Raw genomic sequence first — 237,399 nt, forward strand, 5'->3', positions numbered from 1 at the left:
TGGGCCTATGAAGTCCAGGCTGCACCACTCAGCAGCATCTTCTTGGTCTCAGTCATAGACTCTTCATCACTGATTAAGGATGAACAGGAAGTGAGATGTGAAGAGTTAGTGCTGCAGGCCATCAAATCAGATGAAGGGCGGTATCATTGACATCACCTATTGTTGTTCTGCATATTGTATTTCATCCTGGAGTCATCATGGACAGCAAGTAGTGAGCTGTAGTCGAGCGATAACTCGCTGATGACTCAATATGTATCTGTAAGTTAGATCTGACCTCTGACTCATAAACCAATAAAATATGGACTTGGAACTCAGTTCAAACAGAGGGCAGTGTTTGGGAGCCTGCTTCTTTTTCTGGGGGAGCTTAAAGCTACCTGGGAAAGTACCAGAGAGGAGAGGGGTCTCAAACACTGAAAAGGGGTGGAAAGCAAAGGTGGAAGCCACTTACTGACAGTCTACTGTATGCTCACACTCCATGGGATCCTTCCAGCTACCTGTGCTGCAGTTTTATATCAACTTTACACAAACTAAAGTTGTCAGAGAGGAGGAAACTTCAATTAAGAAAATGCTTCCATAAGATTGGACTGAATACAAACCTGTAGGGGGTTTTCTTAGTGATTGATGGGGGTGGGGCATCCTTGGGCTGGTGGCCCTGGGTTCTATAAGATGGCAGGCCGAGCAAGCCTTTCCATGACGTCTGCATCAGCTCCTGTCTCTAGGTTCCTGCCCTGTCGTCCTGACGTCCATCAATGATGAACTGTCATGTGGGTGGATAAGCCTAATAAACCCTTTCCTCCCTAAGTTTCTTTGGTCAGAGTGTTTCATCACAGTCATGGTAACTTTAAGATGCTACCCCACCTGCAGAAAAGGGCAGAGAGTAGTGAGCAGGGAGAGTAAAGCAGGCTGGAGAGATTGGGTGTGGTGGTGCAGAGCTGTGATTGCAGCTCTCAAAGGCAGAGGCAGGAGAATGTCAAGCTCTACATAGTTTCACTGTAGCTAAGGCTACAGTGATACAAATAAGACCCAGTCTTTAAAAAAAAAAAAAAAAGTGAGAAAGACATGATACAGAACAGATTGTAACAGAAGGCTGGCTGGCTCCAAAGCCTGTTTTCTGATGCATATACATCAGAGAAGGAAAATGGGTGTCTCATTAAAACTGGATTTTAGTTTTGCAAATGGCCAGCTCCATCCTTGTCCATGGCCAAGCCCTAGTTGGTATATAAGGTGTGTTTCACACCACTGTGTGTGCATATTGGTCCATGGGAAGGAATGATGCTTCCAGAGCCTACTGGGAGTCCCTTTTTTTTTTTTTTTCTGCTTTAAAAATAAATGATTTCCTTTTATTGTGTATGTATGTGTGTGATCAGTTGAGGTATGCACAATATCATGGTGTACATGAGATCAGAGGACTACTTCATGTTTTTTTTTTTTCTTCCAACCTTTCTGTAGGTTACAGGGATCAGCCTCAGGCTCTCTGGCTTGCATGTCAAGCTCTCTTACCCACAGGACCACCTCACTGGCCTGGTTTCTCTCATTGGCAAATTAAAATACAGACGTGTGAAGTCACCCATTCTCAGGCTGGGTCATGGTATCCAGTTTTCCCTTGAGTCCAGCATGCCACTGGCCAGCACCACACATTCCAGTCAACACCATAGTAATCTGTTTTTTTTTTTTAATTACTTATGTGTATCATTTAAAAATATATCACAGTGCCAGGGAAATGGCTCAGCAGGTAAAGCCATTGCCAACCAAACCTGACAGCCTGAGTCTGATTCCTGGAGCACACATAAAATCCTGGATGCAGTGCTATGCACCCGTACTTCTGCATACCTATAGCAAACAGGAGGTGGAGACAGAGGACTCCATCAGAAGTCGTCCCAGGACGGATGGTGGCAGAAACAAGAGAGAACATGCCTCAAAAGCACAAAAGGTGGAAAAAGAGACCCAAAGCCCTTTTAAAAAGCTGTTCTCTGACCTCCACATGGGAGCCATGTGCACATGCACACCCTGCCCACAAATTTTGGGGGAAAAGAAAAGCCTATTGGCTGGAGAGATGGCCTCATCAGTTAAGCGCCCTTGCTGTTCTTACAGAGGACCTGGGTTCAGTTATCAGCACTCACTTGTGGCTCACGACTGTCTGTAACTCCAGCTCCAGGGGTCTGATGCCCTTTTATGGCCTCTGAGGGCATGTGGCACACTTACACACATGCAGGCAAAATACTCATACACATCATCAAAACCCCTAAAAAGTTTAACAAATATAATACGTGTGTGTATGTGTGTGTGTGTGTGTGTGTGTGTGTGTGTGTGTTAAGAGTTCAGTGGTTAAGAGCACTTACTGCTCTTCCAGAGGTCCTGAGTTCAATTCCCAACAACCACACGGTAGCTCACAACCATCTATAATGACATCTCATCTGATGCCCTCTTCTGGTGTGTCTGAAGATAGCTATAGTATGCTCATATACATAAGATAAATAATTCTTTTAAAAAAGATTTCTTTTTGCTTCAGTTGTGTATGTCTGTATCTTGTGCATGTACAAGCGCTTGCCAAGGCCATGGGTATCAGTTCTTCCAGGACTTTCTTACATGTAATTGTAACTTGCTTGACAATGAATGCTGGGAATTGAACTCAGGACCTCTGGAAGAGCAGTCCATACTCTTAACTGCTGAGCTATCCATCTTCCCCCACCAACTTCCCCAAGTTTTTTGGTTGTTCTTTTGTTTGTTTGTTTGTTTTGCTGCTTTTTTTTTTTTTTTTTTTTTTTTTTTTTTTTTTTTTTTTTTTTTTTTGCTTTTTTGTTTTTGGTCAGGGTATTTTATCACAGTAACAAAAATAAAACTAGAACTTCCTGCTTATATGGCAAGCATTTTACTGACCGAACCATTTCTCCAGCTCCTAAATACAATCTCTAAAAATTAAAGCAATAAGTCACTGGCAGTGCCAGTGTGAACTTGTCAACATCTTATCTTTTCAAGCAGCCTGTATGCTTACTGAAGCCAGACAGGAGCATATTCTCTGACATAAGCAGAAGCTCCAGTGTCTGCCTTAGCACGGGGCTCCAGGCCAGGTTAGCTCTCTCTAGCCTGTCCTTGAAAACTCATGAAGCCTCCTGATTCCCAGCCTCTCAGTGCAGACTGGATCATCCCTTCCCCAAGCTGCTCCAGCTTGAGGCTGTCAGCATCACTGGAGGAAAGCATTGGCGGCTGGCTACACTTTGTATTCATGCTCCCAGCTCTGCAAGGATTTCGGTGTTGCTTGGAAATCCCATTCTTCTCAGCTCCTTTTTGACTGTGACTCTTTTAAAATCTCTCTGCTTTTAAATTTTTTCCATTTGTAAAAGCCCCATCATGCTTTCCTGTCAGTTGAATCAAGCTCCCTTCATCCCTTCCAGCCTAGCTTTCCTCCTGTCCTCTCTGTGTCTGTTCTACTCCTGCTCCTACCCACCCTTTAACTACCTAAGGCCTCTGCTGCTCTCTGGTCCTGATTAGCTGGACCACTCCTCCAGACAAGTGCACAAGAGGCTTCTCACCATCTGCAGACCAGACAACCTGAAACACCTTCTTTGTGCAAGACCAGACAGGAGTCATCCTTTCCAGGAAAACAATCTAGTGGCCCCTCCTTCTCATCTGTTAAATGCTCTGTCTTGCCCCACTGTGCTCTCTGTCCCTTCCCTTCTCCCTTCCACCTGCCCTGCACTTAGCCACAGGCTCCTTGTCATGCCTTCTTGTTTGTATTTTTGTCCTTGGTGACTTACACATGGGGATGTCTCAGGAGGGTGGTTGCTTCAGGTGGAGAACTTATCTTCCCTTCAGATGAGGTCGAGGCCAGACATCTCCTCTTGGGGGCCTCCCTCTGGTTCCCACCAACAGTATCACCTGGGTCAGGTCTGTCTTAGCTGCTCAAGTTCCTTGTGTGTATTGGTGTCCTGCCAGGGTCATCCCAGGTGAAAGGCAGGCAGGACATCTCATGATGTTTCTGAGTGGTCTGTTTCTCTTTCTGGCTCCCTGTTTTTGATCTAGTTCCCCATGGCCTAGATTCTCCTCCCTAGTATGGGCCATCCTGCTCTTCCTATCATGGTCTTGCTTGGGTCTGCGCTCCTGTGAGCTTGTGCATCAGCACAGGAGAGCAAGTGGGTTGGACTTTTTGTTTTGACCCTTTAGGAAGCCCAGGCATGTCCCTAGAACAAAGGACAGAGACGTCATAAAACTGTGACAAAGCCAGTCTAGCAGGAAAAAGAATCAGGAGGAACCTTCCCCATGGTCTCTTCTTTTTCATGCTCTGCCCTCCACCCACAACCCTGCTCTGTGGTGCTAGAGGCAAGCCAGGGCTTTCTTTGCACATGGCAGACAAATAAGTTCTTAGTATCCCAGAACTGCGTTCACACTTTCAGCCTCTGTCCACTCCGAAGCTATTTATACACAGTTTGTGTTTCCATTAATTATGAAAATACCAAACACAAGTCAGTAAGTTTCACAATAACTTTGGTAATGATTATTTAATACTGCAATATGATATATATCTTAGTTAGAGTTTTATTACTGTGAAGAGACACCATGACCAACAACTCTTATAAAGGAAAACATTTAATTGAGGCTGGCTTACAGTTTCAGAGGTTTAGTCCATTATCATCATGGCAGGAAGCATGGCAGCATCCAGGCAGGCATAGTGCTGGAGATGGAGCTGAGGGTTCTATGTGTTGATCTGCAGGCAGCAGAATGGGACTTTGTGCCGGGTGGTGGTGGCGCAGGCCTTTAATCCCAGCACTTGGGAGGCAGAGGCAGGCAGATTTCTGAGTTCGAGGCCAGCCTGGTCTACAGATCGAGTTCCAGGACAGCCAGGGATACACAGAGAAACCCTGTCTCGAAAAACCAAAAAAAAAAAAAAAAAAAAAAAAAAAAAAAAAAAAAAAGAATGGGACTTTGTGCCATGCTAGTCATAGCCTGAGCATAGGAGACCTCAAAGCCTACCCCCTACAGTGACATACCTATTCAACAAGGCCACACCTCCTAGTAGTCCCACTCCTTATGGGCCAAGCATTGAAGCACATGAGTCTATAGGGGCCGTACCTATTCAAACCACAACAATTTATACAACAATTTATGTTTTGAGTTAGGTATATAGTTTCTAATTTCTTTTGGACAAGATCTCATATAACCCAGTATGGCCTTAAACTCAAGTAGCTGAGGATAGCCTTGAACTATCCTCAAGTGCAGGGATTTTACCCAGTGTGCACTACCATGCCCAGTTTATGTAGTGCTGAGAATGAACCAAGGGCTTCCTGCATGCTGGGAAATGTTCTACCAACTGAGTTATCTCCCAGCTGAGCTGTTTTGTGTGTCTGGTGTGGGGTGGGAGGAGCTTCAAGACAGAGTTTCTTTGTGTCACCCTAGCTGTCCTGGAACTCTATTTGTAGGGCACATTGGCCTTAAACTCAGAAATTCCCCTGTCTCCCTCTGCCTCCAGAGTCTTGGGATTAAAGGCATGTGCCACCATGCCTAGCTTGCCTGGCTTCTTCTTCTTTCTTTTTTTCTTTTTCTGTTTGTTTTTTGAGACAGTTCTCATTAAGTAGCCCTAGCTGGTCTTAAATTCCTCATCCTTCTCACTCAGCCTCCTGACACTGGGATTACGGGTGTGTGCCATGTTGCCAGGATGTTGACTCTAATTTTAATTTTCATTAGAGCTGGTGAATATGGATTTGATCCTGTTTAGTTATTTCCTTGGCACAACTCCAAGAATTGGATTGTAAAGGTAGTAACAAACATTTTTAAGGCATTTGAATCATACCCCCCACCCAGCCTTCTGAAAAATACTCCATCAATTTATATAGTTGATTTCAGTGCTAACATAGCCCCATTTACTGCTAATGCTAACACAGTCTTGAGACATACTGATTATTACGTCAGAAGGTTCCTAGAACCTTAGAGTTTTCAGAATTGGAGAACACCTGCTTGTTTTACAAATCAAATAAGACTCAGAGAAGTCATGTATATCCCCACTCTGGCACAGTTTGAAAGCCACAGTATATATAGTAAACATGTTCTGCGGACCTCCAGTCCTCTGCACTCTCTACTGTGCCCAGCTGGTGCAGTTTGGTACAGTTTGCTTCCTGTTAAATGCACAGCAGAGAAATCACAGCTCACATTCAATCCTCTGGCCAAACAGCACTGAGTCTCTTTCATGACGTATGTTTGGGCAGCAGTAAGTGGGAAAGGCTGAACCCTTTATGACCACTACTCTTTCTTGGAGTCATTCTTATACACTGTGGCCTCAGACTCCTCCCTGACTCCCAGTGTGTTGCCCTTACCCCAAGGCCTTGCTGGGAAATGCTCTCTCTTGGCTGCCATGTGTGCTAACAACCCTTGCTGTTCTTCTAGCAGCAGCTCTTGCAAGACTTTGTCAATCTTCTGGGTGTCTGTCACTTATCTCAGCCTAACAAAAATCCCATGGTTCTGCAGGTTGTCTGTGTAGCTGCAGTTTTAGCAGGAAAACACTCGTTTGGTGTAGGATGAGCTGAACCTGTAACAATTTGGCAGTCTGGTGGCTAACATCTAAACCACCAATATTTTTCTAACTCCTTATTCTCTTTCTCCTCTTCTTTCTCTTCCAGTTTCCTCCCTTCCCCTACCCTCCTCTTTCTTCTTTTGATGCACAGTCTTTTGTTTGTTTGTTTGTTTTTATTTTTTAAGACAGGGTCTTACATAGCCTAGGCCAGCTCCAAACTTGTTCTGTACCTGAGGATGACCTTGCCTGGCCGATTCTCCAAGTACTAGGCCTGCTACTTGCTATATAGTCTAAACCAATCTCAAATTCTCAGTGATCCTCATACTTTAGCCTTCTGTGATGGTTTGTATATGCTCAGCCCAGGGACTGGCACCATTAGAAGGAGTGGCCCTGTTGGAGTAGGTGTGTCACTGTGGGTGTGGGCTTTAAGACCCTCATCCTAGCTGCCTGCAAGTCAGTATTCTGCTAGCAGCCTTCAGATGAAGATGTAGAGCTCTACTTGCACCATGCCTGCCTGGATGCTGCTGTGCTCCCATCTTGATGATAATGGACTGAACCTCTGAAACTGAGCCAGCCCCAAATATATGTTGTCCTTTATAAGACTTGCCTTGATCATGGTGTCTGTTCATAGCAGTAACACCTAAGCAGTAACACTATAGCAGTAACCCTAAGACACTTCCCAAGTGCTGGGATTACAGGTATATGTCACCATATCTGGCTCCTCTGTTCTTTGTTGTTGTTTTTTGTTTTGTTTTCTTTCTCTCCCCCCCTCCCTTCTTCCTTCCTACACAGTTTCTCTGTAGCCCTGGCTGTTGTGGAACTCGCTCTGTAGACCAGGCTAGCCTCAAACTCACAGAGATCTTCCTGCCTCTGCCTCCTGAGTACTGAGGTTAAGGTGTGCTCTACATTGCCTGGCTGGCTCCTTTGTTCTTAACTGCCTCCTCACATGACAATTTATGGCAAGTTCCCAAGATGGCAAGACCCAGTGTCCAAATGTCCATCAAGTCTCTGATTGTATTTGTCAAAGCAACCCATGTGCTCAGTGTCAGTATCCAGGAGGAGGGGAGTCACATGATCCACTGGACCATCAGGTTTGGTCTACTGTAGTTTGTTCGGATCGCTCCCACATGCCCTCACACACTCCTCTGAATCACCTGCATGGTGACCCCAAGGGCTCATGATCTGGACCAGGTTCAGATGCAGTTTCCTCCATGGCTCCTCCTGATTCAAGGACCAGTGACTTTGAAAGGAGAAATGGGAGATCCTTGGGCATCTTGCCAGTCTGAAAGAAGTGGAACTTCTCCCTTCAGTCCTGACTTTTGCTGTGGAGGCAGGTCTTCCTAATAAAAGCCCTGGCAGCTCTCTGGAATGCCCCAGGGGCTTTGCAGCTTTTGCTTCCATTGTTAAGATGTATTTTCTTGCTTTTAAAAAATTATTTATTTAGCCGGGCAGTGGTGGCGCATGCCTTTAATCCCAGCACTTGGGAGGCAGAGGCAGGTGGATTTCTGAGTTTGAGGCCAGCCTGGTCTACAGAGTGAGGTCCAGAACAGCCAGGGCTACACAGAGAAAGCCTGTCTTGAAAAAAACAAAAACAAAAACAAATATTTAAAAATTCTTTTAAGTTTATTTTTATGTGTATGAATGTTTTGCTTTCATGTATTTATATGTATCAGGTGCATGTCCTGTGTCCTTAGAGGTCAGAAGAGGGAGTCAGATCCCCTGGAACTGGTGTCCCAGATGATTGAGATCCACCACGTGGCTACTGGGAACTGAACCTGGGTGCTTTGCAAAAGTGACAAGTGCTCTTAACCTCTGAGACATCTCTTCAGCCCTGTATATTTCCTTTCTAATAGGAACTGGCCTTTGCCTGTAGCCAGGTAGTGTTCTCAACATACTCTGACTTTAGAAAGTGGGGAACCCAGGGACCTGCTTATTTTAAATTCTGGTTCTAAAATTCACAGAAAGCATTGTCAACTATTCACACAAAAAATAGTCTACTTTTCAGCCGGAAATCAAACCCATAAATGGTTCAGTGATGCTCCATTCTTAATTCAGGGAGCCCGTTGGCACGTGACCATGACTGAGTATCTCAATGTTGTCCACCCCCAGCCTCTAAGAGGTCTGAACAAAGGAGTCTTCCAGTCCAGCCTCAAATTTAATTTAATCTCCTCTCTGAAGCCACGTCTCTTTGTAGTCCTCTTTGGTGTTAGGAAGCCTGGAAATCTGAAAACATTGGTTTTTGCAGTCAGTCCCTCTCAAACGCTGAACGCTTCTTCTAAATCCAGTTTGCAAGCTAAACAGCTCCTCCTTGCCTTACAGTTAAAGCTGCTAAAAAGACAATTTACGCCTTGAACACGCTGCCTGGAAATTTCCTTAGCTGCAGTCACTGGTTCATTAGGTATGTTTGCATCCTCCACAGTGCCACACGTGACAGTTTCACAGCACAGCTTGGGCTGTGATTCTCATTACCCATCCTCACCTCACCGTGTAACACAGACCTAGTCACAGCCTTGGGAGCTGTTTCCTGTTACCTCTCCTGTCTGCAGTCACAATCTCCTTCCTACCCTGCAGCCTCCCTCGGCCAGGCAGCTCAGAGTGCTCCATCCTTTCAGGCACGATTATTACCCAAGGGGTTTAGCTGTAGGGCAAAATTAACAACAATAACTAATAATAAATCAGAGCAATTATAATAATTCACAATTATGAAAGTTATGTGAACATGCTCGCTCTCTTTCTCCCCCGCCCCTCCTGGCCTTAAGCTAATGTGCACACTGCGGGTATGCTGGACAAATGGATGATTTAAGTCCCTGCTGGGATGTAGTAAGATGACAGTCTATTCCATTATGCTATTCAGAATAACAGTTTAAAATGTAAGAATTGGGGGCTGCAGAGATGGCTCTGTGGTTAAGAGCACGCACTGCTTTTGCAGACCGTTTTGAGTTTGGTTCCCAACACTCTCACTAGGTGGCTCACAACCACCTGTAACTTCAGTTCCAGTGGATTTGATTGTTAAGGTGATTTTTTTGATTGCACCGCTTTGAGCTCCTGGGGAGTCACAGGTGTGCACCCACCCAAGAGCCCATCTGAGGATGGAAAACACCCCCCCACACATACACATACACACATGCACACATGCCAGTTAATATTAAAATGCCTTGGCTAACTCAGTGACTGGGCACTCCTTTTTTTTTTTTTTTTTTTTTTTTCGAGACAGGTTTTCTCTGTATAGCCCTGGCTATCCTGGAACTCACTCTGTAGACCAGGCTGGCCTCGAACTCAGAAATTTGCCTGCCTCTGCCTCCCAAGTGCTGGGATTAAAGGCGTGCGCCACCACTGCCCAGAGACTGGGCACTCCTAAACAAGGACCTTCAGCATCAGCACATGCAGGTTCCTGATTAAATCAAAACATCAGAGTCTCTCCTCTACATCTGATGCCCTCTTATGGCCTATGTGGGTACCTATATGCATGCACACATACCCATACACAGACATATACGTTATTAAATAATACAAACAATCTTTAAAGTCTAAGAACTTTTTTCTCCCGTATAATTCCATTCACTTTAGGACCTCGGGTGATGGTGGGCAGCAGAAAGCCTGGGTTGCAAAATTGTGGGTAAGGGACAATGTCAACCAGGCCAGAATGTGTAAGACTGTCTCATTCGAGGATCCGGCAATGGAAGCTGACCTCAGTTTCCTTCCACAGGCCTCTCATCCTCCCTTCAGCTAGACTAGCCTGCCTGCCTGCCTGCCTGCCTTCCTTCCTTCCTTCCTTCCTTCCTTCCTTCCTTCCTCCCTCCCTCCCTCCCTCCCCCCCTCTCTCTCTCTCTCTCTCTCTCTCTCTCTCTCTCTCTCTTTCTTTCTTTTTTTTTCAAGACAGGGATTCTCTGTGTAGCCCTGGCTGTCTTCCAACTCCATCTGTAGATCAGGCTGGCCTTGAACTCTGATATCTGCCTGCCTCTGCCTCACAAGTGCTAGGATTACAGCCATGCACCACGACCACCAGACTAGGCTGGCTTTTCTACACAGTTGCCATAGGATACTGTGCCAAGAGAACAAGCCTCCATGTTCAATTTGCTCCTGTCACATGTGTTGTGGCTGTAAGTGGCATGTAAGTGGGAGGGGCCACACACATGTGCATGTGCACCAAGAGGTGTGATCCACAGGGACCGTTAGTGTGATGGTCTACTGCCACCTCTGGATCCAATGAGTCTCACTTTCCTTTGGGTTTCCTCTTTCCATTTTAACTTGATCAAAATGCCGTCCATGTAATCTTTATGTATGTTTTCTGTGTGTGTATGTGTGTGTGTATGTGCATTTGCATGTAGAGCACAGAGGTTGATATCTGGTGTCTTTTCTCTCTGATTCTGTCTCTGTCTCTCTCTCTCTCTCCCTCCACCTTCTTTTTTAGACAGGGTGTCTCTCACTGAACCTGGAGCTTACTGATTGGCTACACTGGCTAGCCAGTAAATCGCCAGTATCTCTCCTGTATTTATCTGCCTCTTAATACTGTCATCACAGGTCCACAGTGCCCAGACAGCTTTTAACATGGGTTCTGGGGAATCTGAACTCAGGTCCTCACACTTGCGTGGCAGAGTGGCAGACCCTTTCTGCATGTATTCATCCCCCCAGCCCCTTCATAGAATCCTTTGAAAAGTATCAATTCTATCTGTCCAGCTTGCCATCTTCAAGTTTCTGTAAGCAGACATTCCCTAGTCTGTTTTCGATCCAACTTTACATTCATAGCTTCTTGGTGCAAACAAGGCACCCATTAAACATTAGCTGCAGTGAACAGGTGCTAGCCTCACAGAGTGAAGCACTTGTAGTTCTGGTCAGATATGCAAGAGGCTCATCTTGTTATTTCTCTCCAAGGGTCCAAAGAACTGCATAGGTCCTAAGGCCTGTGACTCTCCCGGGTTTCTGAGATGCCATGAAAGAGTGTGTTAGATGGTGGGCACAGGTATGTTAGCCGAGTCAAGGCAAGCAGTCTTGGGGAGCGATGGATTAGTGGTTAAGAGCACTTGTTCCTCTTGCAGAATAGCTGAGTTTGGTTCCTAGCACCCACATTGTGTGGCTCACAGCAGCCTGCAACTCCAGCCACAGAGAATCAGTGTCCTCTTATGGCCTCTACATGCACATGGAGCAGATACATAAATTCAGGAACACACATATACTCACAAAATAAAGTTTTTTCATCACAATCACATTAATACCTGTGCCACAGTCAGGTGCAGATTCTCTGCAGCCCACAGGACCCCATGCCTGCCTCTCCTCATGTATCAAGAACTCTTTATTTACTTGCTGATTTTGACCATGAGCCCTAAATTTGAGGAACATACAACCTAGCCAAGGGAACAAGGAGCATGTGTGAAACAACTGCAAACACTTACCCGGTGTCAGCTTGACAGGATTTGGAGTTACCCGGGAGACACAGTCCTGTGTCTTCAGTATTTCACGAGTAGGTATTTTTCCTAAAGCATTTCAGATGATTGGTGTGCAGTCAAGATGTTTTAACTTGGAGATTTAACCAGAGAGTGAGGACATAGCCTGATGTCGGTGACATTCTCTCATGTTCTGGAGTCTCAGACTGAATAGGAAGGGAGATGTGAGGAGTCTAGCTGAACACCAGCTTTTATATTTCTCTGCTTCTTGGGTATTGAGATTGGATACCTCATGCTCCTGCTGCCTTCCCACTGTGATGAACTGTACCCTTCTTAAACCCAGAGCCAAAAGAACCCCCTTTTGTCATGGCATGAGGAAGTACTGAACACACCAAGCAATCTGCTGACAGAGGCTAAAGTCAATGTCTCCGACCTGGCCTGGGCAAACTGTATTTGACTTTGCTTTTGTTTGCTGCATAATCTTGCTATGTAGCCCCTGGCTGTCTGGGTGGGAGCTCATGTCCACACTAGGCTGTCCCCCATTTCCTGCTGATCTTTCTGCCTCTATTTCCTGAGTAGTGAGATTGCAGGCCTGAGGCACCATCCACTCCTTGTATCAGACTGGAGTTGGGTTCTGAGTTGTGTAAATGGAGACAGAGGATGGACTCTGATCTGTGGTCATGGGAGGCCTAAGGGATGTGGTAGGAATCAACACTGAGTGTGTGGGAGAGCTAGTGAATCGCGGAGGTAGATGATGGGACGGATGAACTGGGCTGAGGAAATGAGGATGACAACAGATTTCATTCTGTCAGAGACCACATGCACATGTGGCCAAAGGATAATCTGGACCTCCCTGGGTGAAGTCTGTTTCCAGAGACTTCTAGATCCGACAGGGAAGTGGTTTCATTCTAGACTCGTGAAGGAGTAGTTGGTGTGATGGGGTGGGTTCTAGCGCCCTAGGCATCTCTGAGTGTTTGGGTAGCAGAGGCAGAAAGGGTGACAGGATGCTGGGCTGTGGGTTTCCACATGACACATGGTTTTGTTCAGTCCCAGCTGGAAATAAAAATAGTAACTAGGTAGTTGTTTTATTTTGTTTTTGTTTTTTCCCTCCTTTGGGCTTGGTGCTCCTGTATCTTTGTGCAAGGTGGAACATCTCAATGTAAGAAAAACCACATTTCTCTAGACAAAACAGTGACACAGCAGCCTTAACCCATCTCAGAAGCACCTATGATGTAATGGGAGCCATCGAGACCCCTGAGCAGGTAATTAAATGGCAAGCCATTTTCCCAAGAACTGGTCCCATGTAGAAGTGGACTGAAGGCTGGCAACCCAGGCCTTGACTCCTCCGGTTACGAGATCAGGAGTAGCTTTAAGCTTCTGGTCTGATCTCAGAGCTGCTGAGACAGGCACCAGCATGCTGCACCACAGGGCAGAGCCTGACCCCAGCAGACCTAAGGACATTCCTGACATGGAGAAGTTAAACAGTCAAGCAAGAAAGAGAAGAGTCAACGTGGCTGTTAGAAAGCCCTTCCCTGAGGGAAGTATGCTCGTCTTTCCTCCTCAGTGCCAACTGGCATTTCAAAGCTAATATTTCAAAGCTGCCCAAAGCTTCCTGGAAGCATTCTGGAGTTTGGAACAGGCAGCCTCCCCTTCCCCTCAGCACCTGCACAGGGAAGCAGATGGCATTGCTGTTTAAGCTCCTGTGCCCTTAGCTGAGGGAGCTGAATTGTCTTTATTCTGTCTTGGCCTTTCTCGTCCTCGGCACTCTTTTTACAGCTGAAACCTCCCCAGGTAATTAAATGTAACAAGTAGAGAACCCAGGCCCCTTCCCTGTCCCCTCTTTGCTCTGCATGTTATGTTACCGCTTAAACTGCAATTTAACGGCTTAAAGAAATTTGGTTCATTTAGGTGGTGCTCCGGAGTAGGTATTTTTCCCAAAGCATAGTGGGTGATTGATGTTCTTCCAGGATAACAATAGCTAAAGTCGTTCCTCTTGTGCAGGTTAAAAAGCTGAGCTGGAAATGTGGTTCAGCTGCTGGTGTGCTAGTGTTTGCCTAGCTTGACGAGGCTGTGGGCTTGAACCCCAGGACTAAATAAAGTGGGCGTGGTGGCCCACATCTGTAATTTCCTACCTTGGAAGGTGGAGGCAGGAACAGCAGGATTTCAATATTAGCCTCTAATATCTAGAGATTTTTGAGGTTAGCCTGGGATACATGAGACCCTGTGTCAACAAGAACAATAACACTCCCCACCCCACAACAAAACACACACACACACACACACACACACACACACACACACAGAGAGAGAGAGAGAGAGAGAGAGAGAGAGAGAGAGAGAGAGAGAGAGAGAGAGATAGAGTTGCTTTCATCAGCTAGTCCAGGCCAAGCAAGACCTTGTCTAAGAAACCAGCTGTGCAGAGAGAGGCTGGAACTGGCTCAGTAAGCACTCACTGTGTAGGCATCAGGCCCTGAGTTTGGCTTTCCACAACCTACATAAATAGCCAGGTGTGGTGGTGTGAGCCTGTAACCTCAGATTTGGCAGGGCAAAGATTAGCAGGTAGATCTTGAGGAATTGCTGGCCAGCTAGCCCAGCCAAAACAGCAAGCTTCAGGTTCAGGGAGAGACCCTGTCTCAGGAAGTAAGGTACAGAGTGATTGAGAAGGCTTCCTGTGTCATCAAACCCTAGCTAGCCTCCACATGTGTACATGCACACACGTGTGCGTACATACGTGGACACACATCTGGGTGTGGTAGTTCACACCTGTAATCCCACAATTCAGGAGGATGAGGCAGAAGGATCAGAAGGATCAGAAGGATCAGAAGGTCAAGACCAGCCTGTGCTACATGGGAGTCTGTGTCAAAAGCAAAGCCAACCAACCAACCAACCAACCAACCAAACAAACAAACAAAAAACTCAAAATACAAAATAAAACAAAACAATCACCACCACCAAAAATATTGCATCAAGGAGATGAAGAAATGGTTTAGCAGTTAAGACCACTGGTTGCCTTTCCAGAAGATCCAGGTTCAAATCCCAGCATCACATAGTGATTGACTCATAGCTGTAAGTCCAGGTCCAGGGATACGATGCCCTCTTCTGGCCTCCTTGGGCACTCCATTTACATGGTGCTTAGACATACATAAAGCCAAAATACCCATATGCATAAAATAATTTTAAAAGTTAAAAAAGATTGCATCAACATTAATAATGTGTTAATCTTTTCAGAAATCCTGTGCTTTCTGATAACCATTGGTAAACTAGCAAGACCTGTTAGTAAACTAGCAAGGTATCCATAGACTCCTTGGTTTCCATGGTTTGGCTTCTCAGAGTCATCTTTGGGGGTGTCACTGAGCCTCTGTCCTCACCAGATCTGCCCAGTACATATAAGGGCAATCGCAGTAGCCCCATGTGACCATGGCTGCCAGCAATCACAATGGGGTAAGTCTCACTACTCCATTGTCTCCAACCTCAGCTCCATCCCCAAGGTTGGTTTTGTTGAGAGTATGGCTGCCATTCACAAGGTGACTCTTAGGAAGTTTTGTCACTGTGGTTTTGCCTCCAGTTTTTACAGAAAATCATATAGACTCAGAATGCTCCTATCATAGAGAGAGCGGGGCAATGCCATTGGCCTTGTGCTGTGCCTCTCTCTGGTCACCCTAGACCCATCTAGAAGTCCCCAATTTGTTTCTATCCCCTCTTCATTCCACATTTGTCTAAGACTGAAAACCTGGAGACTCAGCCTCTTGTGTTAATGTTTTCAAATCATCCCTGGCATGCAACAGAAACTCACATTTATTTTTTCCAAGTTACCCTTTTCTTCCCTGGAGGGCCACCCCTTTCTGCTGAGTTGTGAGAGGTAGCAACTCCCTCTGCATTCTGACTATGAACTCCTCTGCCCTATCTTGTCTGAGCAAGCATCCTCCCTGAGGTTGCCATCCTGCCAGGATCCTCATGCTTTATCCTTTTGATTACTGGCTGCTGGACCCTTTCCAGTTCTGTTGTGTCATCAGCAAGCGGCAGAGAACAGAATGGCGCACATTACGGGGTCACTTGCCTGTCACTAGACAGAGGTGAGCTGGCTCTGTCATTTCTGTGTTATTCTGTCTGCACGTCTGAGGTGGCTGATTGCTAGGAAACACGATCCTGGAAGTCAGGCAGAGGATTTCTGACTTCAAGGACTGTTTTCCTTGAGCTCACTTTATCTTCCTCTTGCCCAAGCCAAAGCTGGCTGGCAGGTGTCTGCCTCCCACGCGGCTCTCTCACATCCTTTGCAGCTTGGTTCTGTCACTCTCAGCTCACTCCTACCCAAGCTGGAGTCACATGACCTCAGAGACTTCGCTGTGCACTTCTCCCCCAGATCACTTACAACCTTGACAATCAAGACTTGGGTGCACAGGGTGTAAATCAAGCTGGTTCTAGCATCATTTTTTCCCCTTTTCTTCTAGAGATAAGGTTTTACTGTATAACCTAACCTGACCTGGAACTTATTATATAGCCTAGGTTGGGTTTGAGCTCATGGTGCCTCTCCTACTTAAGCCACTGAAGGGCTGAGATGTCAGATGTGAGCCACCATGCCAGGCTTCTGGCATAGGTATTTAAAAGTAATTTTACTACTTTCAAAAAAGTATACCTTCAGTTAAGACAATTTTGAAAATATAAACAAATACAAAGAAAATTTAATACATATAATCTTACTACCCAGAAATAACCTCTGCTGATATTCTGGTTTATGTTTGTTCAGTCTTTTACTTAGAGTCACAAAACACACATCTTCCATTGTGAACAATAACCCCAGTGATCCTCACATTAGCTGGCCAGGTGGCTTGCATTTGCAACCCCCAACTGAGGAGGTAGAAGCTCAAGGCTCAGGAGTTCAAGGCTTAATAGAGATACCATATCACAACAAAACAAACAAACAAACAAACAAACAACTAACCAACAAAGTAATCCTCACAAAATTTGCAATATACCAGCATTTGGGAGGCAGAGACAGGTGTATCTCTACAAGTTCAAGCCAGCCTGGTCTACTGAGTGAGTTCCAGGACAGCCAAAGCTACACAGAGAAGCTCTGCCTCAAAAAAATTTTGCCATTTTACTAGACATGAAACAGTCTTTCAAGATGATTATAACCAGGGCCTGTAGATACAGCTGTCAGTGAGGCATGGGGGCTGAGTCCGAACTCCAGTGCATAAGTATAGAGCTGAGTGTGGGGAGCACGTGTGATTCATGTGAGGAGCACTTGTGGTTTATGTGGGGAGCACTTGTGGTTCATGTGGGGAGCACGTGTGATTCATGTGAGGAGCACTTGTGTTCATGTTGGGAGCATTTTTGATTTATATGGGAAGCACTTGTCATCCTAGTGCTGCAGAGCCAGACTGAGATGGGTGGATCCTGGAGGTTGCTGTTGGGCCAGCCTAGCCTACTCAAGAAACCCCAGGCCAGTGAGGGAGCTTGTCTTAAAAAAGAAAAACCAAGATGGATAGCTTCTGGGGTTGTCCTGTGGCCTCCACACACATGCCCACATATGTACACAGGACACAGCACACACATGTGTAGCTGTACACAAGTCTGCACATATATCACAAAAATTATTTCAATTGTATGTTTATGGGGTGCCATAGGATAATCTGATATATGCATATATAGTAGGTGGTGAACAAATCAGAATAGCTAATATTTATATCTCCTTAAAACATTTTTCAAAATCTTCAATTAATGGAATAACTGTACATACTTATAAGTGACCATGTATATTTCAATACATGTATGCAATATGTGAAGACAAGGTATGGTATAGCCCATTTTGCTGATTATTTACTTTTTTGTCAACTAGACACAAGTTAGACTCATCTGGGAAGAGGAACCTCGACTGAGTAATGTTTCCTTCAGATTGACCTGCAGGGAAGTCTGTAGGGAAAACAAAATTTTTTTTTTGATTAATGATTGAGGTTGGAGGGTTGTGCCTACTGTGGGTAGTGACATCCTTGGGAAGATGGTCCTGAGCTGTACAAGAAATCTGGCTGAGCAGCTATGGAGCAAGCAGAGTTCCTCCATGGTCTCTGCTTCAAGCTCCTGCCTTGAACTCCCTCAGTCCTGAGCTGCTACCTGGAAGTGCCAGATGAAATCAACTCTTTCCTTTACAAGTTGTTTTAGGTCAGATGAAATCAGCAATGGAGAACAAGACAAGCACATCATTGGGTATTATATCCAAGAAGGCTTTGCCAGACCCAGGATAATGAGATACAACCACATTTTCTTCCAAGAAGTGTTTAGTCTTAGCTCTTACATTAGAGCTGTTTTAATCATAACTCCTAGTACCCCAGTATCTGTCTTTGGAGACAGGGCATTTAAAGGGATGATCAACCTAAAATGTGGTTATTAGTGGTGGGCTCTGTGCAGTATGACTAGTGTTACTCTAAGAGGAGAACAGGACACAGATATACATCATGTGGTGATGGCTACCCACAAGCCAGAGAAGGCTAACTGCACCCAACTCTGCCTATACCCTCATCTTGCAAACTGTATTTATCCTTTGCTGGCATTTTCTTCCCATGCACGTCTACAAAATGCTGCAGTGGATTTGTATGTTCCTCTTAGAAGTTTGATACCAACTGTCTTTGTTAACAGGTCTCACGATAAAGTATCCTGTAAAGAAAAGCTTCAAGAAAGAAACATTTCTTTAAATTTTCTTTTTTAAACGATTTATTTATTTTATGTATATAAGTTCACCAGTGCTCTCTTCAGACACTCCGGAAGAGGGCATCAGACCCCATTACAGATGGTTGTGAGCCGCCAGGTGGTTGCTGGGAATTGAAGTCAGGACTTCTGGAAGAGCAATCAGTGCTCTTAACCACTGAGCCGTCTCTCTAGCCCCTAAGAAACATTTTTTGCTTACACTTTTATAAGCTAGAATTCATTTAGAAGGCAGAGATATGGAAAAAGATGGGGACAAAGAGGGGATACAATGGCTTAGGGAGAATTTGTGTGCATGTGAGAGTGTGTGCAGCAGGGGATGAACTGAGTCAGATTCGTGAGTAACGGGCTTTAGAGCGGAGGCATGTCACAAAGCTGAGGGAGTTTAAAAGCATATAATACTTGTGCTATCAAATGCCACGGAAGGGTCTAGTAATATGAGGACTTCAAAATGGATAATGGCAGTTAGTGTGAAATCAGTCATCAATGTGGTAAAGAGTCATAGCCATGAGTGGACAGGCTGCTGAAGAGATATGTGTGGGACTGTCAAGGACATTTATGATGGAGAACACAGAGGAAACAGCAGCTGGAGCAGAATCTTCCTTCTTAGAACAAGAAAGATGAACACTATAGATGATGTAGGAAAAAGTACAAGCAGGAAAGACATTGATAATCTTGAAATATGAGCTGGAAAATGGGTGACTATGTCTGAAAGGTGTGAGGATGAACTTTGAGACAAAAAGATGTTAACACAAGTGTAAATTAGTGAGTTTTACAAAAGTTTGTAGTAGTCTACTTTAAACTTGAAATAAGTTGAGAGTCAATAATAAGACACAAGAAATAAGATGTTTATTGATTTATTTTGACAGTGGCTCATCCTGCACCCCAGGCTTGCCTGGTATTCATTTTGTAGCTCAGCATGGCCTCATGCTCAGGGTGATCTTTCTGCCTCAGCCTTTTGAGTGCTAGGAATTACAGGTGTTTGAGGCACCTTGCTGGGTTTCTATAGCTTCAGTTTCATACTCTACCTCTTTCCAGCAGAGTCAACGTTTTTACCCATCAGTGCCTTCCCCATAGCAGGAGCTCAATACACGGGAAGAAAACAAAATGTCTCTTGACATAGTCTGAGTATCTTTACATGGTTAGAGCAGTCACCACCCAGCAACCAGTGAGTCTCCTCCAACATGCAAAACAGTCACATGAGTGGTGTGTGAAAAGTAATGTATTCCCCACCACCACTCACACAAAAAACCTTGCTTAAAGTTATCAGCACGGCACTGCCTTCACCATAGGAATTTAAAAATAGATTGTGAGAAGAGGAAGAAAAGGGTGTTCTGGAGGCAGGCTGCCAGTCTGATCAAAGCAGGTGGCATGATCTGCCTTTCCATAAGGTGCCAGAAAGCTTCAAAAAGCATCCCTAAAGCATACAGGCCCGGAGCTGCTTCCCTTCACACATGCACATCCACATTCACCAGAAGTCAAATGGACCATACTGTTGTCTTAATGTTGAGGGGGGAAAATGATTTTTTTTTTTTTTTTTTGAGCCGTTAAAAGAAGACTTCGATGTCCCTAAAGAGTTTGGGAAGGATTCTATAAAAAATGGCAATATGGGGGGCTGGAGAGCTGGCTCAGCAGTTAAGAGCATTTGCTATGTTCTCAGGGGACCTGGGTTTGAGTCCCTAGCATCCACATGTCACTTCACAGTTCCAGGGGAATCCAAAACACTCTTCTGGCCCCCCCGGGGGCACTTATACACATAAAATAAAAATACGTTCTTTAAAGGACATTTAAAAAATGATATATGAGTTGGTAATAAATAAATAGATACAAAGATAAATAAATGAAACTTTGTTGCCTCTGCTCCTTTGCCCAAGCTGTTTAACGTCCAAATACTCCCACTTTCAGGAACTACTGAATAACTAAGCGGAAAGTAATCTGTCTCTCCTTATCCTCTCACCGCATCCGGCTGTGGCTTGGCTTGGCCCAGGGGACCGACTCGGTCCATCGCAAGGCTGCGCTTCTCCCTAAGTTATGCACTCTTGGGGACCAGGGGCCGTGACCCAGATCGTGTCCACCGGGCACCAGGCGTGGAGTCGGTGCTCAGTGAGCCTGCTGAGGCAATGTGGAAAGTCTCTCGGGGGAGGACCCCGCGCTCCAGGCGCGGGTGAATGATTCACTGGGTGTTTCTTCACATTCCTTACGGTTCAGTCACGTCGGCGCAGCACCCAGCGGCCCGGCAGCTACCTGTGGAGTGGAAGCGCACCTCCGCCTCCGCCGCCCGCGCACGGCAGAGGCCCGGAGGGGGCGCGCGAACCCGCGGGAGGGCACTCGGCCGCCTCCCCGCCCCCTCTCGCGGCGGAAGCCCCGCCCCTCCGCGCGCCCGCCCTCCGCGCGCACCCGCCCTCGCCCTCGCCCTCGCGCCCTCGCGCCGGGGGCGGGCTCGCTGCGCGTGCCGGGCGGGGAAGCGGCGCGAGCCGGCGCCGGGAACGTTCGCCGCGGGGGCGGCTCCGGGGCCTGAGTGGGCGCCGCCGCCTCGGTCGCTGCCGCTGCTTCAGCCGCCTCTGCCGAAGGGGCCGGGTCGGAGGAGGCTGCGGCCGCCGGAGAGCCACGCGACGGCCCCTCAGCTCCGGCCGGGAAGCGAGCCAGGTGGGGAGTCCGCCGGGGCTGGAGGAGCGAGAAGGAGGGCTGCGGGGTGGCGGAGCGCGCGGCCCTGGAGCGGCGACCCTTGGGAGACAGCACGCCGGGCCGGGGAGGGCTCTCCGGTCACCCGCGCGCACGCGGGGGGCCGCGGAGCGCAGAGCCCGGCTGCGCGCGCTGCTGATGCAGCCTGAGCCCGATTCGCGGGGAGGAGGCTCCGCGTTAGGTGCTGAAGGGGGCGAAGGCGGCAGGTCCTGGCAGAGGGCAGGTGAGGTAGGCAGGCCCTGGCAGAGGGAAGGGAACTCATTCCAGATCACCACTCAGTGTCCCCGAGGCTCCCGGTAGGCGAACCTGTCCACCCAGGTCACCTCTGATGGGCACAGTGTCCCGAGAAGAGGGAGGATGCAGCTGACGAATGCTTACTGTTAAATTCCTGTGCCAGGCCTTGGGGAATCAGGGAGACCTTCCAGCCTTCTCTGCAAGCGTTTATTGATTAGCTACGGAGCAGGAGAGAACCGCGGTCAGCGCCCGGGTCACAGACTTTATCACTCTCAACCATCATTTGCTGTTGAAGTGCTGACAGTTCGGCTGTGAAAGTATGCACACAAAATGTAAAGTGCTCTATTTCATGTTTCTTGTTCTGTTCACTTCAGGTCTCTTTAAGATTTTCCCAGCCCTGGGAAACTGGAGCCGTAAGTTACTTGGTTTATGGAGAAAGTAAGATACTTAAGGAAAGCTGGTGGGGGGCTATCCAGAAGGGATTTGAAGGGTCTTACTGACATTTAAGGGGGGGGGAGGGAGAAAGTGGTTTAAGAAATTTGGAAGGAGAATCTTGCCTTCCCAACTAGAATTGAGCTCCGTGCCTGTTTTCTGGTCAGTGTTCAGGATGTGGCCTGGATCCTGACAGCCCTACAATGGATGCCCACTGCAGGAATGGATGGAGGAAGCATTTTATATAGAGTAGTGTCAGTCTCCGTAGAGTTAGGGATGGTCGCTGGACTTCCTTTGGTCCTCAGATTATCTTTTTGCCTTCTCGGGGTAACCCAGGGTCTTAGGCGCTGGTAGGTTCAAACAGTGGCTTAGGTGGCAGACTCTGGTGGCTTGTGACCACTCTTCTTCATCCACGTGGTTCTTGCATGCTGTGCACCCGGAGCTTGTTCTTTGGGTGGTTGCTTGAAATCAGGTTCCGCTCCTTCTCTCATTAGCCTTTTTTTCCCTGGTCGTTTGAGGAGGACGGGAGTGCTTTTGCCTAGAGGACACTTTATAATTTCTATCTTGCCTCTCAGATCTTGGTTCTGAGGTGGAGAATGCTTATGTTTCTTCGGTTCTGTAAAGGCTGGAGTTCTGTCCTCCGCCTTGCTTGGACTCTCCAGCCCCAGGCTGCTGCTTCCTTTCCCTGGCTTGCAGTGCCTGTTGGATTACTTTGCCTGCCAAATTAAAACTTGACCTTTTATGTGTTTTCTGAGGATTTTTATCAGACTTAAGTGGAACTGCCTCTGAAGGGGTTGTGCAGTCAAGGTGGTGCTAACAGGGTCTTTACGTTCACTGAATTTTGCTCAGGAGACAGAATTTCTACATATAGTTAAAAATATTAGAGTGCACTGAATTTCCATTTACCATTTATCTCATGTCTTGGATGTTAACATAGCTGACCTTTAGTCTCCTCCACCCCCGGTTTTTGAAACAGTGTCTTGCTGAGTAGCCCCAGCGGGATTGGTACTCGATATACTGTGGCCCAGGCTGTAAGCTGGCTTTGAACTTGTGGCTATCCTTCTGTTAGTCCTTCCTGTGGAACTTGTGGCTATTCTGTTAGTCCTTCCTGTGAACCATCATGCCTGGTTAAAACAAACTTTTTGTTTGTTTTTTAAAATAGAGTCTCACTGTGTCATCCTGACTGACTTTGAACTTATGTCTATCTTCCTATCTATATGTCCTGGCATTACAGGTGTGCACTACTGTGCCTTCTTGATGTGTAGTTTACATAGGATAAAATGGGTAGATTTTACATATTGAGTTGGATGTTTTGAAAAAATGGTACATAACGCTTGGGTGTGGTGGCACATGTCTTTAGATCACAGCCTTAGGAGGCGAGGCAAGCTGATCACTTCAAGGGGGGCTAGGGTTACATAGGAAGACACTGTTTCAACTGAAAGATAAAAGCAAAACAAAGTAACAAAAGCCCCCACCCCCAAAACAAAAAAACAAACAAAACCTGGAAAACCACGTGTACTTTGTAACCTATCCCAATCAAAATATATACATTTGTATCACCAGAAGGTTACTGCCTGCTGTCTTGGGGACAGCCCCTCCCCCTATTTTATTAACTTAAAATTACATAAGCATTAGAGCTGTGGTTTCTAGACATGCTGGAGGTAGGCTGCCTGTTCTAGGGTGTCATTTGCACTGGAGTCTTTGTGGCTGGCAGCTCCTGGAGTTGCAGTAGTTTGTGCAGAATGCATATTTGTTTGTAAAATGCTCCCAATAAAACCCCTTAGCATACCTAGTCCTTTTTCTTCTGCAGTTACCAGTTTGTTGTTTTCCCAGGCCTTTTTCTATGCATTTTACTTTTTTTTTTTTTTTTTTTTTTTTTGCGTGTGTGTGTGGTATGTGGGAGTGTGCATATGTTATCCATGTACCATACATATGTGTACATGCCTGTGAAAGCCCAAAGTTGACACCAGAAGTTCTCAGTTGCTCCCTTAGTTCAGCCTCTTCCTGAACCTGGAGCTGGCCAATTTGGCTAGTCTAGCCAGTCAGCTTGCTCTATGACTTGCCTGTCTCTAGAGTGCTGGCGTTGGAGGTGGCTGCTAAAGCTGTATGGCTTGTATGTGGGTTCTAGAGATTTGAACTCCAGTCCTTATGTTTGTGTGGCAAGTGCTTTGTCCACTGAGTCACACCCAGCTCTCTCTCCATTTTACTGTAGCACACTGGCCGGGCTGTTCATGTCGGATCACAGGGATCTGCCTGAGTTGTCTTTACTGTATGATTTCTTAGTGGTGTGTAGCCTTCTGTACTTAGTATATTTAAGCCTCTCTTGTTATTGGCAGTTGTCCAGTAAATGGAAAGCAAATACACCTTCCAGTCTGAGGCTTTTCTTAAAAACAAAAATGTTATATTTAGTTGTATATAAGCGTCAATGTCATAAATATATGAAAACTTTCTAAGTGTCTGTGTGTGTGTTCAGAAAAATATTCTCAAGCTGGTGATGTGGTACGGCAGGTAAAGGCACCTGTTGCTAATTCTCCCCCCCTCCTTTTTAAAGATTTTATTTATTTTTTGTATGTGAGTACACTGTTGCTCTCTTCAGACACACCAGAAGAGGGTATCAGATCCCATTACAGATGGCTGTGAGCCATCATGTGATTGCTGGAAACTGAACTCAGGACCTCTGGAAGAGCAGTTGGTGGTCAACGGCTGAACCATCTCTCCACCGTCCCTCACACCCTCCACCTGTTGCTAATTCTGATGACCTTAGTTCAATTCCCAAAACCAATGTGCTAGAGGAAAGAACTGATTTCCTTCGGGTTGGCCTCTGACCTCTATCTGCTATAGCATGAGGGTGCCACACACATACATTCACACAAACTAGTGTAATAAAAGAAAAAATTGAAAAAAAGTTATTTCTTTATCTCAGGCTATGAATTATACTTTCTGGTTTCTTTTGCTTGGTAATATGCATTTTTGGTTCTTCCATACCTGCTTATGGACTGATGACTTATTTCCTTTTAGCAACAAATAATACTTCAGTCAGTGGAAATACTAATTTGTTTATTCACTCATCTAGTGAAAATTTTTTGATAATTCTGAATAAAACTGTTGCAATCTTCTATGTGTATTTTTTTTTTTTTTTGTAGAAACAAGTTTTTTTTTTTTTCCCCACTTGGATAAGTTAGGAGTACAACAGTAGATCATAATATGCCAGATCAAATACACGTTTGGCTGAGGAAACTGCTGAGCAGGCTTCCAGAGTGACTACCATTTTGCATTGGCAATAATTTTTAACATTTATGTCCAAGTGCCCCTGAATTTGTTCATGTGAAACCAGTTTTGTTTTGCTGTCTGTGAACTTATTCACTATCTGGGATGAATTAGTATACAGTTGCTGCTGTCCCGGCTTGCTCTTAGCATGGTTTCTCTCCAGCATTTTGAAGTTTTGCCATATGGATTCATTCTACTCTGAATGTCTTTTACTTTCTCCTTTCTATACTCACCCTTTGTGCCTGTTAGATGTGGGATTTCAGATGTTTAGCTGTCTTGCCGGGGCCTGAGTCAGAATTGAGAGCCAAGGGTCCTGTCCTTGTAAATGTATGTCCTGGTTCAATTCCTGTCGTAGTCTCTTTGTACCTTCCCACCTTTCTAAGCCCACACCATTATATAAACTGAACTCTTGGTAGAGACTGAGTGCATTTTAAGCTTCTTTTCAGCTCCAGTCTTATCCCTGCTCCTCAACACTGAGTCTGGCTTAGATGCCTTGTATTCTCCACCCTTCTTTGTTTGGAATTGTATTCCCCTGCACAAGGTGCCAGTTCTGGACTCAGAATCCAGCCAGCCTGTAGCTTCATCCTGCTCATAATTATGTCTCTCTGGAAGGTTTTTTTGTTTTTAAGCCTTGTCTTTTGATTTCTATTAAAATTTTTTCATTGATTTGATGTAAAGGGATTGCAGCTAGGCATCTCCAATGCTGAACAGAGAGGTCTGAATTGATCTTATGGTCTTGCCACTGTCTTCTTCTTATTGTTCCTTCATGTACCAGAGTTGACAAAGGGCACTAAAAAAAAAATTTTTTTTTTTCCTGAATAGAAATGCTTACAAAGCCGGGTGGTGGTGGCGCACGCCTTTAATCCCAGCACTTGGGAGGCAGAGGCAGGCGGATTTCTGAGTTCGAGGCCAGCCTGGTCTACAAAGTTCCAGAACGGCCAGGACTACTACACAGAGAAACCCTGTCTTGATAAACAGACAAACAAACAAAAAAGAAATGCTCACAATATTTTACTAGTAGCTGTAATTTTTAAAATATTTATTTATTTATTTTTACTTATTCACTTTACATCCTGCTCACTGTAATGTTTGCTGAAGCTTTTGGGTTGATGTTTCTTGTCAATTTAAAGATGTTTCTTGTGGTTTTGCTTTGTATTTTTACTGAGTGTTGAATTTTATCAATGGCTTATTTTTGGCATTTGTTGGAATGATTTGTTTTTAATATGACCTTTTTTTAGTGTGGTAGAAATAAGGTAGACTGCTGGGGCTGGAGAGATGGCTCGGTGGGTAGAGAACTAACTGCTCATCTCAGAGACCTGTATTTGATTCCCAATACTGTCATGGTAGCTCATAACAATCTGTAACCCCAGTATCAGGGCATCCAGCACCCTCTTCTGGCCTCTCTGAGTCCTGGGCAAATGAATGGCACATAGACATATATGTAGGCAGAATAACCATATAAATAAAAATAAAAACAAAAACAAAAATAAAAATATTAAAAGGAATAAGATGGACCACTTTGAGTTGTAGTTAACTGAAAGACATGTCTACAGTTTAATTCTTTTCTTTGAACAGAGTCTCAGTTTGTGAGTACTGGTCGGCCTAGAACTCAGTATGTAAGCCAAGCTGGCCTCAACTCATGACAGTTCTCCTGCCTCAACCATCCAAATGCTGGCATTACAGACGTTTGTTACCCAGCTCAGTTATGTCAGATTATTTTTATATTTTCTGAGACAGAGTTCCATGTTTGGCCTCATACTCACTGTGTAGCTGGGGATAACTTTGAACTTCTGATCCTTCTGCCTCTACCTCCTGATTGCTGGGACCACAGATTTGAACCACTAAGCCTGGTTTATGCAGTGTTGTTGGAACTCAGGGCTAGTAAACATTGTTAGCATTTCCTGCATATTGGTTCAAGCACTGCAATAGAGCGGAATTCCCAGTGCCTTGCTCTTGAGTTTATGTGTATTACTAACACTGCTTATAAATTAAAACAGGATTGAAATGCTGTGATAAGCAGGTTTGGAACTGAGTGGCACAGTAGTCAGAGTGCCTGATAACCGACATTTGTTTGGCTCTCATGTCATGCCAAGCATCATGCTAGACATTTTGCATGATTTGTTTGCTAGTTAGCATAGCCCTGTTAAGGTTAAGTTCAGCTGTTCAGAGCTCTGTGTGGTTGTAGAGTATGCTACTGAATTTTTTTTTTTTTTTTATTGGAACTAAGAGAATGCTTTTTGATTTGTTACAAGAAGATATCTAGGGTTTTACATTTATTTCCCTGGCACCCCTTTTAATCTCAAAGAGAAAAGAATAAGAATTAGAGGAAGGGTATTTGAGAATTTTCCTGAAATGAGCAAGGGAGTTATTTATTTTATTTTATTTTTAATTAAAAGTGGATTTGACTATATTAGTCACAGTCTGAGCTTACCTCAGGGAAGTCTGACTGATTTTGCAGGAGACTGCATTTGCACATGGCTTTTTCAGAGTGCTTTGTGTGTGCTAGTGCATGTGGAGGCGAGAGGACAACCTGAGATGTTCCTGGGGCACCATTCACCTTGGTCTTTGAGCTAGCTTCCCTTACTGGCTTCAGCTGGCAGATTTGGCTGATTTGCCTGTTGAGAGCACTGCAGAACTACCTGTCTCTGCCTCCTCAGGGCTGAGATTATAACAATTGTCACCAAGCCTGCTTTATTAATTTACTTATCTCTTTGCTTGCTTATGTATTATGTGGTGTGTGCGTGCGTGTGCGTGTGTGCGCGTGTGTTTATATTTGGAAGCCAGAGACTAATGTGTGGTGTCTTCCTTGAGTTCTTCTCTGCCTTACATTCTGCAGCCATGTCTCCCACCTGAATCCAGTGTTTTCTAATTTAGTTGTCCTAGCAAGTTAACTTGCTCTGGGGAGCCTCACTCACAAGTATAGGCTGCAAGGGCCATTTCAAAATAATGTGGGTGCTGGAAATCCAAATCCCAGTCCTCACGCTGTATGACAAGTGCTTTACCCCACTGAACTTTACCCAACCAGCCCCCAGGATTTTTTTAAAACATGGCTCATGAGGTCAGATCTTGGTGTCTACAAGGGAAGCGCTGGGCCAGCTCCCTAGCCCATACCTGAATGCTCTGATGTGACAGGGCCAAAGGTTAAGAAACTGACAAACCAATTTAAAGGAAAGGAAGGCTCTTATCACGCGTACTGCAGTACACAGATGTGCTGGAGACATTTCCAAAGCGGTCTCTCCCTATGCTTTAGTCCGTGTGCCGTGGTAGTTCCTCTGCCTCTGTCTGCAGGCCATGTCCAGCTCTGTAGCAGTGTCTTCCTAGGAGAGAACAGACAGGAGGATTCTTGCCACCCTCTCCCCCACATCTCATCAAAGGCATCACTGTTTTGGGAATTTCTTTACATTTTCATTTACTCCTGTTTGGTTTGCAGAGGGTGATATTATGGTGATGTAATAATATCATAGACTAGCAGTATTGTTTATACATTGCACATGGGATGGAGAGGGAGGGCTCACAGCCATATCATTGGCTACCTAAAGTAATTGCTTCATAATCTTAGGTCTTAGTCTCCCCAGCTAGTTATAACGTCTACAGTCCTGACTTGCTCCTAAGGCCTATCTAGCACAGGCCTGACTTCTCACTCTAGATTTCTTTTTTTTTTTTTGGAGATAGAATCGGTCTTGCTGTATTGTCAGGCTGATCTTGAACTCAGCATCCTTTTGTTTCAGCTCCCTGAGAGCCAGGGTTCCAGGCAAAAAGCCACACACCAGATTGTTTTGTTTTAAGAGCTGTCACTTCTTCCAAAATTGGGAAGTGACAGGCATGGGGAAAAGTGCTGTAGACAGGGTAACAAGCAAATTAGGCAGTTATGTTTTATTAATAAGTAACCCATCCATTGACACTTCATCTGTATATCCGGTGACAGGACTTGGTGGCATGTGCTAGGGGATGGGAGCTGATGGTGGGAACATCTCAGCCTACGTAGGTGAGTCTCCTTTTTTGTCTGCTTATACGGTGTAGATATACTGCAGCTCACCTCTGTCAGGCTCAGTGGGCTGTCAGATTTGAAGGAAATGAACCTTGCTAAACAGATGACTGGCTTAACAGAATTCCTGCAGAGAAAGTGCAGAGTGGATTTTTTTGGTGAAGTCACAATGCAAGCATACTTGCAGAACAAGGAAAAACAGAGTGGACACTGCTTCTGTTCCCGGGATGAGCTGTCAATCAGCTGCAAAATACAAAATCAGTAGGATCAGATTGATATAGAATCAGCCAAAAGCAACTAAACATGCCTGTATAATGATTATGCTTAGTATATTATGCCTTAAGTGATATTACAGGGATATAATAATATCATAAACTAACAGTATTGTTTATGCATTTTATTTTTTTTGAGACGGGGTTTCTCTGTGTATCTCTGGATGTTCTAGAACTAGCTTTGTAGACTTGAACTCATAGAACTTCACCTGCCTCTGCCTTCCTGGAATTAAAGGCATGAGTCACCACCTCCTGACTTCTATATGAACTTTCAGTGTGTTCTCTTGCTACTTCTGTTTTCCTAAGATACATGTATATGTTGCTTTAAATACTAGTGCTTGGGAGACTAAACTAGGAAGATTGCCTTGACTTTGAGGCCAGCCTGGGCTACATGTTGTTCCATACCTATAATACTAGTGCTTGAGAGAAGATTGCCTTGTGTTTGAGGCCAGCCTGGGCTATATCTATAGTTCCACACTACTTCAGACCTGTGCTACAGAATGAAAATTGTATCTCAAAAACAAAAACAAAAATACTACTAATCATACAAAAAAGTATTAGTATGTTTTCTTTAATACAATAGCTTTTGACTTTGCATTAATGCCTAATTTTTAGAAATATTTTCTACCATATTTTTATTTTCTATATTTTATTGCTTTTTTAATTTGAAGCTTTAGTTTAATAGCCATTTCTTAGTCTTTTTCTGTTGTATACAATCTACAGGCTTAATCACTTGAGAACATAAATTTTATTCATTTTGGTAATTAGTCTATAATTTAGTTGTAAAAGATTTAGAAAATTTTGTGTGTCTGAATTTGCTTGCTTTTTGTTTTTGAGGTAGAGTTTCACAGTATAGCCCTGGTTCTACTGGTAATTGTTATTCAGACCAGGTTGGCCTCAAACTCATAGAGATCCACTTGCCTTTGCCTTGGGAGTGCTGAGATTAAAGACAAGTGCTATGCTATGCCTGGCATGTGTCAATATTTGGCTTTTGTGTGTGTGTGTGCGCAGCACATGTGTGCCTAGTATCTGCAGAGGTTAGAAGGGACATTGAATCCCCATGAACTGGAGTTTAAGATAGTTCTGAGCCTCCTTGTGGGTGCTGGAAATTGAATTTGCAAAATTGGTAATTCTCTGCAAAAGTAACAGGTGTTCTAAACCACTGAGCTATCCTTCTAGCCTTTACAATTTAATCTATTTGTCTGTCTGTCTGTCCGTCCGTCTGTCCATCCATCCATCTATCCATCCATCCATTTATCTATCTGTCTGTCTGTCTATCTTTTCTTTTTCTTTTTTTAGATTTATTTATTTTATGTATATGAGCACACTGTAGTTGTCTTCAGACACACCAGAAGAGGGCATCAGATCCCATTACAGATTATTATGAGTCACCATGTGATTGCTGGGAATTGAACTCAGGACCTCTGGAAGAGCAGTGAGTGCTCTTAACCACTGAGCCATCTCTCCAGCCCTCTATCTATCTTTTCAAGACACAGTTTCTCTGTGTAGCCCCGACTCTTCTGTTGACAAGGCTTGCCTTGAATTCAACACCTTCCTCCTGAGTGCTGGGACAAAGCATGTACCATTGTGCCTGGATGTTTGTGATATTTTAAAACTAAGCATGCAGAATTGAAGACAAACTAAATATTTTTGGTGGAAGCAGGAGGCATCAGATGTGGCCTCAAACTCTGTGTAGATGAACTTGGCCTTGAACTCCAGATCCTCCTGCCTCTACCTCCCAGTGCTGGGATTATAAGTGTGTGCCACTATACCTGTTTTTTTTTTTTTGTTTGTTTGTTTGTTTGTTTTTTTGTTTTTTGTTTTTTGTTTTTTCGAGACAGGGTTTCTCTGTGTAGCCCTGGCTGTCCTGGAACTTACGCGGTAGACCAGGCTGGCCTCGAACTCAGAAATCCACCTGCCTCTGCCTCCCAAGTGCTGGGATTAAAGGCGTGCGCCACCACTGCCCGGCTATACCTGTTATTTATTTATTTTTTTAAAGATTTATTCATTATATGTGATTACACTATTGCTATCTTCAGACACACCAGAAGAGGGCATCAGATCCCATTACAGATGGTTATGAGCCACCATGTGGATGCTGGGAATTGAACTCAGGACCTCTGGAAGAGCAGTCAGTGCTCTTAACCACTGAGTCATCTCTCCAGCCCCCGTTTTAGCCCTTTTAATAGACACAACATGGTATCTCTTTTTTGTTTTAACTTCTTATTTTGAAGTTACTAAACATATTTTCACATTGCTTATTCTGCCTTCTTTGGCCATTTAAAAACATTTATTTATTATGTGTATGTATGTGAGTAGAGGTCAAAGGACAGCGTTCAGGAGTTGCCTCTCCCAACATGTGGGTCTCAGGGATCCAACTCAGGTTGTCAGGTTGGTGGTGCACACCTTTACCCACTCAACTGTCCTGCTGGCCCATTGATGATTTTTTAATTAGACTGTTTTTTGTTTGTTTTGCTTTGTTGTTATTGTTTTGCTTTAAGCTTGATTTCTGAAATTTGTTTGTGCTTTGAGAAAATATTTATTCACTAGTGTGTGTGTGTGTGTGTGTGTGTGTGTGTGTGTGTGTGAGTGATGTGAGTGTGGCTACCTGTGCCATGGCATGCACGGTGCCAAATGACAACTCCTGGGGGTCAGTTTGCTTTTACAGTTCTCTCTATTCTGGGAATCAGACTCAGCTCACCAGAGCTTTTGCTCACTGAGCCATCTTGCTGGCCTAATTTTATTTATTTATTTATTCTGCTTGTTTTCACCTTTTTATAACTTTGCAGAGTAGTTAGTTTTGATAAAATTCAACTAAGAAAATTTTTTATCTTATGAGTTGTTATTTTGGTGTTCTGTGTAAAAACTTGTTCCCTCAGTTTGGCTTCAGGCCAGGAATATTAAACAGCCTCATCCAGGAACTCAGAGTTTCAGCTTTAAGGTTTAGGATACTTTGCTTGTGTCTCACACTTAAGACTCTCGTCTTTTACACATTGTAGGCTGTGCCTGTGTTATGTCTTCAAGAAGCATCCAGAAGGATGACTGGATGCTCTGAGGAGCAGACAGGTTTATGTGGATGTAGCCAGTGGGCATGCTTCTTTGTGTGTCTGCAGGATGAACTACAGGAAAGAGAGGGTGGGGAGTCCCGAGATCAGGAGGCCATAGAAATTTTTTGTTCATTCATCTGGATGAAGGTTTTGGCATTAGAAATGGGAAAAGGGTGTGTGGGGGGGGTGGATATGAGAGTGATTGGGAGGAAGGAAGTGGCAGGGTTTGAAGTTAGAGTCAGCTTGTGATGAGAAGGATAGAGGGGTATTGGTTATCTTTAGACGATGTGGCTAAGAAAAGGCAGAATTCCAGGAGTCCAGTGGAAGGGAGTAAAGAGGTGAGCTCATGTTCATGCATATTGATGTTCAAGGTCCTGTCTCAATGGCAGGGCCCGTGAGGTCAGCTGTGGTGGGGTGGTAGTAGGTCCTTGATGGGTGGTAGTAGGTTCTTGATGGGTGGTAGTAGGTTCTTGTTGGGTCTAGAGCTGCTGAAAGCCTGAATACAGAGATGCAGATAATAGCACCCATAAAGCACTGGCCCCAGGGATGTAATTGACATACTCAGTTTATGTGCCTCATAAGTTTGGACTTGAGGCCATCTGAGTCATAAGCTTGGTTGAATGAACAGGTATCTGAGTTTCTGTAGGAGCTAATTCTAGGCAAGGATGTAAATGCCAGCATTTTGTTTAGGAGGTGATCCCAGGAAGAACTTGGACAGAGAGAAGTGAGATAGGAAATAAGGGGTTGACTATCTGTGTTAGTGGGCGAGTAGCTGCAGCTTGTTCTTACTGATGGTCCCAAGGAGACAGTGTGAGACACGTATCCCAGGGTGGGTGAGGCAGCAGTGGCCCTTCTGTACCGTCCCCATCAGTAAGGGTATTTCTAGGTGGTAGATTTATAGTGTTTCAGGCCTGCCCTGAAGGAAGTAAGACTCCTGAGCTTGAGTTGGGGAGGGGAGGGGAGAAGCAGCTGCTGCCAGCCTAGGATGCAAGGACTTGGTAGAGTGTAGGCGGTGTAGAGGATGAGAGAACACTTTTGACACCTTCCTTCATACCTTCTAGCGGTTCCAGTGTCTCCCACTCATTTCTGTGGAACATCACTCAAGCATCGTGTTTCAGGCTTACAGAAGTCACTCCACAGCACAGCAGGATTGGCTCCCAGTGTTCATGAGCCAGCGCCCCATATCAGCACTCTTTCTTATCAGCGATGTCGGGCCTCCAAGTTCAACATTTTTAAGATCCTTTCTCAGATATATCTTTCAGTTACTCCAGGCACAGCAGGTGTTTGTTGGTTGAATTAGCCACCTTTCCCAAACATAGGCACAGAACCCCCCTGTACCTATGTGTCAGTATAGGCTTATTGATTCTGATGGACATACCACACAGGTGGGGAATGCTGGTGATTAGGAGCCTGTGTGTGTGTCAAGGCAGAAAGCACATGGGAAATCTACAGACTTGAGAAACTGTAAACAGACCTCTGACCCTTTGTGACAAGACGGGCCTCTTATTTTTTAAATGATTTATTTACTTTTATTGTGTTTTGTGTTTAATGATTTATTTATTGCATTGTATTTTGCCTGCATGTATGTGTGTGTGTGAGGGTGTTGGATCCCTTGGAACTGGAGTTATAGACAGTTGTGAGCTACCATGTGGGTGCTGGGAATTGAATCCTGGTCCCCTGGAAGAGCAGCCAGTTCTCTTAACTGCTGAGCCATCTCTCTGGCCTTGGCCTCTTGTCCTTACTCTTGCAGAGGCAGGGTTAGGTCTTGGAAGATAAACATTTTTCAGGACATACCCCAACATAGACCTTTGCCTGTTTCAGCAGGAAAGGCTGCCATCTTGTTGCAAGAGGGTCAGAGCTCTGTTTACAGTTTCTCAAGTCTGTAGATTCCAAACTGCCTTCTGATGACCGGCATTCCTCTGCGTGTGGAATGTTCATTAGAATCAGTAAGTCTATACTGACACAGTGTTCACTCCCAAATCTGTAGTTTTATGTTCTGGTTGACTCAGTGTCGTTGGTTTAAACAATGGCCCAATGGCATGTACCAGCCATTGTCAGACTGGATATTTTTCATGGCACAAATAGTCCTCCGTGTATGTGGGATTCATTGCCCACCTTAGCGCTACAGTCATCAGTCTTTGCTGTCTCTGAAGTTTGCACTTTCATGGGTGTTGCATAGTTAAAATGGTGCTTTTTGTCCTTTTTAAATTGTTTTTTTGTGACAGGGTTTCATGTAGCGCGGGCTGGCCTTCAGTCTGCTCTGTGCTGGGAGTGCAGGTGCTCAGCACCGCTGCTGGCTCCAGACGGGCTCCTTTCCCTTCGTGATTTCCACTTAAGTTTCTTCAATGTTTTAATGGCTTCATGGTTCATTCCTTTCTAGAACTGAATAGTTTATCTCTTCACCTACTGAAGGACAATGTAGTTGTTTTCAGGATTTGGCAATCATGCCTAAAGCTGCTGTGAACATCTGGGAGCAGTTTTTTTGGGTAGATGTACGTTTTTACCATCTCTGCCTAAATACCAAGGATTGTTTGATAACAATGGTAACAGCACATCTTGTTGTGTAAGAACCTGGCCAGCTGCCTGAAGTGGCCAGACCTGTTGCTTCACATCCTTCCTAGTGCATGGTATGGTCTTTTCTTCACTTTGGCTGTTTTCATAGGCGCACAGTGGTATCTTGTTTTAATTCTCTCTATGTGCTTGTGTGAGTGTGCTGGTGAACATGTCTGTGGAGGCCAGAGGCCCTTTTGTTGTTGTTGCTATTTTTGTTTTGTTTCTTGAGACAGGTTCTCATGTGTAGCCTCAACTGGCCTGGGACTCACTGTGTAGACCAGGTTGCCCTAAACTCACAGAGGTCTACCTTTCTCTGCCTCCTCCATGCTGGGATTAAAGGTGTGCACCACGACCTCTAGCTCTAACTTTTGACTTTTAGTGAAGTTCAGATTAATAGTTCTTTCTTGGGCTCAGCCAGTGCTGTTGTATCTACAAAGCCCTCACTGGCTCATCTCTCCAGGAAGAGCGCTTTCTGTGCAAACATGAGGACTCCAGTTGTGAGTTGTGATCTTAGAAAAAGCCAAGTTCGGTCATGTGCGTACTGACAACACTAGCATCGGAGGGTGGGAGGGAGCAGAGATGATGGTCTCTGGGGCTTGCTACCTGCCAGCTTAGATCCAGGTTCAGTAAGAGACATTGAGAGTGATAGAGCAAGACACCCGATGTCTGCTAGTCTCTGCACAAGTGTGTGTGCAGAGAGTTATGCCATAGGTATATATACTGTGCACATACACACCACTCACACACACACACATACACACACACACACAGAGGGGGGAGGGAGGGAGAGATAGAGGAAGAAAAAGAAGAAGAAGAAGAAGAAGAAGAAGAAGAAGAAGAAGAAGAAGAAGAAGAAGAAAGAGAGAGAGAGAGAGAGAGAGAGAGAATGAATAAATATAAATTGTCAACTGGGTGTGTTGGCTCACACCTGTAGTTTCAGCACTACGGAGGCTCAGGCAGGAGGATTACTAAAATTAGAGGCCAGGACTGGACTACCTAGTTGAGTTCCAAACCAGTCTGCAGTGTGAGACCCTGTCTGGGCAAACAAAAGAGAATCTTCATCATAACCTTGGGTTCTTTGTTTTCTCCTGTGATTTCTAGGAGATGTATAGCTTTATGTTTTTAAATTAGGGCACTTTGAGTTAATTTTTGTGACAAGTACAAAGTCTGCTGTGTTTAGAATAATGTTTTTGTATTTGGACACTCAATTCTTACAGTAACCCACATTGAGAAGGCCACTTTTCTCCATTAGATTGCCTTTTGACATGTGAGTCTTGAAGCTGGCAGTGTCTGGCCTCAGTTTTTATTTTTTTAAAATATAGTCTTGGCTATTCTTAGTTTTTTGTCTTTTGTGTAGACATTGGATGAGTTTGTTGGTGTTTACAAAGTAACTTGGTCAGAGTTTGGTTGGCATTTTACTGAATCTATAGATTGAGTTTAAAGGAACTGGTATTTTGACAATGTTTAGACTTCTTATTTATAAACATGGAATCTCAGTAATTTATTTAGTTTTATGTTGTTTTTTTCTACCAGTTTTATAAATTTTTTCACACTGATCTTATACATGCTTTGCTATATTTGTACAAAATATTCATATTTTGGGGGGATGATAACATAAGTAATATATTTTTAATAATTTTATTAGATTTATTCACTTTTTATTTTTTATGTGAGTGTTTTGCTTGTATGTGTATGTCCCACGTATGCAGTTGCTGCCCGTGAGGGTAAGAAGGAAGCATCAGATCTTTTGGAATTGGAATGTTGGTTGGTTGTGAGCCACTGTGTGGGTACTGTGTGGGTCCTGGGCATCAAACCCAGGTCTTCTGCAAGAGCCATACATGCGCTTGACCCTGACCCACCTCTCCAGTACCTATATTTTTATTTTTTAATGTGGCATTATGTTATTATTTTACATTTCAAATGGATTGGCTTTTGTATATTGATTTTTGTTTATTGATCAGCTAACCTTGCTGTAATAGCTTATTAGTTGGCAGATTTGGGAAATTCTCTTAGGTCCTCTGCATAGACGAGCATGTCAAGGTGAACAAGGACAGTTGTGTTTCTCGAGCTGGTTACTTCTCATTTCCTTTTCCCGTCAGTTTTACCTCCTGTAGTTTTCCACACAGCTGCTTTTCCTGCTTCTGTTGCTTCAGTATGAGACTGCCTGTGAGCCAGGGTAGGAGGGAATGGAGGAGGAGGAGAGGAAAAGTAGCTGGGGATTCTTCCACTCTGATTTCTCGGCAAGCAAGCTAACTAGAGGGCTTTCCTGGGTTTTTTTTTTTTTTTTTTTTTTTTTTTTTTTTAAACATGTGCTACAAGACTTAGTTGGGGAGCCTGAGGTTTGGAGTTTAGGCCTGAGGCTGTGAGAGAACAGTGGTAAGCCCTTGTTGGGTGGTCTCTCCAGTCCACCTGCTCATGCTTACTTCACATGTGTCTCTCACAGTTCCACATGCATTAGTTTGGGTTTAGTAGTTTTGCTCAGTGACTGAGGTGGTTATATACTCACCCCAGATTCCAGGATCCAGACCTTCCTTGGGCCGGGTATTTAGGACTTATCAGTCATCTACTGCAGCTGTCTGCCTTATGGGAGTAACTTTTCAGGCTTCTTGCCTAGAGAGTGTTCAGCCAGCTGAAGGGAATTCTCCAGGGAAAAGTGCAGCTGTGACAATATGGCACGCTTCCAGCAGTAGGAAAGTAACCAAGCCACCTGGGGAAGGAATGGCCGACCAGGACAGAGTCTACTGCATCGTTATGTTTCCAGGGCTGGGGTGTGTGTGTGTATGTGTGTGTATGTTACATTGCATGTGCATGTGTGCATGCGTCGTCCCTTTAATGCCACAAGAAATTGATGTTGGGTGTCTTACTTTATTGCTGTCTGCATTACTTACTGCATTAGTTTTTGAGGCAAGTTTCTCACTGAGCCTGGAGCTCACTGAGTGGCTAGGCTGGCAGGCTACTCATTTAGCCATATAGTCAGCTCCTGCTCGTTCCTTTTAAAACCTCTGAAGTTTATACTGTTTACTTCTATACGAGGCTGTAAAGTATCGAAGCATTTTCTTAGTAGGTTTTCCTCTTTTCCTCTCCATTCACATCTCTTCATTTCCCCTTGGGTTTTCTTTTCTTTCTTTCATTTGAAAACAAACAAACAAATAAAAGCTGGATGTATTACTTGTCTGATTGGTGAGACAAACATACAAAGCAATGTAAGAAAGGGTTTCTTTTGGTTCACAATTTGAGGATCCAGTCCATAGCAGCTACTGGAGCTTGAGGCACTTGGTTGCAATTTATTTGTAACTGGGAAGCAGAGAGTGGAGCCAGAACCCGAGGCAGTAATACCTCAAGGCTGGCTCCCAACAACCACGTTGACTGACTAACTAGGCTACAGTATCAAAGGTTCCACAGACAGTGCCACCAGCTGGGGACCAAGTGTTGAGATGCATGAACCTGTGCAGGACATTTCACATTTAGGCCATAACAGTTGGCGCAGTGTGTGTGTGTGTGTGTGTGTGTGTGTTAAATACCATTTTAGCAACAAGGAATGAATCTTAAGAGTGATTGAAGCATTTCTGAAACTGAAACAAAGACACGCCGGGCAGTGGTGGCGCACGCCTATAATCCCAGCACTTGGGAGGCAGAGGCAGGCGGATTTCTGAGTTCAAGGCCAGCCTGGTCTACAGAGTGAGTTCCAGGACAGCCAGGCTACACAGAGAAACCCTGTCTCAAAAAAACAAACAAACAAACAAAACAAAACAAAACAAAAAAACCCGAAACAAAGACACTTGGTGTGATTGTTTTCATTTTGACAGTGGGGATGTACTAGCCTAATTGCAGTCAGACATGTAGTAATCCAGTGTTAATGATTACTATAAATAAGATGGGCAAACTTTTTCTTAAAGGGCCGGATAGTAAATTTTACTTCAGACTTTTTAGGCCAGAAGTTCTCTGTGGCATGCGCTGCAGTGTGCCATTGTTTTGTGAGTATAGAGATTCTGCCATAGATGATAACACAGGAATGAAGGCAGGCATGAAAATACATGCCTATAATCCCACCACTTAGGATGCAGAAGGATTAGGAGTTCAAGGTCTTCCTCAGTAGTTTAGCAAGTTTGAGGCTAACCTGTACTACATGAGGCCGTGTCTAGCCCTCATACCCTCTCCTAAGAAGAAAAGGAAACAGAACTGGGTAGCCATGGCTGTATTTCAAAACTCTGTTTGCAAAAGCAGATGGCAGGTCAGATGTGTTCAAGAAAGTGTAGTTCCTGTCGTCCGCCAGCCACTAGTCATGTTACCTGTGGTTGTGGGTGCTGAAATTGCCTCACAGTACTTGTAAGATGGTGGCTAGCTAGATGCCCCAAGATGAATCTAAAAATGAAAATACAATTTTAGAAAATTACCACTAAGAATTCAGCACTCTCTAGGAATTTGCTTTCTCTGCTTTGAGAAACGTGATGTGGAGGAATACTGAGGTAGAGGTTGCAGCCTGTGAGATATAGTACAAAGGTCATCGTGGTTATCCCGTGTGATCAGTATCAGCAGTTGACTTCGTGAGAGATCGAGAGATACAGAAAAGGTAAGCTTTCCAGTGGCCTCTTCCCTTTGTAATCACAGACTACTGGAACCAACTCCTGTTTTTTCTTTAAATCCTAGATTTTATTAGATTGTTTTTCTGGTGGCTTTTTTTTTTTTTTTTTGGCTTACTTTTTGTTCAAAATTCCTTTGACTTGGGGTAAATTGTAACCACTGTGTGTGTTGAAGTTTCTCCGATAACATTTTCGTGACTTGGAATGGGGTTGTTTTTGATCAAAATCTTAATTATGGAATGTTAATGACTATATTGACATTTTAAAGTTTCTTTGGGTTATAACTGAACTTGTTATAACCAGGCAGGCATCTTGCTGTAGCAAATATGCAGTTTATACAGTTGTCATTTAGTTTGTGATCATAAGATATTTGAGAATGGTTTTTACTTGTTTAATGTATAACAATTTAATGATACTTGAGAGTGCTTTACAACAGTTTAATCTACTCAGGGTAATTATCTGGCTTACATTCAGCAGAATTTGGCACAAATCGGTCTGTATAATGGGTTGTGTTCTAGCTTTTTAGACATTAAGGATTCAGATATCTGTAAATAACAGTTACGTGAAAAGCGTGTTCAAGAGGTTGCGATGACACTAATGTTGAGTTATGCGCCCTTTAGCAAGCTAGCTTTCTCAGCCTCTGTTGCCTGATGTGTGGAGCGGGAGCAGCAGCAGTCATAAAGCAGGCACATAGGCTTTCGGTGTGGGGACTGAATAGATAAGAGAGGAATGCAGATGACAAAGTCTTGCTGTGTTCTCCAGGTTGGCTTTGAGCTAGTAGGTTCAAAAATTCTCCTGTCTCAGCCTCCCAGGTAGTAGGACTTGACACTTGGTTCCACAAACATAAGGCATAGCCTATGTATCAGCATTCACTGCTATTAGTATGTACGAAAAATTCCTTTGCGGAGCTCTTTAGCTTGGGGATGAGTATCTTTTTGTTTAATATAGTTTAACCTAAAACAGAAGATTTTATGTCTCTTTTTTTGGTGTGTGTATAAATAGAAAATTCCCATGTTCTTTATTATGGGCTTTCTCTGTTGTATCTGAAATCATATTTTAGTAATATATTATATTCGCAAAACAGTGGTGGTAGAGAAAACTGTGTCAACATTCTGTTAAAAAAAAAAGAAAGAAAGAAAGAAATAAAGAAAATAATCAAGTTAGAAAAAAGCCATCCTCAGCCAGGCAGGATGGTGTAGGCCTGTGATTCCAGCACCCATAAGGCTGCAGAGCAGCTGCACATTCAAGGCTGGTATAGGCTATGTTGTGAGGTCTAGAGTAGCCTCAGAGCAAGTATGAGCCCCGCTCTTAGAAAAAAGTCCTGTATTTTCAACTCAGGAAGTAAACATACCAGCTCCTTTAATATACTGACTGTCCTATATCCTTTGGAAGCTACCAGACACTGGGACAATGGCTCACATTTCTTGGTGGGAGGGTCCCACTTTATTTCTGCCAATGTTTCTGTAGTATGTGCATGGCACTGTGGTCTCCTGTACCTCTGGCAGCTGAGCGATCGGTTCACTCATCACCCCATGTCTTGGCTCATTGTGTCTGTCTTCATCTCTAGGATGATTGAGGAAGGTGGGAACAAGCGGAAGACCATGGCGGAGAAGAGGCAGCTCTTCATAGAAATGCGTGAGTGTCCTGGGCTCACACACGTGGGACACTGTGGGGTTTGTTGTTATTTTTATTGAGTAATTTTACAAGTTTTTGTTTTTCGAGACATCGTTACTCTGTGTGTCCTGGCTATCCCAGAATTCATTCTGTAGACCAGGTTGGCCTAGAACTTAGAGATCTGCCTGCCTTTGCCTTCCAAGTGCTGGGATTAAAGGTGTGTATCACCACTGCCTGACTAAGTAATAGTTCTGTCAGTTAGAATTGTATGTTGGAAACCTTAGACAGGGAGGAATGAGAGTTGCAGAAGCATGGAATTGGAGGACTCACAGCTCAACATGGGTTTTACTTGAATTGATTTGAGACTTGAGTTGAGGTCTCTCTCTCTCTCTCTCTCTCTCTCTCTGCCCTCCCTCCCTCCCTCCCTACCTCCCTTCTTCCCTCCCTCCCTCCCTCCCTCCTGAGTCTCACTATATAGCTTTGGGTAGCTAGGAGCTTGCTTGATACCCCAGACTAGCTTGGAACTCACAGAGCTCTTGCCTGCTTCTGCCTCCCAAGTGCCTTGAATTGCTTTCTTAGTTAAGATCATAAAAAAATAAGGCAGACATATTATATGGAATACCTGTGACTTTAAGTCATGCCTACTGATTAGAACTCTTTCTGCAACTGTTGTTGTCATAAGCTTACAGGTGATGATAGTGGTTAATAATTAATACATTATATAAATTACCTTTTACTAGAGGCTAGACATGCAGTGGAGAGAACTAAGCATTAGAATAGCAGCACTATTGGAAAACCAAAAAGAAAGAACTTTATTATGTACTTAAAAATCTTCTGATAAAATTATATTATGATATTAGAAACAAAACCAAACAGTTATGATATTAGAAACAAAACAAAACAAACAAACAAAAAACCCAAGCATGGCTGGGAGGAATGGGATGGTTCCCAATATTTTGTTTTCTTGGACGTAATACAGACCACCTAACACATGTTGGCTCTCAGGTTCCTGTATAGGATTGGTCTGAATTAGTCTTTGTAAGCCTTTTAAAGGCATTTTATGAGTACTACTGTACAGCTGGGTGTGGGTGTGGCCAGGTGCCTGCCATGCTAGCGCTTAGAGGTGGGACAGAAGGGCTTCATCTTAAGTGGAATGCCTATAATTCCAGCATTTGGGAGGAAGAGTTAGGAGAATAGTCATTTTGAGCCAGACTGGGCTACGTGACTAGACCTTGTCTCACAGCAAGTCAGAAACAGGAAAGCTGAAACAACACAAGAAAAGATCTAGACTAGCACTTGCACATTGTTTCCAGCAGGCTTGCTGATGCTGTGCCTGGTGTCACCTTGCCAGGGGTTTTCTTTTCTATTCAGTGCCCCTCCCCTCACCTGTGACAGGATTTATCTCTGTAGCCCTGTCTGTCCTAGAACTCTCTGTGTAGACCAGGTTGGCCTTGAACTCAGAGATCTGCCTGTCTCTGCCTCCTGAATGCTGGGATTAAAGGCCTGTGCCACCACCATCCTGTCTTTTTTCCTTTTCTTTCTTTTTTTCTTTTCTTTTTTAAGGGCTGGGAATTGAACCCAGGATCTTGTACATGGTAGGAAAGAACTCTACCACTAAGTTATAACCTCATATATGATGCTCTCTTGATCAGATGAGTCAGACAAAAAGGGAAACAAACAAACACAGCGATTCCTGCTGGGCAGAATAGATATCTGCACATAAAAAACTGTGGGGTTGGGGTGGAGTTGACCCTGGGAATGACTGAAGTCCTGTAAAGAACACACTCACTCTGATAGATAAGCCTCGGATAAATTATCATTCTCTCTCTGTGTGGCTTTTTGAACATCCTCACTTTTGTTATAAGGGAAGTTGCATTGGTTTCTACTCTGGGATACTCCAGCCTCATTCCCAGCACCACCTACGATACAGAATAATTACCTTTGCTGATGTCCATATAGATAGCTCCCTGGTGTTTAGCCTTAGTACATAGGAGTATCTCTGAGGAGTTAGGTTAATTTCAATAATCTTCCTCAGTTTGTTTTATTAGCCTTAATGCTTAACTTTCTATTAAGATAGCAGTCCTGTTTTTCTAGACAAGGCCTATGTAGGCCGAGCTTGCTGCTCTTGTGTCTGCCTCCCAAGTGCTGAGATTACAGGCATGTGCCACCATGCCCAGTGTGACCATTCTAAAAGAGAACTTCAGCTCTTGTTTTGTAATTCTCCTTTGCTTTCCCTTTCCTTGTCGGTGCTTTGTTTGTGGTGCTGGGGCTCAAACCTAGGTCCTCTTGAGTGGTGGGCAAGCACTGTAGCACTGACCCACACTTGGAGACCCCTCCTTTTTTTTTTTTTTTTTTTTGTTTGTTTTGTTTGTTTTTTTCGAGACAGAGTTTCTCTGTTGTAGCCCTGGCTGTCCTGGAACTCACTTTGTAGACCAGGCTGACCTTGAACTCAGAAATCTGCCTGCCTCTGCCTCCCAAGTGCTGGGATTAAAGGCGTGCGCCACCACCGCCCAGCTTGGAGACCCCTCCTTTTCATGACCTAGTGTTCTGGTGAGCTGAGTGGGATGTAAAGTGAATAAGTTGGGAAAAAAAATGCTTAAAAGACATTAAAAAAAAAAAAAAAAACAAAACCCTGGGGCTGGGGATGTAGTGCAGGGGCAGAGTTCTTGTCCAGAGTCTCCAGGTTCAACAAGAATGGGGGTGAAGAAGCTCACGTGACAGCCGTTGCCTCACCATGGCATATTCTGTTTAACCTTTTTATATGAAGACTAATAAATTCTATTTTTTTAGGGCTTTATACTTCAGTTTTGTTCCTCCCCCTGCCTTGCGTGTCTGTAGGAACAGGTGCATGTGTCTGTCTATACATGTGCGTGTCTGTGTGTGGAGGCTAGAGGTCAATCTGGTTGTTGTTCCTTAGCTTTGGCAGAGTCTCTCACTGGGACCAGAGGCTCAGAGATTACAGGTTAGCTGGCCAGTGAGCCTCAAGGATGCATCTTTTCTCTGCAGCCTTGCACTGGAATTACAGTAGTATATGCCACCCTACTTCCCATTTCACTTTACTTTAGTTCCCTTTACTGTGAATGAGATGCATTCTTTTTGGTTACCCTAGAATTTTGTTACCCTATCAATTAAAACAAAGTTCAAGTTTATTAATGTTTATAACTTCATTCAAAGTCATAGAGGTCCATTAGGCTATTGTAGGGTAACTTCTTTATAAAGTATGTGCCACCTTTTCAAACTTATCTTTTAAAACTTTTATGATCAGTTTTTAGAAAATACAGTCCATTTGATTATTTAATTTTTCCTTGCCATTTAAAAATATGCATAATTTGAAAAATATGCATATGTGTGTGTCTGTGTGGGTACCAGAAGAGGGCTCTGGACTTCCTGGTACAGTAGGCACACACAGTTGTGAGCCACCTAATGTGGCTGCTGAGAGCTGACCTCTGGACCTCTGCAAGAGCAGCAAGTGATTGTAACTGCTGAGCCGTGACAACAGTCCCTAAATGCAGATATCTTAAAACATAAATCTAGGGAGAGCCAGGCTTGCGCCTTTTACTGTTTCTCTTTGTGAGTCATTTTCCCCCCCTAGTTCATTTACTTAGGTGGTTACCTTTGAGAGGTCTTGATTTCAGGGCTTCATCTTTTCCCATGGTTTTAGCCCTCCTGCCACAGGGAAAGACTTCCTTGATGCTCACCTGTGCTTCTGCTCTGTTTTATGTGGGTAAGGGCAAGCCACAGCATGCGTGTGGAGGTCACAACGTGGGTGTCTAGAGCCAGGTCTCTCCTTCACAGTCAGGCTGTTGAGGATTAATACATGATTAACCACTTCAAGGGCCCTGTGCTACTATTCTTGTGAAACATTTTGACATGCTTACAATAGTTTAAGCAACTCAGACACAGTGTTATATGAACTCTGTGTTTTCGTCCATTTTGTTTATAATAACACACTATGCAGACTAAGTTATAGAGGAGCATTTATCTTGGCTCATGCTTCTGGCTTAAGTTGCAGGGCCACATCTAGAGATGGTCTTCTTTCTGGCAGGGTCCTGAGGTGGCTGAGGCACTCTGTGGAGAGAGATAGGGTTGCTAGTACGGTGTCTTCTGCCCCCCCCACCCCCCATATGTCTGCTTCTTCCTCTGGTGGGTAATAGTAGTAGTTTATTTATTTATTGCTTTTAAGTAGGGTCTCACTCGAGCTCATGTAGCAATCCTCTTACCTTGGCCTTTGTTTATCTTATGTGTACGTGTGTGTACCACATTTATGATTGGTGCCTGAGGAGTCCTTAAGCCAGCATGGTATCTCTCAATACTGGAGCTACAGTTGGTTGCTAGCCACTGTATTCAAATTCTAGTGAAAGGAAATACTTTTTACTTTTTTAAAAGTAATTTTTACCTTTTTTTTTTTTTTTTTTTTTTTACAAAATTGAGACAGGGTGTCTTTATTCAGTCTTGGCTGGTCTGGAACTCGCTATGTAGACCAAGTTGGCCTTGAATTCAGAGATCTGCTCCTTGAGTGTTGTGGTTAAAGATCTGTGCTACCACACTCAGCAGTTTTTACTTCTTGATAGGAAGATGCAGCCAGCTGTTGTGCTCCATGCTTGTAATTGCAGCTCTCAGGAGGAGGAGATCCTAAGGTTGAGGTCAGGCTGGGGACTTACCGAGCTCAAGGCGAGTGCTACTTAGTGAGATACGCTTGAATAAAGAACGGCCTGGCCCTGCAGCCTACCGACGGACGCCACCGAGTGTTCCCCTCTCCAAGTTCTCTGGCTTAGCAGAAGACAAAACCGTTGGCAGCATCTTGGTGTGCAGTGGGCATGTGCAGGGTGTGTCTTTCCCTTTCCTGTGCATATCACCATGGAGCCACACTTCAGCATGCAGCAGTGGGATGCCCAGCCATGCAGCTCAACCTTTTACCATGTCCCTTCTCAGGTGCTCAGAACTTCGATGTCATACGCCTATCAACGTACAGAACAGCTTGCAAGTTACGATTTGTACAGAAGCGGTGCAACCGTAAGTCATTTCCTAGCTCTTCGGTGGGCAGATAGGGCTCCTAATATTATGAAATTTCAGTATCTTCCAGGCATATCGTAAGGTTAAATTCTGTTTGCTTTTTGTAAAGAATGTATTCTACTATTGTAGAATTATATGTCTGCATATGAACATGTGCACACACGTGTGGATGCTCAGAGGCCAGAGGCAGAGGAGCCCTTGGAGCTGGGGCTGTAGGTGGCATGAGTCACCTGACATGGGTCCTCTGGAAGAGCAGTAGATGCTCTTAACCACTCAGCCGTCTCTCTGGCCCTAACTCTGTTTGACTGAAATCTTACAAATTTGTCATTTTATTCCTGTGTCCCTTAAAATGTTTAACAAAATTGATAGTAATGTTGCTAGAATGTGGATTTTTTATTACACTTTTATTTAGTGTGTGTGTCCATGCACGTGCACATGTTATAGTAAATGGAGGGCAGAAGTCAATATTTAGGAGTCATTTTTCTTGTTCTACCGTGTGGGTTCAGACACCAAACTCAGGTCCTCAGTGTTTGTGACTTTGCCTTTACTCTCCGCACTGTTGAGCCTGCCCGCTCACTAGCACTAGGGGTTACTCACAGGTTCTGAGATGACCTAATATTAATGTGATTTAAGTGGGAGAAAATTCTTTGTACAAAATTAATATAGTTACTAGCTTCTGAAAGAAAGGCCTTGATATTTTGATATATAGATACAGTGAAAATTGATTTTTTTGAATAAATTTAGTATAAATTTACTATAACACAAATCAGCTCATTTTAACAAGTACCTGTTATGTGGATTATAAAGTATGTACAGATATGTGTACACACACATATTCTCACTGTGAAGATGAGCTGCTATGCTTTTCTCACATGCACATGTGTTAGTGAGAGCCTGGCTTGTATAATGGTAAGCACATTAGCCTAAGAATTGGAAAATCTGTTTTAAAAGACGGAGTTTTACTATTTATTATAAACAAGTGACTCTAGCAAGTCATTTTACATATGATAATTTCTGTCAGATGTTAAGACTTAAAAATCCTTCCCATATACATAAATAAATAAATATTTAAAGGGGGGTAGGGTGGGTGGAGAGATAGTTTAGTGTTTATGAGCACTGGTTGCTTTTGCAGAGGTCTTGAGTTTAATTCCCAGCACCTACAATGGCAGCTCACAACCATCTATAACATCAGATCCCATGCCTTCCAGTGTGCAGATAATGTACATGCAGATTAAAAAAAAAAAACTTATATAAACAAATAAATACTCAAAAAAAAAAAAAAAGAATTAAATATCCTGAGTTTGGGGTGTGGTGTTGCACACCTTAGAGGCAAGCGTCTCTCCTTGAATTCAAGGGCCAGCCTGGTTTACATATCAAGTTCCATGCTAGCTAGGGCTAGCTTCATAGTGAGACCATATCTCAATAAAAAGAAAGAACAGACTTATAAATCCTAAATTCTTAGAGTTTATCATGCTGTCTTAGGCTACAGCCATGTTTTTTTCATTGTCATTTTCCAAAGCATTAATTTTCAAATTATGGATGATGACCCATTAAGTGCTTCTCAAAGTTGCTTTGATGGGCCATAGCCAATGTAAAGTATGTAATACAAAAGAATGGAGAAAAAGAAGCAACCAGAGTGCGTACAGCTAGGGAGGTTTAAAAAAAGTGCTTACGAAACCTCTGTGTCTCTAGATGTATGTGTGCATGTGTGTGTGCAAGAGAGAGGGAGGGAGAGGAAGAAAGGCAGAGAGTGTGATTGCCTGGTATTAAATACATCTGTGGGTGAGTGTGGGCTGTGGCCAGAGAGTTTGAAAAGTACTATCTTAGAGCATCTCTGTGAACATTTTTATAATTTTTCCCATAGTTATTCTTGGGAGAGTGTAGTCTGTGTGTATAGTGCTGTGATCCTGAGGGCAGATGGTGTCTTAGTTACCTTTCTGTGGCTGTGCTAAGATTCAGTGACCAAGACAGTTTATAGAAGAAACAGTTTGAGGCTCCCAGTTTCAGAAGGTGAGTGAGTCTATGTCTATCATGCTGGGAACATGGCAGTAGACTGGCAGACATGGTGCTGGAGAACAGCTGAGGGCTTAACATCTTGATCCACAGGCACCGGGCAGGGGGAGCTAACTGGGAATGGCTTGGGATTTTGAAATGTCAAAGTTCACCCCAGTGATGTACCTCTTCCACCAGTTAGATTTCTTCCATGTTGGCATGTCTGTTGGTATTGTTCTTGTTCAGTCTTGTTTAGGCAGCCATGTTGTTGAGATTTCATGGCATAGCTTTCCTGTCATGGGTAGAAGGCACGTTCTCACAGCGGATTTCCTGGTCCTCTGACTTGGAGTCTTCCCATCCCCTCTTCTGTGTTCACTGAGCCTTGGATGTAGGAGTTGTGTTGTAAATGTATCAGTTGTGGCTCACTTGTATTCTGCAGTTTGATTGGTTGTGATTTTCTGTAATCAGGGTCTTTGTCTGGCTAGACCCTGATGCAGGCTGTGCAGGACTTGTCCAGATGGAAAGGTTGCCACATACCTGGCCTTTTACATAGATGGGGTTTGGACTCAGGTCCACAGTCAGTGTTCTTACTCACTGGGCAGCCATCATGACCAGCCCTTGGTTTTGTTTTGGTTTTTTAACCCCCTGAGTCAAGGTCTCTTGTAGTCCCAGCTAGCTTGAAATTAAGTAGCAGAGGATAACCTTGAACTTCTGATCCTCCTGTCTTTATTTTCCATGTTCAGTGAAAAATGCCTGTGTATGTGTTCTATACTTGTGTGCAGTGAACCTGTACATGCATGTGCTCATGCCCACGTTCGAGTACCCTGAGATCAGATGACAGTGTATTATCCCCAGTCACTTGGCATCTTACTTTTTGATAAAGTGTCTATCACTGAATCAAAGCAGGCCTTGACCTCATAACAGTCTGTTTGCTGAATGCTAGGATTGCAGGCGTGAGCCACCACACCCAGCTTCTTTTCATTTAAAAAATGTATATGTATACGTATATATGTATGTATATGTATACACATACATTTTTGAAGCACAAGAGTTTATTTAAATTTGAGTGAAAATCCATTGTATTCTATTTTCCTTTTGATTGCTTATTCCTGAATGGCTTGTCAGGACTCTTGCAGTTTTCTACCTTTCCCCATTAATGCCAGCACCAACTGTTTCCACAGATGCTTTATCCAGGTGGAGGGAGCTTCTGCTTCCTTTGTCATTTGAAGTCGTGTCTTCTTAGTAACTGTTCTTCTACGGTGATATCCTTTCTTTTGATGGTGGAGGTCTGGCTGAATCCTCTCAGTCCTGGCCCCACATCAACAATGTGCTAAACAGGCTTGTTTGTTTGTTGTTTTTTAAATGTTTTATCCATATTTTTTATTTATTCAAGGAGAAAGGTAGATGCAGGGAGATAACTGATTTGCTCAAAATACAATTTAAAACAATTTGCTTAAAAACAAATTTAAATTTAAACAAATAGATTTGAATAAACTTAAATAAACAAATCTAAATAAATTTGTCTGTAGGATACATTGTTCAGAGCATCTAGTAGGCTGCACAGCATGGTGGAATTATACTTAATACAGTTTTACTTCTTTTTTAGGGCCACAGAGAGGACAATTTGCGATGTAAAATCTTGCTGAAATTGCCAGACTAATATTACAAATAAAGATGATATAGGATGATGTGGCAAATTGCTAAACAAGCTGAAAATTGGGCTGGCTCAGTGGTTAGAGACACTTGTCACCAATTCTGATGGATGACCTGAGTTTAACCCCCAGAACCCATGTGGTGGAAGGAGAGAAGCAACTCTTAAATATTGTCCTTTGACCTCCATACATGTGCCCTTACATATGCACATCTGGTACATATCTACCAACAGCCCCACGATTCAAATAAATAAATGTAACAATAATTTGTTTTAAAAGGGGAAAAATTATTATGAGTAATTCTTTTTTTTATTAGAATTTTTTTATTATATATTTTCTTTATTTACATTTCAAATGTTATCCCCTTTCCCGGTCATCCCCCCATCCCCGTATTCCATCCCCCCTCCTCCTGTTTCTATGAGGGTGTTCCCCCACCCACCCACCCTCTCCAACCTCCCTGTCCTGGCATTCCCCTACATTGGGGTATCGAGCCTTCACAGGGCCAAGGGCCTCTCCTCCCATTGATGCCCAATAAGCCAATCCTCTGCTAAATATGCAGCTGGAGCCATGGGTCCTTCCATATATACTCTTTGGTTGGTGATTTAGTCCCTGGGAGCTCTGGGGGGGGTCTGGTTGGTTATATTGTTGTTCTTCCTATGGGATGCAAACCCCTTCAGCTTCTTCAGCCCTTTCTCTAACTCCTCCTGGGAACCCTGTGCTCAATCCAGTGGTTGGCTGCGAGGATCCACCTCTGTATTTGTCAGGCTCTGGCAGAGCCTCTCAGGAGACAGCTCTAATAAGTAATTCTTTATATATATTTATATATATTTAATTCTCTCTATATATTTATATTATCAGCTGATAGAGTCACAAGGGTCACTATTTACAAAGATTCAAAACACCAATTACTTAATACAGGTGGTCAGCCCTATTCTGATGTTCTATATTCTGTCATACGATGGGTTTCTTAGTGTTGGCTAAAGAGTTTTATTATTTTAAGCTTAAAAAATGAATTGATCAGTTTAAATATCCTTTAAAATTGTTGACAGTTTCTTTTCTTTGATTTAGTTCATCTTGTTGATATCTGGAACATGATCGAAGCTTTCCGAGACAATGGCCTTAACACCCTGGACCACACCACGGAGATCAGCGTGTCCCGCCTGGAGACCGTCATCTCTTCTATCTACTATCAGTTGAACAAGCGCCTTCCTTCGACTCACCAAATCAGCGTGGAGCAGTCCATCAGTCTCCTCCTCAACTTTATGATTGCCGCCTATGACAGGCTCGTACCTGATCACTTCTTTTAAATCCCGCCCATCTCTTCATCACCCCCTTCCCACACTGCCTTGCTAACTTGTCAGCTTAGAGTCTCAGTTAAGGTGAATTACTCAGTGTAAGTCCTTCCTGCATCCCGGACAGTCACTTGCTGCCCTCTGGCGTGCCCCAGATGGAGCTCTGTAATAGATGCCATAGATGGGCCTCACCCACTTGAGTCCCACTGTCTGGTAGAAGCATAGGCACTTTCACAGACCTGTTCCTCTCCCCAAAGAGTGAGAAATGCTTAAGCTTTGTGCACGCTGATGTGGCTTCGTAGTTGACTTTAAGGCTGATCTTTCTCTACTCTGTAGCACCAAATTCCTTTGGATTGAAGTTTTCTCTTCATAAACTCTAAGAATCTATTTCGGACTTTTTCAGTTTGAAACACTGTGTAGTAGACTTCATAACACGAGCAAGAAACTACTTTAGTGTATAACAATTAAAATGGAGACGATTTCCTCTACTATAAAAACCAAAGCAAAACCAAGCCAAACCAATCCTAAAGGATGGAATGTTAAGAAGTGGTTCTGACCCAGGAACCAAGCACTCCTATTTCTTCTCACTGTTGTTCTATTGACCACTGGGTCTGCATGGTAAATTCTCCCTGCTTCGTTTTTTTCTCTTTATGTTGAATTTATACAGTATTAAAATGGTAATAGTTGCATATTATAGTAGCAGAAGTTCAGTGAGTTAGTGAGAAAGTATGGTTAAAGCCAGGTCACACGTTAGGCTTTCCCCAGAGTCATAATATCTTTATGTGGCAAGTTGGGTATTTTACCCATTTCATAGAAAATTATTTAAAGAAATTTGAATTTTAAGCCGGGCAGTGGTGGCGAATGCCTTTAATCCCAGCATTTGGGAAGCAGAGGCAGGCGGATTTCTGAGTTCAAGGCCTACACAGCCAGGGCTACACAGAGAAACCCTGTCTCAAAAAACCAAAAAAACCAACCAAACAACAACAACAACCCCCCCACAAAAAACCAACAACAACAACAAAAAAGAAATTTGAATTTTAAAAATAAGAGTCTATAATAGGTAAAAGTCCCAGAAACATAGAGTCATTTTTTGTTTGTTTGTTTTTTTTTCGAGACAGGGTTTCTCTGTTAGCCTTGGCTGTCCTGGAACTCACTTTGTAGACCAGGCTGGCTGTCCTGGAACTCTCTCTGTAGACCAGGCTGGCCTCGAACTCAGAAATCTGCCTGCCTCTGCCTCCCAAGTGCTGGGATTAAAGGCGTGCGCTACCATTGGCCGGCCAAGTCATTTAAAAAATAGGGTTATGAATCCATACCTTAGTGTCATATGAAGAGTCATGTTCTATGATCTAGAATGCTTGGTAGGAATTGTTACCCTTTGTAGATCTCATCATGTCCCTAATCCAGCGATCCAGCCAGTTCCAGGCTTACACAATACAAATCAGTTCAATAAGCAATTTTAAAAAATATAGTAATAAAAATTACCTTACTACTTGAAAGGTGAGTGGGGATTAAAAACTCTGACTCTGGGCTGAGGAGGTGGCTCAGTTTTATGAAAAAGTGTTTGTGTTAAAAGCAGGACCTCAGCGGAACCCCAGAGCCAACTTTAAAACGTCAGCTTTTGTGGTGCACAGCTGTAGTTTGAATCCCCCCAGTTACACAGAAAGAAGGGCATGGCTGCTTGTGGCCGTAACCTCAGTGTTGGCTTGGTTAAGACAGATGGGTGTGGAGAGCTTGCTGCCCAGCCAACCTAGCAAAGCTTTGAGCTTCCAGTTCAATCGGACCCTTTCTCAAGGCAGGAAGGTGGAGAGTGACAGATGTCTCCTGATGGCCTCTGGCTTCTGCATGGACATGCATGGCCTCACACTAACATACACTCACTGTGTGCATCACACACACACACACACACACACACACACAGAGAGAGAGAGAGAGAGAGAGAGAGAGAGAGAGAGAGAGAGAGAGAATTTATCAGAAGAAACAGAGAAGGCTGGTGGTATGTAGAGCACCCTAGGTTCAATCCTGACTGCCAAAAGAGAGGAGGTGGGTGTGGGAAAAGGAGGAAACGCGTGACTGGACGAGCAAGCCAAACAGAACTGGCAGATGCTGAGAGGAGCTGAGGAGAGGAGGAGAGTGCTGTGCTAGAGGGGAGCTTGGTGATTTTCAGATCAATATGGATGTCAGAATATATTATTCACATCTTTATTATTCAGATCTGTATATGATAAGAATCATTTATCTCTCCAGAAATTCAAAATTGGCTTCTTTGTACTGGAAATAAGAAAAGATCCGATAATTTGAATTTTGTTTTTGTATGTCAGAACATTTAATGTTAAATCCTTCACATTTCAGCCGTTTTATTGAATGGCACATTTATTACTTAGGCTGGGGAGTTCCTTTGATATGTAGATTTCCTAATTACTTATTTTAGTTGAGTCTTTCCTACTTTGTATTTATAATTCTTCAAGGTTATAGATTGAATTTAGTAATTAATTAGTCTTAACTTCTTTCACCTCCAGATTTAGTTAGTATTTTTGTCTAAATTATTTCTCAGTGATATAGTAGATGATAAAACTTCCACACAGGTTAGGAACAATTGGAGTTCTGGATTTTGTTCCTTAAGTGAATATTTTCTGAGGATTCATGTTTTTTAAATGTGAGAGTTTTAAGTACTATTTGAGAACTTAAACATTGGAAAGTACAGGTGTCAGTAGGACCGAGTGAAAACCACGGGGATGAGTGGAAACACTGACAAACTCATTTTTATCCTCATGGTCCCTCACGCCCCAGGAGCTGATGTTCTGTGGTCTGGTCAAGATGAGAGGCCCACGAGACAGCAAGGAAATTCATGCCCCTAGCATACAGAGATGGCGGGGCTGCCTCACTTCCTGCCAGGTTTACATTTTACTTACAACCCCCTTTCTGCTTCCTGCCTATGTGTTAGTTTAGTGTCTTAGATACCAGGCTGAGAAAGTCTGCGATATCAGGAGTCTGCAAGGAAGCCAGCCCTGTGCTTCCGCTGTAGCTAGCTCTGCCTGTGTTTCCTCAAGCTACTCCTGGCTTAGTCCTCTGTGTCAGCTTTATCCTTGGACTGACTTCAGGAAATGCCTGCTATCAGCTACTACCAACCCTCTTCCTTCTATGCCTAGGTAAAGGGAGAGAAAGGGAGGGCCAGAGCTTTAGAATATCAAACAGAAGTACCTGAGCTTCCTCCAGGCCTGAGTGGTTGGGCCAAATGAGTGCAGGGGTTATGTCTTACACTTAGACTGTCAGTATGTGTACTCGTGGGGTCCATGGTTGTTGAGTCCTTACCCTGACTGTCTGATTTCATATGGTGGGCGGTGGATAAACTAGGTATGCAGCGAGTGAACAATTACATGGCTCAGTGCTCATTGCCACGAAGCTTCATGTATGAAGCTTGTGGATCCCTTTGTCAGGAAATGGCCCAAGTGCCCATCTGTTCCTGACACTTGAAACCTGAGAGTCATACGTTGTCTTTTCCCAGAGTCCACATGTAGTCAATTACTGAGTTCTGTCATTGCTATCTTTTGATTATCTCTCCAGTCTGTGTACCTTCTGTGGAATCCCTCTTCTCACAGCACTGCCTGAGACCATCACCAGCCTTCCTGAGCTGCCGTTGCTTTTCAACTATTATTATTACTATTATTATTTTGCATGTATGTTTTTCCCTTCCTCTTCCATTCATTCATAAATCCATGTGCCCACTGTCTGCCCCAACAATCTGAATACTGGCAGTAACTTCTGTTTATTCTTGTTTTGTCTGGTCCCATCCCACTGACCTGTGCCTTGCAGGTAAGTAGGATCCTGATTTGCTTTATCACTTTCTCCCTTCTTAAAAAAATGAGTTTTTCAAGTCTGGCCTGGTGGATGGCACTTGCACATAAACACAGCACCCAGGAGGTAAAGCTTGGAGGATTAGGAATTAAGGTTATTCTTTGCTATGTGGTGAGTTCAGGGCCAGCCTGGGCATTATTATTTTTAAAGACACGGTCTCATTGTGTAGCCCTGGCTATCCTGGAACTTCATAGAGATCCACCTGCCTCTGCCTCCCAAAGGCATGTGTCATTACCCTGACTTTTTTTTTTTTTTAAAGTCATAAAAAGACTGTTAGGCATTGCAGTTGGTGATAACCCTTAAGATTATTTTATCTTGGAGCTGGAGAGATGGCTCAGTGGTTAAGAGCACTGGCTACCCTTCCAGAGAACCCAGATTCAATTCCCAGCACCCACATGGCAGCTCACAGCTGTCTGTAACTCCAGTTCCAGGAGATCTGACACCTTCATACCAGTGCCCATAAAATAAAATTTAAAAATATATATTATTTCATTTGTATGTCTTTCTCTTTGACCTTAGTGACTGTCGCATGTATTTTTGATTTTTCAAAGCCTAATATTAACTGGTATTGTTATACTTTTCCTGAGTAATGAAAGATTCTAAAGTATTTTTATTTATATCTGTTTATATTATTATGAGGGTGCATTCTTGTTTTGTATGTCTCTAAAACTACACATATATTTAAAGTTCTTTTACTGTTACTATTATTTTGTGTGTGAGTGTTTTTCCTGAGTGTGTATCTGTACCACATGTATTCCCAGTGGCTGTGCAGGTCAGAAGAGGACATTGGATTCCCTGGAACTGGAGTTACTGATGGCTGGGAGCCTCCGTGTGGGTGCTGGGAATCAAACCTAGGACTGCTGGAAGAGCAGCCTGTGCTCTTAACTATGGAATCGTCTCTCCCGGTCCCCAATTTTTGTTTTTGAAACGGTTTCTCTTCAGTAGCCCAGGCTGGTCTCTAACTTGCAGTCGTCTTGCCAGTGTCTCCCAAGTGGTGGGATTATAACTGTGCATGACCACACCTGCCTGCTAAGCAGGCATTTACATTTTTTGTTCTTAAATTTACTCAGCCCATTTGTTTGCACTGTGGTGAATGTGTGCAGATCAGAGGATTGCCTACAGGAGCTGAGTCTCTTCTTCCACTCTATGTGGATCAAACCTGGTTGGTCAGGCCTTTACCTGCTGAGCCATCTCAACAGCCCTAGACTGCTTTTTACAAAATAGCATCAACATCATTTAATTCCTGAGTAAGTTTGTTAATAAGTGTAATGATATCAATTGCAAAAATACTCACCATTCGTTTAATTTGAAGTAGACTTAAGACAGCTGTTAGCAGGAATGACTTCCTTCTGCCTGAAGGCTTTTCTTTGCATGTGTTATAGTTTTATGTATTTTTATCATTTTTCTTTAAAAGTTTTCTTCATTCTTAAAGATATTTTCACTTGGCATGCAGTTGCTGGTAGATAATGGTTTTCTTCAGTGTTTTAAGAATGTTACTTCTTTTTGGTGATTGCTTTTTGAAACAGGGTCTCAATAGGTAGCTCTGGCTCTCCTGAAACTTACAAAGTAGAACAGGCTAGCCTCACCTCACAGATCCACCTGCTTTTGCCTCTGGAGTGCTGAGTGTTCATCATACGCCCAGCTCAGGAATGCTATTTCTGTTTTTATGGCTTCTGTAGAGGTTAACCGGGCATAACCTCTTGGCTTCTTTGATCTTAAGCTGTCTCTTACAACCCCTAAGATGTTTTCAATTTTTTTTTTAACTTTTGTGATATAGCCGTGATACGAGTTTCTTTGTATCCTGCTTATATTTTTTTTAGGTTTTTGAATAGGTTGTTTGATGATGCATGCTTAGTTTTCTCCTTTTATTTTATAATTTTTACAGTTTTCTCCCCTTCTGCGAAAGATATATGGTGTTCCTTCTTATAGCCTTTATATTGCCTCTTACCATCTTTGGTGAATTTGCCATGTTTCCTCTTTGGGGTTTGTTCTGCGCTTTTTCTTCTAGTATATTTTCAGGTACTATTTTCTATAGATGGGTGTCTAACCTACATTTAAGCCTTTTAGTATTAATTCTTTTTAGTTTAAGTATTAAGAGTCACATTTAAAAAATTTTTTTTATGTATTTATTTTGATTTTGGAGACAAGTTTTCTCTGTGTAGCCTTGGCTGTCCTGGAACTCACTCTATAGACTAGCCTGGCTTTGAACTCACAGAGATCTGTCTCTGCCTCTCTGGAATTAAACACATGCACAACCAACTGCCCAGCAAGAGTCACGTTTTTGAAAGTTAAAAAAAAAAAAGGCCAATTCTCTGCAAAATATTTTATCACTCTCTTTTATTCCTTGAATACGGTAAGCTTCATTCTTTTACACTGTACCTCAGCCTACCTCATACCTGGATTTTATATGGTGGTTTTGTATTATTTGTCATTTCTATTTTTTTACGTGTAGTGTCTTCCTATCTGAGTTATTTTTATTTATTATCTGACAAATGTTACATGGTACCATTATTATTTTAATTGTTACTATTTGGCAGTTGAGATCTTGGGGACTTTTTCTCTATATGGGGATACTTGTGTGCTTCTGCCAGGTGCCTGGAGACCCTGGCCATTCAGGACGACCTCTGTTCTAGTTCTGAGTCTGTGATTGCCTGAGGCCCTGACATCCTTTTCATACCACCATCTCTAGGTTGGACTTCAGGGCTTTCCATGCAAAGTGACAGGGGTCCTCCCTCAGAAACCCCAGTCCCTTGCGAGGGCAGAATGATTGCAGATACTGTGGAGTACATAGGCTTGTCTCCCTAGCTTCCAGCAGCTCCTATGTTGGTAACTCTTGTTCTTGTTGGCAAGATCTTGTTCTCCCCCTCTTCTCTCTTCCTTTGCCTCATAGAAGTGTTGTTTAGAATCATCCGTCATTACTTGAAGTCCATTATTTCTTCAAATGTTGCCTCTTATTTTTCTCTTTTTTCTGACTGTTGGCATAATGACTTCTATCTTTTTTCTTTAATGTTTCTCACTCAGTTTCTTTAAACTTACCTCATTTTAGGAAGGGAGCATTAATCGTGATCCCATGATGCCTTGGGAGCTGGCTAGCTACAGCTTATTGCTTTGTCCAGCACAGAGGGAGAAAGAGAGCACTCAGTTGTGCTGAATTACATGACACTCTTAGGAAAGAATTGAAATTCAAAGTCAGATTTCTCCAGAACACATGTCAATTTCATACCCATCAAGTAAAAAAAAAAAAATCATTAAATCAAACAAGTTGGAGGACCATCTGTATCTAATTTATGATGGAGTTATATGAAAAAGTTTTGTGTAGTTTGAAAACCAGACTAGCAATCATTTTAAAGTTGTATTTTTGAAGTTTATTTTGGATACATTTAAAAGATTTCATAGTTCCCTCTTAGTAGTGAATGTTGAAAACAGAACAGTATAAAACTGTGCTTAGCATTCATGAGGCTCTGGGTGTATACATTGTCAGTGTCATCTTCCCTCCCCCAGTGGCAAAGTAGTAACAGCTTACTCTATTTTACATAAAAACAAATGTGTTCCTTAAAATTGGAGCCTTAACCAGAAGTATAGAATGGACATTGCTGGAAACATAGTATCAGGTTCCAGTGTTCCTCATTAGTGATTGCTAAGCAAACCTCAACTGTCCTCTGCGGGGCAGATACTTCACAGTCGAGCACAGTTCATACGTGCATCCCTGCTTTTTCTTAGATATCCTCAAGACAAGAAAAAAAGCCACATAAACCCAGAGTCTTAGTGTGAGTAGGAAAACCTTCTGTAACGGTAGACTTACCTCTTGCGGCTCTGATTGCAGCATTGTTGGGGCATTTCCAGGACACGGTGGAGTGTGAGTGTGTGGTGTTAGCTGTGGATAACTATCCTGAGGACTAGGGGTGGAGGTCTGGTGTCATCACTATATCCTGCTAGACTGGGTGCTACCACTGTGTGCCACTGTGTGCTGTGCTGCTGCTGTAACATGTAAGCTGAGCAACACTGAGTCCCCTGGGAGCAGAAAGATACAAGTGAGCCTGAAGCACTCATGTCTTATCCTGGAGCTGCAGCTTTTTCTCCACAAGTCAGCCTGATGCAGGGAGTGGCAGATGGATGAAGCTCTGAGCACCAGCTAATGTTTCAGACTTTTTTTTTTTTTTGGGGGGGGGGTGTTTCGTTTGTTCTTTTTTGCATTTGTATTACAATATATTTTTAAATGTTGTTAAAGAGCTGGACAAATACTTTTTTCTAAGGGCATTGCTTTTGAGTTTCACCGTGGTTTTTTCCTTACTCTGATGAGAGGAACTCTCCAGATGAGCCTGTTAACGATGTGACTTCACGTCAGAACCCTTCTAAGGCTCTTGTGCCCATCCTTCATCCTCACCTCTGCCTACACCAAACTCCACAAGCCCCCTGAGCTACTTCTCCTTTTTTTCCAACATGCTTATTTCTCTCTTTGTACAGGTAGGTTGCTCCTAGCCCCACCCGGATCCTGCCTCAAGAATTACCCTTCCCTTTTTCTCAGAGTTCACCTCAGCTTTTACTCAGGCTGGCCTCTTTCGATACTCCACAACCACTTTCATCCCTTTGAGGACCCAGTTCTTGCTGTGTAATTGTCTTGGCCTTCATTTACGCAGTGCCTCATTAAGAGCACCATAGTGAATGGATGAACTTGGAACTCTACAAGGACAGAGGTTCTACTTTATGTCTCTGACTCCTTAGTAAGGACAGTGCTGGATTCGTGATGTGACTGAGATGAGAAGCTGCAGGTATCTGATTGTGAGAAAATCAAGTAATATTTGAAATTATTTTACTTGATTAAGCTGTTTGACATTCTTAAGTGGATTCTCAACTTGCAGTTGATTATTGCTTAATCCATTCACTCTGAAGTTTTTAAAATTATGATTAATTGGAAAAATATGAGTTTCTGGAAATCAAAGTGAAATGCTCTTTTAGCAACATTGCATAATTGGACTGGTAACTGTTTCTAAAGTACAAATCTATTTTCATACAAGAAGTATGGTTGGCAGCATCCACAATTGTTTGCTAAAGATGCAGAAACAGTTCATTTAAGTAAATAATGTTGCTGGTAGTCTTGCTTCAAAAATATTTATTAATTTGAATATCAAACTCTTTTTTTTTTTTTTTTTTTTTTTGGTTTTTCGAGACAGGGTTTCTCTGTATAGCCTTGGCTGTCCTGGAACTCACTTGTAGACCAGGCTGTCCTTGAACTCAGAAATCCGCCTGCCTCTGCCTCCCAAATGCTGGGATTAAAGGCCTGTGCCACCACTGCCTGGCGAATATCAAACACTTAATAGATACTACACGACCAGGAAACATCACCCAGGTGAGGTTAGTTAGTCAAAAGATAGGTAGAATTTAAGGCTTTATTAAACTGAAATGAACAGTTTCCCATCAGAGGGCACAGGTGAGGTTTGCAGATGCTTCTGAAGATACCTGCATGTTAAAACATCACTGTTTATTTAGGGAGAGCTGCTGTCTGCCTAGCTGGGCACAGACCTCATAATGGAGTTTCTTCAGTGTTGGTATTAAGAACCCCTTTTAGAAGTCACGTGCAAGGTTTACTGTCAGTCTGTAAATGACGGTGTGTGGGAGTGAGTCAGGAGCAGCCTAAGGTAGAGACTTACCTCGCTCCCTGTGGAGATGAGTGCCTGGTGTAGGCTGCTGTTTGGGTAGAGCTGAAATAACAAGTTTCTTTGCAGCCCTTCATTTTAGTCTTTGGATAGGGTTAATATACACTCTTGCGTTACATTTAAAATGCTGGCCCACAATCAGCTCCCAGCTATCATAGGCCATGTCAGTGAGCTACATGGTTTGTGCTGAAATTTCTTCCAAATTGTGCTTCAAGAGAATTAGTTGTGATGGAAACTTGTATTTTACATTAGAAGTAGTAAACCATGGATGTTTGTGAGGTTTGACCATAAGCAGGCATTGGCAAATGACAGCTGACTGCTCAGTTGTAATAGGATGTGTGTGGTGTTCGTAGGGTAACTCTAGATGTCTGGGAGGAAGGATCAAGAGTGAGCTCTTCCCAGAAGAGTCAGTTAGATGGAGAACATAATCATGGGGTATAGCTCCTGCATGACTACAGTTTCTCTCGATGCCCCTGATTGTAGAGGGAAGATGCCTAGCTTTAACAGAACGTCAGAGAATGCAAGCACCACTTTCTTTGCTTGGGGACAATATGGGAAGTAGCCAAGAAAAATGCTCATGACAGAGAGGTTTAGCAAATAGTGAAGAGGGGGAAGCAAAGGAGTTTTACTTTGTTATTTTGTTTTATTATTATTTTTTGAGATGGGGGGTCTCACTGTGTAGCTTTGTAGACCAGGCTGGCCTTGAACTCATAGAGACCTACCCGGTTCTGCCTCCCCAGTGCTGGGATTTAAGGTCACCACAACTGACTACCTTTAAAGTTTAATGATTTTATGCATATGGATATTTTGGCTGCATATATATCTGTGTACCACACATATATGGTGTCCACAGAAGCCAGAAGAAGGTGTTCAATCTCCTGGAAGTGAAATCACTCGTGGCTGTGAGCTCTGAGTGTTGAGAATCAAATCCAGGTCTTCTGGAAGAGCACCCAGTGCTTTTAACCACTGAGCCGTCTCTCCAGCCCCATGTTTCTTTTTAAAGAATGTTAGCCGGGCAGTGGTGGCGCACACCTTTAATCCCAGCACTTGGGAGGCAGAGGCAAGCGGATTTGAGTTCGAGGCCAGCCTGGTCTTCGAAACCCTGTCTGGAAAAACAAAACAAAACAAAACAAACAAACAAACAAAAACCTGCCCCTCCAAAAAAGTATGTCAATAAGCACTTTGGCAGTAGAAACTGTGAAGTTAAACCTGTGTGATGGTGTGATAAGTCCACATACACACACACACACACACACACACACACACACACACCACACTCTCAGAATGCCTAGCTACATACTTCAAGATTCTCAGCATTTTCCCCAAATAGTTCTGGTCTGTAAATTTATCTCCCTTACATTACTGTCAATCTTGAATACCCATGCTTTTCCAGAGTCTGGCACTTCAGCTTTATTTACATATACCCCGTCTCTTACTAAGTAGCCCATTGACGATTAGATGTATATCCCTCACTCTCAGTAAAGCATGCGGTGCACAGTGGGTCTGAGAATGTGTGCTGGCACAGTGGAGAGAATTGGTCCATGGCTTGTCGGGTGGGAGACTGTTTGGAGATTGCTGTGTGGCTGTCATGGATAAGAAAAATGGTTGGAAAAATGCAAGATGATTTGTAAAGGGACTGTACAGTGCTTGTTCCTGGTGATAGCTGGGTGTTTGGAAATCCTTCTTACTGTAATCTTACCCTGATATACATTATTTTGTAAGTGAGTAAATCATTGGTTAGAGACCAGCCATGGAGACTAGTAATAATCCTAATGAATGGTATTTTAGTTTTGTGTTGATCAAGAATGATATCATTTTTCTATGTCTGAATATAAGGTTGAATCTAGGAGTATTATATGTAACATATAATAGTAAGTTGAGTCAAAGGATATTTAGTATAAAGGATGCAAAATATTTAATAAATATTAGTGTTTCTAAAATGTTTTAAAGATTAGGAAAATGCTGTATAAGTGCTAATTATTAGAATAATTTTTAGAAGTAAAATGTTATAGTATAGGTAAGAATTACTGTTGTAAGTTTATGGAGGGCACATCCCACCTCACTGAAGAGCTGGATGTTGATCCATCTCTTGCTTGTACCTGGGTGCCTGTGTACTTCCTTCTGTTTGCACACATGACGTCAGTTTCTTTTCCATAGCAAGGAATAGATACTATTTTGTCTCTTTGAAGGGAGAAAGTGAGATTTGGAGCCAAAACACACACACACACACACACACACACACACACACACACACACACACACACACCTTTATTATTTTTTGATATTTTATAGTAAAATATTAAGAGAATACATACATACAGTTAAAGGCAGTTTCAAAAACACTTTGGTGATTTATTTATTTTGTTTTATGTGATGGGTGTTTTGCTTGCAGGTATGTTGGTATCATGTGCATGCAGTACCTACAGAGGCCACAGAGGGCTTAAGATCCCTTGGGACTGGAGTTACAGATGCTTATTAGTTGTCCTGTGGTTGCTGGGAGTTGAACCCAGTTCCTCTGGAAGAGCAGTCAGTATTTTTAACAATTGAGATATCCATATCTCCAGCAGGAAGAATTTTTAAATGCTGAGAAAAGTAGGGGTATTTAAGATTAAGGATCATAGTAAGTGTGAGGGAGATGAAGCTCTCATAGAGCAGAGAGATTTGGGAGAAATACAAAGTCTTGGTTTTTCAAGACAGGTTTGTAGCTCTGACTGTCCTGGAATTCACTCTGTAGACCAGGCTGGCCTCAAACTCAGGCTCCACCTGTATCTGTCTCCCCCATGCTGGGATTAATCATGTGGGCCATCACAGCTCAAAATGCAGTCTTTAGGGTTAAAAATGGGCTGGAGAGATGGCTCAGCGGTTAAGAGCACTGACTGCTCTTCCAGAGGTCCTGAGTTCAGTTCCCAGCAACCACATGGTGGTTCACAACCATCTGTAATGGGATCCAATGCCCTCTTCTGGTGTGCCTGAAAAGAGCAACAGTGCACTCATATATATAAAATAAATAAACAAATCTTTTTAAAAAACGTGTAAGCACATAGCTAGCTATCCTGAGCACTGTGTTAATAGTTCTCAGCTCAGGATGTATATCAAAATCATGGGAAGAGTTTTGAAAATAATAGTGAGCTCTAGGCACCTAAGGAGTATATCTAGACATCTTAGGGGAAACCTCAGGACAACCCAGTTACTTTGTTGATTTCCATAAAAATGTTCTGCCATGGATTTTAGATGTGTGAGATAATAAGAAATATGCATGTTGGTCTGTGGCCTGGCTCTTGACAATTTCTGTGAGCCATGGGCACTAAGCGAATCTTGTTTTTAGGTTTAGTCTCTGCCTTGGTTCCTGAGATAGAGCTCCTAATACCCTTACTGATGGTGGAACAGGGGCCGGGGGTAATTTTTGTTCTGGTAGTCTTTGATGCTGGTTCCTGATAAGTTTTCTAAGTCACAGGGACACCTGGTTCAGTTCCCAGATTCCTCAGAATCTCCTGTGTGAGAAGATCTTTTGTTCTAATCAAGTGATTAGATAAGGCTCTTGGATACCCTCAGCTTGGAAGTTGGCTGCTTTGGCCCCAGTCTGTGAGATTACCCTTGGAACTCGAAGCTCCAGTCACTAACCTCAGGCAGTAAAGAGTGTGGTGAGTGAACACCAGCAGCCAATGGCTTAATCACCTCCGTAAGTAATGAAGCTTCATAACCTTCCCCGCTCCTCCGGGAAATGATTGTGAGTGCTTCTGGATGGCTGGACATGTTCCTTGCCTGAGGAGGGCATGGGAGCTCTGTGTCCATTCCCGTGTGGTTCCCACGTATCTTTTCATATTCCTCTACTCATCAGTATCCTTCATTGTGTCCCCTAAGAATAAATGTGAGAACATAAATAGTCACCCTAAATTCTGTGAGTTGGTTAAGTCCATGGGAGAAGTTACAGGGACCCCTATTTATACTGTCTGATGTACATGTTATTTACCTACCTACTCTTGAAACTGGCTTCTGAGTCCTTCAGTCTGTCTATTAGGTTGATGATGTCAGAATCTGATTTTCACATCTCCACTTCCTCCATTCTTATCTATTTTCTTCATATTTTTGCTAGAGTTACTGGCACAATTGGTATCTGTTCAACGCTAGCCTTTTTTTTTTTTTTTTTTTTTTTTTTTTTTTGCTTCTCTTGACCTCTGCCCCCGTTTTTATTCTCACTTTCATTGTTTTCTGCTTTTATTCATGTTTATTTTCTATTTTCTTATTTGGAGTTTAGTTTGCTGGGTTTCTTTTTGTTTGTTTTCTATAGTCATAAGGTGGATGCTTGAGTAGTTGGCTTGAGAACCTTTTTTGCCAGTGAGAAGTGATCAACCTCTCCTGTTTGCTTCCTCCCAATTGTGTGGTCAAGCTGCTGTTTTCAGTATCGTTTTACAAATCACTTCTGCGTGTATAGTACGTATGTGGAAATACAGCTTTTCTCCTTTTAAAAGCTTATTTTATGTGTATGGGTACTTTGCGTGCATGTGTATCTGTGTATCACATGTGTGCAGTGTCCTCAGATTCCCTGGAAATGGAGTTGCAAACAGTTGTTAACCACCATGTAGGTGCTGGAAATCAAAACCAGATTCTCTCGGAGAGCAGCCAGTGCTCTTAACCACTGAACCATCTGTCTCTGGTTCCCCTTTCTCTCTCCTTTTTATACATTTTGCTAGATAGTACTCTGTCACTCATTTCATCCTTCCTGTGCATTGCTCCCAGTCCTTCTTTAATCCTCGGGATGACGAGGCCAGTGTTCTACCACCGAGTTACATCTCCAGCCCTTCTTTAATTTTATTTTGAGACAGATTCTTGCTACAAACTTACTGCCTCAAAGTCTTCTGTGTAGATGAAATTTTAGGTGTGTTACCAAGCCTCGCCTTGCTATCTGCTTTGACTATTGTTTCTCTTGGATTTATTTCTTTTTAATGGCCTTAACACCTACCCCCACTTTGTGAGTGCTGAGATGACAGAGGTGTGCCACCCAGGACAGGAGTTCACACTAGGCAAGCATCCCACTTTCTTAGTGCATCCTCAGCCCTTAGCACTAATTCCTCATCTTCCATCATTTTGTTGTTGTTGTTTGTTTTTTCGGTTTTTCGAGACAGGGTTTCTCTGTGTAGTCCTGGCTATCCTGGAACTCACTCTGTAGACCAGGCTGGCCTTGAACTCAGAAATCCGCCTGCCTCTGCCTCCCAAGTGCTGGGATTAAAGGCGTGCGCCACCACCGCCCGGCTGGAGAATACCGTGACTTCCCCAAGTTCAATGAGATAGGTAGGTGTCGTTAGCAATCATTCTAGCATTCGTGAATATAGGGGTTCTTTGAGAAAAAAATGGAGCAAGTGTTTTGTTTTTTCTTTGGTTTTTTGATTTTCAAGAAAGGGTTTCTTCGTGTAGCATTGTCTGTACTGGAACTAGATCTGTTGACCAGGCTGGCTTTGAATTCACAGAGATGCTCCTGCCTCTGTCTCCTGATTAAAGTTGTGTGCCATCACTACCTGGCTGAAAATGGAAAGGTTTTATCTTCCTGCATCTCGCCCCCAACCCCTGTGTGTATTTGTCTCTTTTGTTAAGAGCCCAGTTGACATAGATAATTGCATTTCTATACTACTTCCCCTGCTTGTTGTGTCTGGGTAACACCGGACACATGAAGACTTATTTTTTTTTTATTTTTTATTGGATATTTTATTTACATTTCAGATGTAATCCCCTTTCTCCTTCCCCCCCCCCTACCCAGGAAACCCCTATCCCATCCCCCCTCCTCCTGTTTCTATGAGGATATGCCCCCACCTACCCTCCCAACTCCCCACCCACGATTTCCCCCACACTGGGGCGTCCAATACTACTTGATTTCTATATTTTATACTTTGAGGTCTGTAGGTGTGGCGGTACTGGGTAGGACTTTCTTGTAAGGCCTGTGCTTTGCCTGCACACTGCATCCAACCGCCTCATCATGCCAACATTTGAGAGACTAAGATAGGAGGATTGCTCTGAGTTCACAGCCAGCCTGGGTATCTAAATCATGGCGGGACAGAAAACCTCATGTAAAAATGTAAAAACAGAGTATACTTTTTAAACTCAACTAAATATTCTTTAGACACTGACTTTTTTTCTCATATAATGAAATGGCTGTTTGACGGAAGAGTATTTCTCATCATTCCAGACCCATATTGCCTTACATATAGAATGTTGTCTTTATTTCTGAAGAATTATATATTTGTAAACCCCTTCCTCATTTTAGTTACTTATGGGGTTTCTTGTTTTGTGAATAAACTCACTGAGATGTCATAGTTAAAAATTCAGCTATAATAAAAAACTCTTGTAGACCACGTTCTTCTTCCAGATGTGATACTTTCAAATACAAGGAAGGTCGGCAAGTGGGAAGCACTGTATTTTCTTTTGTTTTTCTAGTACTCAAGATTGAATCCAGGACCTCAGGCATGAATTTACTCTACACTAAGCTGTATCTCCAGTCTGGGAAACATTCTCTGGGCTCTGTGAATGTAACAGAGTATTTGCCTTTTTTTTTTTTTTTTTTTTTTTTGGTTTTTCGAGACAGGGTTTTTCTGTATAGCCCAGGCAGTCCTAGAACTCACTCTGTAGACCAGGCTGGCCTCGAACTCAGAAATCCGCCTGCCTCTGCCTCCCAAGTGCTGGGATTAAAGGTGCGTGCCACCACAGCCCTGCTGATAGTATTTGCCTTTTTACAACCAATATAATAATCTCTTTCATTGCAGAGTTGTTTTGTTCTAAGTTACAGTGAAACTTTGTGATCACAGACTTTATAAGATTACTGCTGGTGCTGGAGAGATGGCTTAGCTGTTAAGAGCATGGACAGTTCTTCCAGAGGTCCGAGTTCAATTCCCAGCAACCACATGGTGGCTCACAACTATCTGTAATGGGATCTCATGTCGTCTTCTAGTGTGTCTGAAGACAGTTATATAAAATAAATAAATCTTAAAAAAAAAAGATTACTGCAAAAGACCCACTGCTAGCCTGCACATGCTGACTTTAAGCAGCTAGTGAAGTTCTGTCTCTGCAGTGACAGCAGGTGTGACTGAAGCGAAGCCACACTAGTGCTGCCCGCCCTTCTCTGCTGCAGGTGCACAGCATGCATCATGTCTTCCTTTCATCTTTCCAGTGTTATCCTTCCCCTCACAGTGCTGTACTGTGAGACAGATGTGGTTGGGCTTCTCAGAATAAATACTTAACATCATTGCAGAAAGACTGTTGCAAGAAAAACAAAGATGAACATTCTATGAAATCTTCATAGCAGTGTGTACCTGGCATTTAGTGTGTGATGATAAACTGCTGTTATCCTGATGTTGGGTGTATTTTTAAATTGGATTCAAAGGATGAAAAGTGGAGTTATAAATGTGGTAAAATTAAAGTATTTAAGGGCAAGAATCAGATTATCAGTTGTTCAGTTTTAGAGATGCATTTGGTTACTTTTGTAGTTTCAGATAGCAATTATTTCTATTATTTGTTTTGCAGTGAGGGCCGAGGCAAGTTGACCGTATTTTCAGTTAAAGCTATGTTAGCAACCATGTGTGGTGGAAAAATGCTGGACAAATTGAGATGTAAGTATTTTCATATTATTTGAAAGTTTTTGTTTTCAAATTAGGATGTTTAAACTATTTTAAGTGAATAGAAGTTTATAGAACTTTGGATGAGGCTACATTGTAGCAGTTGACTCCAAGGACATGAGTTGTTCCACCTGCTGCTCAGATGGACAAGCCAGCTTCTCTTCTCGTTAGTGTTTTTTAAAGTGAGAAAACTGAAGTTTAGAATAATGGTATTGACATTTTAAAAATCCTTTAAAATGCCTTACATATCAGTAGAAATGTGATTGGAGATGACTGTATTTTTAGTTAAAAAATAAGTTTAATTACTTTTACTAGTCTTGGTCAAGTTTAGCCTTCTTACTAACTCCATTCTTCACCAGGTGATGTTTGCTGGGACCAAACTGTTCCTCAGCAGTCAGAAATCGACCACTCTATATCCCTCCCGCCTGCCCTCTGTCCTCTGCCAGTGATTTTCCTTCTGTTGCTGTTGTTTGCTTTGTTGTTTTCTGCCCCCCCTCCCCGTTTTCTTTGGGATGCCGTTTCTGCATTTACTATTCCGTAGATAGTATTAGAGGGAGACTAGCTCACATCGGATAAGATGGAATTTATAACTATTTAATTTTGCTGCGTGTGGTCTTACCCAGCTCTCAGTTTAGGCAACACTTTCTTTCCTGCTACAGAGGGAGGCAGTGGGGCACTCATCGCCTGGGTTTATTCTGTTTTGTTTTCTTTTCATGAGGCAGGATTTCTGTGTGTAGCCTTGTCTATCCTGGAACTCTCTAGACCAGGCTGTCCTTGAACTCTTGGAGATTCTATGGGCCTCTGTCTTCCCAGTGCTGGGATTAAAGATGGGCACTACCATGCCAGGTTTACCGCCTAGCTTTGAGTTACTCCTTTTCTCCACTGTGTTAATACTGTCACAGAAGAGACACACCCAGGGTCAGGTGCCACATTTCAGAGAAATGAAAGCAAAGCTGTGGGTTTTAATGAAGTGTTGAAATTATGTGTGTTGTGGCCAGGGTAGATGACTCAGGAGCTAAAAGGACTTGTTGGAAGCCTAATAGGGCCTCAGAACCCACACAGTGGGCAGAGATGACCAGTCCCTGGGAGTTTCAGGATGCACACACACAGATAGCAAGATCATTTAAAAAGACAGAATTCTAGCTTTTTATGTTTGAATGAAACATAATTACATCCATATTACTTCTTTTAAAAGATCTCCATAAAAAGGATAAAAAAGAAAGAATAAGAAAAATCTTACATAAGTGACCCTTAGCATTTGCAGTCTGTGTTGTTCAGGTGTCCACTATACTGTGCTCCTATTTTGATTTTATTGTTTGGTTGTGTGTCCTTTGTCACTGGCTAATTGGATGGTGTTAGAGGTACGCTATCTTTAGAGATCTCTCTTGGCTTCTGACTTGCTTGTTTTTATATACCACTGGCAGAGAAACATTGCCAATGTAATATTCTACTTAAGCAGTTATTATGGGAGAAAAACCAGAAACCCGTATTTGTATAGTCAGTTTTGGCTGCCATGAGAGTCATTCTACCTGGGTGCCCCATTCTTGGATGTGCTCTTTGGTTGAGGCAGCTGAGTAGTGGCATAGGCAACAGAGAGGGAGGACACTGCTTGGTAGCACCCACTCAGTGTACTTTATTTTCTTCTCCTGTTTGTGGGTTTAGTTTCCATGCATGCTCCAACCTCCTCCTTCTTACTGCATTCTGTTTCCTGTAATAAAGGTCCCACTGTATTAAGCTTTACTGTGTAGACCACACCTCAGCATTTATCTCTCTCTCTTTTTAACCCCTTTGCATCTTGCCTTTTAGAATTTTTTAACTAAAAATTTTCCTTTATTTTCCTCTCCATTTTTCTAGACATTATTTTTATTTTTGTGCATATGTTTGTGCCTGCTTGTCTGCATGTGCACTGTGTTCATACAGGTACCTTCACAGACAAGAAGGTGGTATTGGATTGGCTGGAACTGGAGTTACGGAGGTCGTAAATTGCCTGATGTAGGTGCTAGGAACAGTACCCAGGTCTTCCATGAGAAAGCAAATGGTTTTAAATGCTGATGTCTTCAGTCCACCCTTCCACCTCTTAAATTTGATTTTTTTTTTAAAATATCAAAATAGTATTTTAAGTAACTTAACAAACATTTGTGTTTTGGCTGTGAATTGTGTTAAAAATTTTCAGAAATGCTTTGAGTATTTCTAACTATAAGACATTTGCAGGAAGCTGGGCAGTGGTGGCACACACCATTAATCCCGGCACTTGGGAGGCAGAGGCAGGTGGATTCCTGAGTTCAAGGCCAGCCTGGTCTACAGAGTGAATTCCAGGACAGCCAGGGCTATACAGAGAAACCCTGTCTCCAAAAAAAAAAAAAAAAAAAGACATTTGCAAGAATGTTCCTTATCATGGTCCTTAGGATTGTATTTCTGTATTGGAAGGTAATTTACATAGGATTCTAAATGCCAGTGATTAGTAGTCTGCGTATAGACTTTAGTTAAAGACATATCAAAACTCAATATCAGCAGCTCCCAGTGGAGCAGCCCCTGCAGGCTGAAGCCATCTGCTAAACCAGACTCAGTTCATACTGGATGCGACTACTCTAAACTCCTTCTAGTAGCACTAAAAGTGGCAAATGATTTGTTTACTTTATATATTTATTATTTATATGTTTGCTTTAAATTTTACTTATAAGCTAGTGTTATTAAGTAGAGTAACAGATGTATGGAGAAGACTGTAAAAGTGCTTTTATTTATTCAGTGGACTTGTGGGGATACAGTCAGGTGTACCTCAAGTTACAGACACACACACACCTCATACTTCTTTCTTTATTCCCATTTTTTGAGCTCGTAGTAATATAACAAAGCCTAACAATGCTCCCACCTCAACCGTAGACAGTCTAAATAAATCAAGATGCTAACAGCAGTTCTCCCTGTTGAGCACAATGGGTTTCAGCAGTGCCATTGTATGCATCTTATACATGTCTCTGAAAAACTGCATTTTGAGTAGAGAAAAGTTAACTTGAGATTCTTTCTGCTCTGTTTGCTCAAAAGTGACTTTTCTACCTATTGTTTCAGTTGCTTGCTTCTGGTATTTCATTAACAGGCGGCAAAGAGGCCTCTGGCTTCAGTTCAACAGTTTCCCTGTTCAAAAGTCTTCTTCCTTCTCCTGGGTCTTAATCACCTGTCACTCCATTCTCACCCTCATGGTAGCTGCTAGCCAGCTCTTGACTTCTCTTTTAATCTGCATCAGTGATGCCCATATTTAGCATTTCTGGAATAACTGGAATGTTTTAGAACTGGAAGCAAGTAAGAAATGTTCTCTATATCTGCATTTTATGAACTATAAAAAAAAGCAAAAAATAAGAGAAGCTGTATTGGTCGGTCTTCTCTAGAGGAACAGAACACACACACACACACACAAATAAACCTCTGTCTGTCTGTCTGTCTGTCTGTCTGTCTGTCTTGGGGATTTACTAGAATGGCTTACAGGCTGGTCCAGCTAGCCTAACAATGGCTGCCTACCAATAGAACATCCTAGAATCCAGTAGTTGTTCAGTTTATGAGGCTGTTTGTCTCAGCTGGTTTTCAGTATATGACAGAATTTCAAAGAAGGCTCTAATGCCAGAGAAGGTATGGATTTGCCAGACATAGAGCAGAAAGAGCAGAAAGCGGGCATAGAGTGGAAGCTTCCTTCTTCCATCCTTTATATAGGCTACCACAAGAAGGTGTGACCCAGATGAACCATCCCACCTCAGAAGATCCAGATTAAAAACGAGTCTTCCCATTTCAAATGCCTTAATTAAGAAAAAGAAAACAGGTGTCCCCAGTCCCTTGGGTTTTAGTTAATTCCAGATGTAGTTAAGTTGACAGCCAAGAACAGCCATCACAGAAGCCAAGAACTCTTTGTAAGGTGGGTGTAGCTGAATCAGCTTTGTTTCAGATGAGCCAATCTCTCCTGACTTCATCAGTGACATGGGATTTTAACCAGTTTGAGAATGCAGTGTGCCTTGTACTTAGTAACAGTGTGCGCTTATCAACATGGTTTTCCTGGTTAAGTCATCCAGTTGGCTGAGCGATGGCAGGAGTTGGGAGTCACCTTTACCATGGAACATTCATGTAAAAGGAGAATGTCTGTCCATTTATAGACTTGTCCCTTTAGTCTGAACAGTTCTGTAACCTTGCAGAAGCCTGTCATGGGTTTCAAGAGGATGAAAGGAGGAGACACGGACAGATGGAAGCAGTCGGTAGAAAGAGGGCTGTTATCAGTAGGAACAAAAATCAAATGTTGTGCTGCTAGGTCAGTAGTATTGTGCCTGTTACACAAGGGAAGGAGCATTTTAGAAACTGCATGAGACATGTACGTTGAAGGGTTCAGTTGTGAGTTTTCCACAAGGGATAAAGCCTACTTTCCCCGCCACCTCATCTTTCAGCTAGGAGCAACTGTTGGGGAACTGGCATACTTTCTTTCAGAGCTGTATAAATAGAAAATTCATCCTGTATGCCAAAAAGGGATAGGGTTTTAATTAGAGAACTAATATATTTTTTCTTTCAGTGCTAAGAATGGAACCTGTGGTCTCACACCTGTTACACACCCTCTATTACCACCAAGCCCATGTTCTTGGTGTTTTAATTGAATTTTATTTACTTCTTTAGGCTTTGTTATATGCAAGTAGTAAATTACACTTACTTAGATTCATTACTTGTTATGCTTCATTTGAGATTAGCTTAGTTTTGCACCACTTTTTCTGCAGATACAGGAAGCCTATTTAAAAAAACAAAACCAAACAAACAAACAAAAAAAAAAAACCCCACTAGTTAAACCAGTAACTCCAGAAGTAATGAGTTACTTTATTATGCCTTCAGTATCTGGATCTAGCTGTGCTTTTCTTAAAACAAACAAATGTGTTTCTTTTTTCCCTCCTCTTATAGTCTGTGCCTTTTTCATGATTAGAAAATCACTACTTTGAGTTCATTCAACATGACATAGAAAGTGAGTGGAATTGAAAATAATACATTTCTGTGAGTGTGGCTAGTCATGTGATTCTTTGTGTGTTATTTTTCTCATTGTGCTTTTAAATGAATTAGATGTAGACTTGTTGTGTTTGTGATCATGATACTGCATACCTGTACGTATGTGGCAGTGAAAGTCTCTAGTTGCTATGAATTACTCATTGTCTTATTGGAATAAGACAATTTTGTATAAATGTATGTGACTACATTAATAGTAACAGAAAACTTGATTAACAAGTGACTTAAATACATTGGGCTTTATATTCCTCATGCAAAAATAAGTCCAGAGGCTGCTGAGTTTAAATTTGATCCCATGACCTGCGGGTATCATCAGACTCCAGTTCCTCCCATCTTCCTGCTCTGACATGTGGTACCCTCCTTAGGGTAATAAGATGGATTGCTACCTCCTGGGCTCAGGTATTCATTCCAGGCAGAAAGAAGGTACCTCTGATAGGAAACCAACACTTCTCCAGAAATCTACTCCAGAGATACAGTGGGACTGGAGGCAGGAAGACTTTTTTAAAAAACAAAAACAAAAACAAAAAACTTGCACACTGCCTCAGTAAACACTGTCAGGATTCAGTCAGTGAATGAGAGGGAAGGTCCTTAGCATTACATGGATGCCCGGAGGTGTCTGCCACACCTCATACTGACCCTTTGTTCTCACTCTGACTCTGGTGTGATTGCATTCAGCAGCCAGCTGTGTAACAATGGAATCACCTCTCTTCATTTTAAGCATCTCTGAGCTCTCCCAGTCCTTCCTAAGTGTGAATCAGTACTGATTGAAGGCAGGCTTCACTTGCAAACATGGTAGGCCCCATGCAGTTAGTGTGAATACTAGGGATGGTACCCATCTCCAGTGTGTTTATTTCAGTCAGGTTTTTCTTTCATCCTGTGCAGTTCCTAGCACTGAAATGTCTTGATTTTGATCTCTTTCTCCATCACTGGCCACCACTTCTGTAGTCCATACTCTGGTGTGCACAGCTTTGCTGCAGGCGGCTGCAGATCCGGTCCATCTTCTCCTTGTCACATTTACTAGCTGTCTAATCCTGAGAGGTAGCTTTTAAACACTTAAACATTTTAAAATCAAATTCAACTCCTTTGTCTCTCAAAGTTTCTTTAATAGCAGAAATACCATATTTATTTCCCAATGTCAGTGTTCTGCACAAGTCAGAATGTTTCTTTCAGAGCTGGCTTCTCAGTTACCACCAGAGGAGGACATAGCAATGAATCTTAGGGAGAGACACTTGGACTCTTTCGTCTGGTTGTGGCTCTTGATCCCATTTGTATCCTGCTTCTACCTCATTGTTCCAAATCTTTTTTAGGCTCTAGATACTAAAGTCCTTTTCTTTAGACTTGTTTGGGGGTGAGATCACTCCCTAGCATCACATAAACCAAAACTGGAGAGGCAAGGGAGGGAGAGGCAGAACCACCAGACGTACAAGGGCATTCTTGACTGTGTAGTAAATTCTACACCAGTGTAGCACCTATTAAATCCTGTCTCAACAAACAAACAAACAAAGCCCCAAACTTCCTTTTTTTTAATATAAAATTTATTTTTATTTTATGTTCATTGGTGTTTTGCCTACATGTATGTCTGTATGAGGGTGTCAGAGCCCTGTAACTGGAGTTACAGACATGTGTGAGCTGCTGTGTGGGCTCTGGGAATTGAACCCCGTTCCTCTGGAAGAACAGACAATGCTCTAAACCACTGAGCCATCTCTCCAGCCCTACCAGAATATTTCTTGACAATCCTTTTTGTGACTTGTCCTTTCTGCTCTGTCTTCTAATTAATGTATGTTTGTTTTACTGAGAATTGAACCCAAGTCTTATGCAGGATAGGAAAGTGATTTGTCATTGAACAGTCTCCACTCCTTGTCTTACTTTGTGTCTTCATCTTCTCACATATAATTTAAGATCTCAAAGTTTTTCTACTTCTGGGGGAACTTACACATTTGCCTTTCCTTCCTCCTCTTCCGGCATCTGTCCATCCGTCACTCTATCCTCTACCCTGTCTGTGATGCTAGCTATTTAGATCTCTACTTCATCCTACTCATTCTTTCTTGTGACCTTTGGTCCTTTTGGGGAGGATACTGTAGCCGAGCCTTAGACCTCATGCGGGCTAAGCAGGCACTGTGTTCTGAGTTGGGCTCATCCCCTGTGTGTGCTCTTGTTTCATAGTGGCAATGCCTCTTTCAATATGTTTATTTTAAAGTTCTTCATTCATTTGTTCTCTCCTCCTGCTTCCTTTTCCTCCTCTGATTTTTAGGAACACTGTCTTTTTATGTACCTGTGGCTGGCCTCTAGCTTGCTATGTAGACCAGGATGTCTTCAGAGTCATGGAACTTCTGCCTCTACCTCCTGAGTGTTGGACACTGGTAAACACCACCACACCCAACTACCACACCTAGCCAATGTTTCTGAAGTTGGTATATATTGTTCTGTCTGTTGATATTTTAAAGTAGTTTATTTTTATCTTATCATAAATTATAACTTTTTGATTTTTGTTTTTTCAAAGGTTTATTTGTCAGTGACTTTATTTGTTTGGGCACTCAGTCTGCATGTATGACTGCATACCAGAAGAGGGCATCAGTTTCCACTATTGATGCCTGTGATCCTCTATGTGGGTGCTGGGAATTGAACTTAGGGTCCCTAGAAGAGCAGAACAGCCAGTGCTTTTAACCACTGAGCCATTTCTCCAGCCTCTAAATTATATCTTGAAGGAATATAATTTGATAACATTTACTCCAGATTCAGATAGGTATGGATTTAAAATTTAATTTAACCATTGGTTAACTTTTAGGCCTTAAGCAAGCAGTTGAGGTCACGTTCCCTTGTCACTTGGTTTTGAGCTCCTGGTTATCTTTCCTTTCTCTCCACTCTGGATGAAAAGAGGAATGACTGAGACAAGAACTCTGTACAGAGAAATGAGAAGTGTTGCTAGAGTTACCTTTTTCATCTTCTTTGCCAGTCTTTCTGTTAAAAACAGGATTTTAACGTATCAAAATATCTTGGGATAAAAGCATTTATATGGCATATTAGTTACTTGCCCGTTACAGTAATAGAATACTCTGACAAAAACAAGTTAGGAGGAAGTGGTTTATTTTGGCTCTTAGTCCTAGAGGGGAAAAGTTCATCACCAGGCAAGGGCATGGCGGCAGGAGTGTGAGGCTGGCCCTGCAGTCAGGAAGCAGTGATCACATTTCGTCTACAATAAGAAGCAGAGAGGGGTTGGGGGAGGTGAGGTCAGCCCTAACAACAATCAAAACGTCTGTCCCTATCCCACAGGTAAGTGTAGTCTTTACCCTTCATCAAGGAAACACGTGGAGACCACTATAGAAAACTACAACCAGTCAGAATGCAGAGTTGTGGAGCTCAGTTCCTGTAGCTAAGGTCAAGGAACTTTGAAGAAAAGAGGGTGGCAAGATTTTAAGAGCCCGGGAATCAGGGAGTTTGTGGTCCAAGGTGTGCAGCTAAGAGTATATCTAGCACAAAAGGCTTACTGGGGGAGTGGAGAAAGCAAAAGACCATCTCAGAGTGAGGATGGGGGGTGGAGGGGGAGTGAGGGAGACAGAAAAAGACAGAGAGATACAGAGACACACAGAGAGACACAGAGAGAAACACACACAGGGGTGTGTGCAAGAGAGTTAGACAAAGAGACTGGCAAGAGATCGAGAGATAGAAGGAACAAGACAGAACAATCTGGGGTGGCTTGGGTCTTTTAAAGGGGTGCATGCCACCTACATACAACTCTAGTCAGAGTGAAATACTCGGTGGCTGGTGATGATGTACGTAAAGCTGCCCAAGCTGCTGCAGCTGAAAGGCAGGCAGGCACCAAATTTACAACAGCTACACCCATAAAGTCTTGACAACAGGACCAATTAAACATGAGCTGAATAATGGCAATACCAATAGATATGCCAAAGTGGACAGGGAAAAGTCCACATGGCCTCAGCTCTGCACAAAGAACTACAGGACTAAAGAATGCTGGGAGTGGGAGAAACTGTCTTCCTCAGAGAAAAACACCAATCATCCAATGCCAAGTGATCAGCTCTGAAAACATGCATACAAGGTTGTATACATATAAAACACACATCCATATAAAACATTATACAGACTGAGCAGATTGTCTTTAGGGTGTGTGCTTGTGTGTGTGTGTGTGTGTGTACTAAAAGGCCATGTTAGTATAATTTTAAAATTGATAATTTTTTATCTATTTCAACAAGCTTCCAAATAAATGAGATAGAAACTAAATGATTTGTTTAATAGGCTTTATGGCACAGTATCTGAGCAGTTAATAATCTATTCTATTCCTCTAAGCTGATCTGGCTGCCTCCCAGCCAACATCCCTGAGATACTTGCATTTTAGTATTAGTCTGGCTGTCTGTATGCCAGCTGTGATCCTGTGGGGGCTCCTGGATCCTTTCCTCCTGGCCAGTTCTTCCTCTCTCTTTCTCCCTCCCCTGGCTGGGATCAGAAATCCAGCCCTATTCTTTCCTGTGCTCAGCCATTGGCTGATCAGCTTTCATTAACAAGTCAAAGAATAAATGGGGAGCAATGTTTACACAACATTCAGGCAGGAGATACTTAGAATAAGTGTTAAAATGACAGGTCTGAAATGACACATCTGGATTGCAACAAGATGTGAGTGCAGAGAAACAGCATTTGAATAAAACAAGGACAATCTTTACACATGTACAATAACCTGCCTACATTTCCTCCTTTTAGTTCATTAAAGGCTCTTTCTCTTACAGTAATAAACTATATACAATAATAAAAATTATGAAGCAATTACGTAAGATTTACACTCACAATGTCCAGTCCATCTGCATTTGGCAACTTTTGATAAAATTCTCTACTATCTATTCTATCCTGGTGAGTTAAAGTTCTGTACTTAAATCATTCTCATCATTACTTATATAGACCTTCAAACATTTTCATAATTCTAACAACTTAAACTTACATGTAAGACTTTAATTATCTAGTCTTCAACCCCATCAGAGACCTGAGAAGGAATGCATATTACCTGAGTATGCAGGAAGTATAGGCAAACAGCTTCCAAAATTATAAAAATGATAGATACTGTTGGCTGTCTGGACAGTTCCTCCCCGCCCCCCCCCCCCAGCCAACCCACCCATTGTCTCTATAACATTAGAGCATCCATCTCCAGCCCAGTACATCTGACAGACTTTTTTTGTGAAGCAGGAATTATGAAGGATTGTTTACCTTGTCTTGGCAAAGCTCAGTAATTGACCTCTCTGTATCCAGGTTTGTCTATTCTGGACAGCATTCTGTCTTCAGTTGAAGTAAAGACCGTCTTTCCTAGTGGCTAGTTTGCAGTATTTGGAGCAAACTCCCTCCATATGGAGATTCTTTGATGTTCATCATCTTCTTTGAAGTAGAATGGGGGTGTAGCTAGGAGCTGACATGTCTCAAAGTCAAAAAAGACCTAAAATAATAAAACATCTTAAATTGTCATAGTCTATAGGTCTCTGAGGTTTTTGAAGACCATCTGTCTATCTAGTATATCTGAGTTGGCAAACACTGCTTGTTGCTAGCTGTTGCTATCTGACATGACCGTAAGTTTGATTGACTGTTAACTTGCATTACTTAATTATTCTAAACAGTTTGTAGTAGCACCCTTTAAAAGGATTGAAACTTAATACTGCATTTTTAAGAATCACCTAGGTGTAATACCTCAAACAAAATTTGAAAACATATATACATAGTGTATTATAGCCAAATATAATCCTATATCTGTATCAGTATTCAAGAGTCTAAATCAGTGTAACCAGATTCAATCATAATTTATATCAATCTACAAAGATCTATACCAATATAACAAAATATAACTTCAATTTTGTATTGGTATACAAAGATCTATATACCAATGTAAGACTTTTGATTTGTTAATGTTTTCTAGTTTAAACATAGATTCAGTAGGTAGCTGGATGGTTCAGTGGTTAAGAGCACTACTGCTCTTCCAAAGAAACCGGATTCAATTCCCAGAACCCACATGGCAGCTTATAATTGTCTGTAACTCCAAGATTTAATACCCTCACACAGACATATATGCAGACAAAAACACAGATAGTAAGGAAGAAAGACATGCTGTTTTAAAATTTTCTTAGACCAGTGGATTGGACAAATAAAAGCTAATTATCCTTCAATTCCATGGATTTAGAAAGGTGGGGGATGGAGAGACAGCTCAGCAGTTAAGAGCACTTGCTGCTCTTGCAGAAGATCTGGATTTGATTATCCACTCCTAAAGCAGGGAGCTCACACTGCCTGTAACTTCAGCTCCAGGTGATCCATCACCCTTCCCTGGTCTCTGTGGGTACTACTCTCATGTGTACAACCTCCATTTAAAACCTTTTAGAAAGGTAAGTGGACATTCACGAATGTTTTTTCCTCTTAATATTTACGTAGAATCTTAAATGGATAGGATTGAGGGGCCTTGTGAGCCAAGTAACTACACAGTGTTAATAAGTAGGAGAATGATTTGAATGTTAATTAAAAATTATAACTTTATGGTACTTGTGAATGATGCAATTTTAGTGGTATAGAAATAAGAGCCATTTATAATTTTAAAGAGATGGTATTTTCTTATAGTTTGGCTTTATTTGCTTTTGTTCTTACAGACATTTTCTCGCAGATGTCAGATTCCAATGGCTTAATGATGTTTGGCAAGCTTGACCAGTTTCTGAAGGAAGCCCTGAAGCTCCCAACAGCTGTCTTTGAAGGACCATCCTTTGGTTACACAGAGCACGCAGTCAGGACCTGTTTTCCACAGCAGGTAAGGACATTGACAGGACCTGGGGCTAAGGAGCCTCCATCTACCAGATCCTCAGGTGGCTTCTCCCAGGCAGCTTTAAAGGAAGAGTGCTAAGGAAAGGCAGGGGAGGGGCTGGAGTTCACCCGAGGACTCCTGTTCTTAGGTAAGGGAACGTTTGAAGGTTTTTGTTTTCGTTGTTTTTGTTTTTGTGGTAGAGGAAAAAGTTTATTATAGATAAAAGACAGAGTGTAGGTAGAGGTGGGGACATCTGGGAGAGCCCAGAGTGGACATGACCAGACTAAGCTGGGCTATGTGGGGAGATGGGGGTGGGGGAGAGAAAGAGGAGAGAGCAACCAGGTGCAGCAGCCAGAAGGCCAGAGATACCAACAAAATGAAATGAAAGCCATGTAAGTATTTTAAAGAAAACATTTTTTTGCATTGTTGTGACTGATGTATGATTTTTTTTTCTCTTCTTTTTGTCAAGTAATGTTCTCTAAATTTTAAGTACAGGAATATTTACCTAACGCTCTAGTGATAGTGGGTCATTGCTTTATGCATAGTGTTCATCTGCCTCTGCGGGGTACACTGAGCTTGCCTGTGACAGAGTCCGAAGTTTGACTTTTTTTCCTGGTTTTTACCTAGAGTCTGGTATAAGCATATTTCTGAGAGCTGACTCTGTCTCAGAGACTGGAGAGAAAGGAAAAATTCAAGAGTAGTTACTCCAGGTAGAGAGTAGATAAAAGAACCGTAATATTGCATTTAGAAAGTTATGAGAAACAGAAAATTCAGGGGAAATGATCTGGCTTAAAACTAGTAGAAAAAAATACCTTCCCAGAAGATACTTAGTTACCAAAGGAAACAGTAGCTTTACAGTTGGGAGACCCTAGCAGACGGGGGCATGACTTCAGCCCAGCCAGCAGTCACGTCAGCAGGAATGGGAGAATCTTAATAACTGGTCCGCCTGAGATGTGCTGCTCCCCTGCTCAGACCTCCCTGAGACCTCACAGCCTGAATGGAATGTTGCGGAAACATTCAAGGGTCCAGTTTGTGGCACCCCAATAGAGCCACATGTGAGTCTTGACAAATTCATGTAGCAATGTAGTTGACCTGTGCACAAAGTTATTAGAATTGTAAAGGTCCGAGGAAACATTCTGGATTAGAGCCTAGAAAGAGTTGAAAACTGTATGATCCAGGGCTTTTGTTCGTTTGTTTTTCTGTTACACCGGAAGTTGGAAAAATTTGAACAAAGTTTATAAGCAGATAATAGCATTCTGCCACGGAATGTTTTAATTTTGATATTTATTTTTAGCTATGTCAAAGAATTTTGTTTTAAAGAAATTTAGTCTAGGCCAGTCTTGGTGGTACATGTCTTTAATCCCAGAATTTGGGAGGCAAAGGCAAGTAGATTTCCACCTGGTCTACGGAGCGAATTCAAGGACATCTCTGTGTCTGTCTGTCTGTCTGTCTGTCTGTCTGTCTCTCTCTCTCTCTCTCTCTCTCTCACACACACACACACACACACACACACACACACACACACACACACACACACAGAAGGAGGGAAGGAGGAAGTGGTAGTGACACACACCTTTAATTCCAGCTCTAGGGAGGCAGAGGCAGGCGGATCTCTGTGAGTTTGAGGCCAGCCTTGCTCTATAGAGCAAGTTCCAGGACAGCTAGAGCTACACAGAGGAACCCTGTTTTGAAAAACTGTTAAAAAAAAAAAAACTCAACTGAAATATTTATGGATAAAGGAACACCCATCTATAGTGAGAACAAGTCAGGGGTCTGATCTGTACTAGGTTATGAAATTAGGACTCATAAATTTGATAAGATGGATTCATATAGGAATTTTTTCCTTATCGTGAAGAGGAATAGAGTATAGGACTTAAGCCTTAATGTTTGTCTGAGTGATTCTTAGTGATTATAAACCAACAAACTGAGTTTAGAGGCTTAACATTTATTGAAAATAAACAGAAAATGAATATCAAATTCCCCAATTTTCTAGACTCCCAAGTTTTAGAGGAAGATTGTGTTTTATCTTTTCGAGATTTGTCCCTTGTTTGACTACTTGTTTTTTTTGGCGCTGACTTTAACTTGAAGAGTTGTCTACCCTGTGGGGGACTTTAGATCTGGTATCTGTGTGGAAGGGCAATATGAACCGCAGAGCGGGAGGTATCGGGTACTCACCAGAGAGGACTGCTTGGACACAGGTTTAAGCCAGCAGAAAGCCTTTATTAGTTGGCCAGCTACAACACTGGGTACTGAGGACCCCAGTGTATCCCCAAACCTTTTTTTGGGTGAGCTTTTAAGCACAAAAACTGTGTTTTTGTTGGCATACTTCAGTTAACAAGAACAGTTAGCCAGAAGCAGAATTATGGAAGCTGAAAAGGAAGGTCTTGAGACTTTTCTAGAACTATCTGGTGTAGTGGTGAATTAGTTAACCACTTTGGCTCCCAGAGGATCGTGTGTCCAAGAGCTTTCTGGATTCAAGAATGAAACACACACACACACACACACACACACACACACACACCCCAGCTAATTTTAATATGCTTTGACTAGTTCAATGACTGCTCACTTCTAAACTTCCCTGCAGCTAGCAAACACTCCCCACTGGTAATTTTGAGTTAACATCATTAAAAATCTATATTTCATCTTTGCTACTCCAGACCCAGTGGGTAAGTGGCCCCAGGGGCCACTTTCTTGGATCCTTACATGCCGGTGGGCCTTTAAGTTTCATCTTTCTGCTTCCTGTCATGGTGATTCTCTGTCTCCTCTTTTCCCTCCTGGTCCCTTGCCCAGGCAATCTAAAAGTCTTGCCCTATCTCCCTGGCCAGCCAATGGCTATAAGACAATTCTTTATTATCAATCAAAGCAAGCTGGGGGGCAGGGACCCTCAGGTCTAGACGTGTGGCTTTTGGGAGCCGAAATAAGACAAAGCATTAGAATCAATTTCCAACAACATGGACTTTGATGGATTGGGCCTTTGTTTTAGTTTTGGCAGGTGGTGCTGTTTATGTGCTAAGTTTTACAGCCTGAATGCCTCTTCCACCATGGAGTCAGCTGAGGTCTGGGGCTCGTTACATAGGAGGGAAGGTGGAGGGAAAGAAGGTGCATCATGCGTCAAGGTACCCAGTGTTTATGGACACCGTGCTTTGCTCTCCTAGAGCACAGAAGAGGTGGGGATATGGAAAAGGGAGAGGAATTTTTGTAGGTTAGTTTTTAAAGTATAATACTATTTTATCTACTGAGTTACATACAATAGATAAAGTCTGATTCTACTTTATCCAACCAGTCTTTTCTGGATATATGCCAAGATGAATTTTCTTTCTACTTGGAGACATTTTCTAGTTGTTCTGACCTTGCTTTCCTGGACATTGAATAAAATTTGGCAAGAATTATCTGGCATGTGCAAAGTGAATATTTGTGTTATACTGTATATGTCTTAATCAAGGGATTTCATGGTTTCTCTCAGCAGCCCTTCAACTGGGTAATTTTTGTGGATGAGTGTCATATCTTGTTGACCTAAAGACATACCTTCACATGTTATCATCACTGGTGTTGAGATATCTCATGTAGCCAGTAGCATCTTAGTTTCTGTTGGGTAGGTGTGTGTGATGGTTTATATATGCTTAGCCCAGGGAGTGGCACTATTAGGAGGTGTGGCCTTGTTGGAGTAGGTGTGTCACTGTGGGCGTGGGCTTAAGATTCTTACCCTAGCTGTCTTGAAGTCAGTCTTCCACTAGCAGCCTTCAGATGAAGATGTAGAACTCTCAGCTCTTCCTGCATCGTGCCTGCCTAGATGCTGCCTTGCTCCCACCTTGATGATGACAGACTGAACTCTGAACCTGTAAGCCAGCCCCGGTTAAATGTTGTCCTTTATAAGAGTTGCCTTGGACATGGTATCTGTTCACAGCAGTGAAACCCTAAGACAGTAGGCAATGGTTGTGACAGGTTGTCATTTCCTGTATTTGTGAGAACTTTACCACAGCTGTTCACGTTGTCACTTCTACTGAGTTAGATCCACTCTTGGTATGATCCACATGTCATGTCAAGTGTTCTCAAAAATATATACTGTGACCTGGCATTAATGAGTTACTGTAAACATAGAACATGTGAACACAGAACAGGAGAGTAAGTTGAATAATTAGTGCATTTATTTTGCAAAGCAACAATTAGGTATTTAAAACATCTTGTTTGAAAGAAGTAATTAACAAAAAGATGATGCTAGGTTATACTATTTTTTATTAGCAAAGATTGTTGATGTCTCAGGGTTTCTATTGCTATGATGACCAAAAATCAAATTGAGGAGGAAAGAGTTTATTGAACTTATACTTCCATATTGCTGTTCATTATCTAAGAAAAGTCAGGACAGGAACTCACACAGGGCAGGGGTCCTGAGGCAGGAGCTGATGCAGAGGCCATGGAGGGGTGCTGCTTATGGCTTGCTCAGCCTGCTTTCTTATAGAACTGAGGATCACCAGCCCAGGGATGGAACCATCCACAATGGACTGGGCCCTCCTACATTGATCACTAATAAGAAACTGTCTTAAAGCTGGCTCTTATGGAGGCATTTTCTCAATTGAGATTTTCTCCTCTCTGGTGACTCTAGCTTGTGTCAAGTTGTTATAAAATTACCCGGGACAGATGATGACCAAAATACTAAAATCATTCCTAGTCACATCAAGTAGTGTGTTTGAAGGTAGTAAAAACTACTCAATCCTTTGAATAGATTCATTAAGAGCCTGGTGTGACTCATGTGTGATTGCGGTTAATTAAGCCATTGAGTTAGTTTAATTGGCTAAGTATTTTTCTTCCTTAGTGGTGGGAAAAATATATATAATGATGTGCCTTCGAAGTGATCTTTTAAGAGCATTTTAAATCAGATGAAATAAAGTGTATAGAATGGGTTTATTATGAACGAGGCCATAGTAATGAGACCTGTCTCACTAGAATTAATTAGACTGAGAAAAATTACAGAGACCTAGACGTGAAGCTTCATTCTAGTTGGGTCTACAGAGTAGAATGTCTTATTAAATGAATCTTTAGGAATGACAGGTGGCTCTCCACACTTCTCTTTTGAAACAAATATATTGCTAAGTGCTGAGACATGTCCAGTGACATTTGCCAAGCATTCCTGCCGGGAGGCTATGGCGGGCTCGGGAATTTTTCCCTAGTGTTTTCTGGTAGTGCAGTCTAGCAGACATGCTCCTGCACCTTGGGTGTTACTCCTACCCCACTGCTGCATGGTTTTCTATGCTTTATGGAAAGCAGGAGAATCTGTTATTCAAAAAATGAAGGACCTTGTCCTGTTCTTTTAGTGGTTTATCTAAAGAAGCCTGCTATTCATTTGTCTTATTGGTCCTTTTAATCATATGGAAGTTTGATGTTAAATCATTTTTCTGAAATACAGCTCCAAGCTGGAGAAATGGCTCAGTTGGTAAAGAGCTTGTCCTGCAAGCATGAAGGCCCATGTTTGATCCCCAGAGCTCATGTAAAAAGATCTGGGCTTGATTGTATTGTGCTTATGATCCCAGCACACAGAAGCAGAGACAGGAAGAACAGCAGGGCGCATCTGCCTGAATATGATGAGCTTTAGCTGTAGAGAGAGATGTTGTCTCAAATGTGTCCACTCTTTTGGAAAACAAAAATAAAAAACTGTTATGATTTTTTTTTTGTGCCATCTGATAAGGTTCCTAGTATACCCACCCTCCATCCCACCCTCAGCCTGTCTCTTCCACAGGCATTCCTGGAGCACACCCTGCCTCCAAGCCACATCTGTTCCCTGGAGACCCTTGCCAGTGTACTGCTTGGTCTCTGCCACTCTGATAGATGAGAGTATTTTTTCAGGGCAGCTTTGATTTGCATTTCTCTTGTTTTGGGCAACCTGCATTTTTGTTGAGTGAAAGCAATCACATTTCTTGTCTTTGTTTATTTGTTAGCTTCCAGTGAAACACAAGTCTTCCTGACTCCCTTCTCCCCTGCAAACAGGGCCTCTACTTTACCTTCTGTTTCTGTTTTCCTTCTAGTTTTTTCCTCAGAGATATCCTCAGTTAGAGTGACTTCCAGTTAATGTATTCTGGGGTCAATATATTCGTAGTTGCCAAAAGACCCAGGAGTGAGTGTGTGTTCTTATATTTGGTATGATGGGAGTAATGTGGGCAGATGCCATGGTAGACTGTCCTGAGTCCCTTGGTATCATCACTTTTTGCTTGAGAGAAAGAGGGATGAAATTCTGAATGTCATTTTTTTTTTTTTTTTTTTTTTTTTTTTTTTTTTTTTTTTTTTTTTTTTGCTTTGCCTTTCCTTCTCCTGTACTGATCTTCATGTGCAATATTGTTTTTTCTGGTCGTGGGGATCAATCTCAGGACCTTACACAATTAGGCAAGTTCTCATGGAGGTCTAGCTCAGGCCTCTACCATCTGACATGGCTGGGCATGGCCTCAAATCGCCTGTGTTCTTCTGTTTCTGTTCTAGTCTGGGTTCTTTTGTTTTTTCTTTAAATTTCTTACTCTGCCAAGTGGTGGTGGTGCACGCCTTTAATCCCAGCACTTGGGAGGCAGAGGCAGGCGGATTTCTGAGTTCTAGGCCAGCCTGGTCTACAGAGTGAGTTCCAGGACAGCCAGGACTACACAGAGAAACCCTGTCTCGAAAAACCAAATAAATAAATAAATAAATAAATAAATTTATTTCTTACTCTGTGTACATGTGTGCACACATGCATGCTTGTCCATGCCATGACATTCATGTGGAGTTGATTCTCTCCTTTTACTTTCACGTGAGTCCTGGGATCAAGCTCAGGTCTCTGGCTTGTTTGGTGAACCCCTTTTCCTGAAGAGCCATCTTACTGACCCCTGTTATTTGAGACATAATCTCCTGTTGTGGCTCAGGCTGACATGGAATGTGTTATCCTTCTGCCTCAGACTTCAAGTGCTGGAAGGAGTGTAGCTATATAACTGTTCTACCTTGTTTATTATTTATCGCAACATTTATTAAAAATGTGTAATTGTACATGTATGGGTGTTTTGCCTGTATGTATGTGAAGCCACATTTCCAGCTGCTCAAAGTTATTCATTAAGTGTCAGTTGTGTGCCAGGCACTGCTGAGAATGCTGGAAATATGGCTCCTAACCAGCCATCCTTAGTTTCTGTTGTTGTAGATGGTGTGATGTAGTGTTGTGATATCTGTCTCCCTCACAGGACAGCAGAAATGGTGGTTGGGAGAACACTGGGTACTGAGCTCTGTCTCTGTGTCTGGTTTGGGTTGGACATGAACAACTATTTAAATGCTTTGTTCCTTTTTTCTGACTGTTCAAAGGAGGAGGCGACAACACTGAACAGCTGTTTTTAGAGGCAGAATCTTGCTGGTAGAGATGCATCTTCAGATACACGTGGTGTGTGTGTGTTAAAATGTGTGTAGTCATCATTGTGATGATGTAAAGTATCTTGTTGTAAAATTTCACATGCAGTTCATTTCTGCTTGGTTGGGAGAATCCTAAATTAACCTAGATATTTAAAGACACTGGAAAGATATAAAGTGCACTTGTTTTCTCTTCTCTTCACAGAAGAAGATAATGCTGAATATGTTTTTAGATACCATGATGGCTGATCCTCCTCCCCAGTGCCTTGTCTGGCTACCTCTCATGCACAGGCTTGCCCACGTTGAGAATGGTGAGCACAGCTTGACCCTTTACCCCTCTGGTTGTAGGGAAGAAGAAACTGCTGTGTTGTTAGCTATTATTGTGAAAAATTATAATTGCCATTTGCTGGCACACCATCCTTTAAAGTTGCAGCTGTTGTTTTGAAAAAAAGAATACTTATTTCTTTTTTTCAAAAAAAAAAAAAGTGCGAGCCTTGTCACTTGGGATTCTGAGAAATAACAAAAACTGGTGGTATGGACACTTTTTTTTTTTTCACCCTGAGATTGCAGGCAGTCATATGTTTGTGTTTATCTGCTGTGGTCAGAAATTTCTTTTTCCCTCTTTTAATTTTTCAGAATTGTAGTTTTAGAAAACTAGAGCCAGAGGCAGGTGGATTTCTGAGGTCAAGGCTGGCCTGGTCTACAGAGTGAGTTTCAGGACAGCCAGGGCTACACAGAGAAACCCTGTCTCGAAAACAAAACAAAAAAACAGAAGAAGAAGAAGAAGAAGAAGAAGAAGAGGAAGAAGAGGAAGAAGAGGAAGAAGAAGAAGAAGAAGAAGAAGAAGAAGAAGAAGAAGAAGAAGAAGAAGAAGAAGAAGAAGAAGAAAGACTAGAGCCCTACAATATTAGCCAGCAAACTTTAGTTGATTTTGAATAATTAAAACATTGCTGAGATACAATTAAGTTCTGCATATCCTTTCTTTTATCTTTCCCTCTATGATTAATTGTGTGTGTGTGTGTGTGTGTGTGTGTGTGTGTGTGTGTGTGTGTGTGTGTTCTCAGTGAACATGGAAGTTACCGATTGGCTGGATTGGCTGGCCAGCGAGCTCTCCAGGTACCTACCTTTCTCTGCTGCTCTCCCACCCAGTGCTAGGGTTACATGTAGGCTCGTTTGGCCACACTTAGCCTCTCTTTATGTCAGGGATCTGAACTCAGGTCCTTATGTCTGTGGGGTGGGCAGTTCACTCACCAAGCCTTCTTTCCAGGCCCTTCTTTACCATTTTACCTCGAACATACTGCTGAGATTTTTCCCAGTAGTTTGATTGCCTGTAAAGTAGATGTTTTCACTTTGAATTGAAACAATACTTGCTTCTTAGAATCCTCTTGGTGTTTTTTTGCTGTTTATTTCCATATTCGGGTTGTATGAATGTGTTAAAGGGAAGACTGACACTTTTCTATACAGCCTTCTTTTTTTTTTTTTTTGGTTTTCAAGACAGGGTTTCTCTGTGTAGCCCTGGCTGTCCTGGAACTCACTCTGTAGACCAGGCTGGCCTCGAACTCAGAAATCCACCTGTCTATGTAGCCTTCTTTCTCTCCAGGTTTGTCTGTTTCTCTCTTTGCCACAGGAGGAAAGAAGGCATAGGCTGCTGATGACCAAAATCCTCCTCCTCACTTTTCTCTCACACTTTTCTATCCAGCTTTTTTTCTTGTTTTAAACTTCTATATGTCTTTTGCTCAAATATGGATACGCCACAAGCATCTCAGTTTCAGGATTACTTTTCTAAAAGACTAGACTTTAAAAAAGCAGCTAAATTCTTAAATGAGAGTTTCTGAATAGGCACGTAAGGAGTTAAATTACTAAGCTGTTCTTGGTTCTTTAGGAGAGATGCTTTTATACTCTTAAGTGTTTTATTAGTTTTCACAAACCATTTTGTATCTACTTTGAGGGGTAGAAAGTGTCTTATTTGTCATGATGTGCTATTAACCATAAGAATATTTTACTATCACTTTGTATAGATTGTGTTATTGATTATGTTCTTATGTGTTCAGTGATATTATGTCTTCTTAGAGACAGAGAAATGTTATGGAATCTTTGAAATGTCTAGAAATAAAATCATTTGTCTATCACATTGATACTTGTTTATATGTCTTACTTATAAGTGGCAAATCCTAAAATTACAATATGTTTGGGGGTTTGTTTGGTTTGGTGTCTTTTCTGTATTTTGAATGACTACTTAAAAGATAAATTAAAATTACTATTTAAGCCGGGCAGTGGTGGCGCATGCCTTTAATCCCAGCACTTGGGAGATACCTGTAATCCCAGAATTTAGGAGATAAACATAGAGCATCAGAAATTGGCTGGCATTGCCTATATATTATGTTCACAGCCAGCCTGGATGACATAAGCCCCCATTTAAGAAATGAAACAAAAGAACAAGCCAAAAAAGGGACATATATTTGTTTATTTGAGCTGAAGTTATATTTATTGTACTGGTTTATGCTGTACTTTACACGAGCAGTCTTAGTGTGGACCCACTCACTGATCTGCCTGGGCTGGCTCTTACCTCCCCAATGTGTGAGCATGCTCAGAAGAGACTAGAAGAAAGTCACAAAGACATACATGTGCAAACTAAATTGCCAGAGTACACATGATAATTCTACTACTATACTGTGACATTCAATATTAACACAAAATCTTTAAAATGTTGACTGAACTGATGTTGGAGCTGTACCAGGTGATGGCTTGGATTCTGAGTGCACACTCTTGCCAACACTCTTGTATTTCTTAGAAATGCAGTGTCAGAAGTCAGACAATTTAGTGTTTTTGGTCTGTCTGTTTCCACCTTGGCTGTGACAGTAGGTTTTGTTTTCCTTCATATTGTTCTGTTTTCAGCTGACACTCTGTTGTTCTCTGTCTCCTCCTTTCCTGGCCGCCAGTCTTCCATCCTGTGGAGTGCTCCTACTGTCACTGCGAGAGCATGATGGGCTTCAGATACCGATGCCAGCAGTGCCACAACTATCAGCTCTGCCAGAACTGCTTTTGGCGTGGCCATGCCAGTGGCCCTCACAGCAACCAACACCAGATGAAGGAGCATTCCTCTTGGGTAACTAACTGCTTGTCTTTGCTCGTGGACTCTCAACTATCCACTTGGCTTACGTGTCGTTCTGGTCCAGTGTCCTGTGGGTACCCTGCCCGGTAGGATGTGGTGTCACAAAAACTTAATGTCAGTGCAGATGCTGGGCTTCCTCCTCACTGAGTTTTAAAAGCAGACTTTTAAATCTTCTGGGAGGTGCAAATGCTAAGTGCATTTAAATGGCTTTTTACAAAGTAAAAATGTATGTTCCTTCTGATTTGAAAAATTATACAAAGGGTTTCTTCCTCGTGTTTATTCCCTTGAGCCTTCAGTTGGGTTTGGAGCCCTTTCTTCAAGCCAGTTTTCCTCACAGCGTGATTGTGTCTGTGTGGCACAGGGAAAGCAGCATGTAATGCAGGAGTTATATATGTGTCTCTTAGGTTAGAGAAAGGCTATTTTATAATCATAGCCATATTAGTATTCTAACCTTCAAACGTAGCTTTGAAATAATACTCAGGTGGTGGCCAAGCACAGTGGTGTATGCCTTCAACCTCAGAACTGAGGGGCAGAATTCTGTGAGTTCCAGGCCAGCCTGGACTACAAAGTAAGACCCTGTCTCAAAGTAAAACAAACAAAACCAACATTTCAGTAAGGATTGATGTCTTCTCTTCCTGGAGTGTTTATAGATCATGAAATATGAATCTCATTAAGTATTTTTCTTCACATCTTTGACTTACGAGTTTTTCTTGGCCACTTGCTTTACTAAATCATAGAAGACCACGGAGGGCCAGAAGTATGGTTCAGGATATAGGGCCTCAGCCCTGTATCTGTTGGAATACGAGAAGGCCTTAATTACTGAGTTTCTTCGCCCCTTTATTTTTCCTAGAATTCAACCAAGAAAAAGTAAATAAACCAAGACCAGGAAATAGTTAGATGGGGAATGAAAAGGAAACACAAAGTATCGACTCTTGTTCAATTTGACTATATTGCCAGAATTTGTGATAATGTGCCAGGGACACAAGTCTCCTGGGGTTGAGTTTCAGTTAGAGCTAACTATAAAACCGTGTTTCACTCAACGTCCTACTCTCTGGCTGTACATTCCAGTACATTCTGGTGTTTTGGTTTAAGGTAATTTAAAAAAAAATTTTTAACTCTCTCTCTCTCTCTCTCCACTTCTTTCTTTCTTTTTCCTTTTTTTTTTCTGTGTTACTATTAAGTAAAGATAACTTGATTATAATTTTCTCACCTTAGGTAAAGTACTGTAGCTTCCTATGCTAATTGATTGGCAGTGTAGTTTTTAGAGTTTTGCCCTCACTGAGATAGGTTTTGCTCCGTCAAGTTTGGTTTGCTGGTGAGCTTCAGTGAGAATCTCACTCTCAGCACTGGGGTGTGGAAAGCAAAGATTCTTACTCCCTTATTTTGAACTTGCTCATTTACCCAATTCAGAGCCTTTTCCAAAGTGAGGATTTTGCGCTTATTTGAAAATCAGTATCTGAATACTGCTGTATGGTTTGCAGAAGCACTTTTTATACACTCTGGAAATTTGTGTCTGAGTTATAGCATATATAAGAAAAGTGCAAGCTAGGTGTGGTGATTTATGCCTACAATTCCAGTACTTGGGAGGTGAGACAGGAGGATTACTGTGAGTGCAGCCCAGCCTTTAGCCTCCACTACCAAACAAACAAGTGTAGAATCCATTCTTATTTGAGCCTCACAATACTCCTGTGAAGATTTTCTTTCTTTCTTTCTTTCTTTCTTTTTTAGTATCTTTATTTTTTTTTAATTTATTTTTTTTATTTTATGTATGAGTACACTGTTGCTGTCTTCTGACACACCAGAAGAGGGCATTGGATCCCATTACAGATGGTTGTGAGCCACCATGTGGTTGCTGGGAATTGAACTCAGGACCTCTGGAAGAGCAGTCAGTGCTCTTAACCACTGAGCCATCTCTCCAGCCCGAAGATTTTCTTTCTAAATATTTCTCATTTTTATTTTATCTTGCTATATTTTTTCTGCCTTGTAAAGTTGTTTATTTTTTATAGCAACTTAAGATTTCCAGAAATCCCTTATTATCAGGTTACATAATTTTAAGTCTGATACCATCAATAGGTCAGTTCTGAATTTTGATGGATTGCATGCCTGGACGTGGCACATGTGTATTGGCAGTTACTGTGCGTGTCTATATATAACTTGTTCTCAAAGTTAAGAGTAGGCACAGTACCGTGGTCCTTTGAGAAGGATGTGGGTGAATTTTGAGGCTGAATGAAAGGAATTTCCACTTAACAAAGACACCTAATTTTTTTGGTGGAGCAGGCACAAGCTCTACTGCTGAGCCATAGAACAACCAATGTTACCAGTTTAATGGTAAGTTCTTTGAATGGTTTCTACTGTGTCTATACCAATATTTAAAATGAATGAGTCTATGTTGGCAGCAGCAGCAGGTTTTAGTTTGTTTGACTAGTTTGTCAAAGAAGTTACACTGTAGGTTTGATATATGTGTGTTTCAGTGTTTGTAAGATTATTTTATTTTCCCAAAGCCTCTATTTAATGTTTTATCTAAGAAAACAAGCAGCAATTCAGTATTTCAGACCTCAGTCTATTTAATTTGCATTCATTTTCCAAAAACGTGCCACATGGAACAATATCCAATATTTCTCCTGTCCACCCATCATTTGTTCATTCAGAAGATATTTTGAGGACTTGCACATGTCATCAGCACAGTCATCCCTCCAGGAACAAACCACTCAAAGGTTCCTGCCCCCCTGAAGATGCTTTACAATGAAACAATGAAAACAATTGCTAGGGCTTGCTGCTGTCTCTGCTTTTCACACCTCTTCTCCAACTTTACATGGATGGGACTATGTAAATACGTCTCACCAGTGCAATGTGAACTGACATCTGTGTGTCTCTCCACAAGACTGTCTCTGTCCTCTGCCTCCTCACTTCAGAGGATTCCATTAGGACCCAGTGGAAGGTTAAGCCGTGAAATAGAAGGGAGCTGGCCCCTATCGTGGATAGTCAGTAGAGAGGAGCAAATGCCAACCGATTTGCCTGTGATAGGAGCTTAATTAGAACTGTGTTTCCATCGCTCTTGAGGCTGAGGCAGGAGACTAAAGATTCAAGGTTACCTTGAGTAACTTAGCAACAACCTGTATCAAAATAAAATTTAAAAGGGCTGGGGATGCAGCTTAGTGGTAGAACATTTGCCTGGTATTTGCAAGTAGGTTCAATTTCCAACACACACACACACACACACACACACACACACACACACACACACACACACCAGGACAAACAAACAGAAAACCCTTTCTTGTTAAATAATTAAAGTTTTCATTTTTCCCTTAACATTTAAAAGTATGTAGTGTTGGCTTGACATGCAGAAGTATACCAGTGAGCAAATGAATCAGATGTGGAGGGGAAAGACAAGTCATGTGATATATCTGTAACCAAAATGGTAAATTTGTTATTAGAGGTACTTGGAAGTAGCCTCATACCAACTGAGCCAAGTGTTGGGAAGGATCATGTGACTCTGTTAACAGTGTGGTACTGTGGAAAAGAGATGAGCTTAGGAAAGAAGTGGATGGTTTATAAGCAAAGATAAAAGGAATTAGAGAAAATTCTCATAGCTAGGGCAGTGTAAGGAGAGGGAAGCTGTTATTCGACCCTATCAAGTATGAGAGCTGAGGATATTTACAAAGCCTAGTAGATGTACTCAGTTGAATAGACAAGCAAGAGCTGCCTATAGAGCCTCTGTTTGCAGAGTTGAGGTCCATGAAGTCTGTATGAAGACAGTTCTTAAAGTTGAGTAATTCTGTTGAACAAAGTCGGGACCTTGTTTCATGTGGCTTCTAGATAGCTCAGGCTTGAGAATAAGGTCCAGGGAAGAACTGTAGTTTCTGGCACACGGTACTGATGGGGAAACAAATAGATGAAAGGCCCACTGTGTTTCTGAGGGAATCATGCTGGCAGGGAATTCATAAGCCTGGACTAAAAAGACCTTTGATTATTTGAGCTAGACAATCACTTTAGAAACCCAGAACTTACTCTGATGTCAGGAAGTGGCAGGGATGAGTGCATTATGAATATTCTGTATCCTCAAAAGAGGGCGTGTCGTGGCACACTTGGCCATGGGGTAAAGAAAAGATCTATAGCCAGGTGTAGTGGTGCAAAGCTCTAATCCCAGCACTGGGAGGTAGTAAAATGAATTTGAGGCCAGTCTGGTCTACATGATAACTTGTTAAAACAAAGAAACCAAAACCAGAACAAAAGAAAAACACACAGTTCCTGTTTCTGTCTCCACTGCATCTTGGGAGTGGGAGAAGGTGAAGGTTCCCCCTTTCAGGTCACAGATCGCATCACTAGGAGTTGCATATGGTCAGAGGAAGACGGTCCCATACACAGTCTTAGATGCATTGACTAAATGGATGGTAGTCCTTTCCTGTGTCTCCTATGGGAGGGTTGGGTGTGTTGGGACACTTGGTGATCATGGTGCTCACTAGTAAGCCATGCTTGCCTTCCTACCTGGGCACATTTATATAATCTATATTTCTTGCAATAGATAGGTTCCCATGGCTGGTCTTCACTGATTGTTACCTCCTAGCCCAGGCAGTTTAAAGGAGGTCTGCGTCCTCCATCCTCATTGTCTTTATCTTCTCCTGTGATACCCATTGGCCTAATGGAAAGTCTCCAAAGGAACTAGTGAGGCAAGAGCCTTGGACAGAAGGAGGCTGGGTACTTGAGTGGATGGAGCCCCTGCCAGTTTGTCTAGGACTTGCAAGAAAGGAAGCTGTGAAATCAAGAGTACAGGGGTGAGGGGAGGTTAGAGACTGAGTGCTGACATCACAGGCCTTGTTTGGAAAGAGAGGAGCAAAGACTGGTGCCTGCTGGAGGAAGATGTAGGAGTGATTAGTCTGAAGGCCTTGGGGCAGGAGTGCCCTGCTGACTCACAGAGCAGCAAGGGAGCCAGCCAGGCTGAGTAGCATGATCCAGGGATGAACTGCAGAAGAGGCCAGGACTTGAGCCAGGCTGTTTGGCCATTGTCAGGTCTTCTGAGCAAAATGAGGAGTCTTGTTAGGACTTGGAGTAGCATGACAATTTCATTCATGTTTTAAATGGTCAGTCTGGATGCTGAGTAAAAGGTAAAAGATATAAGTAAAGAAGAAGCATGAGACTATTTGTGAAAGATGATTATATTAATTATATTAGGTACTTGTCTTGTAGCAGAATATCCAACAGACCAGCTTATGGGAACAAGGATTTTATTTTATCTTGTGGTCAGGGAATCTAGTCCATCATGTCAGGGAAATGGCGGTAGGAAGCTCCTCGCTTTCATCTGACAGATTAGAAAACAAACAAAAAAGAAATGTGCTTACTTAACTGGCATTCTCCTTCCCCCTTATTCATTCAGTGAGGGACTCTGGCCTGTGAAATGGTGCTGCCCAAATTCAGAGTAGGTTGTTGTCCCATCCCCCATCTCCACCCCTTATTTAATTCTCTCTGGCAATGTAGACATACACAAAGGTGTGCCTCATTAATGTCCTGGGTACTTATTGATTGAATCAAGTTGATAATGAAAATTATTATAATTAAACAAAATATGATGGTAGCAGTAGAGGAGGTAAAGGTGTGTGTGTGTGTGTGTGTGTGTGTGTCTGTCTGTCTGTCTGTCTGTCTGTCTGGAATTTGAACCCAGGCCTCATATGTCAGACAAGTACTTTACTAGGAAGTTATCTTCTAGCCTAGAAATGATAAAAGAGAATAAATTAGGATAACTTATAAATCTGTATAATGGGACCAAGGAGAGGAGTTAAGAGACACTAAGACTGTCCTAAACCACTTGCATGGTAGAATTGCCATTGGGCAAAGAAGGGCAGGCTGAGGGGGTGCATGCCTAGTCCAATGTTCAGTTTTGGTTTTTTGAGGTAGGGTCTCTTTCTGTGCCCCAGGCTGGCCTGGAACTCAGGAATCTACCCTCCAGAATGTTGTGGTTAAACATGAGTGAGTGTTCAGCTCAAAAGCTCCATTTTAGCCATGTTGCATTAAGGTTGTGTCCATTTGGAGTGGTTGAGTAGGCCACTGGACATGAACTTATAGACTAAGAGAGTTTGAGATAGACTTATACTTAATGCATATATTTAAAGGTAAATTAATGTATACTATTAATATTTGGATTATTTGGCACAGGAACAAAAGGTAGGGTCAAAAGCCTAATTAAAGTCAATTTAAGAAGCAAAGGCAGAGCCGGGCAGTGGTGGCTCACGCCTTTAATCCCAGCACTTGGGAGGCAGAGGCAGTTGGATTTCTGAGTTCGAGGCCAGCCTGGTCTACGGAGTGAGTTCCAGGAAAGCCAATGCTATACAGAGAAACCCTGTCTCGAAAAACCAAAAAAAAAAAAAAAAAAAGCAAAGGCAGCCCAGCATACTGGCACATGCCTTTAATACCAGCACTCAGGAGACAGAGGTTGGTGGGTCTCTCTGAGTTTGGGGCCAGCCCAGTCTACAGAGTGAGTGACAGCAAATGCAGACATTTCTTGAAGTGGACATTTATGTCTAACACTTTCCCCACCTCTCTGCAGGGTTTCCCTGGATAGCCTCACCCTCCTGCCTTAGCCTCAAGCTGGCATTGAAGGCTTGTACCGTTGTACCTGCCTCTGACTCTTCATGAAAACCAGTCTCTTTTAGATCAGTCCCACTTCATATCCAAAACACATACACACAAGCACACCGCATACACACAACACACACCAGTCCCCCACCACAGACACCACACACACACACACACACACACACCACTCACATTGGAAGTGTGAATTCTGAATTGAACACCTCCTTCCACACACACCTGCTAGCCTGTCTAGCAGGGGTAAATACTGAATGCTGATAGTTCTGGGAAGCAGAAGAGAATGGCCTTGCTGTGGAAGCTGCAGACCCCAGGGATAAAGGGATGGGAACAAGCTGCTGCCTTCTTTCTCCATCACTGAGCCCTGTGTTAAGATGGGGGAATGAGTGAGGGCAGACACCCCTCCACCTAAGAAGTAAGGACTGGACGTCTAAGCTCAGGTTTATATTCTAGCTTACGAGGGAATTAGGTCGCTTAGGCTATCTCCTCTGAAATGCTTGGTTCATGCCCATAGAACTTTGCCTTTAGAGCCGCAGTGCTGTAGTATTTGGTGGTACTCTGTTGCATAATAAACAACTAAAAATAAAACCTCAGTGACAAAACAAACACCATAATCATCAGGCCACACTCCTGATTTTGTGTCAGGTATTTGGGCAGGATGTAGGCAAGTGGTTCTCAACCTTCCTAATGCTGGGACCCTTCAATGCAGGTGACCCCCAACCAAAATGTTATTTTTGTTCCTACTTTGTAACTGTAATTTTGCTACTGTTATGAATTATACTGTAAATATTTTTGGAGATACAGGTTTGCCAAATGAGTTGCAATCCCCAGATTGAGAACTGCTGGTATTATGATCGGCTATCTCAACTCCATGTTTTCTGGGCTCTTTCTTGGCATGATTGGAATATAGGTGTGGCTTGAAGGCCCGAAGGCTTCTTCATTCCCATGTCCACTGACACCAAAGCTGGAATTTTTGCTAGAATCCAGCCACAAATGCCCTGTTCATATGCTGTGTGCCCCTCATGCTTGGTGCCCATGTTTTAGGAGATTTTATTATCCCAGGCCATCTGGAGAACAACTCATGCAGACATACTAGGCAGAGCTTTCTGCCCTCGCCTTCTGCCACATCCTCCAGGCTCGATCTCAACCCTAGGAGCAAGGGTGGACTTGCAGTGAGTCCAGATGATAGGAGAGCCTTTGTCCAGTTTCTGTTTGGAAACATAGCCCACCACACACAGGATGTTCCCATACAAGCAGGGCTTTACTTTTTTTGTTTGTTTGAGTTATTTATTTATTTGTTTATTTATTGTTTTTTTGAGACAGGGTTTCTCTGTATAGCCCTGCAGGGCTTTACTTATAGTGGTTAATTATATTATAATTATATTATAATTATAGTTATACCCCAGAGATGTTTTCCTGTCTTTTGTTTTGTTTTATTTTATTTATTTTATTTATTTATTGAGACAGGGTTTCTCTATGTAGCCTTGGCTGACCTGGAACTTGCTTTGTAGACCTGCCTGTCCTTGAACTCAGAGATCCACCTACTTCTGCCTCCTGAGTGCTGGGACCAAAGATGTGCGCCAATCACTGCTTGGCTGAAGTTTACTTATAAAGAGTCCTTTACAGCACTACCGAGGCAGAGGCAAGCCTAGTCTACACAGTGAGCTTCAGGCCAGCCAAGGCTTTGTGGTTAGATGTAGCAAGGTGTAGAAATACACAGCCATCTTGTCATCCTCTGCTTCCCTGTCTTCCACTCCGATCTCTGCCTACCCCGGTTTTCTCTTTACCAAGGTCATTCCAGATGGTGAGGGGGTTGGGGAAGGAGGGGAGGATTTGTGCAAATATTCTTGAACCACAGATATGGTTCTTAGTAGAAAATCTTCAGTTACATAACTAGGGGGAGTGACCTGAAAATTTCACCTTTCTGGCCAGCAGATGGCAGACTGCACCTCTTTACAGTCTTACCCCCTTCAAAAATCTATAAATAAGGAAGTAGTTCTTGTTTAACAGGAAGTTAAACAAATATCAATCAATGGTTTAAAAATATTAGTGATAATCTCATGTAATTTTTGAAGCATTAATGATACAAAATTATTTAATATAAGGAGTCATATTTATCAGAAGCAATCTTAAATTTCCTTTCTTCCTTTCTTCCTTCCTTTTTCTTTTGAGACAGGACTTCTCTGTGTAGCCCTTGCTGTCCTGGAACTCACAGAGATCTGCCTACCTCTGCTCCTGAGTGTGGGGGGTTTGAAGCCATGCACTACTGCTAGCATCTATCTCCTTGCACCTTTTAAATTCTAAAAGATAATTTGGTAATCTCTCCAGGGAGGAAAAGGTGTGCTTATCAGCCATTCTTTTTCCAGTTTCAAATGGATCTATGTCATATTTAATTACTACTTTGTATATTGCACAACACCAAATAGGAAATTATCTCTCTCTCTCTCTCTCTCTCTCTCTCTCTCTCTCTCTCCCTCCCTCCCTCCCTCCCTCCCTCCTTACTTACTTACCTATCTGTTGAGACAGGGTCTCACTATGTAGTTCTGGCTGCCCTGGAATATACTATGTAGACTAGGGTATCCTCAAATTCATAGAGATCCACACCCACCCAGCTCTACTGGGATTAAAAGCATGTGCCACCATGCACAGCCTGGAGGATATGGAGATGTGTCTGTATAAATTGTAGGTGTGTATGAGTGGTGTACTTGCATATGTGTATGCATATGCTCTATTTGCATGCTGGGTACCTGTGGAGTTCAGAAGAGGGGGTCAGATACTCTAAAACTTCAGTTATGCATGGTTGTGAGCCTAGGTCCTTTGCAAGAGCAACAAGTGCTCTTAACTTCTCTCCATCTCTAGTTATATGATTTTAATGCATAAAATAGCATCCCCACAAGTAGAACATTGGCACACAGACTTGAAGAAGTTTAAAACAAAATCTACAAAGTCCAGTTTTTTGACTTAGTGCCTAGGTACCCTCAGAAGCTACTGAGGCAGTGCCTGCCTTGGCTGCTGCCCTGTGTTATTGTTGGTGCAGTAAAGCTGCCAGCAGTGTTCTGCTGGCACCAGCGTGGTGCTGCTGTGCTCTCAGCCCACTCCTGCCAGGCAGCTCCTGAGTCAGCAGACTGCCTCTCTGCCTTCTCTTCAAGTTCCTCCATGTGAATTGAATCTTGGCATCCTTGAAGATTCCCACTTCTCTCTGAGTTCCTTCTGGTTTGCTGACTATTGTCTTCACCCTTTGTGTATTTAAGAGACAAGTGAATCATTGTTAAGGTGACTGTGTGTCTTATCCTGTAATCTGGACTCCATTGAGACTGAAGGAAAGGGTGCTATTATGTAGAGACCACAGGCAACATCCAGGAGTACTGCCTGTAAACTACGGCATTCTGTTGCTGTGTGAAAAGGCACTACAGATTTCATCAGAAGTCCAGGGAGAGTGTGGCTGGATTTTCACCTCCAGACCCCTATGAGCTGACATAAGGTGTCAGCCATACCTCAAGTACCATGAAGATTCCAGGCTTACAGGGAATCTTGCCCATTAAATGGTTGTTGGCAAAATACCTTTTTTTTTCTTGCAGCTGTAATCCCTGCTTTTCTTTTCTTTTTTCTTTTTAACTTACATGATTAAATATTCTTTTAAGATTTATTTATTTATTTTATGTATATAAGTACACTGTAGTTGTTTTCAGACACACCAGAAGAGGGCATTGTACCTATTACAGATGGTTGTGAGCCACCATGTGGTTGCTGGGAATTGAACCCAGGACCTCTGGAAGAGCAGTCAGTGCTCTTAACCACTGAGCCATCTCTCCAGTCTGATCGCTGCTTTTCTATTCATAGTGTACTTGCAGTCTTTTGCTGTCATGAAGCTTACATAGGCCACTTACAATGTGGAGATCTACTGCCTTCATGGCCAACTGGAGTGCATCCCCGAGATGTCCTCTCCTACCCGTTGGGTAGACTCCCTTTTTCCATAGAATGTTATTTAATCTAAAGAAAGGCCATGCTACCATATTCACATTCTCCCATGGTGCAGGGCGGTGGGTATGAGGATGAGTGTTGCTGAGGGTCAGTTTCTAATTCTTCTCACATTAGTCATTCTGGTTATTCTATTTCTTGCTTTTCAGTTATTACTTCTGAAACATTATACCTGGTATCTCTTAATTTTTTAAAAAAAGTCTTAGAAACATGAAGGTGCTGCCATGATGCACATGCCAGTCTTGCTGTTCTCTTCTCTTACCTGCTCTCACTCCTGACTTTCTGCTCACACCTCTTCCTTCCAGGGGATGGTTTCACATCCATTGTTATCTCTCTGGTAATTTTACTGTCTGTGGAGTTAGGCCTGTTAAATCCTGACTGTGCAGTCTCCTGACTTCTCCAGTTCTGACAATCTCCTCCACTGAGCCTCAGACATCTGACCCACAGTTATGCCTGATGTCTCGCCCCATCTGGCTGCTTCCCGAGTCACTGATAGCAGCTCTCTTTTGACAACCTGTTATTGTCCCCGACTCATTCCACCGATTTCACTAAGGTCATCCTTTAATCTCCCTCCACTTCAGACTCATTAGTCAGTCTGTCTGGTGTTTGTCAGTACTTTCACTTCTCTCCTTATTCATTTTAGACACGACCATTATTCATGTGTCATTAACTCCTTTGTGTGTGACTTTGTGTACATGTGTACATCTATGTGTCTTCCTGTGGATACTTGCTTGTTCATATAGAGGCCAGAGGTCAACCTTGAGTGTTATTTCTCAGGTGCTATCCTTGTTTTATGAGGTGGAGTCTCTATCCTGAAACTTACTGACTAGACTGGACTGACTGGCAGCAAGCACTGGGGACCCACCGATGGTCTTCGCCTTCCTTATTCCTGGGATTCCATGTATATACATGTGCTTGACATTTTTTTCTGGTTCTAGACATTAAGCTCAGGTCTTTATGTTTACATGGCAGACACTGATCCATCTCCCTAGTCTTAGTATGTGACTATTTAAAAACTCCATCCCTTCTGCCAATGAATGTCCTGGATAATTAGGTACTTTCTCCAAGCAAGCCATGTAATAGGGCAGATTAGTGTTGCGGGACATTCATCATTACTCCAAATTGGCTCTCGGCACTGGAATGCTGTTACGTTTCTTGGACCATCTTGCTTTTCCCTTCTGGGAAGCCATCAGCTGAAGAAGGCCTTGATCTTTTAAGGAGTCTTCTCCTCCTTTCAGCAGATTCTTTCTTCCTACAGAGAGAAAAGCCTTGAGACAGGCTCTCCCTTTGCTTTCTGCTTCCAGGTTTGCCCACTTATCATATCCAACAGATTCTCGCTAGGTATTCGTTACTTAGTTGACACTGTTGTAGGTGCTGGGTGTTTTCTGGGGTGAACTAAAACTGTGCCTTCATGGAGCTCGAATTGAAAAGAGAATGGATGAAGGCAAACAGCAAGAAACAGCCATCGGCAAGCTATAGACATTGATTCATGCCCCCAACCCATTCTAAGTTCTAGCCCTCACCCTAGAGACCCAAACAGACTAAGACCCACAACCAGGCCTCAGTGACTTTGCTGGTGGGTTCTATTAGACGTTTAAAGAATTGTTACCAATGATTTACAAAGTTACCTAAATAGATGAGACCAGAACACTTTGAAGTAAGTATTAAAAGGAAAAAATAGACTAACATTTCTTATGAGTAGATGCAAAATACCTATATAACATAACCAAATGAGAATTGGTACAGGATTGCAAAGTTGATTCAATATGAAAAATTAAATAAAATCAATATTAATCAATATAAAAAACAGGTAATGTAATAAAGTATTAAACTTACATGATTCTCTTAATAAATATGAAAACAGAATTTGGCAAAACTTAGTTTCTTTTAGTGATTAAAAGACAAAATTTCTGGACTGGGGCTATAGCTCAGGTGGCATAGTATTTACCCAGCATGCAAGAATCTCCGAGTTCAGTCCCTAGCACCAAATAAACAGTCATGGTGGCATGACTGGAATACTAGCAGTGTAGTACTAGGTGGTAGAGGCAGGAGGATTAGAAGTTCAAGGTCATCCTGATTGCATCGAAAGTTAAAGGTTAGCTTATGTCTTATGGTGAGTCCCTGTCTCAAAAGCTGGGATGCTGAACAAACCAGAAATGCATGAGGAGAGTTGAAGGGGGCTTCTTCAGCTTAGGAGAGGATGCCTGTGAACACCATAGTGAGAATAAGCTCACATCACACGTGATGGTGAAAGGCTGGCCACTTTCTTTGTAAGATCATGACCGTGACAAGGATGTCCACTTTGTCTACTTTTATTCAACAACATACTTAAGATCCTCCCAGGACAATTACACAAGAAAAGGGAACCAAAAACTACAAAGTGGGAATAAATTTAACAAAGGAAGTAGTAAACTTTTGCAACACATCACAAAATATCACTGAAAGACTAAGGGAAGCAGGAAGGCGTGCTGGGCTCGTGGGTCAGGAGCTCGATATGCTCACACAACACCACTCTCTAAGTTTTTCTGCAGACTCACTGTCAGCCACCCAGCCGATAACCTCAGCTGATCATAACATTTGTACAGAAACACAGGAGACCACTTTTAGACTTCCAAACAAAGTCGATGCACCAACATGTCCAGATTTTAAACCTTACTGCAAGCAGCAGCCGGAGGACAGTAGAGCACCGGCGTGAACAAGGACGTATGGATTAGTGGGGAAGAATTAAGCACACGAATGTGAACTTCTACATTCGCTTCTTATTTTCTCACAGGGATGAGAACACAGTTTACTGTGTATTCAAAATAGGATGCTGTGGCAATTAGATGTTCACATGCAAAAGAAAGAGGTGGACTCCTCTATATAAAATAAAAATTAATTTAAAGTAGACCACAGAGGATGCCAGGGAATGGCTCAGTGAGTAAGAGTACATTCTGTGTAAGCCTGAGGAACTGAGTTCAGATCTCAGCACCCACATAAACAAAAAACGGATGATCACGGCCATGCATACCTTTAGCTGCCCCCACTCCCACCACACCAGAGGGGAATGAGGCTGAGACTGGAGGATTGATGGGGCTTGCTGACTTGTAACCTTCCCCAAAACTAAAATGAACGCTGGGTTCAGTGAGACCCTTTCTCAAGGAATAAGATGGGAAAAGATAAAGATGCCAGTGCTCTCTTCTGATCTCTTCATGTGCACACATGGGCATGTGCTTTGTGTGCTTTATATACAGGCACACACCACATACACTAAAGAGACCAGTGTCCTAAATGTGAGACCTAAAACACTGAAGAAAGCATAGCATAGTTCTTCATGACCCTGAGTTTGACAACATATGGCTCCAAAAGTACAATCAGCAAAGGATAGACTGGACTTTGTTAAAATTAAACACATTGATGCTGCCGTTAAGAAAGTAAAAACCATAAGCCTAGAAGTGGCAGCTCATGCTTTTATTCCCAGCACTCGGGGAGGCAGAGCCAGGTGGGCCTCTGAGTTTTAAGGCTAGGTTGGTCTATAGTGGGAGTTCCAGGGCAGCCAGGGCTACACAGAGAAATCCTGTCTCAAACAACAATAACAGTAAAAGAAAGTAAGAAAGAATATAAGAAACAGATCTGTAGGTGCACGCCTTTAACTCTTAGCATTCAGGAGGTAGAGTCATTAAATAGTTCCAGAACAGCCAGGGCTACATAATGAGACCCCGTTTCAAACAAACACATGAAATAAAGTAAAAACTATCCCACTGGTTAAGAGAAATACTTGAAAATTACACATTTGGGAAGAGACTTGTGACTGCTATTTAAAAGATGTCTGAATCTCAGCAGCAGTAGCTGCATTAAAACTGAGTTCCACGGTATGAAAACGGGCAGAGGAGGTGGAGTGCTGAGTGCCTGAGGCTGTGTGGTGGACAGGGGACTTGGGTGATGGCTGTAGGGTCTCAGGCCCACTTCACAACAGTGTGAACAGTGTACTTAGCGTGTTGACCTGTGTGCCTGAACATGACTAACATGGTGGGTTTGGCTTCTTTTAAACTACAATTTACAAAGTAAATTCAGGCTAAAGAGATGGCTCAGAAGTTAAGAGTACCTAACTGCTCTTCCAGAGGATGAGGATCAGGTCTCAGTACCCACATTCCAGGGGAATCTGACCTGTCTTCTAGCCCCTGAGGGTACCTATGCACATATGGCCAACACACATACATACATATAATCTTTTAAAGTAATTTAGTGGGTATGCGTGATGGAACATGCCTGTAATCCCAGAATTTAGGAGAAAGAGTCAAGTTACTGTGAGTTGAAGGCCAGGCAGCATTGACTCTGGTTCAAAAAATAAATATGAGGAAAATAATGAGGAAGGGACTTTAATGCATTATTTTTCCAAAGAAATATACAAACAGCCAACAAGCACATGAAAACGTGTTGAATATAGTTAACCATTAGGGAAATACAAATGAAAAACAAGAAATGTTGGGCATGATGGTTCATGTCTCTCATGAAAGTAGGTGTGGAAGGATGCTGAGGTCAAGCTCAGCTTAGACTGCATATTGAGATCTTTTTTTGTTTGTTTGTTTGTTTTGTTTTTGTTTTTGTTTTTCCAGACAGAGTTTCTCTGTGTAGCCCTGGCTGTCCTGGAACTCACTCTGTAGACCAGACTGGCCTCAAACTCAGAAATCCACCTGCCTCTGCTTCCCAAGTGCTGGGATTAAAGGCGTGCACCACCACTGCCTGGCACATATTGAGATCTTGTCTTCAAACAAACATCAAACCAAAGTTCATGTGAGATGTCATACTCACAAGAATGGCTAACGTAAATACTAGTGACAATAACAGGTGTTGACAGATGTGGCATATGTTGATGGGGAGATTGTAAAATTGTACAGCCATTTTGGAAGACAGCAGAGTCCTTGTGGTAGTTTGAATGAGGATGGCTACCACGGGCTCATATGTTTGAATGATTCATCCCCCGTTAGTGGAACTGTTTGGAAAGGATTAGGAAGGGTGGTCTTGTTGGAGTGTGTCACTTGGTGTGAACTTGGAGATTTCTTTTCTTGCTGCCTGTGGATCAGGATGTAAATCTCTTAGCTACTTCTCCAGCACTAAACATGCCTGCTGCCAGCATACATTACCATGAAGATAATGGGCTAGTAACCCTCAGAAGCTGTAAGCGAGCCCCTGATTCAATGTTTTGTTCTAAGTTGCTGTAGTCATGGTGTCTCTTCACAGCAGTAGAACAGTAACTAATACAGTCTTCAGTGTGTTGTACAGAGTTCCCATGGGATTCATCAATTCTCATTCTAAATATATTCACTTGAGAATTGAAACCTTATGTCCGCCCCAGTAGGAGGGTTTGGAGACTAAGGATTCCTAGGAGAGGGGCTGAAATAAGAGAATGGATAATCTTAGGGAGATGAGACCGCTTCATTGGCAAACAGCTTTCTTTTAGAACTCTGAACTTTCTGATACCATCCGAGGCTAGAGATATCCTGGCAACAGTTATCAGCCTAGGATGATTTAAATACTGTTTCTGTCAATTTCTGAACATTTTTTGTTCAGAAAATTTTTGCCCAACTCCACTGTGGTATTTGGCAGCACGGTTTATTCTTAAACCCATTTACAGCTGCAAAAGCGCTGAGTTTGAAAGCAGAACATCTGCAATCGGCCCAGCTGTTTGAAAAGATGGTGCTTATCAAAGAAGGGAGTGGCGTGTCACTATAAAACAGTAAAGCACCTCCCTCCCAACTGGGGCCCACTTACTCTTAGAGGAAAGAGATGGCAAGGCCTGCAGGGAAGTGGAGCCCAAACCAAGCCGCCCTTCAAATGAGCGATTTCCTTTGGCTGTCATCACTCACCCCCAGCCCTTTCTTCAATGTTAGATCTTCTTTGATCCTTACAGGTGGCCACCAGAGCCACTGGAGAGTGCATGCCCTGCCGCCATGTGTGGGAACACCCGAGTTCCCTCCTGACCCAGCCTTGTGAATCGGCTCATTGTCTCCACGTTTTCTCCAGCCCAGCAGTGATGACTGCTGTCTGCTTAGGACTTTGAACATCCATACACATGGATTTAGGGAAGATTCTCAAGTAAATTAGTAACTGAGTGTTATCTATGTAATTTCCTTTCAATGTCCAATTCATTGTCTGTTCATCTTCATTTAGTGTCCGGTTATAGAAACACTAACATGTTATTTTTTCATGAGCCCTTTGGCTCCCCTTCAGTAGAGCAGATACTGTCTCTTCCAGTCTTCTCTCCTGAGCTCTTTTCCGCCCTTGCTTCTTCATGAAAGCTTTGCTGTAGTTCCAGGTTTTAGATGCCCAACACTGGTAAATTTTCCAGTTCTTAGTTCCAGGTCATGCTTCTTATGTAAACTCCGACGCCTCTATTAACTGACTTCATGGGCATTTACATTTTAAAGTCTTACCTGCTCTTCCATTCATAAACAGTTCTAATAATTTTTCCATTAATATTTTTGGACTTCTAAGATGTAATTACACTTACTTCTATCTAGTGAGCAATGGCTGGATTTCTTTAAGATAATTACATATCTAATTAACCTTTTCTGAAAAGGATCCCTATTACTGCTCATTAAATATGCAAAGTCCTAGGTCCTACCCCTGGGAATCCTGGGAATCCTCACTTAGAGGCTCTGGGTCGAGGCCAAGGAGTCTGTTTTGTTTTTTTCAAACAAGTGCCCAGAAATTTCTTACATTCAGACATGTTTGGTAAACACCATGTCAGAGCAGTGCTGAGCAGTAGAGATGGTCTTCACTTTCTGACCTTTGGTGTACTTGTATGATGTCTCTTGAATGCCCAGTTTGCCCCTATTAGACCTATTACAGTTTCGTGGCAGCCAGGGATAGCCAGACAGTGGGCAGCTGTGCTGGCAGAGAGCCTTGTGCTCTGGACTTGGTTCATTGGTGCTGAGGGTGCAGGACTGGAGAGCAGGAGCAGGCAGAGAAGCATGGAGACCTTCCTTGCTTTCCAGACCTCACACTGCTTGTGGTCCCACTTCCTCATGACTTGTGCTCTGCAGCCTCCCTTCAGTCTGTCAGTCCCTAGAGCCCTTGTCGCACTTGGCCTCATTTTTCTACCATGCAATCTGTGAGTGCATGTGAGAGCAGGCAGCTGTCTGTTCAGCACTGGCTAGAAGCACCTTCCAAAACAAGCTTACCTCACAGTGTGATATTTTGAAAGATTTTACAGTTATGTCTTTGGTCTGGGAGTTTGATTTCTTTTGCTCTTTGTCAGCAGTACAATAGTATGAAACTTTGAAGTTGTCTGGATACTGTATTTTCTTTTATGTTTTTGAATCTAGTGTCCTAGCTACCCTTCTCTCATCTCTTCCCACCCTCCCAGCTCTTCTTTGCTAAATTCTCTGTATTCTATTGCCTAGGCTGATGGTCATCCCTTCATGGTTTGCCTGTAGCACACAGAATAACTTCTAAGTGTGCATCACACTATTAGAATCATTTCTTATTGTCTGTTAATCTGTCCATGTATCCTGTCAGAGCACTAGTCTTTAGTATGTTCCGGTATCAGCCTTTAAAAACCAGTGAGCTGGCACCACCACTTCAGTGCTGATTAAAAAACATGAGGAAAGCTAGGGTTTCTCACTTGTTCCAGTTTTAAATGACTTATGGCCATTGAAGTGTTCGTGTTATGTCTAACCCACTTGCAGAAGAATGTAAGAGATTTGGAACATCCAGGGTTGGCAACGGGTAGAAAAGAGGTTTCAGGATTCTGTTATAGGGTGTAAATTGTTAGGTCTGAAGATGAAATCTTAAACTATATATGACCTTGGACCTAGCTACTTTGTATATGGGAGTTCTCCCAAAACCATATCTGCACCAAACGCACTAGGATTTTTGAATGAGGATTCCATCAGCATAATATATAGTAGCTAGAAAAAGGGATTAAAAATATCAATCAGTAGTGAAGTGCTGGAGATTAATACGGGGGCTGGAGAGCTAATTCATCATTAGGAGCACTGGATGTTCTTTCAAAGGACCCAGGTTTGATTCCTAGCACCCATGTAGCAGTTCACAACCATCTACAACTCCAGTTCCAGGGGATTTAATGCACCCCACATGTGTGTGGTGCACAGATATACATGCAGGCAAAACATGCATACATATAAAAATAATTTCTTAAAAAGTTTACTATGATATATAAATACTGTGGAATCTTATGTGGTAGTCTTATCAGTGAACTATCTTTATACATTTAGCTATGAAAAGTGGTATGCAATATATAGTATGTTTAGGTGTTTGTGTATGGGGAGCTAGGCTTTTTTTTTTTTTTTTTTGGTTTTTTGAGTCAGGGTTTCTCTGCATAGCCCTGGCTCTCCTGGAACTCACTCTGTAGACCAAGCTGGCCTTGAACTCAAAAATCCGCCTGCCTCTGCCTCCTAAGTGCTGGGATCAAAGGTGTGCGCCACCACTGCCCAGTGGAGCTAGGCATTACACCAAGTTCTTAAGTGCCTTCTAGACAAGTGCTCTTGACGCTGGACTGCACCATCTCACCCCGACTTGCTGGGGCCCACAGCAATAGCCAGGTCCCACAGAGGAGGTAGCAACAGAGTTGGCAAGGGAGGAGCAAGACAAGCACAGAGGTGAGGGTGGGGCCGTCAAGGCTGCTTGCAGGCTGACTGACTAGCAGTAGGGATGCAACATGTGGTGATCAAGACCAAAAATGGAAGACTGCACAATGGCAGTTACATTGCTCGCTCAGCTTTGCTGGACCTTTGTCAAGCAGCTGTGCTGGCTTCATAACTTTCTCCATTCTCATTAGGTATGGCCGTGTTGAGATTACAAGCATGTGCCACCCTAGCTGATTATTTTCAGTGCCATCTAGAATTCAGTTCTGTGGATATACCAAATCTTGCTCGCTACCTTGCTAATGGACATTCTGCCTATTCCTAGTTTTGTCTTTTCTCAATATAAATTTAGTGGTTCTTTTTTTATCTTCTGTGGTATGGAGAGTTATCTAGGGAATGCATTCAGGACTGGGCTCCCTGTGCATTTTCAGTGGTTAAATTGTATAATCAGATGAGGCCTTACTTTGCACCCCTACCGCATACGATCTCTGCTACTGGTTTGCATCCTCATTTATTAGTGATGGAATACTTTTGTTGTGTCTTGTGTGAACTCATGCACATGGAGGCCAGAGAGGTACATCACGTATTCTGTTGTATCACTCTCTCTGTCTTTATTCCCTTGAGACCGTGCCTCTCACTGAGCCTGGAGCTCACTGATATATGCCCCCTCCCAGGCTGGCTGGCCAGTGGCTCCACTGATTTTCCTGTGTTCTTGCCTCCCTGCCCCGCTCCCCTATTGATCTCAGAGCCTCATATTTGCATAGCAAGCTCTACTTACCCACATATCCAGCTATTCATCCTCCTAATAACTTTAAATTCTCACATAAAGCAACACAAGCTAACAAATGAGAATATGAATATCAGTTAAACCACACCAAGGAATGTTCCTCCCTTGGAGTAGGAATTCTTTCCTTTTCTTTAATAAATCTGAATCCTCTTTGCTTAAAAAAAATTCACAGAGAAAAGCAGTTCTGTCTGTGAATTCCAACAGTTGTGTTACCGGGTACTGTAACAGTGGGGGTAGTGCTTACCTGCTGTGTGCTGTGGAGTGCCAGGCTCCACTCAGGAACATTGCAGGGACTGTTGCAGCTTCTCATTCATGTCACATAGATGTGACAACTCAATTAGGAGAACATTGGCCCCAAGCTTCAGCCTTAAGGGGCTGCATTTAGTGCAGCCCCTGCCCAGCCTTCACTGTCCTCTCAGCCCAGGGTGTCCTGCCTGAGAGCGAGTGCTGCCCTGGCTTGAGTGGCTACCTAGGAATGTCTCTGTGGATGCTGACTTCCAGAAAGTTTTTACCCTTTCTTTTCTGAAAAGGAAGCTGAAGGGCATTGCCGAGCAGTGTGAGCCATTGCCGTTCCTCCGGAGCCTTGGCTATGGGAGCAAGTGGGACAGTAACGGCTTCTTTGTAGATAAAGGGGTTTTGTAATTTGTATAGACATGTTTCAGAAGCTGCATGTGAACCAATTATATTTAATTCTTTAGTCATATTTTCTTGTCAGAGAGCTAATACTCTTAAATCTTGGAAGATTAACAAAAATTACGTGAATTACATTTCTCTCAGACTTAAGTCGTTAAAAATTATAGCTTTATTAGTTGAGTGAAACTAGATCTCAGCAATTCCAATTTTCACTTTTTAAAAGAAAACTGTAAAAAAAAAAAAAAAAAAAAAAAAAAAGGATACTTTTAAGTAAGGATTCCATTTCGAGCTGGTAGACTGGAAACATGCCTTATAACCTTTTCATCTGATTCCAGATACTTAGAACTGATACATTAGAATATGAAAAATCATTTGCAAATATACTAACCAGGAAAAAGGAGGGCAAACTGCTGAATGTCCTTGAAAATCAGAGGGTGGCTGTATGCAGAAGAAAACCATGGTCCAAAGCATGGGCAGGGAAGTGCTGCTGCTGCTGCTGCTGCTGCTGCTGCATGAACAACGCCTGGAAACTTTCCACTGTGCAGTAGTTGCAGTGGGAGTATAAGGGGCTCCTGAGAAGTGACAAGCGACTCTGGCACTGTGCACAGTGATGAAAGCATCTGTAGTGTGTAGTGAGTAAAGGAGCGTAGGCTGGAGAAGCAGGGCAATGGTCCAAGTGCTTGCAGAATCTATCAGGGGAGGGAGGCCCTTGTTTAGGAGGCCACAGAGCTTTCTCGAGAGGATCTACCTTCTGTCCCTCCTGCATGCTCGCTGGGAGTAGCTCCTACCCTTCGGTTCCAAGAAGGCAGACATTACAACAGAGTGGGACAAGCTGAGCAGGAAGCACTGGCTGCACAGTTGAGCACTTAGGTCAGAATCACCCACAAGGAAGAGCACGCAGCCCTGCAGAGAGGCTAACATGATTTATTTCTGAAACAGAATTAATAGAGCAAGAAAACTGCATTTGAAAGAGCATGTGTGCGTGTCTGTTTGTGCCTGTACAACTCCCAGGAGTCAGTTCTTTCCTTCCACCTTGTGGGATGCAGGGACTGAGCTCGGGCGGCCTATTTGGGAGAAAGTACCTTTACTCATTGCCCATCCCACCTCTCCAAAGTACACTTATAATAAATATAGTTCAGTCCTTTGAGAGATGAGTGCATTTTTCTATTAAAAATAAACTTAAAGATTTTATTTTTTATTTTATGTGTGTAGATGTCTACATGTATAACTATATAGCATGTGTGTGTCTGGTGTCAGTGGAGCCTAGAGAAGGGCATCAGATCAACTGGAAGTGGAGTTACAGGCATTGTCCACCATCATATGGGTGTAGGAATTAAACTTGGTTTTCTGGAAGAGCTGCCAGTACTAATGACCTCTACACCACCTCTCCAGCCCCCAAATTAAACTTTAGACTATCAAAAGAAGAAAGTTAGGGCCAGGTGTAGCTGTGTAACCTTTAATCCCAGCACTTGAGAGGCAGAGGCAGGTGGATCTCTGTGAGTTAGGGGCCAGCCTGATCTATACAGTGAGTTCTAGGACAGCCAGGGATACACAGAGTGGCTCTGCTTTACCTCCAGCCCACCTCTCCAACAATAATAATGGTAGTGGAAGAAAAGAAAAAGGGCAAGAAATTTGGTGATGAGCTGATGAACAGTGTTCACAGTGAAGAGTAACCATGTGAGCTGAGCTCTAGGGGGAGAATGACTGCAAGTGTGTCACATAGGATAACAGAAAACCTAAGGCTGGGGGAGGGGTAGTAATAAGTTCCAGCTAAGAAGAGGCTCAAAGTGGCTAACGATGATATTTAGAAGATTAAATAGACCCAGTACCTAGATGCTTATCCAGGGACACTTTGATATTTCCATTCATCTGGATCCAAACCATCAAAATAGTAAAACATGTTAATAATAGATTTCCTTCATGATTAAAAGCAGGGAATATTTCAGACCCAGAATCATTTCAGGGAAAAAGGTATATATTCAACAAGAAGCCGCAGAAAGCAGGAACGTGCATTCCTAGTGTAGGTCATTCCTTTGGGGGGCGGGGGGAGCTCTGGAGCTGTGTGGTCAGTGCTCAAGGGCAGCCTCAACCCAAGGACTCGAGCAGGGGCTGGTGTCGACCAAGCTTCACTGAGGTGACTGAAAGACAAAGAACTATGAAATGAAAGATTTATTTCTTTATATTATCCATGAGTGAGTGAGTGTGTGTGTGTGTGTGTGTGTGCAAGCACACTTGTGTGAACCTCCATGTGGGTGCTGGGAACCGAACCTGGAACCTCAGCAACCTCTTGAAAAATAGCTTAGAAGAGCACACTCCTTAAGAAATGGGAACTAGAAAAAGACAATCTGTTCCTCAGAGGTTGGAGCATTGAAAACCTGAAGCTGTAAATGTTTGCCCAGCTGAAGCGTCCAGTGCAGCTTTCTACCAACAGAAATTGCCTTAAATTCTAGCTCGTGGGAGAAAGAGGCAGATGAATCTTTGTGAGTTCTGGGTCAGCCTGAGTTACATAGTAAGTTTCAGGCAGGTCAGAGTTATATAGTAAGACTCTGCTTTAAAAAGAAAAATAAATTAAAAGTAAAGCATATATTAAACCAAGAAGAATGAATCTCTATCTAAAAATTCCAGTATGGTAGTTATTAGACATGCAACTTTAAGTTAAAATTTAAATTTAAAAATGAGTTTCTCACATACAATAAAAATATCATGAGTGTCCAGTTGCTACCACACTGGGCAATACAAAAACAGAACATTTCCTTTAATTAGGGTCAGTTCTTATTGAACATAGTCTCCTCCCCCAGAAAAATCCCTTCCTGTCAGTGTTGTCTAACAGCTCAGATCTGAAGAGGCTTCCGGGCAGCACAGCCCCTGCTGAAGGGGAAACCCACTCTCAAAGCAACTCATGAAGAAGAAACAGCAAGTAAAAACATACAAAAAAGTAAACAGATGACGAACTAAGAAGATGGTATGTTAAAAATGCTAAAGAAGGAAGCTTCAGAATATAAAAATAATTGTTTAGTTTGATAGAAGGAGTGCATTCATTGTATTTTAGATAGCTGGCCTCAACTCTTTTCCTCTGATCCTCCTAAGTGACCCTCCTGTGCTGTGAGATCACTGGTGTAAGCTAACTCATGTTGCTATCAGCTCACAAAGAAACAAGAGAATGTGGGAAAAGAGACCAAGTAGGATCCCTGGAAATGAAAAACATTGAAGACAAGCTCAATGAAGGGGCTAAACAGCAAGATTGAGGCTGCCAGAATGAAAGTTAGTGAGAAATCAATCTGAAGAAGACGGAGGATTCAGAATACTGAACACAGACAAAAGATAGGAAATAGTGAAAGACAAAGGAGGGAATTAGAGAGACGGATTATTGTCGAATTCTGTACCTGGCTAATCTATTTAGGGCAAACTACAGTATTGTTAGAAAAAGTAAATTTGTTGTTTTCAAAGTCCCTTACTGTTGGAGCAAAGAAAGAATAACCCTGTGAGAAAAAGTAAATCGACATGAGGGAAGAACTGGGACATGGTGCATTTAGTGGGGTTGGTAAGCATGGGTGAGTTGAAGCTCACAAATAGTAGTCGTTGTAATAATAACAATGATAATGATAGCAGTAACTGACTTTCTTGGACTTGAATAAGATGCAGCTCACACAGATGTTACATGAAACTGGTTGAGACACGATTCAGTTGAAAGGATTTTAAGTTACTGAATAAAGTGTTCATGTTAAAATATAGAAGATTCCAGACTTACTGGAAGATTTAATGGGCTTGGATCAAGGGCCCTCTACTGCAGGCTCCTTTTCTGCTTGAGTCCTTTCAGATGGTATGGCTGGGAGCTCAGGAATATCTTCCAAAGCGGGTAATTAGAAGTAAAATGACAGGAAAGGCCTCAAAGGCACCAATCTTGAGCTTTTTCTTGTAGGCTGTCATGCTCCCAGGTGTCAGGGCCTGTCATCACGAACCCTGGCTGAAGAGAGTGCTGGAATTAGCTTGGGGCTCATTTAAAATATGGTGACATGAACTCAAAAAAAAAAAAAAAAAAAAAAAAAAAAAAAACCACACACCAAAAAAAACCAGTGTCTTGGATCCTGGTCCATAGCTGCCAGAGGAAACAAGTCCCAGCTCTGGTACAAGAATGCCCAGAGCAACAGCCAGGGTACAGGTCACCTCCCACTCCCCATGTTGACATCTGCCCCTCAGCTGGAGACTCTGTCTCAGTTGCCGTACTTGCGTGTCCCACACTGTAGCATGGGTGTCTTTCTCTCCAGCTGCTCTGAAGAATGCCACATTGTTCTGGGCTGCCTCTCCTACTCTCTGTATATTCTTTCTCTAAACAACACTAATGTTGGGCTGGGATGTAGCTGGAAAAGAATAAGACATGCCTGCTTCTGTGGGCTTTCGTTTCTATACAGCATTTAAAAATTTTATACGCATAAGTTGAGACAGAACACCTAATTCACAAGACTGAACCAGGTTTAAATGAGCCTTTCTGTACAAAGCACCAATGGAGTTCCTTGTATAAGATAAAGCTCTCATTAGTTGTTACCCCCACCCATATGTGTGTGTGTATATATATGTGTGTGTGTGTGTATTACATGTATATATATTAAATATAGATATACATATTATATATATTAAAAGGCAGCCACTAAGAGAATTGATTCAAAATTACAAAAAAATGAAAGATAGAAAAAAATGAGAAAAATAAACCAGAACCTAAAATAATTCTGGCCCTATGTAGTTTCTGAGACAGTTTAAAAAAAATACATAGGAAAACTGGAATATTAAGGGTTAAAAAAAGACATAGCAAGCAAAGTACTAATCAACGAACATTTAGTAAAATCATATCTTAGGATTTCGAGGCAAAGTATCAGAAAAGTTAGAGTGGTAGATTTTATATGATATATGTTTTATCACAATTTTAAAGACTTTTTACCAGAGATATGGCTTGCCAAAGATAAAAAGATGCATAATTCTATACTGTTAGTATCTAGTAATAAACTAATTGTAAGATTTAAAAATTAGCTGGGCAGTGTTGGCACGTGTCTCCAGTGCTTGACAGGCAGACGCAGGAAGAATTCTGTGAGTTAGAAGCTAGCCTGGTCTACAGAGCAAATTCTAGGACAGCCAAGGCTACACAGAGAAACCCTGTATTAAAAAAAAAAACGAACAAGCAAAGATTTAAAAATTATAATCAATAGGTCTATGAGGTGGCTCAGGGGTAAAGGTGCCTGTCGTCAATCCTGATAACCAAAGTTCTACACACTGAACTCACATGGTGGAGGGAGAAAAACTGGAAGTTGTCCTCTGATATAAATTATATAAAAATATATGCAATAAATTAATTAAGAGCTCAATAAAAATTCAGGAGTACATAAGCAAGTAACCTTAACACAGCCTTTTCAACAACATTTAGGCTTAGCAGATAAAAATGAAGAATGTAGAACATTCAGTCATAAGCGCTGGGTGGATGGCTCACTTGGAATAGTGCATGGTTTGCAAGCACAAGGGCTGAAGTTCAGTCCCCAAGGTATGGTAGAACATGCTTGTAATCCCTGGAGCATTTCTGAGACTCCCTAGCCAGGCACTCTAGCCTAATTGGTCAAAGCCAGGCATTGTCTCAAAGGAGGTGTAGCTCCTAAGGAGATTGTACTTTAGCCTTCATACACATGTGTATACAGGTGCGTGTGCACTTGCACACATACATGTGCCCCCCCCCACGTGCACACATGTATATATACACAATAAAATAAAATTATTTTTATAAATCTGAATGTATCCATTACTGATTTTATCTCTAGCAAACACATAAAAGAAGCCTCAAAAGAGAGTTCACATGACATAGATTATGTTCGCTGGGAAGTTGGTGACAATTAAAAAGAAAAGCTTCATGTATTTGGTTATGAAAACTTCATTGAACAAATTCCTAAAATAGCATTACTCGCCAAAACTGATTCCAATTGGAGAGGAAAATTCAAATTGTCGGGCAGGCTGAAGCGTGAGTACTGAGAGTTCGAGACCAGCTACCCCACACATCAAAGTCTGTCTCAAAGACGGAAGGGGACCGAGTAGGGGGGAGTGCGGCACTAAGGAACTGGATTAGAAACTGTATCTTTCCACAAAGGTAACAGTTAGGCCTGAATGGATTTGTATGAGTAAACATTCAAATAAATGAAAAGTGCCAGTATTATGGAAAAATTCTAGAAAAACTAATAAGTGTTTCTTCTTTATTCTTGTTGTTGATAACAAGTTAGAAGATTATCAAAAAAAGGAACATGACAAACCACTTTTATACATAGAAATCAATAAGTGTTCACAAAAGATACATCATGATCACATTTGTTTTTCTATTCCAGTAATTAAGGATTTAGCATTATAATTTAATATATCCTTATGGTAGGTTGAATTGAATTCATATAATCAGCTCAAAAAACTTAGATGAAAATTTTACAAAATCCATTGAAAATTTAAGCATGCAAGCAAAGGAGAAAAATCTTAGGGTACAGCACTTTACTAACTCCCGGAGTCCTAAATAGTAAGCAAGGAAAAGAAAAGATGTTTCAAATGGAAGGGAACAAAGTCACTACTTGGTACTGACAGTGTAGAAAGCTGGAGACATTTTCTGGATAAATCATTAGAATGAGAAAATCATTGGGGTAAGAAAGCTAAAAGTATATGAACTGATGTACATCAAGGGTAAATTAAATAATCAAGCGAAGAATAGTAACATGAGGAAGCACTTCACGGAGTGCTGGAAAACACACACAAGCAGCCTGTCTTCTAGGAGTAGCTCCTCAAGTATGTAATTGAAAAATGAGCAGAAGGCTGGTGGATGGCTCAGTGGTTAAGAGCATATGCTGCTGCATAGGACCTGAGTTCAGTTCCCAGTGTTCATAATGGGCATCTCACAGCTGCCTATAACTCCAGCTCCAGAAGCTCCAACGCCCTCTTCTGGACTCTGTAGGGACCTGTGCAAATTGCACTTGCACACACACACACACACACACACACACACACACACAGAGTTATACACACACATTAAAGCCATGGTATAAGTGCAGTCACACACACACAAATAAGTAAGTTTTGTGTTACATTCTTTTACCATATTTAAAGTACAGGGTTGCTGGGCATAAAACTTTATTTTTAAAAAAATGGGCTAGAAATAGATAACAAGAACAAGAACACATAGGTTTTTTTTACAGCTGGGAGTTGGTTTTCTCCTTCAAATTTTATCCCAGTTCTGGGATCAAATTCACATCATCATACTTGCATCTTTACTGCTTCTTCCGAGCTGTCCCTCCAGCTCTAAATAACAACACTTCATAAAATGTCGTGGAGAGATACCTTTATGGTCTTAGGGGAAATTTTTTAAAATATAAAAGGTACAAAAATGAAGATACTAGAATACTAAATTGGGATGGTCAATAAAGGAAGTTGTTCATCAAAAATATAATACAATGAGAAACCTAAAGGAGACATTATATCATATAACTTTCTTAGGTTTAAAGTACATAAATAGAATTGCTGTAAACCAGTAAGAGAGCCAGGCCAGATATCACAGTCTAGATTTGGGAAGGCAGTAGGATCTCATGTTCAAAGCCATCCTCAGCCATGTAACAAGTTTGAGAATAGCCTGGGCTACATGCAATCCTGTCACAAGAGAGAGGGAGAGGGAGAAGGAGAGGAAAAGAAAGCAAGCCAATAAGAGAAAATAATCCCCTCTGGTTTCTAGCATCCTAAACTGTCTTCTCGTATCAGTGCTCAAACAGTGGGAACAGATATTTCAGAGAAGCACAAATGTCCTACAAATAAAGAAAAAGATACCCAGGCATTTTGGTTCTGAGGAGATCACAAGTTGAAATCACAGCACCATGCATTACCCACAGGCCTAGCAAATGTTGAAGTGTCTGGCAGTGACAAGGGTTGGCGAAAATGTGGAGTTTCAGGCACTCTTCCACGCAGCTGATGGGAAATTAGCGTAATCAATTTGTAGAACAAATGAGTTGGCAGAAGTTCCCAAAATTGAAATGTACACAACCATGCAAGCCAGTAGTCTCAATCTTATGGCCACCAAGCATCAGGAGATAGAAAACTTAGTAGCAACATTGTAAATGATAGAACCAAACGGAAACAAACCAAGTGTTCATCAGCAGTGGCCTGAATATCTGAATTATATCAAAATATGCAGGAAAGTTCCATTGGAAAGTAAAGAAAATCTGTAAATTGCACTAGATTAATTTTCACAATTTTGAGGTATGTATGTGTATACATATGTGTTTAGCCTCTGTTGGTTTTAAACATTGCTGAACACTATATCATTGTACACAATTGTGAAAATAATAAAGCTGAGGAAATCATTAATACAAAATCCATGTTAGTGCCTATCAGGAGGTTTGGTGTGAGGGGGACAAGGGAGGACCTACACGAATCTTCAAAGTGACTGTCATGTTGTTTCTTGTGCAGAATACTAGATAGATGGACATGATAACTTTTATAGCTTTATGGCTCTTAAAAGTATATTACACACTTTATACCCTCTTGAACTTGATATGTAACCAAGGATGACCTTAAACTTCTGATCCCCCTACTCATACCTTCTGAGTGCTGGGATTACAGGAATACCACCATAGTTTATGTGGTACTGGGGTCAAACCCAGGGCTTTATGCATGGTAGACAAACATTCCACTGACCGAGCTATGTCCCTAGCCCTATGCCTGTTTTGAGGCTTAAAATTGGATTCTATCTTTTTTATTAGCATTTATTCATTTACTTGTGAGGGGGATGCAGAGGGTGTGGTATGTGTGTGGAGGTAAAAGAACAACTGTGAGAGTGAGTCAGTCTCTCCTACGGTCTGCCCCTGGGTGTCCAACACAGGTCTCCAGCCATGGTGGAAGTACCTTGATCTGGCCTGTGCAAAACTGGATACACTTCTTAAGCCTTGGCTCAACACAGTATTTCTAAGAATACCACAGAATACTGCTGAGATTATTAAGGATTACAAATGCAGATACTTATTTCAATAGTCCTGCTGTTATTTTAATGTTTATTAAGCCTGTGATTTCATGGTTGTTAGTGTTCGGGATGGAGATAAAGTGAATCTGTCATTCTAGACTGCATAAATTGCTGACCCAGGTAGTTCTTTGGTATAGCATCAAATCAAGAAATTACAGAGATTAGTTGTAAAGGTGAAGTAAGCTACTGGATTTTTATTTCCACTTGTTGTTTTCTACTTGTAATTCACACAGAAACACACAAAGCTGAGAATAATGCTAGAAAAGTACGCTCAAGTCACATGTTCTGTCCTAAGAATAGGCTCTATAAATGCAAAAGTGAGTAAGAAATAACTGGTCACTTCATATGCAAGAGTCTAACAAAGACAGAAAAGGAATTCAACACTGTAACCTGGTCAGTGCGATGGTGGACATACAGAACAATGGGTATCCTGGAGAGGCATCACTGACCAGTGGAGCACTGAGAAAATCTTCATAGAGGAAAGGTACTCTAGCATCTTAGGACACTTATGTAAGACTGGTGAGAAAGGATTAGCCTGGATCAAGGCTTGTACCCAGGTCTCTAGACCTATGGGACATGATATGCATTACTGTGCTCCTTGGAGGTGGGAGATAAGAGAGATGCAGGCTGGGAATGAACATGTGCATGTGGAACATGACAGCACTTTTTTACTGTTTTTTTTCCCCCCCACAACAGGCTTCTCTGTGTAGCCCTGGCTATCCTGTAGACCAGGCTGACTTCAAACTCAGAGATCTACCTGCCTTAGCATTAATTCTGAGGGCTGGGATTAAAGGCGTGCACCACCACCAACTGGCTTCTTTAGCTCTTATTGTATACAGATTGTCAGCCTGTGAGAGTCACTGAGTGAGAGGATCTTGCTGTCTAGGAACAGTGGTGGATTAGAGGGGAGAGTCTCTGTCACTGTGTAGCTACTTGTTTTGCAAAGGAAAAGAAGTAGAGAGCAGCTGGGGACAAGTTCAGAATTCCTGCTGGTGTTTTCTGTATGAAATTTGACTTTGCCTATATGGTCTCAATGGAAAATAGATTTGTGTTTATGTGCTGTTAAAATACTAAAGCAAGCAGAATATTAAAGTTTAATGGTGATGAATACCTATAAGCCCAACATTTGAGGCTGAGGCAGCAAGATTGCAAGTTACAGGCCAGTCTGAGCTCCATGGTGGGTACTGCCTAATAAATAATAAGTGGGAATGCAGTATTGATGAGACCCATGGCTGCGCACAAGCTGTGCTTTCAATCTGAAGTGTTGTGTTTGATGATAAATCGTATAGACAGCAGACTTAAATATTCCAACTTATTTTTTCATTAATATCCTGCCAGAATCTCAGACAGCAGTGTTACTTAAAGGGAATTGGTTGGATAGCATACAGTGTGTATAAAGAGAATCTCTGGGATTTTCAAAGGCTGTGGGTGTATGTAACTCAGAAGCATGAAACTCTGGGTTTACTTGCCAGCTTTTAAAAAAAAATGTAGAAGGCAGGCTGAGTGGGGCTGTAGAATAGAGGGCTCTGGTCAATATAACTGTGGACTTGACTCTGTGTGGACATTTTTTAAATGTAGTAAAATAGTTGTTTACTATCTGAGTGAACAACCTTCCTTGAGAACTGGTGTTTCGGCTTTCCAGGGAAATTAGTAGAATTCCAACTTTTTTTTTTTATTTTAACCTTGAAGTATATCATCATTTATACTGACAGGTCTAATGCTGCTTGTATATGGACTTATATTTATTTAAATCCATTTGCACAGATAGACCCTTAATGCCAGATGTTCTTCCTTACATTTTCCCCCTGTTTCAAGGCAGGGACATATGCAGCCCAGGCTGACATCTAATTCACTGGATAGTTATAGATGACCTTGAGCTCTTGACCCTGCTGCCTCTACCTCCTAAGTGCTGGGATTACAGGCTTGTACCATAATGCCTAGTCTGCCTTGGGAATATTCTAGCATTTAGGTGTATAGTTTAGGCAGTTGATTTGCCAGCGCACACACAATCTATGTGCTCTTTGCCTTTTGGTATTGTACCCATCAAAAAAATTCCAGTAGGGAATCACCTAATATCTTACCTTAAATGACCCGGAAGCCTATGAAAAGGGAGTTCCCAATATGTAGAGATATCCAGAGGGAATTGAACATGTCTCCTTACCCCACAACTTGATGTTATAATCTTATGGAAGAAGGAAAGGAGGAGCCATAGGAATGAAGAAGCCATAGAAGGCATCAAGAGCACTGCTGCTTCCTTTCTGCAAGGCCTGGTAACACTGACCAGGGTCAAATCTGATTGGTGCTGTCACCGAGCTCTTCTGAAAGGTCTCATTTCCTTATTTTCTCCTTTGACACAGAAATCCCCTGCAAAGAAGCTGAGCCATGCAATTAGTAAATCTTTGGGATGTGTACCCTCCAGAGAACCCCCACATCCTGTTTTTCCTGAGCAACCAGAGAAACCACTTGACCTTGCACACATAGTGTAAGTATACACCTGCATGGGCTGTGCTGAACTGCGGCTTTCTGATGGGAACTCTAACTTCAAGTGCTGATTTCTTTCAGCCATCATAAATATCTGTGTGTATTGTTCTGCGTTCCTCAAGCCAAAATACCATGGCAGCCTCCAGAAACATGAGTACCCCAAAGAACGATTATGGTGGCATGGAATTGGGTTGTCTGCCACTGTTTGTGTGTCCTTCCCTTCCTTCACTGTGGCCGCTGTGTCTCCTCGGGCAACGACACACCTGGGCACTCAACTTAGATATTCAAATGGTATGGGAATGAAAAGCTATTGGATTTTATCTGTTCAAATTTAAGGGCACAAAATGACAAGAGGCAGCCCCCCATGCAGCAGCTTGTGATTGCCCTGTAGTACACTGACCTCTCTTCAAGTTGTAAGCTATTTCTTCTACATGTTGTCAGTTCACGTGAAGTGGATTTTTGTTGTATGGTATGATGTCAAATCATATACATACACCCACCCACACATGCACATGTACACATTCGTGTATACACACACAAACACACACACACACACACACACCAGTCTCCATTTAAACAATAACTTGTTTCCAAATTCTTTTTTTTGGAGGGGGGGGCTAATACATCATTTCCCTTATGGTCTATTGTTTGTGCTATCATTGTCAGAATTAAAATTTCCAGAGTTCAGTGCTCATATCACATGCACAAACTCTGGGCTTAACCTTTGGTCTGCATAAATAGGAAAAAAGTTGTTTCCAAATGTACACAGGCTGGTTTCTGGGATCTTTATTCTGTTCTTTTGCCAGATTGGCTATCCCTTTGCTAAAATCACCTCAATTACCATAAAGACTTAGTGATATTTTTCAGGAATGTCTTCTCTGTCTTATTCTTTCCTGTTCCTTACGTATTTTGGGATTAGCTTATTGGATTCATGAAATTGGGGGGGGGGGGTTAATGATTTATTGAACCCAAAGATCAAATTGGAGAGAACTGACATTTTTACAATATTAAAATTTCTATTTCACAAACATGTTCTCTTCACATTTACTTAAATGTCTTTTAATATCTTTAAATAAAGTTTATAGTTTGGAGCTAGAAAAGGGTTTCTATTTGTTAGATTGGTTTCTTTGCTATGTTTTGTTTTTTTGAGACAGCATCTTACTACATAGCCCAACCTGACCTTGAGCTCTCTCTTAGCCCAGGATAGCCTTAGCCTTCTGAGTACAGGGAATGGTACACCTAACTAGATTGCCTCCTATGGAATCGACATATTTTGTTGCAGTTACAAATAATGACTGTTTTCCTATAAAATTCTCAAGACATATTTAGTATTTCATAAAATCCTCCTGCTTTAAGTGTATAATTCCTGTGAATTTGGGAACTGTCTTATCATGCCAGTGGGTTCCTTTTTGAACTGTTTCTTAGCTGTTGGTTGTAGTGTATGGAAATATTATTGGCTTTTGCATTTTAGTACTGTGTACTTCCTTTCTTAACATGCTTACTGCTTCTAACAGTTTGTATTCAATTTATTTAGAATTTTCTCTAAATAATTTTATAATACACAAATGATGGTGACTTTGTTTCTTTCCACCTTTTAGACTTTCAGAATTAATTGTGCTTTTTAGGGAGCAAAAGGTTTTACTATGATGACTGTAATCCCTCTTACAATACTGATTAGAAGGTGTGTAATAGGCATTCTTGTGTTATAGTAATCTCAAAGGGAATACTTGTAGCTGTCATGTAGTAGAGATGAATTTGGTTTTATAGATTTAATCAAGTTAATCAGCTTCCTTTTTATTTCTATTTCCAAAGAATGCTTTATTTTAGTAATGAACACATGCAAAGTTTTATCCAATTTTTATATTTTGAGATGATTGTATTTTATTTTTCCTCATTAGTTGGTGTAGTGAGTTATATTAGTTGGGGTTATCTGTGTGTCTATGATGCTAGGGATTAAATCCAGAGCCTCCCACATATGAGGTAAGCGCTCTACCACTGGGCTACATTCCCAGGCCTATTTTTAGAAGTCACTCTTTCCTTCCTGGAACAAACCTAAGCTGGTTATCCCAAGCACAGTTGAATTTTGCCTGGTAATATTTTGTTAGGGTTTAGCACTATTTACAAGTGAATCTGGACTTTAATTTTTCTCATTTTTTTCTCTCTTTTTTAATAAGTAAGAAAGGCTTTAAGACAAAACAGCATTACTATATAGCCAAATTTCAGAGTGTATGCATATTTTAAAACATTTTTAAATGGTATATGTGTGTGTGTTATCAGTGGTGTATGAGTGTATGTATGGAGACACATGCACATATATGTGCATGAATCTGGAAAGTGGAGGTCAGTGATGAATGTCTTTCTCAGTCAATGTCCACATCATTAAGTTTTAAAACAAAGTCTCTCACCCGGGAGCGCATCTGTTTAGCTAGACTAACTAGCCAATGAGCTTCAGTGATCCACCTGTCTCTTCCCCTGTCTCCACCACCACTAGAGTCACACATGTGAGCTGCCACACCCAGATTTTTATATGAGTACTGGGGATCCAAACTCAGGTTCTCATGTGTACATAGCAGGTGATTTACCAACGTGGCCTTTTCCCTTGCTCCTAGTGTGTTCTATAAGAGAACTGGAGCTGGAGAGCCGGCTCAGGTGCTAATGTGCTGATTCTGCCAGCACGTGGACCTGAGTTTGAGTTCCAGAAACCATGTGAAAACACTGAGTATGGCACACACCTGAAACCATGTGCTTGAGAGGTCAGGACAGGTGGATCCCTGGGGCTCACTAACCAACCTAACTGGCAAGCTCCAGGCCCTATTGAGAGACCCTGTCTCAAACAACAATACCCAGTATTGACCTTTGACCTCTGCATGGACATAAACACAAATACACAAACATACACCCAAATAATAATTTCAGTAACAGTTTTTTTAAAAAAATTACTCAGCTATCAACTCAAAGCAGGAGCTATTGAAGAACCAAAATAGCTCAGCAAGTACAGGTGCTTGCCACTAAACCTGACTACCTGAGCTTGATTCCTGACTCCACCATGGTGGAAGTAGAGAGCCAGGTCTTACAAGTTGCCCTTTGCCCTCCACATATATGACCTGCACATATGTATCTCTTTCTCATCTCCTCCTCTACCCCCCTCATAAGTAAATAAACAAATCATCCTGTGTCTGCACTTCTCTGGAACTGAATGACAAATATGATATAAGAATATTTCACCGGTAGACTTTAAGACCTCTTCTGGCTGGGGCAGTGGTGGCACACACCTTTGATCTCTGCACCCAGGGGACAGAGGTAGGTGGCTCTTTGAGCTCAGGACCAGCCTGGTCTACAGAGTGAGTTCCAGGACAGCCAGGGCTACACAGAGAAACCCTGTCTTGAAAACACAACACAAAACAAAACAACAAAAGACCTCTTCTGTCTATTCTAATTCACTCTTACTTAGCTTCCTAGAATTAAAGTAATTAGTAGATGGTTTTACAAAGAATGGCAATATCAAAGAAAACTTCAAAAAGGCTAAAAGAGATTGATAGTTGTTGCTGAAGTGGATTTGTGTTCTCAGAAGTCAGATTTCACAGACACTAAATCTAGTCACAAGTGCGTGCCGTCCACATGGGAACACTGAGCACTGTGCGAGGCTGCTCTTTTACATAATGCCCAGGAACTCTTGCTTCCTGGCCTCTCTGTCATCTCTGTCAGCCTCCTGCACTGCTTGTGGTAGCTCCTCATCAGTCACATTCTTGCTGATGCACTTCATATTTATAAATGGAACCTTTCAGAGGTCATCCGCATTAGAACAGGAGAGCTTTCAGGGCTTCCTTCTTTCTTTCTCAAGACATTTTCTGAGTCACCTCTGCCAAGCAGTCACCAAAGTTGACTTTTCCTGTCCTTTATCTATTTTGTTTATCATTATCTCGACTTCTTCTTTCTTGGGTTCAAAGACCAAGGTTCTCATCAACTTTTTTAGTGCCCCTGAAACTAGAGTTACAGATACTTGTGAGCCACCATGTGGGTACTGGGAATCAAACCCTGGTCCTTTGCAAGAGAGCACCGTGTGCTCTTACCCTCCGAGCCGTTTCTCCAGCCGTCGTCACTGAACTCTGTTCTCTTCCTAATGCGGCCATTTGAATTCATCTCTCTTCTCTGATTTTCACCACCGCCTGTCCCTGTCATCGATTTATTCTGGCAGGCACATGCCTAGTCAGTTGGGGCTGCCGGAATCCCGGCTTTTGCCTAGGCTCTCTGGTTACAGTAGAACTTTACAGAGGGACTAGTATATCCTGACCATTTATCCAAACTTCAAAAATATGTGATCCGTATGAGCACATAAAGCACATGCAAGAAGATAGACAACAGACAGACGTTAGTGCCTACTCTTCAGGAAACAAAAGGGAAAGTACCCTTTGCCTAATTTGGCGTGTCCGTCATAATTGAATTTTAATTTTGTACCATCTACCTGGTGTCAGATCAGTGCCTTGTTTATTTACTTACTTATTGTATGTGGGGTGTGTGTGCGAGCACATGCTATTCTTAGGCTATGTGGGAGTCACTTCTCTCCTTGTGCCATTTGCATCCCAGGGCAGGCCATCTTACCAACAGATCAATGCCTTTTAGAGATGTCTGAAGTTGTACTTGAAAGAATAGCATCCTTGTGTTAAGTATTCTTCAGCCGTGTGCCTTGGGCATTCTTTGAACTAAATACCAAGAGGCTTAGGGATTTCTTTAAATCTCCTGAGAGTTCCTTGATGAACCAGTTTCATGGTTTCTGATCAGCTTCACAATTGTTCCATTGTATTCAGAAAAACCATCCTATTTACTTTGAATCTTTGGAAAATAATGTCTCATATTTGGCCTAATATGCAAACTAAATCTGTAACAAGATGTCTTTACCTTATGGTCTGTCTTTATCTCGGTGCCAAGCTAGGAAATGCACTCATGAAAAATGACATTTATAATGAAGCCAAAGATGACTAGGGATTACTGTGGAGGTCGGGGTGTCCTGGCAGAAAAAGCCATTAGAACCAGAGCCCTGATGCTCCAGAGTGGGCTGCCAAAGAGGCATGGGCTGCCGCACGTTGATGGGCATTATCCTGAATTAAAGATTTGTAGATAGGAAGCCTTATCAAGTTTTCCGTTAAAAAAAAATATAACGATAAAAAACAAAAATCCCACTGTCTGTCATGCTGAGATAAGAAGCAGGACTAGAATAAAAGAGAAGAGAGAAGCCAGCTAGAGAAGTGTCAGCCACACACCAGGTGCTGTGCGCTGTTGAAGTTATGGAGGTAGATGCAATGAAGACAGTAGACACCTTAAGTTTAAGGCTGGAAAGATGGCTCAGTACCAGAATTCAGATTCCCCCAATCCCACATAAAGCCAGGCAGGCATAGCAGCTACCTATAATCCCAGCATCCAGGAGACAGACAGGATGCCCAGGGCAAGGTGGCTAGATAGACTTGCTGAATTGGTGAGTTCTGAGTTCAGCAAGAGTCCGTGTCTCAACAAGTAAAGAGTGACCAAGGAAGACATCTGACGTCAACTTTGGGCCTCCATATACACACAAACATATACCCATACACATATGAACATATGTAAACATATACACACATGTGCTCATGTAAATACAGTTAGCTGGATGTGGTGATTCACACCTTCAACCCTGGCACTTTGAGTCTGACAGAAGGATTGCTATGAGTTTCAGACCAGCCTGAAGCATACAGTGAGACTCTGTTAAAACAAAGCAGCCGGGCGGTGATGGCGCACGCCTTTAATCCTACCACTTGGGAGGCAGAGGCAGGCAGATTTCTGAGTTCGAGGCCAGCCTGGTCTACAGAGTGAGTTCCAGGACAGCCAGGGCTACACAGAGAAACCCTGTCTCGGGGAAAAAAAAAAAAAAAAGCAAAATCCTAAACTTACCAATATTACATGGCAAGAAATAAAATTAAAACTCTAAGGTTGAGAGTCAATGCTGTCTCAGATGGGAAATGTGCTTGCCACCAAGCCTGATGACTTGAATTTGGTTCTCAGAACAAACATAGTGGAAAGAGAGAACTGAATGTAAAGTTGTCTTTTGATCTGTGTATATGTGTGTGTATGTGTATACACGTGTACATATGTACATATGTATGCACACATGATAAATTAATTTACAAAAAAACAAAGAGAGATAACAAATGAGTCATTGGGGCATTTGCTACCAACCTTGATAACCTAAGTTTGGTACTCAGAACCCACATGGTAGAAGTTCTCCTTCCAAGTTTCTTCTAACCTTTCACTTTGTGTACCATGCTGTGCTCCCCCCATCCCACAAAATATAATAAAAATTAACAAAAAAACTGTCCAAGGTTGGTATGGTAGCTCATGCCTGTAATCCTAGCACTTCGAAGGTTGAGGCAGGAGGATTTCTGTGAGTTCCAGGGCAGTTTGGTTATAGTTGTCGTTTAGAAGGTGCATGTAAGGTTCAGTGGAGAGGTAGAAGCAGAAAGATGCTGAGAGTTCTAGCTCAGCCTGATGTACACAGTGAGTCACAAGTCGGTCAGGATTACCTAGTGAGGACTCTGTCTTTAAGAAGAGGAGGAGGAAGTGGTAGTAATAGTTGGTGGTGGTACACACCAACACTGGGGAAGCAGAGGCAGGTGGATCTCTGTGAGTTCAAGGCCAGCCTGCCTCTACTGAGCAAGTTCCAGAACAGCAAGGCTCTGTTACACAGAGATCCTTGTCTTTTTTTTTTTTTTTTTTAAAAAAAAGTTGTGTGTGGGGATTCTCTGAAAACATTAAAAAGTAGAAAATTGTCAAGAAAGATAGCTACTATCAACCTCTGCCCCGTCTCCATGCATGAATACACACACATACAGAAGTACACACTACATGCACAACAAGCACAAAATCTTATGTTTTACCACTATTGCATAACAATTAATAATAGGTGTAGTGGCATACTTCTGAAATTCCAGCACTTAGCAAGTAAAGGTGGGAGGATCAGAGGTTTCACTTAGCCTTACCCAGGCAAGGTGACATAAGACTCCATCTCAAAAAATAAACAAGCAAAAATTAAAAATTGTGGTAGGAATTTGGGGTAGAAATTTAAGCTAATGATGAAATAAAGTATATCTGACTGTTTCGTTGTTAGAAACATAGAGTTGGGATTTGTTGAGGTCCACAGACTTGAAGGTCAGATGTTGATACTGGGGACTCCCAGTGGTCTAGCTTTTTGCTTATTTAACCTTCACAGCAACCCTTATGGCATATCTATCACCAGCCTGTTGAAAAGCTGATACAATCTCTGGAGGTTGAATGACAGGAACAAAAGCAAGGTTGTCAGGGCTTGTGTCCAGATCCCGCCTTCCTCTCTTTCAGTCTTCTCTCCGTCTTCTGCTTCCTGCAGTGCTAAGAAGCCTTTAGAGCAGAGGCAATCAACAATTAAAGTGTAGTGTGAACCAATGGCAAGTTTCAGAATCCAGGGGAATCTTTGTGACCTGATTGGTTGACCCATAGATGGCAGTGGAATGTCTCCGAAGGAAAGAGAAGACCTCAGTTCACTTTCTTGAGGTTGGTAGTAATCAGTCACTCAGTTACCTAGGATACTCTTTAAGGACAATGTATGTGAAACAGCTTGTAAGAAATTAGGATTCCATAAGTAACTTAGAACTTTCAAGTCCGTTGTTCAAAGATGTTGTATTATATCACAAAAATGTGTGCTCCAAAAGGTTTCGGCTTACTCTCTGCTGACTAGATGTGTAAATAGTGCCTGGAGCATGGAAGCATTTAAATGTATTGAAGAATAGATGAATGAATGACACAGTACATATCTTTTTTATGTTTTTGTTTTCTTCTTAGTCTTAATGTCTCTATTCTCCAAGTCTTAATGGTCATGTCTCTACATCTTCCAAAAGCCGCCACTAGATGGCAGCCATAATTCCTTATGCCCTTCTAGGGGCGGTTGAGACTATCAAGTAAACAAGGTTTCTAGAATCTCAGGGCTTGTATTCAAAACAAAACTAATTAATTAGTCTATCAGCACTCTAGCAACTTTTCTTCTAAAGTCTCTGAAAAAAAAATTTGTCTGTCTTTTGGTCGAAACATTTTCATCCAACTTGCAGCTCTTGATGTCTTTGATAAGCCTGCTGTTGTAGTTCAAGCAATTTGTTCTTGCTAAGGGTCTAATTATCTAACCACAGAACCCTTAAACCTGATTTCTCTAATTAGAGGTTACTTACAGTTTCACTTCAGTTTGTGGCTGTTTATTTTTGACAGAGAGCAAACCTAACTGGCATTGCTTCGTGTCTATATTATTTTCATATTCTGACAAAAAGAGAAGGGCCACATCCTTCTACTACTGTAACTAGGAGTCACTGAGTTTGTAACAGAGCTGCCACGCTGCAGCCCACAAATGAAAGCCAGCCGACGGTCCACTATCTAGGATTAATCTTGTTTTTAGATCATTAAAGATAATTTGGAGGAGGTAATACATGTATACATATATATGCATATGAAGACGAGAGGTCAGGGTCAGGCATGTGTTTTTAATTACTCTCTACTTTATTCTTTTCTATTATATTTATTTATTTTGTGTGTAAGGGGAGTGTGTGCACATGCTAGCCACAGAGGGTCTTTGGAGGTTAGAGAGAGCTGATTCAATCTACTTTGTGGTACTGGTTATCAAACAGGTCATCAAGCTTGGCAACAAGTGTCTTCACGCTCTAAAGCCTCTCACCAGCCTTCTACCTTATTTTTTGAGACAAGGTTGCTCTTAGAACTTGGAACATGCTAATTTAACCAACAAGCTTTCGGGATCCTCCTGTCTCTCTGCCTCCCAGACCTTGCAGGCGTGCACCACCACTCATGGCTGTTCATATGGATTCAGCAGCTATTGTGCCAACTGAGCCATCTTGCCAGCCCTTAACGATAAGCTGTAATTTATCTTTAGATTAATTAAATTCAAAATTAAATGCTATTAAATCATTTATAAAACAAAGATAAGTTTTAATAAAAAGTATAATAAGCCATGCCTGTAATCTAAGCACTGTGGAGCCTAAGTCAGGAGGATTGCTCAGTAACTGAAACTGTTCTTGGCGAGGTAGGCTATCATGAGGCATGCAGACACGCAGAAGTCCGGCTGATGGTGGGTGTCTTCCTCAGCTGCTCTTCACTCTGTTTACTGAGGCAAGGTCTCTTGCTGAACCGGGAACTTTCCAATTCTGGTTGCTTAGCTTGCTAGCTTACTCCAGGGATCCATTGTCTTCATCTTCCAAACACTGGCATTACAGGTGAACCATCATATACCCTCCTGGTTTTTATGTGAGTTCTGGGGGTTTTAACTCTAATCCTTATGCTTACATGGCAAGTATTTTTTTGTAACCAGCCATCTCCCTAGCCCCATGATCTTCCTAAGCCTCTGATCATATAGTCTTTATCTGTCAAGTACTGGGATTGTAGGCATGGACCACTATACCTAGTTTATGTAGTTCTGGGAATCAGCCTAGTACATCATCCATCCTAGGCAAGCACTCAGCAACATCTCCCTCTCCCTCTCCCTCTCCCTCTCCCTCTCCCTCTCCCTCTCCCTCTCCCTCTCCCTCTCCCTCTCTTTCTCTCTCTCTCTTTTTCTCCCCTCTTTCTTTCTTAGACCAGGTTTTAATTGAACCTGGAGCTCATTGAAGCTCAGCTAGACCAGTAAACTCCAGGATCTGCCTGTCTTGTGTCCATCCCCAGCACTGAGGTTACAGAAATGCTGTCTGTCCTGCTCAGCTTTTACAGGAGGGCTGGGAATGTCACTAAGTTCCTCATGCTTAAAGAGCAAGCACTTTCCCTAGTTCTCTCTTCTTCCTCTTCATCCTTTTCTCCTCTTCCTCTTCCTCCTCTTCCTCTTATTTTTAAAATTATATTAAAAACACATAAAATTGGGCTAGGGAGATGCCTGAGTAGTTAAGAGAGCTGGTTGCTCCTCCAGAGGACTTGAGTTTAATTCCCAGCACATGCATGGAGCCTCATGACTGTTTCTCTCAGGGGATCCAAAGCCACCTTTTGGTCTCTATGAGTACTCCACACCCATGGTGCACAGACATACATATAGGCAAACACCCATTCACAGAAAATAAGATAAAAAAAATTTAAAAACACATAAAAGTTATCTTAACATATTTGAAGTATATACATTATGAGTAAGTAATATTTACATACCATAAAATTTGCTCATTGTGGCAAGTTACATCACTTTTACTAAATTTGTAGCATTTTTAACCATCACTACCATCTGGCTTTAGATATTTCCATCATCCAAAGAAGTTTCTATTGTTTACTATAAATTGGAGCTCATAGCTTCAGCCCTGTCTTAGTTACTGTTCTATTGCTGCAAAGAGATACCATAATCAAGGAAACTTACAGAAGAAATAGCTTACTAGAGTTTGCTGTTCATCCATCATGGCAGAAGGCAGACAAAGAAGGCCTAAGGCTGGAGCAGTAGCTGAGAGCTCACACCTCATATACAGCACACAGCAGAGAGAGGCAGAGGCTAGCAGGGCTTTGAAATCTCAAAGCCCACCCCAAGTGGCACACCTCCTCCAGGAAACTCACATCTATTACTCCTTCATGAACAGTTCCACCAGCTGGGAACCAAGCAATAAAACATAGGAGCCTATGGAGCTATTCTTGTGTAAACTACCACAAGCCCCAAGACAATTACCAATCTGCAGTAGGTCTTCTTACCCATTAAGGATACATCTAAGTCCTCAGTGGGTGTCAGAAACTGCAGATTGTACTGAAGCACTTGTATGTATGTATGTGTGCCTCTGTGTGTGTGTGTGTGTGTGTGTGTGTGTGTGTGTATGTGTATGTGTGTGAAAATATACATTTAACAGGTATTTTTGTATGTATACTTAAGGACTGGGGAGATAGCTTGATGGATAAAGCACTTGCTTGGATTTTCAGAACCCAAATAAAAACCTTCAGACAGTAGCAGAAGTGTCTATCTATAGTCTAAGCATACTCTAACCAAGAGACAGATGGAGACATGGCTGGAAGATTGTGGGCCAGCTAGCTTAATACATGCTGTGGTGAACATGCTTACACACATACTAAAAACAACCTATATTTAAAACCGTTCTTTTTAGGAGGAAGAAATATGAGGAAAGGGAGGAGACTAGGTTGTGTGGGGGAGGAGGCTTGTTCAACATACAATATATAGCTGTGAGAAAAAGTAATTCAAGATTCCTTTTTTTATTTGTATTATGTCAGTGCAGGCAGAGGATATCTTCGAAAAGCTGCTCCTCTGCTTTCACAGTCACTTGGTTTCTGGAAACAAAACTCGAGTTGTCTAGTTTATACCAGCTTAACCTTCTCTTCAACCTGGACATTTTCTTTAAATTTATGTATTTAATGTATATGATGAGTACACTGTAGCTCTCCTCAAACACACCAGTAGAGGGCATCAGATCCCATTGCAGATGGTTGTGAACCACCATGTAGTTGCTGGGAATTGAACTCAGACCTTTGGAAGAGCAGTCAGTGCTCTTAACCACTGAGCCATCTCTTCAGCCCCTGGAAAATTTTTAATTAGAAATTTAAAATATATTAAAAGAACTGTACTTTTGTGTGTTGTTTGGTTTGCCTGTCAGAAACCTAAGTCTTCTTGAAAGGATTGTCCTTAAAAACCTTAGCCTCCAATAATCCTCTCAGTAAAGTTCCTAGGAACCTGAGCTACTTGCAAACCAGAAAAGACTACAAACTGGTGTGAATAAGAAGTAAAAGAAAGCATGGTAAACTCCCTCAAAGAGTTTTAGCTGTCAAATATAAAATATGTATACATATTATCTTTATTTTTTAATAGTAGGAGTAGGTTAAAAATGGAAAATGTTACAATGAGGTTTTTTTTGTTTTTTGTTGTTGTTTTGTTTTTTTTTGTTTTGTTTTTTTTGTTTTGTTTTGTTTTGTTTTTTTTTTTTTTTTTTTTTTTTTTTTTTTTTTTTTTTTTTTAAAAACCTGGAGCCGAGTGGTGATGGCGCACACCTTTAATCCCAGCACTTGGGAGGCAGAGGCAGGCAGATTTCTGTAGCCTGGTCTACAGAGTAAGTTCCAGGACAGCCAGGGCTACACAGAGAAACCCTGTCTTGAAAAACCAAAAAAAAAAAAAAAAAAAAAAACTGGAAAGTAGCAGAAAACTTAAGGAGAAAGCAAATCAAACTTCTATGAACTGGGGGGGAAAAAGCTAGAAACCTCAATGAGAAAAAATAAATACCAGATTAGGCATCTAATCTGGTCAGGAAGAAAATTACCAAACTGACAGATAAATCTGGAATATTAGAATGTAGAATGCTGAGACAAAGATGAAGACAGAGATGAAATTCTGGCATCTAGGTTAAAGAAAGTCAGTTGAGAATTAGCCTTCCAGAAGCACAAAATAAAGATAGAGGCAGAGCAATGGCAACTCTTAGCACATTCGTGATTATTTTTTAAAAAGGCTGGGGCATACTGTAGAGTTCCCCTGGAGGTCGGTTGTTGTAACCCCAGCTTTGAAGAGGCGAGCAGGATTACTGTGTGGTCAAGGCCATCCTTGACTATGTAGCAAGACCCTATCTTCACAGTAAAAGGAATTGCGGGGCTGGTGAGATGACTCAGCAGTTAAGAACACAGTTGCTCTTGCTGAGGACCATCTATAACTCAGTTCCAGGGAATGCGATGCCCTCTTCTCTCCTCCTAGACTCCTGGTGTGGTCATAGAGTGTTTGAACTTTGGAAAATATAAGTTTGGGAACTAGCAACTTACAGATGATATTTAGTATAGAAGAGAAAACAAAGATCAAAACTGGTTACTGGTTTATTACTTTCTTACATGGCTAATAACTTTTTGTAGTTTATTTCTAAGATGTAACATGAAGGCAATTTTTAATGTCCAAATATCTGAGACTTTGGTATTTTGGGTGTTCTCTGCACCCAAATTTGGTCAAAGACAATATTCTGCATGATGAGGATTTGTTAATAGAGATGAGCTTTCTTCTCTGGCTGTCCTAGAACTCACTATGTAATCCAGGCCGGCTTTGAACTCACAAAAATCCGCTGCCTCTGCCGCCTAAGTACGGTGATTAAAGATTTACACCATTACACTCAGCTGGAACAACTTTTCTAAATATTCTGTGAGTTTAAAAGTATTTTTACCTTGTTGAGGAGGGTCTCTACATTGCTATGATATCAAGCCTACTTTTTGGGTGCAGAAATGAGTAAATTCAGTGTTTACACTTAAGACCACATGGGATGGCTGTAGGAGTGTGTCAGTTGGCATGGTGTTATGGAGGAGGCTGCTGTAAAGTTTCTGTTGTGGACATTAGATGCAGAAGGAGCAGCTTTTATCCAGTCTGTGCAGAAGCAGAGATGACACCTTGTGGGTAATTGTCACTGACTCAGAACCTGTAATGACAACAAAGGCGCAGATGTCAGGGATGTAAGGACTTTCAACATTTGTGATTAATGTGGAAGGAAGGACAGAGAGAAAGGAGACATAGATGGGTGTGGATAAGCTTTCCCTTTTTATTATCAAGGTAAACTTTCCATAGTGTGTGTATGTGTGTGTGTATATGTGTCTGTGTGCATGTGTATGTATGTGCATGTGTGTGTATGTATGTGTGTGTGTGTGTCTGTGTGTCTGTGTGTGTGCACGTGCACGTACGCACATATTCCGCCATGTTTAACCTAGGGTTTCCACTGCAGTTCACCACTATGTATACAAGGTTCACTGGCTTATGAGCTTCCAGATATTCCCTTGTCTCCACCTCTCACCCTTCCTAGGAGTACCCTAGTATCATCAACACTTGTGCTACTGCTTCCAGCTTTTTTAATGTGGGTTTGGGGGTTGCAAAATCAAGTCATCAAGCTTGCCCAGTGAACACCTTAGCCACTGAGACTTCTCTCCAGTTTGTGATGTATACATAGACATATACATACATATAGTTACTTATACACACATATTGATATGCATGCATATATTGATAAGTATCAAGAAATCCCATGACCTCTTCAGGTTTCTGCATACACACACACACACAATAAATAAATAAATAAATAAATAAATAAATAAATAAATTTTTTTTTAAAAGAATTGTGTTTGGCAGGAAATGAAGAGAGAAGGGTAGGTAGCTCAGCAAGTTTGAAGATAAGCGTTTCGTCTTCAGGATTCATGTAAAGATGCTGGGCATGGTGGTTCACCTTTGTAATTGCAGTGCCGATGAATCAAAGACGGGCAAATTCCTGAGGCTTGCTGGGTAGCCAGGCTGGTTTAACTGACAAGTTCTACGTCAGTGAGAGAGAGCCCTTTCTCCAAAATCAAGGCAATGGCCTCTAAAGAATGTGACTTGAGGTCGGCCTTTAGCTATCCTTACATACACACAGGCACCCTCACACACGTGTGCCCACATATATAGGAACACACACAGTTTAGGGGCTAGGGAGATGCCTCTACCAATCAGTAAATCACTTGGTGTGCAGAGACTTGGGTTTGGTCCTGAGAACCCACATAAAAAAGCCAGGCTTTGTAGCTTGTGCTTCTAATCCTAGCATTGGGGAGGTAGAGCCAATCAGATCCCTGGGGTTCACTGGCTTCTTGGGAATCTCAGGCCAGTGAGAAGACTTAACTTGACTGTATGCCTCAAGTCAGATTTCTAGCTGAGGTAGGCAGTGAAGCAAATCCACGGGAAAAGATACTGGCAACACCTCACGTTTACCATCTTTTAAGGAAAACCACGTTGTAAACTTCCTCTCTCTGCACACTGCAGTGCCCTTCAGCTCCCTGTAAGTGTGTCTACGTATTTTTTCCCCCAGTGAGGAAAGACAAATGTGGACAGTGAAGACCTTGAATATAGCACTGCTGTTAAATGAACTCTCCTCTGGGTCCTGTAGGCAACAACAACACATATGTGTGTGCCTGAACTCTGACCTAACACTTGGCGGGGGGCAGGGAAGCTCTGAACATTTGCTGTGTTTTGTGGTGCTAAGAATCAAAAGAACATTTGAACAGATATCAAACTGGCCTTCTTGAAATGAATTTAAGTCTGAAATCATGTTTTATGTGTCATCTAGCTTTGACTCTTTGGATATAAGGTTAGCTTTTCCACACTCCTTGTGTTTCTATCTGAATCCTCACTCGGCTTTGCAGCAAACGGCTGCTGTGGCATTGATGAGAGAAGTATTCCATCCGTAGGTCACCTTAGGGAGTTTTCACCTTAAAACTTTGGAGATCTCTAACTCATGAACAAGAGACATCTTTCTACTTATTTAGGTTGTCTTTAATTCCTACGGTGTGTTTTAAAGTTTTAAGAATGCAAGTCTTGGCCGGGCAGTGGTGGCGCACACCTTTAATCCCAGCACTTGGAAGGCAGAGGCAGGTGGATTTCTGAGTTTGAGGCCAGCCAGGGCTACACAGAGAAACCCTGTCTTGAAAAACCAAAAAAAAAAAAAAAAAAGAATGCAGGTCTTACACTTCGGTTATGTTTATCACAGATATTTTATTATTTTGGTGCTATTGTTAATGAATTTGTTTTTCTAAATTTTATTTTCAGTTTGTTCACTGTTAATATTTGGAAATACAATTCATGTTTTTGTTCATTGATCTTGCCTCCTGCAGCTGCACTGAACTCAGCTCTAATAGTCCTTTTGTGTGAGTTCTTGAGGGTTTTCTACATGTGAGATCATGTCATCTCAAATGGTTTTATTTCTTCATACTCCACATGTCTTATTTCTTTTTATTATCTAATTGTATGATGCAGCTGTGTGGGTTTATCTGTCTTTGTTTTTAAGATTGGTTCTCACTGAGTATCCCAAGCTGATCTCAAACTCAATCTCCTGCCACGCCCTCCTGAGTTCTGGAATTATGGCTGTGGTACTCTGTCTCCTGGGGGGCAACATGCCTTTATCATCTTGAAATTAGAGCAGATGTGATTACTTCCTGAGACCTCCCATGAGATAAGGCCTGTTACCTTCCTAGAAGGAAACTGATGACATCAGACCCTTACCTGAGATTCCAGCTGCTCACCCCATCTCACTTCATATAATCTGGCCCCAGCTGCACGACAGTTTTGGGGAGTGCTGGAGTATGCTGGGATCAGGATTTTGGGAATGCAATTTCCTAGGAGTCACCCATGCTTTTGCAAGTAATTCCCAGAAATCCATGTTCACCTGGACATGTGCAGATTCCTTTCTTTGGTCACTTGTCTAGGGTGAGTGTTTTCTGTGCATTTCTCATGGAAAAGTCACACAACACTGCTGTGTAACACTGCACCCAGCCACAAGAATGGTTTAGCAGGCATAGTTGGCCAGTTGTGTCATATGCACAGTGCTACTGATTCCAGGGGTTCGGGTATTCTCGGAAAGTTTTATTTAGTCATCATGACTTCTCCCACTCTGGAATTTTTGCCTTCTCGAAGTGTCCTGCCTGATACCCTTCTAACCCCTGTCTAGACACTTACCTCATTAAAACTCAGCTCAGGTGAGCCTTTCACTTCTTGGCATTTTAGAGTTTTAGCTGAGATGTTGTTTGAAGTCAGAATGTTAAGTAGAATCATAAAAATATCAGATATAAAAGAGACTTACTCATCATTACATAGATTTATTGTGGTTGCTGAAGTTTAAGGCGGGGTCTCTTATAGCCTGAGCTGGCCTTTAAACCTCTGTGTACCCAAGGATGACCTTGAGCTCCTTGATTCTTTCTTCTTAATTTACAAGATTGCAGGTGTGTTCTACCCTGCCTGGCTGAACAGATATTTCTTGAGCTTCTGCCATGTTACAGTCATGGTTTTAAGTATGCAATGTGAATAAGATAAATACAGAGGTGAAACAAGTCCTAAGGGTCCTGCCCTCACAAGCCAGCAAGATGACTTAGTGGGTAAAGGTGCTAGCCTCCAAGGCTGATGACCCAGACTCAGTCCCTGGGCCCCACATGGTGATAGGTAAGAGCAGACTCCAACAAGTGACAACTCCACCCCATCCATGTGCCATGGTGCATGCTAGTGCATACACACTAAAGCCACATACACATAACAAGGTTTACAAATTCTGGAGTGAAAACAGTCCATAAATAAAACAAGACACTAGTTATAAGTAATTGTAAATGGCAGTAAGTAGCAAAAAAAGAAACATCTGGATATTAAGAGAGAATGCAGCAGGGACTTCTCACTTAAATTTCATAGTTAGGAAAGAGTTGTTAGGTTTTTGTAGAATATGTTATCTGTCTGAAGCCTTCAGTGAAGTAGGGGTGGTATATATTACTGAACTAAGAAGGGAGTTAGGGGCAGATCCTAGAGGCAGCCAGATGTTCCACACAAAACAATTGGTCAAGCCTCAGAGGTTCACTGTCTCACCATCTGGTTAGTTCCCAAACTGGAACTAGGACCCAGCCCCACATTGTTGTATTCCACTCCCCTCCTTCCTTTCTGACGCACTGTACCATTCCAGGGTTGATTGGGGTTGGTCTTTTATTCTTTGCTTTCTCTCTCTCTCTCTCTCTCTCTCTCTCTCTCTCTCTCTCTCTCTCTCTCTCTCTCTCTGTGCGTGCGTGTGTGTGTGTGTGTGTGTGTGTGTGTGTGTGTGTGTGTTCTAACCTTCCCCATGTGGAGGCAAGCTTTCTCACACAGCTGGTGCACTGCATACTAAAGCCTAGCTGAGTAGTGTTCCTGTCTCCATTTCCCATTGTAGGAGTGCTGTGTCAGAGACTGACTGCATCACTGAATCCAGCATTCCCGTGTGGGTTACTGAGAACAAACTCAAGTCGTTAGTTGAATGTTACACACTGAGGTATCTCCTTGACCATGCGAATCCATTTTTCAGAGCGTTTTACTTTTCATGTCAGCGTTTATGTTAACAGTCATGGTAGCTAGCCGATCGATCTATTGGTTTATTATTTAAACAAACAATGGATGTCTCTGCTAGGTACTTAGGCTCTTAGTCTGGGATTCATTTCAACTTGCTCTATTTTTATTATAAGTTCTCATATACCTTTTATTATTGTTTTGCTTTCATTTTATTTTGTCAGAAATTTCAGCACCTCTATATGAGTAGTGTTAGCATATCAAATATGTAGTGAAAATTGAGGTATTTGGGAGGCCGTGGCCATACTGTGAGAACTGACGATCTGGGCAGAGTGACGTCGTGATGCGAGCCGTGTATGAGAGAATAACAAGTAGGAGATCAGATGAGCATTAACAGTGGCACAAGGTTCTCTGGGCACCAACAAACCATGATCCAAGTAAGACTCAACAAGCCAAGGTGGAGACCAGAGATGGGGACTTAATAACTACTGACCCAAAAGTAAGAAGAGGCTCTTGAGTGACTGTGTCAGAGACATTTTTATTGTGTGGTCCTTCTGTTATATGTGCTCTCAAAGTCTGCTCAGAGGCTCTCACTGTTTGTCCCTTTGGTGCAGCTCCCCTCTGACGCGCTGTCTTGACACATCAAGGAGCTCTTTGTATTACAGATGTACACAGATGCTGTTGGCCTGCCTTTACACCTTTGCATTCCCATTAACTTCATCCAACAGACAACCCCCCCCCCCCAAACAAACAATTTAACCTTGCTTTCGCCCAGTAGCTCTGTAAGTGGCTCCACAGACACAGGACCTCAGGCTACCTTCTTGACTAGAAGTAGGGAACAGTTGGCATGAGGAAGGGGAGGTCCTGGGGCAGAGAGGATACTTTTGAGGGTAGAGTCCTTGACGGGGTCAGCTAGGTCACTGATTTGCAGTGAGACTTGGATTCTGATACAGATGGGTATGCTCATTTTTAAACTTTGACAGCATGCTGCCTGCCCTGTGTCGGCTCTGTATGACTGCCTCAGGGCCTTCTGCTGTAGAGCCACCCTGTGCCTTATGCCTGCTCTTGCCCAGATATTCTATGGGGCAACTTACCCAGTAGAGCAGATCCTTTGCTATGTGATGTTTCTGTTTCCTTGGAGACAATACTTGTTCAATGCCAAAGACATCAGACCTGTAGAGAAAGAAGCGACATCAGCCGCAGAGTGCAGAGGGCAGAAACTGCTCTGTGCCTGTGTGTCCCTGCTGCCTGGTGGTGGCTGTGGTAACTTCTCTGTGCCTGTGTGTCCCTGCTGCCTGATGGTGGCCGTGGAAACTTCTCCATGCCTGTGTGTCTCTGCTGCCTGATGGTGGCTGGGTTTAGTTTTGGCAAGGTGTTAGAATCCTGGGAGATGAGAGATCTAGCAGTCCACAAAGCTGCTGCTATCAAAGGGCTGCCCACTGTGTCTTTCCAGTCCAGTAGAATCACTGGATGTTACAGGGTATTTGTGTCTGTTTTCAAAAACAAATATCAGTATCCATCATGTGAACAGGTCAGAGATGACCTCATGCATGTTATGACATCACAGCACTGTGCTGAGCAGGAGCTTGCAGAAGGGCCATTTATACTTTCTCTTAAATTGTGTGTGCACATGTGTAGTTGATGTTGTTGTTTTGGGGTCAGGTAGAAGGTATTTTGGCTGGCCTGGGACTCACTATATAGCCCCAGCTGGCCTGGAACTGTTTCTCCCGCCGCTGGACCACATTTTCATAAATAGAAATGTTGATATTTCAGTAGCTGAGTTGACATATACTTTTAATCCCAGCACTGGGGAGGCCTAGGCAGGCATATCTACACGAGTTCAAGAACAATATGGTTTACATAGGAAGTTTCAGGCCAATGAGGGTTATATAGTGAGACCCTCTCTCAAGGGGGAAATTTTTAATATTTCTATACAGTATTAATAAACTTCCTCTTAACATTTAATGAAGAAGAAGATATTAGCCATGCAAAGGTTTTTAAAGTAAAATGGCATGTTTCTGTGTTTTTGATGATCTGCACTACTTTTTCATCATATTGGATGTGTTGGCCTGTTTATGTAATTCCAGCACTAAGGAGGCTGGAGTAAAATTAATTTCTAAGAGTTTAAGGCCAGCATGGCCTACCAAGTGAGACTCTTGTCTCAAAACCAAACCACATGCACACAGGAATACTGTTATGTAGTTAACTTGCTAATTGTTTCATTCACAATTTGATCCCTTTCTAGAGCTAGAGCAATATTTTTCAGCAATATTTTGGAAGTCTAATGACCTTTTCTTAGGAGTCACATATCAGATATCCTGCATATTGGATATTTACATTATAATTCATAACAGTGGCAAAATTAAAGTTATGAAGTAGCAATGAAAATTTTTATTGTTGAGGGTCACCACAACACAAGGAACTGCATGAGGAAGGTTGAGAACCACTAAGTAGAGAAAGACAGGTTCCTCTCCATGTCTCTGGATACAGTGTGATGGTAAACATATATGAAATAATATGGGGCGGTGCACGCCTTTAATCCCAGCACTTGAAGGCACTGGTCTCTGAATTTGAGACCAGCCTGGTCTACATAATGAGGTCTGGGCCAGCTAAGGCTACAAAGCAACAACCTGTTTCAACTACCCCTTCCCCCAAATTACTTAATATGGGGCTGGTGAGGAGGCTCAGCAGGTAAAGGCACTTACTTCCAAAACCAACAAGCTCGGTTTAATCCCAGGTACCCACGTGATGGAAGGAGAGTCCTCCTGCAAATTGTCATCTGATATCCATGCATGTGCCATGTTGTGCACAACCCCCCACACACACAGTAAGGAAATAAAGGTAGTTTTAAAAAGAATTAATATGCTAAACCTTTCCTTCCTGAAAAATGCCTCATTAAATAAGATTTATATCACAAATGGTTATTTTGAACTACTAGAAATAGCAATTGAGACATAATTACTCATTGATTGATTAACAGATTAATTGCAGTCTGTTTAGATTACAAGTTGATTTGGAAATTACACATATCTCCTATGTGTTATTCATCTTGAATGACTATTAAAATGTACTTCCTGGAAGTCAGAGAAAGCTCGCTCATCAGTGGAAAATATGCACATTTTTGCTGCACTGTAATGCCACACTGATCTGTTTCCTCAAAGATTAGTTTTATGTGCATTGGTGTTTCACCTGCAAGTATGTCTGTGTGAGGCTGTCAGATCCTTGGAACTACAGTTACAACAGTTGTGAACTGCCATGTGGGTGCTGGGACTTGAACCTGGGTCCTCTGGAACACCTGCCAGTGCTCTTAACTGCTGAGCCATCTCTCCAGCCCCCAATTATTTTTAACCTTATGACTTTCAAAAGGCTACTTTTGTCTATTGTTGTTATGCTTTGGTTTTAATTTTTTAAAAGATTTGATTTATTTATTTTATATATACATGATGAGTATACTGTCACTGTCTTCAGACACCATAAGAGGGCATATGTTATGGATGGCTGTGAGCCACCATGTGGTTGCTGGGATGTGAACTCAGGACCTCTGGAAGAGCAGTCAGTGCTCTTAACCGCTGAGCTATCTCTCCAACCCCCTGGTTTTAATTTTTTGAGATATGGTTTTCTAGCATAAGCTGTTCTGGAACTTACTGTAACGCAGGCTGGCATCAAATTAACAACCTTCTTCTTACCCAACATCTCAAATGCTGAGATTAAAGGTTTGTGCCACCATGCCTGATTTAGTTTAGTGTTGAACTACTTTGCTTTATCAGATCATCATAGAGCCTATTAGAATAATAGGAGGTAGTTTGTAGCTTATATAGAGATAAAGAGCAAACCATGACCCTATTCAAGGAGGATATGACAAGCCACACTTACCATAACTATTGCCTACAGGTATAGCACTCCGTGAGAAGATAATGGGCTCAATAATAGTCTTCAATAAGACAAACTTTAGGCTCTGCCTGTCTTAATATCTCACCAGGGCAATAGAATTCCCTTTGCCATAATGATAGCTAGCTTTCTTTTTAGACAATATATTATTTCCGCTTGTGAGATTAAGAAATAGGCTTATAGCTCTTACCCTCCCCTCTCTTCTCCTCTCTCTTCATTCCCCTCCCCCTTTCTCTCCACGTGTTCATGGATGGCCTCTACTCCTCTTCTCTCTCTCTGTCTCTACTCCCTTCCCTTGCCCTAAATAAACTCTATTCCATACCAAAAAAAAAAAAAAAAAAAAAAAAAAAAAATAGGCTTATAAATCTGTGAGGATAATGACTAAGTGGAAAGAAACAAATCTTGGGCTGGGCCTTGGACTGATGACTCAATAGGTTGTTTGCTGTGCAGACATAAAGACCTGAGTTTGGATTCCCTTTCGCACTAATGGGAACAAACAGACCAGAAAATCTTTAAAAGGTGCCCAAGTGCATGACTGGATGCTGGCTGTCTAGGTAGAGAGTTGTGAGTTGTGAGCTTGATGTCTGAAAATAAAAACTGCTGTGTGGGAGTGGGGAGCAAATTGCATACACAAACTGTGAAAACCAAGGCAGGGCTAAGGGTCTAGGGTTCTGATGTCCTATAGAAGGGGCAGCCCTGACACCTAGGGGTTGCCATTCTCCCACCAAGCTTCAGAGTCAGCTTTAAGCTTTTATTCTTCATCTGTCTGCGGCTTCCATGACAGTGATACGCTATGTTCGTGTCCTTGGTTGCGGAGCCCCATCTACACAGAATTGTATCTAAATGAATTCAGAAAGCCAGAGCATGGGGCTAGAGAGATGACCCAGCAGTTAAGAGTTCCTACTGCTCTTGAAGACCCAGGATTGTTTCCTAGCACTGATTTGTTGGCTCACAGTCCTCTGTAACTTCTGTTCCAGGGAATCTGATATCTTCTTCTAACCTTTATGGGCACTGCATGCAGGTGGTGCATATACATACATTGTAGCAAACACATTCATATACATAAAATAAAATCCTGATCTTAAAATAACAAAAAGCAAGCTGTAACTGGCAATGATAGTCATGTGTTCATTGTTAAATTTTTGTTGGTTTTTAAAGTCAGCAATCTGGCAGATAATTGGCTCACTACATTTAAATATGTTGTTATACTGAGATTAGAAACCTAGATGAGCTCTGAAATTATGATCAGACTTTTAAGTCACTCTAAGTAAATTAGAGATACACTTTTGAAGAAGTAAGTTAACCTGTTTTATGTCCTTTTCTTTGTAACAGAGTATAAATTCAGCTGTGAACGGTACCACACGCTAGTAATCCCATCTCTCTGGAGGTTGGGCTGCTGGAATATGGAGTTCCTAGCCAGACTACACTGCACAATAAGACCTGATTCAAAAAGAAAAGAGAACGAAGATTGTGTGTAGATGGGCATCTATAATGCAGTGTTATAATGATGTCATGGAGAGCTATACTCTGGGACCATCAGTGCTGTTGCTCCTTTGGAAAGGTTCCAAGAACTATGTTTAATTATTAAGAGCAAGAAAATGGCATTGGATCCCCTGGAGTTGTAATTAGAGGCAGTTGTGAGCTGCCTCATGGCAGTGATGGGAACTGAACTCCAGTCCTTCATAAGAGCAGCAAGTTCTGATTGATAAGTTCTCTTTCCCACCCCACATGATTGGTTTCAATTTAGCCACTAAAAAGAAATAGCAATCAAAGGTAGTAGAGGCACCAGACCACCATGACTGAAGTCAGCAAGAGCCAGGCTGCCTTGGTTCACAATGCAGGGTTTCCCACAGTTTGGCTTTGTAACCTCAAGAATATGATAGCCCCAGCCAGGCATGTGCATCTCTGTGAATTTGAAGCTAGCCTTATCTACATAGAGTTTCAGGACTCCCAGGCTACAAAGAGAGATTCTGTCTCAAAATAGATAAATACATAAAAGAAATAAAAATGAAAACATTACTGCGCTGTGTGCCTTCATTCTTAAATGTAAGGTTTAAATATGGATCCTGTACTAAGACTGGTACATGTTCAACACTCAATAAGTATTGCTGTTGTTAAAGACACACTGCACTGCTGGTTGGCTCTCTCACTGAGTCACAGATTAGATTAAATACGAGGAAAACAGCAGACTAGATAAGTAGGGTAGAAGATGCCAGTTTTCAATACAAGGACGGGAAGTCCTGTTCCAGCTGCAAATGTATCTACCAAATATAACATTCACCAAGAGTTTCACTGAAGCTAAATTCATACATTCAGTGCGCTCTAGTGTGCCATGTTCACAACATGGCGCTGACTCACAACCAACAAATACTGAGTACTATGCTTGGCATTTGAAAGATAATGATAAAAATACCAACAAAGGAAGAGTGGGAGGACACTGTGTCTGTGTGTGTTCCTGCTTGGTGGAGGTGGCAAAAACCTTCTAGCACCCAGGAGGGAGAGGCAGGTAAATCTTTGTGTTTGAGGCCAGCCTGGTCTACAGAGTGAGTTCCAGGACAGCCAGGGCTACACAGAGAAATTATATCTCAGGGGAAAAGAAAACAAAAACAAAAATCCTGTATGTAGTTCAATGATAGAGCCCTTGCCTAGTATACCAGGGTCCTGGGTTCCATCCCTATTCAGCACACAGGAGGCTGAGTCAGGAGGATTCCAAGGTCAGCCTGGGCAAGATTCTGTCTCAAAACAAACAAACAAAAGTCAAAAAAACCTCTCAGGGGTTGGGGGATGACAGGAGGTAAGAATGCCTGCTGCACAAGCCTGAGGCCTGAGTTTGAACATAAAAAGCCAGACCAGTGGGGACACATTCTCCTGTAACTCCGGTGTTTTAGTGGGTAAAAACAGGAGGACCATTTCCATGGAGCTACTAGCTGTCAGCCTAGCTCTAAGTCCAGTAAGAGACCCTGTCTCAAAGGAATAAGGTAGAACATGGTAGAGTGGGACATCCAACATTACCTGGTACCTGCATGTTTGCACACCTACACACATATGTATACATATACCTCTGCATTTCTTCCTTCCTGCCACTTTCCTCACAGAGAGACTGTAAAGATTTTTAAAACGTGCTCTTCTAAATAGCAAATTATTTTCTTTCTTCTACTTATATCAACCATCTGCGTCTATCTGTTCATTTAAGGGGGTAGCTTATTGGCAAAAAGGAAACTTTATTATTTGTTATGGTATGTATATGGCTGTTTGGCCTGTGTGTATGTCTGTGTACCATGTGCATGCCTGGTGCCTGCAGATGCCAGAAAATAGTGTCAGGTCCTTAGAAACTGGAGGTACAGACAATTGTCAGCCACCGTGTGGGTGCTGGAAATCAAACCCTGCTCTTCCGAAAGAGCAGCCAGGCCTCTGAACCCAGAGTCATCTCTCCAAGCCCTGAGAGGCATTTTCTAAGAATGCTTCAGTTCTGTTGGCTTTCGCAGTGGCCGGCAGCTCTGGTGGCAATTCCATTCTGTGGACCTTCTTGAGACTTGCAAGTGCTAGTTTTTCATTGGTCAGTAAAGCCCCATTTTCTCATTAGTACAAGGTAGGAATCTAGAAAGCATGTGGATTTTGGGGCAGGGTATGAGAAATTTCTAGAATACAATGTACCTATGAGTGTCTGGCTTCCCACATTAGAGAAGAGGCTTCTCTGTGTATGAAAAGGTTATAAGTAGTTGGCTGTGATATCTGCCAAGAGATATGAGACTTTGGTGGCCTCAGATCAAACAAAATGCTACAGATCATGACATTTTTGTCATACGTTCTCATGTTCAAGAAATTAATTTTTCTCGTGTATTTATTTCCTCTGAGAGTGTCAACAGGAAAATGAATGCAATGGTTTCTTTAATACTGAAGTAAAGCAGATGACTACATTTAATTCCAAAAGCAACATAGAGTGTCATTATTTTGGAAGTGGGTGGACCCCTTAGCGTGTGAACAGCTGCCTCTGACTCAGTTCCTCCATAGGAATTGTCTCCTTGTTTTGACCAGAACAATTGATTTTAAAAAGACCAAGAGGCAAAAGTATAAATTTAGGACTAAAAGTAAGCCAGTCTGTCCATTCTATTCCACCATTAGTCAACCTAAAACAATTGATTAATTGATTATTACTCAGTGCGGCCATTAGCATTAGCAGGCGTGAAGGGCTAGATGTTTGTATGGGTACAGGAAGTCAGATGAACAGCTTAGAATTGGAATTTAGCCTGGCAAGGCATATTTCTGTTAACAAGCAGAGTCAAGCTAAGCACTGTGGCTCAGGCCTTTTATCACAACACTACGAAGGGGGAAGCAGGGGGCTAACTTGGACTATCTGCTGAGTCCCTGCCTTCAAAATAAAAAGTCTGAGACCTGAATCTGCCTCAAGTCTGATTCAATTCATGTTCCAGTTTAGATTTCCTCCTTTAAATGGGAAATTATTTTTTTTAATGTTCCCTACTCAGAAATGAAATTAGTTTGAGGAGAGAGTGGAGATGCATGGGTAAATGGAGAGAGAAATCTCTTTTCCTCTGGACCCTCTGGGACTCCTGAACTAATTCCCCAGAGCCTCTGCATGAATGTACTGTGCAGCCTGCAAAACAGGCAGTCCCCAGGCAGCGCTGATGTAGCTTCTTCAAACCATTCTGTGTAAGTCACTCTCAGCAGCACAGAGGATCCAGCAGCTAAATGAGCATTTCTTCCTGGAGCTTGGACAACTTACCAGTGGTTACACCACTCCTGACAATGGCAGCCCTCTCCCCAACAGCCATCAACTGCCACTAATATCTTGCAAAGCAGTCTAATGGGTAGGAGCAAGAGCGCGCACACACACACACACGCACACACACACACACGCACACACACACACACACACACACACACTAATTTTTAAAGGGGGGAGTAAAACCAAATTAATGAAAACTAAGAGGTACAAGCTGGGCTTGGTGCCATATGCCAGCCACTCGGGCTGCTGAGGTGGAAGGGTTTCCATTTTGAGGCCAGTCTGAGCTCCATAATGAGACTGGTACATCAAGCAAGCAAACAGAAAGTCAGGGTGGGATTATAGCTTCTTGGTAAAGCACCTGCTTAGGATGTACAAGGCACTGGGTTCAGTTCCCAGTTATACCACCACCACCATCAAAAGAATAGGTACAATAGGCAAGTTAATAGTTTATATTCTTTACTAAACTATAAAGCAGGAGCAAAGTTCCATCTCAAAACAGGCTTTTCCGTGTGTTGGGGGCGGGGAGGGGCACTCCACTTACTATGTCCCAGGCTGGCCTGAATCTCAGCTTTCTGAGTCCTGGAATTCCAGGATATGCCAATACACCCTAGAGTAATATCTTTATAATCTGTTGCTTCCCACTATCCCACAGCTCTGTGGCGCTGTGGCCTTGTGAGTGAGGACCCCTTCTTGTTGATTTTATTCATTTTGAAAACTCCATATCTGAGCCCACCGCCATCCTGCCTCCTCCAGTCCTGGTAATTACTAATGTAATGTAAACATCTTTTCTTTCAGTCCTCCTCGCCCTCTGACCAATATGAATGACACCGTGGTTAGCCACTTGTCCTCTGGAGTGCCCACTCCCACCAAGAGGTAGGTATGTCTTGTACCTCAAAGCTGAGGACAGACTTCTGTCACCTATTGTGCTCTCAGAAACAAGGCTTGGACCAAGTGCTCAGCTGGACAGGAAGGCCGACACTCTTACCCCACTGATGGTCTCGTAATATCATTTTCTGTTTGTATTCCGCATCCCATTCTGACTCTAATCCAGCTGTTGACATTCAGCCCTGGTGAGTGCCACAAGTGGAAGTGCTGCTGTGACCAGTGGCAGTGTCAGAGTAAATTAGGCATATTTGAGATCTTTACTAACATTAAGCACAATTTAATAATCATAAGTTTCAACAATTTTGTATTTGAATTTTTAATATCAAAAATAATTTCTGCTTCTGATTATAGTCTGTAGACTGATAATTAATCTCTTATAAAATATTCTATTCCTGCTGGGTAGGGGTGGTGCACACCTTTAATCCCAGCACTTGGGAGGCAGAGGCAGGCAGATTTCTGAGTTCGAGGCCAGCCTGGTCTACAGAGTGAGTTCTAGGACAGCCAGGGCTACACAGAGAAACCCTGCCTCAAAAACAAAAAACAAAAAAATTCTAAGTCATTCTGTATATGGTTCATAAGCACTTATGTAGAAAGCCCCAAGACTTTCAGTCTTAGTTATGCAAAGAATTTGCTTTAGGGTCCTTTAAGGAATGAAAACTCGAAACTCCTTTCTCTTTTTTTATTTAATTTTTCTCTTGTTCACAGTTCTCTTAGGCAGACTTAAAAGAACTATATTGAATGGCATACTTTCTATTTGATTTAAGCTGTTCTATGACCAGAGCAATACAGAAACTCCCTCACGGGCACAACCATTAAAGAATTCTTTCAACAGTCATCACTTGAAAAGGAGGAAAAAAAAAAATCACAGACATTCCAATTTACCCAGCATGACATCCCATCCATCCTCCCTGGAAGAAACCAGCACCACTTTGTGCCATATGTGCTGAGTACTTTGTGTTAATGCAGCTGTAGAAATAGGATCATCCTAGTAATAATTTGACTCTGTAGATGATCCTGAAGGCAGGAGTGGTTGGTTGTTCTTATTGGTTAAAAACTCCTAGAGTAGCGTTTCCCAAACCTGCAGAAGAGAAGAATTCCCTGGGGCACTTGTTAAAAATACACATTTCAGGGACCATGTCAGACTCAATGAATCAGAGTCTCCAAGAACAGGATAGGGAGAGGTTGTGTATTTAACAAGTCCTCCGAGTGATTTTTGTCATCAAACCAATTTGGGGAATAACCTTAGCAGGAAGCAGAGGAGCTGGCTGCCAGGCTCCCTTAGAAAGAGGACTTAGAGACTGAATAAATCAGTGACCTGGTGAGACAGCTCTTGTCTGTGTGGAGACCCAGGACCTGAACCAGGTAAGACACTGCCTGCTGCCTCCTGAGGGCACTTCTAGCAGGGAGCAGCCATTTGCTGGAAGCAGAACCAAGTATGAAGGGACGAGGCACTTGAGTTTGGATCTGGCTCTCACCTAACTTTAGACATGTTTCTTTAGTTCTTTAATTTATGGGGCCGATGATGACATCTACCTTGTGAGGTTTGCATGAGGACTTAATAAACTGCCTATATTATTTTAGCGGCAACTGGAGTAAAAGACCCAGTGAGAAAGACAGAGAATGGGTTACAAATTATGTCCCCAAGGACCCAGAACAGCCACCTGCCCTATCCTCAAATATATATATAATTTAATATATATTATAATAAATATATATTATATATTTAATATTATATATATTTTCATATATAATATTATAATTATATATATATATATATATATATATATATATATATATATATATATATATATATATTTTAAAGGCCATAACATTTAAATCCTATATTCTCCATTGAGAGTATTCTTACTTCAAAACTAGAAGACAGGGCAGGTTATTGAAAGAATTGAGCTTGGAAATATTTGTTAGCTTTAGTAACTTCACGTGCTGAGCTTCACCTGGTTAGCTTCACCTGGTTAGCTTCATCTGAGTTTACTAGTTTTGCTCCTCTGCATCACCAGAGTACCTGAGAGCTCAAAGTCAGGGGGTACTAGGTTAAGATGCTAGGCTTTCAGTGATCCCAGGTGAGTTAGCTGCAGAAGGCCATCAGACAGAGAGTGTCTTTCTGACAGTGTTTTATTGCTTGGGAAGATTAACAGAAGGGACTCTGTACTTACATCAACCACAGACATTTTCCCAGACAAACCATAGGCTTGCTGTATTTTACCCAAGACCCAGCTACCAGGGTCAGTCTTAAAATTATGACTGCTATTTTTTAGAGCTGGATCAGACAGTAGAATATATTCCAGATTAAGACTTTATTATAAAGTCAGCATGTCAGCTGGCATCTTGGTCTGTGTGAAATTAGTCCTAGAGCAGACATCACAATGTATCCATGGCAACTAACAGGGCTCTGCAGCTTGGAGAAGCACAGCTCAAGAGAAGCTGATATTGTACCCTGGGTATATAGAATCCAAGGAGGTTTTCATGTATGTCCAGCAGGAGGTTATGAGGTGTCACCTGTATAGTAATAGTACATGTGGCTTTTCATGGTTCCAATGACCCAGGAGTCTAATTGCAGATAGTGTGTTTACTTTTACAAAGCTCAGCAGAAATAACTATGCTCCTGTGAAATCCAGGTGCACAGTATGTCTTCCCAACATGAAGTCTGGTGCTACTGAGGCAGGAGTCCTGAATGGGACAGTGGTTCTCTCTCTCTCTCTCTCTCTCTCTCTCTTTTTTTTTTTTTTCGAGACAGGGTTTCTCTTGAGTAGCCCTGGCTGACCTAGAACTCACTCTGTAGACCAGGCTGGCCTCGAACTCAGAAATCCACCTGCCTCTGCCTCCCAAGTGCTGGGATTAAAGACATGCGCCACTACTGCCCGGCATCAGTAGTAATCTCTTTTAAATAAAAAAAAAATTAAAAATATAAAAAAAAAAGCAATTTCAGATCTTAGCACGAAGTATAAATCACAGACAAGATCACACAAGAAATGTGTGATATGGTTTTAAAAAATGGGAGAACATTTTAAGCAATTTGGTTTCCAACTTTTTTTTTTTTTTAATTAATCAATTTACTTTTTTTGAGGTAAAGTTTCATGTATCCCAGCTGGCCTTGATCTACCTCTTGAGTGCCTTCACCACACTACTTGCTTTGTGGTTCTGGGGAGCAAAGGCAGGGCCTCGTGCATGCCAGGCAGGTACACTTCTAACTGAGTTACAGGCTGATCTACCTTTTGTAATAGGCAATGCATATATGAATGGTTTTGACTAGAGTTGTCAAAAATAATACTATATTAGCCAAAATAAAAGATACAGGTGACTTTTTAAATGGAAAAGATTCTGACTGTTTTGTGAGAGGCTAGAAATTATATTCCTGGAAGTTTATTCTCAGTGGATTTGTTCTTTGTAATATCCTCAAATAGGGGCAGCTGGAGAGCTCAGTGGTTAATCATGCCTACTTCAAAATCACGAGGACCAGAGCTTGGATCCCAACATCCCCTTAGGAGTCTGGTGCCATGCACACATCTACCTATAGCTCGAACACTGGGGGGTGGAGACGTAAGGACCAGTGGGGCTTGCTAGCTTCTAGGCTAGCTCAGAAAACAAAACTCCAGGTTCAGGGAAGAGACCATGCCTCAAAGGGATAGGTAGAGAATGATAGAGAACTCTGGGTACAGTCTGGCCTCTGCTCAAGAGCACACAAGCACACGGATGTACACACATGCATGTGAGCTTATATACACACTTGCTCTTTTTTTAAAAAAAAGATTTATTTATTTTGCACGTGTAAGTATTTTTCCTGCATGCATATATATGTGCACCACATGCATGCCTGGTGCCACAGATCCCACAAAACTGTAGTTACAGTGTGAGCTGCCATGTAGGTGCTGGGAATTGTACCCAGGTCCTCTAGAGGAGTAGCCAGCACTCCTAACCACTGAGCAATTTCTCCAGCTCCACACACTTATTCTTAAATGCATATAAGACACATGTATACTTAGATGCACACAGATCAACTTTTGGTTTTTCAAGACAGGGTTTCTCTGTGTAGCCCTGGCTGTCCTGGAACTCACTCTGTAGACCAGGCTGGCCTCGAACTCAGAAATCTGCCTGCCTCTGCCTCCCCAGTGCTGGGATTAAAGGCGTGCGCCGCCACTGCTGCCCGGCAACCAACTTCTTTTTAATTCTCTGGATATTTCTACAGCTAAAAAGAAATTTTGTCTTTGCCTTCAACTAAATAGCGTCTTTTATTTTCTTTGGATTCATTAGAATAACAGATTTAAACAATTTTAAAACAGGTTGAAAAACTTTGAAAATGTAAAAAAAAAAAAAAAGAAAGAAAGAAAAAAAAAGAAAAAAGAAAACCAGCAAGAAGTTTCCTCTCCTCTTCACTATGCATTCTGCTCCCTGGCCTGCTTTTTCCTCAAGGCTCAGCATGTAGATTGAGCTGGTGCACAGTTCTTCACTGTTCTAATTACCTTTATCCACATAGATGTGGGAAGCAAGTTAATATTTTATTTCAAATGTCTTTACAATTTTAGCTTTAATTATTTGTGACTATTTCATTGCTTGTGGTTCTATAAAAATTTCATGTGACTATACAGCAACAGAAAAAACACCTGAAACTTTTATTTTGTACATTTGGTTGATATGAGTTACAGCTTCTTATATTTCAAGGGTTTTATTGCTTATTGTTTTGTTTTGTGTTACTGAAACAGGTCCTTGCTGGCCTGGACTACACTGTAGTCCAGGTTAGCCTCCAAGCTCAACATCTCCTGCCTCTGCCTCCCAAGTGCTGGGATCACAGGTGTCACAGCACAATGGTCAGCAGATTTCAGGTGTTCAACCCTAACTGTAATGGGTACAAACCCACAGAGCCCAGGCAGAGGGAGAGAGGGAGGGCTGGACTGCACACTGACCTCAGCATAGGACACCACCTACCACTTACCTCCGTCTCTCATCGACTGTCAACACTTTTCCTATTACTGCTGGCAGATAGACACACATATACCATTGGAGCAGATAGTCCTGTGCACACCAGAGCCACGACCCTCCAGGGGCCATGCTTCTCTACCTGTGATTTGTGAAACATCCAAGGAGGGATTCTTGGGGCCTACATGTGTCACTGCCCATAAAGGGTCAAGGCTTTGATATCTGCATCATCAAAGCAAGGGTAGGAGCATTTCTTTAAAAATAATAAGGCCATATTATTAATAAATACAAGAAAGGACAAGGTCCTGGGAGAGAAAAGCAATAAAAGTTGCTATTCCATGCATAGTTATGTTCATGTGTGTACACATATACATGTACACAAACACATACACACACACACCTTCCAAGACTTGTTTCTGCTCCCAGGCTTTTTCTCCCATAAGGCAACTCTGTGCAACTATCGGTGCCCTCACACCTTTGTTTCCTGGGCCCTTCCTGCCTCCTGTGGAAAGTGCCAAGATGAGGCTATCCAGGGTGAATCCATTGGTCACATCAGGTCTGAGTGTCTCTTGGTGACCCTTCAATCCTTTAACCTCGTGTACTAAATAATATACTCTTTTTTTTTCTCTCCAAACTATGCATTTTAAGCTTTTTCTCCAAATGATGTATTTAAGGCCTGCAATTAGACTTAGTGTGGTGCTACACTACACACCCGTTATCCCAGCACTCTGGAGGCAGAGAGCTGGGAGTTCAAGACCAGTCTTTACATGAAACCCAGTCTCAAAAAAACAAAATCAAAAACCTCAAACATGCCTTTAATCCCAGCACTTAGGAGGCAGAGGCAGGCAGATCTCTGTGAGTTGGAGGCCAGCCTGGTCTACAGAGTGAGTTCCAGGACAGCCGGGGTTACACAGAGAAACCCTGTCTTTAAAAGGAAAAAGAGAGAGAGAGAGAGAGAGAGAGAGAGAGAGAGAGAGAGAGAGAGAGAGAGAGAGAGAGAGAGAGAGAGAGAAAAGAGCAAGAATTAGTAGGGTTTCAGAAAACAACTGGCTGGTTTGCATTCTTTGTGAAAAGCCCTCCAAGTCAACACAGGAATTATGCTTTTTTTCTTCAGTCTTCTTTTAAAAGACAGAAAAGCATAGTAATTAAAAATTAACACATTATCAGAAGAAACTGCAGGGCCCTCAGTGTTGGCAGGTGCCCAAAGCCATCCTGGGCAGCCTGCCAGTTTTCAGCCTCTTCTGGGTTGGAATTAGATTCCATTTCCATTTAAGATTTAAGGTGGACTTTTTACCAATTCTACTTCATACTGGTACAAACAGACAATTTTAATATTTTCAGACAGATACTTGCAAACATGAATTTGAAAACTTGCAGCTGACAGCATACTAACAGGTCCTTCCTCTGGCTGGGCTGATGCCGACATCACGTCTGAACAGGTTGTGGCCTCTCAGTGTGGAAGGAACTGGTGTGGACTACTACTCATTGTTAAATCCAAGCTGAGAGGCTCTGGGATGGTGGGTGTGGATGGCAGGCTCTGGAGAGTTTGTTTATCGGTCAGCTGAGGAAGAGGAACGATAATGTTCTGGGTTTCTTCTTGGCTTTCATTAAGGTAATTTTGGGCAAATATAGGAGGGAAACTTGGACAAGAAGCCAGCAAGCTTATGCTGAGTTAGAGGTGTTTGTGGGACACCCTAGAGTTCTTAATACCTAATTCTTCCATCTACCAGCAAAGGGCATGCAAATACTTAAATCTAACAAGAGACCCGTGGATGCTGTGCACACACTTTCTTCTTGCTCCTCTCCTCCTTACCAGGCATGTTGTCTCTGCTTTCTTTAATACAGGTATGATCTCTCCCTCCCTCCCTCCCTTTCACCCTTCTTCCCTCCCTCCCTTCCTCCCTTCTTACCTCTCCATCCAACTCTGATTTCTTTTTTATTCATTGGTTGGTTTGGTTTTTTGAGATAGTCTCATGTAGCCCAAGCTGGCCTCAAACTACATAGCTAAGGATGATTTGAACTTCTGTTCTTCCTGCTTCCACCACCTAAGGGCTGAGATTGTAGTTACGCACCTCCATGCCTAGTTTATTCAATTCTAGGGTATGAAGTGGGACTTCTTATATATTATGTGAGTGCTCTACCAACTGCTACATTCCCAGCTGCCCCACCCCCTCACACACACTTTCCCACAATTTCCATATGCTCTGTAGCCCCTTTATTGACTTTTCTCTTGCCTCCTCCTAAGAAGCTGCCTCCTGGCTGCTGCTCTCAGGTGCCTGTGCTGGGACTCAGCCTTGCACACTATAGAAAGGTCCTGTAGAGGTGCTGAATCCCTCTCATCCAGCTTAGACTACTGTGCTTGCCCAGGGATGTGCCCCTGTCTTAAATAGCCAGCTATTAAAACATTCCAGTTTGCTTTATCTAGTGAAGCATATTCAGAGTCAGTCAGAGCTGTGGCCCCATTTATCTTTTCAGGGAGCTTCTGTCCCCACCTCAACCCCAAGTTAGTCATTTCTTTGCAATCAGAGAGATTTTTTTTTTTCTGAAATTCAAGTCTAATGGTGTTTCCATCCTAAAAAGAACCTTGCAGTGGCAGGTTTTCCCTGGTTTGTGATAACATCATTCCCACGCTAGCCATCCTTCTGTCTTTATGCTCACTGCACAGCCGTCACTAGTCACTCGTTGGCCACTAGTTGGCTCTTAACAACTTAGAATGTGGTTAATATGACATGGGAATGACTCTTATTTCATTTTAATTAATTAGCATTTAAAAACAGCTACATATGGCTGGTGCATGAGGAAAAGAAAGTTTTTTTTTTTTTCTTTGTTGTGAGTTTCATTTGTGAAAATGTTTGCTGTGGTCAGTGTGAGATAGAAGTCACTTAGTGACTGGGATAATAGCACCTCATCGCTTCATCAGTGAAGGTGGGTGATGCTGACAGGGCTCTGAGAAGTCTCTCTGTAGCCTGGCCGATGCAGAGGGCCTGACCAGCCATTTGGCCCATTTGTCTTTCTCCTCAGGTTCTCCTTGGACATCTTTTTTCCTCATTGCTTTATATTGGAGTAAGGGCCCAGAGGCAATGAATCAAAAAGCTGTCTTTCTCTAATTTTTTGTTTTTGTGAATGTTTGGGTTCTTTAAGAAAAATCAGGGTTGGTGAGGTGGCTCGGTGTGTAATAGTGCCAGCTGTGCGCCCATAGAACCTACATTAGGACCCCAGCAGCCTTGTTAAAGATCCACATGTGGTTGTGCATACACCCGTAACTCCAGCATTGTTGGGGGCTCCATTGGATACAGGAATATCACTAGGCTTGCTCGCTATCAACTGAAGGAGACTCTGTCTCAAAGGAATAAGGCAGAGAATAGTAGAGCAGGTTACCAGACATCTTCCTCTGGCCTACACACACACACACGCACACGCACACGCACACGCACACGCACACGCACACGCACATGTATCTTACACACTGTCGCTGCACAAAATAAAAGTAAATTGAGAGAGAGAGACAGAGACAGGGACAGAGACAGAGAGAGACAGAGACATCCAGAGGAGGATATTCTGCCAGCCCATCTCCCCACATTGACGTTGTATTTCTTTTAGTGACAGGAAAAAAATTTGATTTGGCCACAGAACTGTTTACGGTGTCATGGATGAGACCTATAGACATTTTTCTTTCCCTGTCGAGATTGATTGGAGTCTCGGTATTTGAGATGGTTGTGTTGGCCACACACTGATGAATTTTGCCATAGAGGGAGCTCCCTAGACCAAGGGTGATCTGCAGCTACTCCCTCCTACCAGATCTACACCGCTGCTCTGTGTGTGTCCCTATGCTGTCCCATTTCCAGAAAGGCTTTCCATTGAAGTCACTGGGTATTTGGGATATTTGGTACGGGGTTTTTTGTTTGTTTGTTAGTTTGTTTCATTTTGTTTTGGACTCTTAAAGTTTATTTTACATATAGGAGTGTTTTGCTTGCATGTGTGTAAACCATATGCATGCCTGTCATCTACAGAGGCCAGAAGATGGTGTCAGGTTCTCTGGAACTGGAGTTACAAACAGCTGTGACATCATATGAGTACTAGGAACTGAACCTGGGTGCTCTGCAAAAGCAACAGGTGCTCTTAGCTGCTGAGATACCCGCTAGCCCCTGGGTATTTGTTTTTTAATCATTCTCTCCCAGGATGTCTTCCAGCCCCTTTGACAGGGGCCAGATTTCTCCTGCTATATTAAAACACTAACATTTCTCTGAACCCAAGGGCTTTCCAGAGCCAGAGAATGGTCTTCTGGTTTGCTGTTGGGCTCACCTGGTCTTCCCTGCTGATAGTGAGGACACTGGGAAGCTCTCGAGCTTATTAGTACTGCGAATACAGCTGCTGCCATGTCTTCCCTGAGTGCTTCATACCATTTGACCAAACATGCTTTTCCTTCCCAGTCTTGTATTTAGAAGATGAAAAAACGAATACAACTAAAATTCAAGGGAACTGAGTTGTTTGTTTACTCTAAATTCTGATGTAGCTAAGTTTTGATCTCTTTCCACCTTCCCCAGGCTCTAAGTTCCTATAGCTCTGTGGTCCCCTGTGTGCTGTGTTTCCTCAGGTCTTTGATTTGAGCCTTCTGTTAGTGACTCCGCATCCAGTCCCAAACCACATCTGTTTCCTGAGTTCCACTCAGGAGCACTGGGGGTGCTTCCCCGGTACCTCAACTCCCTACATGTATGTCTGAGCTTACCTTCCCTCCATACCTGTTCCACCTCATCTCAGTGAAGAGCAGACTGGCTGGCTCCCTTCTGCTCAGCTCCACTGAGCAGCCACCACATCACTGTTGTGATCTTTATTGAGTTGTGATTTATATGTAATTAAATTCACCAGTAGCCACCACATCACTGTTGTGATCTTTATTGAGTTATGATTTATATGTAATTAAATTCACCAGTTAAATCTATATACCCATAACTGTTTCATTTTGCATTTGACTCTTAAAAATTATTTATTTGAAGCTGGGAGGCCTTTAATCCCAGCATTCAGGAGGTAGAGGCAGGCAGATCTCTGTGAGTTTGAGGCCAGCCTGATCTACATAGTGAGTTGCAGAGCAACCATAGCTACATAGTGAGTCAGTCTCTCTTTTTTCTCTCTCTCTCTCCCTGCTTCCTCCCTTTCTTTCTCTCCTATATATAGATTATATATATTGTATTATATGTATTGTATATATATATATATGTATTTATATATATATAATGTATATAAATATAATATATATTTAAATTTTGTACTGTGTTTTAACATACAGTTTAACAAACCAGTCAGTGTTGCTCTATGCTTCTTTAGTGCCTAATATTGACCCAAATTTGAAAATATTTAAAAGAAAACTCTTGAACCCTACAGAGAGGTTGGCATACTGAGGGAGCTGTATGTGTGGAGGCGCACACCTTTAATCCCAGCACTCAGGAGGCAGAAGCAGGCAGATCCCTATGAGTTTGAGGCCAGCCTGGTCTACATATGGACTTCTAAGACAGCCAAGACTATATAAAGAGATTTTTTTTTTTTTTTTCTGAGACAGGGTTTCTCTGTGTAGTCCTGGCTATCCTGGAACTCACTCTATAGACCAGGCTGGCCTCGAACTCAGAAATCCGCCTGCCTCTGCCTCCCAAATGCTGGGATTAAAGGCGTGCGCCACCACTGCCCAGCTTATATAAAGAGATCTTGTCTCATGCTCCCCCAAAACCAACAATTTGTATTATATTTTTCTGTATTTGGGAGAGGAAGGCATGTGTTTGTTCCCTCCTCTTGTCAGGTGGGTTACAGGGATCAAATTATAGTATTAGGCTTGGCAGCAAGGACGTTCTCCTTCCGAGCCATCTCACTGGGCTGCATTTGACTTGTGATTTAGCTTGTTACTGCCTTGTTTCCTGAATGATGGCTCTCTTATTCTCATTTTGGCCTATGGTTTTATCACAAAGATCAGGTACTCCATGGGGCTCTTTGTTCTAGTCTTATGCATTGGCCTTCATTCATTCTGTATGGCATTGTCTGGTAGGTTTTACCACAGTCCCTTCAAACTTAGACCAAACGGAAGAGCACCTGAGACTTGTGCAGCAAGTCTGGCAGGGACAACACAAGCTAGCATGTTGTAGCCTGGAATGACCCTGTTAGAGTTGGAGTACCTTACCCGATGATCTCAGCTGGAGAGGGTTACCAGGAAATAGAGCCTGCTACTTCCAGAGCTTCTCATCTCTGGATTGTGTCACCATGGAACAGTGTATCCTCTTAGGCTCTCACCATGCTTACAGCACATCCCTGGGGATACTTAAACTCATCCAAGGCACTGGGGACTCTAGAACATATTTGGAGTCAAAGTAGTCAAACCAGTCAATGTTGCTCTGTTCTTCCTTAGAGCCTAGTATTGACCCAAATTTGAAAATATAACATAAAGACTTCCAAGTCTACAGAGAGGTTGGCATACTGAGTGAGCTGTGTCCAGCTTCAGGCTACGTTTCTGCTACCAATCATCTGCAATCTGCATTCTGCAAGTAACAGCCTCATTTTGTAAATAAAGTTTTATTACCATACAACCATGTCCATTTGACTGCATACTGTCTATGGCTGCTTCCTCTATGGCAACTGAGCAGTTATAGCAAAAATCCCCTGGGCTCCAAAGCCTAAAATATTCACTATCTGGCCTTTTGAGAAAAGCAGACATTTTAACTTAATGAATTTAGAATAAGGATGCTAAACTGATAAGCTGCATTTCTGAAGACAAACTGCCCTTATTAAATTCTGGCATGTTATAGCCAAGAAATAGTGCTTTGGAAATCAGTCTGTTGTGGCTCATTATTGAGTTCAACACAGGAGATAATGACCTCTCAATACAGCAGGTTATGGAGGCCTTCACATCTATCCTGTTGATAGTATGTTCTGATTATTGGGGGGCGGGGGAGAAACAAAGATACAAAATTGAATCTCTTACAGCTTCACTTCAGCATACCTGTGGCTGAGTGACGGAGAGGTGAGCATGGCTAAGTGTCTGAACTGCCTCAGAGTCAGGGCACAATGGACACTGGGATCCAAGCAGCCAGTCCTTACTAATTGGGAGGGCTGCTTCCACTGAGGCAGAGAGTATTCGTGAATATTTGTCCACTGGTAAACTAGAAGTCACTTGATGCTTTTAGCCTACATTGGAGGTCAGTCCCATAAATGTCTAGCACTTTGAATAGAAATTAAGGAGTTGAAAGACATCACTGTCTTAAATTCTGTCATCTAATCTAAAAATCTAAAACTTTCTATCCATTTCATATTTTAAATTTTTCTGCATAGTATTCATTATTATTATTTGATTATATTGTAAAATTACTACTTTTGGCTGGTGAGATGACTCAGTGAGTAAAAGTGCTTGCTGCCAAGCCTGAGGACTTGAGTTCCATCCTCAGAACCCACATGGTTGGAGGAGGGAACCAGTGCCACAGAGTGGACCTCTGATCTCCACACTCTTTATGGCACACTTGTGCCTACACATGTGTGTGCGTGGGTAAAATAAATAAATTTTTAAGATGATTACTCTTCATCTCCTCCACTAGAATAGAAGCTGGTTTGGTTGCTGTCAGTAATTAATTAGGTCTAAAGAAGTAATTATGATTGAATATGTTGATACATGCTTGTAATCTCAGCATTTAGGATGATTGAAGGTTCAATACCAGCATGGCATGGTGGCACACACCTTTAATGCTAGCATTGAGAGTCAGAGGCAGGCTGATTTTGAGCTCAAGGCCAGCCTAGTCTACATAGTAAATTCCAGGACAGCCATAGTTATACAGAGAAACCCTGTCCGCAGGAGTGCAAGGAAGTTCAGAACCAGGCTTAGCCATAAATCAAGTTTGAGACCAGCATGAGATGTATGAGACCATGTCTTAAAAACTCAATAGCAGCACCACTGAGGTAGCTCAGCAGGTAAAGGCTCAGACCACCAAGCCTGATATCCACTTTCATCTCTGGGACCCACATGGTGGAAGGAGAGAACCAGCTCATGCAGGTTGCCCTCTGACCTTACACATATGCCATGATACATGTGCTCCCACACACATCTACAGATACACTGTATTAGTTACTTTGCTGTTACTGTGATAAAATGCCATAGCCAAGGAAACTTATTACATAAGAATGCTTTGGGGTTTGTTTTTTGTTATTGTTTTTGTTTGTTCATGTATTTTCAGAGGGTTAGGAATCCATCATGATAGGGAGACAGAGCAGCAAGCAGCAGGCATGGTGGCAGGAGAAGTTGAGAACACTTTTGTTTGTTTGTTTGTTTGTTTGTTTTTCGAGACAGGGTTTCTCTGTGTAGTCCTGGCACTCACTTTGTAGACCAGGCTGGCCTTGAACTCAGAAATCCGTCTGCCTCTGCCTCCCAAGTGCTGGGATTAAAGGCGTGCGCCACCACCAACTGGCGAGAACACGTTTTCAAATGCAGGCATGGAACATAGAGAACAAAATGGAGGTGGTGAGAGGCTTTTAATACTGAAGCCTATCCCTGGTGACATACTTTCTCCAGATGCACCACCTAAACCTCACCAAACATCACCACCAACTGAGGACCAAGTATTCAAATGCCTGAGACTGTAGGGGACATTTCTCTTTTAATCTTTTTAAAACATAGAAATTCAGAACAAAGAAGATAGTTCAGTGGGCAAAAGCAGTTGCTACACAAGCATCTCTGGTAGATAGAATGGTATGTATTTGTAATCCTAACACGCTTACTGTGCTATCGGGGACAGAAGAGTCCACTGGAAGCTTGTGGACCAACTAGCCCATGTTGGTTAGCTAACAGCTACTTGTAACTCTAGCTCTAGGAGGTTCAATACCCTCTTTTGGCCTTCTGAGTTGCTACACTGACATGCACAAACCCGTACCTACACACACTTATGTATAATTGAAAATAAAAATAAAATATGTTTATAGATGCTAGAAACATCCAGGTATGATGGCACATGCCTATAATCCCAGAGGCAGAGGTAGGTGGATCTCTTGAATTCTAGACTAGGGCTACATAGTAAGACCTTGATAAACACACACACATGTGCTAAAAACAAGAATAAAGGTGAGTGGAGGGGGCAGGTGACAATGGAGCAACATGGCCAATAGTATCATCCATAAATCTATAAGAAAGAGCATCTTGAATGTGGCTAAAGAACGAAATAACCATCAAATTCTTGTCTTTTCTCAAAACAAGTAAGAGCAAAAACATAAGCATCTAGATGTAGCCATAGAGAGCAGAAAAACAAACTTAGTGACTCCACAGAAATGACTAGTGACGCCAGAACTCCACAAGACAGCTTGGCTTCTTCACATACAGGAAAGGAGCAGGGAAAGAGAGAGCTGTTCTGGACTTAAGATAGAAATGTGGCCATCCGATGGTGGCACACGCCTTTAATCCCAGCACTTGGGAGGCAGAGGCGGGAGGATCTCTGTGAGTTCCAGGACAGCCAAGGCTATACAGAGAAACCCTGTCTGGAAAACCAAAAAAAAAAAAAAACATAAAATAAAATAGTAATGTGTCAATCAAACAACATGAAAGAGTCAATATCAACAAAATGTAGTGCAATCTACTTTGATCATGTTTACTGAAAAGAACATTTTGTAAGATCTGGAAATTTTTTCATTTGGACTTCAGGCATTAAAACATCATCAGAAATTTTAGATGTAGTAACGTTGAGATTCTGTGTCTTCACTATCTCACAGATACAAGGGCACAGGGGTTCCCAGGTAAAAAGAACTGCCTAAGAGCTAAATATGAGGAGATACAGGTACTCAGTCAACTTGTGCAGAAAAGGATGACTGAGGAGAAAGGACAAGATAGTCCAGTGGGTAAAACACACCTGCTGCCAAGCCTGATGGCTCAAGTTTGATATAAGTAATGCACTTGGTGGAATGAAGACTCTCTGACACTGGGCAGTGGTGGCACACACCTTTAATCCCAGCACTTGGGAGGCAGAGGCAGGCAGATTTCTGAGTTTGAGGCCAGCCTGGTCTACAGAGTGAGTTCCAGGACAGCCAGGGCTACACAGAGAAACCCTGTCTCGAAAAACCAAAAAAAAAAAAAAAAAAAAAAAAGAAGAAGACTCTCTGACTTCCTCATATACACCTTGATACGCACACGCACACACACAAATTGAGTGAATGTTATTATGAAAAATAAAATTGGGGCTGGAGAGATGGCTCAGTGGTTAGGAAGTCCTGAGTTCAATTCCCAGCAACCACATTGTGGCTTCTAACCATATATAATGGGATCCGATGCCCTTTTCTGGTGTGTGTCTGAAGACAGTGACAGTGTACTCACATATATAAAGTAAATAAATCTTTAAAAAAGGAATGAATAACAGTAACATTGGGAAAGGGAAGCTGTGTTAAACGAGTGATTAAGTGGTGAGGTTTGTCCACTAGACAGCTCTGCAATTTTGTCATTTCCAGAGCTAAAAGCTGTTGTTGTTGTTTAAAGCTCATGTGCTATGGATCTTCCATATATCTGTAAGAGAGAACCTTGTTGAGCCGTCTTACTGTTAGATGCAATGTTAACGAGTTCTTCCAAGAGCTAGTTCTATGAGAACTTGCATTCCAGTAGAAGTAGAAATACTTACCTGCCAGGTAACATGTGGTGACGCTGGAAATTCTCACGTGTAGAAAGAAGCCGTAAAAGCTTACCATTAGGTGTCACCCAGTAATGAATAGATTGACTGTGCTCAGTTTTTTTCTGCCAGAGGGCTTTTCCTGAAAAGTAATTCTATCTTAGAGCCCACAACCTGGGCAGAACTGGTGAACAGGGTTCTCCCTTCAGGACAAATTTCAGTCGACCAAAGAGAGGAAAGACTGCTGTGTGTCAGTGAGGCAGATCTCCATGACCTAACACCATATTTCATTATGCATAGTGGTTTTACCTTTTCTTTATTATGATTTGTTTGTTTTACTTTTAAGTTCGCTGATTTTAATCCATGTTCATTTCTTCTTCTGTACTTGTGTTGCGCTTGCTGTCTTTGCTCCCATCGTTCCCAGGTTACAGTATAGCCAAGACATGCCCAGTCTCTTGGCCGATGAGCATGCACTGATAGCCTCCTATGTGGCTCGTCTGCAGCACTGCACACGGTTAGTTGGTAGAGCGCCAGCAGTGGGAGTGCAGCCAAGACGGCTCTGAGGGAGGGGGTGAGATCTGGTTCCTGGGGTTGCCAGCAGGAGAAGTTCTGCCTGTGTGGTGTATTTGAACAGCTGCCAGCTGTGATTGGCAGAGTTAATTGCCAAAGCATTGGCTTTCACAAGAGAAGGAGCCTGGCCAAGCCTGGCACTCACCTCAGCATGGAGTTAGACAGTCTCTGAAAGAAAGGTACAATCCCCACTGGTTACACCAGAGGAGGCCGTACATCCCTGAGAAGTCTGAAGTTCCAAAGCCAGACACACTCAGAGAGGACATGGTTTTTATGTTCTCTTGTTCAGCAGTTGTCATTGAGGAAAATGTACATAGGAAAAGGACTGTTTGGGGCCAGAGAGATGGCTCAGCAAATAAAGGCCCTTGGAGATGAGCAGGGTAACCTGAGTGGTCGAAGGAAAGAACTAGTTCCTGAAAGTTGTCCCTTGACCTCCACGGGCATGCCATTGTAGCCTGCCCACACACATGCATGCACACATAAAAGTAAAAGCATGTACAAATGGAAAGGACTGTTTTAACTGCTGCATTTCACAGTATTCCACACTGTTTCCAATAGTCTTACTGGTGTGAGTGAGCAACAGCATTGCTTATGGGCACTTCCCTCTTCCTAAAGTCTTGGGGGAACAATCAGGTCCGACAGACTCCCAGGTGGGTTTGACAGGCTTCTCCTGTGGGAAGGAGAAAGGAATTGATTATTGCAAACTCTGTCAGAGAATCTCCCTGTGCAACAGATGGTATCTGTGTGCTTGTCCCAGCCTCTTGGTCTCTGAGAACGGAAGTGTTTATCTCAGGCGGGGTAAGTAACGTTCTGTCAGCAAAGGCAGTTGCCTAGGGCCCTAGAAAGCTTCCGATGTAAACCAGCAGCAGAGGTTGCGCCTCACCTTCAACCCATGAGTTTAATGGTAGGTTTAGTGAGCAAGGACTGGTGACCATTGGTCCAGAGCCGTTGTGATCTACAGTCTAAGGACATGAGCCCCATACTGTCTTGAGGGAATCAGAGATTTCTTGGCTGATTCTAAAACTGCAAGTCAACTGGGACAGACGAATAACAAACCAATAATTTGTTGTTGATGATGTTGTATCATCATCAACACTGTGGCACTAAGGATTGATCTAAGGGCTTCAAACATGCTAGGCAACTACATTGCCACCAAACAATGTCCCTAGTCCTTGCTTACTTTTCATTTTGAAACAAATTACCCAAGCTGTCCTTGAACTCTCATTTTGTAGTCCAGGCACACCTTGAACTTCCAATCCTCTTGATTTAGCCTCTCGAATTCTGGTCAGGGCATCATCATCCCTGTCACCCTAAAGCTTCTTAGTGGGCATGGTGGCTCATGTCTGTAATCCCAGCATTTAGGAGGCAGAGGAAAGGAGGCTTACTGTGAATCCAAGACTAGCATGGGTTGCAGATTGAGAGACTGACAAAAAAAAAAAAAACAAAAACAAAAAACAACAACAACAAAAAAACAACCCTGCCAGCTTTATTTGTGGAGCTGATCTTTTGTTGGGTACCATTTTATCTGGTACCTTGTCTGCATGAATTCTTACATATTTACAGTAATGGGTGAGGCAGCACACAGTGGCACTCACTTACAATCCCTGTTCTGGAGAGATTAGGGCTGGAGAATTGGGAGCTCAGTCTGAGCAATTAGAGAAATAACTCATCTCAATGATGATGATGATGATGGACTGGTTTACTCCAAACTGTGCCCATGTGTGAAATGAGCGTTTTAAGAGAAGAGAGAGTGGGTGTTAAATCTAATTCTCTTTCCAACTTGAGAGGTTTGCTTGGCCAACCCTGTCTGGGATTCCCTATTTCCTTCAGCCAGTGTTAAGTATACTTTTTCTTAGCCCTCTGATTTTTATGATCCCATAATTTTTTTTAAGTCTTCTTTTAGTTCAAGACCTAGCACTATAAAGTGCTAGGCTTTTTGTAGGATGTCTTTTGTTAGCCCTTCTTTCAAAAAGACACTGCCCCTTTGCTGATGTGGATGCATAGGGATGGCATGTGCAGCCTCAGTATGTCCTTAAATCCTCCTGTCTCAGAAGCCTGTTAGTCTGTGACTCAGGCCTCTACATGTTACAAGCCTTTCTCCTTGAAGAGTAGACAAGAATTAGAGATATCTAATAGACACCTATTGATTATTATCTTCTTGACAGTGTCCTGGACAGTCCTAGCCGACTGGATGAGGAACACCGGCTTATAGCCCGATATGCTGCCCGCCTAGCTGCAGAGGCAGGAAACATGGTAAGTGAACCAAGGATCTCAGGGGAGCATCAGAAAGTAGCATTATTGAATATGCATATTATGTAGGAGAATAGTAATTGTGACCCTCAGGAGAAGGGGTTGCTGGGGACTAGAAAGTAGGGGTGTGTGTAGAGAAGAGAATGGGGGAGCCTTTAATCTTATCTGCAATGCTCTCTTTGAAGCACAAATCAAAAAGAGAAAATCAAACAATTTAGTTCTTTAAAAATATCAATACATTTACTGTAAACCCCTAACAATCAGCAGATCAAGGGAAAAGGAGAGACAGTACAAATCACCAATGTCAGGATGAGAAGGGATATCCCTACAGATATTACAAAAATTGAAAGTATAAGATGAAATATGATCTTCAATAAAATAAATAACCCAGCCAGGTATGCTAGTGAATGCCTTTAATGCCAACACTCAGGAAGCAGAGTTGAGTAGATCTCTGTGAGGTTGAAGCCAGCCTGGTCTACAAAGCAAATTCCAGGGCAATTAGGGTTACATGGTGCAGCCCTGTCTCAAAAAATAAAAAACAAAAAGGTTAACCCAGATGCAAAATGCATATTTCTTGAAAGACACCAAAAAAATTTGACATATAAGTTAGCAAAAAAAAAAAAAATCAGTTAAATGATTATTATAGAAATTGAATTTATAATTAATTTCCCACAAAGAAAACTCCATGTTCTGATGGCTTTATTGTTGAATTTGTCAGTCTTAGAGGATATATATATATATATATATATATGAAAAGGGTAGTACTCCATGATCAGTTTAATTTATCCAAGCAATATAAATCTATGTACTATATTAAATAAATCCGTGTAATTAACAATTTAAACAAGTTTGTAAAATCATATTAATAGATGCAGAGGAGGCATTTGACAGAGAACAGTGCCATTTGTGGAAAAAAAAATCCTATATATTCCAAGAATAAAAACAGGACAGACTTCCTCTCCCTGAGCAATGCTTACACAAAAACTGCTGAATAGTGTGGACATTAAAGACTAAATCTTGGAATCCTCCCTATTTGTCTTCCAAGTCTAATTTTACTGTCTCTGTTTACAGTTACATTAGAAGACCTAGCCAGCAACACAAAGCATAAACACTGAGAAGTAAAATGGTCTTTGAAAGTAGCATGGTCTGCTGTAGAACCTGTGCAAACACTACTAGAACATGCAAGTCAGCTTCTAGCGTGCTACAAGATGAAAAGCATAGAGAGCACAGGGGGCATGCAGCCCAATGCTAACGTGCTTGCCTAGCCTGAGACTCAATCTCCAGTACACCAACAAGAAGACTAAAAATAAAAATGAAAGGGATTTAAGACTAGAAGCTGTAAAACCTTGCTAAGAGACATTATGGAGAGCCTGTGTAAATTGAGAGATGTGCCATGTTATTAACTGAAGACATGGTGTTCACATAAGGATGTGTCTTCAAACTGACTTACAGACAGTATTGGTCAGAGGCCTAACAGATACAGGTTTGGGCTGGGTCGGGGTTGGAACTTAGGAATCTAACTATGCAACCCTAGCTGGCTTCTGTCTCACTGTGTAGACTAGTCCAGCCTAGAACTTTGGGGGTTTCTCCTGCCTCTGCCTTCCCAGTGCTAGGATTATAGGCATATGCTTCTGTGCCACACTCAACAGGCTTCTGTTTATTGTTAAATTGGCAAACTCATTTTTAAAATATGTCTAGAAAACTAAAGGACCCAGAGTAACTATAACAGTCTTGAAAAAGAACAGAGTTGGCAAATGTTACCCTAGGTAAACCAAGGCCTACTATAAAGCTCTAGTGAGGTTTAGCCACACCCCCTTAATCCTAGCACTTGGGAGGCAGAGGCAGGTGGATCTCTGTGAGTTCCAGGGGCCACCTTGGTCTACAGAGTGAGTTCTCTGTCTCAAAAAACCAGCCAGCCAGCCAGCCAGCCAGCCAGCCAGCCAGCCAAACAAACAAAGAGTTAGGTTTAGTTAAAAGATGGACAGATAAACCAAGGGAACAGGGTAGAGTAATACATAAAATAGACTCCCAACAGCAGCACAGAAGCAACTCTGTCAGGAAAGGGAAAAATTTTAAGCTTTATTTTATTTTCTGTATATGGGTGTGTTTCCTACAGATACATCTGTGTACTATTTACTGCTCTGGAGGCGGTGGGACCTGGAAGAATAGAGCCAGTTAATGAGGAGCACTAAAGTCTTATGTGAAAGCCATCAGTATAAACTGATGTTACTCTACATGAGTAACGTGTGTAGTCACAAGGGCAGTCGCATGTGACAGGCAAGCTGTACACACACATGGCACAAACATGTTTTCCATAGAAGCATATAAACAAATAATAGTCAGCTGTAATGAATAATCTGAAGTAAACTCACTTCTATCTGCTACACCTGGGAAGGGGCGTGAAAGCAGACTCTAAGAACACTTTTGTGGTTTTGAAGAAGCTGAGTTCTTAAGACTCTTACCTTGCTTTGTTGAAGTTTTCTCTCAAGCACTCAGAATTCTCTTCACACAGCTTCATTCTTGGACCGTGTTCTGACAGTGTGGGAGAAGGCCAGAAGAAAGCATCAGATCCTCTGGAACTAGAGTTACAGGGGGTTGTTAGCCACCATGTAGATGTTGGGAACTAGACCTGGATCCTTTTGAAGAGCAGCCAATGCTCTTAATTGCTGAGGCATCTCTTCAGTCCTCACAGTTCTTTTTTATAGGTTACTGATACTAAAATCTCGAGGTGTGTATGTGGGGGGGGGGGGGGGGGGGGGGGGAGCTGAAGAGACTGCTCAGCAGTTAAGAGCACTTGCTGCTCTTGCAGAGGATTGGAGTTCTGTTCCCAGCACCCACATCTGGCAGCTCACAACAGCCTATAACTCCAGGTCCAGGGGATCCAGTGTCCACTCCTGGCCTTCACAGGCACCTGTAGGTGTGTGCACAAATCCATATACAGAAACACATGCACACACACAATCAAAAATAAAATAATTTTTTAATTAAAAGAGCAGTGAATGTGTTAATAAAATATCTGAAACAAGTAAAAATAAAATTTGTGAACTGGAAAATATGTGTAAGAAAATTTTCCAAGACTCAAGACAGAGTGGCTTGTGTTGGAACCCCTGCACCTCTGCTGCAAGTTCCAGGTCAGCTTGAGCTATGTAATGAATTTCAGGCCTTCCTGGGATGGCTAGCACAGTGCAGAATTCCTACACAGGAGAATCTGAAGTTCAGGATCAGCTTCACGTACACTGGGATTTAAAGTCTCCAAAACACAACATAAACCTGGAAAATCTGAACTGATGCATTTAGAGAGGGAGTGTAGAGAACAGTCATCCATTTAGAATCTAAACACTTCAGAATTAGAAGGAAGAACAAAGGGTTAAATTTTTTTCCAGAACTGATATAAGACAAGAATCCTGAGGTCAAAATATATCAGTCCCCAAAAAGAGAAAAATCGCTTCCCTAAGACCATGGGGCACAGCTACCTGGGAGGTTCAAGCAGGACAAAAAATTCCTTAGGTGTCAATAGTCAAGAAGAAAGTGAGTTGGGGGCTGTGGCTCAGTTTAGAGTGCTGTCATAACGTACAGTTGGCGGCTTCCATCCCCAGATCCTCAAGAGGGAGGGAGAAAACTATTGTTTACAAAGGATCACCACTTTCTCCACAGCAACAATGGGGTAATTCTTTATAAAGGGTGGAGAAAAAAAGCTTTACTGGAAGATAGTGAGTACACCAAGTGTTGCTGAGTTTTTGGCAAAGCTTGAAATATTCCTTAAAGGAAAAAACAATTGAGTGTCATTGCTGCACTGAAAAGAGCTAGTTAAAATGTTAAGAGGAAAGGAGAAAACTCCCAAGAAGCCTGGAAAGGTCACAGTAGGATGAGTGCTAAGAGCAGTGGTAGTGGCTCACACTCACTGAATGTGCACTGGGTGGAGGTCATTATTCTAAGTGCTTTGCATATCTTAGCTAATTGATTATTCAAAACAGTCCAGTTTCCTGTGGCCAGAGAGAGAACCACCCAGTCTATAAGTGTCCCATCGGGGATGAGGAATGCCCTTTTTAATCTCTCAAGCACTGATAATTTAACTGTTGAAGGTTAAGGTTCTGGAGGAAAGAAATGAACAAAAAAAAGCAAAGAGTAAACTGAAAGGAAAGATGACCTGGAACCCAAACCACGGACTCTCAGACACTAACCACCGACAAAGAGCCGGTCCTTTCCAGCACTGTGTCAGCTCTTGTAAGAGGAAGTGACAGAATTTGGAGGCTGGTGCTGGAGAGGAGTGAGGCGGGACAGAAGCAACATGTCAGATGTGACAGTTAGGTCTCCTTCGTGGAGAGGTGTACGTGCTTGCCAAGGCTGCCGATGTGTTGCTTCTCCCCAAAACACTCTAACGTCAGATCATATATGTGTCTCAGATATTGCAACTCTGAAGGTTGTGGAATGGAACAGTGCAGAAGAAACAATGGCCTAGGAAAAAATGCAGAGCCGTGTGGGAGAGCTGGTTAAACCTTACACGTGCCCTCGGCCAGTCATAACTGGTTAGGTAATTTCAGAAATTGAGAACCATGAGTCAGTGAGCTGAGACAGGCTGTGGCTGAGTTCCAATACCTATGCTTAATGCTGAGATAGCCCCGCTGACCTTACAGGGCCCTTCAAACCAGAGTTCTGTAAACCAGAGGCAAAGCCTTTTCACCTTGAGGCCCTGGTCTCCTTTGCCATGAACCCAGATAAGGATGTTTGCCCCTGCTGGTTCCCATTGCCCGATGCTGAACTGTCATGAAAGTGATCACAGCTCAGAAAGGGTCCCTTTCATCTTAGTTTACTTTGCCAAGTATGGCTATCTTCTAAATATCAGGCCTCTCAGCATTCCTCTTCACCAGTCTCTGCCTAACACAGAGTGCCTAATCCTCTAATCTCACCCTGAGTCAAGTGCTTTGCATAAGTGGGGGCAGTGCTCACGAGCTTATTTACAGGCTGCTAGATAGGCTTCCTATTGATTTTTCTCAGAGACCTTCTTCCACAGAGAGACCATTCAATCATTTGTGCTGCAATGCACACACCCTGCTGAGTGCCTCTCCTGCAGACACCGGGCAGCTTCCCCCTTGGTGCACAGCAGACCAGGCAGTGCCTCAGATTGACGCTTGAGGACAGGCACTGTGGCTTTCACAGATGTGCCAGGAGGACTCATTTGTTTTCCTAGAGTGCCTAAGTTTCTTTTTCTAAAAAAAGGAAACGGAAAACCCTGCAATGTGGGCTGAATCATAACAGTGATGGCAGATTCTTAGTTCTCGAGCCTTAACCAGCACTGGACGTGATCTGACGTTCTCTTTTAAGGGTTTCTCATGAAAATAAAACAAAAAACAAAAAATTTTAAAACCCTTTACAGGAAAGGTGAGAGGGAAGGAGGGCACTACCATTGTCATTGTGCCTCAGGTTTAGACCTTTCCAAGAGGCTGTCTCCACAGCTGCACCCCAGCCTTCATAGCCTTGTCATGGTTGCTTGAGGCACACTATCATGGGAACGTCCTCATGACTTCTCAAACTTTAGGGGTCAACAGTATCTCAGCTGGGTTTTGGATACATGTAGTGACTGCAGGCCCCACTAAAATATTTACTGCAAAACCTGATCACATAATGTGATCATATATGAAGCACTTTAAAATGTGCAAGCTTTGCCTCTGGCCTACTAAACCAGAACCTCTGCGTTTAGGGCCCATCTGTCTTTACTGAAGGAAAAAACAAAGGAAGTCTTCTGATTTACAGCCAGCCTGGAAAGCACCGTCTTAAACAGTATTATTGGATTCTGGGGAGAGGTTAATAACCCATAGCCTTCAGTTATCCTCTAGGAGGTTAGATTGTGGGCAGACTGCTCAGGGATACAGACAGTATAGTGGCTCTCAGGGGCATCTCTGTGGACTCCTCCTGTCAGGTTCATAAAGGTCAAAGCCACTGGCCTCTCTTTCAGGAGGCTGCAGAAATGCATACTGGGCTACACCTCGCAGACTGCTCACTTGCCTTGGATGTGTAATGTTTACATAGTTCAACTAAAGGGATCTTGTCTCTTACCCTCTATCTGCCAGCTGTGTCTCTGCCTCCATGAAGGTGGTATAACTCTGAGACCCCTGAGCCCGAAAGGATGCTAATGTGAGAAGCACCGTCTTTCCTAGGATTAGCAGGGCTGCAATCTAAGTAGATCCCACTCTTCATTCCCAAATGGAGTCTTCTTCATTCTCCAGTACTAAGCCTTCCCTCCCACACTCCACAGGGTTTTGCTATGTAGCCTAGGCTGGAATTTGCTTATTCTGTAGTCCATTCTCTGTGTGCCTGTGTCGGGGGTAGGGGGTGTATGTGTATCTATGTGCCTGTGTGTGTCTGTGTTTGTTCTTGATGAAGACATCAGATTTCCTGTACTTGAGTTATGGGTGCGAGCTGCTCATTGTGTATGCGGAACTCCAGTTCACCTAGAAGAGCAGCAAGTGCTCTTAACTGCAGAGCCATCTCTCCAGCTCCCAGCCTGGATGTTTACCTGCTCCTCTAGGCAACTCTAGTAGATAGATATGACTCCTAGTATGATTTTTGTGAATGAGAAAAGAGGCACATCAAAGTTGAGTTACCTGGCTAAGGTTCCCAGCCAGACTTGAGAATAAATACAGGCTTGTATGACTTCATGGATCAGTGTAGTTGCAGATCTCTTGCCACCTATACAGCTGTGTTGTAACGTACACATAACCAGTACATATAACCAGTGTGTTGGTGTTTGGTGCTAAGTAAATTCTAGGGGTTTGTTGTTCTCTTTTTTTGAGACAGTGTCGCATGTACCCCAAGTTAGCTTCAAGCTTAATACGGAGCCAAGGATGACCATGAATTCATAATCCTCCTACTTCTACATCCCAAGAACTAGAATGTAAATCATTTTGCTTTTAAAATATTTATTTATTTATTTGCTTATTTATTTATTTATTTATTTATTTATGGGAGTTGTAGAGGCCAGAGAAATGCTTGCAAGACTCAGTTTCTTCTTTTACCCTGTGGGTCCCAGAGATTGAACTATCATAAGGTTTGGCAGTTGGTACCTTTACCCACTGGGCAGTCTTTGTCAACCTCTACCTTTAGGAAAGAAGGAAGGAAAGAGGGAGGGAGGGAGGGAGGGAGGACGGATGGATTCCAAGGGACCTGTCTCCACCTTCTGATGTGAATGTGATGCACAGATGTTTTATACGTGTGTGCAAAACACTCTACACATGAAAAAATAAAGAAGTCTAAAACCGTAGAAGACATTCTAAGATGGTGAAGTTCTGTCTATTCCAGCAAGGCAGAGTTCTGATTGATAGAGCATTGCTCCAAACGTTCCTGCTTGATGAAATATCTGACAGTGTTTTTAAAAAAGTATGTTCATTTGTGTGTGAGCCAATATACCCTATGCATGCAGAAACCAGTATGTCTTTTTGCCACTGTAGCAGACCATCCAAGTTTCAGAAGTCAAGAGAACTTCAGGGTTCAGGGTTTTGAACTTATTAAATAAATCCAGAGACTTAGCTTTTATTGGCAGTGACTAAAGCTTGATAAATTTTTTTTTTTTTTTTTTTTTTTTTTTTTCTGAGTCTAAGGTAAACTAATGAAGGGCCTATAAAAGGACAGAGCATGGCCTAAAAAGGTATTTACCTGGTGGGCAAACTGTGGAGAGGAACTCAGTGAGCCAACATAGAAACAGAATTATCGCCATTTGCCAATTTAAAAGATTTTTCAGGACATCTGAATACACACACACACACACACACACACACACACACACACACACACAGTCTGAAACTCACTGCATAGTTCAGGCTAGCTTTGTACTTATGGTAATCATCCTGTCTCAGCCTCTCAAGTACTGAGATTACTGGTTTGAGCCTCTGCACTGGGCTTAATGAAGTTTTGTTTTGTTTTGTTTTGTTTTGCTTGGTTTTATTTGTTTTGTTTTAAGGCAGAGACTCTTGAAGACTGGCTTGAACTCACTGAATAGCTAAGGATAAACCTGAACTCCTGATTCTCCTGACTGTACTTCCTAAATGCTAGAATTGTGGGGATGAACCACCACACCCACCTAGAAAACTTCTACTCAAATAAGATGGGACTGTTCGGGTACTCACAGACTTTGACTCTCTTCTGTTCTAGCATGTAAGAGTGTGTGCCAGTCTCCTCATTGGTCACCTGAGAAAATCCATTCATCACACACATTGCTTTGCTAAAGCTGTAGGCATAATTTTATAACAATGGAGCTGCAGACTTAAAAGAATATTGAGAGTAGAACATTAGAACAGGACAGTAATGGCCCAGGTGGGTGGTGTACACCTGCAAGTCCCAGGTAGTGGAGGCTAAGGGAAGAGCCAGAAGTTTAGTCCAGGATATCAAGGCCAACCTGAGCAACATATTGAGACTGTCCTTCATCCCCTAAAATGTTACAATAAATAAAAAAATACTTTAAAGTGTTACTGAGTGAAAGACAATTTGGAGATCTTAAATAAAGGTATCTAGGAACAAGTGGATTTGATGGCCCATAAGGAATGCCACTTTGCTGTCATCTGCAGACTGTGGATCCATCCCAAGGATTCTCCGCTGATCTGGAAATGATCCCTATTGGGAGCTGGGTGGTGGTGCCACAAGCCTTTAATCACAACACTTGAGAGGCAGAGGCAGGTGGATCTCTATGAGCTCAAGGCCAGCCTGGTCTAGTGAGAAAGTTCCAGAAGAGTCAGAGCTACACAGAAAAACCCTGTTTCAACCCCCTACCCCAATAAATAAAATAGAATAATTTTTTTAAAGCCAACCCCCTCCTGGGGTTTTGCAGTGGGCCTAGTTCAATATACCAAGTTCAATATACCTAAGGGTGTTTGCAGAACACTTAGGCTGACTCTGCACTCAGAAAGTCCAGAGAGCAATGCTTTTTACCCAGAGTAGTTTATCTTAAGGATGAAAGGGATAGATTTTGTGAAGTCACTGTTATTCAGAAGTTACTATGGAATGAGAGCTTCTCAGATCCCCGTCCACGTGAGTCAGCAGCCCCAGATCTGGCCAGAGTCTCCTCACTTGAAGGCCTTCCAGGGAGAAGGGAGGAATGGGGAGAGGTGGTGATCTGGTTAAAGGGTTTGGTGTGCAGTAGAAGTTCTCTCATTCATGAGAGGGCGTCCAGCTGATCAAAGGTTGGCTTTAAATATTTAAAGATGTGTTTACTGAAGTATGAAGCATGACAAGCATTTGCAAAATGATACATCAGCATCTGGAAAGAAAATATAACATACAGGAAGTAATTGGAGCAGAATTCCTAGAACAAATTAGTGTGAGCTTATGGAAATAGCTTGTTTTCCTATTGTCTGCCTAAAGTGGACATTTTTTTTTTTTTAAATCAGTTAAGATAGGAGCCAGACCATGATCAGAATGTCTCAGCACTGTATGTCCACGCGTGCTTTCATGAGGTCTTCCACACCCAAGCTGTTTCCTTCACATGAAGCATTCTCCAGCTTCCCTTCTCAGGTCTGTGCCAGAATGACTCCATGGGAACTTCAAACTCTCGACTATGAAACTCTTCTTCATCACTTTCAAGCCCTTTGGCTGCCTCCCTTCAGCTGTTCCAGCAAGGCCAGCCGCCCCAGCCCCTGCCCTTTTCTCTGCTGTGCACGCTCTTCCCCAGCCTTCTGGCTTGCTGGGCCTACTCAGAAGCCCCTCACTGGAAGGACTCTCTCTTAAGTCACGGCCTTCCTCATGCCTGTTACTGCTGATGTGTGTGTTTATTTACTTATTTTTTTCATTCTGATCTCCCATGCTGTAGTGTCGGCTCCATGAGATGAAGTTTTTTGCCATTCACCAAGGCATCACTAGTTGTTAGAATAGTGTGTCTGGCACAGGGGAGCCAGGAAATGGATAAATTGATTTTGTTCTTGAAAGAAATTATCTAAGGTCTCTTCTAGACAATGTTTCCTGTGAACTACCATTCTGTTTCTGTCTTAGCCTCCTTAGAGTCCAGGAAATATTGGAGGAAGGTAGACATGCCTTTGTTTTATATTATTACTATTGTTATTAAGGAGCCCCATGGCGTTAAAGATATCAAACAAGTTAAATACTAGATGTCTCTGCTATATAATATATACTACATACTAGCCTATTGTCCACTGCCATAATCCTAAGGCAAGGTAGTAATAAAGAAAAAAAAAAAAAAAGGCTTACTTAGGCTCACTGTTCTGGTAGGTCAAGACCAAGGGCCAGCATCTGGTGATGGTCTTCTTGGGGAAGGGTCCTGAAACAGCCCAGAGCATCATATGGCAAGAGACAGAGAACTTTGTGTATGTGTGTGTTATAGAATTCAGTCTTGGGGACCAAGATCAAGTCATGGAGTCTCCATCCTAAAGACATCATTCAATCCTAATTACTTCCCAGAAGTCTGTCCCGAACACCATAGTCCCTGAAGTTTCCACCCTCTTTACTACCTCACAGTGAGGACTGCAGTCTAACACATGAAGCTGTAGGGCACACTCAGAGAAGAGCACCTTGGCTATATTTATTGTTTTTGTTTTTGGAGACAGGGTCTCACCATGTACCTTTGGCTGGCCTGGAACTCACTTCGTAGTTTGGCCAGGAACTTAGAGATCTCCTGACTCTGCTCTTCTGACCCTCTGACCCTCTGACCCTCTGACCCTCTGACCCTCTGCCCCTCTGCCCTTCTGACCCTCTGACTCTGACCCTCTGCCCTTCTGCCCTTCTGCCCTTCTGCCCTTCTGACCCTCTGACTCTCTGCCTCTGCCGAGTGCTGGGATTGAAGGACTTTGCCACCACTTATATTTACATGTTGACCAAAGGAAACAAGCCACTGGGCATTGGGGCTGGGTTGGAGGTTCTCCTATGAGTTCAGGCAGGTGGAAAACCCCAGACCCATTTTGTCTGCAGGAACTGTTGCTTCTTCACTTCTATTTGAGAAACAGTGTTTCTGGGGATTCTCTACCTCCACTATGGAAGACACCAGGTTTGCAGTCAGACCGAAAAGCATCACGGGTTATTTAAACGTTTCCAGTGAATGCCACCAAGCACACTTGTCATCCCCCCCAGACACACACAGTTCATGTCCTTCCCACATCTGTAATTTCCCCTGCCCTCACCCTTACAGAGAACTATAACTTTTAATTCCTCTTTAGGTTCAGTCTCAACCACTCTTGTGAGGCTCAGCTTGAGCACTCACAAGACTCTAAATACAGCATGGGGCATTTGCTCAGCTGGCTGCTGGTACACACTCAAGCAAAGAAGGAAGTTATCTTTTTGTTTTTTGGTTTTTTTAAGAAGAAAAATATTAGGTGATCTGGTGAAAACAAGATTGGCTGTGCTGGTTTACCCATTTATTTAGAAGACACCATATGAAAAGACTCAGACTCATTAGTAAATCTTCCAACTCTGGGCAGGGTATTAGCAGGTTCCTGCTTCTTGTTGGTCGTGCTTGAGGCAAAGCAGAGAAGGTGCAGAGTGAGCATGGCTGGCGGACAGCCCGGTTGAGAGCTTCCTTCCATTTTAGTTGTCGAGTGAAAGGGAAACAGCACCTCATTATCCCTGTTTCCTTTCTGTGTTCCTTGGCTAACATATATAATGTTGGGGTGGGGTGGGGTGTGGGGAGATCTAGATAGAGTCTCATATACAAAGTGAAACTTAAAAAAGAAATTGGAACCCGAGGATGGGGTAGTTCAGCCACTTTTGGAAACAGTATAGAGTCTCACATATATGGCTATGTAGCTGAGGTTGACCTTGAAATCTTGATCCTCCTGCCTCCACTTGAGAGGATTACAAGTATGTATCTCCACACCTGTTTTTATGAGAGTTTGGGGTATTGGGGATCAAAGCCAGGGTTTCATGTATGCAGGGCAAGCACTTTCTCAGCTGAGCTACACCCTCAGGCCCCAACCCACTCTCTGCAGTGTGTGAATGGTGTTTCTAAGTATTTATTGTTTTCTACCATATGCTTGAAGGAGCTAACAAAGGTACAGATTACACCCACATGGTCTCTCCAAAGTTGACACAAACCATGACTAATTACATGAGAGTATGTCCAACATCACAGTTCCTAAAGAAAGGAATGCATAATGAAATACTACCTCACACCCACAAGAATGACTCCTCAAAAAGATGGACAAGTGTTGGCAAACATGTAGGAAAGTGGCAGTGTTATACAGTGTCGTGGGAACTAGTTCAACCACTTTGGAACAAGGTCTCCAAAGGCAGTTACGATGTGGCTCAGCAGTTCTACTCCTAGAAGAATTATCAAGAGGAGGGACATATTTCTACACAGATACTCGTGACACCATTCAAAATAGGCAAAGAGTAGAAACAGCTGAAATGTAAACCAGTTGTTAGATAGAAGATGTCATATACTTATGGAATATTTATTCATCCATAAAAAATAAATACTGATTTGTGGTATAATAGGGGTGAAGCTTGAGAACATTTTGTTAAGCTAAAGAAGTCAGATGCAAAGGCTATAGCTTGGTTTATGTATAATATACAGAATCAATGAAACTACAGATATGGAAAGAATGGTGGCTCTCAGGGCGGGCAGACATAGATTATGACTGCAAATGGGCATGGGATAAAGGGGAATAGTAAAATTTTGCTGGACATAGATGGTAGTGATGGTTTCACAATCTCATGAACACGCTAAAAATTTCTAAACTGTATAGTTTAAAAGGTCCGGGGCTGGGATTTGGTTTAGTTAGTAGAACACTTGCCCGGAGTGCACAAAGCACTGGGTTCAGTCCCAGCATTGCATAAACCACCTGTAAGGATCTGGGTAGTTAGAGGAAGGAGATTCCAAGTTTGGAGTCATCCTTAGCCACATAATATTCTAGGCCAGCACAAAATCCTGTCTTAGAAGGGGGGGTACATTTATGAAATATAAACTCACTTCTATTTTAAAAAAGAAAACCTCACAGTTACAGCCTTTACAGTAAGGACATTGAAGCAAAAAGGATTTCAACAGGTTTCAGTGAGAATACTATGAAACTGGGGCTGTGGCTTGGAGGTTAAGAGCACTGGTTGCTCTTTTATAGGACCCTGGTTTGATTCCCAGCACCCACGTGGTGGCTAGCAACCTTGTGTTACTCCAGTTCCAGGAGGTCTCTGCAGGCACCAGGCATGCAAATAGTTCGCACAGACAGACCTGCAGCAAAATACATATAAAGTAAAACTTAAAGAAAAAAGAGAAATTGGAACCCGAGGATAAGGTAGTACAGCCACTTTTGGAAACAGAAGAAGAGTTTCTCAGACCTTGTTTATAGTGTTAGTATGCAGTGCCAGGTCATATAAGTGAATCATATATCAGGGCCTGTGAGGTTTCTGAGTGGTAATGCTCTCACCACCAAGCTTGATGGCCTGAACCCACATGGTAGGAGAGAGACAACTCATACATGTCCTCTCACACCATGGCATACATGCACACACATGCAAAGTAAAACACAAAGTGTACATTGTTATAAAGACCTATAAGTAAAGGTGTATTACTGCCTCAGCTGTAGTTACTAATAGCTGAAAGCAAGGGAACACTCCTCAGCAACAAACATTGCAAACATCAAAAACCTCCTGTTACACTGAAGCAGAACTATATGCAGAATCATTCTGTGGGTCAAGTTTCTAGGAAGACAAAGCCAGGTGGAAAGTCCATCAGTGCTCAGTGTTTGCGTGAGCTCACTCAGCATTGGTGGTAGCAACTGAAGACAAACTATCTCTCCTAAGGGATTAGTTTATGGTGATGGAAAATGTTCTAAAACTGGATTGTGGTGGTTAGTTACAAAAATGTTTAAATTTACTAAGATCATAGAATTGGATAGGTTTTATGGTATATAAAAGAAGCCTCCAAAATTGTTTGGTTTGGGGGGGGTTGTTTTTTTGTTTTGTTTTTTGTTTTGGTTTTTTGATAAATCAGCAGTCAGTCTCAGACTGTTGATACATGAATTTGGAAAAAATAAAACAAAACAAAAGCCCTTCCTCCACCATAGACTCGTCCTCCCACTGAAGCCAGCTTCAACTTTGATGCCAACAAACAACAGAGACAGCTCATTGCAGAACTGGAGAACAAGAACAGGTAAGAATGAGACTTTCTGACCTGTGTCCTACAGCTAGGACCCGCTCTGGGGGTCCACTGGGTGGTCCCCGTCACCTCACAGCCTGCTTGGCTTGTTTGGTCGCTTCTTCTGCTTCTCTGAGATGGTAACCAAGGCTGACCTCGAACTCACTGTGTAGAAGAGGCTGACTTTGATCTCTTCACCCTCATGACTCTACCCACCCAGCTCTGTATGACTCCTTAGCAAGCAGGAAGACCCAGGACCAGGAGATACACTCGCTGTACGCTGTGGGTTCTGATCTTCTAAGCTCTGCTCTGTCCTAGCAGCTCATCCTGGCCTGTTACACTACATGAAGCCAGTCTCATTTTATTTTAAAAAGTAATCTTAAATATTGCTAAAAAGGCCTGGGAACCACACATTACACCACTATGCAGTGAAAGTGGAACCAGAGCAAGGAGACTGGCCCTTGTGTAGAGTGATGGGGGAGGAAATAACAGCAACCTCCAGTCAGTAGCCAGGAGCCAAGGGAAGGGAGAGAATGGAGGAAGAGTTGCAAGTCTACACAGGACCTACATTGGGAGGCTCCAAATGTTCTCTTACCCTGGAGAGGAGCAGGGCAAGTAAAATGTTAGTTGTCATTTCCCCTTCCTGGAGAACGTTCACGTTCTTGAAAAGGACGTCCTCTAGGCAGTGCACCTGAAGAGCCATCAGGTGGAGGTATCTGTTTTACACTTGGTGGTTTAGAAGCCTCAGAACAGAGGGTAGGGAAGGCACTGAGGGAGTGAAAACAGCTGGGGGGCGGGGACCATCAAACACTAACAGCGCCTCCCACCATCCTCCATCCTCAGAGAGATCCTACAGGAGATCCAGCGCCTGCGGCTGGAGCATGAACAGGCTTCCCAGCCCACTCCTGAGAAGGCCCAGCAGAACCCCACGCTGCTAGCGGAGCTGCGCTTGCTGAGGTAAGTACACATCTACCTGCTCCCAAACTGCAGCCTGTGGTGGGAATTCCTGTACTGGGAAACCAAACTAGTGAGACAGAGTCTGTTCATCAGTAGAACCTGACATGTCAGAGCAGACTGCCTGCCAGACACATCAACCACTCTGGGAGGGGGGTCCTCAGTCATCATTTACAGAGCTAGGTAAGAACTGGGCTCCCTCAAATCCCAAGCCAAGTAGTGGGTGGCGTTTCTCATCCAGGGGTTGTTTTTAAAAGACAGCTATGATTTCCTGTACTTTCAGAGGGAGGAGGGGCACCCATGTTATAGTTAACATGTTACAGCTCCATTTAAGCTCTGATTTAGAGGCTCTGGGCACTTGAGACAGTCAGGGCTGCGGCAGCATGTTGCCTGTGCACCAGCTCTGAGACAGGAGACTATGAGTGAATGAATGCCTTGCACCTTCACTGTGGTACTGTCTCACCTCTCTCTCTCAGTGTACAGTGACTCCAGAGCTGAGAACGTAAGGCTATAGAGTCAGTATAGAACAGAACAATGTTAGTGTTCTCTCGGAGAGGATGGGGGAGTCTTCTCTGGAGAACATGGTACATAATCTGTGATGAGAGCCTTGTTTTCCTCTGTACCACAGAAGTTTGTGTATACCCATGAGGGAAGACATTATGGAGACCAAATCTGATGCCTTATTTCTTACCAAGCTCTAGATTCTTGAATAGCGTGCCTTTCTGTTTCTTTGGGAGCATTTAGAATTCTACATTTGATATTTGATGGCGGGGGGGGGGGGGCTTAGGGGGTGAGATAATATCTTATTCTGTAGCCCAGGCTGGCCTAGAATGTTTACCCTTAGGTAGTACAGGCTGGCTTTGAACTTATGGTGATCTTCCCTTCATCAGCCTCCCTGGGGCTAGGATTATAAGCCTGTACTACCCTGGCTGTCTCACTCTCAATTATAAAAGTGCTATCATCTGGGATACCAGAGCTGAAGAGCAGAGTTTTTAATGCTTTCTTTGGGGCCTTAACCATGATTTCTTTTCCGTGAGGAACAGTAAGTATTGTTTTCTACTTGTATGCTGTCACTTAGACTTTATTCATCAGTAAGCAGAGAACATAAAGAGTGTGAGCCGTGCAGATGAGTACAGTTAGCTAGTTCACAGTGCCCTTTTCTCCCAAAGCCTCATACCAGGGTCAACACATCGGTGCACACCTTTAATCCTAGCACTAAAAGCTAAGGCAGGAGGATTTCTATGAGTTCCAGGCCAGCCATGGCTGCAAATTAAGACCCTATCTCAAAAGAAAACAGAAGCTTAATTTCAGCTTGGCATTTAGTTGGGCTGTATATTTGGTGGCTCATTGTTCACTGCCACGCTTTTGGGATGGTCACATGGTAAATGCTTTACTAAGAAAGACAGAGGAAGCAAATGCTGACCCAGCAGAGGAAAAGAGTCAGCTAACAACTTAAGACACACCTGTATTACTTTTGTTGCTCAGCTGAGGTACAGGTGACTATTTTTATATCTAGAAAATCAGAAGATGCCGGGCAGTGGTGTCGCACGTCTTTAGTTCCAACACTTGGGAGGTGGAGGCAGGTGGATTTCTGAGTTCGAGGCCAGCCTGATCTACAGAGTGAGTTCCAGGACAACCGGGGCTACACAGAGAAACCCTGTCTCGAAAAGCAAAACAAAACAAAAAAGCAAAGAAAGAAAAGCAGAAGCTGTCATTCCAGAATCTGTTTGTAGAACTGTGGTTCCTAAAAAGTGTCTGGTGATAGTATAAGGACCTGAAAAGTCTTACAGATTCAGTCAGCACAGGCTGAGTCCAAGGGTGCCATGCCACACAAAGGAGCAAGAAGCAGGAGTCTAAGTCCAAGGGGATCTACTGCTTGAGAACTCAGGAGTTCATGTCACAAACAGCCTCTGTAGCAAGAGGCAAGGAGGGGTGTTTGATCCCTGGGCTGGGCCAGTTGTCTCTACATGTGGACACACAGTGCAAAGCCAATAGCAGATGAATTAAATAGAAAGACACAACTTGGAAACTTCTGGGAGAAAACAGAAGGATTTCTTTAGGATTTTGGAATAGGAAATAATTGCTCAGAATTGCTAACAACAAAAGAAGCTGGTAGAGTTATCCACATTGATCATAGAACAGAGGGGCTGAGGGTGTAGCTCAGTTGGTAGAGTGCTCGCCTAGGACACACAAGACCCCAAGTTCAACCCCAGCACAGCAGAAACCAAGCATGGTGGTACATGCCTGTAATCCTAGCATTTTTGGGTGGTGGATGCAAGTCAGCTACATAGAGTTTAAGGTCAGTCTGAGACATTGTATCCAACAAACAACCTCTGTTTATCAGTTGTCCCATAAAAGGCAGGATCCGTTTATAGGTATTTCTAGGTATTTCGTGTCCTTTAGATTTTGACCTATGTGTATGAGTTTAGGACCTGCCGATCACAAAGTTCCATTTCTGATGAGCTCCAACCTTCTCTCGGGCAGGCAAAGGAAAGATGAGCTGGAGCAGAGGATGTCAGCGCTGCAGGAGAGTAGGCGGGAGCTGATGGTGCAGCTGGAGGGGCTGATGAAGCTGCTGAAGGTAAGAGCTAGACTGGCGTGCTCACCAAACCGCAGGGCACTGTTGGGCCGAGGAACAGTTTTCAGGGACATTTGCCTAAGTGTAGCCTGATTGGATGTCAGTCGGATGTCAGCACAGAGCCTGTGAGATGCCTTAGCAGGTAGAGGCAAGTGCTGGCAAGGTTGAGTAATTGAGTTCAAACCCCAGGACGCACAGGGTGGAAGGGGAGAACTGACTCCTGCAAAGTCTCTTTGACTTCTGCACGCACATATATGCACACATACACATGATAAACAGATGTGAAAACAATAAAATCACAGTAGTAGAGATAGAGTGACTCTCTTTGGCTCACTGGCTGCTCTCCCAGAAGCCTCACTTTATATTCCTAGCATCCACATGTGCCTCACAACCATCTGTAATCCAGGCTCTGAGGATCCGACACCCTCTTTTGACCTCTGTGAGCACTAGGAATACAAATAAGTGGTGAACATACATAGGCAAAGAAACACTCATAAAATAATTACAAATAAAGATGTTTGTACATTAGGAATTAACTATGTATAAATGCCAAATATTTCTCAACTACTGATAGTTTCTTTCCTTTTTTTTTATTATTGTTATTGCTGTTTTTTGAGACAGGGTTTCTCTGTGTAGCCCTGGCTGTTCTGGAACTCACTCTGTAGACCAGGCTGGCCTCCAAATCAGAGAGCCGCCTACCTCTGCCTCCTCAGTACTGGGATTGAAGGTGTGCGTCACCACCACCCAGCTAGTGTTTTTCTTAAGACAGGTTTTCAAATATGTGACAAACATCAAGTGTCCTCTTTTTAAAAAGAAGTACAGTAGCAACCTGTATTTGGATGTTGACAGAGAAGCAACAACAACACAATAGTTATAGCTAACATAAGGGGAGTTATTACAGAAAGAAGCTTGCTCCATCATGGAGGCAGAGGGGTCTGCTAGGGAGACACAGGAAAGCCAGTGTGTCTCACCGCCTGAGAACCTGCAGTACTGACTGTATCATCCCAGTACAGAGGCTGGTTTGTTTGTAAGGAATGGGTGTTGGGTCATTGACTTAAGTCCTAGAGTCTGAACGACCAAAGCAGGGAAGCTGCAAGATAGATAAGCACCACTCCTCCTAAGAGAGGACACACTTGTTTTCCTTGCCTTCTGGTTTTATCCGGTTCCTCTGGGGTCTGGATGATATCCTTCCCTGTTAGTAAAAGCAGATCTTCTGTCCTTGGTCTGCTGGTTCTAGTACCAAGCTCTTTTCAATATTCAGGGACATGCCTGGGGTAGTGTTATCATTTCTGTGGATATTCCTTAACAAAGGTAACATCATGTAAGCCAGCGTACTTATCGTGATTCTGAATAGTAACTATTACATTAGAAAAAAAATCAGAATATCCACTCTAGGTTTAGTGTATAAGGCAAGTGAATAAATCAATTTTTTTTGGCTTTTTCAGTTTACTGAAAAGTATATTACAGCTCCTTACCATAGATCAAAACCAAGCCAATAGTTGGCAGTAAATGTTCTCACCTGGACAGTGCGTTAGCAGTGACTAGAAACACTCAGTAGACTGTGGAGCAGAGATTCAAGGATGATTGCCGTATGTTGGTGTTTAAGGCCCTCCCTGTCCAGGCTGTACCTCACCACACTGTACAGACACAACAGCCAGGTGGACTGAAGAGGGTAAACTAACTCCGTGACAAAGAGGAGTTACTAAAGTTTTTTAAAAAAACAAGTTTGAGGGCTGGTGAGATGGCTCAGTGGTTAAGAGCACTGACTGCTCTTCCAGAGGTCATGAGTTCAAATCCCAGCAACCACATGGTGGCTCACAACCATCCATAATGAGATCTGATGCCCTCATATGGGTGTCTGAAGACAGCTACAGTATACTTACATAAAATAAATAAATAAATTCTTTAAAAAAAAAAAAAAACCCAAGTTTGAGACAATACTTGGCAGTTTAGAAGAGCAAGAAACTAAAGGATAATAGTAGAAGACCCATGCAGTCAGCCAGGCCTTAGGTGACCAGGATCCAGCTAGGAGTGGCAACTCAAGAAAGCAGGAGCTGAGAAATCTCTTCAGTGTCCATATTCTGAGCCTGTCCCTTCATAATAATAAAGCCAGTGGGTACTGGCGCCTGGCAGGAGTGTTATATTTGTGTTGGAAACTGATGCTTTACTTCCTCAAGCAATTACTTCTTTTAATCTTGGGCTGAGGGTTTTTTTTTTTTTTTTTTTTTCCCTAGCTTGGTCTTGGTATTCGGTTTATTTTACATGGACAGGCGTGTTTCTGCATAGACCCTGTTACAGATTTCCTCTCAGAAATATATTATGTGCAAGTGAGTCTAATTTCATGAAAACTTTATCCAGAAACCTATTCAGTCCAGTTCCCTTGAGTAGTTGTCAGATATTCAATTCAGTGGCCCCATCCCTGCTCACACCAGCAGCTGTGCACACAAACATGTCTCCTGTGATACTTTGTGCTTTGCCAGGAGTTGAAAGTTCTACCATGTGGAATTGGCATACTTGTAAGCCAGGAGATGATGTGGGCATGCCCTCCCTCCCCTTTCCTGTACCAGCCTCTTTCAGGGAAGGACTCCCAGATGTTAGCCATGTAGGAATGGGAAGCTGCTCAGCTGTGATTTTTGATTTACTTTGAGTCTTAGTTAGGGTTTCCATTGCTGTGAAGAGACACCATGACCAAGGCAACTCTTACTTGATTGGGGCTGGCTTACAGTTTCAGAGGTTCAATCCATTATCATCATGGCAGGAAGTATGACAGTGTGCAGCCGGACATGGTGCTGGATGAGCCAAGAGTTCTACTTCTTGATCCTAAAGCAACCAGGAGGAGACTTCCTTGCTGGGCAGCCAGCAGGAAGGCGTCTTCCACCCTGGGCAAAGCTTGAGCATAGGAGCTCAAAGCCCACCCCCACAGTGATGTACTTCCTCCAGTAAGGCCACACCTACTTCAACAAGGCCACACCTCCTAATAGTAGCACTTCTCATGGCCCAAGTATATCCAAACTACTACATTTTACTTAGGTTTTTTGAGGCAGGGTCTTACTATATATCTTAGCTAGCTTGGAACTCATAGAGCTCTGCCTGCCTCTACCTCTCAGTGCTGGGGTTTTTGTGCACCACCATGCTGTCTTCTGGCTCTCCAAGGACACCTATATGTACATGCTACATGCATGTATAAACAAACAAGTCCACACACATACACATAAAATATAAATCATAGGCCAGATGTAGTAGTACATACCTTTAATCCCAGTACTTGGGAGGCAGAGGCTGAGAGTCTCTATGAGTTCAAGGCCAATCTGGTCTATATAGTGAGACCCTTTCTCAAAATAATAAATAGTATTAAGTTAATAAAATGTTATTAATATAAATTAATAATAAATATTATTACTGTCTGTACATATATCTTCAGGTTTCTGAATGGCATGCTAAGTATTTAATGAATAATGACTAGGCCCAGTCCCTGTCACCTAGGAGTGTCAGCAGTCTCCTCATTTGTTTTTCTTTTAATGATATAATGTCATTGGACACTCAGGTACCCATGTTTCTGTACATATTTCCTGCATAGTTTTTCTTGATTTCTCAAGACTAACTTCTATCTCAAATTACTTCTTTAATCTATGAGTAATTCTATGTCAGTATTTCTGCTTCTAACTCTTGCTTCCAACTTTTTTACCTCATTTTAATTTTTTCTGATATTGCTTCTGAATTGGTTTTGAACACAGACTGTCATAGAACTTACTTGTATCTCCAGGCTGGCCTTGAGCTCATGATCCTTCTGCTTGGCATCTCAGAGTTCTGGGATTGCAGGCATCACCTGCTACGCTCAGGTCAGTCTCTTTGTAATGACTGCAGTAACTGTGCTATTAGTACTTCCACCATACTGAAGGGAACCTCAGCCCGTCTAGATTTGTGCCTCATGATTAAGATGTTATGGCCCCTTTAAGTCAGGTTGGTACTGTCTCATCATCAGTGCATATTGACCAACCTTAGCTGACTGATACAAAATGTTCTCAGGCCTTATAGCTGACCTTTATACTGTGTTGACAGAGCCTTAAAGGTTTTATGTGACAAGCTTTTGTGAATTTGTATAACATTAGCCTAGGAAACACTTTGCCCAAATCTGTCCTCTCTCCTCAGTCCTGAGAACCTATCCTAGCCTGGCCCATGTTTCCACGACAAGTCATAATGGTGTCATGTGCTGGGGCAGGCTACACAGCAGAGTTAACATGGTGTGGTCTTGAAATACTGTTTCTGAAAGTTCTATACTTCGTTCTATTTATTTTCTTCCAAGACTGACCTTGAGATAGTCCTCTTACCTGAGCCTCCCAAGCACTGAGAATACAGGCATGAGCCAACAACAGCAGCTTCCCGTCCTGTTAAACCATCTTCAATAATAAATAAATAAATAAATAAATAAATATGCTATGTTCAATACCAGACCTGAGGTACAAGGCAATACTTAGATTCTCAGTACAGCCAGGATTTCAGCTGTGAGGATTATCCCCAACCAGTCTCACTATGTAAACAGGGCTGTTCTGGAGCTTGCTAGGAGCTCACTATGTAGACCAGGCTAGTCTTGAACTTAGTTCACAAAGATCCTTCTCCTTGGCCTCTCTGGTGCCCAACCAATCTCACTTTGTATTTCAGCAAGTAGTGACAACAATTTTTAAATTGCAGAGTACGTCTCTTGTGGCAGTATCCTTGCCCAGTGAGAGTTGGAGGTGTGCTTGTCTCAGAGAAGCTTCCTTCCCAGCTGCAGCTTACCCCCTCCATGCTGCAGGGGTGACAGGAAGCCTCTGACTTCTCAAGTGACCCAGACAGTGCTCAGTGACTCTATCTGGCTACTGGAGGTTGGGGGTGGCAAATAAGTCCCAGTGCTAGCAACTGGCTTTTAGCATAAAGAGGTCCTTCCTTGGCTAAATGGGCCTGAAGGGACTTGTTGGTGCTCACTGAGTTTCGAGTCCATCTCTCTCTCTTGTAAGAATAAATATTCTCCAAATTTTCCCATCTCCTCTGTGTAGCTCCTTTGCAGATCACTCTGCCCTCACACCCAGACCTGCAGACCTTTGGAGAGCAGGAGCTTACATATCTGCTCCTGTGCCTCTCTACCTGGGTGCAGTGGGGACCACAGCACCCACAGACCCAACACAGGAAGAGCCGTCATAGCCATATATTGATATATATATACAATGGAGGCTTCCTGACCACAGTCCCCATGGTGAGGCACAGAAAGCAAAATCAGAGATCAGAAAGACAGTGACCAAGGAGCACAGGACCAAGACGGGAAACTTTAAAGGTTTATCTTTACTTCCTTCAGCGTTTTCTGCAGCGCCTGGTACTACATTCATCTGTCAGCTACAGTTGGCATGATCTTCCCTACCTACCCTTACTGTAAGGGTGTAAAAGAGAAGCCTGTCTTTCTTTCCAGTGCCTTATGCATGAGAATTACTAAATAAACCTGAGTCAGAATCTCATAGAAGAACTGATAATGTGAATTCTATTCTCTCCTTCCCTCTGACAAGGCCTTGTCATGCAGCTTGATGCAAGTGTCCTCTTGCCTCTGCCTTCCCTAGTGCTACATGGATATGCCACAATGCCTAGCTCTAAAGTTCTTTATCCCCCCTCTACTGTGGGGTTTGTGTTTTATATTTGTTTTATTGTGACATGATCTCATGTATACCAGTCTGTCCTTAACTCACTGTGTGGCCAAAGATAGCCTTGAACTCAAGATCCTCAGGTCTCAATCTCCCTAGTGCAGAAGTTACAGTCATGAGCTACTATGCCTAGTTTACGTAGTACAGGAGATCAAACCAAGGGCTTCATGCAACTAGGCAAGCACCCTACCAACTGAGTTGAATCCCAGCCCCTAGTATTCTTTTCTGAATGGCCTTTGGGGTCCTGAAGTGGTTTCCAGTTCGCTAGGGGAAGGGCATGTCCATGCATCCTTGAAGGAAACAACAAAGCAGCTTGAGAGCAAGTGGACTGGTGTGGCGTCAACTTCATTACTGGTGAGAGGAGACTGCAAAAGAAGAAAAGCACCTGTGGGCAGGTGGAACCATTAGGATTCAAAAACAGTGGTTCTCAAACAGAACCCACGGGCCTTTGATATATTTTGGGTGTCCCCACTCCCACCAGAGTGTTGAAATGTGGATCTCAGGTGGGGCCTAAAATGTTCATCTCTGACAAGCTGCCAGGTGATACTGATGTTGATTTGATGGTCCACATTCCACACCTTAGGAACAGCTCCCCTAGAAATATGGACCTAAACATCTGTGAATATTGTGAATGAACTAGAATGATAATTCCTATTTGGTTAAACTTTCTCTTTCAGTTTACCTTAAGTAGCTGAGACTATAGGCTAGCAGGCCCTCCAGGCCTCTTGAGCTATAACTAAATGGTCTCTGAGGTTCTTTGGAAAGCATCAGTATGTTCAATAAGTGTTTGGGACCGAGGACTGCCATTTACTGCATGCCACTGGCACTCTTCTGTAGAATCAGTTCATCACTCTCTAGACCTATGCTTGGCCAGGTTTGCCTGGTGTCTCCTGTCCTTTCTTCAATGTTTCTGGTGATGGACACTAACTTCTTTTTCTCTTCTGCCTCTTCCCATCTTCACACCTCTAGGAGGAAGAGCAAAAACAGGCAGTAAGTGGACGTCAGCATCCCTGACCACTCCCGCCCTCTGCATGCTCCCCTGCTCTGCATAAACGTTGCATACCCTCCCCGCTTCCATCACCACTGACATCTGAGGAGGTGGTTATGTGTAAAACCCTCAGAAGTTTCCCTCCATTGTAGGGTGCAGTGGCCCATGTCTGGGTTCTGTTTACCTCCGGGAGCACGTTCTGACTTTAAACCCAAGCTTTTTTAATTTGTGCTTATTTAAATATGCATGATTAGCCAGACTATCATTGCATTTTCATGTTTTTTTTTTTTTTTTTTACTTTCTCCTGGTTTGTGTCTTAATTGCCTGAAACAACTTTCAGGTGGTGAGGATAGCCTCAGGTCCAAATAATGTGTTCTGAATGAATTTGCATGAACGTGGAGAGGCCTTTGGGTAACTGTAGATATCATATGGCCTTGAGTAGGCTCTGTCTCCACTAGCCTTCTTGACAAAATTTGTGATTTTTTTTCCTGCTCTGAGGCTTTGGGGCTCAGAAAGCAAGTGACTCAGGGTGTTTTGAATGGCATGTGTATTAATTAATTAATGATGTTTGGGGACAGTTGGTGTTTGTTTTGCTTCATAGCTGTTAGCATACATAAGAAAATCAAGGGCCTGTCCATAATAATAACCTGGGGTAAACTAAATTCAAGAGAGAAATATAAAATGCCAACTTTAAAAGGGAGTATAAAACATTTCATTTAAAAATAACCCATCTTTTAGCGCTAGAGAAATGGCTCAGCAGTTAAGAACACTAGCTATTTTTCCAGAGGACAGAGCTTCGATCTCTGGCACACACAAAGTGGATTACAACTGTTTGTAACCCCAGTCCTGGGGATTCCAGTACCCTCTTCTAGCTACCAAGGGTATTGCATGCACATGGTACACATACATGCAGGCAAAACACCTGCATATATAAAACAAAATAAGAAATAATTATACCTATCTTTCTCAAAATTATGGATTAATGTGTTAGATTTTATTGATGGGTTTTTTTTTTTTTTTTCATTTTTTTTTTCCGAGACAGGGTTTCTTTGTGTAGCCCTGGCTGTCCTGGAACTCACTCTGTAGACCACGCTGGCCTCGAACTCAGAAATCTGCCTGCCTCTGCCTCCCAAGTGCTGGGATTATATTGATGGTTTAATTAATAAAATTAAGGCGTTAGATTTTATAATATGAGTATGTTCAGCTAGGAGAGCATTGGTAGTGAGTGGCAGAGGCAAGAACAGTGATGAGAAAAGAAGCTTGCTGAGAGCCCGGAAATCACAGCAGCTGTGATGTAGAAAGTTCTCTTGGGTTTGTTCTCGCTTTGTTTGGTTGGCCTGCTTCCCTGATGCATACGATGTTTTTTGTCTGCATCTTTAATCGAATGGCACTTCCCCAGCAATAGGTACATTTACCTATTTGTTGTTACCAATTTAATATGAAGGGTGTCATAAAAGATGCAGACGTACAGATAGATAAAGAGGTACATACTGTAAGGTCTAGAAGGTCCCCAGTACAGGAGTTCTCTCCCTGCATTGTGGGTACCGCCCCCTGGCATGTAGGTGTGTTCACTAACCCCTTCATTCAGGATGATTAGGTTCTGCTTCACAGGAACGATTGATTCAGTCACTGGCTATTGGTAATTAACTTCATCTCTATTCCTGTTCCTCAGAGTTCTGGAGAGGGCAGCAAGTTCTAACACTTAATCATGCTGTGGGCTTTCTGGCAAACAGCTCCTTTCCTGAAAGCAGCCTTAGCATACATATACTCTTAACTTTCTGGTGAGTCTCAAGGTTTTTAGAAGCTCTTGTGACAACCTAGGACAGAAGGCCAAATTCATACTTGTTATATTGATATAGTATTCTAGTTATTTTGACTTTACAAGAACTTAAGAGTAATGGATAGTAGTACTGTTACTTTAAATTTTTGATGCTGGAGGTCAGAGGTATCACCATCCTTAGCATATATGAGGCCTTGTGTTCCATCCCAAGCACTGAAAATAAATGAATAAATAGATATTCACATCTTATTGAGGCTATGGTTCTGCCTTCGCCTCAGCCACTCTCTCAGCACCTTGAGTGACCTTACCTAACAATCCCTCTGTCTCTCCTCCCTCACTCTTTCCTTCTCTTTCCTCAGATACAAAGATTATAATTAAGGGAGAACTGCATGCATTCTTCAGGTCGGGCTGCTCACCCTATGGTCTACCCTGTAGTTGAAGAAGCTCATTTGACTGGGCCGGCCAATTTAGGGTTAATCATGCCCAGAACCATGAGTCTAATTACAGGACCTTGCCAGCTCTCTTCAGTGGTGTGTTTCCAGTCTCTGACCCAGCCTGCTGCACTGCAGATACTCAATAAATATTTGCTGAGGGAAAACCACCATTAACCAGAAGACTGCACAAGTTAATCATTGTATTAATTGTCAGGAACATAACCAGTTCAAGTGCCTGCAGCAGCAATTCTGGTCCAGCTACTCTCAAGTAATAGGCAGATCCATTCAGGAGACTAAGTTGTGACTCAGAAATCCTCTTTACAACAAGGAATCAGAAAAACAAATTTCAGCTCTGTGTAGTGACACATACCTTTAATCTCAGCACTCAGGAGGCAGAGGCAGGGGAATCTCTATGAGTTAGAGGCCAGCCTCGTCTACAGACCAAGTTCCAGGACACCCAGGACAATATAGAGAGACTCTTTGGAGAGAGAGAGAGAGAGAGAGAGAGAGAGAGAGAGCAGTGACTATGTCACTTGGATGCTTGACCCCAGAAGTGCCACAGTCCAGATCTCTACTAGTGTGGAAGGACTTAACATCTCAGTTCCCTTTGGAGACGTCTCAGATCTGCATTTCCCCCAGTGACTCAGCATACCACATTATATCACTTCTGGCTCAGAAAAATAAGCTGTCCATGACCAGGGGTCCAGCTTTCCATGAAGAATTTCTATGTTCCTCTCGTATGGCTCCCATGTTTCTCACCCATAATGGAAGCCTGTATCTACTTCCAACAGCCAGGAGTTGCACTGACTGGATGACTAGCAGTGCTCTGCTGCTTGTATCAGAGCTGATGGGCTTAGTCTGTTAGAGGATAGAAAAGAAACCAACACAAATTCCATTCTCAAATAGTGTGGACAACATCATTTTCTGGTTAGTAGCAACTAACCAGAAACTTTTTGGTTGTCAACTTTTTGGTTGACACAATGCCTTAAATATGGAATATAAGCCAGATCATTGTCATCCTGAACCTTAACTACATTCCTGCCCTCCTAAGTCTGCTGAAGCATAGCTTTTCGTAAATTGATGAGTTGATGTACTTCAAGACAACTCCACAGCCTTTACCGTGGGTCCCAGTATCCACTCACACAGACTGTCGGCTGGATCCAGTGGCCTGCAGATGGTGGGTGGAGGTCGACCCAGAGTGCTTGTTTATCAGTCTTGCTTCTATGCTCACTGCAGGGCCCTGGCAGTTCCTTGTTTTGGTTTTGGTTTCATTTTGTAAAAAGAGGAAATAGAATTATGTTCTCATAGAGTTCCTTGAACACCAGCAAGAAGCTTTCAGTGAGGCTTTCTTCTATGTTATTTCCATTCTATACTGTAGTTCTGTATTTTGCTCTTCTGACTGTAATGTGTATATGACATGAAAACTGCTCCCCATGCTCTCCAGGAAACTACACACACTAGACCAGAGAAGTCCTCTCGACCTCCATGGGAAGAACATTGAAGTCTAGGACACACTCTCTCCAGAATGCTCCCCACTATCCAGATATCATTAAAAAAAAAAAAAAATCCAAAGAAAAGGCAGAGTGAGCCATGGATTCTAGGTTTAGAACCCCAGAATCTGGGAAAATAAAGGTCCCTGCCAAGAGAACAGTGGATACAGATTATTCTGGGTTATATGTGATCTTGGTTGTCTGTTCTTGGTTATGTGACTAAGCAGTCACAGAGAAAGACCTACTAGATACCTAGAGCTGTGCAGCTAAACTCCAGCTGATCTAGCCAGGCAGATTTGGATCTGGAATTACCATTGGCTCAAAGGTGCTGAGCGATATCCTCTGGTCCTCTAGACGAGGGGTGTGTGCTCTGAGCCACTACACCATCTCTTCAGCCCCAGATGAGTGTTATTTAACGGGGTATTATCATACAAATGGAATTTCAGTTTGCCTGGTTGAATTCTAGAGTGTTATCAGTAGGCTTGAGCTCCCACCCTCTTCCTGACCTAGCTTTCCAGTTACAACCTCGTCCTCCAGTCCTATCTAGTTTTGTTTTTTATGTGCAACCTGAGTATTTGGTACTGTCCACAGGACAGTTTTCTCTTAGTGAGGTTTCTGACCATTTTTCTGAGAATTGGTTTTGAAATCCTACACTGGGGACCCAATAGAGAGACCTTCTTACACAGGGGTAGCCAACCCAGGTCATACAGGAGAATTGTAGTCTTAGAATGTATGAACTTGCCGGGCAGTGGTGGCGCACGCCTTTAATCCCAGCACTTGGGAGGCAGAGGCAGGTGGATTTGTGAGTTCGAGGCCAGCCTGGTCTACAGAGTGAGTTCCAGGACAGCCAGGGCTACACAGAGAAACCCTGTCTCGAAAAACAAAAACAAAACAAAACAAACAAAAAAAACAAACAAAAACAAACAAAAAAAAACCCAGAATGTATGAACTTTCTCAACTACAATTTTAAATATCAACTTTCTTTTTCTTTGAGTTTATTGTAAGTTATAATAGGTTGTGCTTTGTTCCAGAAACTCAATATGCTTTCTTCCTTCCACAAAGAAAAATAAGTAAACACCTTGCCTTCTACCCTGTTGAGTCCAGAAGTAACTCCTAGCTTATATAACAGTGTGATTCAGGTAGAGACAAAATCATGATTGAAAGCCAAATGCACACTACTACCCCCTGCCAACATTGTTGATTCACTTATAGAATATTGGCAATCCCAGAAGACCCCCACAGGCCTCTGCAGTGAGAGACTGGTCATATATGGGTCCTGTGTTTCCCAACATGGTATCAGAGCAAGCAGATGTCAGTTCTCTGTAGAAGGACCATATGCAGACCTGTTGGACCTCATAGAAAGTCTTAGTACTCACTCCATGAGCTGTCTGGAAACCAGGTGTGTCCTTTAAAAGTCACGATGGTCTGTTTTTGCAAATGGGTGCTTGCTGAAGCAGGATGTTCCAGTGCCTCCTTCCCTGCTTCAATTAGCCCAGGCAGAATATACCCAGCTGCCTTTCCTACTGGTGCTGGTCCTTTCTCCCCCCTGCTTCCTTGTTATGCATGTGATGTGGCTCCCATGCCCAGTCCTGACTCCCAGCAGGCGATAAGGTGGTTATTTTCTCATCCTGCAGCAGGGCTGACTGCTGCAGAGACAGGGAGACAGCCCACCCTCTCCCCACAGTGAGTGGTGCAGCTGCACCCTCACAGCACAGAGCCAGCATCAGCTCAGAATGGTGTGATGCTTTTTACCTGTTCTCTGGGGGGAAATGTTCTGGGCCCAGTCTTTAACTGCTCCCAGTCTCCATATAGCCACAGTTCCTTGCCTGAATGTCACACTTACAGCTCCTTTCTCCCTGCATTTTGTTTTTGTTTTTCTGACAAGGCACCTGACAACGAGCAGCAAAGAGGCCAGTTTGTTTAATTTAAATACACTGCGGCAAAGTGAAGGTAATCGTCCACACAGGCCATCTGCTGCCTGGCAGGTATCCATGAGTCAGGGAAAGAGATGGAGACTGAAATGTCCTCCGTCCTGTTGCCATGATAACAGCCTGGCAGGGAGTGGGGGATGTGGGGAGGGCAGGGCTTGCTCTCAACATTACACTTTTTACCACAGACCTCTCTGGACTTGGCTACTTTAAAAAATCTTACCTGTTCCATATGGAAGAGATGAGAAAGAAGTACTATTTATGGAGTCCCTACTGTGTGCCAGCACCATACTGGGGACGCCCAAAGACAGCCAAGAGCTGTGCCCTGGTAGTTTTTACTAAAGAGAGTGCCCTTTTGTCTCTGCAGCTGGTCCTCTGGTGAGTCTCTCTGCCTCTGTCTGAGTTCTTTTGCTCTGGGGAAGGATTGCTGTCCTCAGCTCACCTCTGGCAGTCTCAGTACCTGTTTTGGCTCCAGTATTTGATCTGTGTTCTGGATAAGGGACTAAGTCATCATCTGCATTCTCCTTTCCTACATTTCTTGTACTTGCTGGGAATGAAATTGATTCTGCTAAACAAAATCACAGTAGTGGCTGAGGTTTTGGCACAATGGTAGAGGGCCTAGATTCCAGTCTAATAAAGGGAATCAGAGGAAATCAAAGTTAGCTTCAGTCATGAGAAGTCTTGACTGACTCGTGTTCCTTCTGACCTCAGAACTGTGGTAATATGATGCAAACATACTCAGGCTTCTCCTAGCCATTCAAGGCCTTCTATTCATCTATTTATAACCTGGTTGACCACTGTGAGTCTCAGTCTGTACATGTATAAAATGAGGTAGGTCATAAGCCCCCCCGAATACATAAACATTTTTCCCCCGCACTTTTCTGGAACCTAATGCAAAACTTGCTTGAGTTTTCCATGTCTTTGCTGGTTAGAAAATGAGAAGCATCAGTCTGGACTGCCGCTCCAATGAAAATGTACCTTAGAGGCACATTTTCTGCTCTACATTCCCAGCAGAAGAGCTCCAAGGGGTATCTGCATTCAGGGAACCGGAGTTACAGGTCATTTATCATCTTTGCTTGTTGGTTAGACGTGTGATTGGCCATTCTGGATGCCAGCCTTAGCTCTGGGTTGTGTTATAAGTGCAGTGTCAGGAATCATGGAAGTTCTGCTGTGTGTTGTGGCCAATGACCTACCTTCCTTGGAGTCATCCCATCAACTCTTCCACTTTGGTTGGGATTTTTGTTTCACTCTCAGATTCCCCAGCACCCCCAGATACCCACTGGGTTGCTCATTATAGACTAGTTTCTCTTAACAGAGAGGCAGGCAGTCACTGTGGAGAGGGCCTGTCTTGACCATGTCCCTGGTATTGAGACAAGGTGCTAGGATACCATACTGTAGTACCACAGCTGGGTTCTTAGTGTCTCCTGGCCTCAGCCAGCAAGTACCAGCAAGGTGATTGAGATACAGCAGGTCGAGGGGATCACTCACTGTCCCACCATGCACCACACATCCAGTGTGCTTTCACATGATCAGAAGGCCCTTTCCTCCAACTGTCTTTCCAAAGCTAGTCCTGTACCATGCAGGGCAGCCTGTTCTCTGTGCTGACGCCAAGAAAGGTAGGCATGTGCAGTGCACTAGTAGCCGGTACCAGAGGCCGAGGCCGGCGCCATCGTGGTCAGCCGAGTCGGGTCGGCTGCCGCGCCGTCTTGGCCAGCCGAGTCGGGTCGGCGGCCTACAAGAAGCCAAGTTTCTAACTTCTATTTCCAATCCTTGTCACTGACCCACTCTGCCTCCCTGTGTGCTAACCTGGGAAGAGCTGGGAGTGCCTCTCAGAGCCTGCAGCTATCTTTCTTTGGGTGTAGAGAAGTGCTATAGGGTGCTGGTAGTCATGGACAAAGAGCCAGAGACTGGGTATCTGAACGGGCTTTTGGACTCAGGGACCCCAGTTTCTCACATTAGGGAGATATTTTCCTGGTTACCTTTTCTTGCCTTCTTCCCTCTTCTGGGCCTCTTTCTGGGAGCCCTCAGCCTGTTATTGGGGCCTCTGGTTCTAATCTCTCTCCCAAATCCATCTGCCCTCTTTGTCAACCAAATTCCAACTGTGATTACTTTATTAAAGTAGTTACATCAAAAACAAAACCACGGTACATTTGGTGGATGGATTATTTATTGCCACACAGCATCATCCCAAAACTGTGGCTTATAAAAATCATATCACCGGGTGTGGTGGTGCATGCCTGTAATCCCTTCAGCCTGTGCCATATCAAACTGTCTCAGAAAAGCAAAAAAGAAAAAAGCAGGGGAGAGGAAGTAATACCACTCACTCCATAGCTGCTATGGAGCTGGAGCCTACAGAGGCCCCAATAAGACCTCAGCCAAGGGTCACCCAGGCTACAGTCACCATCTTTTATAACCCGACCTCGAAGGTGGCCTATGTCCCACTTGTCTGATTCATTAGAAGCAAGTCACTTGCCCAGCTAACATTCCAGAACTAGAGACTATTCTGGGATGTAAGTGGCAGGTCACTTGGGGCTGTCTGAGGTCTGGCTACCACATTTAGTTAGCTAGTTAGAGAATTCCATGAAAAGATTTTCCAGCGATTGATGGATTTATTTCCCAGTGGGGATTATTGTCTGCCCTTGCTACTTTCCTGCAGAAGGAAGTGTGGGAAACTAAGATCCCGTGCTAAGCACAGTGGTGTAGGCATGGGATGTGAGAAGACAAACAAGAGCCGTGCTCCAGGTCTCAGGAAGACTCTCAGCCTCAAGGCTGATGCCTGGGATCCAGCAGGCATGCATGCGTCAGGAGTCACATAGAACAGAGGGGAATCATGCCCCTGAGAAGACAAGGCAGTATGCAGCTTGTTGGCAAAGAAGGGCACTATCTTTTTTAACACAGAATGCAACATTGCCAGCACATTTGTTTTGTTGTTGTTGGGGGTGGGGGGTGTAGAGCTACAGAGTAATGGTCTCTTAGCATCCCTGGACCATTCTGTAGCCAAAGCCAGTCCTTCCCAGGCAAGACTGGAGCAAGCATATCTACAAGTCATGCGTTGTCTCTTACCTCCCCTGGATGGCAGAGTGTTCATACTTCACTCAAACATGGCTTCAGTGGGCCCTGCCAGCTCTATCCCAACTTTTTTTTTTTTTTAATTATTTTTTCAATTGTGTATGTGTGTCAGTTTTTACCTGCATATATGTATGTGCATCATGTGCTCTTGGTGCCTGAAGAGGTGTTCTGATCCTCTGGAACTAGAGCTATAGGTGATTATAGCCACATATGGATGCTGGAAATTGAACCTCTGTCCTTTGGAAGAGCAGCCAGGGGTTTTAACCACTGAGCCATCTCTCCAACTCCCTGTCCCAGCACTTTTAATGTGCAAATATTAAATAGCAAAAATTGATGGGTACTAGGATAGAGAGTCAGTTCTCCTCAGGGATGCCACCTCTGAAAAACTACCTGTGGTTCAGTAGATAGTCCAACACCCACGAGCTAGACTAAGGACTTTGGTTTAAGCACATGAAATTGGAAGCACCCCATCAGTGCTCTTAACCACTGAGCTGTCTCTCCAGCTTGAACTACTCAAATTAAAAAAGAAAAAATTAGTTGGCCATAACAAGATTTACTTGAAACTGAGAAGAAAGGATGCATACCCTGAAAAGGTAAAGAATGATAAAATGTTTGATGATGACTGGCAAATAAAAATAAGTATTTCACAAAATAAAAAAATATTTAGTCATGTCATATTTTATTAATCCAGGTTAGTGGACTTTGGGGGTTGTTTCTCCTTGGGGTTATTACATTGTTGCCAGTGAACATTTGTTTTAGGTGGGCTTGTGTTTTCCTGTCGCTCGAGTACTCAGGAGTGGAGTTTGCTGGGTTGCATGGTTAAGTTTTGTTTAACATTCTAAGAAACTGCCAAGATCCTGGCAACTGGTCAGGCTCAGCAGCAGTCGGAGGGGTGGAGGGTGTCCCCATATCTTGAGCTGTAACTGTTTCTGAACAGAACGCATTGCACTGTGTGTGCAGTGCCCCTCTCTCTTGGGACTTGGGATGTGGCTGGATTGTTTATCACATTACTGAGTTAGGAGAATTCTTTGTATGTTACAGGCACTGTTCTGCTTCAGATACAGCTTGTGGATGTTTTCCTTCCGTCTGTGCCTTCCTCCTGGCTCACACCCAATGTAAAGTCACTATTTTTTAACTGTACAATTCAGTGTTTTTTTTTTTAAACAATATTCACAGAGTTGTACTGTTGTCATTACCTTCTGTTTTAGAAACTTCATCCATCTCAAAAAGAAGCCGCACACCATTCTTTATCCTCTCCAACCTCCACGCTGCCTAGCTAACCGCTAGTTTATTTTGTCTATGATTTTCTTATTCTGGAAATTTCATGTAGGAAGTTTTAGAACTTGTGTTGTTTTGTGAAAATGGATTTTTTTCACTTAGCAAAATGCTTTCAAAATGTTGTAGGATGTCTTTGGTGGTTTAAATAGGTAGGGCCCCCATAGACTCATGTGTTTCAATATGCTTAGTACATATGGAGTGGCCCTATTAGGAGGCGTGGCCTTGTTGGAGTGGGTGTGGCCTTGTTGCAGGAGGTGTGGCCTTGTTGGAGGAAGCTCCACCCAGAGTGACAAAGTCCGCTTGCCTGAAAGAAGATATAGAACTTTCAGCACCTTCTCCAGCACCATGTCTGCCTGCAAGCAGCCATGTTTCTCGCCATGACAATAATGGACTAAATCTCTAAAACTGTAAGCCAGCCCCAATTAAATGTAGTTCTTTATTAGGGCTGCCTTGGTCATGGTGTTTCTTCAGAGCAAAGAAATCCTAACTAAGGCAGATGTTTTCAGTCCTTCATTCCTTTTTATTGCCTAACAGTATTCCACTGTATGGGTAGCACATTTTATCTAAGGTGTTCTTTAGGTGACGTGTGAATCCGTTCGGCTCTTTGGCTGTGTTAGTTGATGTTCCTGTGAACATCTGGACACCAGTTTTTGTTCAAACGTGTTTTCATTTCTCTTGGGTGGGTATGTACCCGAACGTGAGATTTCCATGCCATGTGGTACTCAGCCTCTTGAGGAACTGCCAGGCTGTTGTACAAAGCAGCTGCACCATCTTACATTCCTGCTGGAGGTGCCTAAGGAGTCGTTTCTCCACATTCTTGTCGGCACTCGTTGTTATGTCTCTGTAGTGTTCATCCTCCAGGCATGAGGTAATATCTCATTGTGCTATTCATCTCTTTCCTTAGTGTTCAATTAGGATCAGTTTCATGCCTGTTGGACTCCTTTGTATCTTTAGACAGTTGTGCGCTTGATCTTTTGCCTGTTTTAAAGTTAGATTGTCCTTTTCTGACTGAGTTGGGAGAGTTCTTTGTATGTGCTAAGTACAGGTCCCTTATGAGATATGTCATCTTAAGGGTTTTCTTTATGTCATTCTTTCACTTTCTTTTGTGTTGTTTATCACTTAAATTTTTATTTTATTTTTTATCATTTTTATTATTTATTTTTGGTATTGGTTCCCTTGAAGCCAATATAGGGATACACGAGTCCTTGCATAGCCCTGGCTGTCCTGGAACTCACTGTGTAAATCAGGCAGCCTCAAACTCAGAGATCTGCCTGCTTCTGCCTCCCTGGTGCTATGCCTAGCTTTATTTATTTATTTAGATTGGTCCAGTTTTGAATTTATCTACCCATATGGAGTTTAATGGCTTATTTTGAAGAGCAAAGAATACTTGTTTGGTTTTGGTTTTTTTTTTTTAAACCAAAAGATGATAATTTCACATCTCTTTGCAGAAGGATCCAATCATATATGTGTGTGTGTGTGTGTGTGTGTGTGTGTGTGTGTATATATATATATATATGTGTGTGTGTGTGTGTGTGTATGCATATATATGTATATGTATGTGTGTTTGTGTATATGTGTGTGTGTGTGTTCTGAATATTTTATTAAAAGTCTTTAATAAAAAAATATCATGGGGTAGGCAGATGACTTGTTGGTAAAGCATTTGGCACTTAAGAGTAAGGTCATGGTGGTGTGCACTTTAATCCCAACACCAGGAATGCAGAAGTAAGAACATCTCTGGGGCTTGCTAGCTAGCTAGTGGCCAAACTAATCAGTGAGAGGATGGAGAGATGGCTCAGCATTTAGGAGCAATGGCCATGCTGGGTGTGGTGGTACATATACCTGTAGTCCCAGCACTTAAGTAAAGGCGGGTGGATCTCTGAGACTTCAAGGCTAGCCTGGTCTACATAGTGAGTTCCAAGATAGCCAGGGCTATACAGTGAGACCCTGTATAAAAAAGAGAGAGAGACCACTAGCTGTTTATCCAGAGGACTTGGGTTTAAATCCAAACACCCATATGGCAGCTCACAACCACCTGTACCTCTAGTTCCAGGAGATCTGACTGATCCTCGGGCACCAGGTACACATGTGGTACATAGACCCACATACATACAGGCAAAACACCCATACACATAAAATTAAAAGAATTCTTTAAAAAATTATATGGGGAGTATTTGTAGAATGTGCCTAATATTGATCTCTGGACTTCCCATGCCACACAGACACACACAGTAAAGAAGGAAGTTTTCCTTTTAAATGTCATGGTTTGTGTGTTAGATCCGAGAAGTCTTTGCATAGGATTTTCCTAAGTGGTTTTTTTTTGTTTTTTGTTTTTTGTTTTTTTTGAGAAATTGTGCAATTTATTTTTGTTTTTTTTTGTTTTTGTTTTTTTTTTTGTTTTTTTTTGTTTGTTTGTTTGTTTTGTTTTTTTTTTTTTTTGTTTTTCGAGACAGGGTTTCTCTGTGTAGCCCTGGCTGTCCTGGAACTCACTTTGTAGACCAGGCTGGCCTCGAACTCAGAAATCCGCCTGCCTCTGCCTCCCAAGTGCTGGGATTAGAAATTGTGCAATTTAAAGTCTAATACTTACTATGCTCCATTTTGAGGTTCTTCCATTTGTTTGGGTTTTTTGAATCAGGCTGTGTAGTCTTGGCTGTGTTTGAACTCACTCTGTAGACCAGGATGGCTTCAGACTCACAGAGATCCGCCCACCTCTGCCTTCTGAATGCTTCTGCCTTCTGTATGCCAATACTACCCATGATTTGTAGTTTAATGTGATATGAAATATGGATCCAAATTCATATTTATTGACATTATTCATCATTCTCTGGGAATATGATAAGTGATAAAAGTAAATTTAATTGTAATTATTGTAGTTCAGTACCATTCATACAGAATTTAAAGGCATGAAAATGTTATATATTATTCATAGTTTTATATATGTGCACATAGGTTAAAAAAACTACACCAAAATCTCTGGTAAGAAAAACTGAAGTTTCCAAAGAGAAAAGATAAAGGCACTGAGCCTGTGAAGATTTGGTGGTAAAGGAGTCTTCAAGTTTATCTGTACTGTTTTAGATTAAAATAAATTGTACATAGTTATTCATCTGGGGTGGCTTTATGGTAGTGTGCTTAATTATTTTCTGAGCTTTTACATTTCTTAAATTAAAATACACAGATAAGAAGCTGGTATTATGGTATGCCTGTCACCCCAGTTCTTGGGAGGTAGAAACAGGAGGAATAGGGGTCCAAGGCTATTCTCAAGTTCAAGGCCAGCCAGGGCTACATGAGACCCTATTTTAAAAAAATAATAATACACACACACACACACACACCACACAGGTCAAGCAAGAATCACAGAGAGCTGGGCAGAGTGGTGTGCTCCTGACACCCCAGCATGTGACTGCCACGTGAGGATCTCGAGGTCGATACCATGTCTCAGAAAACAAGCCTAGAGAATAGGAACCCTAGAGGACAAATTAGTCCATTCAGACCCACACACTGCAGCAGTGAGGGAGGCATTGTGCATACCTCCAGGCAGCCTGCTTGGGGCAGATTCTCTGTGTGTGATGTTTCTGAACTAGATCCCTGTCTACAGAGTTCACAGGAGCTCATTCTCATGGTCACTTCCATTCTCTCAGTTTTGCTCCCACAAAATCCTTCAATAACACACACACACACACACACACACACACACACACACACACACACACACACACCAAGCTCAGGGATCTGCCTCTGATTGGTTTACTTCTTCCTGCAGTCACGCCCCATTGTTCCAAGCTACCTTTAAAACTATACCAGGTCTTTTCCATGGTTCCTCTCGGAGGGTCAGTCCTGTCAAATTGAAGCTGAATATCTCCTTCCCTGCTACTGACTGTCAGAAACTTGTGGATAATGACCACAAGCCTCATGGCCACAGAAGTAGCTGCTGATGCTCAGGGTAGAGGGGTTCTGCAGGCTGAATGAGTGGTGGGAACAACAAGCGAGGCTTTCCCATGAAGCAAGGCCTGTTGGCCCATGGCAGTGTGCTCCTGTTGTTGAGTAAGGGGTGTTCTTGTTAGAGACCAGGGAGAACTGGAAAGGGGAAGTGCAAATCTATACAGAGTGCATTGTGGGTGAATCCGAAAGTATTTCAGTTTCTCTAAAGAGGATGATTTCTATCATGTCAGAAGGCCCCTGAAGCCCAGGACCAAACACTGAAGATTTAGCGTCTCCTTACTCCATGTGTCCTGCAACATAAACACTAACATGTTAACCTGAAGAAATAATACACTAAGCAAAACAAGGAGGAGGCTGTAGAACATGCTAAGCTTTTAGCCAAGAGCGTGAAGGGAGCCAAAGAAGAACACCAGGAACAGATCACCAAGAGCCATAGGCCATCCTCGACAAGAACTTTACTTACAAGTCTGAGTCCAGTCAAAAACAGATCTTTAAGAATAGTGAATAGGGTTGGGGATTTAGCTCAGTGGTAGAGTGCTTGCCTAGCAAGTGCAAGGCCCTGGGTTCGGTCCTCAGCTCTGGGGAAAAAAAAAAAAAAAACAAAAACAAAAAAAACTAGTGAATAGCCAGGAGTGAATAGCTCCTGAATAGTGAATAGCTCATGCCTTTAATCCCAGCACTCAGGAGGCAGAGGCAGGCAGATCTCTACAAGTTTAATTGAAGCCAGCTTGGTTTACATAGTCCCTGGACAGCCAGGGATGGAGGGAGGGAGGGATGGATGGATGGATGGATGGATAGATAGATAGATAGACAGACAGACAGACAGACAGACAGACAGTATTAATGATCAGACCTTAGGGAAAGGGTAAAAAACCTATACAAGGCTTTCCTGAGGAAAGCTTCCCCCCTCTAATGAGAGCAGGTGGCCACTCTCACCTCCTCCCATGGCTACCCCAACCAAACAGACCTCCTGAGAGGGTGTGGCAGGTGCAGTGTAGCTGTTTTGCTGAGCAGACTCTGCAGAAGCAACCTGCAGCAGAGCCTCCTGAGCTGTCAGGAGCACAGGTGCCTGGACTGGATCTCCAGTGTGAGGAAGGCTGCCCTTGGAGTGGAAGGGGTTAATTCTGGTGCCTGCCTCTTCGGAGCTGTGCTCCTCCCACACACTCTCAAGACCTCTCTCAAATGATCTAGTTATTTTCATTGATTAAAGTTATATTAAAAGACGACCACTTTCTCCCCACAGGTTCTTGGGGAGTCAGATAAGAATGGGTACAGAATGTTGACATGCAAGCGTGAGGATGTTTGTGGGGTGTTTACTCCTCTTGAACCTCCTGGGTATAGCTACTCTTCTGACCAGCACACCCACAACATGGCCTCTGCCCCTCCTCCTGACCTTTCTCAGCCTGTTCTTTGTTTTTGTTTTTCTGAGACCGGTTCTCACCCTGTAGCTTTGAACTTACTTTGTAGCATAGGCTACGTTTGAACTCTTAGCCATTCTCCTGCCTCCTAAGTGCTAGTCTCAGCCTGCTCTTACAACACTCTTCCTCCCACCCTTCCCTCTCTTTCCTTCCTAGGCTGACTCCTGGCTCTTTTTTTTTTTTTTTTTTTTTTTTTTTTTTTTTTTTTTTTTTTTTGCATGCCCCTGTGAAATGCTTTCCCCTTTTCTTGGAGAGATTAGATCCCCAAGGTGATGTGTTTTTCTCTCTGATCCTCCCAGGCTCAAGCCACAGGGTCACCACACACATCACCCACCCATGGAGGTGGCCGCCCTATGCCCATGCCTGTGCGTTCCACATCTGCTGGCTCCACCCCGACCCATGGCCCACAGGACTCATTGAGTGGAGTTGGGGGAGACGTACAGGAAGCCTTTGCACAAGGTGAGTTTCCAGAAGTCTGTGGAGAGCTAAGGGGCTGAAAGCACATGCGGGCTCCCTGCCAGGATTTTTCCAGTTACTTTCCTTTTGTGCCCTTGGCTCTGGATGATCAGATAGTGTGCCTTTGTAATCAGATTTACAGTATAAATAAGTTATGTGCTGGCTCCTTCTCTGTGATGGGCTGGTCTTCCACGGGAGGTCACAGGCACATATGTGAAGATGGCTGTTCTCCTGGGTTCTGAGCTCTGCACTGAAGGGAATGCCTTACCCTTTGAGCTTTGCCTCCTCCAAAGGAATGGGATAGAATAAACGCAGGTGACACATTTGCCCTATAAGGTCCTTAGAACAAGCAAGGACAGGAAGAGAGGTGATCTCCATAGGACCTAGTCAAAGGTCAGTAAGCATGCACTTGCCATGGCCAACTGAGGAACCAGGGACTTGTAGTCGTCAATAATGGAGAGTGGAGTGGGAGGGGAGGGAAAAGGGAGGTGGTGATGGGAGGTCCAAGACTGAGGAACACCCGGGGGCAAAACTCACTTGAAACCCCTGCTGGCTATACTGCTACCCACAAAGCATGGGTGAGACAGTCTCCGCACTCCTAGTAGAAAGAATGGCTGGGAACTGTGGGCTCCTGGTGTGCTAGGAGCATGCAAGCATGGATTCACCACTGGTGTCTCTGCACCTGGATTCCAGGGCTTCACTGGCTGGGGCATCTCTCAGCACTCATCTCCATGTTCACTCACCTGCATCACCATCTGCTCTGACCCTGCAGGTACGAGGAGAAACCTCCGCAATGACCTGCTGGTGGCTGCTGACTCCATCACCAACACCATGTCATCCCTGGTGAAGGAGCTCCATTCAGGTGAAACCCAGCGCTTTCTGCCGGCCTCCTCCCCACATACCCATTCTCCCTGCCCTATCCCACCGCCCAGCACACAGCCCTTCTTTCCACTGCATTTTCCCTTCTAGGAACACATGGGATCGTCACCCAGTGCCTCCCTCCCACATGGTCACAGTTTATATTAAGAACAGTCTGATGGAGCAGACACAGTTCCAGCTTGAAGGAAACCCTGCTCTTCAGTGCAGCCAGACCCTTCCTTACTTCTTCATCTCTGCCTACATCTTTCCCTAGGCTGGCTGTCACTTCATTCTGAAACTATCCCGGATATGGCAGCAGCCAGCACCAAGCCTCCTGTCTCCATTCCAGCTGCCCTTTGACTCTCCTGTTCCTTGAATCTGTCTTCTCCTTTTGTCCATGACCAGGTTCTGATCTTCTGAAGATCCCAGCTGCGGTTCCTTCTGTCCTTTATGTTGGGTCCTGTCTGACTTCTTTTTCCATCTCTCCATGACTCAGCCACTGTCATGGCTTCCTGGAGTTCTCTGCTTCACAGCCTCTCCCCCGACCCCTTACATGAAACCTAGGAAAGAACGAAGATACCTCCAAGTACCCCCAAGCTACATCTGTGATGGAGCCACTCAGTGCTTAGGAATCACTTTCCAGCCATGGCATTGCTATGAGGGCTACCGTCCTGAGTGCTGTGGCATTCACACTAAGGGCCCACCTCTGTCCTTTATTGCCTAGTGCAGTGCTCATAAGGACTCTGTGGTGGCTTAGCAGAGCTGTTGAGTAAAAGCACAGAGCAGTGTTCCCGTGGATCATCCAGACGCTCCCGTGGAAGGCACTCCCGGGTGTTTTTCGGCAGAGGGAAGCCTCCCCTTTAGGACCGTTGTTTTTGCCACACTTATCCTCAAGTCCATCTGTTTTCCTGCAGGAGAGATTACACATGTGTCCTGATTGGCTTTCCCAGTTAAGGTCAGTTGCCCATTCTGCCGAGGAGACGATGCCCTTACCCTGTCTCATCCCATCTCTCATGCCCACGCTGAAGTCCAACCCCTCACTATGCATGTGTGTGTGTGGGGGGGGTCACCTTCAGGATGACCATACAGCCAATTAGAAGGCCTTTTCTCTAATACAGTCCCTTAGTAGACTTCACTTACAGTTTCAGAGAGAATTTCTTCGGGATTTTTAAGCCAAGTGACTAAAGGACAGTTGTGCTTGTGGCCACTTGTTATAGTTTATGCAAAACCAGTACTCAAGAATGAGAATGTAATGTGGTTGACAGGAACTGAGTTAGGGAGGCTTATGAATTCAAAGCCTGCCTGGGCTATGTGGTGGGGGTAGGAGACAAGTATACTAGTGTGTCATTTCAAAAGTATACTAGTGATCCTATCATCCAACCCCCCTATTTTAAAAATGTGGTAAGTAACTTTACAGAAAAAAGTGATTTGTTTGAGATCACACAGCGTCCAGAGGCAAAACTAGTTCTAGAGATTGGATGTAGAAAAATGGGAAGCCAGGGCTCTGACACCCCCCACCTCCAGGACAGATGACAGGCTAGGTTCTGTGAAGCCCCAAGTACAGAAGCCTATAGGTTGATAAATAGGAGACAAATCCTATTTTTCAGTGGAAGGAAGAGCCCTGCCCAATAAAGCACAAGTTGACTACTTCCTTGAAGGCGGCTTCATAGGCTTTGCTAGGGCAGCAGTGGATATCCAGGACAATAGTGGATATCCAGGCTGACCTCTCACACATTTCTGCAGCATGCACAGGACACACATCTATAGCTTGTCTTCCTTACCTTTCACAAATATTTTTAAGTAATTGAATCCTAGAGTTCAAAGGGGACTTAAGGATATTTAATTGAACTTTCTGTTAATATAAAAGCCTCCAGTTTGAATATTTCCAAGGGGCTCAGTCATAGCCAGCTCTAATCACTGGAGATTTCTCTTTTATTAGGGAGCTAAAATCTCCTTCTGCCCTAAATCCATCTTCCTCTACAGCCTACCTTTCTGGTGTTTGATGGGAGATAACTTGGTCATTCCCAAGTTTTCTCATTTTTAGGAGATTCTACCCAGTCCCTTTAACACCTCAAATATGACATGGTTGTCCTGTTTGGCCATACCTGGTGAGATGTGACCTGGTTTCCAGGATAGCACCCAGCTCCACTTCAAAGCCCTACAACTGTTTCCTTGAACTTGAACACAAAATATTAAGTGTAACCCCAACCCTGACCATCAAATCTGTCATCATGCCCTCTGCTTCATGGCTGTGAAAGGTTCCAATCAGACAGTGCCAGAGTGCAGCTATTGGGCATGAACAAGGGACATGTATACACCCTGAGGCTGCTTGCTGCCTTAGGTCCCTGCCTCAGGCCTCCCACAGTGGAATTGGACCAAAGGGTCACTGGCCTCCTTGGACTTGTTTCCACGGCAGAGAAAGGTACAGAGGAAGAAGAGAAGATGCAGGATGAGAAAGACAGAGGTAAAGGCAAGTTCCCTAGTTTGGGAACCCAAGCTTTAGAGAAGTAGATGCTAACTTCCTTTCCCTTTGTTTCTGACCTGTCTCCTGCCACACCCTCCCCAAGTCTGCAGCGCCCCCACAGTTCCTCCTGCCTGTTCCCCCAACTGCCTCTGAGGTGTGCCCACAGGTGACTTACTCATGTTGTGGGATACAAACAAGTCATAAAGCATCTTTTGTCATCCTCATGGGGTTGATGGTCTATATGACTGTGATATAGAAGAAGTAGGGGAGAGAACAAAGCAGGAGGGTGTGGTCAGAAAGGATTGACTGGCTGTGGAGGCAGCTCAGTCGGCGGATGCTCACCTAGCCCAGGGTAAACTCTAGCACAGCACAACCCACAGGAGCGGCAGCACACACCACACCTGCAGTCTCAGCACGTCAGGCTCATCCTCTGCTGCACAGTGAGCTTGAAGCCAGGGTGGGCTACCTGAAACCTTGCCTCAAAAGCAGAAACAAACAAAGAAAACCATTAAATGTATAACAAGAGTTTCTGAAAAGTGGGAGACTTTTAGGTTGGAAGAGATAGGAAGAATAAAACCAAGAAAGAAAGGTGATGGCAAAAGACAGTAATGCCTTCCTCATCTTGCTGTGCAAGAAACTATGTGCTTGTTATGTGTACTAAATAGTTTCATGGAAAATCTCATGTGATCCTTAACACTGAGACACACAGATGATAATGTTTCCATTTTAGTAAAAGGGAAGCAGATTCGAGGGGAGTCTGTTCACGCAGACTCTTGAGTGGGCTTGAAGTGGGTCTTCCTGACTTCAAACTTCATGTTGTTGACTATCATCTTTCAGTGGGATATCAAACAGATACCAAAATCCTCTCAAGATGCTTGAGAGTCTCGAGTTATGTCTATCATATATCAAGATGTTGTTTCTGGATTCCTCCAGAACATAAAACTCCCTGAGGCAGAGATTTTGGCCTGTGTTGTTGGTGATGTATTCCCAGTGTCTGGAACGGTGCCTGTCTTCTAGGAATGCCAGTGAATGAACCTGTCTCAGGCTGTGAACAGGGTGACATGATAGCATTAAGTAAGAAAGATGACCAGTGTCAACAGGTGAAGGGAGAAAGCAGGAAAGGTGAGGAGAGAGCAGGGCTGGTCCTGGGACTGTAGGTAGTCCTGTAACATGGCTGTCTTTATCTGGCTTCACAGCCCCAGACAGGAAGAATTCTAGACAAGGCTCTGAGGCTTATTAACTGGACAGGTTAATAAGTGACAGAACCTGGACTCACCCCAGTAGTCTCCAACCACAAGCTCGGTGCTTTAATCCAAACAACTAGTCTACAAGAAGTGGAAAAACTTGCAAGATGGAAGGCAGTCGGGGAGACGGGTGGGAACCCCTCAGGGATGGGATGGAAGAGAGAGCCTGGGAGAACTGGACCACTGGCACAAGTCAGGGCCAGTGGCTGGCCTGGCCACACTTCAGGCTGTCAAAGAGAACCGCCATTCAGAGGTCCAGGTCTATGGGGCAGGAGGAACAGACATGCCCACTCGTAAATGCCCACCCACCACCAAGCATATGCCAAACCCCAGAAAATCCTAGCATTACTGTGGAACATTTCTGATTAAAGACATGGCAGCTGCTGCCTTGGCCTCCCTTCCTATTTGCCTCCCTGCTCTATGCCCCTCCTCCTTAGCTTCCCCTACTTCCCCAAAGCAAGCCCCTTGCCTTCAGTCACTTGTAAGAGCTGAAGTGGTTTCCCTTGGCCAGACCTGACTCGGGGCCCTCTGTCTCTGTCCCTGGCTGACCCTGTCAGTACTTTTCTGTGACACTTACTCTTAGCCTCTCCTTATCCCTCTAAGTGCACGTGTCTGGGTCCGTATGTCTATATGAAGGCTTTCTGTGAGAATACCTGAGCTTTTATGGCTTTTAGGTGCTATCTTCAAGGGCAACAGGATAAAGAGTTGAGGTACGAGATGAACAGACTTTGGCTTTGTTTGCCTCTCAACATTATGTGGGTCCTTGCAGATATGGTGGGGACATTTAAGATCAATAACTACTGATTTTACAGAAAAAGATTTATTTTCTTTGGAGTGAGGTCAGTTTCACATGACATAAACACACCCCGTCATCTCCCTGCCCAGCACATGTGGTCTATTCTGCATACAAATCACAAGAACCAAAGGGGTACATTTGAAGAACTCTGACCAAAGCAGGCATCTCTGCCATATTCACCCCTAGCTTTCACCTCTGTCTGCTCTACGCTGGCTGTCTGAATCCCAGAAAAGGATGCTGCTGTGCTGTGGTACCCTTCCTACGTCCCCTCATGCCAAGTGGAAGAGAAGATTACAGAATGAGGCCTAGGCTGTTGCCGCCTCTGGTTGCCCCAGAACTCTCATATCTATCTGGATCACTCCAGAGCATCTGAGTCCTTCAGAATGCCCCCTAGCAATCTAGTTTATACAATAGCCCTGAGGACAGACATGAACTCGGAACATCCAAGGGGGAGGTATGTTCTGGAACAATGATGTTCCAGAACATAGAGCAGTAATGTCTGCATCAAAACTGTTCCTACCTTGTTTCCTTTGAGAACCAATAGGCTCTGATCCCACTCTAACTGCTCCCTAGAGTTAGGGAGGCTCTGCCTCCATTCTTTGATTTTTTTTTTTTTCTTCACAATATTCTATGTCAGTTGAGGTGTGGGTTGTAGGTAATCTGCCTCTACCCCATTATTCCTGGCAGGAAAGCTCAACAGAAAGGCAGATATACATCTAGCCCCTGGGCCACGTGAGTCAGGAAAGCCCCCTTAGAGAAGTCCAGGGCTGAGGAAAACCTGAGTGTGATCTGTGTTGTTTCTGCCTCCGCTGCTGCAGGTTAGCCCAGGAGCGGCGGGGACACAGGAAGCTCAGGTGAGTAGTGTGTCCTCCCCTTCCTCTACCCTTCCTTCCATCACAGATCCCAAGCCAGAGCAAGCTTACAATTAGGATGTTCTAGAAAGAACCCAGCTGCACCTCTTCCTCTGATCCCCCACAGCAGCCACCACTGGACCTGTTTACTAGGTGTCTAGGCAGTGGTCTGTCTTGTATCTCATGTCACAGCCTGGTATCACCAATAGCACTGACTGAAGCAGACTGCAGAGCACCAGCTGAGAGTAAACACTTCCCTGGTCTGCCTCTGCCTCTGTCTCTATACTCCTGTCCTCTGTAGCTATGGTCTAACCTGCAGCAAGAATTCTCCTGGGCTTCTGTCACTCAACACTGCCTCCTAATGTGGTCTTACACATTAGGACAGACATTCTCCTAGCCTTAAGGAAACAGTCTTCAAGTGCCCTCCCCCCCCCCCTTTTTAATCTGTATTCTGATGCCAGCTAAGCTATATCAACTATTGCAACTACTGAATTCACTTTTTTTTTTTTTTCAGGACAGGGTACCACTATGTAGCCTTAGCTGTCCTAGAATTTGCCATGTAGACCAGAGTATCCTCGAACTCATAAAGATTAAACTGCTTCTGCATCCTGAGTGCTGGGACCAAAGAGATGTACCAACATGCCTGGTCTCTACTTATTTTTTCTTTTAATTGGGCATCTTTTTTTCAGTTACAAATCTTCAGGGTAGAAAATCCAGGGCCATGGCACCACCAGCCAGCAAAGGAACTTTCTCAGACAGTCTTCTAAGTACTGTCACCTCAGAGCTGCTTCTGGGCTGAACTAGTCCCACCCTCTTTGCAGGGTCAGCCTTCACATTTGGCTTACAGAGCTGGTTGCAGATGGGCAGCACCAGGGCGCTGCTACTCAGTATATGCAGACCAGGCCCTTCCTATGGCAAGCCCAGGCTGCTGGGAGCTGTTGGTGAGATCAGGAACTGACTCAAAGGCCTTCAGGAGACTTCCAGGTCCCTTTTGTCCCCAGGGCCAGAGGGACAGCATGGAAAGGAGAATGTGAGCCCCATCAAGCCTGTTCCTTCCATGTACACAAGGAAGCCTAAGCCCACACTCAAGAACCTGTGCCAGGCCTTGAGTCAGTTGTTGTCTCTGCCTCTGACCCGTGTTAGAACCTATGAGAAGCCAGCGGTTGAAGTAGATAAAAGGTGCCACACACTACAGCCTGCTGTCTGCTGTCAAAGGCTGGGCTTCCTCCCCTATCAAACCTGGTATTATGAACCCAGTTTTTTATTCAGTCAAAGTACTTCCTACTCATGTAACACAAGCAATGACCTAAGAAGACACATTCTTGCCACACCCCAACCCTATCCTCCAAAAGAGAAAAGACATCTACATGCACAACTGGAGAGCCAGAGACCCAACATCCGCGCCCCCTTCCATGCAGGTCTGCTGGTACACAGCTGTTGGCAGCTTTGTCCTGAGCCCCCAGTGTGCTTGTGACTAACAGTCTGTCTTGTACAGGCGCAGAGGCGGAGGAGCAAGCTGGCACCGACAAGACAAGGGAAAGTCTTCCCCCCAAGGCACATTCCTCTCCGTCTTTCTGCTGCACACCTGGACCAGGCTTGCAGGCTGCCAGACTCATTCAACCTCCAGAAAGAGGAGCCAAGCCTATGGGAAATGGGGAGGGACTGCCTGAGGCGGCAGCTGGTGGGCCTCCTGCATGTACTAGCATCTGCATTTCTCCCTCAGGGCATGGTCTCATCTCTGCATCAGGAATTTACCAGAAGATGGAAAAGAAAAGAAAAAGTGCTGAGCCCGTGTGTGTTCCTGACCAAATGGGGTTCCTTCTGGCATCTGGCCAGCACAGGGTACTCTCCCTAGTGTGGGCACACGCATTTCTTTCCTACCTTTGACCTTTAAAAAACAACATTTTCTGTCTATGCAAAGAAAGCTGCAGGCCTTGTTCAGCTCTACAGACATTTACACCCTGGCCTCAGTGCTAAAAATAGTGCCCCCTTCCTCTTTGAACTGGTGAGGCTTCCGCCTGCACAGCGCTGTGCGGCACTGTTGCTGTGCAGCCAGGAGGCGGGCGGAGAACCTTGTGGTCCAGTCAGTGGGGAAGCAGCCCTGTTCTATGTGCCAAGCTGGGACTGGCAGCCAGGGGGCGCACTGCCTGGGTGCTGCTCATGCATCCTCTCCTGGGGTCCTGTGAACATGTGATCACCACGTCCCATTCACATTGATTTTCCTTTTTCCCCCTGCTCCCTGAGCTCCAGGATGTTATTTTTAGTAGAAGAGCTACTATAAATATTTATAAAGGGCAGCGACTGGAATGATGTGAGAGGGCCCACAGCTGGCACTGCAGCATTCCCTACCCACCTCTGCAGACCCCTCCCTAATTGTGAGGTGTGTGCAGAGCCATGGACTGAACCCATGGCCACACATGGGTGAGGTCCCATGAGAGTCTCCTAAAGGCGCAGTGAAGGGAGAACAAGGAATGGATACTGTTGCATTCTGGCCCCATCTGTTTCTCTGCCTTACTCCCATTTCTAGCTGGAGTAAGTCAAGGCTGGGAGAAGCTATAGGGACCTTGCTGGGCCAAGGTCCTCAGTGTCCTGGGCACTTGGTATGAAGGGCAGGTGCACCATGGATCATTGCCACTGTGAGGGTGATGCTGGCCTCTGCTCAGCTGTTGAAAAACACTTGGCTTCCTGACCCACCTATGGTTGGTTAGCAGGCAAGCTAAGGACTTGGAAGGCCAGCAGGGGTTTAAGGCTGCCTACTCAGGGAAAGGGGATTCAGGCTTATGGATGGCCAGAAGGGCAAAGATGAACAACTCCATGTAGAAAGTTCTGGGGATACACTACACACCCCAATGGTGAAATGCACTGTAAAGGTAAGACAGCCTCACAGACAGCTGCACAAACAGTACTATGAGGGCTATACTTTCCCCATCCTCGCTTCTCACACTCTGTGTCAGGAACAAGGTAGATTCCTACCTCCTGACTCCTGACATGAGCATGTCTCTGGAAAGGGTGATGTTCACCTCACCCCTGACCAGAGTGAGGGCTGAGGGCCAAGGAGAGGGCTGCATCCATTCCTCTGATGCCAGCATTGGAGATATGCTATCTACCTTTGTTAACATCAATTCTTGATTTCTTTTAGAGCTAGAATACCTATTATTATATAAGACCCCTTACATTTGGTATTTGCTTTCAAAGTTCTGTACCAGGGTCTTGCCTCCATGACCTGGAACACATAAGGCTATTCTATGGTAGGTACTTTCTTATTAATTTTTCCATAGCAATTTAGGAGCCTAATTTAGTTCAGGCAGATGATCTGGCCTGGAGAGTCAGGCTGCTCTATAGTACCCTGGTCTAAATTGCTGCTTTATGTGACAGGGAAGAATCAGATGCTCCCTGAGCCATCTTTTGTATATGCTGAGGGAAAGATTGAGATGCTAGCTAACCTGGAACTTGCAATCTTCCTGCCTCTATGTCTTAAATGGTGATGGTCCAGATGTGTGAGATTCCAGATGTGTGCCACCAATCTGGCCATCCTGGGAAGCCACTGTTCTCCTGGCTCTGGTGCTGTGTACAGCTGTCCTGAACTGTTCTTTATTTACTGGTAGACTCCTTTCCTGCATTGCAGGCTCCCTGTTCCTGATGCCCACCAGCATTAGAAGGTTCAGTTGCCATGGCAATACTGAGTCATCTGAATTCCTGCAGCAGTGTCTGGAGGAGAAGGGCTCACAAAGAGTTGGTTGGTGGCCCTCAAGCCTGGCCTCAGCCACTGTACTCTTCAGGGGTCAGGTGTTTGGTTACAACTGGAGTGTGGGAGGTGGGTGTTCTACTTGCCTCTGGAAGATCCTGTAGTGGCAGAACACCCATACCCTCGCAGGCTTTCAGAAATGGAGAGCTCCCAGCAAGGATTCAGGCAACACCCTATTCCAGCAGTTCTCAAACTGAGCATCCATCTGAGTCTCCTGCGAACCTTGTTAATGCCTCCAGAGTTTTTTGAGCCAGTTGCTCTGGGCTGGAGACAGCGCTTTGCAATGCTGTGGAGCCTCGGGTCTTCTTGGTACTCAGCCTGGAGCCTGTATTATCAAAACCACTTTGAGCTTCTAAGAAGGGGAAACCAATCCCACCCATGCAGGGAACTACTTTTTAGTCAGGTAGAAAAGGTCTAGAGTCTGTTGTCCTAGAGAAAGAAGAGGTGGAGGGAACCTCAGACATCCCATTGTTTCCCTGGGCTGGAAGAAGGTAATGTGTACTGGGGCTGGAGACCCCTCTACTTCATTTGAGTGTCTTCCTTTATATTTACTTTTAATATTCTCCTCTCTCTCTCTGTCTTCCCTCCCTCCCTGTGTGCTGTGTGTGTGTACACATACATGTAATAACAGGTGCCCACAGAATCCAGAAGGTGTTGGTTTCTTTAGAGCTAGAGTTACAGGTAGCTGTGATAGAAACCAAACATGGATCCTTTGCAAGAGCAGTGTATATTCTTAACTGCAGAGCCATCTCTTCAGCCTGGTAGACTAAATCAATCAATCAATCAATCAATCAATCAATCTCTCTCTCTCTCTCTCTCTCTCTCTCTCTCTCTCTTCTCTCTCTCTCATATTTTTAATGATCAATAAACTGAGGGCCTGGAGGAATAGCTCATGTTTGCTAAGAAATCCTTAATTATATACAATCAACCACAATTTAAACCCACCTTAGCCCAGTGAGAGTCCTTAACCAGGTGGCAGAAACTCCTGTCCCAGCGTTGCTCTATAGCCACGACCACCTTATCAGTTAGGTTGCTAGTGTTGAGGAAGTCTGGGCAAGCTGATACTCACAGTACTGATAGCTCAGTAAGGGTCATGTGTGCCCACAGCCTTGAATTTCCAGTAGCTACTCTGGTTTTCCCACAGGAAGCAGAACTTTAGATTCAGCCCCTGACATGTAATTGATGGGGCATCTGCCCAGCGGGGCCGAAGGCCACCTTTAGACACTGGCTTTTCACTCATTGCTAAAGACATTTTTCAGTCACCAGTGGAAAATGTGTCATCACATACCAGGCATCAAACCCTAATGAGCAATATTCATTAAAGAATCAATTTGGGTCCTGCATCTAAGGGCAATAAGAAGCTTCCCTGCAGCTCCAAAAGTCCCCAGCCCAAGAGTCCCAAGGGACCTCAGTCTTTTATTTCCCACTGTCATCTCTGAGACAGGCCCTTCTCCCAGTGGCCTCTGGGGGCAATGAGACTTCTACTCCCAGGTAGGCTCTGGAGCTGTGCCTGGGTGAGGCGCCACCCTTTGGCCACTTCCTTCCTAATGTCACCTCTCTGCAACTCTTTGTTGGATGGGATGTTGGAAGGAGTACAGCACCTTGGGCTGCTGGGAATGAAGTAAGTTACAAGCCACAAGTGACAGGAGCGGCTCAGGCACAGATGATGGCTGTGAGATGCTCTGGTGGAGCCTCTACCTTCTGCCCTTTTCCTCTTGGCTGCCAATTGGTGTGGGGCCTACTTTCTTCATTACCTAGGCAGCCATTCTGAGCTCTCCTTTCATCCAAGCCCATCACAGGAGCCCAGATCCTTGCTTCTAAAAGGACAAAGGCTCAAAGGAACAGGAATATGTGTAGAGCTGCAGATAAAAGAGGGTGCACAAGGTAGCATAGGGTAGCTTCCCATCCTAGGCTCAAGTGATAGTTTCCTATGTCCAGAAGCGCTCAGTAGGCCTGGGATTTGACCCTGTTATATCCGAGCTCACTTTGAGGACCTAACTTCATAGTTCTTCATTAGGTTCCCAAGCACAGGTGCTGCTTCCTGTCTCAGAGACTCTTATCTGCCTCTCCCTTCCCTTCACACACTGTACCTTTCCCAGCCCAGCTCCTGCAGGATTTCCTGGGGGCTGCATGCTTCAAGGAGGCCGCTTATCTTTGTGCCTTCAACCATCCATAGAGAGTGGGAATTAGATTGGGGTCATCCAGAGGCCTCGGGCCAAACTTTGCACACTGTGGGGTTTAAAACTAGTGCAATGGGGAGGGGCCCTGGTTTAACAGTTCTGTTTGCTGAGGCCCCTACCCTGAGCAGCCCAGAGCCCCACCTCATGCTCACTGGGCTTTTCCTGCCCCCCACTTTATGACTTGGGTTTTAATCCACTCCTGTTGAGAAGAGACAGCTCTATGACAAGGTCTCCCGGGCTGTGTTGTGCACACACAGCTCCCCTGAGAAAAGGCTTTCCATTTGGCACACCCAGGCACACCCTGCATAGGAACTCAACTTAGGAACTATCTCCAAGCTAAGCCCCATGCCCAGAGAGTACAGATAGGGCCCAATAGGGTCAATGGAACCAGGGCATAGGGCTGCAGACACACTTGGAGAGAGAGAGTGGTATAGCTCACTGGTCCAGTGCTTGCCTAGAATATGCCAGCCTATGGGTTCGACCCCCAGAACCAAAATAAAAGACGTCTGGGAAGGGAAAACTGAATCCACATATAGTGGCGGGTCACACATACATTCACAGCACTCTGACGGAAGTGGGAGTTATAGTAAGTTCACTGCCAGCCAAGGGTCCATGTAATGAAACCTTATCTCCTAAAGTAGCAACAACAAAAACCAAGCATTACAGTTAGTTCAGCAGATGTATAAGAAGAATGTGTGTTGGCTCTGCTGATTGGTGTCACTGACTGTCCAGAGCAGGTGGGACTCTTCAAGGGGCCTTCTCTGAAAGAAAGAGAACTCGTGTACATTTCGTGTCTGCCATGCACCAGGTGTGTTTATGTATGTAATCTTGTTTAATGCTATCTGCTCATAAAGCTGCCATGTTAGGTTTATCCATTCTCAGAGCTACGAGGCTCAGAGAGGTCAAGTGCCTCCCCTTCGATCACACAGAAAGTAACAAGCCCCATCTGTATGCTTGACTGATGCTCCCATGACCTCAGACTGCTAATGTGGTAAAGTCTGTGCAAAGTTTCAAGGAAGATGAGTGTTCTAAGTTCAGCTGAAGGAACAGAGAAGTCACTCGGCGGAGGATATGCAGTGTCCCATCAGTTGGTTTAACAAGAGTCTGGTTTGCCTGCCTCACAAGCCACAGCGGAAGCTGGGAACATAGCCCAGCTGGTACAGTGTTTACCTAATATGCAAGGAAGCAGAGACTGGCCATGATGATACACAATTTATACTCCCAAACTGGGTAAATGGAGGCAGGAGTGTCATCATTCTTGCCTATGTAGTGACTTGAGACCAGTGTGGGCTACAAAAGACTATGCCTCCAAAAAGGAAAAAGAAAAGGAAGCTAGGCTTCATACTATATGCTTGAGCTCTCAACACTTTGGAAACTGAGTTAGGAGGATTGTAAGTTCAGGGCCAGCCTGAGCTTATAATGAGTATGAGACCAACTTGGGCCACGTAGTGAGACCCATGCCTTCTCCCCAAGACACAGGCAGGGCTAGAGAGATGGCAGCCATTTAAAAGCACTGGCTGTTCTTGCAAAGGACCATGGCTCACAACCATCTGCAGCTCTTGTTCCAGGAGATCTGATGCCCTTTTCTGGCCTCCCTGGGCACCAGGCACATGTGGTACATGACATACATACCAACAAAATACACATACACATAAAATTAAAGATTGGGAGAGGGACAGATGCATCATTGAAGGAATAGCCACTCAGGTAACTTTTTAAGCCTTAAAATGTATGTCTCAATTCCTAATGCCACCCCCCAGACATACCCTTTGGTGCCTTCCAGTTCATTTAAGCCTAACATTGATCTGCCACGGACAATTGTGTTCACTTTCCCTAGATATAGGCCCTGTACTGCTAACCCAGTAAGAAGGGAAGATGGAAACAACAGCCCTCCCGGACCCTTTCAGGATATATGTTCACAGTGTTTAGAATGAGTTCTGCAGTGTCTCAATAGGCACTGAAAATACCATCATCTCCTGGGGACCAAAGGGTGACCATGTGGCTCTCAAAGCTGTCTCCAGAGACAGATCTACCCCAGGAGGAACTGCCTTAGTGCATCATAACAAAACTAGCAGACTGGGTGACTATTTGTCCATCTCAAGGCTGAAAGTCCAAGATGAGGCAGCACCTGGCCAGGGCCTTCTGTTAGTTCATATCTCGGTGGGAAAGCAGGATGGTGTGTGTTAAAGAGCAAAGCAGGAGGGGCAGCCTTGTTTTCTAACAACCCACTCTCGCTGGAACTAATCCTGGTTCCCCAGAGAGCCCACTAATCCCTCTTAGCAAACTAATCACCTCTTAAAGGTCCAGCACTTCTCAGTGCTGTTCCTCTGGTGACCAAGTTTGAATGTGTTCAAGAAGAGGCAAGGCATGTTCAAGCTATAAAGGGCCTTGATCCCCCATAGACATGGATATGCAAGACTCTGAGTTCCTTCCCTATATTTTCCCTAAACAGGAAGAGCAGAGATTGTCAGTTTCTGTGTAAACCATGTGGTTTCTCACTAGGGTTGTTCTGCTTCAGGGAACCAATAGATCTGGGCCCCATTCTGTACTCTTGAGTTTTCAGAGCAGAATGTGAAAGTTTTCAGGTTCTCTGAGGGGTTACCCATCCTGTCCTGAGCAGGCTGCCTTACCTGAGGAGACTTGCCTGACTCTGTAAGGGGATCTCCAAGTGTAATCAGCACTACAGAGAGGCTGTGACATTCCCATTGCCTTGTGAGATGTAAGGCAAAGCAGAGCATCATAGAACTTGACAGCTCAGGAAACTGAAGCCAAGGCCTCAGATGGACTAGGCCACCCAGAGAAGGATTAGAGGAGCTCCCAAAGGGGCCAATGATGCCTTCCAAACTCCTGTCAGCAAGCATCATGGCATCTAGTCCTGATGTAGGAGAGAATCCTGGACAGGGAACAGGGTGATGAGGACACTCCTCCAGACCACTCTATACCCAACCCGAGGCTGAATGAGCGTCAGCCCTTTGTCTTTGCCTCCTTCACCCCGACTCCCGAGAGCTGCTTCCAGGTAACAGGCTGACATTCATGTCACAGGTCCCCAGAGGATGACATTATCCTAGAATTATCTTGTCCAGTGAGTAGTCTGAACTTAGCTGACCAAACAGAGGATACCCCGCCTCTGTGCTTACTTAAAGTCCCCTACAAGGTTAGGTGAAGGAGCAAGGCCTATTCCAATGTCTTCCACAGTGGGGATGCCGGTCTTAGAGACCAGCTATGGGTAATAATGCTGCCCTCTGGGACTGAGGCAACTGGGCAGGGCTGTAAAAGGCAATCAGAGAAAGTGGCACGTGCTCATTGCCAAGCCAGGACATAAAACATGGCAAGGGAAGAAAAATCCAACTTGGAGTAAATAAAACAGTGCTAACATCCAAGAGAGCACAGCCATGCTGCCATGTTCCATGATACTTTGGTCGGATGCTGCCGTGTTCCATGATACTCTGGTCAGCTCCTTTAGTATCTTTATTTATTTATTTTTAAATGACTTTTGAAGTAGAAAATTCCTCCTAGGAAAAAACTTGGCTTCCCTGGCTCCTGCCTTTGAAGATTTGCTGTCACTACCCTCACTGTCGAGGCTCTGAGGTCCCTTTCAGTCTGAAGGCCTGTGGTGATGTCAGCATACCCCAGCTGCTTTCAATTAAGCCCCTTGAGCTGAAGAGAAAATGGCTTTAGCGAGTTGATTTTCCAAAGGGTCAATCTTATTTTGAACCAATGTGTCAAAACAAAATCAACTCAACCACAACACATACTAAGCAAATAAATACATCTCTTCTCAGATTCCCTTTAAAAACTGCAAGTGTGTAGCAAGAGGCAGCGTGTGGCTCAGCCCTCCACTTGAGCTCTAGGAGAGATGGATAGAGTTCTGTTTCAACTCCTCCAAAATAGGGGGCCAAGAATTGGCAACAAAACAGAGCCTTCCTGGCCTTGGGGTCACATGCTGATGCTAGCTCATAGTGAGAGGCTGTCTAAAGTAAAAGCCGTGTCCCACCTTCCTTTACCTGACCACTAGTTGTGCAAATAGGAAGGACACATGGCCTACAGAAGTGGGTAGCAAAGGCTAGAAAGGCAATAGTGAACCTTCAGAGAATGGGGTGCTAGTGCCCCCACATTGTTGGTGTCTCCTTGCTGCAGTCTCTGCTGGGAGGAATGCTTAGAGCACAACTCCCCAAGTCATGTGCTTACCCATTAGGCTACGGAAGTGGGTACTGCTTTGTGACTGGGGTCTACATTGGAAAGTGGAGTATGAGGAGGCCCAAAGTTTTGTCTGCCCAGGAGGGTCTTTTCAAAAAAAAAAAAAAAAAAAAAAAAAAAAAAAAAAAAAAAACAGGCTACAAATGGTGAACTGTCAAGAGATTTTACACGATGCAGACTTACAGATTTCTTCTGGAAACATCACACTAGCTCTGCTGCTCCTTCAATTCAATTCAAACCACCTTGCTATTCTTAAATTTCCCCATACACTCCTCCATAAACGCACCTTGTTGGCCATGTGTCCTGGGACAGTTGCTCAGGGTGCTCCATTGCATACTGCATCCTCTAAGACCCTCCAACACAGAAAACCTCCCTCACTATCCCCAGGCAGCAGCCCAGAGGTGGCCACCCACTGAGAAGCCAACTGACCACATCAGTTCACCAGGAAACATCTATACCCACAGGCATCCTGCCCTGTTTCTGGAGCCACCTCTATGCTGAGCCAGAGAAGGCCTGCTGCTGAGTCAGACATCACCGCCCCAGTCAGCTGCTCCTAGTGCCTGCCTTCAGCCTGCCTTCTGCTGCCATTTGCTGAGGCTGGGGAGCGCCAGTGGCAAAAGTCTCATACCCTTAATCTACATGCAGATCATGCGATTCTGCTTAGTGTAAAATTTGCATAGGTCAGAAGATGGTGGTCATGGAAGAGGTGGCCTTTACTCCCCTGTGGTGATAGCAGACCTGGAATGACCCATTGGGGTGGCTCAACCAGAAGGAGGGAGGGAGTAAGAGACGGGGAGCAGGAGGCAGTAGGTAGAGTTGGAGACGTTTGTAAAACCCATACTAGCAAGGTTGAGGCAGAAGGATTACCCAAAGATGTCTACCATTCTGAGCTACAGAGTGAATTTCAGGCCAGCCTGGACTACAGTGTCAAGGCCATCTCAAAATAAAAAACTAAAGAAGGGATGTGGGTGAGAGGTTATAATTAGGAGCCTGACAGCCAGCCTGGCTCGGTCCTCCTGGATAGCTGGAGTCTTGCTTTGTTCGCAGCACACCTTTGCAGATCACGTGGACCCTGCAGCTTTGTACCACGACTTCCTCTGCCTTCCAGAAGCCGGCAAGCTTCCCAGGACATGCCAGGGCTTCTTCACACATATATAATGTCTACATATAAAGCAGATCAAATTTCTACCTGATGGCACTCATGAAATGATACACTAGTGTCTGACAAAGTACAAATAACAATACTTTTTTATTGATTTAAAAGAAAAAAAAAAAAAACAGTCTGGCAGTGGTGACACATGCCTTTAATCCCAGCATTCCAGAAGCAGAGGCGAGCAGATCTCTGAGTTCAAGGCCAGCCTGATCTCTAGAGCTGAGTTCCCAGGACAGCCAGGGCTATACAGAGAAACCCTGTCTCCAAAAAAAAAAAAAAAAAAAAAAAAAAAAAAATTTTTTAGATGAATAAATTCAGAGCTGAAGAGGTGGCTCAGTGGGAGACAGGCCTTGCTGTATAGTGTAAAGACCTGAGTTTGGATCACTGAGCCTACAAAGAAGAGCTAAGTGTGGGCTTACACTGGCCTGTAACTCCCGTGCTGTGGGGAACAGAGACAGGAAGATTGCTGCCAGCCTAGCTCCAGATTCAGTATGACACCTTGTTAAAGGAATGAAGGTTAGTGATAGCGAACACCTGACCTTCTTCTCTGGCCTCCATGAACAACATGTACACCCTCCAACATATGCATGTACACATACATGACATTCATATATATACACACACACACAAAGATGTGTCATCAGCCATCTTAGAACAATGCCCCAGCCAGTGCAAACCTGAAACAGCTTCATACACGATGCAACGGAGCCAGGCACTGAAGGATGCTATGGCGCCAACTCCTGCCTACCTACTCTTAACTGTGGGTGAGAGAGAGGCCAGTCACCAAGCCACCTATGTTGCAATTTGTTTCTTTTGAGGTAGTGTCTCCTGTATTCCAGGCTATCCTGAAACTTGCTATATAGTTGCTATATAGCTGGTCCTCTTGCCTCCTTCTCCCTAGTTCTGGGATTATGGGCAGTGCCATCCTGTGTGCCCAGTTTATGCAGTGTTGTGAATGGAACCCAGGGAAAGGACTCCAGCAACTATAAGCCACCTCCAGCCCACGCTGGAATTTTTGACTGTCACAGAGGATGTTCTCACCTGAGACTACCCAAAAGAGGTATAGGTGCTCCTACATGTTGAAACATGAGAAATGAATCTTGGAGACTGAATGTTTAGTGCTTCTGAATACTCGGGTGACTTGTGTAGAGTAACCCAGCAGATGTGCTAGCCTCCGAAAGGAAGCTAAACTCAGAAACTGATGAGTGCATAGTGGTCCAACCATTGAGGATCAGCCTGTGCTTAATGGATATGGTTTGGACAAGGCAAAGGAGTATCTCTCTCGGTAGAGGAAAAAAAATTCCCAGAGACTGGGTGTGTGTGAAGGTCACAGAGCCTAAGTAGAAGCCCAGGCTTGACCATGTGGAGTTCTCTGCCCACCTAGCTACCAAGAAAGATCTGCTTCCTGTGGTTTTGCTTGAACCTGCAACCCTCTTGGTTCATCTCTGCTCTTTCCCATGTCATCATTGTGTGTCTAATGCCCCACAGCATACCCTGCTGACCCCCCTGTCCTGGCTCTTAGGATATTTACATGTGCAGTTCCTGCCCCTGTCCCAACTGTGGTCCCTAAGTCACTCAGTGTTACTATAACGGGAGGCTCAGAGCACTTTTCCCTCCCCATGAGATTCCTTGATTTCCCTTCTAAACTAATTGCCCCTCCCCCTGTGAGGGTCCCTACAGGTCCCTTGTTAGATTCCTGGTCCCATCCCTGTCTTTGCTCACACGCGACTTTGCCGGTTTCCACTCTACCTTCTTTCCTGGCATCAACCACCCTCTCTCTCCAGGCCTGGCTGGGACTAGCTCCTGGGAGCCCTTCCCTGGCCATCCTAACTTTGGCCCCTGACTTCTGGCTAAGGTATGGGAAAACATGGACTCTGAGGGCAGCCATGCCTCCTGGTTTGTTTGTTTGGTTGGTTGTTTGGTTGGTTGTTTGGTTTGGTTTGATTGCCAGGGTTGGTGTATTGGGGTGGGGAGGATAGGTGTTAATTCTTTTTTTGAGACAGCGTTTCATGTAGCCCAGGCCTGCCTTGAACTCCTGATCCTCCTGCCTCTACTTACAACTGCGAGGACTACAGTCATATACTACCACACTTGACTTTGCTTTTATTATTGTTGTTTTCTTTTAAAGAGATTATTTATTTTGAGTGTGTGTGTGTGTGTGTGTGTGTGTGTGTCTGTCACAACATATATGCATCACATGCATGCAGTATCCATGGAGACCATTAGAGGGAATGACATCTCTTGGAGCTGGAGTTACAGGCAGTTGTGAAGCTCCCGACATGGGTGCAAGGAACCAAACCTGAGTCCTCTGCAAAATGCCAAGTGCTCTTAACTACCATGTCTCCAGTCCCTTTGGCTTTCTTTTCTGAGACAGTCTAAGGTAGTCCAGGCTGGCCTTGAACTCCTGATCTTCCTACCTCCATCTCTCAAGCGCTGGCCTTACAGGCTGGTGCCAGCACACTGGCTCCACGCCTGCTTGTGGATCCCGATGCTGTTGCTGTCAAGGATGCTTTACCTCTGCATGTAAAATGAAAGCAATTCCAGCCTGGCTGTCGCCTAGAACCACGTTAAATACCTAAGACCTGGAGCGGTGATGAGAAAGGTGGTAAATAACTACAGATATTGCAGTCAGCTCTCCCTCTCACTAGTGTCTTCGCCACCCACGTGATTCGGAAAGCCAAGGACACTGAGCCCTGGCCAGGCCAGGAGACTGCAGTGGTGGCATATGGACACCTGGCGGTGCTGGAGCCATGCCAGTGCCAAATGGCTAAGAGTCACCATTGAGGACTCCACTGCCCAGACTGAAAAGCATGGTCAGGCTTGGAAAGCTGGTTCATGTGCCCCTCCCCCCAGCAGACATGTGGGGACTGCCTTCAGAGGTTGGGGCGTGGTCCCATGTGCCAAGCCATACTTCTGCTCACTGCAGTCTTCACACAGCAGGAGAGACTCTGTCTGAGGAGATAGGTGCTGGTCTAGAAGTGCCAGGTCAGGGCGCCGCAGACCTCACCTTGTCACTTGGTATCAGCTTCCAGAATGCCGAGACTCCAGACATGTGCTACTGTGGCACCCTGCCTTAACAGTTTTGAGTACCTACTACGTGCCAGAAATAGTCTAGGCTGTGGGCAACAACAAGGCCAGGTGCACCTTTCAGGCATGTCAGACTCTTTGGGAGGAGATGGACAGTAAGAAACTGTCCTGTCAAGAAGCAGGAGGTATCTGTGCACAAAAGCCTGTGGGCTGGAGGTCTGTGTGTGCTGCTGTACAGTGACCAGCCACTGTTTTAGATGGCAGAATTGTCTGACCTGCCTCTAGTTTCAGGACAGGCCATGCCCCACCCTGGTGGCCCACTGGGAACACTCTCTGGGCAGCATGGCCCCTCCTCCCTGTTCCTTCCCTTCCTTCTGTGACTCTCCCTGGATCTGGACACCAGGTCTTTGCCGACTGCACTGGTGCTTTAGTGACTGATAGTTTGGATTTTCCTGTCCTTCACGGGCACTTTCTCCAGTGACATGTCTTCAGTTCCCTTTCACTCCTAATTCAGACTGGCTTTCTAGATGGAACAAGAAAAAGATATCCCAGAAGTTATACCTTGCAGGCAACTGAACACAGACAAATAATTTCCCCAGCTGCTCAGAGCACCCCCAGGCCCTCTCCTCTGTGTGTGCCTCTGACCCCTCAATCCAGACCTCTCAATCCAGACCTCTGGATTACCTACATTGGCCTGGGTCTAACCTCAGCCCCATCTACACTGGCCTAGGCCTAACCTAGGCCCAGTGCTCCAGAGCACAGTCTGTGTAAGCACAGTGGAACCCCACACTTTCCAGACACTAGTAGCATCCCCTTCCTCCCTCCAGTTCTGTCTCAGGTGTGACTCTTCCCGACTACACTGTCTCTGAGGTCCTCCAGGGCTGGCAGGGCCAGATCTGCACCAATCAGCATACTGCAGTCAGTCTCCATCTCATAACCATCAGCTGTGGAAAAGCACCCACGCATACACCTTCCCTGGCTTCACACACAGTCAAAGGCTGACAGAAAGATGGAAAGGGGAAGGCCTGGGTTGTCTCACCCCCAAACCTGAGTTGTCTTATAAAAAAAATCAACAGCCAGGCATGGTGGCTCCCGCCTGTCATCTCAGCACTGAGAAAGCTGAGGCAGAAGGATTGCCTGTCTCCAAAACAAATAAGTAAAAATAATACACGACAATAAACAAACAGTGCGTCTTTTTAAAGTAGGTCCCACCAGAGATTTTCCTCGTATGTCGATTTGTGAGGTTTTTATAAATGTATGACAAATGGGAAACTTGGCTAATTATAGTTTTAACAAATTGACATTATTTAAAAAAAAAAAAATAGGATTGTCCCCGAGGAGTGAACACACCGCAAACGTTCTCTTCACTATAAGTGAGCTCCTCCGTACGACCGCGAGCCCCACCACAGGTCCTCTGGGCCTGTCCCCTCTCTAGCCAGAGCCCAGCCAATTAGAAGCCAGCTTTTCTGCTGTCCCGCCTCCTCCGTGACCGGCCATCATATGCTCCGCCCCTCCACCAGCGCCACCTGGAGGTTGAGAAGCGCAGGTGCGGCGTCTGCGCAGAGGGTACCGGGCCCAAGTGGCTCTGTCCTTGTCCACTGTGTGGCTGGCTTGCTGTGAGATTCTTCGGGCGGAGCCTCCAGGAACTGTCACCAGCGCCTTCAGCCTAGGTGCTCAGCTAGTCAGTCGTATTGTAAATCATATCCTCTATCCCCTCGAGGTTTTTTACTTTTGCTTTTAGTTTTTTTTCCCCCCAAGGATTTGCTAAGGGAAAATTGGCTCTGAAAAGTGACCAGAAAGCGTTGTTATTTATTTATTTTTTCTTGGCCATTTATTCACTGTGTAAAACAGGCTGGCCTCTAACTTGCAGCGTTCATCATGTCGGTGGGAGTGATGGAGCATTTAAAATGGCTCCTGAGGCAAGATGTGGTAGCACATGCTTGCAGTCTCAACATTTGCTTCTCATGATGGACGCCTGGAGTCAGGAGGGGTGGTAGCCTTTTCCCTGGTGGAACAGCCAAGACATCATCAGCTCCTCCCCTGGAGAGACGGCTTGACTGGAGACCCTCGAACTACATCAAACACAGAACGGATACAGCCAGAGTTCACTCTTCTCCCGGTCCTTAATCTAAATGGAGGTTCCAGAGATATGGACATTTCCTTTGAGTAACTCGGTGACCCTCAGGACAGTAACCCCACCCCAGAAAAGATGTCCTTATTGAGTCCCTACAAAGAGTGACAAATCCTAGGTTCCTTACTGGATAGCTGCTGCCCCAGAACCCCAAGAGTTGTTGATAAAATATTTTACATCAGTTTGCACAAGGGAAAATACCTTTCAGACTCTTTTCCAATCATGTAGCTCTGCTTTTCTTGTCAGAAAGGAAGGGTGGGGGGAGACAGATGGAGAGTGTCCATGGTGTAGGAAAGGCAGAGGCATGATACTTGAGAAGTGGGAGGAGGCCTTGGTTCACACGGGTTTAGGGAAGAACTCCAAAGCCAGGACTTTCTTTCCCTGTTGGTGTGGCATCAGCTTTGGAAACTCCAGGGAGACCTGCCTAGCCAAAGGGAGAAGCCATAGAGCGCATAGTCCCTGCTTAGGGCCAACCTTAATTATGTCAGCCACGGCTCCCAGATTCCCACTGGGTAGGAGCTCAGCAGATAGTGGAAAAACCATTCCCCAAGGCTACTGGGAGTAGCTCTAGGATCCACAGAGGCCTCTCCCCTGGAGTACCCTTAGCCCTGGTAGAGCCAGCAGAAACCCCAGGATCCATGACACCCACCTCCCTAGTCCATCACTTCTTTGGCCAGAGACTCAAAGTCTCCAGATTCCCAACCCTGGAGACCTGTACTGGGGGGTGGGGGGATTCCACTGGGGCAGGTACTGGGAAGTATGGAAAGCTACTCTTTCCTGCCTGGTATTACCTAACACCCAGCCTTGGTTTCCCTGCAGTTCCTGTGTCACCTCTCACCTGCCTGTTCCTGGCTCCTCCTTTCCCTAGGGCTGCAGGGACCTTAGCTCCTGGTTTCTGACTCCACATCTGTGGAATGATTGAATGATTTTGCCTGCAGTGAGCCCCTGGGTGCCCAGGGCAGGCAGGTTTTCCAGGTGCTGCTCAGATTCCAAGTGCCTGGAACACCATGGGGAAGAAGATACAGGAAGGGAAGGCTGGGTTAAACTTCTCCAAGGAGGAACAGAGCCGTGAGCCCAGGGCCATCTGCAGCCCTCTGGGAATTCCCTGTAGGCACTGGCCACAGTTGGAAGAGCTCTGGTGTTGGCTGTGTCACTGACTTGCCACCAAGGACTCCCTGGGCGTTAGCATTATCCCTAGAATGGACATCACAGTTGCTCGCCTGGCTGCCTGGCTGCCTGGCTGCCTGGCGGTGTGATAGGGATGGATCGGGCTTCCTCATCCCTCTGGCCCTCTAGGAGACAGGGCAGGGAGGAAACTGTTTCCATGAATCATGGTGGTGCTGGTAGAATGTGAGGAAGGCTGGCTACAGGCGAGCCCAGCCCTAGGCACTAGGCCCCTTTATTTAATTCTAGCAGCCCTAAGTAGGCAAGGACAGCACTCCCAATAGTAACTTTATCAAGATCACAACAGCTAGCGAAGGCCAAGTCCTCAGGAGAGCGCGTATCTGCCTAAAGCAAAGGCCTGCCCTGAGTCTAGGCCACCCTGAGACAACTCTGGCAAGAACTCTGAGGTGGGGAAAACAACCTTGCTAGAAATCCAGTCCGTGTTTATTACTCCGTCCAGCTTCTGTGTGGGCCTGGGAAATTTAGTTAAATTCTCTAACCTTTCATGCCCACATTCTTGGACTTCCATGTCCAAGTTTCTTGGCTCATGCACCGTCCTTTAAAGCCAACTGCTGAAGGTCTCAGCAGCTGTACTACCTCCTCTTCCGTACCCAGGACCCCATGATTTCAGGCATCACAGTGTCCATAGTCTTCATCTGTCCTAAACCGAAAGTCAAGCATAGTGGCCTATGCTCACAGTCCAAGAACTTGGGAGGCTGAGTAGCATTAATACAAGTTCAAGGTTAGCCTGAGAAATCTAGTGAGTGTCAAGGCCAAGCTGGGCTATAAAATGAGATTCTGTCTCAAAACAAAACAATGACCCTCAGCTGCAATCACCCAGCAGGTGACCCAACATCTTCACAATTTCAGCAATTAGGAACACATAGGTTTTCTCCAACACCATAAACCAATTCAAGCCAAATTAAAAGTAGAGGGGAAAAAGGCAGGGTTTTTTTGGTGGCAGCTCTTGGGCAAATTCACTGGTCACAAGGAACGGGGCCAGGGAAATGACCATGCAGACAGGAGACAGAGAGGGGTTGGGGAAAGAGAAAGAGAGACCATAAGCGTGACACACATAGGGAGAGAGAAATGGCACCCACACACACAGGGAGAGAGAAATGCAGAGGAGGGGGTGGTTTAGATTATATAGGGAAGTGCCTCTTGGGGAGGGGAAGCCCAGCCCCTGGGTTGGAAAGTTCAGGGGAGAGGGTAGGGTATGTCATCCATGCTTTGTAACAGATAGAGACTGCTGAGGAATGCTGGAGGAACCTGGAGGACAGGTCCACTTTGATATATTAAATAGACACCTCAGATGCTTGTCCAGGGTCTGAAGCCCAACAGGAACACTATTCTGCTTGGTCTGTGCCTCTTGTCCCAGAGGTGACTTTCCAAACTGCTGCATCTCTTGTACCCAGTGTGTGAGTTAGGCTTTGTACTTACTACCCTCTCCTGGGAGCCTCTCAGGAAAAAAAAAGTCCGTGTCCAGACCCTGTTTCTGAATACTTGGTGGAGGTGTCCTCTGGGGTACCAGAACCTTCTTAGTTCTTCTCTATCTCTGTCCCATCTATGACCTCTGAGCTGGACAGCCCCATAACTTGGCAAATACTCTATCACCAAGCCACACCCTCAACCCCTGCAGTTTATTATTGGTTTTGTTCCTGGCTCTGTGGGGGCTGGGTAGGGAGGGAACCTGGATGCTGATATTAGGATCTTCTGGAGACCCTGAGTGTGCCTGTGGCTCTCTGAGGTGCTGAGATAGCTGGGCATAACTATTTGCTCCTCTCGCTCTGTCTTCTACCCCTCCTACTCTCCAGATGCCATCTTTGCCCTGTTGCGAACATGTAGTCTGAGATCGACTGCAGACACAGGTCTCTACTCCCAGTGATGAGCAACTCCTGAGATGACTCTCTGGCCTTCAAATCCTGCATCATGCTCTCCCGTTTGAGTGATGTGCTTCTGACAGAGGCACGAGGCAGAGCTTCTGAGATCTGATTATGGAAGTCTTTCTCATTTGCTGAGCCCTCCCTCTCTCTCTTACCTGCTTCCTCATGTAGGTTAAGCCAGCTGCCATTGTGAACCCTCTGTGGAGAGACCAACATGGCAAGAAAATATACCAAGGGTGGCCCCCTGGCCAACAGCCGCTGTCAGAATGAAGCTGCCATCCAATAATTTGAGAGAGACTCGGGTTTGTCCATCTCCAGCATGTAAAGGAACTTGGAAAGGGCTCCTTCTCCATTAATCCTTGAAATAGTGGCAGACAGACAGACACCTTGATTGTAGCCCAAGGGAGACCCTGAGCCAGATGATGCCACCAAGCCACTCGCTGATGTCTGACATACTGAAACGAGGAGAGAAAAAACTATGTGGACAGGTGGTGGTAACACACACATTTGATCCCAGCACTCGGGAGGCAGAAGCAGGTGGATCGCTGTGAGTTCAAGCTTGGTCTACAGGGTAAGCTCCATAACAGCCAAGACTATCAGAGAAATCCTATCTTTAAAAAAAAAAAAAAAAAAAAAAAAAAGTAAGGAAAAAAATGCAAGCCGGTGGCACCTGGCCAGGTTGCTGGGCATCACTAGATGACATGCGCGTATGACTCTCTCTTCAGCCTGGCTGATGGTGACGTCTCTAGTCCTTGGTCTTCATTCACTCAGCTCCATAGATGTGTTTACATATATGTAGATGAATAGATACATTTAGGCCTTGATCTCACTATTAAAAATTAATCTTGGGAGCTGGAGAGATATCTCAGTGGTTAAGAGCACCTGCCACTCTTCTTCTAGAGGACCTGGGTTCAATTCCATATGGTAGTTCATAACTGTCTGTAACTCTAGTTTTAAGGGATTTAATTCCAAGCCGGGTGGTGGTGGCGCACGCCTTTAATCCCAGCACTTGGGAGGCAGAGGCAGGCGGATTTCTGAGTTCGAGGCCAGCCTGGTCTACAGAGTGAGTTCCAGGTCAGCCAAGGCTACACAGAGAAACCCTGTCTCGAAAAACCAAAAAAAATAAATAAATAAATAAAATAAAATAAATTTTTAAAAAAAAGGGATTTAATTCCTTCTTTTGACTGCCTTAGACACCAGGCAAGCATGTGGTATACATATATACATGCGGGCAAAACACTCATAGGCATAAAATAAAACAAAAAAATTCATCGTGTAACAACAAGGCAAAAACCCTGTCTCAATAGATAATAATTGTTCACATTGTGTTAATTGCATACATTGTTTTAATTATCAAAATGTGTGTGGTTATAAGTTTGGTGGTTATGATATTAAAAATCCTCTGGGTGAGAAGTCAGAAGAGAACAGGCCTGAAGAGAAAAGAGGCTGCTAATTTAAATCAATTTATACCTTTGATGATTTAGGGTTGCTGGACCAAGGACATGCTATTTTGGGAGAAAGGCTCTGCATCTGTGTTGAGAGGAAAGAAGAAAAGGCTTTGTACCCCTTCCAAAGTGATATGAATCAGAAGTGCTAGGGGAAGACCCCCTGAAGATCTTGGCTACAGACAGGAGAAAAAAATTCAAGAAGACCATTAAGACAGGTAACATGATTTGCTAATCCCTTCACATGGGAATAGCCCTAAAACTAGCTTAGATTAAAAAAAAAGTGTCTCTAGCCAGAGAGATGGCTCAGCGGTTAAGAGCACTGACTACTTTTCCAGAGGTCCTGAGTTCAATTCCCAGCAACCACATGGTGGCTCACAACCATCTGTAATGGGGTCTGGTGCTCTCTTCTGGTGTGTTTGAAGAAAGCAATTGTGGTGTACTCATATGTTAAATAAATAAATAAATAAATCTTTTTTAAAAAAAAAATGCCTCTAGCTAAAACTTCAGCTAAAATTAGACACTAAATCTTTTTTTTTAAAAAAAATACTTACAACAGGCAGTGGTGGCGCACGACTTTTATCCCAGCACTTGGGAGGCAGAGGCAAGTGGATTTCTGAGTTCAAGGCCAGCCTGGTCTACAGAGTGAGTTCCAGGACAGCCAGGGCTACACAGAGAAACCCTGTCTCGAAAAACCAAAATAAATTTTTTTTTTTACTTATTTATTTAATGTATGTGAGTACACTGTTGTTGTCTCAAACACACCAGAAGAGGGCATCAGATCCCATTACAGATGGTTGTGAGCCACCATGTGGTTGCTGGGAATTGAACTCAGGACCTCTGGAAGAACAGTCAGTGCTCTTAACCACTGAGCCATCTCTCCAGCCCTAGACACTAAATCTTGTTGGTTACAGAATCCTTAAGATTAATCATCCCATCCTTCACATGGCATGAATGAAGATCCCTTACAATTGGTTATAGATCAAATTAACTCATAAAAGGATAGTTGTCTTTCACCTGCTCAAACAAGGTGCAAAAATTCATCCTTAACTGATCTGTGCACCTTGCACAATTGATAATCATTTCACTATTATTGCATTTTTGACTAAGAGATATGTCTGCTCCTGACAGACCCCCTTGATGGTTCAAAGAAGATATTGTGTATCATTACCTCCATGTAGAGTTGCTCCAGTTGTGGCAAGGTAACCACTGGGCAAGAATTACCCTAATTCATCTACAGACAAAAATACTGTCCAGGAAAAGACACATGATGCAAGATAATCAACAGCTTAGCTCTGCCAAGACAGAGTAAGCTAGTCCTTCATAGTTCCTGCTTCACTTAAGGTCTGTCAGATGGTTCTGGGCCAGAAGGCTGAAGACAGATTCTCCAGTGTTTTGAGGAGTAGGCTGTCCAGGTAATCAGCTGTCTCTGCAAATTGTTTAAGTTTTGGAAGCTATATTTTTCTGCTTCCTAAATAATTGGGTAATATTTAACTCATTTTCAGATCTCTGATGAGGTTGAAGACTAGTTATAGTCTCATAATCAAACTTAAGTTGTTTAGCATTGAGGAAGATGATGTAGATTTGAAAGGATGGCTTTCAGATGGTAATGCAAGTTAAAATCAAAACATAATTCAGGTATAGAACTGTAGACTCCTTAAGTTAGGTTAGATGTTAGAGAAATGTACCTAAATTGACAAAATTGATAAGCAAGCTTTTTTGTTTGTTTTTTTTGAGACAAGGTTTCTCTGTATAGCCCTGGCTATCCTGGAACTCACTCTGTAGATCAGGCTGGCATTGAACTCCTAAATCCACCTGCCTCTGCCTTCCAAGTGCTGGGATTAAAGGCGTGAGCCACCACTGCCCACCTTTTTTTTTGGGGGGGGGACAAGATGTTATTAGTGTATATCATACCTTATAGTTTACATAACTGTTATAACTATG

General features: G+C 43.3%; 1 protein-coding gene across 9 annotated transcripts; it reads left to right on the forward strand.

The window, feature by feature from the left end:
- Positions 1-21,020: 21,020 nt before the first annotated feature.
- Positions 21,021-216,152, forward strand: Dtnb (dystrobrevin beta). 9 transcript variants are annotated; one of them, XM_076942210.1, is made up of 21 exons: positions 21,021-21,225; positions 41,199-41,266; positions 46,178-46,258; positions 50,971-51,184; positions 68,210-68,295; positions 79,941-80,095; positions 87,642-87,747; positions 90,376-90,542; positions 122,490-122,614; positions 149,829-149,906; positions 165,882-165,971; positions 168,193-168,280; positions 182,272-182,357; positions 183,186-183,299; positions 185,781-185,877; positions 192,510-192,530; positions 208,161-208,320; positions 209,090-209,179; positions 210,090-210,130; positions 214,498-214,533; positions 216,026-216,152. In XM_076942210.1, the coding sequence occupies exons 2-19, from the start codon at positions 41,200-41,202 to the stop codon at positions 210,110-210,112; spliced, it is 1,848 nt and encodes a 615-aa protein (XP_076798325.1). In that variant the 5' UTR covers positions 21,021-21,225; position 41,199; the 3' UTR covers positions 210,113-210,130; positions 214,498-214,533; positions 216,026-216,152. The 9 variants fall into 9 exon arrangements, with proteins under 9 accessions (XP_076798325.1, XP_034369734.1, XP_076798329.1 ...); XM_076942211.1 differs by lacking the exon at positions 21,021-21,225 and adding an exon at positions 21,656-21,812; XM_034513843.2 differs by lacking the exon at positions 210,090-210,130.
- The last annotated feature ends 21,247 nt before the right edge of the window (positions 216,153-237,399 follow it).

Source organism: Arvicanthis niloticus, chromosome 11 (genome assembly GCF_011762505.2).
Source record: "Arvicanthis niloticus isolate mArvNil1 chromosome 11, mArvNil1.pat.X, whole genome shotgun sequence".
In the NCBI taxonomy this organism is placed as follows: Eukaryota; Metazoa; Chordata; class Mammalia; order Rodentia; family Muridae; genus Arvicanthis; species Arvicanthis niloticus.

Coding starts and splice junctions, on each gene's coding strand:
- Dtnb (XM_076942210.1), top strand. CDS start 41,200: ATGATTGAGGAAGGTGGGAACAAGCGGAAGACCATGGCGGAGAAGAGG. Junction 149,907..165,881: donor GTGCCCACTCCCACCAAGAG/GTAGGTATGTCT, acceptor CATCGTTCCCAG/GTTACAGTATAGCCAAGACA. Junction 185,878..192,509: donor GGCTGATGAAGCTGCTGAAG/GTAAGAGCTAGA, acceptor TCACACCTCTAG/GAGGAAGAGCAAAAACAGGC.